A 288358-nucleotide genomic window follows, 5' to 3' on the forward strand; every position below is an offset into this window, starting at 1 on the left:
CAAGTTAAACAGTTTTTAGAAAATAACATGTTAACAAACTTCAAATATAAATATATGCTATCAAGCAGATGCCTTATGGTGCCTTATTGAGAATGAAATTAGTATATCAGCTTGTGACTGGTAGTATAACAGTGGTAAAAGCCAGAGTGTAAAAGAAGTTTTACATGCAAAATAAATCATTTCTGTGTATCATTTTCTAATATATTCATTATCTTATAAGATTTCTGACTGAAATATCAGTTTGTAGATATGTAAGTTGTCAAAATGTTAATACTTTTAAGTCATAAAGTGGCAATTTGGCACATTTTTAAGTACTTGGTTTATATTAGAGTAATAAACAATATTATGAAGGATGCAATTTTTCCTTAGTAGACTCTGGGAGTTGTCCTATTAACAATCTTAATAATTAAAGTATATATCCTCTGAGCATCTGTTTTCCCAGAAAAATTTTAGACACTTAATAAACTATAAGCTCATGCAAAAATAGATGTTTTTAAAATTCACTTACCTCACTGGGTTTCAGATTGTACCTCATCAGAAAACATGAAGGACTGGTGAACTAAGCAACCTGATGAATAGTTCTATAAGAATCTGACCTTCAAACTGATAGTGAAAATTTAAGGAAATTTTAGTCTTTCAAGGAAAATAAAATGATGTGTTAATTTGATATATTTAAATTATACCTGCACCAAAGTGAATTGAAACGCCATTCCTCTGCTCTATTAAAACACTCATGGTCAATGTTACTGCATACATACTTCATTCAAAAGCTATTTAATTTTAAGATACTTACCCCCAAATTGGCTTCTGATTACTCACTGCAATGTTACAGCTAAAATGTGCCTGCTGGGAAACACTAGTACATAGAACACCTGATCAGACAAGGCCAACTCTATTTACCTTGAACATTTGTCCAATTAATTCCTCTAAAACCAGAACAGGTGTTCACATTGGTACAGAAGGACTAACATGACCAGGTTAATGATCAATTATGAAATATGCAAGCATCAAGGGATACAATAGAGTTTTTAAAAATCATTAAGTTTGAATTATTATTTCATCCATTATTTCACAATTGAGCAACATGCACACACACACACACAGTAAGTAGAAACAAAATGTGGAAGAATGTGCCAGCAGTTGTAAATTTTCTAGTAATTAGTTCTTTTTGTTTTTTATAGGACTCTCACATCAGATTACCAGTGCATTCCATCATAAATATTTCAGAATGCCTATAAGGAAAAGAATAAAGCTAAATCAAATCCAAAATGCAGAGACAAATTACTGCTGTGTTTACCGAGAACTCAACAATTCATCAAATTATACAATAGTCAGAGGAGCTTCCTGTAGATACAAGGCCCATTTGAAGCCTTAGGAGAAGGAGTGAATCTTGAAGAAATACATACAGTCTTTATGTAGAGCAAAAAGACCAGATTAAGATTATTGATTTACCAAATTATCAAGATAATATTATTAAATATAAATAATTTGATAATAAACATTGGTGTTACTTCTAGATGCTTTTAAAATGCTATATGAAAAAAAATGTTATATGATGTTCTCTAAAAACAGATTATTAATAAAAATGTATGCATAATTGAATGGGTTTTGATCTCATTTTTCTAATTCAAATCAATCACATCAATGGCAATCAGATATGAAACACATTGGTTTATTTATCAGAGGCCTCTCAGAAAAGGAAAATTTGGTCTAGTTTCAATTAAACAAATATTCACTATTGATCACTAAATGTAATATTATTTCTGATAACCTTATGAGAAAGAAATACAAGGAATGTAAATACCTTTCAAAATTCTTAAAAAAAAAATACTTCTGCAAGGACCCTGTTGACCTCTTTCAGTGTCCTAACAGGGCAATAGCTCAGGACTGAGAAGCCTCATGACAAAGGGCATGATCTCTTAATTTACTAAAATTCTTAATTTTAGCAACATTATCATGCCTCTTGTTCTATTCTGCAATTCAAAAATAAGTCTGAATGCCTAAGACTATCATTCAACCAATGCTCTTCTACCCACGCAATGACACCAGCAAATATCCATCACAAAGACCCTTGGCTACCAAATTATTATGTCTGTACATTACTCAGATTACAATGTGATTTACCCAGGGACAGCTCATTACTTTTCCTTCCAATGACAGAGACAGACTGTCTTAGTAACATCAGTTAATGAAGTTGTTAGGTAAGAACCTTATGATAGAACAGCTCAAGCAGATTGTATATTTTCCTGTCTCTTGGGGAGTAAAAAACAGTGGTCATGAATTTCTCTTCCCTGGTTTAAGCTCTTTTAATAGACAATAAAGATACCACAGTTGTCCATAAAATATTGCAAACCTTTAAAATATTTTCACAAATCTGCTTTTTCTATAACTCTATTTGCCTGTAGATCATCAGAGAAAATTCATTAGTGAAAACCAGGGCATTTGCTATAAATTTGAGCACCATTGCTATTCCCACTGTAAAAAATACACTTTAATATGTATAAAAAAGAGTAGCAAGGGTTGCAGGTTCAATCTCATTATCTTTCTTAGCATTTTATAGTTTTTTTTAAGTAAAATTATATTCAGTTCTAAACTAAAAACTCACAAGCAAATGCTCTCATCTGTAAAAGACATATAAGCTAATTCTTCCATGTGAGCACGGATTAATTTCAGGCATTCTTTTCTTTGTCAGTTTGCTCTGTATATTGTGAGTGATGAGAGGAAAATGTTCTGTAAAGAGAATAGGTTAAATTATATTTAGTGTAAGTCTACATAGCACAAACAAAGCAGCCCATTGAAAATTATGGCACATCCTATTTTAATGTGACAAGTTCTTTCACTGCAGAAAAATGGATCTTAAATAATTGAACCTAAATGTTAATTTCAGAAACAGCTTATAAAGTCTTCAGTTCTATTAACATTGGATAGGTGAGACCCTGCTACCTGCCTAGCACAGTTTCTGTAAGATATGACAGTAAGACATGATAACTAAATGTCTTTTTATTTTTTCCTTTTGTGTTTTTGCTATAAATTATTAAAACCAGTAACATTAAAAGAGACTTTCATACTCTTAAAAGCTCTATTCTCATTAAATATACTTGTGAGACAGCCCTTCTTAATTCCTGTTATAAAAGAGGCCCTGAATTAATTAAGGATGGAATTAGGGTCACACACAGCATAGTGCCAAGCACATACACTAGATTACAGAGAGAAGTTCCGTCTACATGAACCAGGCTACTTCAGAATCATCACTTCAAACAAAGTCACCTCCAGGGCTAAAAAAGTATAAAATAGGTCCAATAAAGGAATTTCCAAATTACAACAGAAAAACTAGAAGTTTCATTCAATTTTCACTTTAGAATCATTGCATTTTATGTGCCTTCACTCAAGAAAGCTGATGGCAGGAAATGTGTACTCTATTTATACACATAAAACTGGTATGGAAAACAGTGCCTTGCATATATCCCTTCGATAATTGGTTGGATGGATACATGGATGGATGGATGGATGTGGAAAAGGAACTTCTCAAAGTATTTTGGCACCCATATTACATCTCTTTAACATCTTAATATTCCCTTAAATTTCTGGAAATAGGGCTCAAATTTCACTCCACTGTATTGTCACCAATCTATGATTCATAGATCATATGCTCTAAGTTAGAAATGATGGATTATCCAGTCAAACCTCCCAACCAGTGCAAGAATTCTCTGCAAACTCCCCGTGAGAGTTATTCAGCCTCTGTTTTAACATCTCAAGGAACCCTTTGTACTAAGGCAAACTTTCATTTTTTCAAAATAATTTAGTTTGAAATACCTTAAAGTTACAGAAAAGTTGCTGTTATAATACAAAGAACTACCATCTCCCTCTCTCTGTTTCTCCAGTTGTTAACATTTCGCCACATACATGTGCTCTATCTATATACCTAATCTCTCTTTCTCTCCCTCTCTCTCTTTATCCTTTCATTGCTGTTGCTATTGTTCACCTGCTAAATTGTGTCCGACACTTTATGATACCATGGTCTGTAGCATGCCAGGCTCCTATGTCTTCCACTAGTCTCCTTTTGCATACATATATATATACACATATATGTACATATGTATGTATACATACACACATATATACATATATATATAGGTGTATGTGTAGATAAATATATGTGGTATGTTTTTATGTATATAAATATATAAACATTATAATTAGTACTTTCTGAATCATTTGAGAGTAAGCTGCAATCACAATTTTGAAATTTTCCTAAAAATTTCACTCTTTTATCTAGCTAGCTAGTTAGCTAAAATCATGAGTTCAAACTGATGTCTATAATCCAAAGCCCAAATCTCAAGGTTCTTTCTAGTTTTCTTCCTTTCAAATTTTATGAATACCTTTATTTATTTATTTACTTATTTTGGCTGACTTGGTCTTCGTTGTTTTGCATGGGCTTTCTCTAGTTGCGGTGAGCGGTGTAGGGGCTACTCTTCTTTGCAGAGCCTGGGCTTCTCGTTGCAGTGGCTTCTCTTGTGGCAGAGCATGTGATCTACACGTGCGGGGGCTTCAGTATTTGTGGCACAGGAGAGCATCAGTTGCAGCTTGCAGGTTCTAGACCGGGGGCTCGGTGGTTGTGGCACAGGGCCTCAGCTGTTCTGCGACATGTGGAATCGTCTTAGACCAGGGATCAAACCAGTGTTCCCTGCATTGGCAGGCAGATTCTTATCCACTGAACTGCCAGGGAAGTCCTATAAATGCCTTCTATAACAATGAGATACTTGGCTCTCATTATTCTCAATATATTTACTAATTTATTCATTTGTTTATTCAATATTTATTTATAATATAACCAATCTCCCAACTATGCTGGTCATCACTTCTGCTCAACCCTCTTCCTTCCCATCCACCAATACCCTTTCCCACTAACCTCCCCCACCCATACTCTTGGGTCCAGTTTATCTCTGCTGGGTTTTCTCTCAGGTCCTCCTACTTTCTTTCCTAGCCATGCAGCAGGACTGCTGCCAACAATTCTGTATCAAGATGAGAAATGAAGATGGGAAGGAAAAGGAAAATAAGAAATCTTTTCAAGTTTTAACAAAGATTAGGAAGCCATTCCAGAATCTGCCTTCTTACAAGTGTGCCCATCAGTTCTACTTCTACCCTCTTTCTTCAAGGCAGCTTTGAAATATAGTTTGTATATATATATATACTATATAAATATAGTTTGTATATACTATTCTCAGCTTTGAGAATAGTTTGTATCTCCCATGAATTCTCTTTCATAAGCCAAACCAAATAGTCCCTACTTGACCTTCCATATAAAATGAGTATTTTATACAACCCAGTGCCCTATTTTTCCCCAAGGCCATTCCCTATTTGGTTGTGCTATGCCACTCAATTTTAGAGAACAGTATAACAAAATATAAGGAGGGCATGGCAACCCACTCCAATATTCTTGCCTGGAGCATCCCCATGGACAGAGCAGCCTGGTGGGCTACAGTCCATGGGGTCGCAGAGTCGGACACAACTGAGGGACTAAGTACTGCACAGCGCATAACAAAGTATAGAACATGTGGAGTGATTTCTCAATAAGTACCTGGAAGGATGGCCATGTCATTAAAAACTCAGTAGTAATAGTTGTTTTGACAAGTTTTAATTGCATTATCAGAATCATTTTTTAAAATCAAAAAAGCACAAATAACCCTGAATGCTTTTCTTAATCAAGTTTATATTCACTGTGTCAGACATATTTAACTTCAATACAAATTGATTTTACAATGAAAATTGAACAAACATATTTGTCTATAGGAGCAACAAAAAGTGTGACTGGTTAGAATACTTTGTTCTGGAATTGTTTAGAAAAAAAGTTGGAACTTTTATATAGCAACATGAGAATAGATACCAGTTGCTATTGTCCCCTCTTTAGTCATATGTTTCTATTAAAAAAGGAGAGAAATTGAAAGGTGATGGATAAAAGCGGCACTTAAACACTATTCCAAAATGAATTTTCCTGGAGTTCAAATATAGAGTAAAAGAAAGGAGCAATATTCTTGATTCCATTTTTTGTGCATTTTATATACATACTTCATGCAATGATGAAATATTTATTTTTCTTTCAATTACCATGGTTTCTTATTTCCTTTTATCTTCACTTCACTACTTGTTTCTTGACGTAACTGCTTGGCTCTTCTTTCATGATCCAGAATTTCTTTGGGAAACAGGTTTTTCTCATCAAATATTGCTTTCAATGCTGCAAAATGGTGTAGAAAATGACATATAAATTGTACTTGGTAAAAGATCCAATTAAATGAAATAGTGGGGAGAAATTTTCAAATTTCACTTCTTGAAATGTGGATGCTTTTAAAACCAAGAGTCTCCTGGGAAAATTTTCGCTTAAGCTTCTTCTATTCCTTTTAATTCAATTTAAATTTAGAAGTTAAGTTTTAACAGAGTTCATCTATTAATGTATTTATATCATTATAGAAATCTACTGTTTAACAGGAAAAGACTAAAGAAGATTGCATTTTCCATTTTTGTTTTTTCATCTACTTAACAGCTATCAAGGACTTGTACAAAGCAAGGAACAAATTATTCTGTATTGAAATAAAACTATTAAAATCATCAAAACACAATGTGACTGTCTGCATGACTAAATAAGTACATCTGCCATCACATCCTTATAAGATAGTTTGATCTGCAGGGATCTGTGGCTTCAGAAGACAGCCAAATTAACCCCATGAATGGTTATATGTGTTAGTGAGAAGCAGAAGGAAATTGTGTCTTGCACTCCAAAAAAAATTGTTTTTGGCCTTTTGCTAAATTTTGTCATTTTAACAAATGCTGATTGAATATACATTACATACTATGCTCAGGTATAAATGGGGCACAAATATGACTAAGTCGCAGGCTTCCTTCCAACTGGTAGAAAGTGAGAGCCAAATAACCCAAATATCATCTATAATAGGATCTGTTCTAAGAGAATAGGAGCCATGTAAATGGTGGTTAAACACATAACGAGATTGTAACAATACACAGATATCAGAGAATACACAGATATCAGAGATGCTATTTGAGATAGACCCTGAAGCCCAGAGAGAATTATCATTGATAGCGAGGACTATGGAGATGAGGAAACATTTGCAAAGGAGAAAAGGAAAGCCAACTAGAGGGAACAAAGTAAATACAATTATGGAGAAAGAGAGCTACTCTTCTGGCCACTCTGAGCAATTTAGAAAGATCTAAAAGAAGCGTAAGATATATAAAGGAGAGGAAAGTAGAATGAGATTTGAGCTGGACTGAGGGCCACTTTAAATACTAAGCCAAAAAATACGAAACAAAGAAACCACACAAACATTGAAAAAATCTCACAGTATAGAAGCATCTTTATACATTTGGATTTTAAAAAAAGAAAACCCAAACTCTCCATGTCCCATACAAACATAACTATAAACGTCAGTATCTCACCCTCTTTGTTCTTGGATATTATACAAGAACAACCAGGAAAGTAAGAGGAAATAACTGCACAAACAAATTCTATATTCAGCAAAACCCCAAGGTAGACCTAACCTGCAGCCTACAAACCATGACGAGGGGCAGCAAACGGCAGAGACTGGACCGAAGTTACAAAGAGAAATTGCTAAGTATGCAGAGAGCAGCAGCATTTCCGAAAGTGCCGGCAAAGAGACGCTCACTAAAGATGAGGGGCTCACCCTGCGGTCCAAGCACTGTATCCTTCATTTACACCTATGGATGCTACATGGGGTGAACAAGGCCGGAAACTGAAAGCTCTCAGGTGCTTCAGAGAAACATATGAGGCAGGACTACCTAAAGAATCACACCTACGAGCCATTTTCTGCTAAAAGAAGACCGTCTCTACAGGTTGTAAAACTTGAAAGCCTCACTGATCACATGTCCCAGGCTCTCGGCCTGGGACCTACTACAGGTCCCAGGACCTACTACAAATTTCAAGTCTATGAAAACCAACCTCATTAATGATAATTAATTAAAAGAGTAAATTAAAAAAATAAAAAGGCTGGCATAGCAAGGACACAAGATTGCGGTAACACAATTAGGCATAGAGTATCCAAGTGAGAAAAGCAAATGTGAGAAGGTGAATATCTAAAAGAACAAATTAGAGGGAAATGAGAGATGCTGAGAAAAAGATCCAGCAAGCATAAACGGGGTGAGTCTTTAAGAAAGAAAAGGTAAGCAGAAATATTTTAAAGCATTATGTAGTAAAACTACCCTCAATAAGAGACAACTTGACAAACAGAAAAGATGCTGTTAATCACCTCTTTAATAGCCTTGTCTCCAAATAGAGTCACATTGTGGGATGCTGGGGGCTAGGGATTTTGGGAAACACAATTCAGCCCATAGCATGTATTTTGGAACTTTTAAGTTCCAATGAAGCTTCAGTCTTGCCTCTGCATTTTTGGTAACTTAGTTCCAAACACAATCAGTTTTATTAACATGTCTTCACTTTTCCAAAATCCCAATCCCTTTATTTGCTTGTAAATTTGATATTTCTTGGTATAATTTTATGTTTTGTATAGCTTAGAAGCAGGCAATCTTTGTTACTGGCCTGAGACAATTTTTTTAAATTGTGGAAAAGATGGAGTTTGGTGATATCGCTAGTGGAAAGAAGGAGTTGGGGGCAAAAAGATATAAGTAAAAAACCTATTTTTTGTTTCTATTGAGGGGGTAGGGGGAAGACATACCTTATGCCAGAAATAATAGACTCAGAATAGCCAAAAACAATAGCAAAATCACTAGTTTTTAAAGATAAAGACAGAATCACTTGACAGCCAACCTAAATGATCTAATCACTCAAGTGAAGAGAAATAAATGTCGTACATTAGGTATCTTCATAGCGACGATCAATACCAGTAGACAGTAGACATAGCAACTGCCACAAGATAAGCAAGCAAAAAATATGTGAGGTAAGAATATTACAAACATCCAATCTGCCCTTCAAATTTGAAAACTATCAATAGTTTCAACATGCAGGGTTTTCAGGGATTACTGCTCCCAACAGTACATTTTAGGAAATTACTACAACATAAGTTGAGAAATGACAGGAAAATTTGGAAATAGATATGGTGGTGAGCATTAAATGTATTTAATAGTTAAACATATTCAGTTCAGTTCAGTTCGGTTCAGTTCAGTCTCTCAGTCGTGTCTGACTCTGTGACCCCATGAACTGCAGCACGCCAGGCCTCCCTGTCCATCACCAATGCCGGGAGTTCACCCAAACCTATGTCCATCGAGTCGGTGATGCCATCCAACCATCTCATCCTCTGTCATCCCCTTCTCCTCCTGCCTTCAATCTTTTCCAGCATCAGGGTCTTTTCCAATGAGTCAGCTCTTCGCATCAGGTGGCCAAAGTATTGGAGTTTCAGCTTCAACATAAGTCCTTCCAATGAACACCCAGGACTGATCTCCTTTAGGATGGACTGGCTGGATCTCCTTGCAGTCCAAGGGACTCTCAAGAGTCTTCTCCAACACCACAGTTCAAAAGCATCAATTCTTTCTTTAGAGTCCAACTCTCACATCCATACATGACCACTGGAAAAACCATAGCCTTGACTAGACAGACTTTTGTTGGCAAAGTAATGTCTCTGTTTTTTAATATGCTATCCAGGTTGGTCATAACTTTCCTTCCAAGGAGTAAGCGTCTTTTAATTTCATGGCTGTGGTCACCATCTGCAGTGATTTTGGAGCCCAGAAAAATAAAGTCAGCCACTGTTTCCCCATCTCTTTGCCATGAAGTGATGGGACCGGATGCCATGATCTTAGTTTTCTGAATGTTGAGCTTTAAGCCCACTTGTTCACTCTCCTCTTTCACTTTCATCAAGAGGCTCTTTAGTTCTTCTTCACTTTCTGCCATAAGGGTGGTGTCATCTGCATATCTGAGGTTATTGATATTTCTCCTGGCAATCTTGATTACAGCTTGTGCTTCTTCCAGCCCAGCATGTCTCATGATGTACTCTGCAGATAAGTTAAATAAGCAGGGTGACAATAGACAACCTTGACGTACTCCTTTTCCTATTTGGAGCCAGTCTATTGTTCCATGTCCAGTTCTAACTGTTGCTTCCTGACCTGCATACAGGTTTCTCAAGAGGCAGGTCAGGTGGTCTGGTGTTCCCATCTCTTTCAGAATTTTCCACAGTTTATTATGATTCACACAGTCAAAGGCTTTGGCATAGTCATGGCAAACCACTTCAGTATTCTTGCCTTGAGAACCATGAAGAGTATGACAAGAGTTAAATGTATAACTGAGATTAAAACAGCGTAGCCTTGGATGACAAATTAGAAGGCAAATGCCAGATAAAATTAACAAAAACTGGGAGAGTAAGAAATAAGTTTCATTCATGATAATTCAGTAACAGCTAAGAGAGAAAGGACTTAAACCAACAAGTCTAGTGGTAGCAGCAGAAGCAAATTTAACAAAAGCACAAAGATCATATTATTGAATAAAATTGTGTGGTGGATGAGAGGGAGGAGAATGAAGAAACATGCTCATTTTATCATCAGTCAACATGAATCTAATTGTTACTGTCCTAGAAAAATAAAGTGCTGGAAGAATTATATATACCTCTGACTATAAAAGTACTACCAATACAAATGTATAACAACGCCCCCAGATAAAAATAAAGAAAAAGATTACAGGTTGAGTGAAAACTTCAGCATCATGGGAGAGAGAATTCTCACTGAATAATGTTTTATATGTTCTAATATTTGACCAGTAGGAAGATATGCTGTTTTTCATGTAAGAATGTATGTATATGTTAATTATTTATTTTTGGCTGCGCTGAGTATTTACTGCTCCATGCAAGCTTTCTCTTGTTGTGGCGATCGGGGGCGACTCTAGTGTGGTGCATGGGCTTCTCCTTGCAGTGGCTTCTCTTGCCGTGAAGCAGCGGCTCTAGATGCGTGGGCTTCAGCGGTTGCGGCACATGGACTCAGTAGCTGGTTGGGGCTCCTGGGCACAGGCTCAGCAGTTGTGGCGCCCAGGCTTCATTGCCCCAAGGCAGGTGGGATCTTCCCTGACCAGGGATCGAATCCATGTCCCGTGCATTGGCAGGTGGGCTTTTATCCACTGGACCACCAGGGAAGCCCTATATTTTGTTAATAAGACAAAATGCAACCTGGACCTAGCTCATAAGCAAAGCTAAAAATGAAAACACTTTCCACTGCGCTAATACCAGCAACACAAGATGGTGTGGATTCCTGCCAGCTCTCAGTTGATTCTGTCCTCTGTGCCGGCAGGTAAGCACTGTAGCATCACAAGGCATTCTGAAGGCCTCAGAATTCTCCTGAGGACCACTGTGAATGCTGCTTCTGAAATAAACTCTAGTTCACTGACAATCTCTAGTTACTGAGATGTGTCTCAACTAGATGGGGAATTTTCATTGTAACTGACTGGTTTTGGGGACCATTCGGCCAATAACGAACCAAAAGGACTTTGTAAGTTCTTGACAGGGGCAGTCTTTCTGGGATTATTTATTTATTTATTTTTGAGTTAAAAAACAAATGATAAAAAATTCATAGGCAAGGATGAATACCTATTTCTTGGGCCTGATGCTTAGAATTTGGAGAGTTTTCTTTAAGAAAATGAACAGAAAATTACAAATACAAAATTATTCATAAAAGTGGCTAAGTATTTAGAATGAGAAAATAAATCTCAACAAATTACTGGAAGCTTTGTACAGCTGAGTCCTTTTCATCTTCAGATTTCTTTTACAAAAGGCAACTGAAATGTTTACCTGGAAATGATCCCTGCTTGAAACCTGACTTCCTCTCTTGACCCAGAACACCTTTAAACTCCTTCTTGCTGTTGTTGCAGTTTTTCAGTTGCTAAGTTGTCTCTGACTCTTTGTGACCCCCTGAACTGAAGAATGCCAGGCTTTTCTGCCCATCACTATCTCCCTGAGTTTGCCCAAACTCATGTTCATTGAGTGAGTGATGCCATCCAACCATCTCATCCTCTGTTGCCCCCTTCTCCTCTTGACCTCAATTTTTCCCAGCATCAGGGTCTTTTCCAATGAGTCAGCTCTTCGCATCAGGTGGCCAAAGTATTGGAGCTTCAGCTTCAGCATCAGTCCTTCCAATAAATATTCAGGACTGGTTTCCTTTAGGATTGACTGGTTTGATCTCCTTGCTGTCCAGGGGACTCTCAAAGTCTTCTCCAACACCACAGTTCGAAAGTGTCAATTCTTTGGCACTCAGCCTTCTTTATGGTCCAACTCTCACATCCATACATGACTACTGGAAAAACCATAGCTTTGACTATATGGACCTTCGTCGGCAAAGTGATGTCTCTGCTTCTTAAAACACTAAGTTTGACATAGCTATTCTTTCAAGGAACAAGCATCTCTTAATTTCGTGGCTGCGGTCACCATCCACATTGATTTTGGAGCCCAAAAAAATGAAATCTGACACGTTTTCACATTTTTCCTATTTATTTGCCATGAAGTGATAAGATAAGGTAAGGCTTAGTTGCTCAACTGTGCCCAACTCTTTTCAGTCCCATGGATTGTAGCCCACCAGACTCCCCTGTCCATGGGATTTTCCAGGCAAGAATACTGGAATGAGTTGCCATTCCCTTCTCCAGGGGATCTTCCTGACCCAGGGCTTGAACCCCAGTCCATTGCATTGCAGATGGATTCTTTACCATCTGAGCCACCATAGTGATTAGTAACTCCTAATACTCACAAGGGTGTTTGTGGATAAAACTTACATAACTTAACCTGCATTAGCTTCACTGACAATCTCCTTTATGTGGCAAAAGTCATGTCATTAACCTAACACCTTCTAAATGAATAATGGTCCTCAATCCATCTCGCTATTCAGAGTAACAACACCTGCTGGATTCATGACATAAGGTTTGCACATGAGTGAGTCTGCCATGGATTGTGATACATGTAAGAAACCAATATCCATTTACTGAGCCTCTTTAAGATTATAAAAGAATGTCTTTAACCTTGCTGTGATGACTTGTTTTCATCACAGACTCTTCTCAAGACTCTTCTCAGTTATTCAATCAAACAGTGTTGCTCTGAAAAAATTTTGCAAATATAAAGTCCCTAATCAATGGACTCTTAGTAGGGAGATTATCCTGGATAATTTGGGAAAGCCAGACTTAGCCAGTTAGAAGACCTCAAAAGAAGGGCTGAGGCTTCCTTATGAGAGAAAAGAAATGCCAATATACTGGACAAAGGCTTCTGCTTTTGCCCACAGAGTTCCATGCTCTTCCTGTCTTAACTGCTGGGGATGACAGCTTTAGCCTGTGATCAGTCTGCCCATAATCTCCCTTCCTGACTCAGCCCTACTCTTCTTGGACTTGCTGCACCAGACCTCACAACCCCGTAAGGTGATTCCTTGTCATAAATTTCAATATATGGTCCTGCTAGTTCGGCTTCCCTGAACTCTGACTGCTACACCTGCCGTAAAGTGTGTTGTTTAAGGCAGAACAATCGTGAAGGGTGAAGTGTTCTTATGAAGACAAATAGACTGGTTTGTCAAGGTTCCTGTGATTTATGACTGGAATCTGTCAGGTACTCTTTGTAAATAAAATTTATTTTTATTCAAACATACAGCTTGTCTTAAAGCACCTTCAAGTTCCCACATAGGTGTCATGTAGACCTCAAGCCTCAGACTTCTTGTCCTTTGGGTCCAACATCTTACTTGGAATCTTGGCAAGTGGTTCACTCAGAAGGGAAAGAAACAGCCAATGTATTTGGATTCATTGGGTCACATTCCATGCTTAAGCCTTCTAAGACTTCCTTCACATTTAAAATTAACCCACGTTTATTGCCCAAGCTACACGGCCTCATGTGACCTGATCCCTAACCCCCTCCACCCTCACTTCATGCCTCCTACAAGAATCTCTCTCACTCTGCCCCAGCAACACTGACATTTCTGTCCCTAGAATACACCAACATGTAGCTTTACACTTCTGTTCCCATCCTTGGAATATTCTGCCCCCAATTGTTTGAAGAACTATTTCCTCTTATCTTTCAGGATTCAGCTCAACAATCAGAGAAACTTTCACTGATGCTACATCTAGTCACATTCTATCATATTATCTTGCTTTATTTTTTTCATACCATTTGTCAATGTGTGCATGCTAAGTCACTTCAGCGGTGTCTGACTCTTTGCGACCCTGTGGACTGTAGCCTGCCGGGCTCCTCTGTCCTTGGGATTTTTCAGCCAAGAATACTGGTTACCATGCCCTCCTCCAGAGGATCTTCCCAACCCAGGGATCGAACTTGCATCTTTACATCTCTTGCATTGGCAGGTGGGTTCGTTACCACTAACACCACCTGGGAAGGTGGTGCTATATATATATATATATATATATATATATATATATATATATATATATATATAAAATAAATGAACAAATGAATGAAGATTCTCCAGGTTTGTAAAGGGGCAGGCTCATTCCTCACACTTTGAAATTCTTACATTCCAGAGACTGGAGGAACTTGGTTATGGTAATAGAAGGGAGGATTTCCATGTCACAAATCTGTATATCCATCCACTAACCATAACACCTGCTCTTAAAAATTAACATCAAGTGTTATCAGTAAACATTTACAGTCTCTACTTCCTACTCAGGAAAAGATGACACTATACATTGATCACTTCATTTTATAGTTGGCTGCCGAACAAGATTTGTTAATAGTGATAACCAAAAGGTGTTTTTAAAATGATGAAAATGAAAAATGTGGTGGTCATGAAGCTATTCAAACATTTTTATGAAAATAAAATGATTCAGTGATTTTAATAAAGCAAAGTTAATCTTTTGTCATCTGATTTCCCCTTTGCCCCCCAGTTGAAGACTAACTATATATAGATGAACAACAGTGACAAGCCTCACAAAGGCACCTAAGCAAGAAGGGACTTAGCAACCATGCAAATAGAGCACTGCAATGACCAGCTGTTGTTAGTTTATGAATATAGAGTATTCTGCAAACCTTCTCTTTAATTCACATTCTCCATCTTATTCTAAGTCCTCTAGATAAGTGCTTCTCAAACATCAAGGTGCATTGGAATCACCTAGAAATCTTGTTAGAATGCAGATTCTGATTCCATAGATCTGAGTTGAGGCCTGTGATTCGGAAATTCTAACATCCTCCTCGGTGATGCCCAGGCTACAATCCACTGCTCACGTTTTAACATCAAGGTTCTAATTCCTAAATCTAGACTCTAGAGAAGGATGGCCAAGCTGTCATTTAATTTCAGCCATCGCTGAACAACAATCAGGTAACCAAAGCAACAGGTTGTTGCAGAGTAGTGAGAGTTTGCCCGAATGCTTTAGTGGTCTTCATACGACTCTTAAATGACCAGTTCAGTACAGTTCAGTCACTCAGTCATGTCCGACTCTTTGCAGCCCCATGGACTGCAGCACACCAGGCTTCCCTATCCATCACCAACTCCCAGAACCTACTCAAACTCATGTCAATCAGGTCAGTAATGCCATCCAACCATCTCATCTTTTGTCGTCCCCTCCTCCTCCCACCTTCAATCTTTCCCAGCATCACGGTCTTTTTCAATGAGTCAGTTCTTCCCATCAGGTGGCCAAAGTATTGGGGTTTCAGCTTCAACATCAGTCCTTCCAATGAATATTCAGGACTGATTTCCTTTAGGGTGGACTGGTTGGATCTCCTTGCAGTCCAAGGGACTCTCAAGAGTCTTCTCCAGCATCACAATTCAACAGCATCAATTCTTCCGTGCTCAGCTTTCTTTATAGTCCAACTCTCACATCCACACATGACTACTGGAAAAACATAGCTTTGATTAGATGCACCTTTGTCGGTAAAGTAATGTCTCTCTTTTTTTAAAATGCTGTCTAGGTTGGTCATAGCTTTTCTTCCAAGGAGCAAGCGTCTTTTAATTTCATGGCTGCAGTCACCATCTGCAGTGATTTTGGAGCTCAAGAAATTAAAGTCTCTCACTGTTTCCATTGTTTCCCCAACTACTTGTCATGAAGTGATGAGACCGGATGCCATGATCTTAGTTTTCTGAATGTTGAGTTTTAAGCCAACTTGTTCACTCTCCTCTTCCACTTTCATCAAGAGGCTTTTTAGTTCTTCTTCACTTTCTGCCATAAGGGTGATGTCATCTGAGTATCTGAGGTTATTGATATTTCTCCTGGCAATCTTGATTCCAGCTTGTGCTTCATCCAGCCTGACATTTCGCATGATGTACTCTGCATGTAAGTTAAATAAGCAGGGTGAAATGACCTGTTCACCTTTTTTAAAAATGATTTTGGTTTTTTTAAGAGCAGGTTTAGGTTTACAACAAAATTGAAAGGAAGGTACCAAAGATTTCTCCTATATGCCCTCCCCTTACACATGTATAGCCTTCTCCATTATCCAGATTATTCACACCAGAGTGGCATATATTTTAGTAAGGCTGAGTCTACACTGACACATTATAATCACCCAAATTGCATAGTTACCTAAAGGGTTTACTCTTGGTGTTGCACATTTTATGGATATTTAAAGGATAATGACAAATATCATTCATTATAACATCATATGGAGATTTTTCATTGTCTTAAAAAAAAATCTTCTGTGCTCTTCCTATTCACCTCTTCTCCTCCTTCCCTGGCAACCACTGATCTTTTTACTGTTTCCATAGTTTTGCCTTTTCCAGAATCCCACAGAGTAGGAATCATGGGAATCATACAATGTGCGCCTTCAGATTAGCTTCTCTCCCCGTGGTGAGAATGCAAAATGGTACGGCCACTTTGGAAGATAGTCGGTTGGTTGCCCTACAACCTCAGCAGCATTTGTTGCTATCAGTGTTCTAGATTTTGGCCATTCTAATGAGTGCATGGTGATAATCCATTGTTCTTTTTTACTTTGAATTTCCCTGGTGACGTATGATGTGAACCATCTGTTTAAAAAATGTTTTTCACACATTAATGACTTCTATTTTGTAGGACTCAATTTATGGTGCTATCAAGTAAGCAAAGATATAATAGGAAGGATTTTTTGTTTACTTCTAGTTTTGTGCTCAATCTGGACCTTCAGTTAACTAAAATTTCCTGGAATGAATAACATGTAGAAATCTCTTATTTCTTACGTAAACTGAATATATCTATAAATACATTCTCCTTGTATTTAATTATTTGTTCAAGTAAGATTTCCATATCAGATTATTTTTCTTTACTGACACTAGATTTAAGATTGTATTATAAAACAAGGTGGATTTTATATGTATACATCTTACTTATAGTTTAAGAACTATAGAGAGCAATGAAAACCCAGTATTGACAGTATTGACTCTAGCATATCCTTCTGAGTAGGCAGATTCTAGCTGAGTTCACTATTTTTGAACTATTTTGCCCCTCTTTGTAAATTGTAGGTTGCCATGGATATGCAAACTCTAAGAGTTTTAACTGACCTGCTCCCATTCCTTGAAAACACCAGTTGGGGTACCTATCTGCAAATTGGGTCAGAGAACCCCTACCAATTTTTCCGTTCTTCTAGTTTTCTTCAGTATCTGACTACAATCCTCCAAACTTACTCAGTTCTTCTTACACCTGTCTATAACTGAGAACTAAATCTGACAGGCCAAGTCTCTAGGCTGCCCTGCATCTCCTTTGCTGTCAGGACCTCCCGGGCTTAGAAACAACTGACCTTTGCCACCCGCTCCTAACATTGGGCTCAACTGGTTCTGCCAGAGCAATGCCAGCAAGAATCCCCGAGAGACACTTCTTCGACACTGTTTTGCCCCACCCAGAAAATTCATGATAACCTCGGGGCTGTCCAACAATGAGCGGTATTCATTCATCTTGAACAAAAGTGAGGGGGCTAACAGCATTGAACCTTACCTGAATCCTGTAAAATTAGAACATGGAGGCCGTTAAGAAATGCCACACTCCTCTCATGTTCTGGAAATAGATGACAGCCAAGGACCACTCTTTTCTCTCTCCTCAGATAAGGCCTACTCCACCCTCCTCACAAGTCTGATAAGACTCATGGATTCATTGACCTGTCTCTATAACAGCTCAAGCCCCCTTCCTTTTTTGAGATATCCCTCTTTAATGAATATTCTTCCTCTTGAAATAGCTTGAATACAGTTATCTCTTACATTATCCTGTGCATTTTGTCTTTGACAGAACAACAACAACAACAAAACAACTCGCCTGAGGTATCACTAATGCAGCATTTCCTCTATCCTGGAAGTTTTAAAGATGTTATAGGTACAATTCGAATGACTTCTGGGGAATTTATTGACAAAATCTGACCCAGAGCCACTTCTAAGTAGTTTCCAGTTTTTTGAATAAAACATATCAAAAAGGGGTTTCAAGCTGCTTGAGAACCCACAGGGAACAACTTGGAAGCTAAAGAGAGATTGTGAAAGATGTTTCAACTTGAAAGGGAAAGAAAGAAAATACAGAAGAACATTGAAAACCCAGTAGGTAAGATTAAAAAGTCACCTGGGGGTTATGAAGTGTTTGAAAACTGTCCCAAGTTCCAAAATAATAGTTTAGAGTGTTGAAAGTAAGTCTGGCAAAATGCCTCTCATCATACAATCCCCAAATAACCTTCCAAACACTGTAATTATGGAGATTTCAAGAATGTTTGTAAAATGCAGTGCAAAGACTTAAGGTAGACTCTGTAATGATAATGTGGAGGAGGGACTATATTGGTGATTGAGTTTTTTTAAGATTTTTTAATTGAGATTTTTTAAGAGATTTTTTAAAGTGTCATTTATAATAGCAATTTTTAAATTCAGTAGCCTCCTATGAAAAAGGAAATGAACAATTTTAAATGAAAGTTATAAAAACAGGCAATATTAAGTGAAATAGCTGGATTTATAAATCATCATAAGAATAGGTTGCCTAGGGATTGTGATTGCAACACTATTTGAACAAGAGAGGCTACATCTAGAAATATTAATAACATGGACACCTGCCTAAAAAACATGAATTCTTCTCAACTATAATCCATCTTTTACTGGTTATGCAAAACTAGATAAATTATTTAAACTCTTCTTCTATGCCATTGAGCCTATGCCAGAGACCCTACATATAGTAAATAGGGGCAATAATAATCCCTATGTCATAGAGCTATTTAGTGGAATAATAATATCATCAATAAAGAAAATGTATTAAAATTTGATTAGGTGACAGGTTCTGTGCTAAGGGCTTCACATGGGTTATTTCACCTAATGTTCACAACAACATTATGGGGAGGGTAACAAATATGATGCCCATTTTTAGTTGAAGAAACTAAGGCATAGAGAGTTTAATTGACCTGATCAAGGTCATACAGATAGCAAATGGTAGTCTTGATTTGAAGCCATGCTTACGCTAGAAATTTGGCCCTAACTATATCTTTATTGCTTTGAGTCTTCCAGGTTTTTTTCAAAAGACAACCATAACCATTAACACCTTATAACTTAGGAGGAATAATGACTGTGATTTCAAAGGTTACAAAATAATGCAAAGGACAGGAGTGGAATAAAAAGCATGAATAGCCAGGGAACAGGATACTATGCCAACTACCAATGTTTTGCTCCTCGGTTCCCATCGCACTCTTCACTGCTTGCTGTGTGGTAATGGGCCGTGCCTGCATGCTAAGAAGCTTCAGCCATGTCTGGCTCGTTGCCACCCTTGAACTGTAGCCCTCCAGGTTCCTCTGTCCATGGGATTCTCCAGGTAAGAATACTGGAGTGGGTTGCCATGTCCTCCTCCAGGGGATCTTCCCGACCCAGGGATAGAACCCACATCCCTTAGGTCTCCTGCATTCGCAGGCAAGTTCTTTACCGCTAAGCACCAAGTGGTAATAGGCCCGAGTCCTGTAAATCTCTCCTTTACAGCTGGGATGATGCTGAGCTCTGCCACTAGAGGGCACTAGAGGGACACTGGAGTTCTCTCTAAGTGGGTGCTTCTCTCACCAGCCTCCTACAGGGCTGCTCCTCCAGCGCTAGACACCCATAGCATGGCTTCCCCAGGACCCAGCTCCTCTCCTGTCTTCTCCAGCTCCAGACTCTTCTTATGCAAGTAGAGTCTTCTCCAGAACCAGCAGCTTCCCTCGTCACCCTCTCAGGTGACTGCAGCCAAGTGCCACCTGTTGACCACCATCTAGTGAATGACTTTCCATAATATCCCAGGAGGCAAGGGGAAGGCCACCAGTGTGGTTCCTCCCTGTGACAGCCTCCCCTGTGCCCCCTTGATGCCTCTGCAGTGAGTTCTGCACCCCCGTGGATGGGAGAGAATCCGAGAACAGATTTCTGCAAATTCCGCCTGCAGCAGCTCTGCCTCCTTGCCATCCAGTGAGACAGGGATGAACCCACTCCTGCAAGGTCTGGGTCTCAGCCCTAGTGGGCATCTTCTCCCATCTAACTCAGGCCTGGAAGTAGTGGCTGATCTTTAGACCTCCTGTGTTCTTCAGAATTCTCTTTACTTCTTGCTAGCCAGTGTTTTATAATGTGCATATATTCTATCTAAAATCAGAAGAAAAAAATGAACTAAAAAATAAAACTAATTCTAAAACATGCCTTGACTGTAGTTCTCCTGACTTACAGTGGCTTTTCAGTTATTGGTCTTTGTCTTTCCTCCAGACTATAGTCAGTTTCTTGGAAATGTACTAGCTTTCCTTGGTTGATGACCCACAGGTACCTCTGTCTCAACATAGTCTGAAACTAATGCTACACCATCTCTTCCTCCTGTAAGTCCTCTCTCAATAACTGCCTCTTTTATTGACACAGTTATCCAGGCTAGAAATCTGACAGTCATATATATCTTAACATCTCACCAGGGCATATAATCCTTTCATTTATCTCAGCAACACTTCTCAAATTAGTTTCTCCCTTTCAGGGTCTCCTTATCTTCAAAAATAATAATAGTTACCATTTACGCTTATTATGGGCTAGTCACTGCTAAAATTAATCCACACAACTCCAGGCACCATTGGTCCCACTCAACAGATGAGAAAACTGAGAATTTGTAGGTTATGTAATTTATCCAGATATAAACAACTAGTAAATGGCAAAGTGAACATGGACAAGCAGGTGGTTGATGTCATACAAGTTCCCACAACTCTGATACATCCACTGCCTTCAGTTTAGCCCCATTATAATGCATCCACAGTTTCCAAAGAGCTTTCTAAAATGCAAATCTGGACATGGCATTTTCCTGTTTAAAGATTTCAAAAGGAATTTTGTTTCTGGGTCGGATATAAGTAGCGGCAGGTCATCCTTCTCATTGGACTAGATAGAAGAAAAAAAGGTAAATTACAGAAATGATATTCTTAAAGCCATAAGAGGGCTGTGGAAACAAAGATTATCAAATTAAAATACATGAGATAATAGAACCTTCTCAGGTAAGCTGAGATTGCCAAATCTTTTCTTCCCTCTGGGGATTAATCCTGTCTAGGCACTGCTAAGAAACAGGTTTGCCACAGACAAAGAGACTTTTCTAAAGGGAAAGGAAAATCAGAAGCGCTTTGGATGACTATGTGGGTTGAGGTGATGGACTGAAATCCAAAGGAACTTTGTAACTGTGCCCAGGGTTCCCCATAGGACTTAATCTGAGTGCTGGGATGGTGTGGGAGACTGTGAATTGAACTGGGCGGGGGAGGCAGATTAACATTTCCCACAGTCTTATAGTACTTAGAAGACAATAACTACACTAAAGTGAGAGGCCTTAAACAAACATTTGAAATTGAAAGTAAACAAAGTCTAACTGCAGCCATGACCCGGCACTGACTGAACTCAGTTCCTAACTGAATTAACATGAATCACACTTCATGCTCTTCGTCCAACTAAGGAAAGAAAATAACATCAATTTCATTATCTATAGATCTTTTACACAATTTCTGTCATACAATTAAAAAAACTGTACCAAAAAAATGTACAAAATTATAGCACTTGCAAGAAAGAAATAAAATGTGACCAATAACCAAAAAGGAAAAATAGATATTAGAAGCAGATCCAAGGACCATCCAGATATTGATGTCAGCAGGCCAGGACTTTAAATTATAAATATGTCAAAGAAAACAGAGAGAATATTTGGACAAAATGGATGACATAAAGTAATTTAAAACTCAATTTAAGTAATTTAAAATACTTAAAATAAGTATTTTCAACTGAGAATTAAAATATATATAGAAGATTCAAATGGCATTTTAGAACTGAATATATGTATATATGCACACACGCACATATATTTATATATAATCTAACATTGGAAACTGATATCATAGGTTTAAAAGACTTGCAAAAGAGACAGGATTAGTGAATGCAAACATAAATCAATATAACATATCTAAAATGAAGCCCAGAGAGGAAAATAAAATGGAAATATGAGAACACAGGAAACATTTGTGATATAATTAAAGTCCAAAATATATGTAATTGCAATCCCAGCAGGACTGGAAAGTGGTAATTGAAAAGAAATAAAGATAATAGCTGAGAATTACCCAACATTGAAGAAAGATGCATTCAAAAATTCCTATCAACCCCAAGCAGTATAGATACAGAGAAAAGTGTACTTATGCCCAGCATGATAAAGCTGCTAAAAACAAAGGATAAAGAGAAAAACCTTTAAAACAGTCAGAAAAAAATATTACATTCAAAGAAGTAACAACATTATGAAGAGTGCAATTTTAAATAGGAACTATGGGAGCAAGGAAGCAATGGTACAGCATCTTCAAAAAGTTGAAAAATACTGCTATCTAGAGTTTTAAATCCAATGAAAATATCCTTTCAAAGTAAAAATGGAATAAACACATCTTTCAGAAACAAAAAGCCAGGAAAATGATTTGCCATCAGACCCATCAGACATTATAAGAAATACTGCAGGAAGTTCTTCTGAATGAAGGAAAGTAATGTCATTGGAAGCCTAGTACCCCAATAAGAACTAAAGGACACAAGAAAGAGTATTGTAACCTTTATAATAATCATTAAAAGAATAACACAAACAGATATAAAAACTGAAGCATTAGTAGAAAAGATAAAATAGGATAATTCAGAACAGTTGACTGAAACATTTCAATGTCTCCTCATTTCTGGTAAAATAAATACCAAAGTCCCTAACATGGCAAGCCAAGTGCTCTATGCTTTGGCTTCCATTTGCCTCTCTAGCCTTAATTCTCATGTTCCTTCTAGAACCCAGCCATTTAAATGGGACTACAGATAGCTCCCTAAGCACACACCATCCATCTTGTTCATATGACCTTACCCTTGCATACACTGCTCCTTTACAAGAAACATATACTCTTTTTTTTTTCATCTGAATAATATCGATTTAACTTTTACTATCAAGCTCAGGCATGATCTGGTTTCTCTGGAGAATCATCTATGAATCTCCATATGGTCCCACAGTACCCAGGGCTTACCGCTATTATAGCCTCTGCTGTAAAACATAATTGCAAGGGGGAAACACTAACTAAAACCACCCACCCTGGCCAAGCACCATAATAACCATATGTCCTAGTAAGGAACATGGAACCAACAAGCCACCATCAACAGGGAAGGTCTAAAGGGGACGCCAGTCCATATGTTCTTCCACCCTCCCAGAATCCTTCCCACTGGAGTCCATCTTGGCTGAGTGATGCCCATGCCTCCAGGGGGGACCCTGAGTCAGAATGAGTGGCCAGAGGCAACCCGAAAATGACTCCCATTACCAGAAGACCATGGTATTACGTGGCATAAGATGTGCCATCACCATGGCAAGGCCGTCTTCCTGGGTTCCCTTACCCTCCTGCTCTCCACCTGGGCACACCTTCCCAATAAAGTCTCTTCCTTTGTCAGCACACGTGTCTCCTCAGACAATTAATTTCCGAGTATTAGACAAGGGCCCCCTCTCCGGCCCTGGAAAAGGTCCCCCTTCCTGCAACATAATGATTTGTTTCCTTATCTATTTCCCCAACTAACCTTCAAGAACTTTGAAGACTGTCCCTCTACATGTCAGCTCTGTCCCTTCACCATCCAGCAGAGAAGGTATTCAATATTCACCAGGGAGGCTAAACACACACACACGAGCAGACATGATTTCTGTATCAGCTAGTTGAAGACCATTATTATGCAGAGCATGTTGCAATCCTGGGGCATTCTCCAGACCTTTATATCTAACTAGCACACCAGTACCTCAAACTCAACACCTTCCAAACTCAACTCTATTCATCTGTGTCAAACTCAGTCACCATGACACTGTCCGAAGTCACCCACTGCAGCCGGCTTGGAATCATTTGGACTTCTGCCCTGCTTCACCCCTGATTTCCTTACCTTTTTCCTTATGTTTCTTTGGTCTAGACGTCCTCTTCTCCTTCCTCACCCTTTGAACTCCTACCCATTTTAAGTCCACAGAGTCTTCCCTGTAGCTCAAATGATAAAGAATCTGCCTGCAATGCAGGAGACCCGGGTTCAATCTCTGGGTCAGGAAGATTCTGTGGAAAAAGGAATGGCAATCCACTCCAGTATTCTTGCCAGGAGCATCCCATGGACAGAGGGGCCTGGCAGGCTATAGTCCATGGGATCTCAAAGAGTTGGATATGACTGAGCGACTAACACTACTACTCAGAGGAAATTTGAACTAATTCCTTCTTATGCCCCATGTGTGCTAATTCACCTCAGTCGTATCCAACTCTTTGGGATCCCATGGACTGTAGCCTGCCAGGCTCCTCTATCCATGGGATTCTCCAGGCAAGAATACTGGAGTGGATTGGCCATTTCCTCCTTCAGGGGATCTTCCTGACCTGGGGATCGAACCTGCTTCTCTTACATCTCTTGTATTAGCAGGTGGGTTCTTTACCACTAATGACACCTGGGAAGCATCATGCCCCAGGCAGGTGGCTCAGACAGTAAAGAGTCCGCCTGCAGTGCAGGAGACCTGGGTTCGATCCTGGGTTCCATCCCATGGACAGAAGAGCCTATCAGGCTACAGGCCATGGAATCACAAAGGGTCAGACATGAGTGAGTGAATAAGCACAGCACAGACTTAATCTGCCTTCTTGCCCGGTCTCCCACAGATTCCATTTATGGTGTTATGCGTCATGCATTCTGTCACCCTCAATAGTTTATATCTGTCTCTCTTTCAAGTCGATGAAACTTTTTCAAAAAGGAACTGTTTTCCTTGCAGAGAAAGCAGATGAGTAGAAATACTTAGAAGGGAGCAAAGGAAGAAAAGCTGAAGAATAAAATAGAAAAGCAAAAGAAAGAAAGCATCTTTTTTAAATGGCGTGGAAATTACAGGAAAATGTTATATTAAGATATCTGGGAGAAAAAATTCTCTTTGAACTCTGAAAATGTATTAGAGGTTTCTTTGCATTTTCAGTATTTCCAACCAGTCATTACACATCCTCCCTGCCCATGAGGAGCAGTTGTCTGAAGACAAAGGAGAATTTTCCTGCTTGCTGCAGAATGTGCAAGGCTCCTCAAAAACACAGGAGCTCCCAGGTCTGAGAAGAGTCATTTACTGCGCTCATCATTTCTTTCTCCTACTTCCTGGCTCTCAGGTTTCTGCATTCTCCCTCTCCTATTTCTCTTGCCTTAGTTCTGACTCTGCTCCATCTTGGTTTCCTCCTGGGTACATGTTCTATGTCTGGACTGCCTTTACACTTTGTTCTGGCTCCCTGGATCTTTTCTTACTTGCTGTTCCCCAAATTCTCTTCCGTCTGTGACTCAGCAGGACATCATAAGTCCTCCCATGTTTATTCTTGAAAATGAATCATCCTGGGGAAAAAGCAATTGGCTGATAGACTGAAAGCCCTGTCGGATGAACCAAAGGTTATTTAAAGCCCTACTGTTTATGGATTCATGTTTTTAAAAGGAAATGAGCAGGTATCATAGATGATCCTCCTTAGAGCAAATCAACACTAGATTTAGAAATGAGAAACTGAGAAAAAGCAAAGGAAGCTGATTAATAATTAGAGTGGAAATACAGTGGTGAGGAAAGGCAGCTGTACCTTGCTTACAAGTGGAATTAAAAAAAAAAAAAAACAAATGTTGACCAGCTGTCATAGGGAAGCAAGCAGAGACAAGAGGCTTAAAGTTCCTCAAGTTTAAGCATAAACGCCTCCCTCCTACAAGGGTTATTATTTCTCAAGGATGATGTTGAACCCCCATCTCAGAGGATTTGAAAAGTTTAGAAACCGCAGATCTCAGATGGTTCGAGTGCAGTTCTGATCTTTTGACTACTACAAGCTGAAAATGTCTCTTTTCATTAATTATTTTAAATGAGTTCCCTGCGGTGTCCATATGCTTTCCGAGTGCCTCGCTGAGTAGCAGGTTGTATTGCCTGCACTCCCGTTGTGTCCCTCTTTGCGGGTAGGATGTTTGTACAGAATTACTCTTTAAGTTCTTAGAAACTTGGAAGCCTATAGCAATCTGAAAAAAATAGAGCATTCTTTTGCACATCTTGTTTCCAAATGTTCAGAGACCATTCACTTCTGTGTTCTAAGACAAGCTTTCTTTTCCTCTCATCCTATTAGCCTAGCATTGCAGCTGGAAGGTTCTAAGACAATACACTTTAAGTAGCCGCCATTTATAGACTTTCACATGAAAAGAACAAGCCCAGATTGTCAGAGATTCTGTTCATAAGCAGCCTTAGGATGTCTCTTTCTCTGGTATCAGATTTGAAAATTCAGATTATTGGGGGAGAAAGGTTATTATTCATAGCAGAATCACATTATTCATGGCTTTCTGACTTCAGAAAAGTGGCAAAATAAAAATATCCCTTTTATGTATTTCAGCCCATTAGCTGTCCTTTCTGTGAGCACTGACCAGCAAGTAAGCTATAAATCTTAACAGTCAAACCACACTTCATTTCACTGCCATCTACAAGGCGAACATGTGTTACCTTCATGTTTCTCCATTTTGTTTTCTTAATTGGTTGAGTTTCCTGGGGAGAAAGGATGGAAGTGGTACAGTGGTTGAGGACTTACTTTCAGAAAGTGATGGAAACTCTGGAATTTGGGGACTCTGCTCCTCTGGGCCTTCCCTAAAGTATTTCTCAGGGTCTAGAAGAAAAGCTGGTTTATTCACTTCAGGTAGCTCTTTCAACGTTCCAATGCTTAATGACCTAAAACTGCCTTCACAACAGCAGGTTTTAAGGGAGGATGAAAAAAAGTACAATATCATTAATTCCTCAGAAAGAGCTAGCACATTTCCAAGTTAACTTCTTTTTTTTTTTAAATTTAACCTTCCTGTTACCCAGCTGGTACATCCGCAGTGATCAGCAAACCCTGTAAACACAGCTGTTCAAGATAAAGCCACGGTCCTTTTATTCACAGGGGCGAAAAGAAACTCAAGACTCCCCATTCATTTCTTTTTCATTTTGTATTCTTTTGTGATCTTCCCTAGAAAATGAGTATTCTGCAATTTTGGAAAAGCTCCAGTTTCTCTTTTTTCTGCAAGAAAATTGCAGGCTTTGTGAGGTGAAGCCTATTTTTCAGCATTTAATTTAACAACATAGCTAAGATTTTGAATATTCAGGTACAATTTCATTTTGCTATAACGTAAACCAGGGCTGTATTACTATATCTATGATGCACACGATGAGATAATGAGAGGGAAGACTTGTAACTGTGCCTTTTGCAAGCACAGTCTTGGACAGAGTGGAAAGTTTTCTTTTTGTTTCGTGGGATGAATGGATAATGGAAAGCTTGTGTGCTTAGTCAAAAAGTCATGTCTGACTTTTTGAGACCCCATGGACCATAGCTCACCAGGCTCCTCTGTCCATGGGATTTTTCAGGCAAGAATACTGGGCTGGGTGTCATTTCCTTCTCCAAGGAATCTCCCCAACCAGGGCTCGAACCCAAACCTCCTGTGACCTCTGCATTGCAGGTGGATTCTTTACTTGCTAAGCCATTGGGGAACTCCCTAGCAAATGGAATAGAAGTCTACAAAAACTTAATTCAAGTCATGACTCTAGGGACTTCCCTGGCAGGCCAATGGTTAAGACTTCACGCTTTCACTGAGGGGGCATGGGTTGAATCCCAGGTTGGGGACCTAAGACCCCACATGCCACAAGGCTCAGCCAAAAAATAATTAATTAAAAAGATGTGATTCTGTGTGTTCTTGATTGTTAGCTCTAAGGTAAAAACTGTGCTTTTGTTATTGTGTTGTCTCATAACCAGCATCTACTCAGAGAGAAGCTGTGTGCTATGTCAGTGGTTCTCAGACTATACCAGATGTCAGAGTCATCTGTGGGGCTTGTTCAAGCATAAACCACTTGCACCACTCCTGTTTCTGATTTAGTTGGGTGGGAATGCTTAGTTGCTCAGTCATGTCCGACTGTTCACAATCCAATGGACTGAGCCCGCCAGGCTCCTCTGTCCATAGGATTTTCCAGGCAAGAATATTGGAGTGGATTGCCATTTCTTCCTCCAGCGGGTGGGCATAGGGCCCCAGAATTTACCTTTCTAAGTTTCCAGTGATGCTAATTCTGGTAGACCAGGGAACATACTTTGGGAATCAGTGTATGTCAAACCAAAGGAGAAATATTCACAACCTGTAAAGTATCATTGGTAAATGGCAGACCTTGGACATCTACTCAAACATATTTCATTCCAAAACTTGTGCTCCAAGGTATAATACTAATAATAATTAATAATATTAGTAATAAAATTGTATTGAGTTTTTATAATATGCCAAGCACTAAGTGCTTCACATATAATTATTTCATGTAATCTTGGCAAAAGCCATATTGAGCAGATTAGTTTATAAACATGCATTGAATATTAACAAATAACAATGTACCTTTTGACAGCAAAAATTTCAACAGAAATGAGCATATTTGCTCTATGAAAGTGCAGCACCCCCTTGGGCATAAGTTGACAAAAGATTTGTAGTGAGTGAAATATTCTTTTTATATGATGGAGCTTCCAGAATGATTCTCACTACTCTTCTAAATAATACACTTCAGTGTGATAACAGTTTTTTTGTTTTAATTAGTTTTTTTTTTTTAATAATTCTTTATCTAGTCTGCCAAAACTAAAAAAAAAAAAAAAAAATACACCGTTTTGTGTGGTTTGGGGCTTTCTGAGAGCAAAAAAAAAAAGTTTTAATTTTATTTTTATCTTTTAAACACTTAGGGGATAAAATTAACATTTCAGTGCCAACTCTATTTTGGAAACTATACTGGGCACTTTCCACATGTTTTCTGGCTTAGACTTTACACTTCTGCCACTTGTTGACTGTGAAGCCTTGGACAAGTCACTTAATATCTCTGAGCCTCCTTGTCTTCCCTTCTTCAATGGAGATCACAAGAGCTTTTTCAGGTTTATTAAGGAATACCAACATTCCTGGTTCAATCCGAGTCAAGAAGATCCCCTGGAGAAGGAAATGGCAACCTATTCCAGTATTCTTGCCTGGGAAATCCCATGGACAGAGAAGTCTGGCGAGCAACAGTCCATTGGGGGTTGCAAGAGTCGGACACAACTTAGCGACTAAACCACCACCACCAATATTCCTGGCACATAGCATAGTTATTTGTTTTCTTCATAACAATCTATAAAATAATAACATAATAAAAATATATCAACAGTGATAACTTACTGAATGATTTTCGTATAATTCCACCATTGTAAAGGTCATGTGATTTTTTCTTATAAACATTTCTTTCCATATATTTCACACCTAAGTTTATGACTTCTGAAGGTCTGACACTGGAAGAAAATAATTTATGATGAAATAAAAATCAACCACAAAGGATTAACAGACACTTTCTGGCTGTAAATATATACCTTTAACAACAACAACAAAATCTCTATCCTGTGGACTTAAGTAGTGACATTTGTTTGCACTAATCAAGTTACATCTTTGAGTAAAAGATCTAGCCAGATGAATGTATAAAAGAGGAAGAGTCACAGAGAAGAAGTCAGTTAAGCAAAGGTCCCGTTCTCATAAACCTGGAAGGTCAGAGAAAAAACTATGTAGAAGAAAATGTCACAGAAATGCACACTATCCTTGCCCTATGTGTAAATTATATGGGCTAATTAGCATTATTTATCAAAAAGTTCTTTTATCCATTGTTATGCCTGCATCTTCACTTGTGGTATCCAAAATGTAAAAAGAAAAAAAATACCTCAGTATTTTTGAGGCTTGTCTTATGAATCCACATGAAAACTTTAGACTGCTTAATCCACAGAAAAAGTTTTTATCAAGAAAACACAGGAAGTGAAACCATTACATGGTTGTATATAATTCCAGTCAGTAAACAGGAAATGATTTCAAATATATTTAGCATTTACATCATAGACCTCAGCCTTAACAGCTACAAACCATGTTGCCAAAAATTATTATTTTCTTGGAAAGTGTCTGGTCAGAAAACATCCCTATTTTCACAAAATTGTTGAGAGTCACAGGAACTGCCGTCTTCCTTCTGCCTACTTTCCTTGCATCCTTTAACCCTTTGTGATTATTACTCCCCCTTCTAACCTTTATTCCCAATTTTGTTACATACTGAGCAGCTATAGAATTTTGGGGCTTTCCTGGTGCCTCAAATGGTAAAGAATCTGCCTGCAATACAGGAGACACACGTTCGATCCCTGGATTGGGAAGATTCCCTGGAGAAAGGAATGGCAACCCACTCGAGTATTCTGATCCAGAGAATTCCACGGACAGAGGAGCCTGGCAGTCTACAGTCCCCAGGGTCACAGAGTTGGACATGACTGAGTAACTAACACTTTCATTTTCACTTGTTCATAGAACCTTGAGATGTTTCTTATAGTCTCAGCCTCAATTTCCTGCTCTGCATGTGATTCTTACTGTGCTGTTAAAGGAGGTAAGAAGGATGAATGCTGAGTGATATGTCTAATAAATAATAGTATTCAATAAATGTTAATTTCCCTCCTTCTTTTTCCTCTGTCCTGACTGACTGTATCTCTCAAACTTAAATGAGCTTAAAAGTAAAATTTCCATTGTAGAGTAGTTTTAGATTTACAAAAAATTTACAAAGATAGTAGAGAGTTCTGGAACCTCTTCACCCAATTTTCCCTATTGTTAACATCTTATATTACCATTTGTCACAATTTCAAAATCAATACTGGTACATTATTAGTAGTATTTTATTAGGATCCTCCCAGTTTTTCCAACTTTCCTTTTCCTGTCCCAGGATCCCACATTACATTTCATTTTCTGACTACTTAGTTTCCTCTGGTATAAGACAATTTCTCAGATTTTGCTTGTTTTAGATGACCTTGACAGGTTTAAGAAATACCAGTCAGTTTTTTGGTAGAGTCTCCTTCAATCTGGGTTTGTCTGATGCTTCTCGTATGCTTAGATGGGGATTATGAGTTGTTGGAAGAAAGATAAGAGAGGTGAAGTGTTATGTTCATTACAACTTATCAAACTGAAAGTGAAAGTCGGTCAGTCATGTCAGACTCTTTTTGACCCCATGGACTACACAGTCCATGGAATTCTCCAGGCCAGAATACTGGAGTGAGTAGCCTTTCCCTTCTCCAGGGGATCTTCCCAACCCAGGGATCGAACCCAGGTCTCCCACATTGCAGATGGATTATTTACCAGCTGAGCCACAAGTGAAGCCCACAACTTATCAAGGAAACATGCTATTGACCTGACTTACCACTGTTTGATGTAAACTTTATCACCTGGCCAAGGTTGCTTGCCAGGTCTCAGCAAAGTTACTTTTTCCCTAAATGCCTACACAATACTCTCTGAAGGCAGATAAAGAGGAAAGTTAAGCTCTACCTCCTTGTTTGGGGGGGCGTATCTACATAAATTATTTGGAATTATAACTTTTTTAAAGGAAATCTTTCCCATCCAAAGACTGAGAGTAGGTGCAAATTTTTCCCCAAACCACAAAGGCCAACCTATTGCTTTGTTTCCAAACACATTTGGCTTCTGGGAAAATGGTGACTGTGAAAATGTACAGGGAACTGAAAAGAGGTGAATACTCCCAAGTTTCCAGTATTCCTAGTGGACAGATACAGAGAACCTAAAGGATGTAATAAACAGCAAGCGTGCGTGCATGCTCAGTCATGTCTGACTCTTTGCAACCCTATGGATTGTGGCCTGTCAGGGCTATAGGCTCCTCTGTCCATAGAATTCTCCAGGCAAGAATACTGAAGTGGGTTGCCATTTCCTTCTCCAGGGGATCTTCCTGAACCAGGAATTGAACCCACATCTGTTGGATTTCCTGCATTGGCTGGGAGTGGGAGGATGGTTCTTTACCACTAGCCTGCGGGTTCTCTACTTGGGAAGCTAATAAAGAGCATAGATAGAGCTTAAAACTTCTGCAAAAATGTCAAATGGGGTGACACAAGATGGGGGTCTACTATGGACTCTGGCATCCTCGCCATCAATTCCATGAGAAGGAAAGACCATATTTCCCATCTCTCAGTGCTGGATGTACAAGGGAGGAATGATGAGTGACAAGTTCCCAAATGCCCTGTTGGGCATTAAAGGAAGTGAAGGTGCCCAGAGTAGTTGCTTACCCTGTTGTTGAGCAGATGCTCAACAAAACATTTGATCACTTGACTCAGAGACCAACAACATTTCAATAATGTCACATGCTGACTATTGCACGGGCAGAAGAGAGCCGCAACAAAGCGTATTGACTCTGGAGCCTACTTTGGGGTCCCTGGCTCACCTCTTACAGGTTGTGTAAGTCACTTAACTTTTTTCTGTCTTGCTTTCCTAGTCATGAAGTGGAGATTACAATTTTGAATACCACCAAGGATTATCAGTTCACTTCTGTTCAGTTAGTTGCTCAGTCATGTCCGACTCTTTGCAACCCCATGGACAGCAGCCCACCAGGCTTCCCTCCCCATCACCAACTCCCAGAGCTTGCTCAAACTCATGTCCATCGAGTTGGTGATGCCATCCAACCATCTCATCCTCTCGTCCCCTTCTCCTCCTGCCTTCAATATTTCCCAGCATCAGGGTCTTTTCCAATGAGTCAGCTCTTCACATCAGGTGGCCAAAGTATTGGAGCTTCAGCTTCAACATCAGTCCTTCCAATGAATATTCAGGGTTGATTTCCTTTAGGATTGACTGGTTTGATCTCCTTGCAGTCCACAGGACTCTCAAGAGTCTTCTCCAATACCACAGTTCAAAAGCATCAATTCTTCAGCGCGCAGCTTTCTTTAGGCTCCAACTCTCACGCCCATACATGACCAAGGATTATAGCGACAATTAAATGAGCTAAACCATAAAAACCTTAGAACAATGCTTGAAATATGGTAAGAGCTCAATAAGTATCGACTACTATCACTTTAGGACAGACTAATACAATATTTACCACTCAAATTAGGTGTTCCAATATTACCAAAAGCCAGTTCTGGGGCTTCTCCAATGGCTCAGCAGTAAAGAACCTGTTTGCCAATTCAGGAGATGCAAATTTGATCCCTGGATTGGGAACATACCCTTGAGAAGGGCATGGCAACCTACTCTGGTATTCTTGCATGGAGAATCTCATGGACAGAGAAGTCTGGTGGGCTACAGTCAATAATGTCACACAGAGTTGGACACGACTAAGTACATGTGAATGCAGTCAGTTCTAATATTCTTTTTTTATCTTATATTTAAATTATTTATATTTACAATTACTCCTATTTTCTCACATAAGCTCTACTGGCAGATAATTAGAAAATCAACAGCAGTTAAATAATACTAAATATCAGTTCCCTTCTAATAATAATATGGACTCTAGAACATAATAATCTCATATATTTAAGAATCAGTAAGTGTGCCTTCTCTTTCATAAAAACTTACTCAGTTATGCCCTGAACAGTAACGCTGAAGAAGCTGAAGTTGAATGGTTCTATGAGACCTAAAAGACCTTTTAGAACTAACATCCAAAAAATATGTCCTTTTCATTATAGGGGACTGGAATGCAAGAGTAGGAAGTCAAGAAACACCTGGAGTAACAGGAAAATTTGGCCTTGGAGTACAGAATGAAGCAGGGCAAAGGCTAATAAGAGTTTTGCCAAGAGAATGCACTGGTCATAGCAAACACCCTCTTCCAACAACACAAGAGAAGACTCTACACATGGACATCACCAGATGGTCAACACTGAAATCAGACTGATTATATTCTTTGCAGCCAAAGATGGAGAAGCTCTATACAGTCAGCAAAAACAAGACTGGGAGCTGACTGTGGCTCAGATCATGAATTCCTTGTTGCCAAATTCAGACTTAAATTGAAGAAAATAGGGAAAACCACCAGACCATTCAGGTACAACCTAAATCAAATCCCTTATGATTATGCAGTGGAAGTGAGAAATAGATTTAAGGGACTAGATCTGAGTGCCTGATGAACTATGGACGGAGGTTCATGACATTGTACAGGAGACAGGGATTAAGACCATCCCCATGGAAAAGAAATGCAAAAAAGCAAAATGGCTGTCTGAGGAGGTCTTACAAATAGCTGTGAAAAGAAGTGAAGTGAAAAGCAAAGAAGAAAAGAAGAGATATACCCATTTGAATGCAGAGTTCCAAAGAATAGCAAGGAGAGATAAGAAAGCCTTCCTCAGTGATCAATGCAAAGAAATAGAGAAAAACAATAGAGTGGGAAAGACTAGAGATTTCTTCAAGAACATTAGAGATACCAAGGGAACATTTCATGCAAAGATGGGCTCAATAAAGGACAGAAATGGTATGGACCTAAGAGAAGCAGAAGATATTAAGAAGAGGTGGCAAGAATACACAGAAGAACTGTACAAAAAAGATCTTCATGACCCAGGTAATCACGATGGTGTGATCACTCACCTAGAGCCAGACATCCTGGAATGTGAAGTCAAGTGGGCCTTAAGAAGCATCACTATGAACAAAGCTAGTAAAGGTGATGGAATTCCATTTGAGCTATTTCAAATCCTAAAAGATGATGCTGTGAAAGTGCTACACTCAATATGCCAGCAAATTTGGAAAACTCAGCAGTGGACACAGGACTGGAAAAGGTCAGTTTTCATTCCAATCCCAAAGAAAGGCAATGCCAAAGAATGCTCAAACTACTGCACAATTGCACTCATCTCACACGGTAGTAAAGTAATGCTCAAAATTCTCCAAGCCAGGCTTCAGCAATATATGAACCATGAACTTCCAGATGTTCAAGATGGTTTTAGAAAAGGCAGAGGAACCAGAGATCAAAGTGCCAACATCCGCTGGATCATCAAAAAGCAAGAGAGTTCCAGAAAAACATCTACTTCTGCTTTATTGACTATGCCAAAGCCTTTGACTGTATGGATCACAAAAAACTGTGGAAAATTCTGAAAGAGATGGAATACCAGACCACCTGACCTGCCTCTTGAGAAACCTGTATGCAGGTCAGGAAGCAACAGTTAGAAATGGACATGGAACAACAGACTGGTTCCAAATAGGAAATGGAGTACGTCAAGGCTGTATATTGTCACCCTGCTTATTTAACTTATATGCAGAGTACATCATGAGAAACGCTGGACTGGAGGAAGCACAAGCTGGAATCAAGATTGCTGGGAGAAATATCAATAATCTCTGATATACAGATGACACCGCCCTTATGGCAGAAAGTGAAGAACTAAAAAGCCTCTTAATGAAAGTGAAAGAGGAGAGTGAAAAAGTTGGCTTAAAACTCAACATTCAGAAAACTAAGATCATGGCATCCAGTCCCATCACTTCATGGTAAATAGATGGGGAAACAGTGGAAACAGTGGCTGACTTTATTTTTCTGGGCTCCAAAATCACTGCAGATGGTGATTGCGGCTGTGAAATTAAAAAACGCTTGCTCCTTGGAAGGAAAGTTATGACCAACCTAGAGAGCATGTTAAAAAGCAGAGACATTACTTTGCCAACAAGGTCCATCTAATCAAGGCTATGGTTTTTCCAGTGGTCATGTGTGGATGTGATAGTTGGACTATACAGATAGCTGAGCACAGAAGAACTGATGCTTTTGAACTGTGGTGTTGGAGAAGACTCTTGAGAGTCCTTTGGACTGCAGGGAGATCCAACAGGTCCATCCTAAAGCAGATGAGTCCTGGGTGTTCATTGGAAGGACTGATGTTGAAGCCGAAACTCTAATACTTTGGCCACCTGATGCGAAGAGCTGACTTATTTGAAAAGACCCTGATGCTGGGGAAGATTGAGGGCAGGAGGAGAAGGGGACGACAGAGGATGAGATGGTTGGATGGCATCACCAACTCAGTGGACATAGGTTTGGGTGGACTCCGGGAGTTGGTGATAGACAGGGAGGCCTGGTGTGCTTCGGTTCATGGGGTCACAGAGTTGGATACAACTGAGTGACTGAACTAAACTGAGAAATTAATGGAAATTTATGTTTCATATCTCAACTAATTATCTTACCCTGGCTTCTAATAAATAATCCTTTCACTATAAATATTTTTTTAATGATAGCCAAAGAAAAATGTGTCAGATCATAGAAGATGGACTGCTCCAGAGCACTCCAAAGACAGAGTGTTCTTTGTTGCCCTAGCATAAGAATAAAGATGGATTAGAGTCTGTTCAGATGGATAGGTCTGACTTACCGTTAGAGTCATTTTATAATGAAGAGTGGTTCAATAACAGAGAAGGCTATCTGTACAATGGTGAGTGTAGCCTATAGGATTTATTCAAGATATGGCTGGTATATGCTTCTCTTATGGCTGCATTGGGAATTAGTCTACCAGACATCTGATACCTCTTTCGGTTTGTTACTGAATTATTAAAGATTAATAAACATATGAAAAATGTTTATTCTCACAAATAATTTAAAAGTCCAACTTAAAACACTGACAATCTATCAGAGCAACAATTTTTAGACAATGACAACATGCAGTGTTGGTGCAGACACAGTCATTTCCCTTTCCTGCTGGTGGTAGAGCCCACACGTTGTTGGGACAGCAATTTAGCAAGACTCAGAGACCTTTAAAACTTTGACTCAACTTCTCCATTTCAAATAATTTATTTTAATGATGATTGTAGTCAGGTGTTCTAGCATGTCTGTATGAAGGTATTTAAAGAAATGTTCCTAGGCAAAACACTCTCTGACATAAATCACAGCAGGATCCTCTATACCCACCCCCCAGAATATTGGAAATGAAAGCAAAAATAAACAAATGGGACCTAATTAAACTTAAAAGCTTTTGCACAACAAAGGAAACTATAAGCAAGGTGAAAAGACAGCCCTCAGATTGGGAGAAAATAATAGCAAACAAAGCAATAGACAAAGGATTAATCTCAAAAATATACAAGCAACTCCTGCAGCTCAATTCCAGAAAAATAAGTGACCCAATCAAAAAATGGGCCAAAGATCTAAACAGACATTTCTTCAAAGAAGACATACAGATGGCTAACAAACACATGAAAAGATGCTCAACATCACTCATTATTAGAGAAATGCAAATCAAAACCACAATGAGGTACCATTACACGCCAGTCAGGATGGCTGCTATCCAAAAGTCTACAAGCAATAAATGCTGGAGAGGGTGTGGAGAAAAGGGAACCCTCTTACACTGTTGGTGGGAATGCAAACTAGTACAGCCGCTATGGAGAACAGTGTGGAGATTTCTTAAAAAACTGGAAATAGAACTGCCATATGACCCAGCAATCCCACTTCTGGGCATACACACCGAGGAAACCAGATCTGAAAGAGACACGTGCACCCCAATGTTCATCACAGCACTGTTTATAATGGCCAGGACATGGAAGCAACCTAGATGCCCATCAGCAGACGAATGGATAAGGAAGCTGTGGTACATATACACCATGGAATATTACTCAGCCACTAAAAAGAATTCATTTGAATCAGTTCTAATGAGATGGATGAAACTGGAGCCCATTATACAGAGTGAAGTAAGCCAGAAAGATAAAGAACATTACAGTATACTAACACATATATATGGAATTTAGAAAGATGGTAACGATAACCCTATATGCAAGACAGAAAAAGAGACACAGATGTACAGAACAGACTTCTGGACTCTGTGGGAGAAGGCGAGGGTGGGATGTTTCGAGAGAACAGCATCGAAACATGTATATTATCAAGGGTGAAACAGATCACCAGCCCAGGTTGGATGCATGAGACAAGTGCTCAGGGCTGGTGCACCGGGAAGACCCAGAGGGATCGGGTGGAGAGGGAGGTGGGAGGGGGGGTCGGAATGGGGAATACATGTAAATCCATGGCTGATTCATGTCAGTGTATGGCAAAAACCACTACAATATTGTAAAGTAATTAGCCTCCAACTAATAAAAGTAAATGGAAAAAAATAAATAAAAGAGAAGGTAATCATTAAAAAAAGAAAGAAAAAAATATTCACAGTTAAAACTTGTAAACAGTTTAAATATTTAAAAGAAGAGAATGTTTAGAAAGCTACATGATAATTCCTAAGGAGTTGGCATGAATATTGGTATCTGGGGACACTCATATTAAATAACATGGAAATGTACTACCTCTATGTTTTTTAGGTTGTAAAACAGGTTACAAACTATGTATACTACATCCTCACCTTTATAAAATGCATATTTGTTTAGTTGCATTAGCATGCTCAGAACAAGACCTGAAGAGTGAAATGCCTAAGTGTTAGTGGTGGTTTTGCTGTTAATGATTTCTTTTCATCTTTTTCGTCTTGCTTATTTGTACTTCCAATTTTTCTCCTAATGGACATGCATTATTTTCATAATAAAGACATATTCTAAGGTTATATTGCCTAAATTATTCATTTTATCTGTAATTTATCTAGATTAGAATACTTTTGTGTGAGTCCAGAAACCAAATATTGCCATAGATTAAGAAAAATGCATGTACACTGTGGTTTTGTTTCTCCATTTTATCTTTTTAGTCGTTTTCTTTTTTTCCCATTTTCTGATGGTAATATGACTTTTGTAGAAACTATAGAAGGGAAAAATCTATTTCTCTGGGTCAACTGTTAACTAAGCATTAGAACTTCCTATTCTCTGTTAAACTCCATATTCATCTTCATCTCCTCACGTTTAAATGGAAGATGACATTTTACCACCTACCTTACCTTCTCACACATAATATCATAAAATATCTTAAGTGTATGGAAACCTGATGTTTATGTATAAGACAGAACATAATAAATGCAAAGATTCTATCCTGGAAAGAGAGTCTTAGGAGTTAAGGTGAGAACATGGCTTTACATGATTTGATTTTTTCCTTCATTATTCCTGCTTCTTCTATTTCCTATTTGCTTTTTCTTTTTGTATCTCTATCTTTCTTATTTTCCTCCCTCTTCATTTAAACATCTCCCCACCTGCATGCATACACCAAATGTGCTTTTCCCCTTTTAGTCTCTCTAAATTCTTTCATGTATTTACTTTTCTTTCATACTTTTGCATATAGATGAGAACTGGCATGATTTCTCTTTGAATTTCCTGATCTGATTAGGAATAGGTCTCATTCTTCAGAATAATATTTTCTTAGGTAAAAGGTAATCTATAATCTCTTCAATACTGGATGAATACCACAAAAGATACTTTACATCTGAGAGTTGTATTGCATTTGTAGGTTTTCTCCATAGGATTCATGAACATGTTTCTGGGAGAAGTCAGAGCTGCCAAGAATTGACTGCCAAGTCAATTCTAAGGGTATGTTTTTAATTTTTTTCTTCCAATTAGTTCAAAAATTTCAAAATGACAGTATTCTGTACTATCTCATTGCTAAAAATTTTTAAAATAATGCCAACTACCCATTTGAATTAAAGGCAGAAATTTTAAAGATCACAGATATTTTTGGATATATTGTCACTTGAAAAGATGCAGTAAACAGGAATAACTTCCATTTTTACTGCCAGAAACTTCTCCCAAGGCCCACAGAAATATATAACAAAGGTAAGAAGATCACTCTGCTGTAGTCTTATCTAATCTAGCAGATGCAAAGTTCTAGCTTTAGGAAAAATCTGTGAATTTAAGAATCTACACATCAACACTAATTTTCAGATGACAAGTGTCATGGGGCAACAGGAAAGGACATAAGATGAGACAGAAGTCCGGAAAGAAGTAAAGAGCTCAAAAGGCCAATTTTGAACTCTAAGGAAAGGCTGATTTAAATTAAATAACTGAGATTGTCATAAGGAATAGGAAATTAGTATTTGGCTGAAATAAATAAGAATCTGTGGACACTTGGATTCACTCTTCTGGAAGTGTCACAGAAAGAGAAATAATGATCAATCGGTGTTACCCTGGGGTAACTTTATTTCCTGATTAAGTTGGGTGGCTGGGGGGCGCATTTTCCCATACACCAAATTTTCCATTCTCAGCATTCTATTCTTCTACAGGATCAGTCATGCTATATTTCTAAATTGAAAGATTCTTCTGCCTGAAAACAAAATGCCACTTGACATTTTAGCAAGCCATAATTTAAGGAAATGGAGGAACCAATACCAAAGGGTAATTTAGTGTAACAGGATGTTTCAAAGGGGATTTTTTTTTTCTCCTACCTCCTTATCAACAGAGTCTGAAAGCAAAATAATTAATGAATTAAGAGGTAGACAGCATTCCCACATTTCAAAGTGAGGTGCTAGATCGGTTCCTTGTGCTCATCCCCTTTGTCAAGAAGGTGGCTCCAAAACTGATCTTGTGATGCTCAGATCAACCACCACTCTAGGACAAAAGAAAAGACTAAGGATGCAGAAATTCTAAGAGAGATTTGCACTGGAGAGAGTCACAGGTAAGGACTGAGTCCCACCCTCACGGAAGAGGAGGGACTTTTCCCCTCAGTTTTAGCTTCCATTCACATCAGCCACACAAAAAGCTAAACATATGCTGCCCAGGATAACCCTTAGAGGGACACAATGAACCAGTGAATTAATATCTGACAAAGTCTACTGTGACTGAAACTGCCCCAGAGAGCAAGAGGAGACGGCGTGACTGTCGAGCAGCTGGGGTGGCAAGGATTGTGTGTGTTTCCTTTTGGCCAAGCAGAAGTTAACCCAAGGGAAGTTATGCAAGAGGTGAGGCTGCCAGTGTGAGGAGACTGGAACAGAAAACCCCCAACTGGTGGGGCTGAGCCCCAAGAGTTTGGTCAGAGAATGCATTAGTTTAGAAAAGTGCAAGGCAGAGGTCTCTGGGTAGCATCATCAGAAAATGCCCCACTTTACCCTCTAAATGCAAACTATGGACTTTAGTTAATAATAAAGTATCAATATTGGTTCATGGATTGTAACAAATGTCTAACATTTGACACTGTATGGGCTGAAGGCAGAGCATGTATGAACTCTCTACTTTCTATGCAATTTTTCCATCGAGCTTAAAAAAGTAATATAGGCACATGGTAATAGTAATGCCAACTGTATCAAAGAAAATACAATGAATAAAATTGTTTTCTAAAAAAATTGTTTAATACAAAAGATGAAATTATGAGACCATGAGTTAGCAAGAATATAGATAACAAACAACAACAACCACATAAAAGCAATTTAAACCTCCTGGCATTAGAGAGTTAGAGAAATGTAAGAATGGGATCCCTCTGAGTGGCAGAAGAGATGAAATGGCTGAACAACAGGAAGGAAAGGCTAGAAGTCATAGAATGAGAGTGATGTTCAATATTCAAAGTTAAGCTCTTTGAACTTCTGCCACATAAACCTCTGTGCGTGCAGGCATGCTCATTCATGTCCAGCTTTTTGTGAATCTATAGTCTGTAGCCTGCCAGGCTCCTGTGTCCATGGGATTCTCTAGGCAAGCATACTGGACTGGGTTGCCATTTCCCACTCCAGGGATCTTCCCGACCTAGGGATCAAACCTTCATCTCCTGCAGCTCTTGTGTTGGAAGACGGATTCTTTACCACTGAAACACCTGGGAAGCCCACAAATCACTGTGTGCCTTACCAAAATGAGAAGTAAAATCTGACATACATTCTAAGAGAGGTAGCTAGCTAGATAGACACGTACATACACACATACACACATATATTGCTCTTGAAGAAAAGGGTTAATTTCCAAAATTAGGTTGATGATGGAGTGTAGACACAGAAGACTAGAAGACAGGATAGAAATCAATCATTACAAAGAGACAAAAAATAAGAATCAGATACCAGCCTGAGAATATAAGCTCTTCCCTTGCCACACACACACAATCTACCAATGACCAGAATGTGAGCAGAATCTTGAGGTAGTCATTAAACATTCCACAGAGCATAGAAGGAATTGGGAGCCAATTTTACCCTTTACAGGTAAGGTGTACTAACCTGAATGTTTTCTTATCAAGTAGCGAATGTTTTGATGGGTCTAAACATGATTCTTCCTTAGAAAATAAGGGAATTTCCTTTATGCTTTTCTCTTGACTCTTGTTTCCCATTAAATTAGTGTCTCTTTTAGGAACAGAAAAACAGTTTTCAAGTTGCCAATGCTTTTCCTAAAAAAAAAAAAAAGAAAGAGAGAGATTTATTTTTATAAAATGTACTTTCCTTGAACATTTGGGCTTCCCACTTGGAGCTAGTGGTAAAAAACCTGCCTACTAATGCAGGAGACATAAGAGATTCAGGTTCGATCCCTGGGTCAGAAAGATCCCCTGGAAGAAGGCATAGCAGCCACTCGTCTTCTTGCCTGGAGAATCCCATGGACAGAGGAGTCTGGTAGACTACAGTCTATGGGGTAGCAAAGACTCAAACATGAGCAAACTGACTAAATGTGCTAGATTCTTAATTGAAGTCCTCAGGACAAAAAATGAAGGAGATATGGCTCCTGTTCTCAAGGAGCTTACAGTCTTAAAAGGGAGATGGACATACACATGTAAGTTTAATAAAATTAGAAAGGGATACATCATAAGAAACAAACACAAATTTTCTGAAGTTATAATTTGTCTTCTACCAGTTCACACTGCATTCACAGGAATGCCTCAGGGAACACAGCCTGGATGATGAGGGAACATTAGGGATCCCCAGCATATCTCACCTGCAACTGATCAACCTTTGTCGGAAGGATTTACAGAGTAGAATGCCTCCAGGGTCCAGGAATATAGTGTCAATGAATGATCAGGTCTCACATAGGATGATAAACAGTAAATGAAATTCAGCCTCAGTGTTCATAAGCAAAAGGGAAAGAAAGATGGGACGACACTGACTTAAAGTAAGCCCATTTTCCATAAAGGGAGCCATAGCTACTCTCAGGGAATGACATATGTTCTTTTCCGAGAGAAGTAAGAAATACGGATCTCATATGAAAACTCATGTTCAATCACGGGCAACTTAAATTTTAAACACTGGGTGAATAAACTCAATCAAAGTCACGGAGTATCAGAAGCATCAGCTGAGGAGGGGGCGCCAGACCACAACAGTGGTCAGTGCTGAGACAGACACTGAAGAAGCACACGAACCATCTCACTTCTTTTTATACCACAATCATCTGACGGTTTCCTGGGATAAATGTATCTCCACAGATAAAACATCCCCACCCCATCTCTCCAACTCTAGAAATAGACCTAGCACACTACTTACATTTAAAGATCTAACTTGAAAACCAACCAGATCAATAGCTATGTTGTAAAACCGATTCACAGTTTTTAAGAAAAAAACCTTCTTTTATGAAATATATTGAACCACAATTATATGAAATTTTAAATACTTTAATTAAATTGAATGAGATCAGAAGATGAAGCCTTAATGAAGGAAATTAAAATACACGACTGCCTTTCCTTTTGTTTTTATAATGACTAGACCAAAATTAATTCAACTAAAAGACAACTGCAACATTCCAATATAGGTCAAAGGTCACTATGCCGTACAAATCAAGTTGGACCAGGAAAAAATTGTTCTGACCCTAGTCATGTTTGCAAACGGAGTCTCTTCTTATCTAAGGATTTCCATCTGCCTACCATCTTTCTGTGAAAGCAGGCCGCTGCTCAAACTATGAGAAGAAGCTTCACTGTTGCTTTTTTCCAGTTATCTACTAATTTCCTTTTTCTTCCTCCCCTCCTTTCCATGTCCCTCCCCTCCCACTGCCTCCTATGGCCCTTGAAACTAGCAGCACCATATCCAAGTGCTTGATAAAAGTGAGTTCTTAAAAAAAAGAAAAAGAAAAAAATTAAAGCTCAGGCAGAAGGGCCTAGAAAACCCAGCTGTCCCCTGCTTTGCCAGCCTTTACTTTCTAAAACTACCCGGCTCTAGTGGCTCTTTTCCTATCTTGAACAGAAGGGATAAAACCAAACTATTTTCATGGAGGCTTTTTGAGGCTGAAGTCCTTCGAAATACAAAAGACTTTATAAAACAACTATGGAAAATGACCAAAGGTGTACAAATGAACAGTTTTGCTAGCATATATTTCTTAATTCGAATAAAATTTCCACACAGACTGTGCTTTCTGGACAGTTTTTGTGGCACCCGTACCTAGAACAGTCCTACTTCTTGCTTCAGCATCATCTAAGGTCCATGGGGTCCAAAGAGTCGGACAAAACTGAGCAACTAACACAAACACACACACACGCAAAAGGGACTGATACTCCAGACACACCTGCCAGGTGACTCTTGCTTTCGTTGTATCTCTTTTTACCAGAGCCCACGCGGCAGGGCCATAGAGCAGTGTCAGGATTGCAGTAACTTCTAGAGCTGCCAGACAGCTTTCCGACTCCTTTCACGTTCAGAATGCCAGCCGTGCCCCACGCTGTCTCTCTCGCTACCACTGCCCACACACCCATTTGAGTTCCCACTCAGACACTCTTTTTGCTAAGAAAAGTCTAGCACTTGCCTTATTTACAGAGCAGAAGAGGCTGTACAGATCTTGGGTGTCACGTGGAACTCCCACACTACCCAGCCAATCCACCTGCCAATTTACCAGCATTTTCTGATGCACCGCTGCCCTCCACGTGCTCAAGGGCTGTACGGGACTGGGGCAGCGCAGGCTGACCTCCTCAAGCTGACCCGCAAAAGGAACAACAACAGACTTTGTCTTCCAGCAAGAAGGGAACCACCATGCTCAGGGCATGAGGTGGCATCCAAGGCTGCTGACTAGGAGTAAGCCAACCAGCCAGACAGAAACTGAGGTTCCTGGGTGAGCTCATACCACCATGTCTGAAACTGTTCAGACTGGTTCAAATAGAACAAAATGCTATATTGCCCCCCAGACAAAAGGGAATCAGAACTGAGTTTCCATGAAAACAAATGGAAAAAAGAAACGTGAGACAATAAATATTTTCTTTCTTCCATGACCTCTGGTTCCATTTTTTGTAGGCTCATATAAATCAGAGCTTAGTTTCATGGGAGGAAGAAGTTAAAAACATGAGCTGTGAAATGATTCACTTTGAATTCAAAGCCAAACCCTACCACTTACTTGTGTCTGTGAGCTCAGCAATTGATTCAAGCTCTCTGTGCCTCTGTTTCCTCATATGTAAAATGGGAATAATGAGCATTCCTCCCTAATGAGACAGGCAATTATAAAGATTACATGAAATAATTCATGTAGGGCTTCCACATGGCACTAGTGGTAAAGCATCTGCCTGCCGACGCAGGAGACATAAGAGATGAGGATTCCATCCCTGGGTCAGGAAGATCCCCTGGAGCAGGTCATGGCAACCCACTCCAATAATTTTGCCTGGAAAATCCCATGGACAGAGGAGACTGGGGGCTACAGTCCATGGAGTCACAGAGAGTCAGACACGACAGAAACAACATAGCATGCATATAGAGACCTTAGAACAGGAAAAACTCAGAAAACATGAATGAATGCGATTTTGGCAGGAATAAATCAGACAGTGAACACAAAAGATTTGTTTTTAATTTTCTATATTTGATTATTGCCTGATTATTATCTGTCACAGTCATCTATTTTACAGTAATGCAGGACAATTATCCACACTGTATTTCTACTGAATTTTGAAACTGAAGAGATCCACTTATTTTGGAGGAGAAATTTTGCTCAGAAATCCCTACATATTTTAAGCTGCTTAGGTCCCCCATCTTTCCATGTCTCCGGTGTCCTCTACTTGAAGGAACTGCCATGGTTAATAAGGGAGGCCTGGAGCTATAGTTGCAGAAATGGAAGTCACTTCTTTCATGACTAATGAACTTTAATAGCCGATGAGATTCAAATGGAAACCAGGCCAAGTTCATACTAAATGTCAGGTAAATATTAGAATAGTAAAGAAGCAATATTTCTACCTGACCAAAGATCTGGACAGGAACACCACAGACATCAGTCACACAAACGCTGCAGTCTGCAGAGGCAGAGAGAATCAGCAGGCAGCCACCGGGCTCACACATCTCTAAGGAGCTTATCCAGTCTTCGTGAGGTCGGAACGATCTTATCAGAGTTGGGGCCTGTGTGAGTTTGTTCTTGCTGGAATTAAGACAGTACTCCTGAATGAAAAGACATGCCAGAATTCTAAAATGTCCAAATATGAAATGATTACAGTGATATAACACTTTTTTTTTAAGTCTGATACAGAAATTGAAAAAAGGTGCATTTGGGAATAGCAATCTGTGATACAAATGCAAAAGAACAGCTCATGATAACAGAGGTTAGAAAAATAGTATTCACGTTCAAGAAAAGGTTTCTAACTGATTCGACTAACTTGAGAAGTAGAAAGGAAGGAAGGACGGGGAATGGAAGGATAGAAAAATATAAGCAGTAAAGTCAGCTACTAGATAAAGTGGATGAACTTTATCATGTATAGGTAGTCACATATTATACAATTTTATAGTATTATTAGAAAATTGAGCAGGTAATCAGTGACACAAAAAATCCCAAACAAACTCAGGATGACAACAATGTTAGATAAAAGGCCAGTACACTATTTAGATTATGCTTACTATCTCATTTAAAATGAGGCATATCTTAACTATTTATTCTCAAACAATGCTGCAGTACCGTACTAACAATACTGCATTCCTAAATTGGGAGACTGACTTGACTATATATTAATAGAGGATTTTCAATATTGAGTAAAATCTGCTTCTTTCCATGAAGTATTTAAAGAAGTCTCTGATCAATACATAAGTTTTCTTTAAAATACTGAATGTTTCTTCCTTTATCTAGAAACAGACAAGACCTGATTCATAATTATCTGAAACAAAAGGCAATCAAAAATAATAATGATAATGTGAGAATTTTTTCAACATACCTCTATATTCCAGATTTTTAACCACCCCTCCAGATCTCCTGTGGCGAGGTATCGATTTGATTTATCAGTAGACATAATAATAGAACCAACTCCACTATGAGCCAAAAATTCAGCCAAAAGTTGCTTCTTAAATGTATCCCAGAATCTGACATACCCAGATCCTCCACATGATACCAGGTTGGCTCCCCCTAATATATGAGAACACCTAATTAGGAAACTACAAACACAAGAAACAACTTCCTCATCAGTTTCCTCATTGAAAGCATATGGATGTCAGACAGGTGAGTAGCCCTGAGATCAATTCCCAGCACTCTGATTCTCTCAAATATACACTGGGAAAAGCCCTATGAAAGCTTCACTGGTTTGTGCTGAGTATTAAGTGAGATAGGATACGTAAGATGTTCTATAAAATCTAGTTACCACTCCTTCATTCATTATTTTGATATTATTTGGGTTTCAAAATTTTGATAAAATTGATCTGTTACTTCAGACAAACTTACAAAATATTAATTTAAACTTTATGATAATAGTCCAGTTATAGAAAATCCATCTTTCTTAACTACCCATTAGACACATATACCAAAGTAGTAAAATTCCTCATGCATAGAGCTGGCTTTGCGTATATGTATAGTTACAGTATCACAGCTATGGGTTTCTCTATGCAGCCATATGCTTAGAACGCTACTTATGAGCTTGCTTCTTAATCTTTCATCAAGAAATCATTGTAAGTCCTTATGGAACACTTTTTTGGTTCATAGGCCTAGAACTAACCTTTTCATTTTCCATTTTTATACGCATGTAGAAGCACTTTACCTAAATTATTCTTCTGTGGCAAAGTTCCTATTATTATTTGATAAATCTGTAGATGACTTCCAATTTGCTTCACAAATGAGCTGCCTATTAACAATCATATCTGTTTAAGGTAGAAATAATGGTATGTAGCCGCTTCAGTGGAAACAATTTGGGAATACTGATAACATTAAGAAGAATTAGTGTTGAGGAAATGAGAGCAATTTCAGGATAACAGTTCATTTTGTGAGTGTAGGTGCCTTCTGGAAAATAGAAAGTTTTAGACTCTAACCATTTCAAGGTCTATTCTAAATATTCCACAATGATTTTAGAACTCTATATGGGTATATACCTTTATTGATTCTTAATGCAGAAAAACTTTACATGAAAATCATGCAGATTTTCCATCTTCAAATTGAATATGAGAAAGTGAATATGGAAAATAGGGTTCAGATACGTTTATTTCTTTTTTCAGTCATATAATACATATAGATCTAGATTCCTAACATTAAGGAAAAATACTTCTAAAATTAAAAAATTATTTTTTTAGAAGAAAAGTAAAAGATATGCATTGCTCTCAGAAGCAGATTTTTATCTGGGGAAGATGCAGGCTGCATCAATGCCACGTTTACATCACCACTGAAGACAAAAGGGAAATTAAGCAAATAGTTATTTCATCTATTATAATATCAAATAACTGTAGTAAATTATATGTTAGCATGTATCTTAGAAGCAGCTCTAACCAGCCTTATTCTGAAAAGGATGCACAGTGGGTATAGACACCCAAAGCATTACCTACTAACCCCCACCAAAAATATTAAGACAAAGAGCAGGCAGTTCTCATGACCTGGGATCAGCAATTAGCAGCAGCTATTTCAAATTTCACTATAGCTTCCAATCTCCGAGTTTCTCACTATTTTCTCCTAGTCCATGTTGATAACATCTGCCAGTGTGGTCATCTCAGATGCAGCTCTTGTACCCTATGTAGGCTTTGGCTCATGTATTTGGAGAGTATTTCATGCTGTGCCCTCTGCATATATACTTAGTTGCTCAGTTGTGTCCAACTCTTTGCAACCCCATGGACTGGAGCCCACCGGCTTCTCTATCCATGGGATTTCCCAGGCAAGAATAATGGAGTGAGTTGCCATTCCCTTCTCCAGGGGTCTGCTCAACCTAGGGATCGAACCCTGATCTGAATTGCAAGTGGATTCTTTACCATCTCAGCCACCAGGGAAGCCCATGCTGAGCCCTATACCTAACAAATCTCTATGCCATGGCTAGATTCAGTTCAGTTCAGTCACTCAGTCATGTCTGACTCTTTGCAATTCCATGGACTGCAGCATGCCAGGCTTCCCTGTCCATCACCAACTCCCAGAGCTTGCTCAACCATGTCCGTTGAGTCAGTGATGCCATCTAACCATCTCATCCTCTGTCATCCCCTTCTCCCACCTTTCATCTTTTCCAGCATCAGGGTCTTTGCTAAGGAATCAGTTCTTTGCATCAGGTGACCAAAGTATTGGAGCTTCAGCTTCAACATCAGTCCTTCCAGTGAATATTCAGGATTGATTTCCTTTAGGATGGACTGGTTGGATCTCCTTGTTGTCCAAGGGACTCTCAAGAGCCTTCTCCAACACCACAGTTCAAAAGCATCAATTCTTCAGCACTCAGCTCTCTTTATGGTCCAACTGTCTCATCTATACATGACTACTGGAAAAACCATAGCTTTGACTACACAGACCTTTGTTGGCAAAACAATGTCTCTGCTTTTAAATATGCTGTCTAGGTTTGTCATAGGTTTTCTTTAATTCTGTTTGTTGCCCAGAGTTTTTCTCTCTCTGATCCTGACATACACAACATGGTATAAATTCCTGGCAGAGTCTGGTCTAGCTTCTGCTCCTGGACCCATCCTCCTGAACCTTAACCTTGTTGGTCATGGCCTGTGACTTCTGTAATCTGGTCCTGACTGTTCGCTAGATGCAGTCAAACTTTACTAGGCCTAGATCAAATTAGACTGAACTTTCTTCACTGTTCCTTGTCCCAACATTTTACAATGTATCAAAGCAGTCTATAGTCAAAATATAAATATATATTTTACCTTTCCCTGTGATGTTTTTTCTTGCTTCAAGGAAGCAAAGCCTCATAACAGCATGATTGCACTCAGTGTCCATCTCAAAGGAACAGGCTCCGAGGGTAGCCTGATCATAGGTGGGATGGGTAGAGGGGCTTCTCCCAGCACCAAGAAGCTTTTGAGGCCCTGCATCTGAGATGGAGACAAGCCATGTGACTTAATGAATAGAAACATCTGCTCTTCAAACAGAGATGAAAAACAATAGGCCACCCCCATCACAGTCTCTGATGACCCCAAGTCTTACAATGGGCTTCCAGTCAACATCCATGGAGCCCCCTGCAGTTCACTTCCTCAACCTCAACTTCACAGTTTGATCCCATTTTTGTTTCTTATACTCCATATAAGTTTACTGTGTTTTTCCTTGATGTGAATTAATAGGGACTTCATTTTGTAGTCCCTACTAACATCTTAGAGATACCGATACGTTCAAGACAAATGTGATCCTAATATCATGGCATTTTCAACTTATTAATCATTAATATTAAGCTTGTAAATAATTTAATGAACTTGAGATATAATGACTATGTATTTAAATCATCATTTTTAAGCAATATTATTTGTTAGTGAGTTACCCTGAAAAGGATATCCTTAATGGTACTTCAATGATCTAATGACACCATCTTCACATTACACTAATAAAAACTGGGGATATTCATCTCAGAATCTATAAATAGTCTGAACATACTTATGAAAAACCTATACAGAGAACCTAAACATTCAAAGCAAGAAATCTACAGCAATGCTTCTTGTGTCTTTTAAAAATTTGGTATTACCTGCTTTGCTTTTCTATCTGTCTCTCTGTGTTTTTAATCACAGCCACAATTAAGTCTGCTGTGAGAACAAGACTATTCCCCTGAGGGCCAATGCAGCAAAGAGGCAGAATTCCACTTTCTTAATGGAGGATTCAAATGAACCCTAATGATGAGTTCTTTGTATTGAAAACAAAGCAAGTCAGAGTTTCATGCCTGCAGCCAAGTAAACTCCAAATTTCTTATGTTAGTTTTCTTCCTCCTAACAGATTATTCCCTCAGCTTTTCACACAAACACACACACACACACACACACACACACACACACACACACACGCAAAACTGTATCTGATGACCAGTCCTTTCCTAATCTAATTCAGTCTCTGTGAGTTCTTCCAATTGATACAACAGAACCTCACTGGGACATGAGGTATGACATATTCATTACCCAAATAAATTAGTCTAAGGAAAAACCTTTAGTATCTAAGGAAACTAAAATAAAATGTGAAAGGCAATTGTCAAGACATTTTGCTTAAGCATAAAATATTCATCTGCTCTGCTAAACTTCCATAAAATACAATATAATTCCATCTAATGCTCCACACAGTTTTCTAAAGCAAGAAATAATTTAAGATTTCCAGGTGGCATAATATTTAATACAAGCTCTAGACTAAGCCTGAGCAGCCTATCAAGTGAACACAAGTTCCCATTTTCCTACCAAGGAGTACCCAAGGTTCACTCAAAGGCAATTTGGCGAGGTTTATTGGCAAAAATAAGCTAGATAAAAATGAGAGTCCTGTTCCCCACTGTCAGTAATTCAGAAACGCTGATGTAGCATAAAGAAAAGGAACAGCAAGCCATGGAGAATTTGCTAAGCCAAGTAAATCTCAAGGTTCTTTTTAGTCACTTTGACAAGACAACGGTATCACTAATCCCTTGCGCTTACAGCCAATCATCTATAATTCAGAAGCAAGCTGCAGCAGGCCCATGCACCAACAACCAGGCCACATTATTTTAGCTTCAAACTTGCACTCACCCGATTTTGATTTTAGCAGCCTCTGATAATCAGGGTGAAGGACATAGTGAGCATTTTCTGTGCTGTTGTTCCACAGAACAATTTCTCCATCACAACTCCCTACATGAGCCAAGACAGATAATAGAAATTACCAGAAAGTTAGATAGAAAATACGAGCAACAACAATTAGAAGAAATCATTGTCATAATAACTTACATGGAATCTGGCACTTTGTAAGTTTTCTCTATATATTTGGAGACATGAATGAATAGTCATTATAGTGTTTTTATTAAACTTTAGAAATTGGAAATGTCACAAAATACCATTCAGTAAGTTTGATAGAGATTATTGTAATACCTTTTTTTATTCTGTGGTAAGAAAGGCTTCAGAATAAAGGCTTTGTAATTTATCAGTTTGAGTCCTGGTTCTACCACCTACCAGCTGTGTAACCTTGGCAAGTTATTTAACTTTGCTTGATGCCACAAGTTCCTCACCTAAAAAAATGGGTTAATAAATTTATTTATCTGATAAATAAATTTATGGTATGAAGAATGAAAAGCACCTACTGCCTAGAATATTACAAATACTGAAATAGTATTAATAACTACTATATTATTTGTTTATTATTGAGGGCAAATGAATTTTCCTTCTAGGTTTCTATTTCCTACATCTGTTCTTTTGTTGGGTGTGTTCTGTTTATTTTTTATCTTTTATGTTCTTTATTGAATGTTGCTTTCTCCAATCCTAGAACTTTCCCTACACAAGTCCTTTCACACTGTTCCATGCAGAAAACATAGAAAAGTCCAAACAGTGAGGCTAAGTCTGACCAAGCTGGTTTTAGAAGGAGCAGTGCATACCCAGACCACTGTTCTCAGCAGCCCCGTGAGAAGAGCTCTCTAGTGAGCAGAGTGCCAACATCAAGAGGAGAGCAAAAGCCAAGAGCTGAGTGGTATATACTGATGGTGTCCTTCTTGGGATTTGGAGAGAGAAGAAAGTAATGCTTACTGCACTCTGTATTGTCCTGGAGAAGCAACCTGTGTAACTCACAAACTGGCCAAAGATGATAAGCTTCCTCGGGTTAGCTGTTCATGGGAACATCCACCTTCTCCTATCATTTTAAAATGTTTCACTTGCAAAGTGTTTGACGGAGCATGTTCACATAGGATTGAAGGAATGAAAGTGAATGAAGAGATTATTTATTCCCCAATTACAATGGTATTTTATGACACTTCTACAATATCAACTACACAGCAATACTTATTTTCATCACATTTCAGTATATGGTACGTGCTGCAGGGTAGACTTCCAGCAGCTATGGAGCAAATTCAACTGCAGGGTTGGCCCTCCTGGAAGTTCTGAAAACAACAAAACTCTAAGTGTAGATAAAGCAGGAAACCTCATATGGTAACATTTCATAGATATCCAAGCTCTTTTCCTGTAATTTTTCATTCCTCTTAATTAATGACATTTTTGGTTCTATAAAACAAATCAGGCTGTCAAAATATGGACTTTATAATTTCATGGTGCAACCTGTCTTTATAAATTGTTTTCTTTGGTTGGAAATAATTCAACAATTTCTGATCCTCTTTAATATGCCACATCAAAGTATGCCCGTGGATCCTGTCAAGAGCTTGGATTTATAGACTTTTTGTGAGACCAGTCTTTAACCAACATTACTTAGAGTAAACTGTGCCCAGACAGTGTTCCTGTTATGAAAGATCTGAGTGCGACAGAAGTGGGATTTGTACCCAACAACCCTGACGTTGCTCCTCAGAAAAGGACAATGAAAATGAAAGCTAGTATTTACTGATGGACTTATTGTAAGCACTGGGTTAAACCCATACACAGATTATCTTATGCGATCCTCACTATAAACCAACATGCTGATAAATTATTATTTGCCAGAGAAAATGGTATTTTAGAGTCAAAATAACTTGCTCAATATGAGTTAGTGGCAAGTTGTAGAACCAGGATCTGAAGCCCGGTAGCCAGGCTTCAGAGCTGATGTTTGTAACCACTGTTGTACATCCCTAAAAATAAGGACCTGATTTAGTTTAAAGTACAAAGACAGCTTCTTTAAGAAACCTGTTCATTTTGTAGTTGAGAAAAGGCTTTTTCAAAGTGAAGCAAAGGAAACTACTACTTTCACCACTGATTGTCAAGTGAACATTCAAGTAACCTGTAACAAGAGTTTGTGGAGGTAAAAATGCAGCACATAATATATCATCATGGTGTTGAATTCCTCCTTTCCATTCTTCAGGCTGGATGAAAAACTGATTGAAGTTCTGAGGTCGAAACACAGTAATAGACCTAGTTAAAAAAAAAGGATATAGCATTTAGCCGTGGATATAAAAGTGGATATAGACATGGAGCCGTGGATATAGATATGGAGTAGCCATCCAACAGTTGAATAGCATGATTTGAGAAGTTAAAAGATGATGTTGGGGACCTCCATGGTGGTCCAGTGGTTAAGCCTCCACCCTCCCAGTGTAGAGGGTCTGGGTTCCATTCCTGATCAGTGAACTGGATTCCACATGTTGCAACTAATGAGTTTGCCTGCTGCAACTAAAAAATATCCCATGTGCCACAACTAAGATCGAAGATCCTGCAATGAAGATCTGGCACAGCCAAATAAATATTTTTAAAAAAATAAAAAAAGGCAATGCTATCCAAAACTTTATCCCTACTTGTTGTCCACAAGGCTAAATCCCAACACTGAACTTCCTTTTGAAGTCTCTCTTAAATTCTCTGGTAAATTATGAATATAGAGGGTTAACCTTCCTTTCACAATCATTAATACCAAACATGTGTGCATTTGTCAGATTAATCATCCACCACCAAGACCCGAAAACAAAAAAACCAAGTGGTTCCAACTTGGAACCACTACAAGTTTCACGGCAGTAACAATACAAAAGAGCAGAGTCTGTGAATAAGTACTATTGGATAGTTTAGACAAAATCATTAAAGTTTCTTTTCATCAGCTCACCCAGGATATTTAACATGTTTATATTCCCTGCGGCATTTTCCAGACTTACTTGACCACAGAGTCCTTTCTCATACAGCATCCTGAGAAACTGTTTGTGGAACACTTGAAAATGCAGCTTCAAAGGAATGGGATGGAGGACAAAGATGTTTTCAGCAGAAATAGCAGTTTTTTTAAAGATCAGTATCCTGAGGCATTACTGGTGAATTTGAGGACAGATCCAAAAGGACAGAGAATGAAATGTCTGATGCCTGGGGAGGAAAGGAGGAGCTTAAATATTACATGATGGAGGCATCAAGTTATAGGACCACCCTGTTTCCTCTTGACTGAACTCCGGCCACCAGCCTCTGGCAAGCCTCTCCCCACTTCTAGAGCCACACTCACTTCAAAGGGGCATTTGTAACCCCAGGCTTGGGGTCTCCACCCACATTCTCTCTTCACTTTTCTGAAACCTTGCTTCTGTTTCACTCACACTAAAGGTCTCCCAATTGCCCTGCCAACTCCTCACCCTCTGATGGATGAGTTTGTTCTGGAAACTCTTCTGTTTCCAAATGCCCTGCTTCTCCTCTTGCTCCCTGACCTTTCACTCCTTGTTCTCTGTTTCCTCTTCCTTCTGTCTCTTTCTCCTTTCGATATGGACACTGTTGACCATCATTCCTCCTCTCCACTCTCTCTGATCAAAAGGGCTTGTTCAGGGATTTTGTATACCACCATAATTTCCAGTTCACTTCTATACACATGGCTCTTAAAGCTATCTTCATTCATGACTTCTTCCAGTGTTGAGTCATTCTCACTTGACAGCTGACAGTTCCATTATAGTTTCCATCAGCTAATATAAAAAATCTAAATTTTCTACCTTCCCTCCACAGGAGGACTCACTAAATTCCCCAAATTGGTTAATAGACTAGAATTCCAAATTCCTGCTTGTCTTTCTCTTCCTTAGTCAAATAAAATCCTCAGGTTCTGCCTCTGTGATGTTATATATTCATTCCTTCCTTTTTATTTTAAATAATCAATGATGGCTTCCTAGCTTAGCACTCACTAGGTCATGGCAACAATTGCAAAGGACTCTCAACAAATTTCACTGTCTAGAGGCTACCCACCTCTGGTACATCCTTCATCCTGCTACAAGATTAATCATTTCATTCAGGAGCTCTTCATATACATTCATTCTACAAACATTTCTTGTTTCTCCATAAAAGTCCCTGCTCACGGTGCTATAGGGTACAGAGCCTACAGAGCCTAACCCTAATAGATGGGTAAGATTTGAAAGAGGAAGTCACTCCAAGCAGTGTGGGAAAACAGCATGATCGAAAAGATAAGGTTACTACCCTGTTTAAAAAAATATTTCTTAGTTTTTCCATTTCTTATATGACAAAAACCAAATGTGTGGACCTATTATTTGAGACCCAATAATATTTGGATCCAATCAACTCTTTTAGAAATTTTCCCTTTATTCTTCTGTCCTTGGTTTTCAAAGTAAAATGTGAATGTCCAGTTAAATGTTTGACAGGGCTACTGGAAACCACAGGTAAAACTGGCACCTTCCTAAGTGTTCATTTTACTCGAAGAGTTTGGGAGAAAATATTTTTATATTAAAATAAGGATAAATGAAGAAATGTAATAGAAAGTAAAATTCGCCTGGATTTTATAGATAGAATACAAAGTTTCAAATAGATTCCCTGATTGCAGGAGCTCTTTTAAGCTGTTAGGAGTATTTAGAGGTTGTTTCTGAACACATCTCATGTTCAAGTCAATCAGTGTGTGTGTGTGTGTGTGTGTGTGTGTAGTTGCTCAGCTGTGTCTGACTCTTTGTGACCCCATGGACTGTATCCCACCATGCTCCTCTGTCCATGGGATTTTCCAGGCAAAACTACTGAAGCGGGTTGCCATTTCCTCCTCCAGGGAATCTTCCCGATCCAGGAATTGAACCTGCATCTCCTGCATCTTGTGCATTGTGAATTCATTACCTCCCTTGCCACTCAAGAAGACCTAAGCAATATTCTTCAGTTCAGTTCAGTTCAGTTCAGTCGCTCAGTCATATCTGACTCTTTGCGACCCCATGAATCGCAGCACGCCAGGCCTCCCTGTCCATCACCAACTCCTGGACTTTACTCACGCTCATGCCAATCGAGTCGGTGATGCCATCCAGCCATCTCATCCTCTGTCCCCTTCTCCTCCTGCCCCTAATCCCTCCCAGCATCAGGGTCTTTTCCAATGAGTCAACTCTTTGCATGAGGTGGCCAAAGTATTGGAGTTTCAGCTTCAGCATCAGTCCTTCCAGTGAACACCCAGGACTGATCTCCTTTAGGATGAACTGGCTGGATCTCCTTGCAGTCCAAGGGACTCTCAAGAGTCTTCTCCAACACCACAGTTCAAAAGCATCAGTTTTTCGGCACTCAGCTTTCCTCACAGTCCAACTCTCACATCCACACATGACCACTGGAAAAACCATAGCCTTGACCAGACGGACCTTTGTTGGCAAAGTAATGTCTCTGCTTTTTAATATGCTATCTATGTTGGTCATATACTGCTCTCTAAATAGGCTTTGCATTTCTAGCTGCTTTGTTTTTACTCACAATGGGCTCTTCCATCCCTCCGTGGATTTCCTTCCACACACATCTGTCTATACACCCATTCATTTAAGTCCTATCTTGTTCTGTAGGCTTCGTTAATAACTAGTGTTGAAAGAAATATATCCCTCTTCTGATCTCTTACATAATTTACATTTTACTCACAACATTTAATTCATATTATATAGTCTTTGCTCCTCTGCTATAATGTAAGTTCACAGAAATCAGGGATCGTGTTTTATTCTACAACCCTATCATAGTGACCTACACATATTGGGTAGCAATCGTAGTGACCTATATATATTGCATATTCAATAAATATTTTCAAATGATCGGATGAAAAATTCTCTGCTCAGATGTTACTTCCTTGGGGACGCCCTCCCTGACCACCCAAGCTAAAGAGTTCCTTGAGTCTCTCATTCCTCACCTACATCATTTTGATTACATTATCATTATGTGATATTGGGATCTATATCTATTTGTCTGATTCTTTTCTGTCTTTCCTATCATAAGTAAGCTCTAGGAGAGCAAAGCTTTTGTTTTTTTTCCTCTCAGCATCAGTAGTGCCCAAAATAGTACCTAGAAAATAATAGGCATTTCATAAAAATTTGCTGAATCAATATATGAATTACTTTATTTATTAAATCAATAACCTAATATTAATGTTATTTTAATAGTATTAATACAAGGCTTAGCAAGACAAGATAGTATAAGCAAGGTAATTTGCAGTTCTGAAATTGTCGTGAATTTTGTAAGAGTTTTATATGTATATATTTAAAATTTCCTCTTTACCTATTGGTATGTTTGATTGAAGAGATTATCTTTTGATAAGGGAGAGTATGAGGGTGGGAGTGAGATGGAAGATGTCAGTCCATATCTCCTCTATTATCTCTCCACTTATATTTAATGTCAGTTGTCTTTTTTGCTAAGCTACCATTTTAACTGGATATACTTAAGGAGTACACCCCAAAGCACAAAATCCTTTTCATAACATGATATAAAAAGTAGCCATTCTGATATTTGACCTTGTATGTCACAGTGGTGAGAGGCTAATTAGCTGCCAACTTTCCCTTGAAACCTAACCTGAAACTTTCATTTGAAATGACAGTTATCCTTAAAATACCTTCAGAATCCACACTGTATTTCTTACTTTGTACATTTCCAAGATAACTTTTTTCTAAATTTGTACTTTTGCCAAGAGTAAAATTGAAGTGCGGAACAAGCCAATTTTTAGGCCATTTTAAGAGTCTGAGAGATTTGTTCTTTCTGACATTGAAAGAGGTTACTAGTTCCATTCCACGCCTCACATCTGAAGTCCTGGGAGGACAGCTACTGAGTCACTGTGTTCTTCTGATGACGGCCTTATCTCTAATTCAGAATTTAGATATGATGACCAATTCTGAGAAAGCAAAATCAGTTTGCCTGACAAGAGCAAAAAAAAAAATTTTTAATGTGTTAAAAAATAATCTCTTTTAGGATGAATGAGATAGGATAATAAATTTTACCAAAATTTATCATGTAGAAATTGTCACATTGAGAACAAAAGAACAGAGTCAATTATTTGTTCTCTTGGGGATTCTCAGTGGCACAGTTGGGTGAAGAACCCACCTAGCAATGCAGAAGATGCAAGAGACATGGGTTTGATCCCCAGGTTGGGAAGATTCCCTGGGGAAGAAAATGGCAACCTACTTCAGTATTCTTTTCTAGGAAATCCCATGGATGGAGGAGCCTGGCAGGCTACAGTGCATGGGGTCACAGAGTCAGACATGCGTTTTATACATCTGTTCCCTCAGAGGTTAATCGTTCATGTCTTGTTAGTCCAAAAGAACATATCCATTGTTTTTAGGATATAAAGGTTATCTCAAAGGTAGGGAATGAGTTCAAAATAAATCAGTTATTTTTCATGCTTTTTCCTAAAATTTGTGGAGCCCAATTTTGGGTACTGAAACCGTGACAGACTTAGTCTTGAGGGTTATTTGTGAATTTCACACATACTCGCCCCCATCCAGCCTCCAGCAAGATTATCCAGAATAAGTCATAGCTTTGGAAGTGCTCATTTGGATTCTCATCCTAATAATAAAAAACGATTGAGTCATATATAAGATTACATACAATTCTTTAGCAAGGCAATCATTTTAAGAATTTAATATCTTGTGATAGGTTAAGTTTTATTGTTGAGAAACTTCAAATCCCTAATCTCAATTCCCTTAAAAAATACTTTTAGAAATAGAATTATATCAACAGCGATTTATTGAGCACCTACTTTTTAAAGAATTCTGTGAAGAATGCTACTATCAATCATATTTTCAGAATTATTTGAAATTACATGAAAAATTCTTTTCTGAATTTATGTCTTTATATATTATATATGTATGTATTTATATAAGTATTTATATATTTTACAGACATAAAACCTTCACAAACAAAGTTTTCTCCTTTAACTGAAAGAAGAGAAATAAATGAAGAGCTTATTTTTATTTTTATAGAGAGTTGTAAATATAGAATCATAAAATTTCAGGGCATAAATTTAAGATAAAAATAAGATAAAATCTTAAACTTTATTATGATCATTTATTTGATTTTACCAGAACTATACATATTATATGACTACTTAACAAATGCAGAGATGGTTGATCATCTCTTCACTTAGTTTTACCAACATAAACATGGTTAGGTATTTAACCAAGTATTTTTTAACTGACGCGATGTCAATTTACAGTTTTGTCTCTCAGTACATTTTGCTTAAGATGATACGAAACATATTGTAGAATTTGTGAATTTGGGTTCTTTTTTCTGGTGGAAGTAGTCTCTAGATATGAATGGCCATATTCCTAAACAACCCAGTGGGCTCTCTGATTCAGGCTTTGCTTAGTGGAAAGGGGCATTTTTCCATATCCTGCCTTGCATGCATCAACTCCTCAATTAGAAAGTGATGCCCTTGAGCGAAAGAATCCTGCTTTTCCACATTCAGCACACCATGTTTCCTAACTCCGTGTTTTCCATCTAGGTGCATTTTAAAGATATTTGTGGAAAGGAAAGGGGAAAATCATGGTAAGATAAAATTCTGAGGTATTATTAAGTTGATAATATGTGGTATTTTTTTTCCCTTCAAATACACAAAACTGATTCATTAGCTTTGATTGACCTGATCAACTTAGTCAAATTATTTCCTTAAAATGCAATTGATCTCCCATGATTTAATGACTCCATCTGTAGTTCAGGAATGGTAGCAAAAGCACACACTTTGGCATAGACTTTTAACTCAGCTGCCTACTAGCTTTGGCCAGGTTACTCATCAAGCCTCGCCTCCTCCTTTGTGAAAGAGAATTGGTAATACTTGGCTTTCTGGTTTATTGTAATGAAACAATAGATTTGAATATCAATTCTGTTTTCCTCTTATTTGGAGTGTGACCATGGGTAATTTAAATCTCGTTAATCTTCAGATTTCCTATCTATTCAATAAATGTTAAATCATTTGACAAGTATCATATAACATCTAATAAGTATATATTAGATATATATACATACTAGATGTTCAGTATTTATATTCCTAGGTTAAGTAAAGTGCAGGAGATTAGAAAGCACAGAGACAATGACATATTTCCACCATAGGAGCAAAGAGAAAGGTTCTGGTAGAAAAGATACATGAACGAGACTTCAAATAAGAATAAATATTAACTACATGAAAAATATTTGGAGAGAGATTTCTAGATAAGGGGAGGGAACGGGAGCGTGAAATGGTAACGGCTTATATAGGAACACTCTGACAGCAGGTTTCTATTTGAGTTTAGAATGTACACAAGAATGGAGTGTACAAATGAAGCTCAGAATAGGTCTGGGAAACAGGGAGCTTTGGTTTTTTATTGTAGACATTTCAAAAATCATTGAACCAAGGAAGTGACATAGATAAATGGTATTGTAGAAAGAAATCACTGTAGAAATCATTAAAATGAGTAAATCCATTTAAGAGGTAAAAGAGAGACATTTACTAGAGAAAAGGACAAATGAGAAGGTTGTGACATTCATGTACATAGAAATGATGCTCTGAAGTATACAGTCTAGTATACTAGTATAGTATTTCAAATCTAGTATAGATTTGAAAAAAAAATATTTAGACTAGAAAAGAGATAAGGCTTAGTGACTACTTGATTGTGAAGTTGAATAAGAAAGATGACCAGGTGGATGACCAGTATGTCTAGCTATTAACTGAAGCTCTGAATCTAAGAGAAAAGTAGGTTTAGGGAAAGGGAATGAATAAAGTGGGCTTCCCTGTTGGCTCAGACTATACACAAACTGCCTGCAATGCAGGAGACCCGGGTTCGATCCCCAGGTCAGGAAGATCTTCTGGAGAAGGGAATGGCTGCCCACTCTAGTATTCTTGCCTGGAGAATTCCATGGACAGAAGAGCCTGGTATGCTACAGCCCATGGGGTTGTACAGAATTGGACATGACTGAATGACTATCACTTTCACTTTCATGCATAATACACTCAGTTTAGAACATGAAGAATTTGGGATCACAGTCAGATACATCCAGCAAGCAAACGGATGAGTGAGCTTAGAAAGATAAGAGCTGAAGACAGAGATTAGAGATATCTACAAAATGTTGCCTGCCTTCCAAGATGAAGCTAAGGATTAAGTTGGATAATGTATGTAAAGTGCATAATGCTACAAAGCTCTATGAATAAAATAAATTGATGGCATATTTATGTACCAAACTCAATAAATGTAATTTCTATTCCATCTTGGACAGAATTATCAGACCAATTTCTTTATTTAAATAGAGCCTAAAGTTAAAGTTACAGTATAACATAACAGCCTCCTCTGGATTTTAAAGAAAGCTTAATAAAGACTCTCAAACTTCTACTTATTTCTTCTCAAGTCACTAAACTATTAGGGAGTTGGCTTAATGGACTATCCTCCCCAAGATATAACCAAACAACAACTTACTTGTTTTCTTGCCTCTTTTGTTAAATGCCTCTTGGTTAAAAAAAAAAAAAAAAAAAAGACCCTGCAAAGATCTTGCAAAATCCATTCTAATGTAAGACATTTTGCTTAGAAAATATAAAAATATCATTTTCAAATTCATCAATATGAAAGTAAAACAATATAACTGGGAGCAGAGTCATTCAGCTTTCAATTCCAACTACAGGATCCAAGTCCTGACAACCTTATGGAAGGTGGAAAAGATGGAGAAAAATGAGAAGAGTAATGTTTTCCTCCACTCATTTCAATCTCCCCCAAAATTCCTCCCCAGGGTTATAGAAAGTGATCACCCCCAATACAGATCAGATCATTGGGTGTTCTTTTTAAATCACTTTTAAATTACTCTATATATCTAATCTTTAGAAATTTCACCCTGTGACCAATTAAAAAAAAAAAGCCTTCCATTTGATGCTAATTTCTAACCATGGATGTCTAAAAAATATGACTAAGAAAATGTTGTCTCCACAGTTTTGACCAACACATTAATTTTTAAAGCTCTTTTTGATACGTGCAAAATTAAAGTGAACTGGCTGTATACTACACATCTACTCTGCCACGATATTAGATAAGTCCACTTATTCATTGCCATAGCCTAATTATAGAGAGCATTAGGCCATAGTCTACCAGAGAGGCTGCGAGTCATTGATGGATCATGATTGCTCCCAGGGATATGAAGAAGCTTTCTTTCAAAGGTGAGGATGATTAAATTAGTTCTTAATAGCAAGTAGAATAATCTGAACTATACTTTCTTTCCTTATAGTCAAACTACCTCTGAAAACTTAGCTCTGTGTGGTACTGTATTCTCTAGTCTAGTCTAGTATGTTCACGTTTGCATTAGACACAACCCTTCCCCATGCTTGATAAAAATCCCCAGATAAATATTGCTGGTTTTCTAGGTATAAAATTTGATTTAATCCTAGCTTCAAACCATTAAGATCATATTTCTATAGTGAATAATCTTGGGCAAATTACCTATTAGAGCAATATTTCTTGAACTGTTGAATTTATAGACAATGTATTTTTGAAACATATCACACTTTAATTTTCTTAGGGCTTATACAACGCCATAGAAAAGGCCCTGTTTATGATCCCTTAGTTCTCTCAGGAAAAGAGGAAAGCAAAGAAATTTTCTTTATAATGAAATGGAAAAATTGCTCTTTGAAAACAGTAAGTGCAATGTGAAAGGCCCTTCTCTACACTGAAGTGACAGAGGTGCTAACACAGATTTCAGCAGGCTGCTCCCCTCTTGTGCTGCAACTGAAACTATGAAGAGAAGAAGGAAGAGTTCCTTTTACAGTTGAAGGGATGAGGTTTATACATTAAGAATTTATTGACTGTAAAATTTGGGAAGGTTTCGGATTTAACACTCAGGAAGTGGTATTATGTTTCTATCTGGAATGGTTAAAGAAAAAGACAGGTTCCTAAAGCCAGGGGAAAGCCCTGTTAACACTTCTCAAAGCTGTTCAAGCTACATGATCTCAAAATATTTTATTCACTAAGCATCCAGCCAGTTCCAAACAGTTTCAGTCATCAAGGGCACCAGCAAGTTAAAGACTCAGAATTAGGATCAAATCAGTTGAAGACTCAGAAAACAGGATTTCTGGGTTCTTTTTTTCTTTTGTGGTGGTGGTGGTGGTCTCTAAATCGTGTCTGACTCTTGCAACCCCATGGGTTGTCGCTCACCAGGCTTTTCTGTCCATGGGATTTCCCAGGCAAGAATACTGGAGTGGGTAGCCGTTCCCACTTTTTCAGGGGATTATAAAACTCTCTCCTTTTACCTTCCTACAGTTTTGCATGAAGTCTATCATACCTGTCCCAGCCTGTAACCAGGATTGTCTTCTTCAGAACCAGGATGTGTGAAATATCCACAGCTCCCTCTTGCCCAACATTGAGTATGTGGTGACAACAGCCATTGAGATCCCAGACCTTTAAAAGAGAAGTGAAAATCAGCTTTGAGATAAGAAAATGTCTTCTCAGTGAGTGCAGCAACAGGATGTAATAGGATTATTTTACACTTTTTTGTTTACATTCTGCACTAGGGTTGATTCACTTGAGACACATAATAATTAAAGCCTTCTCACCACTTAAATTTAGCTCATATGTTTATTACTCTATTTATAACCTTATCAGTCTACTCTGATAATAGTTGATTCAAAGGCAATACATCAGAGTATATTTTTAAGGGGGAGGCAGTATAAAAACATGAAAGCCTCATTTTGGAGTCTGTCAAAATCCTGTTTCCTTCTCCAAGTATCTTTCTAAATTTTGATTTCCTCATTTATGACACAGGACCTTTACTTCAGGGATGCTTGGAATTGTAAACATATAATACAGAGCTGAAACACAATCATCATGTCCTAGGTTTCCTATCTTTAGCCAATAAAATCTCCTGTTGACAGTGGGTACCAGACCCACACCCACAGAAGCACAAGCAATTCTAGTTTACCTCCTCAGGCAGTGGGATGAGGATGTAGACCAATCGGTTCACTTTAAGAGACAAAGTAATTAGCTGTTAAAACTAAGTCCTGCTACAAAACATTATTGGTACATCATCAAAGGCAGTTGGCACTTTATCGAGATAAAAATGCATATACCCTTTGCCTCAAAAGTTCAACTTTTAGAAAATCATTACTCAGAGATACTCATATGTGAAATGACGTATTTTAAAGGATATTCTGGAAGCATTGCTCATAACAGCTAAAAATTTGAATCAACTTAATTGCTCATTAACAAGGGATTGAACATCCAAATATGGAATATCTCCACGGTAGAATATAATGCAACTATTACAAAGAATGGGTCATCTCCAATTGTCTAAGCTTTGTCCAAAGCCAATCAGCCATAGAACCTTCAGCAAGTTGTTTATTTCCTTAGGTTTCAGTTTTCTCAACTGGTATTATAATGGTACCAAGCATATAGAGGCGTGTGTGTGTGTGTGTAAAGTGCTTAGGACAGTGCATGATTCATAGTAATATACAATAAAATTTAACTAATATTATTGTTGTTGTTTGCCTTCATTATTATAAATCAGTCTAATACAGAAAATGTAAAATGCAGAACAGTATGGACAGTGGACTACCACTGAAAAACAAATGGTGCTCACAGTCTAGAAAGATGTGCAAGAAACTAGTGCTACTGGTAGCCACAAGTGAGGAGAAGGGAACAGGAGGTGAGAAAGAAACTTTCTTTTCACTGTATGTATCTTTTAGGTTTAAAATTTTATTGTGTGCATACACTATTCAAAACAATTAATTTAAAAACAGAAACTTGAAAACCATGATAAATAGGGCAATGCTTTTAAATCTTTGATTGCATAAGTACTGGATTTGGGGTTCTAAATTATAAATGAGATTGGAAAAATATCATTCATTCTTGTTTCTTTTTAGAATATGGCCTGTGCAGCTCAACCTTGATTTATGCATCCTACACAGAAGTTGCCAGATTTCAAAATTCTATTGTGCTATTGTGATAAAGATAAATGTACCTTCAAAAGTTGTGATTGTAATACTAAATTCACATTAACTTCTAAGATGTCAGGACTCAAGCTGAGACATTGAGGGGTGTACATGCTCTTTACCCACATCACCTTGTTTTCCTCTAAACAGGGCTCTTATAAAGCCCACCTAAAATAATACCCACAGAAAAGTAGTATAAAGATTTGACTGTCCGCAGATCCTATCAAGCCCCTTAACTGGGACTAGTTTTGCAACCATCTACAAGTCTGCCCTACCCTGGACTCTATGACCAGTTACTTCCCAACATAGGGATAAAAAAATTCTAATCCGTTGCCTTCCTTTTTCAGTCCAGCCTTGTATCCAAGGACTGGTATGTGGGATACTCACCTTTTTTTTTGCCTAAGTCACTGTCTAATACTCCAGTTCCAGTTACTTCTATTTTTTCCACCTGACTGTTGGGATTAGAATTATCCCATTATCTTCACACATTTTACCATTTCTCCCATGAAGATGTTACTTGACTTAAACCCATGCTCCTACTCTATACCTCAAGCCATTATCCTTCCCAGAGGTCACGTTCTGCTAATTTCCAGAGATGCTCACTGCAGCATGCTTCACAGTGACCGATGCAGACTGGAATTCTCCTAAATACTTGCCCCCAAATTCCACAATGTTCTACCTACAATGGCAACCCACCCCAGTATTCTTGCCTGGAGAATTCCATGGACAGAGAAGCCTGGCAGGCTACAGTCCATAGAGTCTCAAAGAGACAGACACGACTGAGTGACTATCGTTCACTCACTCACTACCTACCTACGTATCTAGGTAACTTTCCACTACCGTCCCCAGTAGTCTACCTGAATGCATCATACACCCTAACACAGGAGGTACCTCTAATTAATAGCCTTCTGATCCCACTTATGATAGAAACTTAAGAACAGTTCAAAGCTTATTCGGGAAACTGCCTTCTGTTGTCTCCAAGTGTCACAAGTCATCTCCAATCCGACACTGTCGTCACTTTCAGTGCTGAGGCGAGCAGAGAAGGTTCACTGGTAGGCATGATTCTAGACTGTAAGAATCTAGCTTTACCTGAAATTTTGATGGTTTCTGCAAAATAATAGAGCACTTTCATCCCAGAAGAAATTAATAATAATTTGATAACTGAGAGGATAAAATAATGGTAGTTTAGGATGGATAATAAATAAGATTATGATTGCTCTTCCTACTATCCTTCTTTACTATCTTATTGATACTTACCTTCCACACAAAAATGCAATTTACAAAATAGGTTGATTTTAAGATACTCATTTTCTGAAAACCTTGCATTCATGTCATTTTAAAAGTTTATGTACTTCCCCTGATTTCTCATTTTATAAACTGAGAAAAATGAAACCAAAGACATTAGCTGAAGCACACGAAAAGTATTCAGGCCTCTTATTCCCCAAAGTGGTCCTCTATCCAGAACACTGGAAATGGCTTTCTGAAATGAGTAAAACAAGTTGTGCCTTGATTTTAAATAATTTATTCAGAAAAATCATTTATTCATTTATCCACAGAGGTTTATTTTCCTAACAGCTTTGTTATTAGATGGTTTGAGTTATTTAGCTCTTTCTTGTCTCATCTCTTTTCTTCCAAGACCAAAAATACCAACACAGATATAGCCAAAGCTGTGTCTCCTCGCACAATGTTTTAGCCCCCTCCTATCTGGATAAAGAAGCGTCACTGTGTTCGCACCTTTATGGTCCCATCTGTGCTGCCAGTCAAAAGCCGCGTCTCGTTTGCATCTAGGGCCATCGTGCTGATTTCTGCATTACCATGGCAACTGGTAAATTGTTTGATTTTCTGCCCAGTGCCTATCATCCAGAAAGAAACAGTCGACCCCACATCAGAGCTGATTACCTACGAGAAAATAACATTGTGGAGAAATTAAATATAGTTCCAGAATCCATCATTTTTATTTCAATCAAAATATCCAGCCTGTGCATCTCCACCAGTGAGTTCCACCAACAGTCAAGAGACATTTTTGTAATGCATTTGCTTTCTTTTGTTAAGCCGATAACATTTCAATTTCTAGGTCAGAACTGAGGTAATGAAGTCATGCTTCTCTTTATCAGAAAAGATAGGAATCTTCTTCCCTCACTCACTGTTCAGCTTAGTATCTAGAGACCATCCTGAAATCGAATCCTACTGAAAATAAGCTTATAAATCTTTCACATTTAGATGAGAAAGTTGATTTTATCAGCCATGATGCTCTGACACTATTCACTCTATGAAAATAAACCTTTTATTACATATCAGCTTTCATTTAGCATTCAGAAGAGAAAGCATCACCAGCCATTGTGGGGAAAAGTTCACATCAGCTGATTGCTAGAACTACTGCTTCTAACGCCATTAGTTCCTTTCCTCAAGGTACTGCATGTATTTTCACAATAAACATAATTATTGATGGGTCACTAAAAACAAAGAATCCAGGAAGGTTGAATATAAACCTGCATATACACTCCAAGAAGAAGGCAACAAAACAAATGCAAGGATAGGATTACATGTAATAGTCCCACAGTAAGAAACTTAACAGTGGCAAGTAGACTGCTTATTTAAGCTCTAGGTATTTAGATGCCCTTTAAGCGATTTATAGGTTAAAATTACCATGCTTATGTGACATAGGGACGCAAAGAAATGAAAGAAAAAACAAAAGAACACTAAACATAGAAATATGTAGGTAGAAAATTGCCTGAAGCAATATCTAGATTTTTAAAAAATTTAAAGCATAACTTTATCCACTTACGTATTGATTGACAACGTATAAATATAAATTTATCAGGAATTTGTTAAACTAGAGTGTCACATTTTCATAATTAAATGGGTTAAAGTTTATCAAATGCATGTTCAGAAGACCTAGATAACTGGCTGCTATGCATGTATTCATCCATTCACTCATTCATTCATTCATTCACCCTACCACATTCATTGAACATCCACTGGGCACCAGCTCCATGGACAGTGGAGCTTCACTGATGAATCTCTGCTCTCAAGGAGCCTGTAGCCTAAGCTTATACACTAGAATCACTTTAAAAATCACAATTTCAGACCAGACCAGAGTTGGAATTGGACCAACTGGACTAATTGGGCCAGCAGTGGAATTTATAAAGGTTACTTAAGTATGCAGCCTGGGTCAAGTGCTACTGGGCTAAGAGAGAGAAACAGATAAGAAATAAATAAACACCCAACAATCTTACAAGTACAGAGGTATCAGCACTCCGTGATCTGGGAACACAGAGAGTAAAACCCCAAATCCATTCACTGGAGTGGGGGATGGCAATAAAATGTAAAGAGGCTCAATCAGGGATTGAAGGTAGGAACAATGAGTGCCAAGCCCTTTACATTCACTATCTCACTGGACCTTTATACAAACCCTGCAAAATTATGTTATCACTCTTTCTACCATGATAAAACTGAGATTCTAATCAGCTAAGTACCATTCCCAAGCTAATAACAAGGTTTGAATCGTAGACCTTCTATGACAGACACATCAAAAGCCTTCCTCTATTTCATCATTGTACCCCTAGATAATTAAAGTGCTTAGAAGAGAGAACTTGGAGTCTCTTTCAAGCATGAGAAACAGTAAGAAGTGTCACGAAGCCAGAGTGCAGACAATAAGATAAATGATGGAATATCAGGTGAGGATGCAAACTAGCAACAGATGTTTGAAATCTTTAGTGAGCAATGTCAGAGAATAATAGCGTGCATAAAGTTTTTGTTGTCGTTGTTAACTGGGTAAAGGTTCATATCTTTCATTGGTTATCTGGGCATGTATGGCTCAAAATAAAATTAAGAATGATTTCTTTGTTCTAATGAGGAGGAGAGAAGAAGTGCATTTTTTATTAGTTTGTGAAGATACCTCTGGCAACAGTGTAGAAAACACACAGGCTGTGAGAAAACCATTCAGAGGCTGCCGTTACAGTCCAGGTAGAGATGCTCACCTAAGGCAGTAGTTCCCAGAAGCAAAAAGAGAAGAGGGATTGAATGAAAGGGCCACCGTTTAACAATCTTCATGCCTCAACAAAGAACTGATTATTTGCGTGGGAGCTCTTGCAGTCCTTTCTTCCCCTGATATTGCAGCTCTCAATCAGAAAATTTCTTAAATGATGTAAAACTATATCTATGCTACACATTTTCTCTCAGTGAACCAAAAGTAGCTTCAGTGTTTAATTACTGTTATTAGTATAACAGCATAATTTAAATATAATATAAAATATTATATAATTTTTATACATACATAATTCAAAACACATAATATAAAAAAGCATAATTTCTTTATATATATATATATATATATATATATATATATATATATATTCATTCCTCCCTTTGGTATGAATTAAAGCCTCCTTTCCCCCTCCTCTCTTATTTCCACATAAATTAATTCTACAGTTTAATAAACTAACAGGTGATTCCACTTCAGGCTGAGCAGATGTTAGACTGAATGAATGGAGACCGCTCTTTTTTTTTCCTGAATACACTTGAATTTTATTTATCTCTACACACAAACACATATTTATACCTATATCAATATCTCTAACATCCATACCTACCCAATTTATACAAACTCTTTTTTTTTACCTTTTTATTTTGTATCAGTATTTAGCCGATTAGCAATGATGTGACAATTTCGGGTGACTAGTGAAGGGACACAATCATACATAAACATGTGTCCATTCTCCCCCAGACTACCTTCCCATCCAGACTGCCACATAGCCTAGAGTGTAACTTCTAGAGCAAATGACCTGGCTCTTCATAATAATATGATGTAACACTTAGTTATCATTCCATGTGACTGTGTTTCTATTTGCTTTGGTTTCTGCAATACGCATGGTGGGTTAAGTACTGGGCCTGGAGCCAGTATGTTTGAGTGTCTAAACTTGGATTCATTACTTAATCTCTATAAGCTTCAGTTGCCTCACCTATAAACCAGAGAGAATCACAGTTACCCCTCAAACAGTTTTTAAGAGGTTTAAGTAAGCAAATAATTGTAAAGCACTTAGCACAGTATATAGCATACAATAAATACTTCATAAAAGTTAACTAGTATTACTATTCTATTTAGGCTTAATAACCTGACCTCTTATTTGAATTCATGTCACTTTTCATATCCAAACAAAATTAATAAAAATATTTAATGACTTGGTTTCTTCCAGCCATGAGAGTGAATGTAGACAGTAACATTTTAGAAACCAGCTTTTTAGATGAACCGTGACATTTAAAATTATATCACACGAGATTTTGCACATAATTGCTTAAGACTTTGGATTGTATTCATTAAAGACAGTCAGAAAACATAATATTCCAAACAAGTGAAAAAAATTTTAATTACTTGCCTTTATTCTTTTTTTAATTTATTTATTTTTAGTTGATGGATAATTGCTTTATAGAATTTTGTTGTTTTCTGGTAAACATCAACATGAATCAGCCTTAGCTCTACATATGTCCCCTCAAGGGAAATTTTTGATAGTGATCTTTGAAGAAAGGCTACGGAATTTTTTGTTGTTGTTTTCTTGCTAGGTCATATGTGACTCTTTTGAGACCCCATGGACTGCAGCCCACCAGGCTCCACTCTCCGCAGGATTTCTTAGGCAAGAATACTGGAGTGGGTTGTCATTTGCTACTTCAGGGGATCTTCCCAACCCAGGGATGGAACCTGCGTCTCCTATTTGATAGGCAGATACTATACCACTGAGCCACCTGGGAATCCTCTATTCAAAAATATTCATTGATCTATTATATGCTAAGCATTTCAGTACTACAAAGTGGATATTCTTTGATAGAAACAAAACAAAAGAAAATAAACTATATTCAAAGAAAGATGTGCTTACTTGTTCAAGACTGGTCTCATTCACATTGCAAAGCATCTCATCAACCACCCACCGCTTTCATCTAATGCAGACATTTAATCAGGAGTTAGGAATCTTCACTTTTTGCTGCTTTATACTCCCCTTCCTCTGCCTTAACCAGCTGAGCCCCAACATACCATTCATCACTTTTCAGCACCTTTCTCTACTCATTTCACAATTTCTCACAAAATCTGAATCAATAATGACAACAGTGTACAGCCAGTCAGATTTCATTCTATGGCAATCTGCCTTAAGGCACAGTCTTCAGGAAAACCATGTGTTGAAATATAAGGACTGACTATGTCACAAACACACACCCAGTATTAACCAGAATCTGCTCTCACTATGACAATATCAGACAAGTGAAAAGATATTCAAAGTCTAGTGAGAGAGAAGCCTGTTTCACATCACTTGGCAGATGAAGAGGTTTGACTATCGGACGGTGAAGATGGTATTTATAGCAAAATGTTTTTATCAGTGATAAAGCCCAGAAATAAGTATTGGCATCACATTTATATGCCACATTTTGATGACACCGAGTCCTTTTAAGTTTTCAGTTTACTCCTGACTGCTTCTCATCAGATGAGACCTTAACTGTTGAGAACTGAGCTTTGGCATCTGCAGAGCAGAAAATAGCATGGTCCTAATAACTACACTTCAGTGCAAATGGACCTCGTGAGCAAACCATTCCACTGGAGGAATGCTCCACCTTATGTACCTGAGTTAATAGCTGTTTAGGAATATAGAGATCTTTTTGTCTCTCTCATCTGAAGCTGTCACAGTCAATCAGACAATTGTAAGAGATGGGAGGCCTATCCATGCCCCCTGAATGTCTTCTTGCTATTTCAACAACAATAAGCACTTCTTTCTCCTTTATATGCATCTCAAGTTCTAGGTCTAGGCAAGAAGAATAAAAAATTACAGAATTGCAGTGGCGGATATTGCTTGCCTACCGAGGGATCAGGACATTTGATTGAATTGCTGTTCATAATTTTATTTTTTTTTAATCAGTGCTGTTTATGGTCCCATAATATAAAGCAGGTTACCTCTTTTATTTCTATTTTACATCAAATCTCTAGAAGTTACAACTCAGTAAGTAGTGAGGTAAGGAGAAAAATAATATCTCAGAGGACTGGTACAGACAAAGAATGCAAATATTTAAGGACGTCATTCTCCATTTATAAATCTTATTTGTCAGATATCACCTCTTTCTAGATTAATTTATAATTGGACTTTTTAGATTCATTCCTTGAGTTTACTGAATCCCTACAATATGGAAGGGCTTCTCTGGTGGCTCAGTGGTAAAGAATCATCCTGGCAATGCAGGAGAAACAGGTTCAATCTCTGGGTTGGGAAGATCTCCTGGAGAAGGAAATGGCAGCCCACTCCAGGATTCTTGTCTGATGGTGGTGGTTGAGTCGCTAAGTAGAGTCCTACTCTTGCGACCGCATGGACTGTAGCCTGCCAGGCTCCTCTGTCTATGGGCTACAGTCTATGGGGTCACAAAAGAGTCAGATGCAACTTAGTGACTAAACAACGACAACAGTAAGCAAGGCACAAGGCCTAGGCACTGGTGATTCAACAGGGAAACATTCCTGCCCTTATATTTATTGGAGGAAGGTTGGAAGCGATACAACTAAAAGACAAAAAAGGCATGCATGCATACACGCACATGTGCACACACACACATTCACACACAATATTTAACAGCAAAAAACTTTATGGAGAAAACTATAACCAAGAAGAAGGCAGAGATCACTGGGAGTGGGTACAAACTTGGGGGCTCCGTGAGGTTTCCCTGAGGAATTATCTGAAGAAAGACATGACTAAGATGTAGGAGGGAGCCGTGCAGATACCTGGGTGAAGAGAGTTCCAGGCAAAGGAAACAGCAATGCAGAGACCCTAAGACAGAGTGTCCTTAGCATGTTCAAGGACTAGCAAGGAGGCCAGCAAGGCTTAGGCAATGTGAATCAGGGGAGGGGCCACAGGCTGTGACCATCTGTGCTCATTATTCAGGTGTTCAAAATACTCCCCAAATGACCAGGCACACACAGGGATTAGGGTATGAAACCAGAAAAGCATCACTTCCCTTTTTTTGGCTAGTCTTTATTTAGCTTCTACTCCTGCTTTGTTCTGTGTATCTTTATACACAATACCCTTTGTCCTTTAAAGAAAATCTACATGGGAGGTATTATAAATTCTTATTTTATAGATAAGAAAACTTTGCTTAAAGAAATTAAATTACTTGCTCAGTGGAAATCATTGGGAAACTCTGACTCTAAAACCTTACCACCTCCCTCCTCCTGCAAAATTGCTGAGAAAAAAACTACTTCCAAAAATAGTTGAGATTGCACTGGACTTGGCAGGTCCTGGTGCCACATGCTTGGAAGTTTTCATTCCATCCTAACAATGAGTAAAAAGGTGGACCAACTGAAAAATCAACAACTCTTCTTAGACCACCCCAAGAAACAAGGTCACAGGGCAGATCATTGCTCTCCAAATTGGAGAGACCAACAAGCAGATCAAGAAAATCACAACCTACCAGAGCAGAAACTCATGAACCAAAACTCCCTTGGGAAGGGAGCTGAGAGAGGAAAATCAGAACTGTCACTGATAGTTTGCTGGAAGCTCAAAGTGGACAAGTCTGAGAGTCAAAAGTTCTGAGGAGCTGGTCATAGGGAGCTCCCACAAGTTTACAAGTATTATTTTGAGGTTACAGATCAGGATAAAGAAAGGTATGTCATGCTCACATTAAGCAAAATAAAGCAGAAGTAGCTGTATTACTTTCAGAAAAACCAGACTTCAGGGCCTTTGTCCTCTGAAGGCTCTGAAGTGGACTTCCCTGTTGGCTCAGATGGTAAAGAATCTGCCTGCAATGCAAGAGACTGGGGTTCAGTCCTGGGTTAGGGGGATGCCCTGCAGGAGGAAACAGCAACCCACTCCAGTATTCCTGCCTGGGAAATACCATGGACAGAGGAGCCTGATGGGCTACAGTTCATGGGATCTCAAAGAGTCGGACACAACTGAATGACTAACACTTTCACTTTATGTTCAAGCTTCAAAGCAGGGAAAGTTATGTGAGGGTGGGATATTTCAAAAGAACAGCATGTATACTATCTATGGTGAAACAGATCACCAGCCCAGGTGGGATGCATGAGACAAGTGCTCCGGCCTGGTGCACTGGGAAGACCCAGAGGAATCGGGTGGAGAGGGAGGTGGGAGGGGGGATCGGGATTGGGAATACATGTAAATCCATGGCTGATTCATATCAATGAAAAAAAAAAAAAAAAAGTCCTTTAGCACTAACCAAAAAAAAAAAAAAAAAAAGGAATAAAAGGCTGAAAACTTAAAAAAAAAAAATAATAATAAAAATAAAAATTAAAAAAAAAAAGAATAAAGCAGGGCATTTCATAAAGACAAAGGTTAATTTTCCAAGAAAACTTAACAATCTCCAATGTGTATATGTCTAAAACCTTTTGTCAAACTATGTGAGGCAAAACTTGTAGAATTACAAGGAGAAATACATGAACCCACTGTTATAGTAGGAGACTTCGGTACCCCTCTATCAGAAATGGAAAGAACCATTCTAGGCAGAAAACCAGTAAAGATGTAGTCGAACTCAACAACACCATCAATCAACTGAATATAATTGACATCTATGGACTACTTCACCCAACAGCAGCAAAACACACATTTTTCTCAAGCTCTTATGGAAAATTCACCAAGATAAACCACATTTGGGGTCACAAAACACCCTTAACAAATTTAAAAGAATAAAAATCATACAGTGTCTGATCGCAGATCACAATGAAATTAAACTCAGAACATATACAGAAAGATAACTGGAAAACCCCCAAACACTTGGAGACGAAACAATACATTTCAAATAAAGCATGGATCAAAGAAGAAACATCAATAGAAATTTTAAAATATTTTTAACTAAATGAAAATGAAAATATACCTTATCAAAATTTATGAGATTTTCTTCTAAGCCCCAGGTCAGAGAAAGTAGTGCTTAGAAGAAAAATTATGGCACTACATACATGTATTAGGAGGAAAAAAGATCTAAAATCAATCATCTAAAATTCTACCTCACAAAAGTAGAAAAAAGAGTTAATACAATATAAAAAGGCAGAATAAAAGAAAAAAATAAAATTAGAATAGAAATCATGATGTATGATTTTTTTTAATATGTTGTTGGATTCTGTTTGCCAGAATTTTGTTAAGGATTTTTGCATCTATGTTCATCAGTGGGCTTGATCCCAGGAATGCAAGGACTCTTTAATATCTGCAAATCAATCAATGTAATACACCACATTAACAAATTGAAAGATAAAAACCATATGATTATCTCAATAGATGCAGAAAAAGCCTTTGACAAAATTCAACATCCTTTTATGATTAAAACTCTCCAGAAAGCAGGAATAGAAGGAACATACCTCAACATAATAAAAGCTATATATGACAAACCCACAGCAAGCATCACCCTCAATGGTGAAAAATTGAAAGCATTTCCCCTGAAATCAGGAACAAGACAAGGGTGCCCACTCTCACCACTACTATTCAACATAGTGTTGGAAGTTTTGACCACAGCAATCAGAGCAGAAAAAGAAGTAAAAGGAATCCAGATAGGAAAAGAAGAAGTGAAACTCTCACTGTTTGCAGATGACATGATCCTCTACATAGAATAGAAATCAATGAAATTAAAAATCAAAAATCATTAAAATTAATGAAACAAAAAGCTTGTTCTTGGAAAAAATTTAAAAATTGATGATCTATCCAGGCTAAGTAAGAAAAATGACAAAAGATGCACATCAGAAATCAAAGAGAGAACCTCACCCAAGACCCCATACACATTAAAGGGATTATAGAGGTATGATAAACAACTCCATGCTTACAAAGTTGATAACCTAGATGAAATGGGCTAATTTGTTGAATGACATAATCTGTCCAAACTCACACAAGAAGGAGTCTGAAATTAAATCGATAGCTAATAGTGTTCCAAAACAGAAAGCAGCAGATGGGATTCATTAATGAGTTTTACCAAACATTTAAGGAAGGAATTATGCCAACTCTATACAATCTTGTTCAGGGAAAAGAAGCAGAGGAAATACTTCCCAGCTCATTTTATGAGACAAGTATTACCAAAATCAGACAAAGACATACAAGTAGAGAAAAGTATAGATCTATATCCTCATGAACATAGAGAAAAACTTTTATTACTCAGTAAAATAATTTCAAAAACAACAAAGTGTAAGAAGCAATTGATTGGTTCAACTTCTGAAAATTAATCCAAACCATCATATCAATGCACTATCATCATAAAATTAATGCAATATCATCATATCATTCACCAGAAAGGGTGAATTTAATTCAGATCACCATTACATCTACTGTTGTGGGTAAGAACCCCTTAGAAGAAATGGAGTAGCCCTCATAGTCAACAAGAGTCTGAAATGCAATATGTGGGTGCAATCTCAAGAATGACAAAATGATCTGTTTGTTTCAAAGGCAAGCCATTCAACATCATAGTAATCCAAGTCTATGCCTCAACCACTGATGCTTAAGAAGCTGAACGTTTCTATGAAGACCTACAAGACCTTCTAGAATTAACATGAAAAAAAAAAAGAGAGAGATGTCCTTTACATCATAGGAGACTAGAATGAAAAAGTAGGAAGTCAAGAGATACCTGGGGTGGGGGGTAGTAATAGGCAAGTTTGGCCTTCGAATACAAAATGAAGCAGGGCAAAGGCTAACAGAGTTTTGCCAAGAGAACGCACAAGTCACAGTAAACACACTTCCAACAACATGAGACAACTCTACACACGGACATCACCAGATAGACAATACTGAAATCAGACTGATTCTATTCTTTGCAGCCAAAGATGGAGAAGCTCTATATAGTCAGCAAAACAAGACTGGGAGCTGACTGTGGCTCAGATCATGAACTCCTTACTGCAAAATTCAGACTTAAATTGAAGAAAGTAGGGAAAATCATTAGGCCATTTAGGTATGACCTAAATTTAATCCCTTACAGTTATTCATTGGAAGTAACAAATAGATTCAAGGGACTAGATCTGATAGAATACTGAAGAACTAAGGACAGAATTTAGTAACATTGTAAACAAGACTGTGATCAAAACTATCCCCAAGAAAAATAAATGAAAAAAAAGGCAAAATGACTGTCTGAGAAGGCCTTACAAAGAGCTGAGAAAAGAAGAGAAGTGAAAGGCAAAGGAGAAAAGGAAGGATAGATCCATCTGAATGCAGAGTTCCAAAGAACAGCAAAGAGAGATAAGAAAGCCTTCCTTGGAGATCAGTGCAAAGAAATAGAGGAAAACAATAGAATGGGAAAGACTAGAGATTTCTTCAAAAAAACTGGAGATTCCAAAAAAAACATTTCGTACAAACATGGACACAATAAAGGACAGAAATGGTATGGACCTTACAGAAGGAGAAGATATTAAGAGGAGATGGCAAGAATACATGGAAGAACTATGCAAAAGTGATCTTCATGACGCAGATAACCATGATGGTGTGATCACTCATCTAGAGCCAGACATACCAAAGTGTGAACTCAAATGGGCATTAGGAAGCATCACTACAAACAAAGCTAGTGGAAGTGATGGAATTCCATCTGAGCTATTTCAAATCCTGGGAGATGATGCTGTGAAAGTGCTGCACTCAACATGCCAGAAAATTTGGAAAACTCAGCAGTAGCCCAGGACTGGAAAAGGTCAGTCTTCATTCTAATCCCAAAGAAGGGCAATGTCAAACAATCTTCAAACTACTGCACAACTGCATTCATCTCACATGCTAGCAAAGTAATGCTCAAAATTCTCCAAGTTAAGCTTCAATAATATATAAACCAAAAACTTCCAGATGTTCAAGCTGGATTTAGAAAAGGCAAACGAACCAGAGATCAAATTGGCAACAATCATTGGATCATAGAAAAAGCAAGAGAATTCATGAAAAACATCTGCTTCACTGACAATGCTAAAGTCTTTGATGGTGTGGATCACAACAGACTGTGGAAAATTCTTAAAGAGATGGGAATACCAGACCACCTTACCCACCTCCTGAAAAACCTGTATGCAAATCAACAAGCAACAATTAGAACTGGACATAGAACAACAGACTGGCCAAATTGGGAAAGGAGTACATCAAGGCTGTATATTGTCACCCTGCTTATTTAACTTATATGCAGAGTACATCATGCAAAATGCCAGGCTGGATGAAGCACAAGCTGAAATCAAGATTGCTGGGAGAAATATCAATAACCTCGGATATGCAGACACCACCACCCTTATGGCAGAAAGTGAAGAGGAACTAAAGAGCCTCTTGATGAAAGTGAGAGTGAAAAAGCTGGCTTAAAACTCAACACTCAAAGAACAAAGACCATGGCATCTGGCCCCATCAGTTCAGTTCAGTTCAGTCACCCAGTCATATCCAACTTTTTGCAACCCCACGGACTGAAGCACGCTGGGCTTCCCTGTCCATCACCAACCCCCAGAGCTTAATCAAACTCATGTCCATCGAGTCGGTGATGTCACCCAACCAAATGATCCTCTGTCGTCCCATTTTCCTCCCCCCTTCAATCCTTCCCAGCATCAGGGTCTTTTCAAATGAGTCAGTTCTTCACATCAGGTAGCCAAAGTATTGGAGTTTCAGCTTCAATGTCAGTCCTTCCAGTGAGCACCCAGGACTGATTTCCTTTAGGATTGACTGGTTGAATCTCCTTGCAGTCCAAGGGACTCTCAAGAGTCTTCCCCAACACCACAGTTCAAAAGCATCAATTTTTTGGCGCTCAGCTTTCCTCACAGTCCAACGCTCACATCCATACATGACTATTGGAAAAACCATAGCTTTGATCAGACAGGCATTTGTTTGCAAAGTAATGTCTCTGCTTTTCAGTATGCTGTCTATGTTAATCATAGCTTTTCTTCCAAGGAGCAAGTGTCTTTTAATTTCATGGCTGTAGTCACCATCTGCAGAGATTTTGGAGCCCCCAAAAAATAAAGTCACTGTTCCCATTATTTCCCGTCTATTTGCCATGACATAAGGTTACCAGATGCCATGATCTTAGTTTTCTGAATGTGAGTTTTAAGCCAACTTTTTCACTCTCCTCTTTCACTTTCATTAAGAGGCTCTTTAGTTCCTCTTCTCTTTCTGCCCTAAGGATGGTGTCATCTGCCTATCTGAGGTTATTGATATTCCTCCCAACAATTTTGATTCCATCTTGTGCTTCCTCTAGCCTGGCATTTTGTATGATGTACTCTGCATATAAGTTAAATAAGCAGGGTGACAATATACAGCCTTGACGTACTCCTTTCCCGATTTGGAACCAGTCTGCTGTTTCATGTCCAGTTCTAACTGTTGCTTCCTGACCTGCAAACAGGTTTCTCAAGAGGCAGGTCAGGTGGTCTGGTATTCCCATCTCTTTCAGAATTTTCCACACAGTCAAAGACTTTAGTGCAGTTAATAAAGCAGAAGTAAATGTTTTTCTGGAACTCTCTTGCTTTTTCGATGATCCAAGAGATGTTGGCAATTTGATCTCTGGTTCCTCTGCCTTTTCTAAATTCAACTTGAATATCTGGAAGTTCAGTCCACGTACTGCTGAAGCCTGGATTGGAGAATTTTGATCATCACTTTGCTAATGTGTGAGATGAGTGCAATTGTGCAGTAGTTTGAGCATTCTTTGGCATTGCCTCTTTTTGGGAATGGAAGGAAAACTGACCGTTTCTAGTCCTATGGCCACTGCTGAGTTTTCCAAATTTGTTGGCATATTGAGTGCAGCACTTTCACAGCATCATCTTTTAGGACACGGCAAATAGATGGGGAAACAATGGAAACAGTGGCAGACTATTTTCTTGGGCTCCAAAATCACTGCAGATGGTGACTGCAGCCATAAAATTAAAAGACGCTTGCTCCTTGGAAGAAAAGCTGTGACCAACCTAGACGGTGTATTAAAAAGCAGAGACATTACTTTGCCAACAAAAGTCCCTATGGCCAAGCTATGGTTTTCCCAGTTGTCATGTATGAATGTGAGAGGTGGACAATAAAGAAACCTGAGCACCAAATAATTGATGCTTTTGAACTGTGGTGTTGGAGAAGACTCTTGAGAATTCTTTGGACTGCAAGGAGATCAAACTAATCAATCCTAAAGGAAATCAGTCCTGAATATTCATTGAAAGGACTGATGCTGAAGCTGAAACTCCAATACTTTGGCCACCTGATGGCTTAGAAAAGACCCTGATGCTGTGAAAGATTGAAAGAGAGTAGAGAAAGGGACAACAGAGGATGAAATGGTTGGATGGCATCACCAACTCAATGGACGTGAATTTGAGCAAGCTCCAAGAGTTGGTGATGGACAGGGAGGCTTGGTGTACTGCAGTCCATGGAGTTGCAAAGAGTCGGACACAACTGAACAACTGAACTGATATGAAAAAGAAAAATCGCATGATTATATCAACAGATAAGAAAAAAAGCACATGGCAATATCTAACACTCACTTATGATCAAACACTTTCATAAAATAAGAATAGAGGGAAATTTTCTTCACTTGACAAAAAAAAATCTACAAAAATCGTACAGCTAATATCATACTTAATAGTGAGAACTTTACAGCTTTCTTACTCAGATCAGGTACAAGGCAAGGATGTTCCCTCTCATTATACCTTTTCAACATTATACAGAAGCTTGGCATAATGCAATAAGACAAGTAATAGGAGGGTAGTTACAAAGTTTGGGAAGAAAGAAATAAAACTGTCTTTGTTAGCAGATGACATGATCCTCCATGTGCATGCATGCCTGCTGAGTTGCTTCAGTTCTGTCTGACTCTTGCGATCCTATGGACCGTAGCCCACCAGGCTCCTCTGTCCATGGGATTCTCCAGGCAAGAATACTGGAGTGAGCTGCCATTTCCTTCTCCAGGTGATCCTCCCAACCCAGGGATCCAACCTGTGTCTCCTACATTGCAGGTGGATTCTTTACCACTGACCCACTGGGGAAGCCCAGTCTCCTATGTAGAAAATCTTAAAGAACTGACCAAAAGCATTTCCTGGAACTAAGAAGCAATTATTTCAAGATTGCAGGTTACATAGTTAATACACAAAAGTCAATCATTTTCCCATAGAGCAGCAATGAACAAGTAGAATTTGAAAATAATATCACAATACAATGTACATTAACATCCACAAAAGTGAAATACATATAAATCTAACAAATATGTATAAAATCTATATGAGGTATACTTCAAAACTCTAATGAATGATATAAAAGACTATTTAACTGAGAGATATTCCAGATTCATGGTTATAGGACTCAATATTATTTGTGTGTGCATGCGTGCTAAGTCGCTTCAGTCATGTCTAACTATTTTCCAGATCGTCTCAATTTTGCTGTGAACCTAAAAATGTTATTAAAAAAACTTTTTTAAAAAAGTAGTAAATCTTAAAAAAATAGCTGAAACAGTGATAATGAGAGAGGCTGAGTAAAGGGTCATTTCTTACCATGTGATTGATTTAAATGCAACTTTTATGCAGAAAATTCAAAAATATTTATCAGGGTTACTAACATAAACACTCTATGACCCAGTAATTCCAGTTCTAGAAATTTATCTTATAGATGTTTCCTAACTAGTGCCAAAATTTGTGCATTCAAGGTTTAAAATTACTACATTATCTGTAAAACAAAAATACTGGAAGCAATCTAAATGTCCATAAAAACTGATTAATAACATTTGGCACACCCATTAAATAGAATACCATGCAGCTGTCAAAAAGAAAGAGGATATCCTGGATAATTAGATAAATAAAATGATGGTTAGGCTGTATTTTTGGGCGGAAAATCAGTGTACAGAGCAGTGTTGCTGTGCATATAACATACTGTTTGTATAAAAACCACACAATTAATATTCTTAAATATTAAGAATTAATATACACATCTATTTGTGACAATAAATATGTATTTACTTGTGTATGAAAACAACAGCCCTTAAAGGGTGCTCATGAATCTCATGAACTAGTTGCTTCCAGCAAAGGAAACTGGTAGGTAGAAACAGTGATAAAAGGAAATTTTTACTGCATACCCTTTGTCTTTTTCAGTTTTGTAACACTGAAATGTGGTATTCCTTCCAAGCAATCACTTTTAAATAAACACGTGTGTGCATGTACACACACATGCATGTAAGTGTGTATATATGTTGGCAAGCAGAATATTAGTTCCCTAACCAGGGATCGAACCTGGGTCCACTGCAGTGGAAGCATGGAGTCTTAACCACTGGAACACCAGGGGAGCTCCTTGATCTACCCTTAAGACTAAGGCGTTCCCCATGTCTTCAGCAAGTGACCAGAGCTCATAGCCTCAGTATTGATATGTAACCAAGTGCAGCATTAATCTGACCAGTGAAGAAAAGCCACATTAACGCAAGTCGCTTGGAGCTCAGCAGTAAGCAGGCAAGGAGAAAGTTTTCATCAATGTTCATCTGCTTCTGTTCAAAGGAGAAGCTCATTGATTTTGCCCTAAGTACAAGCACTAAAGAGGCATAATGTCTTGTAAAGTGGAGATAAATTTCCCTCAAGCTTGTCCACTTCCCTCTACTCAGATTTTACAATTCCCAAAGGAACTATGTATTGAATTGGTTAGACTCTCAAACATCACAATTCCCCCAAAATCGTGTGCAGAAAAGAGAACAGGATATGCACCGTCACTAAAAAATTATACTCCAGCCCCATTTTAAACAAATGATTGACGTAATGTTTCTTGTATAAGAGTTGGTCCTCAAGAAATAACACTACTCTGGGTAAAGTAAAGAAGGTCTAATCTTCAAATTTTCAAAGGCAACATCCCATGGTGAATTACAGGAACACTGTCAGAGATCTCAGAAGTCCTGCCAGAAGCTGCCAGGCAGTCGCTGTCTGACATGTCTCTTTATGTGATTAATGTGTTTATTCTTAAAGTTTGGGTAACATAGTAAGATTCGGGAGGCAATTTGTGTACCAAATTATCTCATATACATATATTTTAACTTTGAAATTCATTCTTAAGATTTTTGCCTTAGAGAGATAAAGTCATGCGTGTGAATATATTTATGCATAAAGAAATTCATAATAGCAAAATGCTCATCAAGGCAAATGGATCAGTAAATTATGATACACACATACAGTGGGACTCTGTGCTGCTTTTTAAAAATGATGAAGGAGATCTACATCAGGAACAAGGAATTGATTCCAAGATGTTATAGAGTAAATGTAGGTTATAGAACCATATTCAGGTGAAATAGTCTATGCCCAGAGAGGTATTTAGAACATGTTGATGATATTTCAGCAATATTTAGTTCCTTATTTGAACTTTACAGCATTATTTTAATTTCTTGTAATAAGCAAGTATTATTTTACAAAAAGTAAATTATTTCAATGGGAAAAATAGTGAATATCATTGTCAAGATTTGATGCCTGTTTACATTTAGCCTAACTATGTCTAGATGCAAAATGCACTGAAACATCACCTGTTTTACAAAAGTACATCATTAGGATAAGTCAGAAATTTTCTCTTTTTCAGTTTGTATGATATCTACAAACACATTTTTAAAGTTCCCCAATAATCATGGGTTTTTAAGAAAAGCTTCACTTAAGAATTCTATGCAAAGACAGTTCATTAGAACTACTTCCAGGATATTATATGACTTTGATTCTTTCAACACTGTGCATTCCAAGGACTCCCTCATCCTGTCCCGACTCGTTCTGCCACTAGCTGAGAGGGTAAGCTTTGCTGAATGAAATAAAGCTTGCAGTTCATTTTCAAAGTTTCTGCGTGGCTTAACATCACTTTCTTAGATTAGGATGTGAAGGTACCAAAAGGCAGGAAGATGAGTCACAGAAATATGCCAAGTCCCTTTCATATAGGAATAATGGGAAGTTCTCATTGATGACCAAATAGAATGAAATAATACTAAAGTGTAGCAATGTGTTGAAATGACAGCATGTTGTCATGTTTTCCTTCGATTCAGATAAAGAGAAAGTCTTTCAAAAAGACACCAAACCAAATAACCTAAGAGCAGCAGCGGGCTGAAAAGGCATGGGTTCCTTTTGAACTTAGATTGAGAAATAGCAACAAATGACCAAATCTAGAATCGAGCATTTGTTGCTCCTTGGAACAGTGCTGGGGGTTACAGGAAAATACGAAAGAGGAAGACAAGAATCTTTCCCTTCTATCAAACATGGGAGAGGAGAAAGTGAGAATTTAGCTAAGTGTTTATCTGGATAACAACTAGAAATGCAACCGATGCGAAAAGAGGGGAGAGAGGTGTGGCAGAAGATCTTCCTGGAGACGTCAGAGGCAGAGAGGACCAGAGAGGAACCCCAGAACTAAATGTTAACCAGCAAGAACTGCAGTGGCAAAGAAAAGGAGGGGCAGGAAAAAACCACTTCCTCATCTCATGTGGCCAGAGACAAAGTCCTATTCAGGGGTCCTTCTGCCTTTCTCTTTCCAACTTCTGCCTTCATATGTCACATGGGTAAAATAAAGAGTAAGAAATATCAAGATGTAAATAAGGAAGATGTATACTAAAAGCATCACCCTTCAACCTGAGAGGTATGGGGGAACGGGGGAGACTTGCTAAGGCTGACTGACTGGGAGGAAGGAGAACTACCTCTGAGAAGCAGGACACAGCAAGGTGATGCTGCAGAGACAGCCATTGCCACCATTATCATGTCCATGCCTTCTCCCCAACACACAGACACACACACTTTTGAAAATCAATCAACTGAAGCTTAGACACAGGATGTAGTCTGCCAAACATTTGACTTTCTTTTCTCTCTGTGTTCTCAAAACTTTAGTCTTTTGATTTTACACTATTAAAAAGCATTGAAGAATCCAAATAGCTTCAATTTATGTGGGAGACAGAGACAGAGATAAAGACAAAGACAGGTAAACACATATATTTACCATATTAGAAATTTAAACTGAGAAATTGTTAAAACACAAAAATACAAAAGCACATTGTGCCATCGATCATCACATAGCCTCTAGGAAATACCACTGTACACTCAAGAAACAACGAGAGTGGAAAAAGTGGACAACAGATTAATATTATGATGAAAAGAGTTTTGGTCTTTTGGAAGGGTCTGTGGGTCGCAAAGAGTCGGACACGACTGAGCGACTGAACTGAACTGAACTGAAATGACTTCCCCAGAGATCTGAGATCGCACTGTGAGAATTGCTGTTCTAACCTCAAGTCTATATTTTTCCAAGAATAGACATTGGTTCATTGAGTGAATGGCATTCACAATCTGACTCTAAGCTCCCTCCACTGTCTCAAGTCTCCCAGTATTTGCTAAGTACCCACAAATTAGTCACACCAGAATAAACCCTCTCCCTGAAAAAAAATGCATTGTTTGTGCTTAAACAGGTGGCCATGTTGTACCATCTGTCTGAAGCTACTTCATTCTCTCCTTTCAGAGGTTCCCACTGGAGATTTCAGGGCTCTGCTAAACTGTCACCCACCCAGCCCCAGGCAGAATGGTACTCTTTCCAAGGATAGCACTTTGCTTTTCCCTCTCTTCATTTTACTCTACTCCATCATTTCTTTGTGAGTGAGTCGTGTGCCTGGGCCCCTGATATCACCCCACAATTGGGTAATGAGCACCTGCCCAGCAGTGAGCTCTGGGAAGATTCTCTGCATCTCTGAATGTCCTCGAACTAAGGGAGCAAAGAGACTTTGTGGTATGTGAATCTTTGATCCCTCATTCCCGGCACCTGACACTTGTTCAAAACAGCTTTATTTGTTTTATCTAACTACTTTGAAATGATCAATTATCACTGGCTGATGGGTCTGTGGGTGACATTGTTTCCTTTGTATTTGACTGCAACATATATTTTTTGCAATTATAAATGTTACACAATGTTAGTGTTTCTCCATAGTTTAGCTGATAATAGGAAACATTTCTGTATGATACACAGCTCTATGTACTTTATATACACTTTAGCATTGCATTTAATTATTTATAATCTTGATCTCAGAAATAAAAGAGGCATCAATATCCAACTCATTTGTACAGAGATTCTTTGCATGTCATATTCCACATGTGCATATTCTATTGTTGCCTATAACTTGCATATCCTTGTGTTATTTTGGCTTTATCTTCATGTTCCAAATGGAAGATTACAGACCTTCTTTGTGTCCTATTTCCTGAATTCCTCATGGAAAATTGCTCATCTTATGGTCAGGCCATATAGCATCATAACATCTACACATAAACTTAGCACTTTAACTCTGCAAATCTCAATTAGCAGAACATTCTTCTGGAAGCAAATATATCTCTCAGTGGCCACCAGGGAGCCGAATTAACTGGCTGCCTTCATAAAGTTCAGTAAAACATTTACTAGGGTATGTTTCCCCCACAGATGGAATTCAAAATGGATTGTTTTGTAAAGGACTTTTATCTCCTAGAATAACCAGCAGAGTATTTGAAGTGGCGACACGACACACTACTCATTACTAACAAAGGCCTTTCCTCCCGTTGCACACCATCTGATCTACTCATTTCTGCGTGGATGCAGAAGCTTCTGCAGAAAGGAAAGAAGGATGGGCGGGAGTTATTGTTTAATCGGCCACAAGCTGGATGCTGGCCGGAGGCTTGGCTTCTGCTGGGCTGTGACTGTCAGGCCTGGGGTGATTATGGCCACAGACTAAGCTCCATGGGTACCCGCTCCCTCCACGATACCCACAGGCTGGCCCTCCCTGTCCTCTAAGAAGGGCTGTGGTCCCCGTGGCATCCCCACTCCAGTTTTCTCATTGACATGCAGGGAGCGCTCCCGTAAGCAAAGGCTGCAAAGCGTCATTAACGTGGTGTGGAGACAAACAACACTGGAGCCGCATACCAAGCGGCGGCACATTTAACAGAATCATCTTATTATGGATACATTCCGGGCCGCCACAGCCAGCCACTCGCCGAAACTGTGCCGGCAAAATGGATCTTTGCTAATTACATTTCATGCATATTTCAGATCTTTCCACAGGGATGCAGGGGGATGGGGATGGTGTGCTTAAAAAGGGGATTTTACAGCCAGGTTCACTTGCATTTGGTATCAAGAGCCAAACTAGCTGGTAACAAAGATAAGTTCAATTACATTCCACGTTGTGTTTGCTTTAGCTGGAATACTTCCTCCGAGAAACTCTATCAGCGCTGCTGTGGTTGCTGGTTGAAAATGAAATTACTCTCCAAATCCACCTGAATACACATTATTGCAGAAAAGCACAGAGCTTAAATCATTTCTTTCCCACTTTTCCTTTTCTATATGTGTCCCCAGATTGAATTAAGGAAATGGATGTGGGCACATGTTAGAAGAGTGACAGAAAAGCATCGTTACCTGCTTCAAGACTGAATTGTAAAGGACACAAGTGACTGCTTTCCTGTGGCTTGTCACCCTCTTGCCGGCTTCACTTTTCATTGCCAGCAAAGCCAGCTGGTTATTGAACGAGATGAAGAGTCGGCCGTGGGCTTCATCAAACTGGAAGAGACACCTGAAGTCCTGACTCTTGGGGAAAAAGCAAGAGATCCTCTGGATGGATAGTTGATGCTGAATATCCCAGAGTCTCAAAACCTGCAGGAGAAGTAACAGAGTCATATGACTATGTCAAGAATCATTCTAATTTTCTAACCAAATTCTCTCTAGCTCACCCTGAACCTCAGGCAGGCTCCCCATAGTGCTGTTAACTGTTCGCCCTTATCTCATAGAACACATTTTTTGTATTTCCCTTCTCTGTTTGAGTATTTCCTCAACAGTAATCTGTTCCAGGAAAGGGATTTTGTTTTGTCTCAGTCCTCAGAAAAATGCCTGCATTCAGCAGGTGCTTGTGCTAGGAAGAATAATTGTCTTCAAAGATATCCATGTGCTAATTCTTGGAAAATGTGAAAATACTATCTTATATGGCCAAAGAGATGTCATAAATTAAGGCCTTGAGCATGGAGAGATAATCCTGGTTGATTTGGACAAGTCCAGTATAATCACAGGGCTTCCCAGATGGCTCAGTGGTAGAGAATCCATCTGCCAGTGAAGGAGATGTGGGTTCTATCCCTGGGTCAGGAGGATCCCCTGGAGATGGAAATAGCAATCCACTCCAGTATTCTAGCCTGGGAAATCCCATGGACAGAAGAGACTGGCAGGCTATAGTCCATGGGGTCACAAAAAAACAGACTTAACTTAGTGACTAAACTTTTTCACTCTCCTCTTTCACTTTCATCAAGAGGGTCTTTAGTTCTTCTTCACTTTCTGCCATAAGGGTGGTGTCATCTGCATATCTGAGGTTATTGATATGTCTCCTGGCAATCTTGATTCCAGCTTGTACTTCATCCAGCCCAGCGTTTCTCATGATGTATTCTGCATAGCAGTTAAATAAGCAGGATGACAATATACAGCCTTGACGTACTCCTTTTCCTATTTGTTGTTCTATGTCCAGTTCTAACTGTTGCTTCCTGACCTTCATACAGATTTCTCAAGAGGCAGGTCAGGTGGTCTGGTATTCCCATCTCTTGAAGAATTTTCAGTAGTTTATTGTGATCCACACAGTCAAAAGCTTTGGCATAGTCAATAAAGCAGAAGTAGATATTTTTCTGGACCTCTCTTGCTTTTTCAATGATCCAGCGACTGTTGGCAATTTGACCTCTGGTTCCTCTGCTTTTTGAAAACCAGCTTGAACATCTGGAAGTTCATGGTTCATATATTGCTGAAGCCTGGCTTGGAGAATTTTGAGCATTACTTTACTAGTGTGTGAGATGAGTGCATTTGTGCAGTAGTTTGAGCATTCTTTGGCATTGCTTTTCTTTGGGATTAGAATGAAAACTGACCTTTTCCAGTCCTGTGGCCACTGCTGAGTTTTCCAAATTTGCTGGCATATTGAGTGCAGCACTTTCACAGCATCATCTTTTAGGATTTGAAATAGCTCACCTGGAATTCCATCACCTCCACTAGCTTTGTTCACAGTGATGCTTCCTAAGGCCCACTTCAGTTCACATTCCAGGATGTCTGGCTCTAGGTGAGTGATCACACCATCGTGATTACCTGGGTCATGAAGATTTTTTTTGTACAGTTCTTCTGTGTATTCTTGCCACCTCTTCTTAATATCTTCTGCTTCTCTTAGGTCCATACCATTTCTGTCCTTTATTGAGCCCATCTTTGCATGAAATGTTCCCTTGGTATCTCTAATTTTCTTGAAGAGATCTCTAGCCTTTCCCATTCTATCGTTTTCCTCTATTTCTTTGCATTGATCACTGAGGAAGGCTTTCCTATCTCTCCTGGCTATTCTTTGGAACTCTGCATTCAAATGGGTATATCTTTCCTTTTCTCCTTTGCTTTTCACTTCTCTTCTTTTCACAGCTATTTGTAAGGCCTCCTCAGACAGCCATTTTGTTTTTTTTGCATTTCTTTTTCTTGGGGATGGTCTTGCTCCCTGTCTCCTGTACAATGTCATAAACCTCCATCCATAGTTCACCAGGCACTCTATCAGATCTAGTCCCTTAAATCTATTTCTCATTTCCACTGTATAATTGTTATGGATTATACCAGAATAGTCTGGTGGTTTTCCCTATTTTCTTCAATTTAAGTCTGGATTTGGCAATAAGGAGTTCGTGATCTGAACCGCAGTCAGCTCCTGGTCTTGTTTTTGCTGACTGTATAGAGCTTCTCCATCTTAGGCTGTGAAGAATATAATCAACCTGATTTCGGTGTTGACCATCTGGTGATGTCCATGTATAGAATCTTCTCTTGTGTTGTTGGAAAAGGGTGCTTACCATAGCCAGTGCGTTCTCTTGGGAGAACTCTATTAGCCTTTGCCCTGCTTCATTCTGTACTCTAAGGCCAAATTTTCCTGTTACTCCAAGTGTTTCTTGACTTCTTACTTTTGCATTCCAGTTCCCTATAATGAAAAGGACATCTTTTTTTGTTGTTAATTCTAGAAGGTCTTGTAGGTCTTCACAGAACTGTTCAACTTTGGCTTCTTCAGCATTTCTGGTCAGGGCACAGACTTGGATTACCATGATATTGAATGGTTTACCTTGGAAATGAACAGAGATCACTCTGTTGTTTTTGAGACTGCATCCAAGTACTGCATTTCAAACTCTTTTGTTGACTATGATGGCTACTCCATTTCTTCTAAGGGATTCCTGCCCACAGTAGTAGATATAATGGTCATCTGAGTTAAATTCACCCTTTCCAGTCCATTTTAGTTCCCTGATTCCTAAAATGTCGATGTTCACTCTTCCCATCTCCTGTTTGATCACTTCCAATTTGCCTTGATTCATGGACCTAACATTCCAGGTTCCTATGCAATATTGTTCTTTATAGCATTGGACCTTGCTTCTATCACCAGTCACATGCACAACTGGGTATTATTTTTGCTTTGGCTCCATCCCTTCATTCTTTCTGGACTTATATTTCTCCACTGATCTCCAATAGCATATTGGGCATCTACCAACCTGGGGAGTTCCTCTTTCAGTGTCCTATCTTTTTGCCTTTTCATACTGTTCATGGGGTTCTCAAGGCAGGAATACTGAAGTAGTTTGCCATTCCCTTCTCCAGTGCACCACATTTTGTCAGAACTCTCTACCATGACCCGTCCATCTTGGGTGGCCCTACATGGCATGGCTCATAGTTTCATTGAGTTAGACAAAGCTGTGGTCCTTGTGATTAGATTGGTTAGCTTTCTGTGCTTGTGGTTTTTAGTCTGCCCTCTGATGGAGAAGGGCAGACAGACTGCCTTTATGGCAGAAAGTGAAGAACTAAAGAGTCTCTTGATAAAAGTGAAAGAGGAGAGTGAAAAAGTTGGCTTAAAGCTCAACATTCAGAAAACTAAGATCATGGCATCCGAACCCATCACTTCATGGCAAATAGATGGAGAAACAGTGGAAATAGTGACAGATTTAATTTTGGGGGGCTCCAAAATCACTGCAGATGGTGACTGCAACCATGAAAGAAAAAGATGCTTACTCCATGGAAGGAAAGTTATGACCAACCTAGACAGCATATTAAAAAGCAGAGACATTACTTTGTCAACAAAGGTCCATCTAATCAAAGCTATGGTTTTTCCAGTGGTCATGTATGGATGTGAGAGTTGGACTATAAAGAAAACAGAGTGCTGAAAAATTGATGCTTTTGAACTGTGGTGTTGGAGAAGACTCTTGAGAGTCCTTTGGACTGCAAGGAGATCCAGCCAGTTCATCCTAAAGGAAATCAGTCCTGAATTTTCATTGGAAGGACTGATGTTGAAGCTGAAATTCCAATAGTTTGGCCACCTGATGCAAAGAACTGACTCATCTGAAAAGACCCTGATGCTGGGAAAGATTGAGGGCAAGAGGAGAAGGGGACAACAGAGGATGAGATGGTTGGATGGCATTACCAACTCAATGGACATGAGTTTGAGTCAACTCCGGGAGTTGGTGATGGACAGGGAGGCCTGGCGTGCTGCAGCCCATGGGGTCACCAAGAGTCGGACATGGCGGAGCGACTGAAGTGAGCTGAACTGAAGTGACTAAACAACAATATAACCACAGGGAGATCAAAGTTATAGAATGTAAGATAAACTCTGCCTAGGGCTTCCCTGGTAGCTCAGTCAGTAAAGAACCCACCTGCAATGCAGAAGACCGGGTTTCAATTCCTGGGTTGGGAAGATCCCCCAGAGAAGGAAGTGGCAAGTCACTCCAGTATTCTTGCCTGGAGAATCCCATGGATAGAAGAGCCTTGGCAGGCTACAGTCCATGGGGTCGCAAGAGTCGGGCATGACTCAGCAACTAAAACCATCACCGGTGTTCCTGGCTTGGAGGATGGAGAAAAGGAGCTATAAACCAAGGGAGCTGGAAAAGGCAAGGAAACAAATTCTCCTCCAGTGCCTCCAGAAAAGTAGACAGCCTTGTGAGTACCTTGATTTTAGCCCGGTGAGACCCAGGCTACAATTCTAACCTACAAAACATAAAAGGTGTGCTGTTGCAAACCACTGAGTTTGTGGTTATCTGTCACAGTAGCAAAAGAAAACGAATACGATCTCTTTCTCTATATAGATTTTTAAATAGATAATAGGTAGATAGATAGATAATATATGTATTTTTTGTGAAACAAAATTCTTTACTGTCTGAGTCACCAGAGAAGCCCATTAAAGGAAATCAAGTTCAGATAACACAGACAATTAAGGCACAAAAATGCCACACACGTGGACAAGCACTGAAGGAAATGGGAAGAGGAGCTCTGCAGATGCCAGTGTTGCCCCTGCCAGTCATGGAGCAGAATTAACCCAGTGCAGTGAGGGAGAATCAGGCTCTCCTGGTTGCTCAGAGGGTAAAGAATTTGGCTGCAATGCAGGAGACCCAGGTTCAATACCTGGGTAGGGAAGATCCCCTGGAGAAAGAAATGGCTACCTACTCCAGTATTCTTGCCTGGAGAATTCCATGGACAGAGGAGCCTGTCGAGGTACAGTCCATACGGTTAGAAAGAGTTGGACATGACTGAGTGACTAATACTTTCAGTGAGAGAGAGTCCGAATAAGAGGGAAAAACCCCTCCAAAAGGGGCTGCAGGCCAGTTCTAGGGCCAGACTTCTTCGGTCGTCATCTTGGCTCTGTCCCTTACTGCAGAGTGAACTCTAGTTTGTTTCTTTGTCTCTCTGAAATTTTGATGTGTAACCTACCTGAAAAGTGAAAGGGAAGTCACTCAGTCATGTCCGATTCTTTGCGACCCCATGGACTATGGAATTCTCCGGGCCAGAATACTGGAGTGGGTAGCCATTCCCTTCTCCAGGGGATCTTCCCAATCCAGGGGTCAAATCCTGGTCTCCCACATTGCAGGCAGATTCTTTACCAGCTGAGCCTCCCCCTAGCCAGCTGAGGGAAGCCCAAGAATACTGGAGTGGGTAGCCTATCCCTTCTTCAGCGGATCTTCCTGACCCAGGAATCGAACTGGGGTCTCCTGCATTGCAGGCAATTCTTTACCAACTGTGTTATCAGGGAAGCCTGGTACCTATGTAATCTGACACTATAAAGATTGAATGAGAGCCCATGTCAAGCATTTGGCGTGATGACCTGTATGTAGTAAGTGCCCAATAAATGTTTCATTATTAAATGTATTTTATTCCTTCTATTATATAAATATTAGAACTTTAGAGCAGAAAAAGTTTCTTTCAAATAAACTGGTGTGCTTTATCCAATGTGAGAATTATTTCTAAATTATCTATGAAAGATGGCCTCTTTACACAAGTGTTTATTACTCCATAAGGCAAGCAACCCTGTAGTTTTAACCTATTTTATATCTTATACTCCTTTGGGGAAAAAAATCAGTTGAAAATGATGGCCCATACCTTCCTTTTAAATGCACATATTCATATATGAGCACAATATTCCATAGAATTTCTTTGGATACACAGACACACGAATCTCCTATGCAGATCCTGGGATCCCATGGGATAGGAATTCCTATAGCATTATGATAAGCCAAAGACTTCCTCTTCTACCTTTTGATTCTATCCTACTCTCTTTCCCTACATCTACATCAGCCTCTTCATACACCTCTTGTCCAGGGTAGATGACCCCAGTTCCTTTTAAATCATAGCATCATTTGTAGATCCAACTCCATCATGACAGTCTCTTGATTCTCTCCCTTTGTCTTTTTTTTTTTTTTTTTTTTCACTTTCTTTTCAGGGAGGTTGGTCATTCAGGCTTTGATCACTTTTTTTAAAAATGTAATAAGATATGTCCATGGTGTAAAATCCAATGGCATCAAAAGGCTTTTTTATCAATTCATCCCCCTCAATCCCAAGTCCCCGTCCCCCGCCTCCATCTCAGAGACAGCATTCTTTGACTCTTTCTGAGTTATGGTTTTCTCCATAACACCAAATAATAGCTGTGTGTGTGTGTGTGTGTGTGTGTGTGCAAGCATGTGTGCCTGTGTGAACATAGCATATATTAATTGTACATCGAATGATACTCTCTTCTGAAAGAAATACTTACTTACACTCCTAGTCTCCCTTTCTCATCCCATTGCCCCAGTCTTAACATTGTAATTTTTAGTCTGATGCTTAGTCTAAACATTGAATGACACTCTCTTCTGAAAGAAATACTTACACTCCTATTCTCCCTTTCTTATTCCATTGCCCCAATCTAAGCGTTGTATTTTTTAGTCCTAAGCTAAAAACTAGTTGTGTGTGTGTGTTAAATTGCTTCAGTTGTGTCTGATTCTTTGTGACGCTATGGACTGTAGCCTGCCAGGCTCCTCTGTACGTGGGGATTCTCCAGGCAAGACTACTGGAGTGGGTTGCCATTCCCTCTTCCAGGGGATCTTCCCCACCCAGGGATCGAACCCATGTCTCCTGTGGCTCCTGCATTGCAGCTGGATTCTTTGCCACTGAGTCACCAGGGAAGTCCTAGTGTTGTTACATTTTAAAATAATATACTTACACATTAATTAATGTACCATCAATAGAAGACAGTATATCTCTACTCACCAATATATAACATGAACACCTTAGGGTCCCCAGGGGTTTATTTAAGCAAAGGGCTCAGAATTGAGCCAATATTTCAGGTGTGTTCTAACCACTGTTACAGACACTATGACTTATTTAAACACCCTATTTTTACATTAGCTGAATAAGCCACTCCAACATGCATTGCCCTTACCTTGAGGTCCTGACTGAGTAAAACTCTAAGTGTTATTCCCATGAATAAACAATCAAGGCAGGCATCTACCATTCTACCTTTAAAAATCTGATGTTGTAAGCTAAAATTAGGATTTTTCTAATTTCAAAGTATAAGAATACAATTTTGAATCCTAATTACATTATATTGATAACTCTCCCTGATTTGTCCATACATCCCATGGAATACAGTAGATGGTAAATAGATGTTTTCTTCATTTGTTGAAATCTGTGGTTCATCTAATAACTGTTTTTATCCAGCTCACCAATGAAAAATATTAGCTAGGATAAGTCCAAAAATATAACACTTCCATAAACAAAGCTTGCCTCAACTTCTACATGGTTATTTACCCAATTGCAGATCTCATCTAATTCACAATAAAATGTTATGAGGATTTTTCAAAAACCTTGCATAAATGAGTATGTTTGATGTAAACTAAGATCATGGCATCTGGTCCCGTCACTTCATGGCAAATAGACGGGGAAGCAGTGGAAACAGTGGCAGACTTTATTTTGGGGGGCTCCAAAATCACTGCAGATGGTGACTGCAACCATGAAATTAAAAGACACTTACTGCTTGGAAGGAAAGTTATGACCAATCTAAACAGCATATTAAAAAGCAGAGACATTACTTTGTCAACAAAAGTCCACCTAGTCAAGGCTATGGTTTTTCCAGCAGTCGTGTATGGATGTGAGAGTTGGACTATGAAGAAAGCTGAGTGCTGAAGAATTGGTGCTTTTGAACTGTAGTGTTAGATAGGACTCTTGAGAGTCCCTTGGACTGCAAGGAGATCCAACCAGTCCATCCTAAAGGAAATCAGTCCTGGGTGTTCATTGGAAGGACTGGTGTTGAAGCTGAAACTCTTAATATTTTGGCCACCAGATGCAAACAGCTGACTCATGTGAAAAGATCCTGATGCTGGGAAAGATTGAGGGCAGGAGGAGAAGGAGACAACAGAGGATGAGATGATTGGATGGCATCACTGACTCAGTGGACATGACTTTGGGCAAACTCCTGGAGTTGGTAGTGGATAGGGAGGCCTGGTGTGCTGCGGTTCATGGGGCCGCAAAGAGTTGGACATGACTGAGTGACTGAACTGAACTGATATATTGGGTAATGTATCCATGTACTAGCACCTGTAACAAACTAAACTCCCAGATAAAAAGCATTACCAATCCTTCTAACCCCAAGACTATATGTTTATAAAAGTACATTGGGTTTTCTTGGCAAGAATATTTTATTAAACAAATTATTCTAATTCTTAAACCTTATAATTTTTATTTAAAACATTCTGGCAACTCTCCAGAAAATGTTTATCCTCAAAAATATAAATCCTATAAGAACTAAGACTTTCAAATATATTTCAAAGTGTTCTAAATATAATAGGATGGATAAGTCATTATTTTGAATGTTAGAGTCACAAGATTAAACACATCTATATCACTCTCAAACTCTCATATAACTTAAAATGGTTATATCCCCATTGTTCAAAATCCTGTCTTGTTTGGTATGGATTTGTTCCTAAAAAAGCTGAAATTAACTTTATTTCAGAAGAACTTCATTTTAGAAAAATAATATTGGGCAAGATTGAGTATAGATTAGCAATAACCCAACAGTACTAATGGACTATAATTTCCCCAGAATCATTTTCCACACGTTGTTCAAATCATTTATACTGACTTTAATATTTTGTTGACATTTAGTCACATTTAATTAAATGAAAAATTAAAAATAGATGAGTGATAACCTCTACTCTATGACAGGTGAGTTCCTGCTATCAGCAATTAAAACTAGAGTTGCTTTTAAAAGATCATAATGTGTATCTTCATTAATTTTTCTTAAAATTAATTTTTACTTTTCTTCTTTCCCTCCTTCCCTTGAAGAACCCTTAATTTTCATAATTAGTGATCCTACTAAGTTCCCTTCCATCTTTAACTATCTAATTTTTCTTTCTGCTAAGAATCAAAGCCAACAACATTTATATACTGTCATCAATGTACAAAACAGTGTTTCAGTTCTCCCAGAAATAATGTCATGGCATGTGACTTCCCATATGATTTTCAATTTTTCCTACACTTCCATAATCTATGCTAGTGATTCTCAATCTTAACACTAGAAATACCAATGGTGTTTGAGAAAATGATTATGTTTGGGGCCTTTTCCAAAACCAACTAAATCAGACTCTCTGAGGATGGGGCTCAAGCATGAGTTTTCTTTAATTTCCCAAGTATTTCCATTGTATTACACTTTAGCTTCTCAACTTGGTTTTAAGGTCAATGCTAATCTCCTTGAACAAGGCCTTTTTCTCTCAGCTTAATTAGTAATATCATGTGACTTGGCTTTAAACCAGAAAACTGTGCTCCCCTAATCAACCTATATCTCTTTAATCATGAAAAATATCTCACATTAATTCTATTTTCTTTGCAAAATGTCACTTAAATAACTAGTTATTATTGAGAATTCTTGATTTTCCTCTTTTTATGTTCATTTTGACTTCTGGAAGAGAATTATGCCACATTTCAGAAAGGAGTATATTTAATATCATTTTCCATTCCAGATATCTTAGAGATGTTTCCTTTATTTTTAGCAGGGAAAATAAAGAACTGGACAAACACCCAGGCTTAAAAATTATCATTGAGAGTCAGACGGGCGCGGAGACGCTTCTGGAAGTAACATCGCGATGGCTGCCCAAGGAGAACCCCAAGTTCAGTTCAAACTTGTTTTGGTTGGTGATGGTGGTACTGGAAAAACTACATTTGTGAAGCATCATCTGACTGGTGAATTTGAGAAGAAGTATGTAGCTACCTTGGGTGTTGAGGTCCATCCTCTTGTGTTCCATACCAACAGAGGACCTATTAAGTTCAATGTATGGGATACAGCTGGTCAGGAGAAATTTGGTGGACTGAGAGATGGCTATTATATACAAGCTCAGTGTGCCATTATAATGTTTGACGTAACATCAAGAGTTACTTACAAGAATGTGCCTAACTGGCATAGAGATCTGGTACGAGTGTGTGAGAACATCCCAATTGTGTTGTGTGGCAACAAAGTGGATATTAAGGACAGAAAGGTTAAGGCAAAGTCAATTGTCTTCCACCGAAAGAAGAATCTTCAGTACTATGACATTTCTGCCAAAAGTAACTACAACTTTGAAAAGCCCTTCCTCTGGCTTGCTAGAAAATTGATTGGAGACCCTAACTTGGAGTTTGTCGCCATGCCTGCTCTTGCCCCGCCAGAGGTGGTCATGGACCCAGCCTTGGCAGCACAGTACGAGCACGATTTAGAGGTTGCTCAGACAACTGCTCTCTCGGATGAAGATGATGACCTGTGAGAAAGTGAAGCTGGGGCCCAGCGTCAGAAGTCTAGTTTTATAGGCAACTGTCCTGTGATGTCAGTGGTGCAGCGTGTTTGCCACTTTATTATATAGCTAAGCAGAACATGTGCTTAATCTTTGGATGCTGAAGGAGATGGATGGGCTTTGGAGTGAATGTGGCAGTTTAAAAAAAAAAAAAACCTTCATTTTTTGGACCTGCATATTTAGGTGTTTTGGAACACAGTTGTTTCCTCCTTGAGTTTCAAATATAAGACTGCTATAGTCACATGACAATATTGAGAGGTGGAATCTTGTTTGTTACTGTCATTCCCATTCCTTTTCGTTTAGAATCAGAATAAAGTTGTATTTCAAATATCTAAGCAAGTGAACTCATCCCTTGTTTAAATGAGCATTTTAAAACCGCTAACAGGGAAAGTTGTGCCATGTTACTATTTGAATTGCCTTTGCTATTACCACTTAACTTGATGTCATTGGGTTAAATGCTCCTAATTTTTTGTATACTTGAATCATTTCACATAACGTAATGACAAGTGAACAGTATTGTATTTGATAAGAGGTGTAAGTACTATCAATAGTTAGGCTAAAATAACACCAACCCCACCTGCCTTTGGGCTTAGGTAGTGTCACCTAGGGATGAGATTTATGTGACCTGTCAAAGGTGGTACCTGTTTCAGATGTTTCAAACAGATATCTTAATTATATTTGCATCTTATGGCAGAAGTAACCATTTTCTAATGTAGAGCTTGTCAAAGTCCAATGAAATCATACAAATGGTTGCAGGAACTTGAGGGACATCTCGTCTGTTAAATATGAATATAATTGTGCATTTACTTTTGTTTTTTGATGTTACATGTTTAATGTAAAGTTGGCATTCTAGGAAGATGTTCCATGTTTACCTGCTGTTAAGTACTCCCCAGCTTTAAAGGTTATCAAAGATTAAGGATTTCAATGGCTATATCACAGCTTTGGTGATTTTTCTCTCCCCAAAGAATTTTTCTGGGTGGTGCAAGAACACCACAGGATGCTGCAGCATAAAAGTAGGTCTTAGGTAAGCCTCTTAGTGATGTGAACAGACTGCCAAACTTTCAGTAGATTAACCACTTAACGTTGTATGGTTTCCACATGTAAACATGAATTGGGTCTGTCTTGCCTGAGTTTGATCTCACTGACACCATACTGTAGCAATTAGAAATCAAGACGAGCTATTTTCCTCTTGTAAGTACTACTGTACTATAGTTCAGTTTACCAAAGTTCTTTAGATGTCCAATTATCCTTAAATGATTACTTTCCTACCTAGAAGTAGGGAAGGATCCCTTTTAAGTATATGGAAAAATCGACTGTAAAGGGTAAAATTGGATACATTTTAATTTGTTAAAATATTGAATAAATATTAATAGATTCAAAAAAAAATTATCATTGAGTAAATGATTATTTTTTAATTTATATTTTCCATAAATTCTCATCTAAACTATACTTTCTATTTTCATCACAATACCTGAGAACTTGTGATGCTTGTCCAAACAAGACTTACTAAGTCTAGTCTTTGAAATGATTTATACACGGCTCTTTATTTTATCTCCCTTTTTACAGTATTAGAGGAATAAATATCCAAGCTTGTGATTTTATATCAAGGCAGAATTTAGTTTTTCACATAATGATGAAGACATCTTTCTACTTAATCTTTATCTTGTTACCATTTAATAATGCAGGATTATGAAAGCAAATCCCATACGAATCATAACTAACACTAGAAATCAAAGATGGAGACTCCAGACATCCTGATCTTCGTTTTAATACTACTCAGGTCTGTCAGTTTAGGTGTATTATATTATCTTTCCATTTCCTCACCTTTATACAGAATGGGTCCCTGCCAGCTTTGAAATTCTGCCAATTTTTTTGGAATGCACTGAAATTGCTCAATCCATTATCTATACGTTCCAAAATAACAAAATGGAAGCAGTTTCAAGAAGGGGTATTGTGAAAATTGGGTTAAAGAAATGTGTCTAATTTTACTGAGGAATTTCTTCCTGCCCCCTGCTAGAGATGAGCAGAATCATTTCACACAGGCATAACAAAACTATAAAGTTTGCAACCCCATGGACCATAGCCCGCCAGGCTCCTCTGTCCATGCGACTTCCCAGGCAAGAATACAGGAGTGGGTTTCCATGCCCTCCTCCTGCATCTTCCAGACCCAGGGATCGAACCCGCATCTCCTGTGACTTGGGCATTGCAGGTGGATTCTTTATAGCCAAGCCACTGGGGAAGCCTAATGAAACTATAATATATAAATAAACAAAACTTTTTTATCCTATAAATATTAGATTTATTAAGTGGGTAACTTCATGGAAGGGTGGGTGTACAAATAGATGTATGGATGGATATAGAATCCGTTTTCAGTGCACTTTTTAAAACCAAATCAGTATTATTTACATATTGGCAACATGTTCAAATTTAATTCAAAGTGGTTAGGGGAAAAACTGTAAAGTTTCCTAATAATGCTAGAAAAGTGAGAAAAAAGTAGAAGACAGACCCCAGACAACTGTATCTAAATGAGACTTGTTTGACTGCATCAAACATTTGCTACTAAATCCTGCCATCCTGCAGGGCATAGATATAAAATGACAATAAGAAAGAGAGAGAGAGAGAGAATATAGCACTAGGGGATTTTGAAGACAGCAGTGCAGCAGCTCAGCTCTCCAGGATAATCCACAAAAATGGATAGCCTACTTGCAGATAATAGGATAACAGGAACTGGGGGCATTGGCTCTTCTGAATATACCTTTATGTATTAACAAGTCTATTTATTTAGAATTTAAGCCTTGGGATAATCCACAAAGGCATAATCAGTGAACGTTTAGAAGCAATTTTGTTTGACATGATATATACTAGCAAAAGTATTCTACTGAACACCTCAGTTAGTGTTTTTATCTCTAAGTCATATAACAGATCTTCTTTTAAGAAATATTTTTGCCATTTTTTCCCCCAGGATGAGATCTAATTTAAGATATTAGTCGGAAATTAAAACCTCTTGTGCTATTCGCTCTTAAATTATTACCATAGCCATTATCATCTTTTTTTTTTTCCATCTTTTTCAATAAAAATGAGAGAAGACATACAGCTCTAAGACACAGATTTCTATTGTGTGTCTGTTTGGTATTCTATCACTGACCTTGAAAAAGTCAAAATGCTTCTTAACACTATGAATTGTTTCGAAAAAAATCTCACTAATTTCCCAGTTCAAGTTTGGCAATAAATTTAACTAACATCAACATTTTGTTTCAAAAGCTTTTTTTTTTTTTTTTTTTTTTTCAGAACAAAAGTTCATTTGGAGGATTTTAAAATTTCAGTTAAATTGATTTTTTGGCTATTATCATTACTCACATACACTGAAAAACATAACAGGGTTTTTTTCCCAGGCTTTAAACAGAAGTTTTCAAACTTTGTGTTTCAAAGATTACTGTCTCTTTTTTTTTTCCCAATTATTTTTATTAGTTGGAGGCTAATTACTTTACAATATTGTAGTGGTTTTTGCCATACATTGACATGAATCAGCCATGGATTTACATGTATTCCCCATCCTGAACCCCCCTCCCGCCTCCCTCCCCATCCCATCCCTCTGGGTCTTCCCAGTGCACCAGCCCTGAGCACTTGTCTCATGCATCCAACCTGGGCTGGTGATCTGTTTCACCCTTGATAATATACGTTTCAGTGTTGTTCTCTCAGATCATCCCACCCTCGCCTTCTCCCATAGAGTCCAAAAGTCTGTTCTATACATCTGTGTCTCTTTTTCTGTCTTGCATATAGGGTTATCATTACCATCTTTCTAAATTCCATACATATGTGTTAGTATACTGTATTGGTGTTTATCTTTCTGGCTTACTTCACTCTGTATAAGGGGCTCCAGTTTCATCCATCTCATTAGAACTGATTCAAATGAATTCTTTTTAATGGCTGAGTAATATTCCATGGTGTAAATGTACCACAGCTTCCTTATCCATTCGTCTGCTGATGGGCATCTAGGTTGCTTCCATGTCCTGGCTGTTATAAACAGTGCTGCGATGAACATTGGGGTGCACGTGTCTCCTTCAGATCTGGTTTCCTCGGTGTGTATGCCCAGAAGGGATTGCTGGGTCATATGGCAGTTCTATTTCCAGTTTTATAAGAAATCTCCACACTGTTCTCCATAGCGGCTGTACTAATTTGCATTCCCACCAACAGTCTAAGAGGGTTCCCTTTTCTCCACACCCTCTCCAGCAACTATCTCTTTTTTATTTCACAAAATAAACATAAACACTTTAAACTTCTTTCTTTTTTTAAGTTCAATATTTATACTAACAACCTTTTTGAAGAAAGTAAGTGAAAACCAATTAAAATAAGGGAACTCTGGTTCAAGTATCACTGCAGACTAGGATTTTGTAGGGGGCTTTTCTGCTTCAGAGAAAATCAGCTTTAACTAAAACATAATTTCTGTCGCCTTGCTGGATCTTCAGGGATTGGGGACAATCTCCACGGGTCCAAAAGAAGAAAGAGGTATAAGAAGCAAACTTAATATGGAGACAGTGAACAGTAGGCATACATGAAGAGACTATAAACAGGAGCCTAAGCCTTGGACCAGCAGGACAACAGGGGCACTGAAGCAAGATTGTTCAATTAAAAGGACAAAGAAAAAGGAAAATGCAGTAGCCTCAGGACAATAGCTTTCTTTATTTCTATACTGCAGAAACAAACACAAATCTTCTCTGGAGGAAAGCATTTTCAATTTCATTCTTCAGAATGTCTATAGTTTAGCAACAACCAAAAATGAGGTAACAATAAATGATAACCAGACATAAAAAGGAAACATGTCACCATGTGGGAGAACACAAGAACAGCAAATATCAAATTTGGTTCTCCAATGACTCCAGGTATTAAAATTATCTGATAAGAAAATGCAGTAATTAACATGAAATTAAAGAGCTAAAAGTCAAAATCCCCCATATGAGCAAACAACAAAAGAGTATACGCAAGTAACAGGCAGTTAAAAAATGTTTTAGAAAAAAAATTGTTACATTTAAAAACTAAATGCATAGGTTATATAGAAAGTGGGCACATCCCATTATAAACATCCCCATAAAAGTCAAGACTATGACAAGATGCTTTCTGAAATGTGGAGGAAAAACCTCAACAAGGAATGGAAACTTAGTGTACAATTATTCTGGAAAGACCATTAAAAGAATCAATAAGTAAAATACAGAATATGTTTTCTCAATATTTTAAACATGTCACATTCAAATTGAAGGGAAATACAACTCAAAAATTAATGTAATTTTTCATGGAACATGAATACTGATCCTAACATTTACTTAGAAAGATAAAATGCCAGTTCAGTTCAGTTCGGTCACTCAGTTGTGTCCGGCTCTTTGCGACCCCATGAACCACAGCATGCCAGGCCTCCCTGTCCATCACCAACTCCCGGAGTTTACCCAGACTCATGTCCTTTGAGTCGGTGATACCATCCAACCATCTCATCCTCTGTCGTCCCCTTCTCCTCTCACCTTCAATCTTTCCCAGCATCAGGGTCTTTTCAAATGCATCAGCTCTTCGCATCAGGGGGCCAAAGTATTCGAGTTTCAGCTTCAACATCAGTCCTTCCAATGAAAATTCAGGACTGATCTCCTTTAGGATGGACTGGTTGGATCTCCTTGCAGTCCAAGGGACTCTCGAGAATCTTCTCCAACACCACAGTTCAAAAGGATCAATTCTTCAGCACTCAGCTTTCTTTACAGTCCAACTCTCACATCCATACATGACCACTGGAAAAACCACAGCCTTGACTAGATGGACCTTTGTTGGCAAAGTAATGTCTCTGGTTTTTAATATGCTGTCTAGGTTGGTCATAACTTTCCTTCCAAGCAGTAAGCGTCTTTTAATTTCATGGCTGCAATCACCATCTGCAGTGATTTTGGAGCCCCAAAAAATAAAGTCTCTCACTTTTTCCACTGTTTCCCCATCTATTTGCCATGAAGTGACGGGACCAGATGCCATGATCTTAGTTTTCTGAATGTTAAGATTTAAGCCAATCTTTTCACTCTCCTCTTTTACTTTCATCAAAAGGCTCTTTAGTTCTTCTTCACTTTCTGCCATAAGGGTGGTGTCATCTGCATATCTGAGATTATTGATATGTCTCCTGGCAATCTTGATTCCAGCTTGTGCTTCATCCAGTCCAGCGTTTCTCATGATGTACTCTGCATAGAAGTTAAATAAGTATGGTGACAATATACCACCTTGATGTACTCCTTTTCCTATTTGGAACCAGTCTGTTGTTCCATGTCTAGCTCTAACTGTTGCTTCCTGACCTGCATTCAGGTTTCTCAAGAGGCAGGTCAGATGGTCTGGTATTCCCATCTCTTTCAATAGTTTATTGTGATCCACACAGTCAAAGGCTTTGGCATAATCAATAAAGCAGAAATAGATGTTTTTCTGGAACTCTCTTGCTTTTTCTATGATCCAGCCGATATTGGCAATTTGATCTCTGGTTCCTCTGCCTTTTCTAAAACCATCTGGAACATCTGGAAGTTCACAGATCATGTATTGTTGAAGCCTGGCTTGGAGAATTTTGAGCATTACTTTACTAGTGTGTGAGATGAGTGAAATTGTGTAGTAGTTTGAGCATTCTTTGGCATTACCTTTCTTTGGGATTGGAATGCCAGAGGGTTGTTAAAATTAAAATAGTAAAACAGAAGTAGGAATTTCTCTGCTAGCTATCATAGCATACAAAAAAACTATGCTGGTTAAAATGGTGGTATATGCATGCAAGAAAAGACAAATAGACTAATGGAAAGAATAAAGCATCCAGAAACAAATTCATGTATACATGGAAATTCAAATAATAACAATGGAATTTGAAACCAGTGAGTGAAAGTGAAATCACTCAGTTGTGTCAGACTCTTTTCAACCCCATGGACTATAGCCTGCCAGGCTCCTCCATCCATGGGATTTTCTAGGCAAGAATGCTAGAATGGGTTGTCATGTTCTTCTTCAGGGTATCTTCCAGACCCAAGGATCGAACCTGGATCTCCCACGCTGCAGGCAGATTCTTTACCATCTGAGCCAGCAGGGAACAAATTATTCAAAACAATTATTCAAAACCTCTTGGCTACCCATTTGTAGAACAAAAAATTTTACACAAAAATAAACTGCAAAATTAAATGCAAAAAAACCAAGAATAGAAAAATTAGCTGAAACCAAAGAACACCTCTATAAATATGAGGTGCGGAACACATTCTTAAGCTAGATACAAAATCCAGAGCCATAAAGAAAATCATTTCTTAGACTCAGTTTTGCAAAAATTTAAAACTTTTGGATGAAAAAATCACATAAATGGATCTTCCCTGGTGATCCTGCGGTTAAGAATCCACCTTGCAATGCAGGGGACACTGGCTCAATCCCCGGCCTGGGAAGATCCCACATGTGTAGGAACAGCTAAGCTCTTGCAACACAACTACTGAGCCCATGTGCCGCAACTGCTGAAGCCTGAGCGCGCTAGATCCTGTGCCCTTAACAAGAGAAGCCACTGCAGGAAGAGGCCCTCACACTGCAAACCGAGAAAGCCTGCAGGCAGCAGTGAAGATCCAGCACAGCCAAGACATACATAAATAAAATAATTTTTTAAACTCACATGAACAAACTTAAAAGAAGTATGCTTGAAAGAGGCAAAATACTTGCATCATATATAATAAGGGATAATCAACATATTTTTCAAGCTACAACTACTGATAGTAGTTCTGAGTTCAGTTAATAAGATAAAGATTTTAAAGGGTAGCAGTAGAGACACAGACATAGAGAAAAGACTTGTGGACACAGTAGAAGAAGGAGAGGATAGCACGAATTGAAAAAGCAGCACTGATATATATATATATATTACCATATGTAAAACAGATAGCCAGTGGGAATTTGCTATGTGACACAGGAAGCTCAAGTTGGTGCTCAGTGACAACCTAAAGGGGTGGGATGGGGTAGAGGGTTCAAGAGAGAGGGGACATGTGTATACCTGTGGCTGATTCATGTTGATGTAAGGCAGAAACCAATCCAACATTTTAAAGCAATTATCCTCCAATTAAAAATAAAGTTTTTTAAATCATGAAAAAAAAATAAAGGACATGATCAGATAATGCAACATAAAAAAAAATAGAAATATAAATGGTCAGTAAATAATTGAAGAAATTCATTCTAATTTTTTGTCCATTAGATTCACAAAAGAATGAGCACATTAATGGTATCTGTCATTACCAAAAGATCGTCTCACGTGGTGGAGTGGTAAAGAATCCACTTGCCAATGCTGGAGACACAAGAGGTGAGGGTTCGATCCCTGGCTCAGGAGGATCCCTTGGAGTAGGAAATGGCTATCCACTCCAGTATTCTTGCCTGAAAAATTCCATGGAAAAAGGAGCCTGGAGGGCTACAGCCCATGGAGTCTCAAAGAGTCAGATATGACTGAGCACACAACACACACACACACATCATTACCAAAAGAGCAGGGAAACAAACACCTTTACATGTCTCTGACGAATATACCAATTGGTGCAATAATTCTGGATCTAAATCCTTCTTTAAGAATTGAATCCCTGTTGGCCCAATAGCATCATTTCTAGAAATCCATCTCTAGGAACATATAACAAAGAAATCAACTTATGTGGTCTTAAAGATGTGTATGTGCATGTATGTGTAGGTGTCATAGCTGGTTAAACACAATATCTCTTATAATCAACATGTGATTGAATAATTAAGGTTGACCTGCCATACTATGAATCATTATGCAGCAGGTAAAAAAATCAGGTATATGTACAGTCATAATGAAAGATCCACAGGAGATATTGTTTAGGGAAAAGGAAGTGGCAGAAAAATATAAATCACGTGAGGCCATTTATATAAAAGCAATAATAAATAGTACTTTGAATTGGTATAACACATAAGATGGTACATAAATAACAAATTATGACACCACCACATATTATAATGCAATTTATCAATACTATAATATGTAAGTATATGATAAAGATGTGAGACTATACAGATCAAGTGTTAATAATAGCTATTTCTTGGAAGAGGAATTGATTTTAAGAGGGGTGAAGAAAAGGAATATTTACTTCGTTCTGACTTGCTTCCTCGTTTGCAATTTCTACAAAAGAACATTAATCTGTTTACTTCCACAATTTAAACAAAATGAAACTGGCTTTGTCTCTAGATGGATACAGGAAATTTGAGGAGAAAGGGTATGCAGGAGAGAAAGGAAGACCGACAGGTAAGAGCTAGTCACCAGCACAAGAGCCTTTGTATTTTCCTTCCCAACCTTGGGACCACGGTCTAGAAACCACACCCTGGAAAAAATCAAAATCTCAAACAAAAGATTAAGTTACAAACTGATCTGATTCTGGTGGCCAAGTCAGGATGAGCAGCCTAAGAGAGGAGTTAGGAGCAATAGAAAAGCCCAATCAGATTCCCTGGTTGGAACGTCAACCTCCAGCAGAGGTATTTCCCAGAGGCTTTGAAAATCCTTTTACTTCCCATGGTGATTCCTCCTCTAAATGACCAAGTTATTGGTTCCCAGCAGGGCCATGCCATCTATCACTGATTACCATCTTATGAGACAATTTAGAACTCAGAAACAAAATGCAATTGGACTACTGCTTAGTATAATATTAAATTCTACAGATAAATTTATTGTTTAATCATCACTGGAAAGCATAATAGAGCAGTTTTCCACAAAAGAATTGAAGTCTCAGGTCATTTGGAGGAAGTTATTTAGATCTAAATTGCTTTGATCTGAAAATCCTCTAATTAGCAATTCATAGGCCAAAATATGGTTCAATCAAAGACTTTTTGAAAATAGAACGCTTTCTTTCATTTTCCCCATTCCCTAAATTAACCCTAGTCCTATAAAATATCCAGAAGAATTTTATGACAATAAAGCCAAGATTAACCTGGTAGCTGAAAACCCTGTTGTTTGTTGTGCAGACATTCAGGCTAAGATTATTATACATTTATCGAAGTGAAATGGATTTAGACTAATGTGAAAGACAGCATGACAAGCTTTATTACAATGTAATGATTTAAAAGTCAAAGCAAAAATAGGATGATAAAACTGCCTTGAAAGAGACCAGGCAGTCTTAACATTAATGATAGCTATACACAATTCTGACTCTAAAAACATTTTTCTCCACTTGCTTATAAAGGTATACCACCTTCCAGGGAATTCTGTAATGATAAAAATATCTGTTATTTCCTTCATACTTAGCTCTGATAAAGATCTACTTACTTAACGAAGATTTATTAAGGACCTGCCATGTGTATGGTGGGCTTCCCTCCGGGCTTAGTGGTAAAGAATCTGCCTGAAATGCAGGAGACACAGATTCAATCCCTGGGTCAGGAAGATGCCCCGGAGAAGAAAATGGCAACCCACTCCAGTATTCTTGCCTGGGAAATCCCATGGACAGAGGAGACTGGCGGGCTACAGTACACAGGGTCACAGAGTCAGACACAACTTAGCGACTAAATAAACAACAATACACATCAGTTTAAAAAAATTCAAAGAAATGAATTCAACAAATAATCTTTGCCTTTAAGCCCTCAAAATCTAGCGAAAGATACAATGTGCATATACAACTTTCAAGTATACTTGTCAGATTGTGTGAAATTCAATAATGGAAGTTAGAGCTAAAAGATCTTAGGAAATAGAACAACTAAATAAGACTAAGGCATGAGAAAAGTTTTCATTCTGAGTTTCTTTGTTACTTGATATTCACAGTAATAGGTCTTCACTTTAAACTGTCAACAAATAATCACTGAACAAACACTGCAAGGTGTGAAGCACTATGATGGATGCCAATACACAAGCTGAAAAGATACGACCCAGCTTAAGACCCCAAACTAACAACTTCAGGACAACGGAATACATGCTCTAAGAAGGGCCACGGGTGTAATGGGAGTGCAGAGAAATGAACACCCAGGTCTGCATGAAAGACTCCAAAAAAGTCTGAAACTTCAAGGATAGATAGGTTTTTGCCAGTCGAGCATGGAGGAGAGGGAACAGAAGACAGAGAGCAGGCATGCAGCAGAACCATGAGGCAGCATGGTGGGAACCAACTGTGATATGCCTGCAAAATCAAATGAACAGAAGAGAAAAGCAGGAACTGGTCTGGGGAAGAGCTTTATATAAAAGCTTCAGAATTTTAGAGCTGATATTTAAAATGAGGGCAAGAGAAGATGCTGAAGAATTTTTCTTACAAACCACTTAATTAGCAGGATGGAGGACAGACTGAAATGAGCCCAGTCTGCAAGAAGAAAGACATGTTAGGAAAACTCTGCCATGGTTTGGATGAGATAATTCAAAAGAAGATGAGATTTTGGATTAGAGCAGTGGCAGATGGGAGAGAGGTGAAGCTGATGAATATATTTGATGGCAGAATCAACTGGAACTGGTAGTTCAGTGGGGAAGGAGCTTTACAGTCGGATACATAATATACTAAAATAAGCAAGTTTGGCAGGACTTATGCATCAGTTCGGTTCAGTCATGGGCTGCAGCAAGCCAGGCCTCCCTGTCCATCACTAACTTCCGGAGCTTGCTCAAACTCATGTCCATTGAGTCAGTGATGCCACCCAACCATCTCATCCTCTGTCACCCCCTTCTCCTTCTGCCTTCAATCTTTCCCAGCATCAGGGTCTTTCCAATGAGTCAGCTCATTGCATCAAGTGTTCAAAATATTGGAGCTTCAGCTTCAGCATCAGGCTTCCAATGAATATTTAGGACTGATTTCCTTTAGGATGGACTGGTTGGATCTCCTTACAGTCCGAGGGACTCTTAAGAGTCTTCTCCAACACCACAGTTCAAAAGTATCAATTCTTCGGTGCTCAGCTTTCTTTATAGTTCAACTCTCACATCCATACATGACCACTGGAAAAACCATAGCCTTGACTAGACGGACCTTTCTTGACAAATGTCAAGAATGTCTCTACTTTAATATGCTGTCTAGGTTGGTTATACCTTTTCTTCCAAGGAGCAAGCATCTGTTAATTTCATGGCAGCTGTCACCATCTGCAGTGATTTTGGAACCCCAAAAAATAAAGTCTCTCACTGTTTCCATTGTTTCTCCTTATGCAAGGTGAGGCTAAGGAATTGAGGTGAATTTCTATTTTTTTTCTATTTGATTTGCATATATACATGCGTCACTTCAGAATAAAATTAAAAGTCTGAGTCACTGAAAAACTCTCAAAAACGCTGTCCCCAGTAAGTCTATAGCCTATTCGTGTTCTCCTCACAATCAGGTTTCTTGAAATCTATCACATGTTTACTGGATCTATGTCAGGCATTATGTAAAACAGAAGCTTTACAGGGGAACAAATGACGAGATTATTAGATAAGAAATTTACCTGGGAGATATGAGTAGTGGTCAGGATACAACCCAGACTACCTGATCCTGGTACAATGTTTTTTCCACCCTATATAGAATATGTATCAATATCATCAAATAGAATGGACAGACCTATTTAACTGAAATTTCTTAATGTAATACTCTGCAGATTAACTTTGATTTTTAACTTACTGAGACTCTTCAATAGCAAAGCAACACTGGTTCATTGTGTGTATTCCATATTTTTTAATTTGAATGTAATTGCTTTACATTGTTGTGTTAGTTTCCGCTACACAACAACGTGAATCCACGTGTGTATATATATATATATATATATATATACACACACACACATATGTCCTTTTCCTCTTGGGTTTCCCCCCCACCCTTCCATTCAAACCCCTCTAGGTCATCACAGAGGACAGATGTGTTTTACACCAGCTTCCCACTGCATACACGCTAAGTCACTTCAGTCGTGTCCGACTCTGTGTGACCCTATAGACTGCAGCCTGCTAGGCTCCTCTCTCCATGGGATTCTCCAGGCAAGAGTAGTGGAGTGGGTTGCACTGCCCTCCTCAAGCGGATCTTCCTGACCCAGGGACTGAGCCCACATCTCTTACATCTACCTGCATTGGCACATGGGTTCTTTACCACTAGCACCAACTAGCTATCTATTTTACCCAAGGTAGTGCATATATGTGTATGCTACGCTCAGTTCATTCCATCCCCTCTGACCCCCACTGTGTCCACAAGTCCATTCTCTACATCTGTGATTCCATTCATCCATATCTTATCAGTGTAACATTTATCATTCCCATTTCTGGCTTTTTTTTATTGGATTAATGAATACTTTGGAAACTTTTAAAACAACCCATCGAGAGCTCAATAATGAGGATTTGATCTATGAGTACATGGTTTGAAAAAATTTTTTAATGAAATAACTCATCCAGTTGTCCAGGACTATCCTAAATTATCATCAATATCTTTTTTTAAAAATATAGATTTCCAAACCATAGTAGTAAGTCACTATATTTTAAAAATCTATACCATCTCTAAGAGGAATTTCAAACCAAAGATAGATTTGGGTAGGAACTGAGGAGGCAGGACTAAATAAACTGAATGTACACTGTTACTTACTTTATCTCTGGAGAAGCTGAAAAGTTGTTTTCTTGAAGCAAAGAACTGGACAGCTATCACACTGGCTGAGTGACCCCAAAGGACACCAACCGGCTTAGAGACAAAATAAGGGTTCCAAAGGCAAACTTTATTGTCAATGCCAGCAGTTGCTAATCAGAAAGAAAAAGAAAATGATTTTAATAACAGGAATACCCCACAACACTTTCTTTTTGAAATGAGTATATCACATACTATATCACCACAGGCTGATAAAAGCCTTCTCATCACTAATGCACCCTTGTTTTGAAGGAAGGAAAATTCTATCACTGTGCAACAGCCCAGGCTAATAGGGCATGAGTTCTATCACTGGAAGTAGTTGAAATGGAATGTGTGGGGGAGATGGGCCTGCATGGGGTAAAAGGACAAAAGTTTCTTTAAAAGGCACCAGCAAAAAAATTTTTAAAAAAGGCACCAGCAGCCCAAGCAGGAGGACAGAAAATTCTTCCTCCTGGTCCCAGTATTTCCTTCTCCAGCCTACACAGCCTAGGAATGCAGATCATATTAAAGTTATCTCAGGAGTAAGAGAGAACTAAAACAATATTTAAAGTTTCCAAATTAATGAAAAAGTATAAGGAAATCAATTCTTTTTCACTGTCATGTAAATAATGGAGAATTTCTAAGCAAATGAGCAGCAGAAATATGTGTTTGACCTGCTCTATTGAGAGAATAAGGGTTTAAAAATGCAAATTAATCATATTCAGGGAGTGTATCAGAAACTGGGGGCACAGTGCTTGTGCTTTTTCAGTTCTGAGGAAATTCAGCAGAGCCCTCTCTGCTATTCCCATGTTTAGGGCCAACTGCAGAGCTGAACCTATTCACATTTATGGAGTCACCGTAAATGTCAGACCCCTATTGGATTAATAGCTCAGGGTTACAGAAATAAGAGGAACTGAATGTACTTTCGTTTCAAGTCTTTACCCCATAGTATGAAATTAGTAAGTGATAAATTTTACCCTGAGTATTATTGCACACAGTAACATGTAATTCCAGCACTGGGCCAGGTACATGGTAGAGATCAGTACAGAGGGGCTGAAATAATAATGAATCAAAGCACTGGTTGTTATTTGAGCCCTTTTAAGCCCAATTCACTAACTCCTCCAGCTTTGTTTAATAAATCTACAATCCTCCTTGAAAGTTTGCTGTTCGCATATCCCTGACTTCAAAGTCAGTCTCTTTTACCAAGAATGGCAGCTATGATTGTTGGGAATTTTAGAGATTCAGCCCCTTAGCTGATATCAATACTCTTTATATGAATGACAACTTTTGAAAGAGGGTCAATAAGACCCCTTCTGTAGACCATGTGTAACTACCTATTCATTCTCTGTAACTACCCTATCAATTTTTAAAATAACACCTCACTTTTCATATTTGAACTAATATCATATAAATCAAATTATCAGCTTTCAAAATGCCTAAAATTTATTTAAATAGACTACACCTGAAAATCTTTATTGCTTATCTCCTCAGCTAAAATTACATAGAAAAAAAGAGCTCTCCTCTAAAGGTCCTTCAACAGAGGAGTGGATAAAGATGTGGCACGTATATACAGTGGAATATTTCTCAGCCATAAAAGGAATGAAATTGTGCCATTTGCAGACCTAGAGGCTATCATACAGAGTGGAGTAAGTCAAAAAGAAAAAATATATATTGTATATATTAACACATATATGTGGACTCTAGAAAAATGATACAGATGAACCCATTTGCAAAGTACAAATAGAGACACAGATGCAGAGAACAAATGTATGGACAGCAAATGGGGAAGGGGAGTGTGGAATGAACTGGGAGATTGGGAATGACGTATATACATATATACTTTGTGTAAGATAGATAACTAATGAGAAATTACTGCATAGCAGAGGGAACTCGACTCAATGCTCTACGGTGATCTAAATGGGAAGAAAATCCAAAGAAGAGGGGATATACCTATATGTTATAGATATTTCATTTTGGTATACAGCAGAAACTAACACAATATTGTAAAGCAAATGTACCCCCAGTAAAAATTTACTTTAAAAATAAATTCCCTTAGTATGCTAAAGGACAAGTCTGAAAATTTTTCAAAAGCATCAGAAGCTATATTCTGAGAGGTGATTAGAAAATGTTCTACATTTTACATTTCTCTAGTGAGTGTATGTGTGTATGTGGACGTGAACAAGGAAAATGATGTATTTGGGTAGAGTGAGTGAGTGATAGTCGCTCAGCCCTGTCCAACTCTTTGCAACCCCATGGACTGTGGCCTGCCAGGCTCCTCTGTCCATGGGACTCTCCAGGCAAGAATACTGGAGTGGGTAGCCATCTCTTTCTCCACTGTTTAGGCTGAGCATTTGGTTATGCTAAGGAGACGGCAGAGGGCAGACACTGCACAATTAGTGTTCTTTCTCTATGTCATTTTACATTCCCCATCAATTCTGAGAAAAAGGCTCATTAAAGCATTAGAGTACTTTCTCATATTTTCACCCCAAAGTAGTTCATATATGCTATACATCTTAATGCATCATTATCAGACATTCTCAGGTAATAAAATGTGAGCTGCTCGAGCTGGTCTCTCTGGCAATAAAAGCAACAAGGTGAAGAGGCTCCATGCATGCAAATATGCATCGCACACTATTCAAGAGTCCCTCATAGTTATCATGATTTATTTTACATACCAATTAAATTGAGCTGAGAGTGGTAATCAAAAGCATGAATGCCCTGGGCAATGTTGAAAGATGTCATTTTAAGGTGCTTTTTGGATTTCTCTCTCCAGGCCAGCACCACAGTGTTGGTATTGCTGGTTGTACTGGAAATAATAGCGTCTAAAGATGCACTGTAAGTAACTGAGTAAAGAAAAAAGAAAAAAATCTTTAGTGGATTTCTCACAAGACACAGGCAGAATAGTATTACTTTAATACATGAAGTTAAAAATTAAACTCATATTATGATGATACAACCTGACACTTAGAAAACACCTCACTAACCCCTTCTCCCACCAAAAAACTTAGAGTGAAAACTTACAAAAAAATCTGCAATCAGACGTTTCTTCGACCCCAAGGATAGCTTAAAATTTTTTAATTAGAACACATGACAGGAAACAATATGAATCACAATAATCACATGGGATTCTGGAGATATAAGTAACTGGCTAAAATGCTGGGTTCTTCTTCCTGGGTCTAAAGTAGGCAAACAGGAGGTGAGCAACCATCTGCTACTCTCGAGGTCCAGCTCATGCCCAAACCATTGGTTTACTTATGTTTTGACTGGTCTAGAATGTTTGAGAGTGGGGTGGCCAGGGCTTGAAGCTCTGCCAAGATTCACAGCTAGAAGTCTAGGTCGATTGGCAGTTTTCCTGTTCTTGATGATCTAGTACTAGGAGTGTGAGAGGACCATGCGTGTTTAGTCATGTCTGACTCTTTGTGACCCATAGACTGCAGCCCACCAGGCTTCTCTGCCCATGGGATTGTCCAGGCAAGAATACGCTAGATGAGCAGCAAAACCCCACAAGCAAGAAAAATGATTCTGTTGTCTTTTGTCAGAAAGACCTGTGCATTCCTATAGACTCAGGCTCCAAAAGACACAGCTGCTCTGCCACAAACTTCTCACCACTATGCCCTCCATGGTTAGATGACAGTTTTCTTTCACATTTGGCTGAGACAATATATTTGTGCCCCAAGGTGAAAGATTTCCAATTTGACCTCAAACCCAAATTTCTGCCTCACACAAAGAGGGGTGTTGTAACTTCGTACAGCTTAAGACAAGTTGTTTTAATAGAACGGCTCTTGAAAATGTTTCTGATCTATTTATTATCCAGCGTCAAGAGCTAACACGCTTGGAATACAATCCTCAGGGATCACTAGAATTCTTACACTTATTAAACTAATCCTTGACTGCAGTTTGTTCCTCACTATCTTGTCAAGAGTGTTTGCATAGAAAACACCTTAGAATATGAGACTGCCTCTTTTTCTGTAGCAAACGATAGACAAATTTACTACCAAAAATAACTCTGGAGCCAAGGACAGCATGCGTCCTGCCCACTGCAGAAGATTCAGATTCTATAAGCTCAGGGTTCTTCTCCTGTAACATGACCCACTGTGCAGCCATTCATCTGCAACTCTCCGCTTTGCCTCTGTGAGACCTGAGTGTCACGGGGAATTGACATGAATGTGCTGCTACTTCTGGGGGTTGCTGTGCTGTGAATAATGAAGTCCTTTTTTCTGTAACACAGGAGTCTTATGTCCTCTCTCATTTTAAGATTATTTTAAAAGTTCTTTCTCCACAGGAGAGCCACAGTATTTGTATTGTTGGCTGTGCTGGAAATGGCAAGCTAACTTACTAGTAACTAACTTGGAAACAGTCTTACTATTTTGGTTGGAAGAATTTAATTTGCTTTATATAGAGGCATGTATACATATGAATACATATATGCATATAGATATATGAATATATATATTTCCGAATTAGTAAAGGCAAGGATTCTGAGAGGCAGAAGTGTAGCTCAATACACTTAATATAATACACTTAATAATACACTTAATATACATCACACACTTAATATAATACACTTAATCAATACACTCAATATAATATACTTAATAAAGTAAATGGGAAGAGATACACTTAGACACAACTTAGCGACTCAAACAACAACTGCAATTGACAAGTGAATAGCTTAATTTAACATATTTCATATCTGTCTCACTACAAAATGTATGTCTTAACATGACTGTGCTTTGTGAGTGCTAATTTGCTTCAGTCATGTTTGACTCATTGCGACCCCATGGACTGTATGTAGCCCGCCAGGCTCCTCTGTCCATGGGATTCTCCAGGCAAGAATACTGGAGTGAGTTGCCATGCCCTCCTCCAGGGCATCTTCCCAACCCAGGGATTGAACCCACGTCTCCTGCATTGCATTTCTTTACTGTCTGAGCGGTAACAAAACAATGGGTGGAAAACAAATGTAAACTCCAGAATTCAGAGCTAAAAGAGGCCTTATCTACTTCTTTATTTTACAGACTAAGAAATAGACACCTGTGCAGATTCAAGGATTTGGCAAAAATCAGCAACTGATTGTCGTCAAATGCTGGACTGGAGCCCAAGTATTTAGACTGAGTTTGGTTTAATGTTATACAACATACAATATCAAAGATCCAAGCTCAGGACAACTAGAGTTTGGCAGAGCCAGAGTACAAATTCAGACCTGACCTCTTGACCACTGGAACAGGGCTTCTCATATTGTAATAAGCAAAACAGTCACCTAGAAACTTGTGTTAAAATGCAGATATTCATTCAGAAAATCTAAGATGCTGCATTTCTGACAATCCCCAGTTGTGGCTGGTGACGCTCTTTGGTGATGATCATGCTTTGAGTAACAAGACACTAGAATACATTACTAAGAGCATGGCTCTCCTTCTATACTCTAGAGAATTAAACCATTCCCTGGTGGTTCAGACAGTAAAGAATTCACCTGCAATGCAGGAGACCCAGGTTCAGTCCCTAGGTTGGAAAGATCCCCTGGAGAAGGGAATGTCTATCCACTCCAGTATTCCTGCCTGGAGAATCCCATGGACAGATGAACCTGGTGGACTACGATCCATAGGGTTGCAAAGAGTTGGACACAACTTAGCAACTAACACTTTCATTTTCTTAAAATTTGGGAGATCAAATGCTCCTTTGGCAATCTGATGAAAGCTGTAGACCCTCTCCATCAAAAAGACGTGTACACACAAAGTTTTGTATAAAATATCAGGATTCGAGGAACCTCCCCAACCTCCCCACCTCTATTCACGAAGCCCAACAATGATAGATCTGAAGAAATCAAATGAGAAATCTCCAGCAACAAGGTAATTTGGGATTGCAAAACTTTCACTTGCTTTCTCAAATGATTCTTAAAGTTCCTGTTACTAATGATGCATATGCTTTGTGTTAATCAATACCCATGTAAGCAGCTCTTGGCAGGAAATAGCTCTTTGCAGGAAGCTACTCTCTGCAGGAGGCCCCTTTTGTCTTGTCACTTTAGAAAAGCTATATTGTAACTAACCTTTAAACCAGACTTTCCCGGGCTCTACTCATCTCCTGCTCAAGCACACCTTTCAAATCCTTTGATCACACAGTGCCTTGTCTAACCTGTTGATTCTTTTCTTAGATCAGAGAAATAGAGATGAAGGATAAGTAATTAACAGCGAACTATATCTTTTCCCCATTTCCCCTTCCGTAATCCCTCAAGCTACCTATGTGAACAAGACAGCATCTAAAGAAAGATCACAAGGAGTCCCCAAGTCTGCACGCAGTGGGAGATGGTGATGAATCTGACCTCCTTTCTCAATGATTAACTGAGATTATGTCTCCTTTTTCCCTTTAAAAACTTTCAAGGCCAAGCAGAATCTCTGGAGTTGGTTCTGGAACACAAGTCTACCTTCTTCCCCAGGATGCAGGCTTCCTGAATAAGGCACTTCCGTTCCTGCCAGCGCTTGTCTCTCAAGTATTGACTTTCAATTGGTGAGCAGCCGAACCTGAGTTTGGGCTTTTCTTTTTAGTTTCTACTTCTTAAAGTAAATGAGTTTAACCGAGTTTTGATGCTAAGTTTCTACTAGTCAATGCCAATCAGAACACAATTTCTGAGGAAAAAAGAAGGGGCTCTGATAATGCAAAGAGGACTTTTAGAAAGGAGACCTCACAGAGCTCCAGGCAGAATAATAATTCACCAAGTAGTGTGCTGTGAAATATTGTGAAACACAAAAGGAACGCTAAGGGCCAAAATGGTCTAGTTCTCCACTCAGCCAAGAATTTGCCTGGACCATTGTTTCTTGCTCATCCCCCAACATGTAATCTCCCTCAATCTATGGATTACTTAAAAGTATTATTAGAGTAATTTTTTTAATCCCTTCCACTACCAGATATTAAACCATGTCCTTATCTTGTAATCATCTTTAGTGGGCAGATATCCCAAATTTACTGAAGAGGAAATAGTCCAAAAGCCATATCACCCTAGGTCATGTGGCTAATTGAGGATAGAGACGAGACTGTGTGCCATCCTGATTGGCTGTGAGCTTTTCATTTGTACTATCGCATCTTTCTTTTCCATGAAATTAAAAGAGGTTTGCTCCTTGGAAGAAAAGCTATGACCAACCTAGACAGTATATTAAAAAGCAGAGACATCCCTTTACTGGCAAAGGTCTGTATAGTTAAAAATATGGTTTTTCCAGTAGTCATGTATGGATGTGAGAGTTGGACCAAGAAGAAAGTTGAGCACCAAAGAATTGATGCTTTCAAACTGTGGTGTTGGAGAAGACTCTTGAGAGTCCCTTGGGCTGCAAGGAGATCAATCCTAAAAGAAATCAACCCTGAATATGCATTGGAAGAACTGATGTTGAAGCTGAAGCTCCAATATTTGGCCACCTGATGCGAAGAGCTGACTCACTGGAAAAGACCCTGACGCTGGGAAAGATTGAGGACAGGAGGAGAAGGAGACAGAGGATGAGACAGATGGATGGCATCACTGACCCAATAGACATTGAGCAAACTCAGGGAGATAGTAAAGGACAGGGAAGCTTGGCATGCTGCAGTCCATGGGGTTGCAAAGAGTCGGACACAACCTAGCAACTGAACAGCAAACAACAATCTTTCTTTTCCACTAAGCCACACTGCCATAGGCATGCCAGGTTTTTTCTATTATCTGATTTGAAGTTCTTTCCATGACCAGCTACACTCACTGAGCCTCATTGTGTGCATGCAAGTGCAGTCGCTCGGTCACGTCCAGCTCTTTGTAACCCCGTAGACTGTAGACCACCAGGCCCCTCTGTCCATGGGATTTTCCTGGCAAGAACACTGTAGTGGGTTGCCATTTCCTCCTCCAGGGGATCTTCCTGACTCAGAGATAGAACCCAAGTCTCCTGGGTCTCCTGCATTGCAGGCAGATTCTTTACCACTGAGCCACTGCGGAAGCCCCTTTGAACCTCACGGGGGAGCAATTAATTTTAGGAGCATAAAGATTGCTGATCACTTGCTACATTAATACTGCTACATTACTAGAAGAACCAGCAGTATAAAATCTGAGGACAATGTCCTTATCAGGAGCATCCTCAATGAAACAATTCCCTTTGTTTACAGAAAATGCTGAGTTACTATAACTTGACAGTAGTATAACACATGAAGTATACTACAGAGCACTATAATTATATCTTCAAATCCATGGGCATTCCATAATGTCATTACAGTACAATCAAAATAAAGTATTTCTACCCTGAAAATTGCTTTGGCATGTCATTATATCCAGGTATCTTCTTCAGTTTTATGGCTTTAAAGAAAAACATATTAAAAAGTACATTCTGTCCTTGTATTTAAAGTATTGCTTTAAGATTTTAATCTGGAGGTTAGCAAGTGACATTTTTGGACCTGTAGTCTTACATACTGGAGCTTCAAACAATTCACACTTTGTTTTTAAACCAAGATATAACTCGTTTCTGGTTAAACTGTAGAATGCCAGAGTTCCTGAGAATGCCCAAGCAAAATGTGAAAGTAAAGACATTTCTTTGAAATCAAATTACCTGGTTGATCAAAATGTGTTCCTTACTTCTTGAAGAGAGAAAAGGAAATGATGGGTTATGATGAAAAAGTCTTTAAACTATCAAGCTAGGGGATGGGAAGAACTGATAAAATAAATGATTTGTTTTAAACATTCTCAATGAGTTTGAGGATTGGTAGAAAAATATTTAAAATTACTTTTAGATAATATGTTGAGGGATAAAAAGGACAATTTGATCATGTCTGTCCATTCCTTAAGACGCTAAATTTCAACTCTTCCAACTGTCTTGCCTTTAGTCATAAAAAAAGCATTAAGGGAAGCTGTCATCATCGATCCTCGCTCTTGTGTTGCTATCAAAATAACTGTGTAATAGCAATTAGTTTATGTGGAAAACATGATTTGAAAACGAAAAGTGATACTAAAAACTCAGCAAGTAATGCTATTAAGTGTACTTAGAGTAAGTTAGAATGAGGCCCTTTTTCTTATCTGCCAACAGATGGAAGCTATCAGTTCAGTTCAGTCCCTCAGTCGTGTCTGACTCTTTGCGACCCCATGAACTATAGCAGGGTAGAAAATTGGGCCATTTCTAACTAAGAGTTCTTATTATCATTTTTCAGGTTTTCACTTTATGAGTCATGTGACTTAGGAAAACTCCCTACCTGGAACTTTCTTTGATGTTCTCTTGTCTAAAAGTGAAATGAAAGTGCAAGTTGCTCAGTCATGTCCGACTCTTTGTGACCCCATGGACTATACAGTCCGTGGAATTCTCCAGGCCAGAATACTGGAGTGGGTAGCCTTTTCCTTCTCCAGGGTATCTTCCTGACCCAGGAGTTGAACTGGCGTCTCCCACATTGCAGGCAGATTCTTTACCAGCTGAGCCGCAAGGGAAGCCCAAGAATACTGGAGTGGGTAGCCTCTCCCTTCTCCAGCAAATCTTCCTGACCCAGGAATCAAACCGGATTCTCCTGCATTGCAGATGGATTCTTTACCAACTGAGCTATCAGGGAAGGTCTCTTGTCTGAAGTAGTCTTGTCTGATGGAGTTTATTTTCAGTTGTATTCCTTATTTTGAAGTGGGAGTAGTCCCATTCTCTGAGACCACCCCCAGGACTCTCTACATTCTGAATAACTACCATTTCAAAGAGGAAAGATAAGAAAGAATAAAGCTAGCTATTCCATTAAAAAAAAAAAATCTAACTCAGCCCTAGTAGGCATATTAAAAATAATAATGCCATTCTTTTAATGAATTTTCAAAATACTGGACTAGACTTACAATGGATCTTACCCTTCTGCCACACCATGGGACAAGCTACAGGAAGAGATCTTTTACAGCAAACATTGGCCAGTCGCTCACGGCTGATTTCAACTGCTTTAAACCCAGCAAGAGCGCTGCCCAGAAGAGCAGCATGTTCCAGCTGATTCTGTGGTGCACCGTTTATGTCTGGAGGACTGATGTAGATGTAGGGAAGTGGAAAAACACACAGGCAAGACATTAAATCTGGCTTCTCTTTCAGACTTAGTCCCCATCAATTAGGAAGGCTCCCTAAGAAAACAACCTGCTTTCTGTATTCTAAATTCTCTGGCACACTTTCATTAATCAGCTCAGCAATTAGTGATTTTATCAGTTCAAACTGTTTTGTACCTTCTCATAGCCATGGTCAAACAAAGAGGGCAAAACACCTTCCAACATAATAAAAAAATCAATCATTTTTATTGTAGGCAATTTAGTATTCACTCTTTCCAGAGCTGAACTTCGAGTCTGTGGGTTTCAAGGTTTCCAATGATATTATCTATATGAAAAGGCAATTCTTTATGATCAAAAAAGAGAGAAAGTTCTCTGAGGTTCAAGATGTTTATGTCTTGCCACTATTGCTCAAAATCTCTGTACTTACTCTGCACTTACTTTACATTTCAGAAGGTAATTATTTTTCCATTAAGATACAACACAGAACCACTCAGACGAGATGAAAGCATTTTCTCCTTCAAAGTTTTAAGTAAACCTGAACCTTATCTTAAAGCAGTAAGCTAATATTCTTATGTCTGAAAGTGAGTAATTCTTATATTTCAGTTTTACGGATATTTTTATCTTAGCTTCAGTGAAATATTACCAAGCTTGCCCATGTACTAGCTTCTTCCGTCTGTTGTGTATTCCCTCCTCACTGAGAGGGAAATCAGTAAAAATATTCCTCGAAGAGGTCTAAGAATATCAGTTCATGTTGCTGGGGTCAAAAAAAGCCTCACATGAAAGCAACCAGTGTTTGCTTGCTCCTGACAGAGACAGGCTCGAAGACCAAGGAACATAATCGCTACTAAGACCACCGTCCTATGTTTGATTCCGGCCCGCTTTCCTCTTTTTCCTGCCTCCTCATTTCAGCCTTCCTCCCTCCGCCCCATACTGAAACACCTGAGTTACAAAGAAGCCAAGAAACAGTTGTGGTTAGGGCATCTGTGAACTGAAAAGTGGACCCTAACCACAGGTGTGCTGGCTCACCTGAACCACAGAGGCAGCCTCACTCACCCTTTGAAACCACTCTGAAATATCTCAAGACAAAAAGATCTAGGAATTTGAAGGCAGAGTAATAGAATCTAGCTCAACTAAAGTATGGGTTCCTCAGGTGGCGCAGTGGTAAAGAACCAGCCTGTCAATCCAGGAGACATGAGAAATGCAGGTTCAATCCCTGGGTCAGGAAGATCCCCTAGAGGAGGACATGGCAACCCACTCTGGTATTCTTGCCTGGAAAATTCCATGAACAGAGAAGCCTGGTGGGCTACAGTCCATGGGGTTGCAAAGAGTCAAATGCAACTGAACACACACACACACAAAATCTAAAGCATAGTTATTTTTTAAAAAATAGTTGAATAAAAATGAAAAAGCCTCCATAACATGTAGGACAATATCAAGCATCTTACATATAAATAATGGAAGTCCCTGGGGGAAAAAAAAGAGAGAAACAGAAACCTTTGAAAAAAATAACAATAGAAACATTTTCAAATTTAATGAGTATTCTAAATCCACATATCCAAGAATCTCAGTGAATTCTAAACAGCATAAACACACACACACACACACCAAAAAAACTAAGGCACATTACAATCAAATTGCTTAAAATCAGTGAGAAATGGAAAGACCCTATGAACATTGTCCTATGTGCTATCGTGGAACTTAACGAGAATAAAGGACATATTTCCTGCCCTAAAAACGGTGTTTTAATTTTCAATTTCTGTGTAATGTGATTTGCATGTCAGGCATCCAAACTTCCTGCTGGGATTAGGAAGGTTATGACAGAATCAAGATTCTGATACGAGAATAGAAATTTGTAGGAACCCAGGAGCAAAGCCAGAATTGAGGAGTTTGCAAATTACACAAGGAAGCGTCCACCGGCACTTGATGGCTGAAGAGATAAATATGATGCTTGGCAAAGGGAAGAGAAGTTTCAATAACAATACTGGCAAGGAAGATTCTTCTTTGGTGGCAGATCTAGAATATCTCAGAATACAGACTCCTTCAGAAGTAGTCCACATTGAGAAAGTGAGCTAGGGAGAGTTCAAGCATTGGCCTCCAGAGAGCATCTGTCATCTGTAAAAAGAACATTTCCCTACTTGGGAATCGAAGTCATTATAAGATACTCTAATATTGCTCATCACTCCACATTTCAGACTTTGAGTTCTGAAGATCCCATTTCAAAAGGCTGCTTGTTTCTTTCCTGGATTTATCATTTCCATTTTCTCATGATCCCAACTAGCCAATTTGATTGCAGTTTCTTTCTCTGTCCTCCAATCTATGCTGGACAAAACTACTACATAAACTTTTCCTAAATGCTATCTATATCAAGTCTGCACAGATTTCCTCAAAAACCTTCAGGGCTTCACTGTTCCATTTTTCTGTTAAATGTGAACTTGGTCTGGTTGCCAAGATCTTCCAATAGACATCCCTGTTAGACCTTGGCATTGTTATTTTCTTAATACTCCATTTCTAATGTATTCATGTCCATCTCTGCCTCCATTACTATGCCTGCTTACCTATATTTACTCATGTTCACTGTGCTCTCTTCCTCTCCCCTCATTTATCCTTCAACTACCACCACTCACCCCTGAAGCTTTTCCTCATGTCTTTTCCTGCTTACAAATTCCAAGAGTCAAAATCTTGTTTATATGACTTAGTAGTTAATTTTCAGTACCATTGTACAATGTTTAAATAAGTTATTTTACATTAGTCTTTCATTCTTATTTGTATATTGTTTTTTGAGATAAGCCTATAATTTATCTTTCTTCAATTGCCTCCAATGCATAAGACTGTTTTAAAGCACAAAAAATATTAAGTCTTTAGTTTATATATGAAAATATGATACTTGTTTGGAAGCAGCTGTAACACCTTCCATCACTTTCAAGTACTCTCTTCACTTTCTAGTACTTACTTGTTTCCACGTTATGAAAACATAACACAGAATTTTGTGCCTGTCACACATAGTGGATGACCAAAAGTTTTATTTTTTGTTTTCCCATGATTAATATCATTCAAGAATTAAGGGATAGGTAGAAAGTACAAAGGGCTTCCCAGGTAGCTCTGCTGTTAAAGAATCTGCCTCCAATGCAGGAGACCCCGATTTGATTGCTGGGTTGGGAAGATCCCCTGGAGGAGGAGGGCATGGCTGGCCATTCTACTATTCTTGCCTGGAGAATCCCCATGGACAGAGGAGGCCGGTGGGCTACCATCCATAGGGTCACAAAGAGTCAGACATGACTGAGCGACCAAGCATAACACAGCACAGAAATTACAAAAGACACGGCATGATTCATGCTGAAGAAAAAATTGCAGAACTTATAGTTCGTCATGTGGGATATTATTATTGTGGGTCATGCATTAAAGAGTTAGTTCCAAACTCCTACAACTCAAAGAGGGTAAAGCTATCACACTAACCAACTGTTGGGTCTATTTTGACTATCTCTTCTTCAAAGTACATTACAGCATACTAACACATATATATGGAATTTAGAAAGATGGTAACGATAACCCTATATGCAAAACAGAAAAAGAGACACAGAAGTACAGAACAGACTTTTGAACTCTGTGGGAGAAGGTGAGGGTGGGATGTTTCGAAAGAACAGCATGTATATTATCTATGGTGAAACAGATCACCAGCCCAGGTGGGATGCATGAGACAAGTGCTCAGGCCTGGTGCACTGGGAAGACCCAGAGGAATCGGGTGGAGAGGGAGGTGGGAGGGGGGATCGGGATGGGGAATACGTGTAACTCTATGGCTGATTCATATCAATGTATGACAAAACCCACTGAAATGTTGTGAAGTAATTAGCCTCCAACTAATAAAAATAAATAAATAAATTTAAAAAAAAAAGAATATACCTGCCATATAACAATGAGACTGATCCATTCTTTTCAGTGGGTATTGTTTATGTAATAGTTTTGAAGTGAGAAAAATACCATAGTCTTAGGGTCTGGACCAAAACAGATATCAGAACAGGTACTGCACATTTGGATCTTAAACCATCAGATGCAAATTTCATAAAAATTAGGCATAATACAAAATTAGCAAACTCATTGTTGGCTAGGTTTTTAAAAAGTCCTGACCTTCCATAGATACTGTTTTATAACATAATCCTATCTCACAGAGAACTGCCCCTCAAGTACTCTAGATCACAGCAGTTCAGTCATTATACAGAAAAAGAGAAATAAGAAAAGAAAATTAAGAAGATTCCATTCTGAAGACAGTAAAACTAATACACCTCCCATGAGAATATAAAGAAAGCAAGGGAGTGTTTTAAGGGCTCTTGTTAAATTCTTTTATTAAGTAGACCCAAATGTGACCACACAAAATTAGTTAGGATCAGAGTTGGGGTGAAGTTAAATGGATTCTGTGATAATTTTCTCCTCTCTCTTGAGATTCTTAACTGCACAGTCCATCTGAATTAATTGTATGAGGAATAAATTTTAGAAAGAAAGAAGTAATTCCTGCTAGCGTGTAGAGGATAGCTGAGTTCAGGTCAGAACCTCCTGGGAGTCCATTATTAGTTTCTAGACTTGAACACTATATACGAAATATTTTCATGAAAAAATACAACTGTAGAAGGCTAAGGTAACTGTTTCTTTCATCACTGTTTAAGTTCAGTACCTTGTCTGACCCAATCTCCGTGATGAAGTTTGTGCCCTAATGTGTAGCAACATTTGTGATGTCCAGGGCGCAGCTCTGCCCAGTTAATGGTCACTGTTGCTTCTTCATCTTCACATGCACCAGCAGGATGCTCAAAAAGGGAAATCAAGGCTGTTGTGAAAGCAATTACTTGAACCTTGAGAGAGACATTGCAAGAAAAATAAATATGCATAGGGTGATTGTTGAAAGAAGATACTGTGTTTTTTAAGATTAATAAGGAATAGATATTGAACAAACAGGCATTTATTTAATATTATTTAAAAGTCACAAGCAGTTATATTGAAAGGCATGACACTACAAGATTACTAAGGCAAGTACCAAGGGCATTTATTTGTTTGCTTTTATGATATATTTGTCATTAAAAACAGTAAGGATGAAAAACTTAGATAATTATGAAATGAAACTGTTCAAATTAGGCTATTTCAGCATTCATAGACATATTCTATGTCTACGTCATTCATTAAAAAAATCATTTTTCAGAATCGTAGAATTTGATGGAAAAACAGAAATCACTGTATGCAGTCTCTGAGGTTTGGTGCTGCTCTCCTTAATGCATCTATTCCTTTGTCACTTGAGACAGGAAATAAGCATATCCCTGGAGCCCACTACTGAGAAGCCTGAAACCCTATGAATAAAAATCTGAATAATCAATATGAAACAGTTGTGAGACATAACTTTAGACATTTAACATTATATGTTGATTAACATTGGGACCTAATAGATTAAGCATCCTATGGTGAAAAAGTTAGCAAATACTTTTTCCTAAAGAAAGAAAATGAGTCTATACCTAGGCAAGAAAACCACAGTGAAGATTGGTTTTCATAGGCAAGAAGAGGAACTATGACCTAGTCCATCTTTTTCATGTCCATGGTATGTGGCCTTGTAATCTATAAAGCAGTTCAATTAGGAGGTCACATTCATTGCACTCTTTCTATTTGAGCTATAGTTTGATGATTATATCCATAATGTTCAACCTTATCCTCCCCTCACTTACCTTTCCAGTTATGTCCCCAAAAGAAAGAATGGACTCATTGGCATCAAGAGGGTTGTACCAATAATCCATACAAATTGGTGTTCCTTTCAGGCCTTGGAGTTTATATTGACAAGGAAATTCTTCTTTGGACAGTAGATCATAGAAAAAAATCTCTTTACTTGTAAAAGCCACTGCTATCTAAAGTAACAAAACATAAGATCAGAAAACATTTCTGATGGATTAGTGAAATGAAAATGAAAAGCAGACATGCAAATCATCCAGTCCCATCACTTCATGGAAAATGGAAGGGGAAAAATGGAAACAGTGACAGACTTTATTTTCTTGGGCTCCAAAATCTTTGCAGATGTTGAGTGCAGCCATGAAATGAAAAGATGCTTGCTCCTTGGAAGAAAAGCTATCAAAAACCTAGATAGTGTTTTAAAAAGCAGAGACATTACTTTGCTGACAAAGGTCCATACGAGTCAAAACTATGGTTTTTTCCAGTAGTCATGGATGGATGGGAGAGTTAGACTTTAAAGAAGGCTGAGTGCCAAAGAATTGATGCTTTTGAACTGTAGTGTTGGAAAAGAACTCTTGAGAATTCTTTGGACTGCAAGGAGATCAAACTAGTCAATCCTAAAGTAAATGAATCCTGAATATTTTTTGGAAGGATTGATGCTGAAGGTGAAGCTCCAATACTTTGGCCACTTGATGCGAAGAACCAACGGACTGGAAAAGACTCTGATGTTGGAAAAATTGAGGGCAGGAGGAGAAGGGGCGACAGAGGATGAGATGGTTGGATGGCATCACTGACTCAATGGACATGAGTTTGAGCAATCTCCAGGGGATGGTGAAGGAGAGGGAAGCCTGGCATGCTGCAGTCCACGGGGTCGCAAAGAGTCGGACATGACTGAGCTACTGAACAACAACAAAAACCAGAACAGAGGTATCACCAGAGATATCTGCAAAGACCATGCTCTAGGTGTGTGTGGTGGCAGAAACTCAGGGTCTAGAGATCAGAGTTACTCCAGGTCCCAACATCACTGTATGGCCCAGCAAACCCTTGTACATCAAAAATTTGCTTTTCCATCGTCATGTAAATTGTCTTTATCCCCTTTGAAATACCAAACCACCACCCCAACACCCTCTTCTGTCTTTCCTAAAGATGGTATTTTTAACAACCTAGACAGCATATTAAAAAGCAGAGACATCACTTTGCTGACAGAGGTCTGTATGATCTAAGATGATTTTTCCACTATACAGATGTGAGTTGGACCATAAAGAAGGCTGAGTTGAGTGCCAAAGAGTTGATGCTTTTGAACGTGTTGCTGGAAAAAACTCTTGAGAGCCCCTTGGACTGCAAGGTGATCAGTCCATCCTAAAGAAAATCAATCCTGAATATTCATTGGAAGGACTGATGCTGAGGCTGAAGCTCCAATACTTCGGCCACCTGATATGAAGAGTTGACTCATAGGAAAAGACTCCGATACTCAGAAAGATTGAAGATAGGAGAAGGGGCTGACAGAGGATGAGAGGGTTGAATTGTATCACTGACTCAATAAGTTTGAGCAAACTCTGGGAGATAGTGAAGGAAAAGGAGGTCTGACATGCTGCAGTCCATGGGGTTGCAGAGTCAGACACAACTTAGCAACCAAAGAACATCAACAACAAAGATGGTATTTAAGGTGAGGGCTTTGGACATTTTGGTGAGTTACTCAGTTCATCTGAGATCCTTCTGATATACTTGTTATTCCCAACACCAGGAATGCCAGGTTAGTTTAACATACAAATATCAACTAATGTAATACTCCATATTAAAAGAATGAAGGAGAAAGGCTATATTATCATCTCAATATCTGCAAAAAAAAGCATTTTACAAAGACCTATGCATTTTCATGATAAAAATATTCAACAAATCAGGAATAGAAAGAAACTTGATAAAGAGAATGTACAAGAAAGAAAAAATCTACAGCTGATACCATACTTGATGGTGAAAAACTGAATATATTCTCCCTAAGATCAGAAATAAAACAAGGATGTTCACTCTTACTACTTCTACTCAATGCTGTGCTAGAATTTCTATCCAGGGAAATTAGGCAAGAAAAATAAACAACAGCAAAACCAATTAAAATTAATAAATGAATTCAGCAAAGTTGCAGGGTATAAGATCACTTTTATAAACCTATTTATATTCACTAGCAATGGACAATTGAAAAATGAAATTATCAAAGAGGATGTTAATAGAACAAAAAGAAAAAGTACTAACTGGGATACAATATTTTTTTTTTTTTTTTTTTTTTTTTTTAAAAATATGGAACGCTTCACGAATTTGCGTGTCATCCTTGCGCAGGGGCCATGCTAATCTTCTCTGTATCGTTCCAACCTTAGTATATGTGCTGCCGAAGCGAGCACGGGGATACAATATTTTTAAATTATCACATAATTGCGCATACATAGAATATATACAGAATTCTCAAAATTCAATAATAACAAGGTAAACCCAATAAAAATGGTCAAAGAATTTGAAGAAACACTTCACTGAAGAGGATATATAGGTAGCAAACAAGCACATGAAAATATGTTCAACATTATTACTCATTAGGGAAAAGTGAAATCACACCTCGATAAGATAAAATACAAACCTACTAAAAGGGCTAAAATTAAGGGAGAAAAACTTCATCATACCAAGTATTGGTGAGGATATGTTATATCAAAAGTGGAATATTATACAACGATAAAAGATAAATTTCTCATATATCCAACAGCATAGATGAATCTCAAAATAATTATGCTAATTATGTTAAAGAAGCCAAATCAAAAAAGAAAAGTTTACACACTGTATAATGTCAACAGATGAGAAAATGCAAACTATAGTGACAGAAAGCATATCAGTGGTTACTTGACAAGTAAGGAAGGGCGGGGCTGGATGAAGGATTACAAAACTACTTGAGGAAAATCTGAGGGTGAAAAAATGCATTCATTATCTTCATCATACTATTGATTTTTCACAGCTATATACATATATTAAAAATCTGTCAAATTGGATTATTTTAATATATGCAGTGGATTTTGTATAATCACACCTAAACAAAGCTGTCTAAAAAAGAAGAAAAAAATATAAATGTTAGTGCTGGGTAAAAACAAAGGAAAGGCTAAGATTTAACTATCAGTCCTGGAAAGCAGAAACAGTACAACATAGTCATTACCTGATACCAACACAAACATTACATGATAATACAGAATGTTACAAGGGCTTCCCAGGTGGTGCTAGTGACAAAGAATCCAGTCAATGCAGGAGATATAAGATATGTGGGTTCGATCCCTGGGTTGGGAAGATTCCCTGAAGGAGGGGACAGCAACTCACACCAGTATTCTTGCCTGGAGAATCCCAGGGATAGAGGAGCCTGGCAGGCTACAGTCCATAGGATTGCAAAAGAGTAGGACATGACTGAAGCAACTTAGTATACATGCACGCACAGAATGCTACACACACATACCAAAAAAAGTATAAACTAGAAACATTTTTAATCCAGAGCAGCTAAACATTAACATCAGATCCTTAGCAAGAAAGAACTGGATATGACATCAACTGCCACTGGGGACACAGCAAAATTCTAAAGCACAGGTTCAGAAATCAAGCTGCCTTGGTTTACAAATCTTGCAACCCTGACTGCATCCTGTGTGACACGGGGCACATTACACAAGCTCTCCTTGCCTCTCTCTTTCTTAAATTGGGAATAAATCCCCTTGAAACTGATTATTCATTGGAAGAACTGAAGCTGAAGCTCCAACACTTTGGCCACCTGATGCCAAGAGTATACTCATTGGAAAAGACCCTGATGCTGGGAAAGACTGAGGGCAAGAGGAGAAGAGGGTGACAGAGGATGAGGTGGTTGGACGGCATCATGGAATCAATGAAAATTCATTTGAACAAACTCCAGGATATAGTGAAGAACAGAGAAACCTGGCAAGCTGAAGTTCATGGGGTCACAAAGAATTGGAGACCATTTTGTGACCGAACAACAAGGTGATCTGGAGATGATTAATAGAGCAAGGCATGTTACATAGAAAGCTAATGTTCATGATGATTATTTTTTAATGGTTCTTGGCAGTAGAACATACTATTCCCCACTTGAAAGAATCTGGCTCTTTGGAGCCATTCAAATGGCTGCTTCTGGGTCTGGCATAATAAATATACAAGATAATCCTGGAACATCTAGTCTACCCAGGAAACGAGGAAGCTTTGAAAGACAGATAGGGTTATATCAGAAAAGACTCCAGCTAACTTGTACTAGTTCCATTGTCCAAAGATGGTAAATTTAGGGGGGCAGGATAATAACTCAGTGGATAGAGATATACCAAGTTTGTTTAAACCCATGAGTTTATAATGATATTGATAACAATAATGATATAGCACTCATTTTTCATCTAATTAGAAAAGTAGCTAATTATTTTGAATACTGGTAAATAAAAGGAAATACCTGGGCATTTATTCTGCTTTTGTTAACAATTTGTATTCAGTTCATTTCAGTTCAGTCACTCAGTCATGTCTCTTTGTGACCCCATGAATCGCAGCACGCCAGGCCTCCCAGTCCATCACCAACTCCCAAAGATTACTCAGACTCATGCCCCTCGAGTCAGTGATGCCATCCAGCCATCTCATCCTCTGTTGTCCCCTTCTCCTCCTGCCCCCAATCCCTCCCAGCATCAGGGTCTTTTCCAATTTGTATTACACAGTAGCTAATGATGGGGAGTTTCTTTATTTTATAGAGGTATTCCAGCTTATAAAGAAAGAGGAAATGATGAAATTAGAATATCACCATCTTGCAACTCCTGATAAATTGATGTATCTAAGAATAATCCGTAACATCTGTTAACATCCCAAGAAGAGAAAGAACCAGGCATTTTGTGCCCTCTGACTGAGGAACACCTCTTCTAAAATATACAGACGATCAAGGCTTTTGACTTGAGGACCAATTTACTGGAAACACAGAGAGCAAGTGGCCATGTTAAACAACCCCATGCAAACAGTCTGAGAGATTTAGACTGTGAGAAACTCTAAAGGACAAACACCTAGCTTCTTGAAGAACAGCGATAGCAATGACAACAAAATACAAAACAAAAATGAGAGGGAGGAAAATGTGTGAATCAAAAAAGACATATCAACCATTCATAATGTTTGGACCTTATTCATACCTTGACTCAAACTATCAAAACAAACAACAAACTATTAAAAAATCATCAGACAATGAAATATGTTCATGACTGGACATTTGATTATATTAAGGAATTATTGTTATTGATATAAATGTGATATGGTATTATGGTTGTGCTAAAGAGACATTTTTCAGAAATACTGAAGTATCTACAGATTAAATGATTGGAATTTTGGATTTCACTATAAAGAGGAGATGTAGAAGGAACAGAAGGGCTGTGAATTGGAAATGGTTAAGGGTGAATATTGGCTCTTAATGGGATTATCTCTGTTTGTGTGTGCACTTTAATTTTTTCACAGTAAAATTTACCATCTGCTTAATGTAATATAAGAATATGGATTTTTTTAAGCTGCATTATTCCCTCAGAAACTGACTTTCCTTTCAGTATGTTATCTTCCTCATAGGTATGGTTACATGAAGGTATCTGGACTGATACTGATGATGGACTACCCATCAAAATTAAAAAACTGACTAATCCAGCAGTCAAAATCAGAAAAGCAGTTTCCTGAAATTGCAGGTTTCCTGAAATTTTCTGATCTGTGCCTTGCACTTGGACAGCCTCTCAACTCTGCATATAAATGTATATACTTTCAGATTGCAAAAAACTACAGAGGCATGAAGGTCTTATCAGCGAGTAATGCACCCTGACCTCATGTGGGACAGAGCCAAGAATCTGAGTCACCACTGGCTTTGTCATTTAAAGGCACACAACAGAATAGTTTGGAAAATGGAATAATTCACTTAGCTTGACTTGTGCTCCCTCCAGGTCAGATGAAAGGTATGGAAGAATAATGCAGTTCTCTATCACTGTTAGTGTTACACTTGCTATTTATCAGGAGTCCTGTCTCATCATTTCCTCCCTTTTACAAGCAATAAATTTATTTACACAGACTATGTACCTTGTTTACATTTTCCAGAGAAACCATACTTGTCACCCACAGGTGCTTTAGCTTGGTGGCATCTGAAGTGATGGGAAGTGTTTTTTGCAGCTTTAAATTCTCTCCCCAGATTCCTACTGAACCTTCCTTACTGATGGTCAGATAACGACTTGAACTTTTTAAGAAAATTACTCTTTGGATGGTATCTTTGTGTTTCACTGGGAGAAATTCAAGGTCTCTCCACTGGGGAACCACAGTTGCCTTTGCTTGTTCATCTTTCTCATAAAGTGTTAACAGCAGAAATGAAGTCAGCTTGTCCCAATTAATGAAGCCCTCTTGGGCCACATCCACTTTATCAAAGAGCTCTCCATATTCTTCCTTTGTACCCCAGCCAACAATCTCTGTCATTCTCTGCACAAACTCTTCTCTGGACATACAAATGGTTTGACTGGGCTCCGAGGGCTAGAAACAAGAACAAAAATAAGACATCAGTGAAAGAGACCACTGTGCTACCCTCAAAGGTGAATCTCATCAGCAATTCTTCCAAGATGCAAAAAAATACCTTCTAACCTTACAATGGTGTTACACTGAAGTAAATTTGGGCTGCAGAGCAAATAATTGACAGATCTGCAAGCTGACATCCTCAATCACAGATGTCCTTGTAATTGGCAGAGGGAAGCAGGAAAGTCAGAGATTTAATATGATGATAGATGCAGAGGTCAGAGCGACACAGGACTGTAAACCAAGGCATGCAGGTGACCTCTAAAAGCTGGACAAGGCAAGGAATCAGAGGGCCTCCAGAAGGAAGACCATCTTGACCACACCTTGACATTAGCCCTGGAAAATCCATTTTGGAATTCTGAGCTGTAGAACTGTAAAATAATACAGGTATGAGTTTTATGCTACTAAGTTTGTGGTAATTTGTTATAGCATCAATAAGAAATGAATATAGTGGTTTAGAGAAAATAGATGAATCCCTGAGGAGAGTTTAGCATTGCCAGCAAAATGGTATCACAGTGACACTTTAATCCAAGAGCAAGAAGTCACCTATACGAACCCCAAATTACAAAAACAGTGAAACCTTATAAGTTGATTTTGGTTATTCATGATAGTAATGCACTATAATGGTTATGTTCTACAAACACAAAATTAGCAGATACTGAACGATGGCTTTTATGGAAAGACAAGGTTAGGTTTCTGTGAGCCTCTGGTCACAATATTTTCATCAACTGGTCAAATCGTAACTTTGTTTTATGTCTGTTTCCATTGAAAGACATTTTAATATATATTGTTAATTCTAACATTGAATTCATGGCCAACAGCACTATAACTTATGACTGAATGGAGCTTATCTAAGACATGTATTTTCTCCAAAAGGCACAGCACAGGCTCCTTGCATTTAGACAGAACTTTACACTACACTTGGGGAGCCTTTTTTTTTTTTTTTTTTTTTGGGTAATTATATACTAGAAGATATATTTATACCATTAATATTTCAACAAATTCCATGTTCTACAACGGTTTCATTCCTCACAAAAGTAGGATTAACAACACATTTTTCCACTAGGATCTGAGACATTGCACAGAATGACACTCAAATGTCATGCTCATCATTGACAACGAAAATCTTAATTATGACCATCAGAAAAAAGGTCAGCATGGTTGCTCTAACAGATTTTTCAGTCTTCCAATACAAGTTCTACCCAAATCCATAAAGAAATACATACACATAGGAACCTACAAACTGACAGCAAATCTATTCAGATAAATATTGGACATCATCTGTATGAATGTTAAAGGCATAACTTCAGACATTCTTCAAATTCACAGAATGACAACCAGAAAGTATGGCTACACACAATCCATTCAGTTTTATGAACTACCAATGAATAACCTCACAAGGAATTTAAAGGCAGATGACCATTTCAAATGTCATTTTCAATATTTAATAGCTTTGATGTATGAACAACACTGTAAGACAGAAAATTTAAAAGTATGACCGAAATAAATGAAGTCAGTCCTCAATAGATATGAAAACATCCCATGGTAGTGAAATTAATTAACATAGTTATTAGGACTTTAATGCACAGACACATTTCCAGATTCGATGTGATCAGAATTAACATTTGACAAAAAATACAAAAACTGATTTTAACACTCATATTATTTTCCTTTGTACCCCGAAAAGGAAAACAAACATGAAAAACTAAATCAAACTTGGAAACTCACATTTCCCAATGTCCCGTGTCAGTATACAAAGCAACAGCATGTCAAACTTTGTAATACTACCATTAACATATGCATTTAAATTAAATTGGATGAAATACCCCCAAAATAAACACATACTTCTAGACTCAATGTTTGACAAGCCAGATAACATTCAATGAATGAAACTGAGAGAGTTACAGGCAGGAAGGCCAGGGGTCTCCAAAGGGAAGAAATAGGCTGCAAGTGTCGGACATTTTTTCTCTCTCTCTTAAGAGGCAGGAGGAAACAAGCTAGTGTTATCTTTTTTCCCCTTCTCTATACAAATTTAAAAAGAGGTTGTTTCTTAAAATTCTGTGTTGCTATAATGACACTTGGTTCCACCTGAACTTAACTTTTCTCAAATCTTGAGCTAACCAAGGCATTTTTCTTATGGAAATGTTTGCCTTAAGCTATGTGAATGTACTATGTATTTACCCTAGACACTATCTTCAAGTAGGTTCTGCCTAAAGGCTCAGAACTGACTTGACAAGCCAATATGCTTTACTCATAAATTCTTCTCCTAATCTATGTTAATGAAGCTATATATTTGCTCATGTCAATCATTTTATGGCCCAGGATGACTCACCTGGTGCCATCTCCATGTATCTTGTGAATGAGCAGCCTGCTGCCATTCCTTTCTCTAATTACTAGACTGCTAGTAGCTATATAACATCCAGCTAAAGACGAGTAGGGGGCACTCTTTCTGCCCCTTCTGATGTCTATGTCAGAAGCTTTCTCTCTTTTATAATTTTTTTTTTTTTTTTTTTTTGAGTAACCACAGTGGCATGATCCAGCGACAGGTGCCAAACCAGTCACTGCATGTCAGGGAAACGGGGTGTTGGCATATAAACTATGACTTCGCAATGTGAGCAGCCGGCGCATAGCACCTGAACCAAGCAACCACAACATCGCCCAGGAAAGACTGCCGATGAAGGACACTTTGTCTGGTCTGTTCCCACCAAAAACACACAGTCATGAGAAAACTGGACTGAAAGCCACTCTACCAGACCACCAGCTGGACCTGGAGGAAACTCTGGAGGCACAGGCAGGCAGGAGGGGGAGCAGGGCCAAGGGCACCCAGCAGGACCCCTCACCGGCACACGATGTAGCGGATGACGTTGGCATGGCAGATGAAGATCTCATAGCTGTCCTCCTGCTGCTTGGCGTCTGCCCGGTGGATGTAGTTCAGGAAGGCGGCCTCGATCCGCGCTCCATCTTCATAATACACAGCCTCCGGCTTCCAGTGAGAAACAGGGGGGTCGGGCTCGATGGGGGCGCCTTCCCTCAGCAGGTCTGTGCTGACCTTGCAGACGCCTGGCAGGTGTTTACTGATGATGTCAGTGGTTTCTACCGCACGGGTCATGGAGGAATGGACGATTTTATTAAACTTTAACCCCAAGCTTGCAAGTCGCAGACCAGTTAGTTCAGCCTGCTCACGACCCAGGGGCGTCAGCGTGCGGTCCTTCTCCAGGGAGGCGTCCACGTGGTACTGGGAGTGCCTGATGAGGAAGATGTGCCATGTGGCCTTGGCCTTGCAGTGGTCCAGCCTGGATGTCAGCTCCTCTTCTCCAGGCTCTAGGCTCCTCTTCCGCAGGTTGATCAAGGACAGTGGTTCTCTCCTGTCCCAGTTGGGGTCCCAGACGCCGGGCCCCGGGCGCGCGGCCCCCGCCCACGCCGGGGGCTCGACCACGCGCGGCTCCGCGTCCCGCCCGCGCGCGGGGCTTCCCCACTGCCACAGCCGAGAAGAGCACCGCGGCCGAGCCCCCTGCCAGGCCGCAGGCCGCCAGCTGTAGCGCCTGCCGAAACGCCATGCCGGTCAAGTCCCGCGTCGACCCCACGCGGCTCTTTTATACTTTAATAAAACTTTGTGATACAAAAGCTCTGAGTGATCAAGCCTCATCACTGGCCCCGGATTGAATTCTTCTCCTGAGGAGGCCAAGAATCCCAGCATCTTTCATGGTTAGGCAACAACCTTTCAAAACAATCGTCTTTTAAAAAAATGATGAAAAGTGATGAACATACATATGCATACGAATGAAATGGGACCTGTATCTCAAACCACATAAACATAAATCTTCCCTCAACATAAATACAACACAATCAGCCCTTCATATGCATAGATTCTCTAACTATGAAGTCATACAAATATGGACGTAAAACATTGTAATAAATTCCAAAGTTTAAAAGTGGTGAGTATTGACTTTCACCTGCTGGCACTTCTTTCCATGTCATCTCCATTATATTAGCTATGACAATGAATCACGTGCTGTAGTAAGTCACTTACACTGTGTCCAACTCTTTGGGATCATGGACTAGGGCCCACAAGGCTCCTCTGTTCATGGGATTCTCCAGGCAAGGATACTGGAGTGGGTTTCCATGCTCTCCTTCAGGAGATCTTCCTGCCCCAGGGATCGAACCCATATCTCTTATGTCTCCTGCTTTGGCAGGTGGGTTCTTTACCACTAGCACCACCTTGCGTGACATAAGCGTTAAGACTTAGTGGAGTTGCTCTCATGAATAGGCAGTGTTACTCACTGTAGCCACAGTACTGGAATCGGCACATTAACACCCCTGCAAAGGAAACCAGACAAAGTTCAAGGGAAGCTGTGATGCTCACCACCCTTGAAGGAGTCCACATGGAATGAAGAAGGACTGTGGGAAGTCTATTAGTAACCACCATGTCTTGAGTCCTCTGGATGACCTCCGGAAAGGCCACCGGACCTGACGGCCCGCCCGGGGCGCGCCGCCTTCCAGACGTCTTTCTCTCCCTTCCTTCCCACCCCGCGCCGCAAGGGTGCTTGGGGAGCCTTTTTAAAAAGTGAAAATCACAAAAAAAAAAAGCTCAAAGTGCAAAAACCTTACACTAAGTGGGGCACAAGTAGAACCCCTGTTTATAGTGCAAGAACGGGAAAAGAAGGTGAAGTGTGTACGTAAAACAGATAGCTAATGGAGAGGTGCTGTGTAATACAGGGAGCTCAACCTGGTTCTCCATGACAACACAGATGGGTGGGATGGAGTGGGAGATGGGAGGGAAGTTCAAGAGGGAGGAGACATATGTATAACTATGGCTGGTTCATGTAGATGTACGGAGGAAACCAACACAACATTGTAAAGCAATTATCCTTCAATTAGAGTAAATAAATGAAAAAATAAAAGAAGGCAGAGTGTCATCAAGTTTGACCTCAGCATGAAACAGACACACTAGGAGACTGCAACTTTTGGACATTCTGGACATGGCTGTGAGTGCACAGTTCCAAAGAACAACAAGGAGAGATAAGAAAGCCTCCTCCATGATCAGTGCAAAGAAATAGAGGAAACAACAGAATGGGAAAGGCTAGAGATCTCTTCAAGAAAATTAGAGATACCAAGGGAACATTTCATGCAAAGATGGGATCAATAAAGACAGAAATGATATGAACCTAAGAGAAGAAGAAGATATTAAGAAGAGGTGGCAAGAATACACAGAAGAACTGTACAAAAAAGATCTTCACGACCCATATAAGCACGATGGTGTGATCACTCACCTAGAGCCAGACATCCTGGACTGTGAACTGAAGTGGGCCTTAGGAAGCATCACTGTGAACAAAGCTAGTGGAGGTGATGGAATTCCAGTTGAGCTATTTCAAATTCTGAAAGATGATGCTGTGATAGTGCTGCACTCAATATGCCAGCAAATTTGGAAAACTCAGCAGTGGACACAGGACTGGAAAAGGTCAGTTTTTATTCCAATCCCAAAGAAAGGCAATGCCAAAGAATGCTCAAACCACAGCACAATTGCACTCATCTCACACACTAATAAAGTAATGCTCAAAATTCTCCAAGCCAGGCTTCAGCAATATGTGAACTATGAACTTCCAGATGTTCAAGCTGGTTTTAGAAAAGGCAGAGGAATGAGAGATCAAATTGCCAACATCCTCTGGATCATCTAAAAAGCAAGAGAGTTCCAGAAAAACATCTACTTCTGTTTTATTGACTATGCCAAAGCCTTTGACTGTGTGGATCACAATAACCTGTGGAAAATTCTTAAAGAGAAGGGACTATCAGACCACCTGACCTGCCTCTTGAGAAATCTGTATGCAGGTCAAGAAGCAACAGTTAGAACTGGACATGGAACAACAGACTGGTTCCAAATAGGAAAAGGAGTACATCAATGTACTGATGTACAGGAGTATCAGGCTGTATATTGTCACCCTGCTTATTTAACTTCTATGCAGAGTACATCATGAGAAACGCTGGGCTGGAGGAAGCACAAGCTGGAATCAAGATTGCCAGGAAATATCAATAACTTCAGATATGCAGATGACACCACCCTTATGGCAGAAAGTGAACTGCAAAGCGTCTTGATAAAAGTAAAAGAGGAGAATGAAAAGATTGGCTTAAAGCTCAACATTCAGAAAATTACGATCATGGCATCTGGTCACATCACTTCATGACAAATAGATGGGGAAACAGTGGAAACAGTGTCAGACTTTATTTTGGGGGGCTCCAAAATCACTGCAGATGGTGATTGCAGCCATGAAATTAAAAATTGCTTACTGCTTGGAAGGAAAGTTATGACCAACCTAGACAGCATATTAAAAAGCAGAGACATTGCCAACAAAGGTCCGTCTAGTCAAGGCTATGGTTTTTCCAGTGGTCATGTATGGATGTGAGAGTTGGACTGTGAAGAAAGCTGAGCACCGAAAAATTGATGCTTTTGAACTGTGGTGTTGGAGAAGACTCTTGCAAGTCCCTTGGACTGCAAGGAGATCCAACCAGTCCATCCTGAAGGAGATAAGTCCTGAGTGTTCACTGGAAGGACTGACGTTGAAGCTGAAATTCCAATATTTTGGCCACCTGATGCGAAGAGTTGACTCATTTGAAAAGACCCTGATGCTGGGAAAGATTGAAGGCAGGAGGAGAAGGGGACAACAGAGGATGAGATGGTTGGATGGCATCACTGAATCAATGGGCATGAGTTTGGGTAACCTCCGGGAGTCGGTGATGGACAGGGAGGACTGGCGTGCTGCAGTCCATGGGGTCACAAAGAGTCGGACACGACTGAGCAACTGAACTGACTGACTGACTGACATGTCTGTGAATGATCATGAAGGTGACTTGAGCTTTGATTTTGGGAACCCAAATAAATTTTAGCAAGTAGGCAAATTCACAGATAGAAAATCTGACAATGATGAGAACCATCTGTATTCCAAATAACTGTGTAGTTTAATACTGATAGGCTGTTTAGTTTGGTGAGCTTCACAGTGAGAAAATCTGTCTTCCTACTGTTTCAGTACCAAAGAGTCAGATTTGACAGTAAGCGCTGGGAGGCAGCATGTTGGAGAGCAGGTCAAACAATTTTAGGTTTAATCCTGGTTTCACCAGATGTGTGGGAACTACTAGAAAGTTATTTCATTGTTGAGACTTAATTTTCTCATCTGTAAAGTAGATATAGCAAAATGCCAGTCTCAGGAAAATGATTATGAATGTTAAATGGAACATCAATAGATGCAGAAAAAGCATTTGACAAAATTCAATACCAATTTAAAATTAAAAAATAAAAAACTCTCAGTAAACTAATAATAGAAAGAAAATTCCTCACCTTGAAAGAGAGAATCTACCACAAACATACAGCTTAACCAAAACATCATACTTAACAGTGAGAACTTTGTGGCATTCCTACTTAGATCAGGTACAAGGCAAGGATGTCGTCTCACCAAGGCTTTTCAACATCATACTAGAAGCTCTATTTAATGCAATAAGACAAGAAAAGGAAGTAAAAGTATAAAGATTGGAAAGAGAGATAAACTGTCCTTGTTTATAGAAGATATGATTATCTATGTAAAATATATGAAAGAACTGATGGAAAAAGTCTTGAAAAGTCATAAGTGATTATAGCAAGATTGTAGGACACAAGATTAACACTCAAATGTCTATTGCTTTCTTATACACCAGTAATGAACAGGAAGAATTTGAAACTAAAAGCACAATACCACTTTTTATTAGCATTCTCAAAAACGAAATACATGTAAATCTAACAAAATGCGTGTAAGATCTATATGAGGAAAACTACAAAACTCCTATCAGCACAATAAAGGAATAAATAATTGGAGAAATAGTCCATGTTAATAGATAGGAAAACTCACTTTTGTTAAGACCTCAGTTCTTCCCAAGATAACCTATAGATTCCATGCAATTCTAATAAAAATCTCAGTAAGTCATTTTATTAATACTGACAAACTGACTCCAAGTCAACATGGAGAGTCTGAATACCGAGATAACACAATACTGAAGGATAAGAACAAAGTTGGAGGACTGACTCTACCCAACTTCAAGACTTATTAAAAAATGACAGTAACCCAGACATTTGTGATATTGGCATAAGAATATTAACTAGATCAATGAAACAGAATAGAGAGCTCTAAAATAGACCCATGTAAACATGGTCAACTGATCTTTGACCAAGAACCAAAGCAATACAATGGAGTAAAGATAACACCTTCAACAGTGCTGGATAATTGGACATTCACATAGCAAAAAAGTGAACTAGACACAGACCTTATTCCCTTCACAAACAATAACTTAAAATGGATCACAGACCTAAATGGAAAATGCAAATTTGAACTACTCAGAAGTCCATCATTCTTGTCTTTGTTAAATTATTTTTAATGTAAAAGTTCAAATAGGTGGAAATTTTTCAGTGACCCAGATATTAACAATGCAGAAAGAAGTTTCATCCTAAAAACACTCCATCTGAGCCAAACTGCAAACTGTTTCTGAAAGCTAAGTAGATGTTGACCCTTTGAACTATTACATAATGACATCAATCAATGCCTCAAATATACATTGTTATTAATCCATTTATTACTATTAATCCATTTAATGAAAAAAACACTTTAAAGCTGAATCAAAATATTCTCTTCCTGTGAGTTTGTAATTTATTTTTATTTCTACAATCAAGAAACTGTTTTGACTGACAAATACAAAGGCAATTTATTTTTTACATTCTAGAATGTGGAATTGTAAATAGACCATAAACAAGGACAAAAATAAATTTTCTTCCCCAAAGTAATACATACAATCTATTTCATAATTTTATGCACATTGATAGTGCCAATATACACTGGGGGAAGATTTGAGAAATACTTCCAATTTATGAAATTGACGGATATGTACAATTGTACTATATATCCTTGACAATTCTATTACTGATTGTTCACTCACTAGCTTTATTTGCTTTAGTCTGAAACTAAAACCATGATTTTGCCATAATTTGGTTATAATTTAGGAAGCTGTTCATTAAGAAATCCTAACATGTTCAAGAAGCACTGTGCCTAGATCAGTGTGAGATTTGTTTATTAATTCTACCCTATGCCAGTTTTAATAAATTTAATGTACAATTAAAATATATGAACTTTGATTCAAGCTCAGAATCATAAATGCATTAACTTTTACTGAACAATGAACTCTCATTTTATCTGTGGCTCCCACTTATGCGCTGGCATTAGAATTCATTCATTCATTCCACTGTATTATTCGTACCACAAGTTGTAGTAGGGAGATTGTGTGGTTGCATAATAGGAGCTTGAAGATTCAGCTTACACCTCTAAGTAGAGCTAATAACTAATGCTTAGAGCTGTTATCAGGATTAGTTGATAATTTAATGTATGTATACCACATGGGGTCATTTAATGTGATTTCAACACATTTCTTTTTTTATTTTTTATTTGTGTGTTATTATTTATTTACTATTGAAAGTCAAAAAGTGAAAGTGTTATTCGTGTTCGATTCTTTGTGACCCCATGGACTGTTGCCTGCCAGGCTCCTCTGTCCATAGGATTTCCCAGGCAAGAATACTGCAGTGGGTAGCCATTCTTTTCTCTAGGGGATCTTCCCAACTCAGCGATCGACTCCAGGTCTCCTGCATTACAGGCAGTTTCTTTACCGTCTAAGCACCAAGGAAACCCTTATTTATTATCAATTCACTGCTAAAGAGTTTAAAGAATAAAAGAACTATAAATTGGGACTTTTTGGTGGTCCAGTCATTAAGATTTCTCCTTCTAATGCAGGCGGTGTGGGTTTGATCCCTCACCTGGGAGTTAAGATCCCACATGCCTTGCAGCCAGAAAAACCAAAACACAAAACAGAAGCAATATTGTGACAAATTCAATCAAGACTTGAAAAACAGTCCACATCAAAAATCTTGAAAAAGAAAAAGAGCTATAAATTGAGTCATCATGCCAGCAATGATTATTCTCTGAGAATTTATCTAAACTCATTTGTTCATTATATGTATGTATGTGTGTAAGGCTTGGGAAGTATGCATAATTATGAATTTTAGTAAATTGATCCTATCTATCAGGGGTGGTTAATTACTAGCTAGATGGTCTTAAAAATGATCTTAGTGGGTCCAAAGAATATGTCCTCTCACAGGGTTACCTGAAGCTCTCTGTGTCTATGACCACTGTTGTCACAGGAGCAGATGCTAGTTTTTGCCTTACTATGAAACAGCAGATGCACACCGTTTCAGCTGCTCTTCCTCAGAGGCACAAATATAAAACTGTCCTAGGCGAGTCCAGTGAAAGTAAAGCTTACCTCTTCCCAGCAACCAAGACTATTTCACTATATATCGCTGACTTTTCATTACCGTAATTGCAGCTCCTATTTTGTCTTGAGCTATTTATAGTGCCACTCTATGAATTTCAGGTGAGCCTGCAGTCCCTGTCTTCTTGGCAATAGATAATTTCATGGAAAGAAGGAAGAAAATCCTTTATTTTAGAAATGAGTTTGCACACACCATGATTTAGTTGTTACAAACTCTCAATCTGTATTAGGTTCAGTCCTAACTGGCAAAATAATTTATCTTTGAGTCATCTTTGGATATATTTTTATATATTTATATATAGGTATGTATAAATTTACATTTATGTTTATATACATTAACATTATATACATATAGATATGTATTTAAATTGGACTTCCCTGGTAGCTCAGCAGTAAAGAACCCGCCTACTATGCAGGAGCCGCAGGAGACATGAGTTCAGTTCCTGGGTTGGGAAGATCCCCTGCAGGAGGGCACAGCAGCCCTCTCCAGTATTCTTGCCTGGAGAATCCCATGGACAGAGGAGCCTGGCGGGCCACAGTCCACGGGGTCGCAAAGAGTCAGACACAACTGAAGCAACACAGTATGGCTTGGCATGTGCTTAGATTAGCCCTAATTTAGTTAGCATCTGAGTTTTATGCCTGAATTTACAACATAATATTTGTGTGACCATAGGTTAGTCATAATCTTCCCAGGGTTTTTTTTTTCCATTTATTTTTATTAGTTGGAGGCTAATTACTTTAAAATATTGTAGTGGTTTTTTGCCATACATTGACATGAATCAGCCATGGAGTTACATGTATTCCCCATCCCGATCCCCCCTCCCACCTCCCTCTCCACCCGATCCCTCTGGGTCTTCCCAGTGCACCAGGCCTGAGCACTTGTCTCATGCATCCCACCTGGGCTGGTGATCTGTTTCACCCTAGATAATATACATGTTTCGATGCTGTTCTCTTGAAACATCCCACCCTCGCCTCCTCCCACAGAGTCCAGAAGTCTGTTCTGTACATCTGTGTCTCTTTTTCTGAGGGTATCGTTACCATCTTTCTAAATTCCATATATATGTGTTAGTATACTGTATTGGTCTTTATCTTTCTGGCTTACTTCACTCTGTATAATGGGCTCCAGTTTCATCCATCTCATTAGAACTGATTCAAATGAATTCTTTTTAACGGCTGAGTAATATTCCATTGTGTATATGTACCACAGCTTCCTTATCCATTCATCTGCTGATGGGCATCTAGGTTGCTTCCATGTCCTGGCTATTATAAACAGTGCTGCAATGAACATTGGGGTGCACGTGTCTCTTTCAGATCTGGTTTCCTCAGTGTGTATGCCCGGGAGTGGGATTGCTGGGTCATATGGCAGTTCTATTTCCAGTTTTTTAAGGAATCTCCACACTGTTCTCCATAGCGGCTGTACTAGTTTGCATTCCCACCAACAGTGTAAGAGGGTTCCCTTTTCTCCACACCCTCTCCAGCATTTATTGCTTGTAGACTTTTGGATAGCAGCCATCCTGACTGGCATGTAATGGTACCTCATTGTGGTTTTGATTTGCATTTCTCTGATAATGAGTGATGTTCAGCATCTTTTCTAACCTATGGACACCTTATCTTCGACAAAGGAGGCAAGAATATACAATGGAAAAAAGACAACCTCTTGAACAAGTGGTGCTAGAAAAATTGGGCAACCACTTGTAAAAGAATGAAACTAGAACACTTTCTAATACCACACACAAAAATAAACTCAAAATGGATTAAAGATCTAAATGTAAGACCAGAAACTATAAAACTCCTAGAGGAGAACATAGACAAAACAGTCTCCGACATAAACCACAGCAGGATCCTCTATGACCCACCTCCCAGAATATTGGAAATAAAAGCAAAAATAAACAAATGGGACCTAATTAAACTTCCCAGGGTTTTTATTAGGCTTCAGTAAAAATAATATGTATATAAAGCCATCTTGAAACTGGAGAAGAAAATGGCAACCCACTCCAGTATTCTTGCCTGGAGAATCCCATGAACAGAGGAGCCTGGTGAGTTATAATCCATGGGATCTTTTTACATTAAATGATTTTATTCAAGCAATATTTATTATTGTTGAAGACGTCCACATCAAGTTAAATTCACAAGCATATAGTCAGTATAGCTAGCAAAATATTAAGAATTTAGGAAATTAGATTTCATTATAAAACAGAGTACAAAATAATTGTCTCTTCAGTTAAAAATTTAATTAGTATTGCTTTAACAAAACTGTCTTCTCATAGGCAATTTGTTCTAACTTGAATGTAGGACTTCCAGACAAAAACTACTGCATAGTGTTTTAAAGTACACCCTTTCACTCCTATTAGTCATGACCACACAACCTGTCAATCTTTTTGAGTAAAATTAGTACCTCTGCATCTATTAGAATTCCTCTTCTAATAAAAGCAAAGGGTGAATGATCTATTAAAAAATATATTCTTATTCAGCCCTTGCTAAGATAATGTCAATAAATTTATTTTGCTATGTCTGTGTAACGACTGAGTTAAGAAAATAACCAGCGAAGGCCTCCAACTGTTCCTGCAAGGAAGCTAATATACTCAGAATGTCTGGTTGATTATTTCAGCAAGCACAACTTTAGACCTTTAAAAGTCTTCCTGTCTTCCTGAATCCCTTTCAAAGAATATTCTAAAAATCATTTTCTTTTGCCTAGAAAGTATCTTCTGCAGCTACAGTCAGTTCTTGTGAGCTTTAAAAAAAAAATAAAAAGCATGAACTCTATAAAACTCTCTCAGCTTTTCAGCTTTGTCAAGATTTGGATTTCACTGTAACTTATATAAAAACTGAGCACTAAACCTAAGTTCAAACTTCTGAAAATATAGCTTATAGCTTTTTAAAATACTTGACAGCCCTTTCTTTTCATCAAGAAGAGATCATGTACTTTCAATTGGAACATATGAGTGTGCCAACACATTTTTAAAATTATTTCCTTTTACATGAAATAATTCATGTTTACTATAGAAAAGCCAAAATATAGACAAGTCAAAATTTAAAATCCTCCATAATGCCATCAGCCTACCAACTTATGCATTATCTTATGCATTATTTACAAAGTGGTGTCATGATTTATTAATGTATACCTTGTGTGCTTTTTCCATTTTATATCATACCATCTAGCTACACCTTATGTAATATATATTTGTCTTTAACATCATTTTAATGGCCACACAATCTTCTATGGAGAAGAAATACAATTATACCCCCCATTATTAAAAATTTCAATTGTTCCAGTGTTTTCCCATTCCAAATAAACAACCCTGCAACAAACATTCCTGCACATACATCTTTGCTTAGTTGTCAAATTATTTCCTGAGGGAAATTCCTTAGAGGTGCTGCATCAAAGACTGCACGTTCTTAAAGATTTTGGTATATTTTACCAAATTGCCATCCAAAAGACTGAACAAATTTACATTTTCATTAACAAAGTATGATATTGCTTACATGCAAGACCCTCACCAAGCTGGGGTATTCTTATTCTTTTTTAAGAATCACTGATTGGTTTCTAAAAAATAGTTCTAGTATGCCTGAGCATTGACATACTTGCTGGCAACACAGAGCGAAACATTCTCAAACCAGACACTTAATTCTTTAAAAATACGCCAACTCTTAGAAATGCTGTTTATGTTTGTTTTTTCCTTAACTTTTTCCTATAGCAATATTTTATAATGAGTAAAAGAAAGATAATTTTTCTTCTTTTTTCCTATTCTGTAAAAAAGACTTGCCTAAGACAAGAATACAAGTTCTTCTTTAAAACTATGGAGAGACACAATCCAATCTGGTCAGAAATCTGGAGTATTTTTCAAAACTGATAGTGGGTTAACATGTCACACTCATTGCCCTTATCCATTGTTAAGCATTTTCCTTCAGATTCTGAAAATTAATATCAAATGGTGAGTTTTAGGTCACTTAGAGAAATATTTCCATCCATCTACCCATTGACCTATTTATTAATATATATTGAACGTGTAGCCCATACAAGGTAGCATGAGGTAGATTTATTTATTCATTCATTGAACAAGTATTTGTAAAATGTCTGATCCATGCCAAACCAGCTCTGAATAAGACAGCAGAGGTCTCTGCTCTTCAAATCCTTATACTGCAGTGAGGATCCCCGACATACTGATCACACTATTACCAAAAGTAAAACATCACAAGAATCACAGTAATTAGTGCTTTTCCTAATTTCAAACTGAATTTAGGATTTAAACATGTCAAAGACATTCCATGAACAGAAATCTTGAATGGACCAGAAAACTTTCTTTCCTCTGAAACAAAAATTGTTTTTCTTAAGATGATTAGAATTCTGCAGTGCTTCTTTTTCTCTACATTAAAAAAAAAAAAATAGTATACTTATGGCTGATTCACATTTTTGTATGGCAGAAGCCAACACACTATTGTAAAGCAATTATTCAATTTAAAATAAATTTAAAAAAATAGTTTCTAGTAGGATCTCAGAATCTTGTTTTCCCCAGAACTGCTAGTTTTATCAATCACTTCACCAAAATTATTATTTTTTTTCTGTCAAATTTGTGGCATGAGTTTTGGGTAAGGTTCAATGACAGTTGAATGAGGATATACTATCTCAATGCATCCTTCTCCCCATCTCTATAATTAAATTTAAAATTAGCATGCTGCTTCCTCACGCTTCATTCCATTGCACTTGCCTCAATTTCCCTTGGTTACAAAGTACGTTGGTTATGAATATGTATTAGAGTTTGCTGTCAAACACTGTGAACATCTTCTGGAGCAGAAGATTAGATATGTTATTTCAAAACAGATGCATCATTTTATATCATCCCTCGCAATTTTCATCTACCAGTGAACATTCATAAGAGATTGAACAACAGAACAGAACAGACTAGTCTGCCAGCCAAAGTTCATACTGCTCTTTATTCTTGCTTCGATGGATTTTAATTGGTTATAATTTTCACTTACATTATGATATCAATGATTCAAGAACTCAGAAATCTAAATGGAGTTAAATTTTTGCGACTAACAAAGATACAAACCTTGAAACTCCTGTACTGAATTGAAGGTTTAGAATTAAGCTCTCCCATAACCGCCCCCCCCAAAAAAATGGGCTTCCCTTGTGGCTCAGCTGGTAAAGAATCTGCCTGCAATGCAGGAGACCTGGGTTCAGTCTCGGGGTTGGGAAGATCCCCTGAAGAAGGGAAAAGCTACCCACTCCAGTATTCTGGCCTGGAGAATTCTATGGACTGTATAGTCCATGGGGTCGCAAACAGTCAGACACAACTGAAAGACTTTCTTCATGCTTCGTACTTCATACCCCAAAATTCAACATATTTCCTATCCAATAAATAAGTTAGAAGTGAATTGCAGCTTCAGGATAAAAAGTTAATATATCTTTCTCTTTTACATAAAGATTATAATTCCTAAGAAGTGTAACTGCTCATATCTTTTTTCTCTAAGCCCATGGAAGTCTTTAATTTTCTGCTATGGACCTAAACCATGTTGATTACTATCATCTCTTTTAACTAAGCTTAAAAACTTAGAAGGAGCACCCTGACCAATGGAATGGTGTTGCCAAGAGACATTTGAGTTTCACAGATCTTCATTTGGAAACATCAATACAGTAGGATAAATATACACTGTTTTTAAGAACAATTGCTGTCTCTTCACTGGAAACCCATAGGTGGAGTCAAAGAATTGCACGCATCCATGAATTTCTAGCATATTAGAGCTGGAATTTTAGAGAATCTATACCAAAACCTTCATTTAAAAAGAAGACACCAAGGCCCATAGAATTAAAATTAATTCTCTAAGGTCACATAGCTCACTGCTGCCAGAAATAAGGTTAGAATCTAGGATTTTTAATTCATAACCACCTTAATCATAGCACAAATACACTGACTTCAGCAAAATCTGATTCTCTCTAGGATAACACATTAATCAGCAACAACAAAAACAGAAAAATATGAGGTTGGAATGTGTATACCCAAATAGCCTCATGCAATTTTGATAAAAGCTAATGCTCAAAATTCTCCAAGCCAGGCTTCAGCAATACGTGAACCGAGAACTTCCAGATGTTCAAGCTGGTATTAGAAAAAGCAGAGGAACCAGAGGTCAAATTGCCAATATCTGCTGGATCATCGAAAAAGCAAGAGAGTTCCAGAAAAACATCTACTTCTGCTTTATTGACTACACCAAAGCCTTCAACTGTGTGGATCACAATAAACTGTGGAAAACTCTGAAAGAGATGGGAATACCAGACCACCTGACCTGCCTCTTGAGAAACCTGTATGCAGGTCAGGAAGCAACAGTTAGAACTGGACATGGAACAACAGACTGGTTCCAAATAGGAAAAGGAGTATGTCAAGGCTGTATATTGGCACCCTGCTTATTTAACTTATATGCAGAGTACATCATGAGAAACGCTGGGCTGGAAGAAGCACAAGCTGGAATTAAGATTGCCGGGAGAAATATCAGTAACCTCAGATATGCAGATGACACCACCCTTATGGCAGAAAGTGAAGAGGAACTAAAAAGCCCTTTGATGAAAGTGAAAGAGGAGAGTGAAAACCTTGGCTTAAAGCTCAACATTCAGAAAACTAAGATCATGGCATGTGGTCCCATCACCTCATGGGAAATACATGGGGAGATAGTGGAAACAGTGTCAGACTTTATTTTGGGGGGCTCCAAAATCACTGCAGATGGTGATTGCAGCCATGAAATTAAAAGACGCTTACTCCTTGGAAGGAAAGTTATGACCAACCTAGGTAGCATATTAAAAAGCAGAGACATAACTTTGCCAACAAAGGTCCATCTGGTCAAGGCTATGGTTTTTCCAGTGGTCATGTATGGATGTGAGAGTTGGACTGTGAAGAAAGCTGAGCACCGAAAAATTGATGCTCTTGAACTGTGGTGTTGGAGAAGACTCTTGCAAGTCCCTTGGACTGCAAGGAGATCCAACCAGTCCATCCTGCAAGAGATAAGTCCTGAGTGTTCATTGGAAGGACTGATGCTGAAGCTGAAACTCCAATACTTTGGCCACCTCATGCAAAGAGTTGACTCATTGGAAAAGACCCTGATGCTGGGAGGGATTGGGGGCAGGAGGAGAAGGGGACGACAGAGGATGAGATGGCTGGATGGCATCACCAACTTGATGGGCATGAGTTTGAGTAAGCTCCGGGAGTTTGTGATGGCAGGGAGGCCTGGCGTGCTGCCATTCATGGGGTCGCAAAGACTCGGACACGACTGAGCGACTGAACTGAACTGAAGCATCCCTGGTGGCTCAGACGGTAAAGAATCTGCCTGCAATGCAGGAGACCTGGGTTCAATCCCTGGGTCAAGAAGATCTCCTTGAGAAGAGAATGGCCAGCCACTCTAGTATTCTTGCCTGGAGAATCCCATGGACAGAGGAGCCTGGTGGGCTATAGTCCATGGGGTTGCAGAGTCAGACACGACTGAGAAACTAATACTTTCAATTTCACACTGAAGCTTTCTGATGAGGTACTTAAAATATACATATGAACTCCGAATCAACAAAGTAAGCAGGAAATGAGTGAGAAAGATTCCATTCCAGGCTCTAAAGGACCTTTTTTTTTTTTTTTAAACCAAATTATCTTTCCTGCTGTTGTAGGATTCTCAAACCAGAAATCCAATATTTCAACCAATCTCTGGCCCTTATACTTATTCCTTTGATGTCACTTTTTCGTTCCAGGTGTCCAGCAAAACACTAACCCTGGTAAACCATCTTCTCCATGCCTACAACCAGGTTGCTGAACAAATATCACCGAAATGGGCAGAACGGTGCCACTATAATAAACTACATGATCTCCAACCTCAAAAACTCCCTCTTTTGCTAATATGAACCCTTCCATGTTTCCTGTCTGAACTCATTTGCTTTCTTCAAGCACCTACTTCATAATTTCCTTGTTCATTTCTAACAGAAATCTGACTACTCACTCACAGAAATGAAGAGGAATAGAGAGAAGAAGAAGTGGGGGGTTGGGGAAGCATCAATCAGATGAGAGCTTCCTCAGTCTTCTGCATACACACAGAGATTGACTTGCATCTATAGCCATTTCTTTCTTCCTTCCTGTGGCAACAGAAATTCTCCTGTTCCCTAGATATGTCCTTCCCCCACCACCTCAGTGAATATCTTCTCTTGCTATCTATTGACTCCTTTTCATTAGCATTTCAACGTAATCAAATTACTTTTGTTAAAAATTTTATCCGACATTCCCATCTCTTTTAGCCATTGCCCCACCCTTCTCGAACAGCCACCTTGAAGGAATCACGTTCCTTCACTGTTTCAATTCTCTCTCCTCCAACTTTCTCAGTCTTTGCAATCCAGCTTCTTTCCCTTCCCCTCCACTGAAGCTGTTCTTACAAAGAGGATTAAAAACTTGTAGCTAAATCTTTTAGTGGATTCTTTCCAATTCTTATAAGGTAAAATATACCAAGTTAATTTTGATGCCAAAATATCTTTGTTTCAGATTCTTGATACTCCTATTTAGTTGGAAAGTGAAACTTGAGGCACATGAAAGACATCAATCAAGAAAGAAAAAGGTTCAAGCTGCTCTAAAGGAGAGAAGAAGAATTTGGTAGTTTTTGTTGTTTGATTAAACAGATGGGAAGAGAATAGCGTCAGACAGGGGAGGTGGACAAGATCGGAGACAACAAGATGGCGGGTGGTGACATGGCCACCGAGAAAATTCCACAGACAACATAGCTCAGAAAAAATTTATATATATAAATACTCAGCTTTTCATGAACCTCCCTCCATGTGACTTCAAGCCACTAGGATAAAGCCCCCCACATATACACACATCCTCAATCCCCTCCTCCACTCTTCTGCTGAAGAATTTGGTCTTCATGACAAATTGCTTTGGGAGCTTTCCCTTCCCCAGAACTTCACAGTAGCCTGATCACACCACACTAGTGATGGGAAAAGCTCCAGTCTTTCTGGCAGTATTTACCAGTGTCTGTTCACTGACCAAAGTGCACAGTTGATCAAGGTTGACGGTTGGGCAGAAGCTCTGCCAGAAAGCAAGGAAGTGATAGAAGATTGATTGTGATCCCTTGGACAGTAGCCCACCAGGCTCCTCTGTCCATGGGATTCTCCAGGCAAGAATACTGGAGTGGGTAGCCATTCACTTCTCCAGGAAACCTTCCTGACCCAGGGATTAAATCCAGGTCTCCTGAATTGCAGGCAGATTCTTTATCATCTGAGCCAACAGGGAAGCCCTAAAAGATTAATGGAAACTTGTAAAAAGGATGTGGGAGCTGGTTTGAAGGGACTGACATTGACCAAATTTGGGGCAATTTCCAGTATCAGAAAGAATAATGATGGTAATAGATAATAACGCATTGAATAGAATTAATGAATCCATGAGTCTATAGTAATACTCAAGACACAGAGACAGAGTGATAATGGGGGAAGAGAACAAAAGGGGTGAGAAAGAAGAAGCCTCTTTTTTACAGAGTAATACAATGTTTAGAACAGTCACTCGGTCATGCCTGACTCTTCGTGACTCCATGGACTGTAGCTCGCCAGGCTCTTCTGTCCTCTGTATTTGTATCTTCTGCATTGGCAAGCGGATTCTTTACCACTGCGCCCCCTGGGAATCCAAAACCCCTAGTGAACCCACTTTAATCAAGGGATCCAACTTACAGCATCACCAATAATGGGACAAACAACATACTGTGCCTCTGATATCTCAAGATGTAGACATAACACTTCTTATGAAGTATTCTTGCCAAAAATGGTGACCCTAAATCTAACAGTGTACCTAAATCAAATTAATGAGAAAATACAGATTGTGAGATATTCTAGACATGGCATGACTCCTCAAAAATGTCTGTATCATGATAGATCACAAAAAGTAGGATTATGCTTCTCAATTAAAGGAAATGTGTAATCCTGGAAAGGATCTGTAATTTTAAAAAAAATGAAAGACATTACTAGGACAAATGGGGATATTTTAATATACACATTTTATTAAGTAATATATGAAGTTAAATTTAGAAGAAGGCCCTTGTTCCTAAGAGATATATTTTGAGCTAATTGGGGCAAACTATTATCATGCCTGAACTCACTTTTAAATGACTGAGGTAAAATGATGTACTATGGTCTGAATATTCATGTCCCCTCAAAATTCACCAATTGAAATTCTAATGTCCAACATGATGATATTAGGCAGTGGGGCCTTTGGAAAGTGATAGTTTAAGAATATGGAGCTCTTATGAACAGAATTAGTGTTCTTGTACAAGAGGCATCTAGAGCTCCCTAGTCCTCTCTACCATGTGAAGACACAACAAGAAGTCTGCAGCCTGGGAGAGGGTCTTCACCCATCCATCCTGGTTCCCTGATCTCAGACTCCCAGTCTCCCGAACTGTGAGTAATAAACTTCTGTTGTTTGTAAGCTACCCATCTGTCATATTGTATTAAGTCTCCTGAAAGGACTAACACATTGTTTATATGTATATGTATATATGTGTGTGTGTGTGTGTGTGTATACATACACCACGTTGGACTTCCCAAGTGGCGCAGTGATAAAGATTGCCTGCCAGTGCTGGAGACATAAGAGACATGGGTTCGATTCCTGGGTTGGGAAGATCCCATGGAGAAGGAAATGGCAACCCACTCCAGTATTCTGGCCTAGAGAATTCCATGGATTGTATAGTCCATGGGGTCGCAAAGAGTTGGACACGGCTGAGCGACTTTCACTTTGCGGGGGTCAGAGTAGTAAAGAAAGCCCAAATTATAAGATCACAGTGTGTAAAATAATATTGGAAAATTAGAAGTAAGTTTGAGTTAAGTTTAGGGTTCTTCACTAAGAGTAAACAGACAGAAATAGATATGAGACTACTTTGGGGTGATATTCTGGTTCTGCCAACAACTCAAATGGACCTGGACAAATCCTTTCATTTGGATTTTCGTTTCCTCATCTGTAAAATATAGGCAATAAAATAGGTCTCTATAGTCTCTCTCTTGATACTAAATCTCAATGAAAGGAAAGTGATGAAGAAAACTACTTAATAGAAAGACAACATATCTAGAGGAGGTGCTACTCTTATTTTTATTTTTTTAACTCTAACTTTTTAATCTTTTTTTGTCACACAGAGCAGCATATAGGATTTTAGTTTCCTGACCAGGGATTGAACTCATGCCCCCTACAGTGGAAGCACAGAGTCCTAACCACTGTACCAAGAGGAAAGTCCAAAAACAGTCCTGCTTTTAAATTCAGCATCATTAGACCATACGTTTAGAAAATAGTAGCAACAGGTCTTTAGGCTATTAAGATACACTGACATTTTAATAACGTTTATCTTTGCATTGAATTATGGTATAGATAGAGAGCCCACAAAGCCATTTGGCATACCTTACCCTGCTATAGGCATGGTTTTATTTTTCCATAATTGAGACCTTGACACATACACAAAAACACACATTTTTCATTTTAGAATAATATTATGCACTGTTCTGTTATTTTCTTCTTTTCACTGAATAGTAAATTTTGGCAATTTTGTGTCTTTCTTATTCACACCTGATGTGAAGAGCTGACTCATTTGAAAAGACCCTGATTCTGGGAAAGATTGAGGGCAGGAGGAGAAGGGGACGACAGAGGATGAGATGGTTGGATGGCATCACCGACTCAACGGACATGGGTTTGGGAAGAGTCCGGGAGTTGGTGATGGACAGGGAGGCCTGGTGTGCTGCGGTTCATGGGGTTGCAAAGAGTCAGACGCTACTGAGCGACTGAACTGAACTGAACTAAAGTGTACCTCAATTTATTTATCTGTTAATTTATTGATGAAGATTTGGGCTATTTTAAATACTCCATTTTATTGACAATATTACAATGAATATTTTTATACAAATTTTATTTCTTCCCCTGTTAAAATTTATTTAGGATAGCTTGTAGAATTAGAATTGCTGGTTCAAAAAGTATACATTTGATATATTTCAGAAAATTGCCTACCAAAAAGAGCCTTGACAATTTACAGTCTCAGTAATAGTGTCCATTTTCCTGATTCTTTGCCAACAGAAAATATCATCAATCTTTCTACTCTTTTCCAAGGTGATGAATGAAAAGGCTGTCTTTTTCTTGCTTAGAGCTTCAAATCCAAGTCCTAATGAATTTGAGTATCTTTTAACATGTTTAGCAGCTAGTTATATGGTACTTTTCCTTGAATGCACAAAATATGACAAAGTATGTAATATATATGTAAAATAATGCTACATATGATATGTATATGTGCATATGTGGGTAGATATGAACAAAAACACACTGGAAGGATGCAACATTGAGTAGTTATCAGTTGCATTGTTGTATGGCAGCAAGTGATACAACATTATAAAGAAATCATCCTCCAATTAAAAAATAAATAAATAAAACCATTACAATAAAAAAAGCACAACTACCAAAAAAAAAAAAAAAGGGAGGGGGGGGGGGTAGTTACCCAGACTAGTCACTGAGGGTGGGCCAGAGGGGATTTCACATGATAAATTTGATTTTATAACCATGAAGATGTTGTATTCATTCTAACTTGTCTTTAAAAGGACTGTTAAAGGAAATTGTATATGACTGGCTGCACCAACTTCCCCTGTCTGCCTGTGTTTCTCCTCCCTCATCTTCTAGGAAATAACCCTGCTTCTCTTTCTGTATTGTATTGTTTGTATGGAGTCCAGTTGTTTCTTTACCCGCTTGAAGGAGTTCCCTAAGATCCAGTCTTAGACACTCTGCTCTTTCCTCAAGATGATCTCATATGCACCCAGGGTCTCCACCTTCCGGGATCTCACATGGACTTCTTTCTGCCTTTCTGATCCTTCTACTTGGCTCTAGTTGTACTTAATTAGAGCATCTGCAATTAGTACAAGAGAAGAACATACAGGAGCTATGAGGAAAGGGGACAGGAATAGGTATTAAGACATTAATCCAGCCAGGGTGGAGAGGGAAGGCTTTCTGGGGACAGCAATATTTAAACATGAAGTATGAACAGGAGCTAGCTGGAGATTGTAGGGAGAGAAGCAGGAATATTTCAACCTGAGGCACCGGCATTTGATAGGTTCTAAAACAGAAGTACTCTTAAAGCATTCAAGTAACTAAAATGCCACAAGCATGGACAATATGGGTAATGTTCCAGTGTCAGATAAGTTTGTGATTGACTTATTGGAACTGTAAGCCTAACTGAATACTGGTGGGGAGGGGTAAGCTCTGGGCTTGAAGTGGGGAGGTAAGGATTCCTCTGAGAGAAATGGATGTCCCCATTCTCTACAACCCTGGTAGAGGAATGTGGAGAAATGGGTCTTAGACTAAAGCAAAAAGGAAAATATTTTCTGGTATCTCTAAGGGCAGAGCTGGATATCTCACAAGCTGGAATCAAGATTGACAGAAAAAATATCAACAACCTCAGATATGCAGATCATACCACTCTAAAGGCAGAAAGTGAAGAGGAACTAAAGAACCTCTTGATGAGGGTAAAAGAGGAGAGTGGGAAAACCTGGTTTAAAACTCAAACTTCAAAAAACTAAGATTACGGCAGGCAGTCCCATCCCTTCATGGCAAGTAGATGAGGAAAAAGTGGAAACAGTGACAGATTTTCTCTTCTTGGGCTCTGAAATCACTGCAGATAGTGACTGCAGCCACGAAATCAAAAGACGCTTATTCCTGAGAGGAAAATCTATGACAAACCTAGACAGCATATTAACAAGCAGAGATGTTCACTTTGTCAATAAAAGTCCATAGAGTCAAAACCATGGTTTTCCAGTAGACATATATGGATGTGAGAGTTGGACTGTGAAGAAGGCTGAGCACTGAAGAATTGATGCTTTCAAATTGTGGTTCTGGAGAAGACTTTTGAGAGTTCCTTGGACAGCAAGGAGGTCAAACCAGTCAATCCTAAAGGAAATTGATCCTGAATATTCACTGGAACGACTAAGGCTGAAGCTGAAGCTCCATTAGATTGGCCACTTGAGGCGAAGAGCCAACTGACTGGAAAAGATCCTGATGTTGGAAAAATTGAGGGCAGGAGGAGAAGGGGGCAAAGGAGGATGAGATGTTTGGGTGGCATCACCAACTCAGTGGATGTGAGTTTGAGCAAACTCTGGGAGATGGTGAAGGACAGGGAAGCCTGGCATGCTGCAGTCCATGGGGTCGCAAAGAGGCAGACACGACTGAGTGACTGAACAACACCAACAATCACCAGGGCCAATAATCAGTTTGGCCTCCAGCTCTAAGGAATGAGGAGTCTGGTATACTTCCAGGGGGGACTGAGGGGCTGAGAGTAGCCTGTTGGCCATATATATATGACCAGAAGTATGGAAAGGGGGCGAGCTACTAGGATACCAAGAGAAAGGACTAATTGTCCAATAGAACTTTCTCTGATGAAGAAAATGTTCTATAACCTGTACTCTCCACTGTGGTGGCTACTAGCCACATGCACTTACTGAATACTTTAAACATGGCTGGTGCTTGTGAGGAATTGAATTATTTTATTAAGTAAGTTCTAGCTTTATTTCATTTTAATTTAAATAGCCACCTTTGGCTCAAGGCCGCCATAGTGGACAGATCTGGAGAAAGACCTGTGTGACAACCTGGCCTCAGAGATTGTGAGAATTAAGACGAGAGAACACGGGAAGCAACAGAGGAAAACTCTGTCCCTGAAAGTCCTCAGCAGAGAATGCTGGTGCCCGAGTCAAGATCTAACAAGACTCTTTTCTGTAATGTGTTGGTAACACCTGATGAGGGGAAAAAATGACCCGAGGGACTTGTGTCTGACCAGAGCTTCAGGAAAAGATCAGAAATCACGAAGGGCAATTCAGAGGGCTCTTGTCTAATCATTGGGTTTAACTATACTTGCTAACACAGCACAAATGCAAAATCAAAATAGCACAAACTATATTTCTCCAGTTGTCTCTTTTCCTCATGTTTCTTTCTTAATTTTTGGGAAATTTGAAAAGGTAGGCTGTGCCCTTCATCTTGGTTTCTCTGGTGGCTCAGCAATAAACAATCCACGTTCTACAGAGGAGACATAGGAGACGTGGCTTGATCCCTGGGTCGGAAAGATACTTTAGAGGAGGGCATGGCACCCCACTCCAGTATTCCTGCCTGGGAAATCTCATGGACAGAGAAGCCTGGCAGGCTATGATCCATGGGGTCACAAAGAGTTGGACATGACTGAAGTGACTGAGGAAGCACACAGGCCCATGGTGTAAAGGTCTGGCTAAGTTGATATACTACAAATGAATAGCAACAGGCAACTTTGCTTGCTTTCTTTCTCCTTTATAACAAGTTTCTTGTTTGCTTTCTCTACCCCAATCCTGTCCAAAGCTTAAGGTTAAAATGTTTGTCCCTCAAAAGTACTCTTCATCACCCTCTCTAATCTAGATTAATTTTTATAAATGCCAGTTCTGAAAGCAAACAGAGAAATTAGAAAAGGCATGAAGCTGTTAGAACTTGTCACAAAATTCAGCGCACGGGCAGTAGTGTTCAGGAAGGCCGATTTTTCATGTATGTTGACAGAGAACATCACTTGCTTGTGTTCCAATGATGGCATCCTTTGTTAACCTCCCCATGAATTCTAACAACTCAGACAAAACCACCAAAGCATTCTCTGTTGTTTCCGATTGTGCCAACACCAAGGCTTATCAGATTTGTCTTCATGCTATTACCTTAATGATGAGGAGGGGCACCTGCAGGGTTCACTGATTTTCTGCTCCCATCAAAAATGAGGTTTTTTGATTCCTCTAAGGGAGCTGGAGTGAGAAATGCTCTGACTTGCTGCCTTTGATCAGCAAGTGATGGATTGACTGAGATTGCTGGATGCACTCTGTACTATGGAAGACAGTTGTAGGTTAAGCTTTACCTGTTTACCTTCCCACAGGCCTCCACTGAAAGCCTTCAGAAAGGAAAAAGTAATAAAAAGGCAGTGAGTTATTCCTATCCCTCCCTTTCATTCTTCTACCCTTCTCTGCATTGATTTATTATAGGACTTATTATCTGCTGATTTGCAAATAAATTTTCAAATTCCAAGGGACCAAGGCACAGTGTCTGTGTGGTACTAACTTGACATGTTCGTTTCATTATTAAAGTCCATATCCTATTGGATTCCTGTTCCTTAGAGCACCAATCCCAAAGGGTGGGTGCCTGGTGGCCAGCGGGAGCCCTGCCATACAAAGGGCTGGAAGGTTGACAATCTACCCCAGGGCCCTGGCTCTGCCCTGTAAGGTAACTCAATTAAATATCTTTGAGCTTTAGTCTCCTCATGTGTAAATGGGAAATAAAAATACCTGCCCTGACTACATTCCAGGCTGGTGAGAGGATCAAATCACACGATCCCTACAGAGGTATTTGGTAAAATCTCACCATACTTCAAAGACATTAAATTTTTATTCATCATTTTTACCTCCACTGATTTCCAGAAAGAACTTGAGTTCAGTTACAGTACATAGGCAGTCAGACCATTAAAACCAAGATAAAAGAATCATAGAATGAAAACAGAAGATAATTGTTTCAGAAAAATTTATGTTAAGAATCATTGTATCAGTTGAGGACTAAAATTTAACTTTGAACTTCCTGGCAACAAAGGCAAAACATAAAGCATCCTTAGGTATGTAGCTTTCCTTAATCTATGAAATATAGCGCACAGGTTTACTAGGAGAGACGGAAATTTTCCTACCATTACACTCTGAGGCTAGTGAGTGAGACTGTTTTCTGGGCACCCGCCTGCCTACCCTTTCCAGCTGCCCCGGCAGTAGAGACGGGAGTTTGGCCCACAAAACCCTGCCCCACTTGCTCCTTCAAGCTCTTACTCCCATGACTAGCTTGACACACAGCCAGCCTGCAGGCAGAAGATGGAAGGAGCCTACCTATTAGAATCCCTACTTGGAGCTGCTGCCAATTAGAAATATCTGTCCTCTACATGAGTGATAAATAAACCTCTATCATGAATGTGCTATTATATACTTCACACAATTTGCACACCCTGTAAAATTTTCTAATTTCAGAACTTTATTGGATACCATACTATACAGTTATCACCTATCAGTCTTACCTTAAAAATAATTTTTAAGTGATCTTCATGGACTGTATCATATTTTGACAGAGACAAGCAAAATCTAATAGTTCTGAGGAGAGGTGAAGCAAAAATGGATGGTTTTATTTATGTGTTTGGGATGGTGATGTCTAGGGTAGGAAAAAAAAAGAAGCAAGAGGTAAGAAGAGTTCTAGAACATGAGTTACATCTAGGAAAGCCTGTCCATTTGGGTAAATTAATAGCAAAGATACAGTGGGCAATGAGAAGGCAAGTCCCTTATGAATTGGGAGAGTTTGAGTTTAGAAAGAAGGGTAGGGACTTTGCTAGCAGTCCAGGGGCTGGGACTCTGACCTCCAATGCTGGGGGCTAGGGCTTAGAACCTGGTCAGGGAAATATGATCCCACAGGCCAAACAGCATGGACAAAAAATAAATAAAACTCATTTATACAGATAAAAAAGAGAGGCTAAACAACGGAAAAGTGGGAATCTGTCTTTTTTTTTTTTTTTTCAATCTCATATCCTTTTAATAGATTACCCCCCCACACACACACCGCTTACTTTAAAAATACAGACCAACACTGTCACCATCAATCAGGTTACTCAAGTAATTTCTCCTTCTCATGTCTGGGAGAGGTGAGGATGGAAGGGGTGGAACAGGAGGATCAGAAGACCGAGATCACTCTTGTTTGTTTATTTGTTTGTTTGGAGGGGGGGTTAATATGACTTACCTAACTGTAAATGTATGTAATTAAATTTTTTATAACAGTGACTTTCTGGATTCCTTAAAGTCTACCCTGCCAAGCAAGGCATCAGAACTCTCGATTTTGTCCTGTTGGTACAAGGGAAGCATTGTTCATAGGCCCTGCTATAGACAAGAATGTTGGGAATTTTTATAAAGACAATCAAGCATGAATACATCATAAATTCTGTGGATTTAATCATTTATTATACCTTAAGCACAAATTTCAGAACTGCAAATACCTCCTGAACTTCTCTGGTCTATCGAGGTTAAGTGAGCACAAGTGTGTTGTGTTTAGATTCCATTCACCCCCCAAGATAAGTGTGTTCTGAGAACCTTCCCTGAACATCTCTGGGGACTTCCTGTTAGGATTTTTACTATGCCTTTCTCACACTGAACTGCTTTGGCCCTTCCTACTTTAAGCATAAATATTTCACAGTTTACATATGGTTTAGGAGCTTTATTTCAAGCTATTTAAGCTTAAGATTTAGCAGGACTTGGGCAAAGGGCAGCACAGAGCAGGCAGAGTGGAGCCAGAAAGGATGTACCAGGGGATGCTACAGACAGCGCGGCTGACAGAGGCAGGTCAGGACCCAGTCCAGGGAGTCCAGCAGCGTAGCAAACTATAGACCCAAGCCAAACAGACAACAAGCCTTCCAAGATCAAAGAGCAGATGGTGCTGATATAAAGAAGTCAACGATGGAGAAGTCAAGAAAAGAAACATTTAAGAACCTACATAGCCACAGTCTTGGGGAAAAAATCAAAATATATCAAGTCTCAATGCAGCATTTCCAAAATTCCATTTCCCTTGGACCATTAATTTCTACTTCTCAAGATTCCTATAAAATCAGCAAATCATAGGCATCCTTCTTCATACAATAAGGGGTTACTGAAGTATCTAAGAAAATGTAAAATATGTTTGACATTAAAATAATATGACTATCCAGAGAGCACATCATTTCTTTAAGTAGGGAAGTTTGGGTAACAAGCATTTTACAGTTCTATGACTAATACAAGTTATATTCCCTGCAAACTGATAATATGGCTTTTTGGACACCATCATTTAAAAGAAAAAAAACCTCATAGTTACTTTTCTAGTACTTCTATCCAGATAACTTCTTTGTTCTAAAGAAGAGGATCAAGATATCTTGACATCTTTCACATGGTAATCAAATATGAAATAGATGAAAAGATGAGCTTTTGTACTCTTCTATGTGAATTTATGTCTTTGCAACTCATTGTTTCCACTTCCTACCCCAACCAAAAGGAATATAAAAGCATAGTTGTGAGTGTTATTCAAAGTTTAAATTTTGGGGGAAAATGTATGTATTAAAGTTAAGAGACTGTTAAAGGCCATGTGGTTCAATTTCTACTCACTGAAGATATAATAACTATGTTGACTGAGCACTTTTTCTATCTCAAGCACTCTTTCAAGTGCTTTCCAGATAATATTTCATTTAATCCTCACAACAACCCTATTATCCCCAGGTTAGAAATAAAGGAAACAGGCTCAGAGAGATTAACTGATTTGCACAAAGTCACATTGTCAGTGACAAAAGAAGGATTCAAATCCAAGAAGTCTTACCTCAACTCTTAAACACTGATTCTGACTCATTTATACCATCATACAATAAACGTAAGCACTACTCATGTTCTCTTCCCTTTTTTTTTCCTTAAAGAAATTTTTTGTTGTGGACCATTTTGAACTTCTTTATTGAACTTTTTACAATATTGCTTCTGTTTTATGTCTTGGGTTTTTGGCCACGAGGCATGTGGGGTCTTAGCTCCCCAACCAGGGATCAAACCTATACCCTGTGCCTTGGAAGGCCAAGTTTCAACCACTGGGCCACCAGGGAAGCCCCAAGCACTTTATTTCTAAATGGTACTACTAAGATTTATATGGTGTGTAATAACTTACTTGGAAACATGTGAAACATTCACTACACAATTCAAAGACTCATCTTTCCATTTTTCAATCAAACATTCCTACTGCTATTTAAGAACATGGACTTTGCCTATTACCTGACAAATCTTCAGCTCCAAATAAGCAATCTGGGTGCAAGAAAACAAAACAAGAGCTAAAAGGATCCAGTTTCAGAATTCTGGCATTCTAAGGGTGTGTCTTTAGTGAATGGACTACAGATAACTGCCTTCAGAGTTCTATGATGCAGAACAACCCCTGCATTTTTCCTTTTACAAGGAATTTTTCCTTTTACAGGAATCTACACTTGTGACCTGTGGGCCCATCCCTCACAACAGATGGGAGGGAATTTGTGGAAATCATCTAGTGTATCATTCTTCCCTAGGTGTCTGTGCTGTTTGTGGAAACTGTGTTGTCTTGAGGGCCTAATTTTTGTTCCTGGTTGTACATTTGTCATTGGATCATTCCATTCCCTCCGTTGAGTCTGTTAAAATTGGATGGACTTTCACTTTTCCTTGAAGTAAGCGCCTGCAAAGCTCAATTTCTTTTTTAAACACTGTCATTAGATTCTCTAGGTTCATGCAAGCTCTGAATAGTAATCTCTTTCTCCTTTTCAATCCATCAGTGGTACCTGATCTTCAAAGTGGTTAATTTCAAAACAAGTGATCCAGTCTTTGAAACATTTAGAGATTTAAAAAAAAAGATCTTGAAATTGAATTGTCCCATTTCACTTTGGTTCACTCCAGACTAATCAGTAATTTGGAAAGAACATCCAACCCCAACCTTTTGTAGCAGTTTCACCGTCTAACGCATGGACTTTATAACATAGACTCTCCTAACAGACCCTAGCACTCTACTTCATGTTCTGAGGACCAGAACAAAACTGCTCACATTTCTGTTCATTCCAGAGTCAAAGCTGTCAAAGTCTGTGGTTATGTTTTTCTGAATGCCCTCAAGCTGTCATAGTGTTTGCAATGTCTATAAAAACATGCCAGATTCATTTGGGGCATTGGACATGAGCAGCACTAAAAGTTTTTTCAGACAAGTGGGTTTGGATGAACTGCAAAAACATGAAGATTAAAGTGAGAAAAGTGTAGGGCACAGCATGTCTGTCCTACTAGATATGATAGAGTCTATTAAAAAGAGATGATTGATAGTAATGAGACATTATCAACATAGGTACAATTTAACTGGTTAGACAAAATAGGGTATAGTAGTTTTTCAGTAGCTAGCAACTATTTTGGGGGGTAGATAAAGATAAAATTTGTGCCAATTACAGGGCAATAGAATGGTTAGATTTCACCATGCTTTATTAATTTCAAGGTGGTATTCCCAAACATTTTATGTCTGCTTCAAATTAGCATGACATTCTCAAGCACCCCCAGAGGACATCCTGAAGCCCTGAGAGCATATTTTAGCAAGTGTAATGAAGTAGAAAGGATGGAGGCTCATGTCTACTGAAATTCCACTGCATGGAAGAACACTTCTTCCTATCAGCAGAGAGGCTAAAAGTCATTTTGATGTACGCTGTTCATTCTGCACAGCTGCCGAGTTCCAAATTAATTGAGATAGAGAGAAGGAACTTATTCATTTATAGCTAAAAGTCCTAAGGTTTATACGTAGAATTAAAATTTGAAATTTTTGTTTTCATGGGCATTGCTCCAATATTTACAAAAAAGAGTGGCAGACCGATTCCTCACAGGAGATCTGGGACAATGAAGTGCCACCACCTGCTTTGAAAAGGAGCCGTGTTGCCTGGGGTGAGGCAAGGGAGAATGTCTGCACACAGGAGGTGAATGTGTGGGCGCATGCTCTGTCGTGTCTGACTCTGTGACCCCACGGACTGTAGCCCACCAGGCACCTCTGCCCATGGGGTTCTCCAGGCAAGAACACTGGAGTGGGTTGCATTTCCTGCTCCGGGGGATCTTCCCAACCCAAGGATCAAACCTGCATCTCTAGTGTCTCCTGCACTGACACGTGGATTCTTTACCATTAGCATCACCTGGGCAGCCCATATACCTGGAGGTGCCTATTTGCATTTCCAAAGGGATATTTCCATGTTGCCTACAAGGATGGTTATTGCTGGGAGTCACCCTAGAGATCTGGCTTCCCCTTCTTGGCATTTTAACTTTCTATTTCCAAAAATACATTGATGTCTAAAAAAAAAAACGTTGTCTAAGAATTCATTTTCCTTCCTGGATGGTAATGATATTCAGTAGCAGCAATTTCATACCAAATAATTTTATCTCACCCAATGAACCAATGGATAAAGTTACTCTCGTGTTAAATCCAAGTGTGATTAATTCTCTTCAGTCCCCTGTTGTTGTGTCTCTCAGTTGTGTCTCTTTCATGACCCCATGGATTGTTAGCCCGCCAGGTTCCTCTGTCTGTGGGATTTCCCAGGCAAGAATACTGGACTGGGTTGCCGTTTCCTTCTCCAGGGGATCTTTCTGACCCAGGGATCGAACCTATGTCTCCTGCATTGCAGGCAGATTTTTTACCACTGAGCCACCTGGGAAGCCCTTTTAACTATTAAGTGTATTAAAACAACAACAACAAAAAAATCTTTTAAGAGAAAAGTCTTTGTTTCATCTCTTTCACAAACAACTCAAACTCTCCAGCAAATAAGACGAGTGCTTACCTCGAAGGCTCTCTGTATTTGGACAAAGTCGCCCAGGGTGAGTTGGTTGTCAAGCAGCACGGTGCGGGCGTCTTCCTTTGCAGTTGCACCATGTGAAGTCCTCTCCGGGTTCTCTGGCCGGGGCTGAGACCCTTTGTTCAACCCAGGGGTAGCATTCAGGCAACTCATAATGGCTTCACCTCTTTTCAGCAGCCTTCAACTCTCTCTGTAAGTTTTTTTCTTTTTTTTTCTTTCTTTTCCTTTTCCCTCAACAGGTGCCTTTGAAAAGAAACAACTTAGCAATCGAATTTCGAAATAAAAGTACATTTCAAGGCAGTCAATTAGGAGGCAAAAAATTCAAGCCCAGAGGCAGGGAATGAAAGCTCTCGCCCCTCACTCTTCCTTAATTCCAGTTTATTGTCAAAGCCCACTGTTGAATCCTTTTAAAACATCCCCCCACCAATATTATGTCTAACCTGGCTTGATTACAAGAGTGTAAAAGCTTTCCCCCAGGTTTATAGCAACTGACACAAAATGCAACTTCTAATACTCATTTAAAATGAATTAGAAAAGCAATTTCTCAAAATCTCTTTGGCTAACCTTGCCTTTATTCATATGTCGTGGGTTTAAACTCCGTTTTCTTGTCTTGAGATGTGAGATGACACAGCTGTAGGCTTTCTGCCCCAGGGAAGTGTGTGCCTCTGAAGACTACCTTCCCAGCAACATGGCCTTGTTTTTTTCATGCGCGCCTGCTGTCTTTGTGTGCTTCTAGGCAACCAGTGTGAAGCCAACTAAGGCTTCTCCCTTTTCTCCTCCTCCTCACACCCCCATCCCGCCCAGCAACTAATGACTGACCTAAAGGTCTGAATAAATAATGTAAACATTGAGGATTTTTTAAAGGACCATTCAGCCCACTCATTTTTTTTTAATTAAACTTCACCACTGCACTATTTAAAGACAACTTTTATAAACGTATTTTCTATGAAATATGTATTATGAAGCAAGATGATTATTCAAAGAAAACTACAATGAATTTAGGAATTTTACGTTTTCTATGTAAAAATGTTTCATTTGTGTTTAATACGAATCCATTTCTTATCATCTCTTTGTCTTAGTTTCTATGTGTATAAAATGGGAATGGTTTAGCCTGTTTTTTTTTTCATTCCTTTCATAAATATTTATTGAGCATCTACTATATATATTTTTAAATTTTATTTACTTTTTAACACCAGAAACGGGGTATAGCCGATTAACAGTGCTGTGATAGTCTCAGGGGAACAGGGAAGGGACTCAGCCATGCATAAACATGCATCTGTTCTCCTCAGCCCCCACTCCCATCCCGGCCGGCACATAGCATTGAGCAGAGTTCCCTGCGCTGTACAGTAGGTCCTTGTTGGTTATCCTTTTTGAAAACAGCAGTGTGTACCCTACTATGTACTTTTGACAACACTGGGAACAACACACAGTCGCAGATGGCAAATGTCAGAGGGAATGCTGATAACTTCATATATGAGATTAATCAAACTCTCCAAACAAATATTTCATTTTCTGTCCCATCTGGAAGTAAAATTATCATCAGTCTACAGGAGGTGCTTTGTATCCACGGGTAGCATAGTTTTTCAATTCATTGAAAATATGGAAGGAGAACACAGTATAACACAATATGATAAATCTTATGATAAAACTATCTACAGTACCATCACTGGTTCAGCTAATATTAATGAAAAGAAAGGAAAAAGGAGAAAGTTCACATTTACCATGTGCCAAACACTACACCAAGCACTTTGCAATTCCTTATCTTGTTAAAGCTTCACAATAATCCTGCAAAGCAGACAAGCTCACTCTTCCCACTTTACAGATGATGTGAAAGCTACTCAGTCGTGCCTGACTCTTGCCACCCCATGGACTGTCACCCACCAAGCTCCTCTATACATGGAATTTTCCAGGCAAGAATACTGGAGTGGGCTGTCATTTCCTACTCCAGGTTACAGATGAAGAGGCAACATTGACCCCAAAAGTCTCACAGTTAGCAAGGTGTAGAAAATGGCAGAGTGGCTCCTGGCTTTAGATGCATGCCTCCTCTGAACCTTATTCTCATCTCTGTAAAACTGAAAAGATGTTCTCTAAGTTTTCATCCAGCAACATTATTCAGTGAGCTGGTGTTCACAGGCACAAGGTGATACAAAGTATGCTTCCTACAACACAGAGATGGACGCATCCCACAGGCTTTCCTGAACCAGTAGTGAAAAAAATGAAATATCATTCATCCACCCATTAATTTATCCATCTCTCTATCATTCATTCCGAAAACAATTTATTAAAAGTCTCTTGTATGTCGAGTCCTGACTTGGACCTGGTGCCTACCTGTAAGGGACTTATAGTCTTGTAGGAACAATTAGCTTTCTGGTTCATCTTTCATGTCAAGTCCCAACCTCTTGCTGTTTCCAGTGCTGTGTGGAGAATTGTGAAGCCATATGCAGGCTCAGGGGAAAAGAGTGGCATTATAAATTATAAATGGGTATCACAGGCACAGAAGGGCTGAGGGGAGCATGTTTATTACACATTTAACTTTCCTGGTTTAGCCCTTCAGTAAATTAGATAAAACATCTTCAAGCCCTAATATGATAAATTCCCCTAAATTATCTCACATAAGAATAAAATCTGTCTTCTTATCATCCTAATTAGCAAATTAATAATAGTTTAGTTCAGTCAGATCAGTCCTGTAAATGTCTATAAAATGTTTTATAGTGATCTGTTGGACAGTTGGGATTAATTCCACAACAGACACTAATGAGGGGAGGAAGAGGAAATAGAAAAAAATACTCTGTGAAGCTGCGCCGGGAGAGGTAAGTATCCCACTGGCTGACAATGCAAAATTCTCTAATTATTCTAAGACAGTCAAACTGCCTGGATGCCTTAGCTTGCACAGAGATGCAGCTCTAAACGTATTCATTAGTCAAAACAGGAGGCTATAATGAGCAGCCAACAAATTACTGTAGAAGTTAATCAATTCACACAGCTTCCTTCCTGTAAAATCAAGGCATTAGAATTCATTCTCCATCATAAAGCCTTCCATGGCTTTCACCTTCTTTGAAATGGTGTGGTTAATTTTCAGGTTAAACTTCTACCACTCTAAAAAGTCTATACCTAGTCTTTTGTGTGTACGTGTATTCAGTCATGTCCAGCTCTTTGCAACTCTTGCCTATGCTGACATTTACCCTCCTTGCTTTCCAAGCATCAGTTATGAGTTTGTGAAAATCTGCCACGTGCCCAGTCCCATCCTAGGCTCTGTGTGGGACAGGGAAGTGATGAAGACACTCTATGCTCTCAAAAAGTGGAAGGTCCCTGGTGATCCGCTCCTTAAGAATCTGCCCTCCAATGCAGGAGACACAGGTTCAATGCCTGGTTGGGGAGCCAAAATCCCGCATGCCACGTGGCCACTGGGCCCATGCGCTGCAACAAGAGGAGACTGCACACTGCAACGAAGGTCCAGTGCAGCCTAAACTTTTTGTTTTTAAAAAGTGGGAGCTCTAGTTTGGAGAGAAAGCTGACTGACTGACACTTGCCTGTCTCTCCTGCAGGGACCAGCCAACAGTCACCAGCACAGCAGAGCCTAGGCACCCAAGAGGACCATGCAAGCAGATACATCACTAGCTTGTGCTTTTTTTGGAACCTTGGGCCGGCATCATTATCCCCACCGAATAGACACTCCCATATGTGTCTTTGTCACAATTCCCAGTTCACCCCCGAATCCCTGCTCTCTTCCTCCCCCATAATTCACACCCACCAACAAAAATAGCAGGCCCTGCCTTTCCTCTTAATTTCCCTTCCCTTTGTTTCTCCTCTCCTCACACCAAGGCCTGTTCTTACTAACATTCTTGTGCAACCTTAGTCGCTTAGTCAGGTCCAACTCTTTGTGATCCCAAGGACTACAACCCGCCAGGCTCCTCTCTCCAAGGGGTATTCCCGGCAAGAATACCTTGAGTGGGTTGCCATTTCCTCCTCCCAGGGATCTTCCCAATCCAGGGATCAATCCCCCATCTCCTGAGTCTCCTGTATTTGCAGGCAGATTCTTTACCACTGAGGCATAATCTTTGACTAAATTTCTCCCTCCATCTCCTTCACATAAGAGAAACCAGCTTCCCCTTACAAACCCCCTTTCTTACCAAACCATCTCAAGTTGAGGCTGCTCCTTGCCCCAGTCCCCGCCCTCGGGGCCAGTGGCAGGGTATCTTCCCACAGTCTCCTTGCTTCTTGAAGGCACGCCTCCCCAACATGGTCCCTGTGGCCAAACACACCCCTACAGCCCTCTCTTTTTAGCTCCCAGCTCACTTAAACATCACCTCCTCTCGGAGCTTGAGAGAAAGGACCAGCTCCGCCCTTGGCACCTTTTAAGCCCTCAATAAATATTAGTTTCTCCTTTCTTGTTTCAGATCCTCCTGGCTCAAATTAATTACTCCTTTCACTCTGCAACCACAGCATTTTGTTTACACTTTAACCACAGCAGTTTTCCTTTCTGCCTTGCAGTATAATTAGTTGCCTGTGTATCTGTCTCTCTCCCACCACATTAACTCCCTAAGAACAAGGACAGTACCTCACTAAAGCCTACAGCCTAACATGGCCCAAACAGAGCTTTGTATAAACTACACAGTGGTACAGTCGTGTGTGCCTATTTGTAAAATAAGGTGGGCTGAAAAGGAAATTCTCCTGTGGCTTTGAGTTTTCAGGACAGTTTCCTGAGTGGTATTGAGTCTGAAATAGAGGTAGAATTCCACAATAAAATAATTAATGAGGGAAACCAAATTTGCGATTGTATCTTCAAGGCTCTCAGAGAAAACTGTTTGAGAACATTTGAAACAAAGTGTTCCATTTAATACATGCAATTTCTACATAAGATGCACACCTGTTGAGGCCCTGCTCTGTTCTGGTCACTGCTCCAGACACCAGAAAAGCAAAAATGAATGAGACAGTGCTCTATGCTCACTGTTGCTCAGAGACATGATAGTAAATTCTGAGGAATCCCCTAGCGGTTTCAGTGGTTAGAAATTGGCACTTTCACTTTCACGGGCCCAGGTTCAATCTCTGGTCAGAAATTAAGATCCTGCAAATCATGTGGCACAGCCAAAAAGAAAGAAACAGATTAAAAAAAAACCCAAACCCCAAACAAAATTTTTAAAAAGTCAATTATGGTGTTGTTATTTAATTTTATCTTTTGAGAAAGCAGGTCCCCTGTTAACTCTTAAACCACATAACATTTGCCTTTTATTTTTTGATCTGCTGTACAATGCCCAAATTAAGAAAACTGTCTTTATACAACAGCATTTCTCAGACTGTTCAAATGTTTAAATACTGAGAATTCATTAAATAGTAATTCATGATATACTAAAATAACTAAATTTATCATTGTGCAATAAATTGCATATCATCATATGTCAAGTTCTAGTCTAAGCAGCAGTGTTAGCCAAATTTTACAATATGTGGAAGTGGAAGGTAAAACTGCGAAAATCCTAATTTTTGACTTAAGCATTCCTGCTCATATGAAAAAAGCAACTATGATTTTATTTTACCAGTAGATACATTGGATCCACTGAACTAAATATGGAGAACCAGCGCTTAAAAATATTCTAAAGTTCAAATTTTATGTAAATCCGGATAAGCGTTCCCAACAGTTAATCAGTTTTTGAGGCCCTCTTTGGTTTAACAAATTCTTGTCTTTGAAATCTAATGTCCATGTTCAAAGTCACACATGGTCTTGTTGTTTGTCACTGGGATTTTCACCAGGGAGCCACTTTCTGGGCAATTACTCTGAACTAGGTTGCCAAATTCCTTTATGTTGCCTCTCGGAGAGAACGCTGCATTTTATTCCACTTGGAGCTTGAGAACAGTTTGTCAAAGTCACCTTGATATCGAACACTTGCATCCATGTATAGAAACACTAAAAAGTAGTCATAAAATCATTGCAAGAAAGGACTCACTGAAAATCCAGTAAACATTTATTGATTTCACCCTTAAAGAAAGAAAGAAAGCAGGTAGGTGGGAGATAAACAATTATTGAGTCCCTAGTGTATGCCAAACACTGTTAGGCACCTTTGCAACTGTAATTTTATTAAGCCTCATAATATCCCTGCAAGATACTTAATATTTTCCAAACTGATTTTTACTGATAATGGTACTAAACAAGATGAAGTATCTTGCCCAACTTCACACAACTTGGAAATTGTATAACACAATAATATCATACTATGGTCTCTTCTAAGACTTGACACATGGGCTTCCCAGGTGGCACAGTGATAATGAATCTGCCTGCCAAACAGGAGACATGTATTCGATCCCTGTGTCCAGAAGATCCCTTAGAGAAGGAAAGAGCAACCCACTCCAGTATTCTTGCCTGGAGAATCCTATGGACAGAGGAGCCTGGCAGGGTCTCAAAAAATTTGACATGACTTAGAGTCTAAACAACAAGATTGACAATTTTTCATTTAATTCTCCTTGAAATCCTATGATGTGGGCATCGTATGGTCACCATTCTATAGGTAAAGAAATTGAGACTTAAATAACTTGTCTAAGGTGACCCAGCAAAACTATAATTCAAAACTCATAGCCTTCTATGTTCTCCATAGTGTAAAACCTGTGCAGAGTATTCTGCTAGACACTAGACTAAGTTCTGGTCTAGTTTGGGAGCTGAGATGTGTGAAAAGTGAGGAAATGAGAAAGCATATATTTGGTAATAAAGTCAGAGGAACTTAGAATTTAGACTCAGTACACCAGGTTCAGGTCTTAAATCTCTCCCTTTCAATCCTTTGTTTCTTGAGCAGCTGGATCATTTCTCAAAATGAAGAGAGTATTGCTTATCTCAGAGTAGCTTTAAGGTTAAAATGACATAAGGTGATGAAAGTCTGTCAACAGTAAAAACATTATGCAAATGAATTAGCATTAATATTAGTACACGGTGCAAGGGAAATCCGCTCAAACTCAGGAATATGGGTAGTAGTTCACAGAGAGGCTGCAAGACTGTAACTGAAAAGCAGAATGAAGCAAAATTATCCATGTCATGACATTTACTATGGAAGCTGAGATTCTACCATCATTTTCACTGCTCCTAGTTCTTATATCTAAATCCATCCCACAGCAATCAGTGCCATATAAAAATTTTCAAGGTTAGTTATTAAATACAATATCTATTATGTGTGTATATGTTATATTTAACACTTGAAAAACATTTTCTGTTTGGAGTTAGTTAGAGCTAATGGTAGCTATAGAAATCTGCTTGGTGCTGAACCTGTCTTTAATAATAATAATGGAAATAGTTCTTTCCCATCACTGAAACAGTGTAACCACTGTCTGTCATAACACCACCCTCTTACTACTCAAGTGTCCAAATCCCCAGAATCAGATGTTTTGTTTATAAAGCATTGAAAATTCTGTTTTAAAAGGGAAGTGGATTTTTAACTTAATATGGACTCTCTGGATGGCTTAACCTCAAGGGAGGATATGTATACATAAATGTAAACACATACGTATGCATATAGAGAGAGAAAGAGAGAGAGGAGGAGACATGTTTAGGAATGTAACTTTGGGAGCTTCTAGATAAGTTGTCTCAAAAGCAAGGGACAGTCGTGGGCAGCCATAGGCTTTGGGTGAACACTAATCACTAACCAGGTATGATTCAGGGATAAAAATATCCAGAGGAGACAAAATATCCAGAAGAGATAAAATATAAGGAGACAAGGAGCTCTAAGTCAGAGTTAGGAGACCAGGATTTTAATGTAGTCCCACTATTCCACGTAACACTGGATATTTACCTCTGGGCTTCAGTTTTCCACAGTCATATATGGAGATAGTAATTCCTACATGCCCACTTCAAAGACTCACTTTAAGGTTCAAAAGGGACCACATATGTGCAAACATTTGCCGACCAGATATGTGAATATGTATTTTTTGTTGATTCATTCACTTATTTTATAATATTTCTATGCCAACATGTGCAAGGTATCACTGTCATGATACCCATGGTTATCAGTCATGGGTCCTAACAATAAAGGACATAAAGTCTACAAAATGATTCATTCAGGTAAAATAAGTGTTATAGATGAAGCACTATGTGGAAGTGGTAAAGAAAGAGATTGCTTACATATATTTGAGGGGGCATTGTGGATGGAGCAAAGATAGCTTTGAAAGAGGTGGCATTGAAATTGGTGTTATGGCTTGAATTATGTGGCCCCAAAATTCATATAGTCTTAACCCCTGATGCCTCAGAATGTAACCCTATTCGGAACAGGGTCATTGCAGAGATAATAAGTTAAATTAAGATAAGGCGGTTTCCCACGTGGCTCAGTGTTATGTGGAGCATCTGCCTGCAATGCAGGAGACCTGGGTTCAATCTCTGGATTGGGAAGATCTCCTGGAGATGGGCATGACAACCCACTCCAATATTCTTGCCTGGAGAATCCCCATGGACAGAGGAGCCTGGCGGGCTACAGTCCACGGGATCGCAAAGAGTCGGACACGGCTGAAGCAACTGAGCATGCGCGCATGCGGGAGCAGCAGAACACACTGGGGATGTGTGGGCCCTGATCCAGTGTGACTGGTGTCCTTATAAAAAGAGGAAGTTTGTACTTAAACACACACACACAATGGCATTTTAGCTACCCTGCTACAAGCCAAGGAACTAGAAGAAGCTAGAAGCAAGTGAGGCCTGGAGCAGATCTTTTCTTAGTGCTTGTAGAAGAAGCATGCCTGCTGTCACTTCGATTTTGGACTTCCAGCCTCCAGAACTGTCAGATAATACATTTCTGCTGTTTAATGAAGCCACTCAGTCTGTAGTAATTTGTTATGGCAGCCCTTGGAAATTCATACAGTTGTTTATATGGTAATACAAGAAAGACAGTTTATGTATAGAAATGTGTGTTATTAATATATTTACTATTATTATTAAATTAATAAAATGTAAATACAATCTTTATAATACAATAATATGGTCCTAAAAGACCCTGATGCTGGGAAAGATTGAAGGCAGGAGGAGAAGGGGACAACAGAGAAAAAGATGGTTGGATGGCATCACCGACTCAATAGACATGAGTTTGAGCAAGCTCCAGGTGCTGGTGATGGACAGGTAAGCCTGGCATTCTGCAGTTCATGGGGTCACAAAGAGTTGGACACAACTGAGTGACTGAACTGAACTGATTATATTTTATGTGGAATTCCCTGGTGGCTCAACCAATAAAGAATTTGCCAGCAATGCAGGAAACCCAACTTCAATCCTTTGTTTGGGAAGATCTCCTAGAGGAGGAAATGGCAATCCACTCCAGTATTCCTGCTTGGGAAATCCCATGGACAGATTTTATAATAGTATATCATATTATATACTATTATATAATATTAAGCACCTAGCACAGTGCTTGGCACATCCTTGGCACCAAATAAATACTTATTGAATGAATGTTTTAATAAATAAAAGGGAGATCACAGAAAGAGGAATAGATCGGCATCAAATATATGTATTTTTTATCTGTTTCATACTTTCTTTTCCTCTCCAGGTCAACCCTTTACTTATCACACATGCAAAAAAAAAAAAAAAAAATCAGAAAAATCCACACTCCTATGAAAAATGCTGCCATTTCCCCTTTGTTTACTCTAAGAAATTCTGTCTAGGAAAGTAAAGAAATAAAAAAAGGCAATAAAAAGGAATTCAAAACTTGTAAAAATGAAAGTTCTGAGACAAACTGCATTTTAAAAGATTGAAAGCTATGATCCCAGTAGAGAGAACACTGCCACAACAAATATTTCTCAGAGAAAGAAATGCTCTCGGACATGGTGCTCTGATGAAAAGCCCTGAAGACTACAGGCCTCTATTTGTCTGCGGCAGAAACAGCAGTGGTCAAATTCACATCGGAAGTACACTCCTAAATCAAGTCGTTGAAACTATACTCACACAGAAGCATCTTATAAAATGCAGATGGAACTTTTGCAATCATTGCCTAGACCAAATGCTGTCAGAGAAAATGGATCTTAATTTACTCAACATATTTTGGTTTTGTAATTTTCAAGATGAATTCTTGACAATGTCTGAAAAAAACACGAGGCCCTTTCAAAGCAGGCTTTAAAAATGCACTCTGGAATGAGACAGGGAGTTGGGCATGTTCAGAGCAGATGGCAGGAGGGCTTGATTACTGTGTTCATATTTCTACAGATGTGTGTGTGTAGGGGGCCAGTTAGCTCAGGAAAAATCTCATCCACCTATTGGGAAAATAGAGCTGTGGTAATGGTCAGGAACACGAATTTACCAAGTGGGATGCTAAATTTAGAGAAGTGAGTCAGATTTTCAACTAAGCAGAAAAATGATACAAATCTATGATCATAACCAGCTGCATGACCTTGAGGAAGTTACTCAGCTTCTCCAGTTTCAGAATCTTCATCTGTAAAATTAAAAGATTAAATCATATGATCTTTAAAAGTTTCCTCTATTACCTAATTTTAAGAAGGGGGGATGGACATAAGAACCCTGTGAGCTCTGCCGAAAAGAAAATATTCCATGTCCCAGGTAATATTATTTCATGTTTACCCACAGTACCCAAGACATGTCTTTTGACATAAATACTTTTTAAATATTAAATTAGCATATGGATTAACTAATGGGACCTGTCAGTCAAGCATCTGCCCACCTGCCACACTCTCACCCCAAGACTACCTGTTTCTCTCATTGGATTAGCAGTGGAAACGTCAGCATTTGACTATCGCAAATGGATTCTCTCAAAAGAATACAGTTCAAATGGATTTGCTTATTCACCCAGTCATTCATTTCACCATATAGTGATTGACAGAGTGGCCTAAACATAGTGCAAGGTACTGGTGCCATCAAGTGATGAAGTCAGACTGGCTCCAACTCTCATAAAGCTTACAACTCAATAGAGCAAGAGGTGGATTCAAGGAAGAACACACAGGGGCTTCTAACAGAGTTGGAAAGAATGGAAAAGGAAAGTGTTATTGAAAAAAATCATAGTCATGATGGCTCCCAAATGATGAGTAAGTATTAGCCAGATAAAGAATAAGATGAAGGGAGTTTAAACAGAAGAAACAGCCAAGGTCTGGAGATGACTGAGTTCATGGTGGATTCCTGGGGATGAAAACAATTTAGTCTGTATGGCTCACACAGCATAGGGAAGGAGGGCTGTGGGAAGGGACGGAAGTCTGGCTGGTCCAGATCATAAGAGCCCTGCTGGGGAGTCAGGTGTTCATGCTGAGGGCAGTGGAGCTATGGAAAATTTTAAGCAGAGGATGTAACATGATGAGATGTGCATTTATGGAAGATCACTGATGCCCAGTGGCTCTCATCTCGGTAGTTTTTAAGTGATCTGGTAGCTTTTAAAAATCCAATGCCCAAGTTCCTCTTCAGAACAATTATTTACAGTCTCTGGAGATAGAATCTAGTCACCAGTAATTTTTAGAGTTCCTCAGATGATTCCATTCTAAGATTGTACAACTAAGACTCAAAACTACTGTATCAAAAGGAGGCAAGATCAGCTAGGAGGCAACTGAGGAAATAAAGCTGAGAGCTGATGATGGCTTTTATTTTTCCCAGAAAAGTATCAGAAATACAAGGGAGAGTATTCGATAAGTGTGGAGGAGAGAAAGATCCAGGATAAGCATCGGCACAATTCTGAAATCTTATTGTATGATTTAGATTTCAGAAACTACTTTGGTAGTTTAAATATTTTAAAATATAACTAATTAAATAAGAGGGGGGCAAAACTAAAATTGAAAACAAATAGAAACAAGTGAACTTAACCAAATATAAAACATAACTACAGGGAAAACAAAAACAGAACAAGTCCAAGGAATGTTTGAGCCCAGGACTTTGACTGTATTACCTCAATTTAAGGACAAACAGAACTAGAAAGTATCTTGAACAATAGTTTTCTTGATAGCAATGACATGGATTTCAGTTACTTTAAAACTATTTTGTGTGTACTGCAGGGTGGCACCAATAAACGAACATTGATTTTGTTAGGAATCAGGGTTTTCTTTGTAGCAGAAGGGAGATACAAACATGGCAAGGAAGAATTCTATAATATTGCATTGGAATTAGAAGATAAAAATATAAACTAATCACACACACACACTCACAAACACACACAAACTTAATTCCTAGTTCTGACTGCTGAGACTTCTCAAATGCAATAAGCACATCTAGCCTAGGTCTTCATTTCTAAATACTGTTCTCTTTGGAGAAGTAAATGATTTCTGAGCCAGGAAAGAAGCAGTACAAGATAAACCTTGGGTATCTTGTTTGCGAGAAGGTTTAAAAAAATGCTTTAAAAATGAGAGACTTAAAAAAGAAATAGGAGAAAGCATAAAGGGACTCTCACTGGCCAAATTGGGGTCAATTTGAGCAACAAAATGAATAATGAGAGGAATGGGTAACAGAGAACTTTCAAGAATGGTCCATTATTCTATACTGACACAAACACATGTATATTTGTGTATATATATAAAGAAAGTGGAAAGAAGGAAACAAGGGAGGGAGGGAGGGAGGGAAGCATGAAAGGAAGGAACAGGACAGGGAGGGAATAAAAAGAGGTAAATCTTGATAGAGTCAGAAAATCACTATTTTATAACCAACTTTATTAATAATTGATTCAGGAAAAGATCAGTTCATTAAAGATTCTTAAAAAATAAAATATTTACACAATTTCAAAGTATATTCCCCACAGATTACTTGTATTGCAGAAGGCAAAGGGGTACCTTGCAGTGGAGTTCCTTATCGGTTAACATGGCCCACAGCGGGACAGGCTGACGCCATGTGCGCCTGGATGCAATGAGCCAAGGACACAGCATCACTTCCACCATCACTCAGGCCAAATCCAGACCTGCGTCTGTTCATGAACGAACAATCAGACATATCCAAATCGACAGAATTCCATACAGCCAACCATCTTCTTAAAAAAATATCAGTGTCATGAAAAGATACAAGGCAACTACATGCAACTCACAGTCCCTGATCGGCTCCTTGGATGGGGGTGCGTGAAGGGAGGGGGCAGCACTGGGAGGAGAGGCAGCGTTTAAATACGGACAGTCTGTTAGGAAATAGTTATGAATCAATGTGAAATTTTCCGAATGTGATAACTGACCTGTGGTTATGTAAGAGAATGTATTTATTCTTAGAGATACATGGTGATTGATGTATTGAGGATAAGGGTCATGATGCTTGTAACGTTTGCAAATGACTCAACAATAATGATCACATATTATATAACAATTCTAAATATTGATACATAGACATATGTATTGAATTATTCTTACAATTCTGTAGCTTTAAAATTGTTTTCAAAAAATAAAATAATAAAAGTTTTCAAGATAAAGAGCAAATTTCAGGATTTGAGCCTGAGCTGGGGGAAGTGCCCACCGGTGCCCAGCTGAGTGTCTGGGGGTCATTTTCATTCAGGGAAGCCATTGATTTTGAGGTCACTTCAGTTTTTACAGTTAGGAGTCACCCAGCATCCTCCTTCAACCCAGGTGCCCACTCTCCAGCACAGCTTGCATCTCATAGTACTCATTATTAACTTCTCCAAAGTCATTTACAAAGTCATTTGCAACTTCATTTGTGGCTCAAATTGAAAAGAATCTGTCTGCAATGCAGGAGACCTGGGTTTGATCCCTGGGTTGGGAAGATCCCCTGGAGGAGGGCATGGCTACCCACTCCAGTATTCTTGCCTGGAGAATTCCACGGACAGAGGAGTCTGGGGGTCTACAGTCCATGGGGGTCCCAAAGAGCTGGATATGACTGAGTGACTAAGCACAACACAAGTACAGGTGCTTGGACTGTGACAGTCCTTAGAAACTCGTTTTTCTTAGGTCCAGGATACATAAACTCCCTATAAATCCTAGAGTTAATGTGGCAAGAGCAATTCTAAAAAAGGTCAAATGCAAGACATTTCGAGGCTTGAAAAAGCCACTGAACCAGGTGTAAATTTTTTCTCATCATCTTGCAAGGACTTTGGGTTTCCCCCTCAACATTCCTTCCTTGTCCCTTCCTTGCTAAGAGAATCCCCTTTTCACAGAGAAGTAATTCATACCCAACACAAGGCAAGACAGGTTGTTTTCCCAGACTCCCTCGCAGGCAGAGATGATCACGTGACACAGTGACATAATTCTGGTCAATGAGACTATAGGTAGAAGACTGTCAGGGCCCTGGAAAGTTCTTGTTTTACATGATAAAATGGGAAAGGCACCCCCTCTTCTTTAATTCCTGCCCTGAATCTGGACTCTACCACTGAAGCCGCTGAAGGAAACACTTCAAAAATCTCATAGGTGTTGTCACTTAACCAACATCAGCAACTGGCTTTTTAAAAAAAATTCTTGTTATATTAAAAACAAACAAAAAAACCTCTCCTGTTGCTACTCGCAAACTAGTATGTTCTTAATGCGTGTGTGCACAGTAAGTCACTTCAGTTGTGTCCAGTTCTGTGTGACTCCATGGATTGTAGCCCGCCAGGCTCCTCTGTCCATGGGATTCTCCAGGCAAGAATACTGGAGTGGGTTGCCATGCCCTCCCCCAGGGCATCTTCCCGACCCAGGGACTGAACCCATGTCTCTTTTTTTTTTTTTCCAATTATTTTTATTAGTTGGAGGCTAGTTACTTCGCAACATTGCAGTGGGTTTTGTCATACATTGACATGAATCAGCCATGGAGTTACATGTATTCCCCATCCCGATCCCCCCTCCCACCTCCCCTCCATGAACCCATGTCTCTTACGTCTCCTGCATTGGCAGGCATGTTCTTTACCACTAGCACCACCTCGGGAAGCCTTGTGTTCTTAATAGATACAATTAGGAAGATGATAACACCATTCCCCTTGTTAGAAAATACTAGAGAATACACAAGGTTAAAAGTAACAATCGCAGCTTTAGACTTTGAACCTAGGTTTCTGAGGACCAGCTAACTGGGGTGTCCAATCAAGAAGAAGCTATGAGTGTTGGAGTGTTTCCTTAGGCATTTTGAGTTTGGGAATGATGGAATCAGGGGAGGAAGGAGAGAGCTCAAGGTGAGAGGATGATAGACATCAGCCTTCTGACCACTCACCACAGATAAGTGACACCCGAAGTCATTTTCCCATATTTCTCCACTTTCTGTATTTTTGGACATAAAGGAGGCACAGAAAGAGGTAGGGATTGTTTTTCCTTTGTGCTATTTCTGTGACCTGGAAAGTACCTGTTGTGTATGGTTTTTGTTTTTTCTTTTAAGTAGGAAAGAAAAAATGAGAAACAGTGTTTAGAAATCTAGTTGTCTTTTATTAGAGAGTGGTAAGTACAATTGAGGGACCATTCTTTTCTAAATTAAAAAGAAATTCTGACTAGTCAGGAGAGTTCTGTAACTGACAACTCTCCAGATAAGCCCACCTTCTTTTCCTGCCTTTACTTCAGTGATGATTTATCAGCAAAAAAAAAAAAAGAAAGAAAGGAGGGGATGGAGAAATTAAAAGAGAATAATGGGTTAAGAAAATTAATGAGTACCTAAATATCAATACTTCACAAATAGAGCTACTGAAACACTACTATTAAGCAACGTACCTCGGGCTATATCGGTTGTAAGAACCAGGCTCACTCCAACAACCAAGTAATGGGGATTTGTTACATAATATGACTAAAAGGAAGGAGAGAGACACATTGGGCACCCCTGAAGAAGTAAGGAATTACTGGTATACCTTGTTTTACTATACTTCACAGATATTGCACGTTTTACAAAATGAAGGTTTGCGGCAACTTTGTGTCAAGCAAATTTTCCAGTAGCATCTCTCATTTTGCATCTTCATGTCACATTTCAGTAATTTTTATATTTTAAATTTTTCCATTGTTATTGTATTTGTTATGGTCATCTGTAATTTGTTATCTGTGATATTACTATTGTAAAAAGATTACAACTCAAAGGCTCAGATGGGCTTCCCTGGTAGTTCAGATGGTAAAGAATCTGCTTGCAATGCAGGAGATCGAAGTTCGATCCCTGGGTCAGGAAGATCCTCTGGAGAAGGAAATGACTACCCACTCCAGTATTCTTGCCTGGAGAATTCCAAGGCCAGAGGAGCCTGGCAGGCTATAGTGCATGTGGTCACAAAAGAGTCAGACATGACTGAATGACTAACAGTTTCATCTTTCAAAGGCTCAGATGATGGTTAGCATTTTTAGCAATAAAGTATTTTTTAATTAAAGCATGTACATTGTTTTTTAGACATGAAGCTATGATGTACTTACTAGACTACAGTACAATATAGATATAAATTTATATACATTGGGAAATGAAAAAACTTGATTTGCTTTATTTTGGTGATCTGGAATTGAACCTGCAAGATCTCTTGAGATATATCTGTACAGCAGAGCCAAGTCTGATGCAGTACTGGAAGGTCATTCTAGAAACAAACTAGGGCTGAGAACTGGATTATTTTCTTTCAAGAGCAGTCAATTGAATTTTCACCTAAATGTAACTTGAGTGCTTCTGCTGTTTATTTTTGTTTCTACACCTACTTTTTCACTACAAACTGACAATTTATCCTCTGATCAATTTTCTCCACCTCTTCCTTTCTGCTTCCTCCTACTGTGGGCTGGTATGTGCTGCTTCTGCTTTATAGCTTCCTTGTATCATTTCAATTTCCTTTCTCATAGTCAGGTGACTTTAAGAATTACCTAGCTTAGAATTTAGAGCAAGATCGAAGGGGCCTGGCTGTAGTGGCCATGGTTGAGCAGAGATGTACTACAGAATAGCTATCTCAAAAGCCAATCCCAGTAATTTTTGCCCTTGGATAAGGTTTCCACCCCTGTTCCAACCAGGGTAGATGCAATAATGTGTCTGGGAAGTGTAGATGAGTGTAGATGGGTGACGTCACATTGAAGTAGCCAAGATCCCTTTTCTTCAGCAATGACCATGAATGCAGCAGTTTCCTTCAAGGATAGAGTCTGGAGGAAGTAACTCACGGGGGGCTTGTGTATACCATCAAAATAAGAGAAAAATAAGAAATATGCTGGTAAGTATAATGGTATTCAGAGAATGGTTTTCTAACTATATTCGCAAAGCCAGACTCTGTAGGGTAGTTGTAGATGAAATGAGATATTAAATATGCTGTTATGAATAGCTGATGTGATTTAGAAAGATGACTGCTATTTCCCTGCAGTGGTATCAAATGACCGGGTTTATTTTCTCAAAGACCTTAGTAACACATGCTTGAAAAAGCTTAGCACTTCTGCTTGGAATATAAATGTCAAACTGTCAAAATCATAAAAATGCTCTAAAACAATTTCTGGAAAATGCGTAATAGAAAAGAGAAATGCATAAACATTATAAAAGAGGTCAAATATAAATGTCAATCAAGAAAATAGGTGAAATAGATGCTATAATTGCCCCCACCTTAAATCTTAATTTCATTTGGAATTCAATCTATACAATTTCTTTTTCAAATTACATTTAGAATAATATCCTGTTGATAATTTGTAGCTTTTCATGCAGTGTGCCAGGTGATGAGACATCATTTTTGAAGCACTCTGTTCTCTTATTTAGCATCTTTACAAAACAAAACAAATATCTTGATTATTTCATGCTGAGTGAAACATTTGAGCACATTTACAAGGTAATGTTATCTAGAATCATCTTCAGAACATTTTCCTTCTGCTTATTTCTTGTAGTTGAAAGGCATGGTATGCAAATTCATTTTTAAATTCTTGAGTGTTTCTTTCATGGGTTCCCTCCCTCCTTTAGTATTAATTTTAGCAAATGAGACCATCTATCTTAGGTCTTCCTTAACATAGCCGAAGTTCAACAGTTTTCCTAGCATTCTCTTTGCTGATCCTCTTTTCTGTTGCTGATCTCAGCCTTCCAGCCTCCAAATCTGTGAGAAAATGAAATTTTGTTGTTTAAGCCATGCAGTCTATGATATTTCATGACAGCCAGGGTAGGCTGATTCTGCTGGGCCTACTCCTCATTAATAACACCAAGTTTTACTCAAAATGCATGCTTTTACACTTATCACAGTTGGTCTGCATAGTTCACTGGAGGGCTGGAAATGACCTTTGGGCTTTCCAGACACATTATTGCTTAATTTGAAGCCCAGGAATATCCCAGTTTCGCCAACATGAGTATGCCACTTAGAACTTTCTCAGAATAGAAAACTGTCTCCCACCGCTAACCTGCAAGACAACAGCTAGTCAGCCAAGACCAGAGCAAGACCAGAAGCTGGCTTCTGACCAGTGCTGCCTGTAGAGGAAGGATACTGGGAGGACTGAGGGAGTCCACAGCTTCTCAATGAAGCCTGCCTCCCTAAACACGGAGTCTTCATTTACCTCCAAAGCTGAGTCTTTTAATCCATAGGTTTCAGGAATTTGGGATTTCACAAACCAGCAAAATTACTGGAAAAACTCAGAAAGGAAATGCCAGGTTTGGAGAACAACAGTGGCTGTCTGATTCTTAATATCCCAAAAGATATTTGATATCCTAATTGAAAGGACAAATTCAATAAGAGTAAACGAAATGTTAGCTGATTTATGCCTTCAGTGTAACTAGGAGACAGCAAATGCCACAACTTTCAAATCACCTGTGAGGAGAGAGGAAAAATCCGCCAGTTCTCACTTCTCTCCTGCTGTTGGCAAGCCTGTGAGCCAGGAGAGCAGGTAAGGGGAAGTTTGAGAGTCTCTGAAAAGGAGCAGAAAGGAAAAGAGGACTTAGAAAAAGCAACAGTAAAATCATCCCTAGAAAGAGAAAGTGCAACATTAAAGGCCAAGACTCTGAGCACAGGTGGGTACTTGATAGAAAGTTCACAATATGAGTTGCAGGGGCTGGATGCGGCAGCTCTGGTGAAGCATTGCATCCAGAGAACAAGGCAGTGGAAGAAAAGAAGGAAAGTAGAAGCGGAAACTAAGTATCTAGCAGTCATAGAAAAGAGACAGGGTAGACTGGGCTCTTTCCCCTACAGCAACACAATCCATTTTTTGCTGCTATAAATCCTCCCAAAATAAGCCACTGAAGAAAACTGGGCCAGTCCACCCCAACTAAATAAAATATCCTCAAATAAGCATGTGGTATATGAAAAATTACTTCCACTCCCCCCCCCTCTATTTCCTCTTCTTGGACTCTAAAATCCCTGTGGATGGTGACTGCAGCCATTAAATCAGAAGACGTTTGCTTACTGGCAGGAAAACTATGACAAACCTAGACAGTATGTCAAAAAGCAGAGACATTCCTCTGCCAACAAGGTGCCTATAATCAAGGCTATGGTCTTTCCAGTGGTCACATACGGTTGAGAGAGCTGGACTGTAAAGAAGGTTGAGCGCTGAAGTATTGATGCGTTTGAACTGTGGTGTTGGAGAAGACTCCTGAGAGTCCCTTGGGCAGCAAGGAGATCAAACCAGTCCATCTTAAGGGAAATCAACCCTGAATACTCATAGGAAGGACTGATGCGGAAGCTGAAACTCTGGTATTTTGGTCATCTGATGCGAACAGCTGACTCACTGGAAAAGTCCCTGGTACTAGGAAAGATTGAGGGCAGAAGAAGAAGAGGAAGAGGGCATCAGAGGATGAGATGGCTGGATGGCATCACGGATGCAATGGACATGAATTTGGGCAAACTTCAGGAGATGGTGAGGGACAGAGAGGCCTGGCGTGCTGCAGTCCATAGGGTCACAAAGAGTCAGACATGACTGGGTGACCGAACAACAATATGAAAAAGTAGACTAAATTAGAAATACAAGTACTAAGGGCAGAAATGCACAAAAATAGGGAGAGATGAGAGCTGACTAAATGTAGGGGGGAAAATTACACCAGAAATAAAGATTAAATTACTAAGTGTCTGAGAGAGTAGACTTGGATAAAAAATTAACAAAAAATCTTGATGAAAAGCAGGAAAATAAATAAAGCAAAAAGTAAAAGAAGGTCACAAAGAAAGTAGAAGACAGGCAAAGAGAGTTCAACATGTTAATCAATGTCCCAGAAAGACAAAAGAACAGAATAGAATTCGTATTTAAAAGTGTAACCCAAGATCACTTTACAGAAATAAAGTAAGACCTCTATCCACACATAAAAAGGACCCATTACGTACCAGGAAAATTGACCTGGAATGACTAACTCTGATACATATCCTAACAAAACTATTAGACTCTGAAAGTAAGGCAAAAAATCCTTGCATTTCCAGGCAAAAAGACAAATAATGTAAAGGCAAGAAAATTAGATTTACATCAGATGTCTCAGAAACAACATACAAAGCAAAGCAAAAGTGAAGCTACAATTTTCAATAAACTGAAGGAAAGAAAATGTGAACTAAGGATATTATAGACAATTGAAATAGTCTTTAAGAAACAAGACTAGAGGAAAATAACGTTGAACCTGCAAGAGCTCAGAGAGTACTATATAAATGTGTAGTTATAGAAGCTTCTAGATGATCTTCATCCAACCAATAGATGACTGAGAAAACAGGCAAAGGGACCATGACATATGTGAGCATTCACATGTATGTGAGCTCACAATATGTGAGTATTCATATGTTTAACTGTAGCATTTACACTGAAATAATGGTGGATTATTTCTTCTACCTTTGTAGAAGAAAACAAAGGTAGGAGAAAAACACGTAATATTCTGTATTTTGATAAAGTAGAAAAACGTAATTAAAAATAAGAAAAGGGAGAGAAAAGGGGGACAAGATGTAAAAAAAGAACACTGACTCTCATTTAGATAACAGGTGAGATTTAAAGGATATGATTTAAAACTGACACACCAGATAATAAAAATTTTAAAAAGATTAAAGAAAAAAAGACTAAAAATACTATATTAATACAAAGCCACCACTAAGATAAAACTATAAATCTTCGTAAATACCAAAAGGAATTTTTTAAGTAGAAAAAATAAATGTAATACATAATTAGCCCAAACATAGTTAATGGGGCTTCTCTGGTGGAGGTTAAAAATATAAACCTTCCTAAATACCAATAGGAAATTTTTTTTTAAAAAGCAAGTAGAAAAAACATCTATAACATAATACATGCAGAAATTACAACATAGCAGAATTAGCCCAAACATAGTAGTCATGACAATAAATGTGAATGGGCTCAACTCAAGGTCAAAAGACAAATTTTAAAAAACACTACTAAACAAGAAAAAAAGAAAAGGACACTTTATAACATTAAAATCTACATTCACATTTAGGATGTAACAGGTATGAATATCTATACAACCAATAACACAGTAACCACCTATGTAAACAAACACAGCAAGAGATGCAGGGAAAATACACAGAGAAATACACTACTAATAGAGACTTTAACACGGAGTACGTGACAGGTCGAGTAAATCAAACAAAAAATGTATGTATGTATGAACACAGTAACCACCTATGTAAACAAACACAGCAAGAGATGCAGGGAAAATACACAGAGAAATACACTACTAATAGAGACTTTAACACGGAGTACGTGACAGGTTGAGTAAATCAAACAAAAAATGTATGTATGTATGAACTGAACAAGAGGGTGAAAATATACAGAATAAGAAATAACAACAAAGAAACAGCTATGATACAGAGAAAAAGTTTTTAAAACATTAGTTTGCTCACTTCAAGAGAAATACACATGTGAAAACCAGAATGGACACTTTCCTAGAAAACTGACTCCTGTAGCGATAGAAAGCTTAAAATTTTTTGCATAAAATAAATAAAATTATCAAGCAATTACTCCACAAAAAAAAACACCAAGCCCAGATGGTTTCATGGAGGAATTAATAAATTTGTCTACATAAACTTTGCATGGTAAAAAAACAAGCAAATTCAAAATCACAAAGATACAGAATTGGCCCTTAAACATGAAAGATGCCTAACTTTACTCATAGCAGTGAAGTGCAAATGAAGGTATAATGAGTTACAATTTCTCACTCATCAGGTAAAAAATTCAAAAGCTTGACAATTTTAAGTGAAGTTTTGGGTAAATAAAAGGCCTCATACATTTTTAGCGGAATAAAAATTGCCTCAACGTTTATGGAATTTGTCAATATCTAGTAAAACGTCATATACATACGTTGTTGACTAGTACAAGCCCACTTCCAGGAGTCTCCTCTGAACGTATACTTCAAACAAACCAGAAATAGGTATGTAACAACATTCACTGTAGCATTACTTGTAGCTTTGCAAAATACTGAATACTATCTGAATGCACAAGCATAGGAGATTGATCAGATAAATAAATTAGGGTACCTACACACCCTGCAACACTAGGCTGCTACCAAAACAAAAAAAGAGAGAGGATCTCTAATAGACTTAGGCATGGAGTGATTCCTGAAGATATTGTGAAAAGAACCATGTGGAATACTAATAAACACATGAAAAACACTGCACTTCATTCATCATTAGGGACATTTCCCTGTGAGATATCATTTTATATGTACAAGAATGCCTATAATAAAAATAGTCATTAACAAATGATGGTGAAGACGTAGAGATATGGGAACACCCTTCAATTGCTGCTGGGAATGTAAAATAGTATACCACTGGAAAACAGTATGACATTTTCTTAAAAACTTAAATATAAATTTATCAAACAACCAAACATCTCCACTCTTAGGTATCCACCCAAAAGAAATAAAAACCCATGTCAATAAAAAAGACTGGCAGGTGAATGTTCATAGCAGCAATGTGCATCATAGTGAAGAAGGAAGCAACTCAAATGTCTATCAACTATTTAAAGGATAGATAAAATATAGGAGATTCATATAATGGAGTATTCATTAGCATTGAGTACTGATAGAAATGCTAACATGGCTGAACCTCAAAAACATTATGCTAAGTAAAAGAAGCCAGACTAGAAATGTAACATTGTGTGATTCTATGCATATGAAACATCCAGAAAGTGTTTAAGGGTTGCCTGAACCAATATCTGGGAATGAGGACTTTTGCCATAATGATAAAAGTATTCTACAATTGTAGTCAGTTTGCACAACTCTTAAAATGGGTCAATTTTATGACACTGAATTATACCTCATTTTTGTGAAGGCACATATGTAAACCATGCACCAATAAAGTTGCACTTTATAAAAGCAACTATATTAAATAACTAATTCTCTCAATTTGTCTGATTCTTCCAGTTTTTGCACTAAATACTCCATGTGCCAAGAAACAGCGGTCCTAAGCAAACTGGGAGGGTTAGTTCCCTGCATGAATTCTACCTTTTGCATAAGAAAGGAGGGATAAGAAAACACATTATTTTTCTTCATAAAAAGAAACACGGGATAAAGACCAAAAAACAGTGGAGTTGGATACCTACTTGGCAGGGTGGGAAATGGCACAGACGGGTAAGAGTGTGACACTTCTCTAGTAAACCTTTTGGTATAGTTCTTATGTTTAGAAGCATGCTAATGTTCTATATATTCTTAATAAATAAATGTATAAGGATGCGAAGTGGGTGGTGTGGGTGAGTCGGGGGAAGGAACCTTAAACCTGGAAGAAAACTGAAACAAATGAACCCAATTTATTTAGAATAAAGTACATAATCACAGTGAAGGAGAAAAAAAGGATTGATCCAAGTAACTCATGAACACAGAATGTAATTGCATATCCTTAGTCTTGGGCAGAGTACAAACAGTGAAAGAACTGCAAACGATCTTACAGTCTTTTAAGTTTGCCTTCTACAGTGATAGGGCAAAAGAAATTCTAAAACTATTTCGAATGTACTGTAGGACTGAACAAGTGAATAAATTGATGTTTCAGTGAGTCGGGATTCTGGGGGAGGGACACAGAAATATGGAATGGGAAAGTAAGAATGAATCCTAGGAGGATGGATTGCAATCGGAGGTATTACTGTGAACTCACGACTTCTGAAATCACACATAATGTGCATATGACATGTAAAATGTATGTGTACACGTAGATTTGTGTGTACGTGTTTGTACATGCACATTTCCTAGTTGTCTGAATAAGCCTAGAAGCAGACGACGTCCAGTAGTAATGAGCCCACTCAGTAGCCAGACCTGTGTATCTCTTATCATCCCCCAAGGCTCCCTGGAAAAACCGCAGATTCCAAATTGTGGGACATACTTAAGATAATGTACTTATGATAAAAAAAAAAAAGATTAAGTGGAAGTCACAAGGACACAGAAGTCAGATTGAAATAGAAGGTCCTCATACTGATCAAAATCTAAGACCATTTAAGTATCAAAATAAGTAATGAACTCTAAGCCATTGAAAAAATAGAAAACCAAAATAAGTTACTGTAAAAATTTATGTGGATAGATATGGATGAATGAGAGGATGGAGAGAAAGGAAGGTTCATATTTAGACAGTAGAACACTGTGAGTGGGTACATAAGATATGCTGGCATTGGGAAAATCACCATTTTGAAACTATCAAAGTAAAGACTGAATAAGCAAGAATCATCAATTGATACTAGATGCTGGGGGTAAAACATTGATGTTGCTATTTAGCTGCTAATCGTGTCCAGCTCTTTGCGACCCCATGGATTGTAGCCCGCCAGGCTCCTTGTCCATGCGATTTCTGAGGCAAGATTACTGGAGTGGATTGCCATTCCCTTTTCCAGGGGATCTTCCCCACTCAGGGATCCAACCTGAGTCTCCTACACTGACAGACAGATTCTTTACCACTTCCTCAGGTTGCTTATCAGGTGCAAGATGAAAATTGTAACTATACATTTGTGAAACTGACCACCACCTTGACTGAGTGACCAAAATTAACACCAGTGAGGAATGGATGGGACACCGTGTAGTATTCTGACCAAGAATGCATAAGTAGAATCTAATCACAAGGAAACCCAAAATAAGGAACATCCTATTATAAAGAGAGGAGGGGGCAGGAGACAGAAGACTGTATTTTTCAAAAACATAAGTAAACACCATGAAAGAAAAAGAGCCATGGAAATGACCCAGGGTAAACTGACCCAGGAGTTTAAGGAAAGGAAAACAAATAAACAAATGACAATATAAAAATGGTAAAATCTTAACAATAGGTCAGTCTGGATAAAAGACAAGTTGATGTTCTTTGCACTATTCTTCCTCTTGCTAAGTTTTGGTAAATTTGCCATCAACTTGAAATTATTTCCATATGAAAAGCTAGTAACCAATTAGGAAGGCCTTACATTGGGTTACCAACCTCATTTTGCCATACAAGGTTATCACAATAGTGCAATCATGAAAGAAACCCAAACTACAATTGTATCACTTTGTTTAAAAACAGTGTGAGAAGACATTTTAAACATCTAAAACATAGTTATGGTCTCAAATAAAAGGAGACCTCTTTAAATAAATTTAGATTTATGAAAAAGACTTATCACAATGTCTCATTTCCTGCTATGTCAGCTTGGTCAAGGAAACTATTCTAAACACTGCATTTTTGGCAGTGTATGAAGTACAGTTCAGTGAAAAGAGTGTGGAATCTGGAGACAAATGTTGAATTCAAATCCTGTCTCTGGCAATTACCAGTTTTGTAACTGAAGCTCTCTTAGCCAGTTTCCTCAACTGCAAGGCAAATATGACAAAGTCACAGGACTACAAAGAGAATTGTAAGAAATGGATGAGTCTAGAAAAACGCTTGATACAGAGGTGCTCAACAAAGGTCTCCTTTCTTCCTTCCCTCGGGAGCCACTTTTCTGTTCTCTGGAGTTGTATCTGACTCCCTGATTCCAAAACACAAACCACTAAGATCATGTAAGAAACTGAATTATCCTGAGACTAAATCTCCTTTCTGGAGGTAAATTTCATGAAAACAGAAAAACGGGATATATTGCATAGTAGAATAAAAAGATAAAAGAAAATTAAAAAAAAAAAAAGATGAGCTGAGGCATGACTGGTTAACAGGTGAGTTCTCTTAAGGAGGGAAAGACAACAGGAAGAAAGATAGTACTCATTCACGTTAGAAAAGTCTGCTGCTCAATGAAAAGAAAAGCAGTATTTTTTTTCTTCATGTATTCACAAGTGTTTTGCAAATCACCATTCATCTGCTTCCAAGAGTGAAAAACAGCTTATGCCTAAAATACACAGTATTAAAATCACCAATTATATGTGTTTTACTAGCTAAGTATCACTGAAGAAAAAAATCAGTATGTCTCTAAGTTATGATATTTCATTCAATTGTCTATCAGTTTTTTTGCTTTCCTACACATTTCCTGTTTACATCTAAGTGGATGATTTCCTTTTGTATTGCTAATGACAGTAATTTTTTAAAAATCTACTTTCTAAAATGGGGGGAAATTTTTAAAGAATAATTAAATTGCATTATAGCAAAAAATTGATATTGTCAACAGAAATTAAACATTTAAAATCTTTATAAAAGATAAACAAATTCTGATTTTTTCCTTTATTTTATCATAATTGAAAAATGAAATCACTTAACATGAATACTTGATACATAATTTCCTTAGAATTTCTCTACGGTGAACCAAAACTGTACATATTTAAAGAGTGTATATAATATTATTAACACTCATGACAATTTCAAACCAACTAGCATTGGTATAGCTTCAAATTACTATTAGTTGTGGCTATTTATGGAAAAAAGGCGCAAAGCTTATTAGGGCCCAGCATACCAGAAAGACTTAATCTTACATAGTCACAGAGCTCAAAAATGGCAGTAGAATGTGAAGACACTATAAACCGCCATCTGCTTCTCATAAGTCTCTTAAAACAAAGGTTGGAAAAATACTCAGTACCTCAAATATAGTAACTAACAAAAATATCTCCATCAACTACTTTTTGCCCAGAGTGATTAAGGACAAAAAAATAGGAATTCTTGTTGCTTTATTATCTGATAAACTGCTAATAAGCTCCCCTTAGAAGTTCTTTAGACATTACACCAAGTCTTCTTGGTCTTCTGATCATATATATATTCACATATATATATGCATTTTTTCAAGTAAAGAAATGTTTAACAGATGTAAACTATTTATTGAATATTTGCCACCAAATATTGTTAAATACATTATCTTGCAGCATATCGCTTTCAAGTTAAAATGTCAGAAACAAACACCAATATTTACAATTCTTTTAAGGAATGTTATATAATGACACATTAAGGCGTAAATTCTTTTGGCTTATAATTCTTAAAAGAATGATAATAGCAAAAGTGATGCAAAATCTTCAGTGTGAGATTATGATTAAGCTACATTTTACAAAAATATGGTGTAAGATGGCAATAATCCCATTCAACATCCTGGATTATTAGATCCCTACAGGAGGGACTGATAATTTATACAGTCAAACTTTAAAATTTACAGATAAAGGCAGTCCAATACTGCCACTGAGAAGTACATCTCTTAACATATACAACTCTCAGGCCACAGTTTTGAAGGTCTGAAGTATCAAGTTGGTTTGATGAATTAGTCGGTTGGCACTTATGAACACATTTATTGCCCTGTTTCAAAAAAAAAAAAAAAAGAAAAGAATAAGCATTAATTTTATCCAAAAAATTAATTCTTTAAAAATATTTATACTTAAAATGCCAAACTAGCAGCAGCAATACAATCAATTTAGGACCAACAACAACAAAAAAGGCAAGTTAGTACTGAGTAGCAACGTTTATCCCAACTTGGAAGTTAAGTGTCCTGCATCATTGGAAACTATCTAGGAGTTACTGCCCCCTAGTGGTCCTGGCTGCAATAAGGTGTTGGTGGGCTGCTAATGATGGGGGGGTGCCTCAACAACCAGAGTGCATTTTATAGGAGTTCATTTTACAGGTCGAACATGTAACTGGCCAAAGAGGAGGATTCGAATGTAGTCTCCAGCTGTGGTTTCACACAAGTTATCAAAATAAGACCTGCTAAAATACCATATTCAGTCTCAAAATCTCAATGAGATGATACTTGGGAAAAGGTTCATTACTTTGATTCATCCCTATCCTTACCTTCCTTCAAAAACAAAATAATTGAATTACTTTTAGAATTAATAAACTTTTAAAATAAAATAATCATGTGGTTTCAATATTTAAGAGTTGACAATGTGTAAAAATATGTTCTTAAAAATTACTTCGTTCTGAACCACATTCTATCAGCCCATCCTCATGCGATCTGGAGCACAGAGATGATGCTTAGTCCCCCTGCGTGGCCTTATCAGTTTTCAGGAGCATAGCTAAAGCTTGTACAATCACCCCTCAGTATCACACAAGGACTGGTTCCAGGAGTCCCCTCAGAAACTAGAATCTGTGGATGCTCAAGTCCCTTATATAAAATGGTGTAGTATCTGTACATAACCTAGGCACATCCTCTGATATACTTTAAATTATCTCGAGATTACTTGTTATTCCTAATACAGTGTAAATGCAATGTAAATAGATGAAGTACAATATAAATGCCATGAAACTTTCTGGAATTTCTTTCTCCAAAAATTTTCAACTGGTTGAATCCAAGGATTTGGAATTTCCCAGGTGGCTCAGTCGGAGAAGGCAATGGCACTCACTCCAGTCCTCTTGCCTGGAAAATCCCATGGACGGAGGAGCCTGGTAGGCTGCAGTCCATGGGGTCGCTAAGAGTCAGACACGACTGAGCGACTTCACTTTCACATTTCACTTCATGCGTTGGAGAAGGAAATGCCAACCCACTCCAGTGTTCTTGCCTGGAGAATCCCAGGGACGGGGGAGCCTGGTGGGCTGCCGTCTATGGGGTCGCACAGAGTCGGACACGACTGAAGCGACTCAGCAGCAGCAGCAGCAGGTGGCTCAGTGGTAAAGAACCCGCCTGCAATGCAGGAGATGCTGGCTTGATCTCTGGGTTGGGAAGAACCCCTTCTCCTGAGGAGAAGGCTACCCACCCCAGCATTCTGGCCTGGGAAATCCCGTGGACAGAGGAGCCTGGAGGGCTACAGTCCACGGGGGGCAAAAGAGTTGGACACTGAGTGACTAAACAATAACAAAGGGATTTGGAACCTGTGGATATGAAGAGCTGACAGTATCATTATCTTAGGCATTCCTCAACAAAGGGGGCCTAGGAAAAATTAAATGAATCAATGCAAGTTCATCCTCCTATTGAAAAATGGCTCAAAGATCAGGCTCTATTAATAATTTTCAACTCTGAGGACACAGGGAGAAAACTTGTGGTATGTTATTCATATGCAAACAATGGTAATTTTAAAAAGCTGCTGAAGGGAGAAAAAGTAGTAGCAGGGAGCCTGAATAATCCGTATGCCTGTTTAAGCTCTTAGAAATAACTTTGGGACCAAGGACAAAGATTTTTAAAAACTGAACCCAAGTGATTCTACTGTACAAACAGGGATGAGAGTAAATAATTTCACATTAATCAAAGTTATGCTCTAAATGAATTTCTACCTTTTAATGTGCTTATCCCATGTTGTTCTTAATTAATCAGTATCATAAATAATCTCCTTAATGCAAATTATTCTTTTAATGTGCTTTTTGGTTATTTGGACTTAGCAGAGGAGACCAAGGAAAAACAGGTGTAAGTTTATTTTCAGAACACACCTGCCAGCTTCTTAAACTAAATCAACAAGGTACGTTTTCCTTCACACAACCTGAACGGCAGCATTAAACAACACAAAATCATTAACAATATTTAGCACAACATCTTTAATTTATAATAAAATGGAAATATTTCAATCTGTTTGAACTATTAAAAATGGCTGAAAATCATTATACCACTCTAATGTATTTTATTACTTTTTAATATTACTACAATAATACTGTAACAATTTGACATGGATGTTAGGATCTTAAAATGTCAGCGGTGGGACAGGATGTTAAAGCTCCCTGCCAACTATATCTGAAATAATCACGATTTATTCTTCTGCTTCAAGCATTGATAGAAAATGGTCTTGTCCACAAAATTCTATTTGAGGTACAAAGAATTCTCTATAAAGTATGAGGCTGCAGAAGACATAGCCTTTGGATCAGTTTATACATCGTATGTATGTATATGTGTATGATACATAAGTCACATAGTATTTCTTGGTTTTCTAGAATGTTCTGTAGCCAAGTGTATGTAAATTTTAAAATAATATCTAATTTACTTTTTTAGTATACTTTCTGTCTTACAGAAAGCCTCTCTTCTATGACAGTGGATTACAACCTTTTGTGGCTCTTTAAAAACACATGAAGCACTTTTAAAAAACACCTTAACCCTGGCCCCACTCAAGCCAATGGAATCAGAAGCTCTGGAGGTGGGGTCGAGGCACTGGGATTTTAAAACACTGAATACAAGTGATATTAATGTGCAAAAAGGATTGAGAACCACTGTTTTAACTATAGTACAACAGTTCTTAACAGAACTGTCGCATTCATATCATCTAGAAATTTCTTAGAAATGTTAATTCCTGGGCCCATCCTAGACCGACAGAATCAGAAACTCTGGACCCAAAAACATTTTGTCTATAACCAAGCCCTCCAGACGACTCTGAAGCTGTTCAAGTTTGAGAATCACTGCTTCAGGGGTTGGTAAAGTAGCCCAGTAAGCCAAATCTCACTACTGTACGGCCTGGAAGCTAGGGATACTTTTACATTTTTAAACAGTAAAAATTTTTTAAAAATCAAAGTAATGAGACAGTTGAAAATTATTCAATTCAGTGTCTATAAAGTAAGTTTTTATTAGAACACAGCCACAGAAATGCTCACTTGTCTCCATATTGTCCACAGCTGCTTCCGCGCTACAGCGGCAGAGGTGAGGCGCTATGGCTGCAACAAGCTCGCCACGTTAAAACATCTGCCACCGGGCCCTTTTCAGAAAAAGTCTGCAACTGCAGCTCCAGACTACCGTCATGGCTGGATTATCAAACACCCCCTTTCCATTTTTAACAGTCTATCTTAGTAGTTGGCTTAAGTATTAACAATATAGTAGAAGAGTTAAATATATATGGTTTCAGTATCATAGAAAGCCACATAATTTTACAATTTTAAAAGGGGGATAAATGATAATACTTACTTGCCATCTTTAAAATAGGTTTTCAGAGTATCACTGAAACTTTTAGAGTACTTTACGAATTCTTTCTTTTGGTGTTCAAGTGCCTACAAACATCAAAAATAATAAGGAAAAAAAAAACAAGTAAGAAAAGAGAAATAACACAAAAGCCAAAGTCAGGGACAGAAGATTACACAGAATTAAGAATACACCTTATATTATAGATAATCAGTTTTAGGAGTATTCACTTAAATACACGTTTAACAGCACATTCAAATTCAAGGACAAATCCAGTCATTAATGATACAAAACCATTTTCAATAATTCAACAGTCATATTATTCAATAAAACAACTAGATGTAAACCAACATCTAGGGTGGCAGCTTGTAAGGTTTCTACTAAACTTACCCTGCGGTTCTGGTATTGATATTTCTTGAAGACATTGTTTACTGTATCAAGAAGTTCTTTTATTGCACTAGCTATATCCCTGTTGGGTGAGGAAAGAAAGGATCTTCTTAAAATCAGTTTCATTTGAAAGAAGTCTCCATACACAGCTATGTTTAAGAATCACTATACTTAATTACCATGTGAACACTGTATCAAGTCAAATATTTGACTGGCTGGTTAAGTGGGGGATTTTTAGCCTGTATCCTCCTGTGATCCCAGCTACTCCTGCACTGCTGAGGAAACACTACACAACTAACACCAACTTCCCCAGATCATTTTCATTTTATTCAGCATTACCTACTCATTTAAGAGAGACCTCTGACTCTCATATTTTCCTGTTGTGACTTTTCCTTTCTCATGTAGGTGAATTTGAGCAACTGTATTATTCACTTTTGCTATCTCATGAACAATTATATGAAATTTTGCTATTACATGTAACTCACTCCTGTATTTAAAACATTTCAAATTATAGACCTGATAGTTTCGATGTTTAAAATATTTCCTCCTCAGATGTAGCTATTCTCCCTTAAGACACATTTATCTAGCCTCCTCTCTAACAACCATGTATTCTCCTCTTTCAAATCTTTGTGTCACTATTTTCCTTAGAAAATATATTTATATTTCTGGGAGAGACAAAATCAGAATATTCTTCTACCTTAACCTTTCCAACAATCATCCTTTGACTGCACGTGCATCACCATTTCTCTCCCCTTTCTAAAGAGAGAAGAAATCAATCATTCTCATTTGAGTTGACTTTTCTTCCTATCCCTGTTATCATTTTTAAAAATTCTCATCTTTTCTATCTATGCCCTTTTCAATTTCCGTGTTCTAACTTCACAGCAATATTCTAGCAAACTGAACTTATTGTAAATTCTGCATTCTCAAACAGCCTCTCAGTCTCTAAGGCAAACCTTCTCTTTTTCATATCCATTCTCTTAGCTGTTAACTGCTACAAACTTTTGCTGTTCAAATGCAATGCAAGTGTAAAGATACGAATTAGTAAAACATCAATATATACTACCCAAAACACAACCTTTTATTACCTACCTTTTAATCACAAATGTCAGATTTTAGTTATTTCATACTTAAAACATTTCAGCTAAACTATTTAAAGAAAACCTAAAAGCTCTGTGTCCAGATTTTTCTGTGTGTTTCACAGTTTATTTTTAGTAAATAAGCATATGGAAATTCTAAAAATTACAAATATAAAGGCTTTTGGTATAAAAAAGCATTTTAGCTTATTCTGCAGTAGTAATGACCTTCTAATTCAATATTTCAATAAATATTTCCTTATTACCTCTTGTAAGTCATACATCGGTAACAGGTTGAAACATTAAAACATTAGATATTCAAAAAGGACAATAAATTTACATAGAAATTATACCCATCCACTCTCTTTTTTTGACCTCTAGTAATAACAATTTTTAGTTACATTAACTGTTCCTTTATGTTTTCAGGGAAGCTGTATCCCTGTACTGCTGTGACAGGCATTAAGCCCCCTACTGCTTAATGATGGTGTCATACAACCATCCTATTATGTGAGAAAAATGACAATTTCAACAAATTAAAAAATGTCCAATCTCTGGATATGGAAGATTCTTCAAACCCACAATAAGCTTATTCAAAAGGAATACAATAAAGCAAATTACAGTAATCAGACAGCTGTTTATAGACAACCATATTCTGTAGTGTACCTTATGGAATATTGGGAATCTGTCTGTTCTTCAAAAGAGAAGAAACTTCCCACATGATTCTGCTGATGAACCAGGTTTGGAAACTATTGTTTGGGAACTCAGAACCTAGAGCTGAAGTTTGATCCACTATTTGCCACAGAGCTTTATAAAGACCAAGATTGTCTGTCCCTAGGCCTGGCCTTCTCTAAAATAATCTGCAGCAATTTATGTCAAATATTAGATGATCTGTATGTACACAGAACAGCATCTTCATTTACGGCACTAAGGTTCGCGCCAGAGAAGGTAGTTAACTACTTGAGGGTTTGTGTCCTAAAGAGAAAATACCAGCACACACACACACAAAATACTTCAGACAATTAAATAAAAAACTGAGGAAAACCTGAGGGGTAAAACAATTGTAGTGCATCCCTGGGTTGGGAAGGGGAGAAGCGCATGGCAACACACTCCAGTATTCTTGTCTGGAGAATCCCCATGAACAGAGGAGCCTGTCAGGCTGCAGTCTACGGGGTCGCAAAGAGCTGGACACAACTGAGCGACTAAGCACAGGCAGAGTTTGGAGTTAATGAATTCAGCAATGAGAGACATATAGGATGGCAGAGTAGGAAGGAATTTTAGCAACTTGCATGTATTTAGTGGGACAACTTTGGGGAAACATATATGCTGAAAAGGGCAAGAGGCATCAGAAGAAATGTAATACTTACAAAAAAATTGCATGGGACAGTAGAACTTCTGGCACCCAAATCTGTGTAATTATGTTTACACAAACATACTGCAGGAAGGAAATTCCTGTGCTGTATGTTCAATTTGGTCTAGACTGGACACCCTGGAAAAGCTATTTTGAGGCCATCATCAAAACCAACCCTTACAAACCCTCACCTATGAATATTCAAATATAGATAAGGGTAAAGAGATAAATGCAGAGATTTCTGGACTATGAAATCCAGTTTCCACTAGTTATCCATTAATTGGAAAGTATCCTAAGAACTAATTTCATAAAGTATTTGCATAAGCTCAAATGTAGTCAAACAGAAACATTAATCAAGTCATTTTTCCTATCCAACTTCATAGAGGGAAAAGACAAATCTTATTTCACAATGCTTTATGTGCTGTGATGCGAGGTTCTGTGCCAGGCACTGTCTACCATTTTAAACTCACAACTGTTACCCTCATCTTCACAGGAAGAAACTAGTCACAGAAGCTAAGCAACTTGCCAAGGTCACAAAGCAAGATGTTGCAAAGTCAAACCTAGGTTTGCTGGTATATACAAAAATATCTGGATATTTGTCATCTGACAAGAGTACTTTCTCATACAGCATTTTGGACAGTGCTAAGACAGTAAGTATTTGATACAGGTATATTGAAAAGTATTGTTAAAATAATGAGAGAAGAGGATATTCACCTTAAATATGAGAAAGTAAAATAATAACTGCACAATATGTTGTGCTTGAAGGATAAACTGTTTTTATTTCGGCTCAATTTTATCCACTAATTTGTCAAACAATTAATAGCAGTAACAATATATATCAAAATTTACCTACATGTGTCAGTGATACAAATAGCCATAGCCATCCATGCTAATACACACAGGGTTAAATTTCAGTCTTAGAAACAATACATATTATCAACAAAATTTCCATGGCAAGTGATCCCTCTTAAAATGGATACAAAATAAATTTTAATTCAGTTGTGCGGAGCACACTCCAGAAAACAGAACTGAAATACTATTATTGCCCCGCAAATGAGACTGAGACAAGACCCTAATTCAGCCTCTGTCCATGACTAAGGACAAGACTCAGAGACCCTTGACCTCAACTTCCTTATGATTAAAATGTGGCTGGTAATAAAGAAGTTTTCAAACTCCCTCTCTTTAGAGTAACAATGGGTTTAGCAGAGATGAGTCCAGGAGTCCTTGAAGTGGAAAGAGGGTATCAAAATAGCAGGCTGAGGGTTCTGGGTGTACCATCTCACTCCCAACTTCAACCACAACACTATTCTCCCTCTTACCTACCGACATCCAATACACAGGATGCCCTTTACCAGGCCTCTTCCAAACAGCAGAAACATTCTTTTTTTCAATCACCTGATTAGATCGACATTATGAATCTCTATGATTGGAAAGCACCAGAGAAGTCCTTGGAGTCAGTCTGCTTAGGTTCAAACCAGGTTATATAATGCAGCATATGATTATCAAAATAAATTATATTATTTGAAAATTCTAGAAATAAGTGTTTAAACAGTTGTGTTTGAGATCACTGACAATTATGCTTTTACAGGCCAAACATGTTCACTTTATACAAAACTGAAAATAAAAATCTGTAATAAAAACAACTAAGGAAAGCTGAGGCTTTCCAATAAAAGTAAAATATTTACCTTAAGGTTTTAGTCTTTGTGACATGGACTTGACTAGTCAATGGAGTCTTTTGTACTCTCCGATACTCAATCAGAGGACCAAAAAGAACACGGTCATTCCTTGATAGTTGAGTTGGTACCTATTACCATTATTTTCTAAAATGGGTCACACTCCTCCCTCTATCCCAACAAAATGTAGCCAGTCAGCTAAAATATAATTTTGCTATGTGAATTACAGAGAACACTCTTCCTGTAAGATGTATGGTAATATTTATTCCAGGGGAGCCTCCTTCAGTTCTTGAAAGATGTAATGTTATGATGCAGCTTCTTCCAGAAAAAGATTTGTGCTAAATCCTTCCTTTCTAGCAATATTTTTTTTTAAAAGTCTGGTTCCAATAGTGCTTACCTGCTTTTTTTAAACTTATTTTAATTGGAAGATAATTGCTTTACAGTGCTGTGTTGGTTTCTGCCATACAACAACATGAGTCAGTCACATGTAGACATTTGTCCCCTCCTTCTTGAACCTCCCTCCCACTCCTCCTTTCTAGCAATTTCTACTTGTTTCACCAAAAGGTTGCACTGATAGTCCCACTAGTTATTCCCAGTTCTTTGGTCTACCCATTGAGGTGGAAGAAAATTATCAGACTCTTTAGTTTAAAAACACTCATCTAGAAATTACATTTGGAGCTCCCCTCTGATTCCTCCACCCTCTCACCGCTGAGCATGCCCCCGGGGGGAGGTACTGGTGTCCCTGTTCGAGAAGAACCCTTCTTGCTGCTGCCCATCAGCAGGCTTCTTGCTGAAGTGAACTGTGTCAGCTCAATTTCTTCCACTCTGCATCCCAAATGCAAGGATTTTGGGAGGTTCACAATTTGGTCAGTATTAGAAAGTGCTATTTACAACTAAGAGTACTTCATTATATAAGCTAATAACATGAACTATTTCTGAAATAAAAAACAGTATTGGTATCCTTTGTTATCAATCTCAACTACCCTCTTCACTTTAATCTGACATTTACACTCTTCCACTTCTTATGAAGTTCAAACTGCATTCTAGTTTATGTACATTCCATTCTCTGCTTTTAAATGAAACATTCTAAAATATTTTACTGTACTCAGAAGCCAGAGGCAGTTTAGAAATTAATAAAAAAATATAGCAATTTTCAGATTTTTTATTTCAAATTAATATTTCAACTTAACATTAATGTCATACCACAGTAAAATATCTAAAATGAGTGGCCCTTTTGAAGTACTTAAAAAAGAAGAAGAACCAAACCAAAAGCTGCTTACTTGATTGTCTGCAGAAACCTCACTCTGTCGTTGATCTCATCTGGGATCTTACTGAGAATCTGTTTAAGTGCTCGTGCCTTTTCATTTAGGTCCTGGAATTCTGGCTCTGGTCGTTCAATCATATACTCTGATGAAATAAATACGTAGTAAAAAACACCATGCAGCTTACTGCCAAATTCAAGTCTAAGAATTTCCAATGTGTTGGTCAAGGAGGTGAGTGGGAAGATAAAAGGCTAGAAAACTAGGAAGAACAAGGTTACAAAGCAGAATTCATTACAGTTTAACTTAGTTCAGTAATTGTATTAGGGCTCCCTCCAAGTAAAATATCAGAAGATAAAAAAATGAACATTTTCAATATGGGATAAATGGAAATTCCATGAAATCTTAGAAATAAATAAAATTTAAAAGGAAGGCTTACTCAAAATTTTCAGGCCTCTCAACTTACATTTCACAAAGAACATTTAGTAAGTAATGACATCTATAACAAATACAGTGGCAATATATATCTGCCAATGGTGAATATGAGTTTAATGAAAGAAACCTCTACATTGAACATACAATGGCTCATTACATCAAAACTCCAAACCTACTGAACTCTTCAGCACATTCTTGAAATCTCACTTAAAACAAAAATACCACCATAGAAAGTCCAACATAAGGCTTGGCATCACAAAACAGCAACTTTGGTAAGGAAGTTTAGTCAGATGCAGCAAAGGCAAAAACTTTACAACCAGATTCACTGTAGACTTGGAAACATTACAACTCTACCAACTCGTCAATACAACCTGGCCTGAGAGGCTGTAAGTGCTCAATCCAGAATAATAATGTGGACTTTCTCATAATTTACAGAATCAGTTAAAATAACTATTTTTGTTCTCCCTTAATAAACACATGAGAAATTATACCTCTATGTTTTTCTAAGTTAGAGGGAAAATGACTACTAAATTTAAGTGAAACCCATGGCTTCCTAGGTGGCTCAGTGGTAATGAATCTGCCTGATAATGTAGGAAATGCAGTAGACAATGGGTTCGAACACTGGGTCAGGAAGATCCCCTGGAGAAGGAGATGGCAACCCACTCCAGTATTCTTGCCTGGAGAATCCCATGGACAGAGGAGCCTGGCGGGCTACAGTCCATGGGGTTGCAGAGTTGGACATGACTTAGCGACCAAGCACACATACATTTCTAATTATTTAAAAAAGCAAAAACATGAAAAGAGGCCAAAAGGATGATTAGTAATATTGTTCTCTCAAATCTGTATTTGAAAAGAAAAACAAAAAAACCCCACAAACATGCTATACTAAAGTTTAAAAAGAAGAAACTCATTACTTTCAAACTGGTATCTGCATAAAGTCAACACAATAATAAAACCACCATTCCAAAGAGCTTCTCTCTTCATTAAACTAGAACTCATCAAACATATTAATTAATAGGGGGAAAAAATAAACCATGTAGCATAAACAAATGCTTTACTTCTAGTAACTCAATCTGACAAAAAATAAAAAGAATTACATTTCTATTTTATATGGGTTCCTCCCTGCCTCCCCCCATTTTCATTTCAAAATAATAACAATAACACTAACAGTAAGAGGGAAGGGAGGAGAAGGGGAAGGGGAGAGGAAGGGAGGGGAGGAGCAACTTTTATCAAATAAGAAAGATTTGGAGGAAGAGCTTTTCAATATCTGTAAGAAAACTAAACAAGACTTTCTGATTACCTTCTACATCATCAGCTGCCATTCGAAGAAGGGATTCTGTGAAGTTGACTTCTACACTTTTTTTCTCTAAAATTTTCATAATTATGTCTTGTGTGAGTCCCGGATTTTCTTTTTCAGCCTATAAGAAAGAGAAAGCTAGTTTTGAAATACAGAAACTGAATCATTATTTTAAAGCCAAAACCTAACCATTCAGAATCTCCTGGGACCTCCTTAAACTGATCAACTTACATATAAGGGCAGAAATCTTTGCAAAGCAAGCGTCGTGATGCCATTCACTTATATGTGGGGAGAGTTTGTGCATCCATAAATTACTACAGTCATGATCCAAACTTCCATCTGAACATAATGTATTTAACATTTCCTACTTCTCACTTATACTCACTTGCAATAAAACTAATAACAAACATAGAAATAAAGAGTAAATATATGTACATGTATATATATATAGATAGGTTTTCAATTACTTTTTTCAATAGTTTAAAGACACTGAAGATTTTTAGCTCTTTTTCATTAAGCAGTATTTCAACTTGAAGATCAAAGAGTAACTCATCTCACCAATTTCTTTGCTGCAGATTCTCTGCATTTAAATTAGCAGACTATCAGGAAAAACAAACAAACAAAAAAACAGGATTCATTTTGGAGGTTTTATTGAAGCTATATGATCCCTTAACTACATTCTCACACAATGATTTTCATTTCCTACTTTATTTTTGCAGCAAGAATATTTCCTTCACTAGCTTTCAGAAAACCATTAATCCTTTTACTACCTCCTAAGCTTGTTTCACTAATGAGTTTGCACTGATTCTGTTACTTACGTTCCCTAGGGCACTAAAATCTTCTCGTCATTTCAAGAATGAACATAAAAAGTCCTGAGTTTACCAAAGTTAGTTTTCAAGATTTGGATTTTCCCTTGTAATTCCGCCCCATTTTATTATTTTAAAAAAATTTTGTAATCACACTCTGTTTCTTTTAGGATGCCTGCCAATTTTAATCATCATGCTGATGATTTCCTCTCTTTTTTGCCCTGGTACTACATAGTAAATATGATCTATCAAATGGCAATCTATTTGCTTCCTGATGGGCCAAGTTATGTTTAGCTTCTGCCGCCTCAATTCTGGTATCACTGCAGTTTCAGCTTGCTTCAGCTCTTTACATTATAACATCTTGCTTCTTATTAGATTTCAAGCACCAAAAACTGAAAGGTTGTGGAATGAAAGCAGAAAAGAAAACATACACATTTAGTTCAATCCTGGGATCATTTTAACTGTTGTCAAATGCTTACAGGAAAGTCATTTTGACAGTTAATAAAGTATGTCCTACTGAATTATTCTTTAAAATCTGTTTGATTTTCCCTCTCATGAATGTATTTAAAAATCTATTTTAATAAATAAGAGTTGTTGAAAGATAAGCTGTACAAAAAAGGCTTAAGATGGTGTCAACATTATTAATTTGGTAAACTGCCACAAAATAACATAGTTATTGGATAAGAGTGAAACAAGCCAGTATTTGGTAAGAGTGGTTTATTTTCTGAGTAACATTATATCTACCTACACAATGAATTATCTTAGAAAGTGGGGGAGATTTTCTATGTGCTTCCAGAGAATGCCAACAGAAAAATACAACTTCTTTGGTTAAGTTACAATGAAGTATGGAAAAAGTAAAATGCTTCTCCAAGTGTGAGAATGATGCTTTCAGTACCCAGCTCGTCTGGAGCCCTCAAATGCCATAGTTGAAGCATTAGAGTCCTCACAGATGTCCCTACTTTAACTCAGTTCAGTGTTCTTACTGCCAAAAGAAATACCAAGATACCTAACACTGCTGTGTAGTAAGTAAAGTTCAAACAGCTTTAGTAAGTACTTACGTCCTAACAACTGAGTAGCCTTTAAAAAATCACATGAATTGAAAGAAAAATATTTTATTTATTCTTAAATAATCATGATTTATTATTAATGAGATGTGAGAACCTGTTGGGTACTGCACAATTTCTCAAATGTTGGAATTAGATTAGAACTTTCTACCCTCATTTCCTATTGTACACTGATTTTCTTGTGAACTTGCTTTCTATCAACAGCAGTGGCCAAAGTCCAGTTTCACAGATATGACATCACTGAAAGGAATGCAGCCCAGATGAAGATGTTGAAACTGCAAACTGTCTCAAGCTTGTTCACACAGTGTCAAGTTAATGCTGAAGTCCCCTATTCCTTCAAATGTTTAAAATATCTCATGACAACCCTCTGAGTTTGCTGCAGGGTCCCGAGGTACCTTGGCACATATTCTGGGAACAGTAGTTTAGCATCTTCTGGCTGACGTCCTAGTTAAACTATTTTTTATCTTAGAGGCCTCAAACATAACCAGTGACTCTAACTGAAAAACCCTTAAATCAGACACTGTATCTATACCTTCAAGTTTTTCTTCAGAATACAATCTTAAACTCTGTGCTATCCAACTTTTATGAAAAGCCAAGGGCAGAAATACCCTCTCTTGGGATCAATGATCCTTAACACTATCAGAAACCTCCCAGAGGGGAAAGCAGGATCGATATCATAAAAGATAATAATCACTATTATCTTGGGAAAAATTATTTTTCTCCAAATAACAAAAATAGGTATTAAAGCTTGATAAATATCACTGGTGCTATGAACCAAGAACTGGAAACATGAAAATATAACTGGATATAAATACAGATATATGGCTGGGCAAGGTTTTTTTTCAAGTAAGTTAAAGTTTAAAAATCACAAAATCTTAATGTTTTTAATGCATGCCCTCCTTTAAAATCATTTGAAATTTTAACAAACAGAATATAGTAATTAAGAATAAATCAATGCAAAACTAATATACTTTCCTCCAAATAACTCTCACTATCCCTAATTAAGAATCAGTGCCATGCTGTTTACAACAGCTAAGACATGGAAGCAACCTAGATGTCCACTGGCAGACGAATGGATAAGAAAGCTGTGGTACATATACATAATGGAATATTCAGTTCAGTTCAGTTCAGTCGCTCAGTCGTGTCCGACTCTTTGTGACCCCATGGACTGGAGCACTCCAGGCCTCCCTGTCCAACACCAACTCCTCGAGTTGACTCAAACTCATGTGCATTGAGTCAGTGATGCCATCCAACCATCTCATCCTCTGTCATCCCCTTCTCCTCTCGCCTTCAATCTTTCCCAGCATCAGGATCTTTTCAAATAACTCAGTTCTTCACATCAGATGGCCAAAGTATTGAAGTTTCAGATTCAGCATCAGTCCTTCCAATGAATATTCAGGACTGATTTCCTTTAAGATGGACTGGTTGGATCTCCTTGCAGTCCAAGGGACTCTCAAGAGACTTCTCCAACATCAGTGTTCAAAAGCATTAATTCTTCAGCACTCAGCTTTCTTTATAGTCCAACTTTCACATCCATACACAACTACTGGAAAAACCACAGCTTTGACTAGACGGACCTTTGTCAACAAAGTGATATCTCTGTTTTTAATATACTATCTAGGTTGGTCATAACTTTTCTTCCAATGAGCAAGCATCTTTTAATTTCATGGCTGCAGTCATTATCTGAAGTGATTTTGGAGCCCCCAAAAATAAAGTCTGTCACTGTTTCCATTTTTTCCCCATTTATCTGTCATGAAGTGATGTGACCAGATGCCATGATCTTAGTTTTCTGAATGTTGAGTTTTAAGCCAACCTTTTCACTCTCCTCTTTCACTTTCATCAAGAGGCTCTTTAGTTCTTTCTTCACTTTCTGCCATAAGGGTGGTGTCATCTGTGTATCTGAGCTTATTGCTATTTCTCTCAGCAATCTGGATTCCAGTTTGTGTTTCATCCAGTACAGAATTTCTCATGATGTATTCTGCATATAGTTAAATAAGCAGGGTGACAATACACAGCCTTGACATACTCCTTTCCCTATTTGGAACCAGTCTATTGTTCCATGTCCAGTTCTAACTGTTGCTTCTTGATCTGCATATAGATTTCTCACAAGGCAGGTCGGCTGGTCTGGTATTCCCATCTCTTGAAGACCTTTCCACAGTTTGTTATGATCCACACAGTCAAAGGCTTTGGCATAGTCAATAAAACAGAAGTAGATGTTTTTCTGGCATTCTCTCACTTTTTCGATGATCCAACGTATGTTGGCAATTTGATCTCTGGTTCCTCTGCCTTTTCTAAATCCAGCTTGAACATCTGCAAGTTCACAGTTCATGTATTTGTGAAGCCTGGCTTGGAAAATTTTGAGCATTACTTTGTTAGCATGAGATGAGTGCAACTGTGTGGCAGTTTGAACATTCTTTGGCATTGCCTTTCTTTGGGACTGGAATTGAAAACTGACCTTTTCCAGTCCTGTGGCCACTGCTGACTTTTCCAAATTTGCTGGCATATTGAGTGCAGCACTTTCACAGCATCACCTTTTAGGATTTGAAATAGCTCAACTGGAATTCCACTACCTCCACTAGCTTTGTTCATAGTGATGCTTCCTAAGGCCCACTTGACTTTGCATTCAGGATGTCTGGCTCTAGGTGAGTGATCACACTGTCATGAATGGAATATTACTCAGCATTAAAAAGAATGCATTTGAGTCAGTTCTAATGAGGTGGATGAAACTGGAGCCTATTCTACAGAGTGAAATAAGTCAGAAAGAAAAACACCAATATAATATGCTAACACATATATAAGGAATTTAGAAAAATGGTAATGATGACCCTACATGCAAGATAGCAAAAGAGACACAGATGTAAAAAACAAACTTTTGGACTCTGTGGGAGAAGGCAAGGGTGGGATGATTTGAGAGAATAGCACTGAAACACGTATATTACCATATGTGAAATAGATCGCCAGTCCAAGTTCGATGTGTGCAATAGGGTACTTAAAGCTGGTGCACTGGGACAACCCAGAGATAGGATGGGGAAGGAGGTGTGAGGGGGTTCAGGGCAGGGGTACACAGGCACACCCATGGCTGATTCATGTCAGAGTATGGCAAAAACCACCACAACACTGTAAAGTAAATAGCCTTCAATTAAAATAAATTAATTAAAAAAAAAAAGAATCAGTGCCATGAATAAAATTTACCCAGATCTATCACATTTAACCAGATTTATCATAACCACATACTTTAAACAGTTTGCTTTTTAAGTGTACTTTAGAGGTAAAACGTCAGCTTATATATAAGGATATTACAAGGAAAAGCTTAATAAAGTTCATTACTTTATGTCTTTTATGACTGTCAGTGGGTATATAATAAATACTTGAGAGTGAGTCTTCCTTATGAGGACACATTGGAGAAGTTTCTCTCTCTTTTTGGTATCGGAAAAGCCAAAAAACTGACTTTTGCCTTATCAATACTACAGTGTGCAAGGGATCACTTTCCCTTCTTTGGCCACAAAGATGGTTAAAATATTCCCCATAATGCCACCCTGACAACCAAATATACCATTCCAAATCACACTGATACTTAACGCAAAGAAGAAAACAAAAAACAAATAAACAACAAAAAACTCCACTAAGGATGGTGCTGCTTCATTCATTCTCTTCATTGAACCAACGATTTGGCAGGATATATTTAAATAAAATTAGTATGCATGTGTATACAGGCACTGCATGTTAGAGTATTACATCAAAATAGTACTGATCAATACACAAAATGTAATTTCTAGTAGTGAAATAGACAGATGTCTAATGACATTATTTATGCTACCAGGTAAGAGAGGTATCAATAAGCTAACCTTTGCCATAAAGAAATCAAGCTGAATATTCACAGTTTCAACTCCAATGAGATTCAACTATAAATTTATTCTAGATTTAAACATTAAAATACTTGAAATATAAGTCGTTTTAGCTATTGATGGGAGCAAACACACAAAAAGTAAATAAAAATTAAAAATTTGGGCACCCTGATATGTATCTAGGTCTTCCCAGGTGGCGCTAGTAGTACAGAACCTGCCTGCCAGTGAAGGAGATATAAGAGAGTCAAATGTGGGTTGAATCCCTGGGTCGGGAAGATCCCCTGGAGAAAGAAATGGCAACCCACTCCAGTATTCTTGCCTGGAAAATCCCATGGACAGAGGAGCCTGGCAGGCTACAGTTCATGGTATCACAAGAGTCAGACACACCTGAAGTGATTGAGATGGATATATATTTAGGATGAAAAGGATTAAGTCTTACATGTAAGGCTGCACTCAGTAAGTGGAGTAGGGCTATCCAATAGAAATATTCAGTAGGAGCCTATCTGATTTTAAATTTTTAGTAGCCACATTAAAAAAGTAAAAAGAAAAAAACACATGAAGTTATTTTAAGAGTACACCCAAAATATTATCATTTCAACATGCAATCAACATAGTACATATTACTGAGTTGCTTATATTCTTTTATTGGTACTCATCTTCAAAACCTGGAGTACAACTCAATTTGAACTTGCTATATGTTAAATGCTCAACAGCAACATGTAAGCTAGGAATTATCAACTTAACATCTTCAGGGCAATGAAACAATAAGACAATGAAAAAGTTCATCCTGAGTGACTCAGCTGATCCTCAAAATATCCTTGATGTGATAAACACAGAGGTCTTATTTTCCCACTCAAAACACAGTTTTACACTTACGTTCTATAGTTAAAAAGAGCATGAAGAAAATCTTTGGGTGTAACTTTATGAAAGTTTTTAATATATCAAATAAAACCGAATTTTAAAATATACTCTAAAGCTAAAGAGAAAATATTCTGAAGCACGAAGTGATGAAAAGCTGAATGCTACTGAAACAGCACTTGTTCCAACTCACTTTTTCAGAGTGTTTTAAGCTTTAAAAGTGTACACTAAAACAGGCACAAGATGACTGAAAAGGTTTTCACTAAACAGCAAAACAAAAACAAAAGAGAAAGGTATCCAGAAAGGTTAAAAAGAAAACTGACATTTATGACATGGTATATAGATTTCTTTGTAAGATACATTTTAATCACCATAATAATAAATTATCTGTGCCTCACCTTAATGAAAGCTGCTCTCAGTGTCTGAGCTGCAGACAGATTTACTCGTTCTAGCTGCAATAAAAATTTTAAATCATTAATATCAGTTTTCTGGAAAAAATACATTCCTGATACTGCATTTTGCAGTAATCACACTGATACACCCATCAATTAACAAACACAAATTGCTAATGATTCTGAACCAACATAGTTCTTCAAACAGATGATATAAAATTTTCATTAGAAAGGATGAAAAATTAAGATATGTGTATTAGTCCCTTATTTATTCCTTTGGGGCTTCCTAGGTGGCGCTAGTGGCAAAGAACATGTCTGCCAATGCAGGAGACTGAAGAGATGCGGGTTTGATCCCTGAGTTGGGAGGATCTCCCGGAGGCAAGCCATGGCAACCCTCTTCAGTATTCGTGTCTAGAGCATCCCATGGACAGAGGAGCCTGGTGGGCTAAAGTCCACAGGTCGCAAAGAGCTGAACACAACTGAGGCGACTTAGCACACACCACCTTAAGAACGATTTAAGGTAAGCACAGAATACAAAATACTATACATCCCTAGTAGAAATAAACATATTCACTTAAATTTTTGAAAATGGGTGGAGGATTCAAGATTAACTTTCAATGTTCTGTTAAAAAGAGATGGCAAATTATGTGTGTATGAACTATAAAATGACCAAAACAAAGAAAATATGTATTACTTAAGATTTTTTGTGTTTACTACTTTACTCTTTTATTAACTGAAACACAGTTGACTGACAGTGCTGTGCCAATCTCTGCTTACAGCAGAGTAACTCAGTTATGCACACACATTCTGTTTTTAATATTCTTGTCCATTGCAGTTTATCCACTGTATATGTAGATTACAATACACCATTGTATATATGCACCACATCCTCTTTACCCATTCATCTGGTGACAGACATGTAGGCTGTCTCCATGACTTGGCTGCTGTGAATGGTGCTGCTATAAACACAGGGGTGCATGTATCTTTTTGCATTGTAGTTTTGTTCAGGTGTAGGCCCACGAGTGGGATTGCTGGATCATATGGCAATTTTATTTTTAGTTTTTTGAAGAACCTCCACACTGTTTTCCATGGTGGCTGCACGAACTTACATTCGCACCAGCAGTATAGGAGGGTTCCCTTTTCTCCACACCCTCTCCAGCATTTGTTATTTGTAGACACTTTAATGATGGCCATTCTGACTGGTGTTAAGTGGCACCTCACTGTAGTTTTGATTTGTATTTCTCTAATAGTGATGTTAAACATCTTTTCATGTTGCCTATTGGCTGTCTTCTTTGGAGAACTGTCTATTAAGACCTTCTGCCAATTTTTCAATTGGGTTGTCTTTTTGTTGTTGAATTGTATAAGCTGTTTGTATATTTTGAAGATTAAGCCCCTGTCTATAGCATCATTTGCAAATATTTTCTCCCTTTCTGTAGGTTGTCTTTTCATTCTTTTATGGTTTTCCTTTGCTGTGCAAAAGTTTGTAAGTTTGATTAGGTCTCATTTATTTTTGTTTTTATTTCTAGTGCCTACTACCTAACTCTTTTAAAACTGCTTTTTCATCTCCTCAGTTAGGCATTAAACTAAGATTAGTCTTTTTTTTTAATTAATTAGCAAACAGTACTGGTAAAAAAGGTTTGTTACTTAAATTGAAGACTGTGGGTCATCTGAATTTTATAGATGGTTTATATCTGTCTTTTTTTGAACCAGAATTTAAAAAATGGCTACCAAAAGTTCTGAATCGACAGTTCAACCCAAATGCTTTTAACTTTTATTATCAAATGTATAAGGATTATAATTCTGAAAGATAAACATCCTTATTAAACACTGTATAAGTTGCTTTTCATTGGGCTAAAGAAGGTATACAATTTCATAAAAGTTACTAATTTCTTGAAAAATTAATTGCCAGGCTTAAAATAACTAGCTTCAGTTAAACTCAGATTTTGTTAGTCCCTAAGAATTAGGCCAGTTAACTCAATAAAACTCAATGTATGTATTTTTTTATTTGGGACAATATTAACCCTTCAAAATCAATGTAATCTTACAAAGATTTTTATGCAAGTATAATATTTCTAAAAAAACTTATGGTTATAGATCAGTTATGCAATAACTATTATTTTTGATTCTTTAAGGCAATGAAAACAGTTTTACATACACACATACAATCTAGTGACTCTCCAAACAGTTTAAATCAATTTATTTTCTAAATAAGACAGAAATGCCAAGAACCTTATCTCCCTATGAGTTACCTGCCTTAACAAAAAGAAAAGCACCAAAACTGGCCAAGATTAACAATTTATCTCCAAAATAAACAATGGGCCATTCAATTTTGTATTTATTTAACTTGGCTTCTAGAAATCTTGTAAAATCTAACACCGCCCTGGTAAGTAAAAGGAAAGACACAAGGGGATCCAGGTAGGCAAAAACAGCAAGTAAGCAACTAAATAAGATAAGTGTATTTAATTACCTAATGAAGGTATATCTCCAAAAAATTAAAATTTCCTTCTTCCACCAAATTCATTTAATTATAATGAATCGCAAAGAAGATTTAGCAATATAGCTCTTCTGATCTCAAGTTCTTATTGTGCAAGTGAGGCAGAGGGAGACAGACAGAATAAATGTTTCCTCCCTGATAGGAACCCATTTCCTTGTTCAAGTTTACACCACACTGACCTCTTTCGCCAAGTCAGAGGTCTGAGTCAGATGAGTGCCTTTCAAGCATCAGCATTAACTCACTCTGTACTGCCCTGACAGGTATATTAAAGGGTCAACTCAAGTAAAAGGGGCCGCCAGTCAGTGAGGAACTATATAATTAGCCAAGACAGACATCTACAGCTCTAGATTTCTAGATTAAGTTTACATATGTATATATGAGAAAGGAGAGAAAGGTCAGACTTAACATACTACATCGAGTCAGGGATCTGTGAAGCACCTGACAAGAACTCTGCTGGGAGTCACTTGGGATACATTATTTACCCACACATCTTACAATAATCCCACCAGGATTTATTACTCATAAGATATTCACAATGCCCAGGCAATACCAGGCATATAGGCACCTACATACATTCAAAAAATACTCTGAATGAAACTTAACCTTTCATCCACAAATTTACCTAAATTGGTTTTGAATCTATTTATAATTTCAGCCTCTAATACTCAGGTAGCAAGGTATGTTTACACCTTCCCTGTCATAATGTGCTTCTATTTCAGGCCTCTCACATATGATAGATGATTTCATAATAAAATCATGTTTACCTTACCTGTACCTTTCATTACAGTATCAGGTTCCAGTAATATACCAGTAACAGCTACCACTTTACTAAGCACATACTATGGACTTTATTATGTATTTTTATAGAGTATGTCTAACTAACCCTCATAATAAATCTGTAACAATCTATCATCATCTCCATTTTATAGAGGAATAAATTCAGTTTGCAAAAATTTTCCCAACATAAAAGAGCTAAAAAGTACAGAAACAGGCTTCATACCAGATCTGTCTGGCTCTAAAACCAACACACAAGCCACTTAGCTCCCTGTCCTCACCCACCCTGTACTCATCCTCTCCAGGCCAGCTTCTGTCCCATCACTGAATCTCTTCAACTGCTTAAGAACCAACAATGTACTGAATTTCTACCATGTGAGAGAAGTCAGTGTGAGAGATAGAAAGAACCCGAGAGAGATATTCCTGGAACCCCAGAAGATTAAGTAGGTACACAGAAGCTGATGGGACCACTGTTAGCTGAAGTATGAAGATGAAATCTAAACTGGTCCTTGAAGAATGTGACCTCCTAGAATCCTCCTCCTTAGTGTTTCTTCAGGGTTGCTAACATCCTGCGGATATAATGAAGTTATGTCAGTTTGGAACAGATAATAATATCCACTTTGTTTCCAATACTTTTACTACTGGGTCCAGTATTTTTCAGCTTTTGGGATAAGGGTCTTTGACTGGCGTATGTTTAAAGAGCCAGTGCAATCATTTTTCAGCGGTGCCTGACAGTGCATATACCATATTTTAAAACCAAAGAAGAAAAAAAGGGATATATGATGACATTTTTGTATTAACAGATACTGGGACATGGAGAGGCACTCCTAGATCTCTGCCATGTTGGATTTCCATGTCGCCAGTAAAAAAAGTTAAGACAGAGGGAATCAGAGTAAGAGAAAAGAGCACATAACACCTCTCCTCACTCAGAGACGGAAGTGCAACTGGAGGGAAACTGTAGGCTGGGTGAGCTTAACATTAAGGTCTCACCTCAACCTCACATTTTGTCTCCTCTCAGTTGTGTGAGCTCCTCCTGCAACTTATTCTTCACAGCTTTTGCGACCACTGTTAACTAACTGCAAACTTTTCAAATTTAACTTTTTGGATCACTTATAAATATATTTTAAAAGCTTATATAATTTTGAATTCATAGAGAGCTTTTATTATATCACTCCCTCTAGAAATAACAGTTCATTCCTATACTTTATTTTCTAGTATCAAGCCAATTTCTTTTTAAAAAAAAAAATACTTCAAAAAAAATTTTTGATCATGCTATGCAGCATGAAGGATTTTAGTTCCCTGACTAGAGTCTGAACCCCTATCCCCTGCAGTAGTGGCTTGTAGTCTTAATCATTGGACTGCCAGGGAAGTCCCTCAAGCCAGTTTCTTAAACCCGATATTAAAAAAATATATATCCACTTAACACTTTAGTTGCTCAAGTTTTAAACAGTCTTACAAAATCTTTTAAGTATTTTTTTAGGTCAAAATAATTAATTAGTTGGTTCCAAATTGTCTATAAAACCTGCTTCCTCAAAACCAGGCCTATTTCCCCCACGCTGATACCTTCTTCCTTTTACCCACCCTCCTCCCAATGCCATCAAGATTATTGATCATATTATTTAAAAGAAAGTTAAACTGAGCCAAGAATATAAACTCCACATACATCTCTTGTGATTTAAATGATAAAGGATGAGTTAGGTTTAAAAAAAAAGCCAGAACAAAAACAGAAGTAGACAGAATCAAGAGGCCACCCATTAAATTTTATGAGTTTACAAAGGCAAAGTGCAATCATCTGTTCTGTACATAGTAAGTCCAATAAGTGGCTCTAAAAGAATCAGTTTCTGGGGTTGCTAAGTTGTCTAGCAAAAAAATGAGCAGAGCCATCTAACTACTATAAGAATATTCCACTAAAACACTGCCTAAAAATGTGCACACTCTCAGGTATGATCACAATTTTACATAAAATTATGTGGAAGACTCCTTAATAATAAGATCTAATACTTACACATGTCTGGTATTGTTCTAAGCACTACATCAATTCACTTACTTCCCAGAGTTGTGAGAATTAAATAAAATATTGTTTATCCTCATTATGCAAAATAGAAAACTAAGACAAGATTATATAGCATAGTAAATGACAGAAAAGTAAATCAAATCCAAAATATTAACTATGATCACTTCTGAATAGTGGGATTATAAGTGAAGCCCACACCTTCACTGTGGAGAAGTGTAAATATTTACTTAAAATTTGAGGTTTGATTTTTTTAATAGGAAAAATATTTGTATTTGCCTTAAAAGTTTTCTTTCAAGTCACCGGAAAAGAACATACATGATATGTCTTTTCCTGGAATGAAGAACAGAACCATACATCCTTCCTTCTCCATATACAAAGAATCAGCAAAAAAGAATACAGTACATGAGAAGCTGATCTATATAAGACTTGGCATGAGGTTTCTATAAACTCATTATTCCATAATGCAACCAGGAGACCTATTTCACAGTACATTTACAACACATGCAATATACTTGGACTCTGAACTGTGCAGCAGCTGACTAAACAAGAAGCTTACTTTCGGCATAGCTTCATTAAGTTTAGCAAGCATCTTGCTCCCAGAATGTCATAAATAACTTTCTCCTGTGAGCTGGAGTAACAGTACTAAAATTTCCCCAGGTGTAAGGATATCCTACTATCTAAAAATCTGTTCTGCAAAATGGCTTCTAAGCTACCATTGTTACTATTATGAATGTAATATTAAGGTGAGCATGCATAAGTTTTTTAACTCTTCCCTACAGAGTGGACAAAATTTAATGAATCATTTACCTTCAGAGTAAAACTTTATCCCATTGTGGTGCTACTTTTTGTAAAATTAATTTGACATCCATTTTATCTTTAAATATGCAAAGCAGAGAAAAGCAGAGCCAAAGTAGATTCTAATTTCCCCATTACTAGATTTATAGAAAAATCCATGTTTGAACTAGAGTTAAATAAAGGTATCTTATTTAAGATGTTACAATAATACATTGGAATGCCAGAGAACAATGCTTGTATTTTATTAAAAAAAGAAAAACAAACTTGATACCATGATGTTAGATCAGTAAATTCAATTTGAGAAATTAGACCCTGACAACTTGACGTAGTATCTCTCAGTCTGACACAACCAGCCACTTCATTTCCAAATTTCACTTCAAACAACAACTATGAATCATCTGGCAACATGTTCTAATCTTGGGTCCATTATACCCCACATGTTGTTCAAGTTTCAGATTTCTGAAGAGATTTGCTGGTTCATTTATAGCCATTTCTTTTTCTTTCAAGTTAATTCTTCTTACATATGAACAAAGTAGAAAAGGTATTACCGATATTAATCTCAAAGAGTTCACGTGAATCCTACATCCTGTACAACTGTTTTCCAAAGTCAAGCAACAGTGCTCGCTTCGGCAACACATATACCAAAGTCAAGCAACACATAAAATCATTTCACCATGTGGAGGAAAAGGTCACTCAAATTTTTAGAAAAAAAAAGCTTTTCTCATTCCTCTTTCATTAACTAGAGGATTAAACTGAAGTTTCGCAATGCAAATTGACCTTCCTTAAAGACTCAAGATACCAGATAAATATAGAAAGTGCCCCCAGACAACTTGATCCAGTAGCCTACAGAGTTAGCTTTACATAAACACGAGAAGAGGGAGCATCTCTGGATGGAACTGTCATGATGGCTCTTAAAGAACCTGAGAAGTTTAAACACTAAATGTCAAGACAGGTTACTCATCTATCCTTCAGTGACTCTCTTTACCTCATACCTGGTACAAGCATAACTGAACAGTTAATAACTGATTTGCTTAAACATCCGTGTTCCCTGCAACTCTTGACAAGAAGTATGCTGACTCTTTCTTCCTCGTATCTCCAGACTCTTGCAGCGGACTCAACAAATAGCTGGTATTTAGTAAATATTTACTGAACAGCACTGAAGCACTGCTTCCAACAATAACAATAGTCTTGCAATGCCTGGGTAAAGTATTAGAACAAAATGGCAAAATTAATGACTGGAGTGTTGGCTACAGCTACCAGAGATGGGTATAGCCAGCCCTAGAAGAATACTTCCAATGCCATCACGGTAGCAGGATAATCGTGACAGGTTTTCCAAAAGATGCCTCCTCTTTGCTTCCTCTTCAGTAAACTTCTAAATTTCCTAACTGCCCAGCTAGGTGTGGTCATAAATCTATATTCTTGCCAATGAGATGTAAATGGAAGTCTCAAGTACGACTTTCAGAAAGGTTACTTTAACGAAGCTTTATCAGCTGGAAATAAATCCCCACCGCCTGCTTCGTTTTTTCACCCCTTTCAAACAACTTAGGACAAAGCAGCAGCCATCCCACATGCTGACGTGACCTTGACAATGGAAGGCAAGCACCAGGATGATGAAACAGAAGACAGGAACCTCAGTTTTTGATGATACTGACTCATAATACTATTAGTCCTGGACCGCTTGCCAACAGAATTTTTTATGTAAAGAAACAAACTTTAAAGCAAAATAATCTCACATATCAGGACCTCAGTTCACCATTAAAAGGAGGGGACAGATCCCGAGAATTTAGTCAGCTGGAGCCGCCTCAGCTTCTGTGTGGAGGGGACCTTTGTTTTAATTAATAATGACCCCAAAGTGCAAAAGTAGAGACACTGGCAATTTGAATATGCCGAACAGAAGCCATAAAGTGCTTCCAAAATTTTTAAAAAAAAAAAAAAAAAAAAAAAGGAGGGGACAAATTATCTCTTTCAGAACTTCCAGTTCTAAAAACTCTACATAGCTTAGCCTATTAAATATCAACTTAAAAAAAAAAAAACCCAAAATGTATCAGCATTATTAAATCCTGGAAAATTCCTCAAATAAAAAAGCAATTATATCTTCTCTAGATACAAAGCAATGGCATCTTCCATATATCAGTAAAATTATGTTTTGTCACTACTCACTCTAACTTTAACTCAGGGATTCCCTCATAGCTCAGTTGGTAAAGAATACACCTGTGATGCAGGAGACCCCAGTTCCATTCCTGGGTCGGGAAGATCCGCTGGAGAAGGGATAGGTTACCCACTCCAGTATTCTTGGGCTTCCCTTGTGGCTCAGCTGGTAAAGAATCCGCCTGCAATGCTGGAGACCTGGGTTCAATCCCTGGGTTGGGAAGATCCCCTGGAGAAGGGAAAGGTTACCCACTCCAGTATTCTGGCCTGGGGAATTCCATGGTCGCAAAGAGTCGGACACGACTGAGCGACTTTCACTTTCACTGTAACTCATTAGGATATTTTCGGGCCTGCTCTTCTGGCTACCTAAAAGGTGCTAATCCCCAACTCTTCAACACACTAACCCTTATTTACCTCTTTCAGATGTTCGCATATATGTCTCTTATTCCAGTGAGGCCTGTCCTGGCCCCTAAAATAGGTCTCACCTGCTACTTTACTTAACACATTTTGTTTTTACACTTCATAGCACTCATCACACTTCTTCATTTATAAAATTACTTCTATTCTTCTGTCCAATGTCTCTCTCTTCTACTATAGTGAAACCTCCAGAGGAAGAGCAAAAGCTCAGGGCTTTTCCCTCACTGTTTTATGTCCAGCCCTGGAACAATGCTTAATACAGAGATGGAGTCCATTTATATAAGTACTTGTTATATGAGGGAACAAACAAACAAACGAATAAATGAAGCAGAAATAAAGAAATTCCACAGGTCATATGAAGAAATGTTTATTCACTTACCTCATTAAACACAGGATACATGACTGCATAGAGGGGCATAGAAACCATAGAAGTGGTCTCAGCTTCATTCTTCATCTCTTCCATTGTCATCCTCATTCAAAAACCAACTACAGCAGAAAAAGCAGTGCTAAAATGCAGAGGAATCTTCATTCACTGCAGTCTTTCTTCTCTTCTTTGTGATAAAATAAAGCACAAAACATATACTGACCTGGTTAAAGGGCAAGAAAGAACAGATATTTACTATATTAGAATTAGGAATAAAAACTTCAAATGTTTAACATTTTCATTAAAATTTTTTGCTAATCCTTCACTGATTTTGTCACCTAAAAAATAACAAAAACATAGCAACCATCAGAGATTTAAGGCTAATTTTTAAATTGGGAAAATTCCACCAAATGTGATCTATTTCGGGGAAAAAAATTGATCTAATTTCTTAATTAGATAATTTATTTAATATTATTTAATTTTGCCAGGGCCATTTTTTGAATCTTTGTCCAAAGTTAACACAGAAACTCGGAAGAAAAACCATGGGTACTGGAAGTTTGGAAATAAAATATTGAGAATTCAACAATATAAGAGAAAAATTTTGCCTTGAGGAGTTGAGGAAATGTGTTGCTTTTGAAAAGAAAGCGACTATATTTTAATTCCTTTGCTAGGCTGAACACTAAGCCTAACTATAAAGTGAAAGAGTAATAGTAGTTAACATATTTATATATTAAATGATACATAATATATGTTCAACAAAATATGTTCAACATAATATAAGTTCAACAAAAAAAGCTATCAATTTTGAATAATTTGTACCTTTTATAAAGCATTTTCAGATTATAAAGTATTTTTCACATGCATTCAGTCCTCCCAATAACTTACCTTATAGTAACTGTCATTCTAATTTTACAGATGAAAAAGCAGGCTCAGATGGTAAATAACTTGCCTAAGATTGCACATGCAGAGGTCTATGAATTCAGATCTGACACTCCCAAATCAAGAAACAGAGTATCAAGGGAAAACCAAGAACCTCATCTACCCAAGAAAGTACCCAAGACGTTATTCATTTACTGAATAAATATATGTTAACCACCTACTACACGCAAGCGCAGTGGGGGATGAAAAAGATCCCCCTAATCTTTGGTTAGGTTCTAATTGTTAAAAAATTACCTGATGCAGACTGTGGAAGACCTAAGCAGTTTGAAAGCTACAAAGGCTAGTGCTCATAGCTTCAAACAAACTCTAATGACCTGTCCCATCTGAGAACTGCTTACTATTCCTCCACATTCCTACCAGTGAAGTGGAACTCGACACTGACTGACAACAACTGAAAGTTTAGTCTTGTTTCTGGTAGTTCTAAACATGGAAATTTTTTCCTGTTTCAGAGCTTACAGCTGCTTCCTGAATTCACAGAATAAAATAATTAAATAAATAATAAATAAAAGGAAGAAAAGGCCAATCCCTAAATTTTATCCTTTAAGACAAGAGAAAACCATTATCTGATGAGTCAACTGGTACTTAAATAGACTTCTTTGGTCATACAGCTTAAGGACAGAATGGAGGAATGAAGCTGAAGGCAGGAAAAATCTTAAGACACCTAATGCATCCAGATCAATAGAACCTGAATAATAAAAAGAGCAAGTAAATATCTGCTGTTACTCTCTGACTACTTAATAAACCATTTGATAATCTGCCTTTCCACGTAAAATTAACTGTGAATACCTTTTCATAATAAACTTGGAACAAAAAAGAAGGGCTGAAATGCTGTGATACTAATCAAAGTGAAAATGATGGATACCAGATGTACAGTATCGATAGTAAATGAAGGCTTCAGTATCTATGAAAAAAGAAAGTGAAAGACAGCAGGACAGGGCCAACAACAGAACTTGAAGAACTATTTTACAGAATGACAGGGAAACAAATCTTTCATTTATTTAATGAATATTTCTTTTAAAAAAAGAAAAAAATTTATTGACTATGTATACAATATTGGGTCTAGTACTAATACAGAACAGTGAATAAGACAAGACCTCAGAGAGCTTATACTATAGAAGGAAAGATGAACAGCTGTGAAAACCACACAAGATGCTATGCTTTTATGGGAGAACTAGATAAGAGGACCAGTATCAGGGGTTTCCAAGAGAAGGAGGTCAAAAGTTTTAGATGCTTCTGAATATGGACAATAACCTAAAAAAAATTTTTAATTTCATTTCTTGATGAGGTCAAGTACAACACTCAAAGAGTAGTGTCACTTGTACACAGAGGGCGCTACCAGCAGAGGCTGGGCTGGTGAGCTGGCAACTCAGAGTCTGAGTTTTAAAGGAGCTCAGTCAGAAGGAGGGACAAACTAAAGGCCTAAGATACTGAGCACGCTCAGTGGGGTCATTTCTGTCTTTTACTCTTGGGAAAACATGCCTATCCCTGCATATACAAAGGCAGACACAGGTGAGCAGATTAGTAAAGTGGCTAGAGTCACTTTCTGAATTCCTGCTGGTATCTCCCTATCTACCCCACTAAACTTGCTCACTTAACTTTTACCTTTTCAAATACTGGCATTGATTTTTTTAAAAAACATTTTGTCTAATAAGTGGTACTGGACCATGTTGGAAATTTTCTCTTAAGATATTATTTAAATTAACTGTCTCTCTGTATAACTGTCTCTTTCTCTAATTTACTTATAGGTATATAAATATATACATAGTTTTTCTTGCCTCTAAAACTAACTTTACTATCAGCTACTATTTGTCATCAAAAAGACAGTATTAGAGCAACATTATGGGCTACACAGGTGGCTGGTTACTCAACACTTAACCACTCTTTCAAAACATTGTTCCCATGGGAAAATGTTCCAAAGAACCAATTTATATCTGAACTTTTCAGAACAGACAATCACAAGCTGGGCCAAACAGTTTCATTAGCGTTGATACGTGAATAAAAATCAACAATTCCAATAAGGCTTTTTAAATATTAAACTGTTCTGCCAATTTTAACATCAAGTTAAAATTCTGTTGTCAATCCTTCTACATGCTTCTTCACTTGAATAGTTCAATAAACAAGGTGCAACTCTATGCCACTTTAATGCCAAATTTAGTCTTAAGAGTTTCTGCCACACACAACGCAACCAACCAAAGGAGTCTGTTCATTTAAAGAACCACACGGGTGTATCTCAAGGCTCAGAACCAGCATTCCCTAAAACAGCCTCACTTTCCCCCTCTGGGGCACAGCAGGGCCAAGGCTATTTACTCTCAAATAAAATGTGTGAACAAATGGGAGTTCTCGGAATTGATGCATACAGTCCTTGGGAAAAACAGAAGCTTCCTAAGTAAAGGAAATTCTAGACTGAAAAATATTTGTAGGCAGGTTGTCTTGCTTTTCTCTATAGTCAAATCTAATACTAGCCCCCTTACATGATCCCAAATTCTTATAATTCCTTTCACTTCCCTCCCTAAAGGAGGAAAGTTTTATTTATTTTTGTTGGCTCTCCAAACTGTCCATAATATTTAGCTAAAAAAAAGTTTATTAATTCCAGCAGTAAATAGAATCCATGAGTTCATGCTATAATTTATAAGTGTATTTCTTTTCCCCAATAGTGACATTACCAGTCAGCATTAGCAGGAACACAGTAGACCTAACTTAATAAACGTTTGCTGAAAACATAAATTAATGAGACAAGAGATGGGCAATTTATAAGTTGAATCAGTCTTGCTAACACTGTTCAAATATTAAGTCTAACGAAACAAAAACAAACACAAATCTAAATAATTCTATTAACGAAGTCTGGACCCAGTTACATTTACCAGTTATCATGTCTTTTGGCTATCCCAAGCTCTTCCTACTGTAGTAAGCTGAGAGAATATAAGCATCAGACTACTGCAAATAAAATCAGAATTCCGAAAGAAATTACATGAAAGCCAAAGGAAACCAAAGGAAACTAAAACAGAGATTATTAATTCTAATGTCTTAATTAAGGCTACAGCTGGCATATAATTTAATAGTTCACAAAATTCTCAAAGTGGAAAGCATTCCAACATTGGTTAACCTTGCTTTACACATAACCAAGATCCAAAAAGTCACCCAGCTTTCAGCAGAAAGCAAAACTTTATGAGAAAGAGTGGAAGAGTGCTGCAGTTTCCAAATGCCGAACAACCTAAGCCATCACAATCACTTCAGAGCTTATTAAAAACATAAGTTCTCAAGATTACTCATAATCTCCAAGAAAGGACTAAGGAAGCTGTATTCTCAACAGCCAGCCCAGATGATTCTTGTGAACAGGACAGGTTGGATATCACCAGTATGGAAAGAACAGTGGCTAGAGTCAGAAGAAAGAAAAAACAAACTGCTAAGGACAGTCTCCAAGACACAGGTAAAATTAAGTTTGACTCAGCACCTGAGACAAGGGTTTTTGGTCCTCCTGACTTGACAGAAGTTTCACTTAATCACTGGCCTTGTTTCCTCATCAGAAAGTATAAAGGAGGTAAAAACTGTATCATCTTAAAGGCCATGGAACTTTAAAAATCAAAGACAGTAAAACTTTATTCCTGGTGTCTACCAAGGGTTCCAAAGGAATCTCATGAGAAATTTAAAAAAAAAAAAAAAAACTCACGAGATCATAGAAAATATTTACAAATTCTGATAAAGGAGATTTTCTTGAATGATTGACTCAGGGTTTCAAATAACTAGCACCACTTTGCTTTCTCTCAAGCACCCAGCATCATAAATCATACCCAGAAACTGAATTTATTTCAAGGTAGGAATAGATCAGTCTGGCCAAGTCACATAGCTGGAAAGGTGAGTATTTGATATCACAACCTACCTTTTAGAACCTTCTCAGGTCAAAATGTTGTAGCCACTTCCAAACAAGAGACAAAGGTTTAGCGGAAGATGCTAGGAAAAAGGCAAGCAGAGGAAGAGGGTAAGCAAGAGATCCTACTTAGACCAAAATGAATTTGGTAAAGAATCCACCTGCTACACAGGAGACATGGGTTCGATCCCTGCATCAGGAAGATCCTCTAGAGGAGGAAATGGCAACCTACTCTAGTATTCTTGCCTGGAGAATCCCATGACAGAGGAGCCTGACAGGCTACAGTCCACGGGGTCGCAAAGAGTCAAACACGACTGAGGCGACTTTTCAAGGTTCTAAGAAAGGCTTAACACTTCACCTAAAGGTGAATGGGAATAGGGCTGTTTGAATTACACAGTGGTTTACCCCTTACTTTAACCAGTTTCACTTACCTAAGGTCGACCAAGGTCCAAAATATTAAATAGAACATTTCAGAAATAAACAATTCATAAATTTTTAACTGTTCGCCATTCTGAGCAGCATAATTTAATCTCATGCCCTCCAGTCTGAGACCCCCCAATCATAGATATCATCTGCTCCTAACATGCTCACATCATCATGGATTGATGATCCTCCTTCAGATCTATCATCAGGTCAATAGTAAAAAAACAAAAGAAGGTCAATAGTATCCTAACACTAAATCACAATGCCTATGTCATTCACCTTGCTTAGTCTTATCACTCAGACGTTTTATCACCCAGTATCACTCACAGGAAGGTAAGTACAGTACACTAAGGTATTTTGAGAGACCACATTTGCATAACTTTATTACACTGAATTATTGTAATTGCTCTATTTTATTATGACTGCCAATCTCTTGCTATTTATAAATTAAACTATCATAGATATGGATGTATAGGAAAAAAATAATAGTTAATATAGAGAGCTTGGTACTATCTGAGGTTTCCAACATCCATTAGGAGTCTTCAAACCTACAGACATAGCAGGGGGGAAGGTGTGAGGGGGCTACTGTACTTAATTAACATTATTAGCACTGTCATTAGAGTGGTGAGTAACAAGCACAGTGACTCTAGAACCAGACTTGCTCGGATTCAATAAACTTCTCATTCATCCAATAAATGTATTGGGTAATAACTACCATTTACCAGCCCTTTCACTCACAGGAGCCCTCTCTCTCCATAATTTGAGAACCACTGCTCTAGGCATAATCACTACACAAACATTATGAACAAAGGTAAGTGGTCCGAATAGTAAAGGTAAGGGCTGGCAAAAATTATCCAGACTCAGATTTTTTCCATAATTCAGACAGTTTCAGATCTCAATCTCTCACCAGTAAATTTATCTGTACTGTTGTCACACACTCATGCATTTAAGAAACCTAAACATTAAGACTATAAAATTTTAAAGCGAAAACAGCCGTTAGCACATATTCCTCTACACTATCAAATCCAATCTCCAAACCTCACAATTTAGAAATAAAAGTCTCCAGAAATTCACATTAAGAAACTAAACAGTGACTTATTTTAAGTATATATTCTATAGAGCTACTATAACCGATTGTATGGGACACGTCTGCCATGTCCAAACTGCCTGCCATGTCTTCTATCTGCCCAAGTGATCTACTTCTAGGATCATCTGCCCTGCTCTCTGCATCCTCCACCGATCACTCAACTGAGAGTCAAGACCCCAGACTCAAGGCAGAATGTTTAGAGACGAACGCCAATGGGAACGTGGCTCTGATTCAAGGTCGCCCTAGGGTATACAGCAGCACAAGTCTGTGGATCTTCCATTTTTTGATACCAAGACCTCTGACTCATGTACTTTAAAAGTTAACTGCATAAAAAAAAAAGCTAACTGCATCATGTCAGTGTAAGAATATTTGGGGGGAGTAGTTTCTAAATACAGAAATCATAAACGGACAAGTAACTAACATTTTCTACATACGGATGGATAGCACAGAGTAGAAGGTAAGTGCTCAGATTTGAAACAGGTTTAAGTTTGAATGGGTGATATCACTTAATCTCTTTTTAAACTCAATGAGAAATTTACTGGCAATACTGACTGAGGTACTCACATCACAGCGTTATTAAGAGTACAAAATGCATGTACTTATTGCAGTATCTGACATACAATAAACATTCAAATTATTAGTTACTGATATTTCATCCAAGATTCTAAGAATCTGACACAGCATCAGGACTGGAATGAGTGTGAGGCAAACCAGATGGCTAGAGCACAAAATTAAGCTCTTCTAGGACAGACAGCGAGTGCCTCCTGAATTTTGTACACTAAACTCTTTGCTTGCCTCACCCTCGTCCTGCCCCTGCACAGTACAAGGATGGGCCAATACTGATTACCACAATGTCAAAAAGGACACATAAAATAGCCTTTTAAAACCTTTTCTTCCCCACTTGCCAAAATGAAGGCATATATAAATTACCTGGGCCACCCCAAAAAAGTTACAGGTGTCATCCAAAGCAAATTACAAAGTTTAGGAATTCTTAAAACATGTGATCATCAAATGCATTTTAAAATTATTTGCTAAGTCTTTGTTAAAATTCTTATTCTCTTAATGTACGTAGATCAATTTAATAAAGAAAGTTGTGGCCCAGAAGCAGACTTTTTAGAAGAGTGAAATCAAGATGTGGTCAAAGAGCTTCCCAAAAAATCCGTAAGAGGGGATAATCTATACAGGAAAACCAAAAGAGAATAGAATCAAAAGGCTTGCTACCTCTGATGGGAAAGGGGGACAACAAAAATAGCAACAACTGCTATTTGAGCTTCTAAGATATTTCTGCACAAGTTCAGGGGAAAAGACACATCTCTTTGGCAGTGACAATACTCTACTTTCCCCCCATTCGAATGCCTAAAGTTTCGTTCAATTCTGGTCTGAACAAAATTTAAATGAAAACATTTGTTGGAAGGCAAGAAACAAATTTGTTCCCTTGAATGTGTTCATCTTTTGCCCACAAAGTTCTTAATCTAGTGGTTCATGAATTAAATAATGCCTAAATGCCTAATTTAGTGTTTGAGGTACATCTCTGTATTCTCTTTATCATTGGTATTTGTGAGTTTTAATTTCTCTAATACAACTCTAAAGCCCTCCTTTAAAACCCCTTAGAAATTCAACTTAAGCTCTCACGGGCTCCCTGGTGGATCAGATGGTAAAGTATCTGCCTGCAATGTGGTAGTACTGGGTTCTGTCCCTGGGTCGGGAAGATCCCCTGGAGAAGGGGACGGCTACCCACTCCAGTATTCTTGCCTGGAGAATTCCATGGACAGAGGAGCCTGGAGGGCTAAGTTGCAAAGAATCACACACGACTGAGCAACTAACACACACACACACATCACACGGGTCAGGCTCACCTGCTCTGTATCACTTATAGTCTTACATTTTCCTTAATAACTCCTTACTGCCCAAGGTTCGCTACAGTATGCAATGTGTATTTTCTTTATCAAATTTCTTTGCACCACAACACTGCCACAAGGCCCTTAAATGTTGATAAAATTATTAGCCCCAGATATTAGATTGGTACAAATGTAATTGCAGTTTTGCACTGTTTAAATTTGCTGTTTGATATTGGAATATATTCTTAATAAATGTGGTTATGCTATACATCATTTTAATGTGCATTTCTCACTTTATGTTTTTTGCTAATGATTCATTACTTGTTGTTTATTTTATATTTATTCTGGACTATGGAAATGATGTTAGACAAAATGCAAATTCAAGCAATTTTCTTATCTGAGTTCAAAATGGGTCATAAGGCAGCGATGACAACTCACAACATCAACAAGGCATCTGGCCCAGGAACTGCTAACAACACAGTGCAGTGGCGGTTCACGAAGTTCTGCAAAGCAGGTAAGAACCTTGGAGAGGAGGAGCACAGTGGCCAGCCATTGGAAGGTGACAACAACCAACTGAGAGCAATCATTGACGCTGATCCTCTTACAACTACAGAAGAAGTTGCTGAAGAACTCAACATTCAACCATTCTACAGTCATTTGGTATTAGAAGCAAACTGGAAGGTGGAAAAGCCAGTTAAGTGGGTGCCTCATGAGCTGACCGCAAACCAAAAAAAATGATTGCTTTGAAGTACATCCTTCTCTTATTCTATGCAACAACAACAAACTGTTCCTCAATTGGATTTTTACGTGAGACAAAAAGTGGATTTTATATGACGACTGGTGGTGATGACAAGCTTAGTGCTGGACTGAGAAGCTCCGAAACACACCCCAAAGCCAAACTTGCACCGAAGTCCTGGTTACTGTTTGGTGGTGTCCGATCCACTATGACATTCTGAATGCCAGTGAAACCATTACGTCTGGTAAGTATGCTCAGCAAACTGATGAGATGCACTGAAAACCGCAATGCCTGCAGCCAGCATTGGTCTACAGGGCCTAATTCTTATCCAGGACAACGTCTGACCACACGCTGCACAACTAACACTTCAGAAGTTGAATGAATTGGGCCTTACCTCATTCGCCAAGTTCACCTGACCTCTCATCAACCGACTACCACTTCTTCAAGCATCTCGCCAACATTTTGCAGAGAAAATGCTTCCATAACCAACAGGATGCAGAAAATGCTTTCCAAGAGTTTGTCGAATCCCAAAGCATGGATTTTACACTACAGGAATAAACAAACTTATTTCTCATTGGCAAAAATGTGTTGATTGTAATGGCTCCTATTTTGATTAATAAAGATGTATTTTAGCCGAGTTATAACGATTTACAATTCACAGATGAAACTGCAATTACTTTTGCACCAACCTAATAAATGGACTCTGACTCATTTGTTTAACAGTAAGTGAGAATAAGGACAAGATTCTATCACGATAATGACATTTAACTTCACCTTTAGCTCCAAGTGATCTCAAATAAAAATGCTATTAGTCACAAGAAGAAATGAAGGAGACAGAATGGTATCTGTTTGTATCATATATACAATTCCTCCCATGACCTTCACTTATAAAACTGTAATTCATTTTTCAAGGAAGAACACCAAAATTAAGGGAGGACCTCAGAAACCTCTCAAGTTTTGACAATACTGTCAGAATGCCAATTTTATTACGGATAAAGGCATCTGCAAGTGTCTACTCCTGAATAAAAGGCCACAGCATTATTCGAAATCCTTTGGAATTAAATTAGACAGCCTTGTAACAATGTGAACTGGTATAGGGAGCAGTTGCACTCTGGAGGCTAGGTATGACTCATTTACCATTCCCAAAGGCCTTTGGTTCCAGCAACATAATGAAGTCTAAGAAGGCAGCAAGGGTTTAACACCTGAGGGTTTTGTCCTGCCTGGACTCCAAACTCCATTAGATTTCCAGTTCATCCTGAAGACAGGATGGCTGAGTAAGGCAGAAAGGCGTATTTCAGTGCCAGGGACCAGAAGGTAACTCAGAGAAACTATCATTTTTTCCCCTTTCCTATTGGCTCTGATGCGAAATTATCAAATGAATTGATACACGGTCAAGGACTTAATATATCAGAAAGACCAAATGTCCATATAATGGTCTTTCCACCCCCCTACTATCCACTAAATTATAAACATGTAGAGAAGTTTTATTCCTTTCTCTATTTCCTAGTACCTAGCTTGGTACTCCGCACAGTCAGTCTAAATCAGCAGCAGTGTTGGAGATGCGATGATGAAAAGCTAGATACAGTCGATGCCCTTGAGGGTGTGCAGTCTTGTAGGGAAGAGAGATGATAAAGAAACACATGTCAAGCTGCCACTTCACATAACTCCAGGGAGCACACCTGTGTCACACTATACATATACTTGTCCTATGCAAATTCAACAGGCACGTTTAACATTTTTCATTTTTGAAGAAAACAAAAAGAAAAATAACTATTGAAATACTGGGTGATTGTAATTCCATTCCACAAATATAAGCCCCTGAATGAAAGCGATAAAGTCATGGATCTGCTACCCACTACTGGACTGAGGGCCACAGCTGTCCACCAAATGAGAGGCTCATCACACTGTGATTCTCGTAGTATAATGTACATATTTCCTTTCCAGAAAGATCTCTGAATAGCAAGTTAAATACTTGACCCAGCACTCAAAGGAAAAGTAATTCTATCCCAATGCAATAGGAAAAATGATGTTTATTAACGCTATGTCAGTTTCCAATGTGGTAACTTGCAAAGTGTTCCTTTTAGAGTAAATTTTAAGATAGGTAATTTTTGCCTGCCACCTTGACTTTAGTATCTAAGACACAACTTTTTGTAACTGGAACTCTAGTCTGAGTTGAGCCCTCCATCGATGCTCAAAAACTAACATCATTTTTACTGCCATGATTAAAAATGTAGTGCCTTAACTTGACCAGCATGGATTTAAATCCTAATTCCAAGCAATAAGTGGTTGTGTAACCTTGCGAAAGTTACTTAACCTCCCTATACTTTAGTTTTCTTAAATTGGGGATAACAGTGCCTCTACATCACAGGGTTGGTACAAAGATTTAACGCAATTTTACACATAATATATATTTAACAAATATATGATAAATGAATAAATCATAGTATCATTATTATACAATCTACCTTTTTCTGGTAAACTTATTTCCAAAGAACTGGCCTGAGTAAACAGTAATGACTACTACTTAATATGTTCCACTACTGTTACCCAATAATTCATAAGCCAGCTGATGAAAAAGAAAAATCTTTTTTTTTTAAATAGCAACACCTGATTCTAGACAACTGTAGAGTGACACTGAGTTTGAAGACTTTTTAAGTGGTTAAAAAAAAAGATTATGCACACCAAAAAACATAAGCATGACCTTAAAAAATATGATTATAATATTACATTGTATCCAAGATGCAATTAGCTAAAATGAGAAAACTAAATTCTACATACAAACAAAAACGGACCACCAAACTACACAGTTTACCTTTCTGCCAATAAATTATTTCTAACTGCTACAATAAAGGTGCTTACACTTTTTACATCGTGTGTGCGCGCGTGCTTGTACTGCTAAAATATAAATCTCTAATAAGACTGCAACTTTCTGTAACATTTCAACTGCAGCAATAAACACCGTCAATCACACTATTTAACTTCTAAATCACTTCTGCAGTTTATATTGTGGAGAAAAAATTGTTTATCATGGAATTAGCTTAAAATGTTATGATGTTACCAATCATAACAACCTTAATCATTGAACAAGATATAAGAAGCAGTACCTCAGTTTTATCCTTCACATATTGGTATGCTAGGTCAATATGAATTTTATTATCCTTGATTCAAGTAACATAGGGACTTACTTAAAAATCTAAGTTTAGGATTTATCAGAGACTTGTATTAATAACAAAAAACTGGACCAAATATGAGCAAGCACTTTTTGACAATATTTTGTGGGAGAGTGAGTTGGTAAATTCATGAAGGCATGCAAGGCTACAGCAACTCTGAGCTGCTGAATTTATTCTATACCATTATTATAGTACTCTGAAGGATCAAAGAATTTGTTTTCAGAACCAAAACCTAACACAATTTATTTCTGAATTTAGTCTTCATGTTTTGAAAATAACAGTTTTACTCTCGTTAAGTACCAAGGTTTAAAGCAAATAAGATATTACCTTAAAACCCACTGAAATGTGACAATTTTCATGAAGCTCAAACTATAACCTCCTTTGAAATAAACACCACTCAGTTTTATAGTCACCTTGTCTAAGGCAAGTTATATTAAAGGTAAAATTCAAAGGAAGATTACTGTGTTAAAAAACAAAACAACAAGGAAAAGGGAAAATCATGAATTTTGTTGAGGACAGACAAGCTAACAAGGAAGAATACAATTCACAGAAAGTTAGTTTCTTGCATATCTGTATTTTATTATAATGAATGTTGCTTGCAAGAGCAGGATAGTGATAAGGTCTCCACAACACTGTTATACAGAAATTTTGCTGTAATAGAAAATGATTCCTTTGCCATTTCCACACAGAAAACTACCCTGATTTTACAGACCTCCAAGAAAGAACAAACATCTTTCTACAATTTGTATCCAACTTCTGTCAATAACCTCTTTTTATCCAAAGGCAGGAAACAAATCTCCTTTATTCATTTTTGTATTTCTGCCCCTTGCAGAGTGCTGGACGCACTGTGCATGAAAGGACTTACATTTATTCATACATTCAGCAAATAATCACTTACTACTTAACTTTCTGCCGGGCACTGTATAAGTAATGAGGTAAGGCACATGACAGATAAGAGCCCTGCTCAGGAAGCTTACTGTCTAGTGAGGGAGACAGACACTTATCAAATAAACACAGAAATAATTAAGTTCCTATTGTGATGATGCTACAAAGAAGTACAGAGTATGGTGAATATATAGTAGGAACTCAGTTTGGGGAAGGAGGAGTCAAAGGTCAGGGAACATTCCCCTGAGAAATGACACCTAAACTGAGACTTGAAAAGTTAACCAGGAGTTGGCCAGACCTGGGGCTTCCCTGGTAGCTCAGACAGTAGAATCTGCCTGCAAGGCAAGCAGGAGACCCGGGTTCAATCCCTAGGACGGGAAGATCCCCTGGAGAAGGGAATGGCTACCCATTCCAGTATTCTTGCCTGGAGAACTCCATGGACAGAGGAGCCTGGTGGGCTACAGTCCATGGGGTGGAAAAGAGCCAGACTTGGGAAGGGGAGGTGAAGCAGTCCAGGCAGGAGGAGGAAACAGGTATAAATGCCCCCAAGTCAGGAAAGAGCTTATGCAGGTGGTAACTGAAAGGCACAGTAAGCAAGACAGGCTGGGGATAAGGCTGGAGAGCTACACAGGAAACAAAAGAGAAACTGTTAGCACTGAACAGAGTAACAGGGTAAAAGTACCTGAATATTTAGGGCATTTTAAGTCTTTCTCTCATGTAAAAATAAACAAGGAAACTGAGTCTTTATCTCAAAGTATTAAAAAGATCTATAGTTAAAAAGACCTGGATTATGCCTTGATCCCACCAGTTACTAGTTACAGAATCTTGCACTTAAAACCAATCTGAACTTCTTTCTTTATTCTCTTTGTAAACCACCACAGTACTCCAGCATGTGACTGAAAGATGATAAATACAAAAAAAAATTATCCTACCATTCTGTTACTGACCAGACAAAATGCCAAAACTACGATGACGCTCAGAGATGAAGAAAAGTTAGTGGTAGAATCTAACCAAGGACAAAAATTAGCATGCACTAGACAAGTGTGTTATATTAATTTTACTAATTCCCAAATTTTGCTGACTTTTAGTTCAGAAGTTCATTCCACAACCTCCCAAATGCATGCCAAAAATTAGAACTCATTTCTCACTTCCTCCAGCAAACCAAATGCCTGTATGTGGCCATATAGAAAATATATTAACATTCTTTCTTTACTATCACTGACTCATGATCAGTTTATGGTTTACTTAAACTACCGCACCCGTCTAACACAGCACTGAGTCAGTTATCTCCACATAATTTCCACTTGCTTAGTTAGGTCTTCCTTCCTTGTGCAGTACATTTCTTACTCATGGTGCTAACTATTCTTGATTTTACTTTATTCTATAGTATTCCACCTCTCTTTTATTTTACAAGTCATTTTTATTTTAAAAGGAATGTAATAGTACTCCTGATCCTAGGAAGTGTTTTTGCATTCAAAAGTTAGACATATTGTGGGTAATTTTAATAACTGCAGAGTACATTCAAACGTGCCATATTTCAATGGTCAATGCATACAACAGTAAGCCATGACAGATTACCTGCGATCAACAGATACCTGATTCTTATATATAAACTTATCAGGAACAAATGTCAATGAATGTACTACTAAAAGTCTACTAAAGAACTGTCTAATATTTATGCACTAATTATAGTTGGTCACAACAATGGATAAGACTGGAACAAGCACACTACTTTCTGCTCAATACAAAACATAAATGTACTATTTTTCCATTCTTTAACATAAAACAAGGATGAGTTAAAACTCATAGATGGTAAGAAAAATAAAATGTACAAAAGCTTGAGGTTATTATTTACACACACACATACGAAAAGAAAATGAGAGGAAGTAAAAACAAAAACAAAAATGTCATGTTACCTCCAAAAAATGCAGCGCATCTTCTTTTCTAGTAATGAACACACTAAACTGTCTCTTGCTGCTGTATTATTTGAAAAAGTGTAAAATAAGTTTTGTGGAAGAATCCCAATCCCATTGTTCTCAGTTGAGAATAATAATAATACAGTCCTAAAGTAGAAAGGGAAAGGAGTATCTTTCACGAGTAAAGACGAGCCATATCTCCTGTCCCATTAACTACCCCTTAAAACGGTAGCACCATTCATCACTTAATATACCTCTAATACAAGGAAAAAATAGCTACGTCGTAATTGCTTCTTATTTTTCCAATAACAGATTAGAGTGAGTGCTTCTTTTATTGAGGAATTCACAGATGGCTTCTTAGAAATACCTAAAATGCATTACTTTGCAACTTCCTCTTCAAAAAACACAACCAACCTCCCCACTCTTTCTTTCTGGTGCGGCAGCTCTCAGATTTAGAAGCTGGATTACAAATGGATTAGAGTCAGAAGATCTGTCCCTACGTGTGTGACCTTGTGCACAACATTTACCCCCTCAGTTTCCTCATTAGCATCCCACTAGGAAAACTTGAAACAGCAAAGGTGTAAATACATATTAGGAATTACATCTTTATAAAGTTAAACTTGCCTATTCAGGGCAAAATTACCTCCTTAGAGGGACCACATCATGAAACTGGAACTGAATCCGTAGATCTCTGTCAACATTTTGACTGTTCCTTCTACAGTTCTCTTCTCTCAAAGGGCATAACCCGAGTCACCTCAAGAGTCGACTCCAAGTGCCCCTTCCTTCCTCCACTCCTTCCCTATCCTACTTCTAAAGCTGGGGGAAAACAGCAGTCTCATCTCCCCGCCCCAAGCCACACCTTCAGAGGACCCCACCCCAGGCACATCCGCCCTCTTCCTACTCCGGGGGCAGCAGAGGCCAACCTCGCCCTTCCCCTCCCGCCCCCACCTACAGGAGACTTCCTGAAGGCGTTCAGGCCCGAGCAGGGCAGGCGGCATTTACAAACCCGCTTTACGCCACTCGCGTAGGGTAACCTCACTTACGCCCATAGGGCCCCGTTCCCAGCCCCGTCCGCTCCGCCTGCCAGAACCAAGCCCTAGTGCCTTAGCCACGGCCCCTATGTGACCCCAGACCTCTTCAGCTCCACGCGGGACTACGGGGACTGGGACAGAACAGCCACACCTTACCGGTTACTGAGGTACTGACTTCACTTCCCACCTTTGAAGCCCTCTTCAACTCCGGATCAATTCACTCCGGCGACGCCGGAAGGACCCGAGAGGAACCAGGCGTTGTCCGGAATCCTGCCCAGCCGGAGTCGCGCAGGGGCCTATGGGGATCCGTAGTCCTGGTCGCCAGCATCGTCGGCAATTCCTGCATACCCAGGACTACAATTCCCGTCAGGCTATGCGGTGCAACTGAAGACGATGGGTGGGGACACTTTTAGCCAATAGGGGGAGAGTCCCTGCCTTTGCGGGAGGAGGTGAGAAGAAGAGAGAGAGCGCACGGAAAGAAGAGGAAGGGAGGGGTCAGCTCTCACCTGCGCCAATCAGGATGCAGGGTCGGCCCGGCAGGCGGCTCACCCATTGTGGGGGCGGGCTAGCGGAGGCGAGGAGGGAACGGGGGCGGGGGAAGAGCTTCAAGTGGCTAACGTGGGGCGGCTGAGCCTCGCGGGCGGCGGGGAAGTCGCTGGGGAATCGCCAGGGTGGAGGGAGAGCGAGATGTGGGGATGCGCTCTGGCCGAAGAATCAGTTTCCCCGAAAGCGGCCGGGCACCGAGCGTTCAGACCTGCGGGTCAGGCAGGGATAGCTTGAGGCTAGGCTACTCGCGGATGTGCCCTGATGGGGCGGGGAGCTGCTCCAAGTGTCAGGCTACTGCGTGAGGGGAGAGGGGGTCACCAGAGAAGGGAAGCGACAGAGAAGCTGCAGGAGTGTGAGGGAACGCGTAGGTACCCGGGCAGCAGCTTCCCGCTGCCTGCAGCCAGGACAGCAGCCGGAACAGCAGGGGGAGGAGCAACAGCTGCTGAATTCGCCAACTAGAGGAGGGGGAGGCGGAGCCTGGGTCCCTGTAGCAGCCGAAGGCGCAGCCTGGACTGTAGTTTCCCGGGAGAGAGAGCAGGAACAGGAGCGGAGCGCAGTCCTTGGAAGCCTCAGGTCCAGCATCCCGCCAGGGGTTGCAGGTGTGTGGGAGGTAAGCGTGGGTGCCTCTCCTGGGCATCTGCTCTGCCCAGGAGAAAGCGTCTTCCAATAGGAATTTTATCAAGGCACAGCTAAAAAGAGTCTCTGACTAAGGTTAGCGAACTGGTGCAAACCCTTTTAGGTGAAAGATGTACGTTTTTGGAGTTTAAGGGGGGATAAGGCAGCAAAAGGTGGCTTGACTCAGGGCATTAAGGGCGTGGTTAGTTTTTGATTTGAGTTGTACCATTAAACTGTTCTGGGAGATTTTAAATTGAGGAAACCCTGCTAATTGAGGACAAGGTGGATGATATTTGGGTAGGTGCGTAGCTGGTAAAATACAGAAAATTTTGTCATTGATAGAGAATTACTTCGGAACTGTTTCGCCGGTCAAATAACTTTGCAGTCTTCCTCACTATGTACCCTTTATGTTGTTTTTATCAGGTTGTCCTGCTACGGACCCGTTTTCGGTGGTTATACTGCAGGTTTCTAGAATTGCGAGATCTCTATTAAATAAGCAAATGCAGTCAGGAATAATCAAGATGACTGAACCTATCAGAAGTATAACTTTTGCCAGCAATCATGTAAAAATGCTTTTTATAATAGAGGGATACTTAGCTTTCCCTGCCAGTGGCTCTAGAATATCGGAACAAAGACCAGGACTCAGCCTACAGTGGGAACGTATGTTGTACTTCACGGCTGCACCTTATTCTCTCATTTGTGTCTAGTAGGATTTGTACATTTTAAAAAACAAAAGTACCAGAAGAGCTGTGCAAGGATCTTTCCTGTTTAGAGATCATGTGCTAAGTGTTTTCCCTTACTATGCATTATGATGGGTTCAGACTTAACACACCGTAATGGTATCATAAAATAATAGTTTATTCTCAGTAGGAGAATAAACCATGTGTGGTTTGATTATAATTAAATACCTGTAGATGGAAATGTGTTTTTAATTCTAAATAAAGATGAAAATCCCATCTACCAGTTACCATTCTGTGTAACTATGACAGAATTACAGCCTTTTTTTTTTTTTTTTAAAGGTGGTAAAAAGCCATTTGCCCAGTTCATTTTTCTTTTTCTTTTTGTTAAAGAGGTTCCCCCAGATTACATAGCTTTTAATCATAGTAGCATATTGCAGCACATTTTGCCCTGAAATGCTTTCTTTGTGACAGTTGTGTATTTCAGAGTCTGCCTGAATACTTTAATTTGGGTTTGTTTGTGTTTTTTTTTTTAAACTAGGGTCAGTAAAATGGAGTAATTGCGTTCTATTTTTTTGTTTCCATGGTTTGCTGATTCACTCATGATTTTTGGATTTTATTTCTGTAACACACACAGAATTCTTTTCTGAAAAGAAATGTCTGGAAAGAATTCATGGCTTCAAGTTCAATCCTACTGAGTGCTACTACCACTGATGCGCCTCAGTGACTTATCAGTGTATATACTCCGAAAGCCCCTCCCATACTCTCACACATTAGAGAGATATATAGGGGACACATCTTAGAAAAACAGTGTCTTTTTAGATTGTACTCAAGTAGAACAAGTAAGTATTAGAAGCAACAAAGAGCTTAGAAGGAAGAAAAGGCAACAGTAGCCACTAAACTTCGCAACCATGCTTAAGAACGTATTTTATCTTTGCTACATCACCAGAGAGTCTGTGAATCTACATATAGCTGATATGACCTCTGAAAAAGATTTTAGGTGGAAAAATGGGTACTAGGGTGTAGTTAGGCTTGGAAAAGATTGTGTTTGCCCTTATTATTTCTGATTAAGTAGATCATCCTGAATCAGAGTCTCAGTTTCTGTCTCAGGCTTTGCTACTGATTCATTTTGTGAAACTGAATACTTGCTGTCTACTGGGTTTTCTACCATGTAATAATAATAATTAAGAATAATACTGGCACTGAAGTTCTTTCAGGGTCTTTATCAAAAGATGTTTTTGACAGGGTTTGGTTGGAAGTCAGTTAGTAATCAAGTAAATAAGATAGAAAATACATACCAAAACAGTTGAAATTCAGATGTACTTTGAATCCCAACTATTTATATGTCTTGATGCTTTGAAGCATCAAAAAGGAATTCTCATTATGAATGAATGAGTCTTTGGTATTAAAGAACAGAATTTTTCACCTTTTCCCAAGATATGAATCTTTTTTATTGTGTCAATGAAAGAGATTGGGTTTCTGTATCATTTGAGAATAAGAAAACCATGTTTTTATAAGGAAGAAAATCATTGGCAGTATGTGGCACTTGAGTATTTGTTACCTTGAACTCTTGACACATTTTAAATTGGTATTCCCATTAAATCTCAGAATTCTTAAATGTTACTGGTGAGAAGTTCCTCGTATGACAGTTTATAGTTTTCTGTGAAGCATTACTTGGTTTAAAAGCACATTATTCTGCTCTTTATTTTTACTATTTGCGTATGGCTATCAGAGTATGTATAGGATGAGAAATGAAAAAAATCAGCAGAATGCAGAATGTCTCTCAAGTGGAAGATGCTCATGGGATTAGTGTCCTTTAGTTGAAAGACCTGGTTAATTTCAAATTACAATATATATTGGACTTTTTTTTTATGTAACATTCTAACTCTAAGCCTATTGAGTAAAAATAATTGAGTAGCATGGATTTCTCTCTAACAGGAGGATTCACTGTTGCATGCAGCACAAAAGAATAAGATTTAAAGGTTCAAGATCAAATGGTTTTGATGTGGGACAGGGATAGATAGGTGGCATAGAGGACAAGGGGGGATAGATATGAGGAAAACTGTATGAGACACATACCCTTAGCAAGAGAAAAAAGAGATTTGATCCCTTTTTTTGGTTGAATGCCTGTAAGTGATTTCATGACCTTTTTTTTCCCCCCAGTTATTAATTTCTAGAGGCCTATACCCATTGTGGGAGACAGTACTTTCCTACATTATCATTTTAACTGAAGCCAAATAGACATGAATTCATTACATTTTGAATAATCATGGGTTATTGAAGCAAAGTGGAAAGACTACTGCAGGTATATACTTATACATGAAACTTAGTATTATTTGGATATAATATTAAAAAGTAAAAACTGATGTTTTTCCCCCTTAATAACAGAAGTACGTGAACTGGACACTAAAGCAAGATACCCCTCGCTTCCTGCCCCTGCCACCTTTAAAAAAGCCATCTTCTAAAGTTAAACACTGCTTTGAGGATCAAGATTGTCATACAGAGGAAAAAGATTTGTTTATGTTTTATTTTCAGTCTTATGTTTAATGTCAGCATTTAGTCCTTGAAGTTTGGTTAACTGTGTTTTAAGTAACAAGTATTAGCTCCTGGAGACTCTATGCTCCTTTCCTATCTTTTGCTCTTAGCACCAACATCACGCCCAGTGGAAAGAAGTTGCCCTATAACTACTTACTATTTCAAGAACTTGGGACCAGGACTTCTTTAATGTATGTGTTGAGACATCTTGCACTTTGATGAAGAAGTCAGTTGCCCTCACAGAATAATTACTCTCCATTAGGCCTTCTGAGAATGTCTTTGTGCTGTTTAGTCTTCACAAAAGTGTTACTTGAGCCCGATTTGATTCCGACTGTTTGGGCTGCAAAGATTTACTTACAACTTCATGTGCCCCCATTTCTAAATTCATCCCAGAGACAAGGAATTACAGGTAAGGAAAAGGGCTCTCCTGCTAGTCATACTTAAGATCTGCCTTCTACAACCAGAGGAGCCTGTGGCTTACCACCACACACCTCAATAAGATATACCTTTGTTGAAGCTTATCTATTAAAATCATATTTCATTCTATGAAAATTGAATTTACTCCTCCATTTTTTTTAATCATTCTTTTTGAAAAAAGTCAGATTGATTGTGTTTAAGCACATGTGGAATTGGGCATTTATTGTTTTTGTACTGGACCTTCCAGAAACAATCTGATTAGTGTGAGAATTAAGAATTCAAATGTGATTTTCCTTTTATTATTATAAGATCTGGAGAATTTAATTGTAAATAGTTCTTTAGCAGTGAATTTAATAATAGCAGATATTTAACTTGTCTTTTGTTTGCTTTTTAATGTGCCTTTATTAGCATACTGATAGAGTTTGACTTAGAATTGATTAATCTTCATGTTTTGAAGGCATTACTCTTTAGCTCAGAAAAGTGTCTTGTATAGAATTAGCTGAGTTCCTGTCTTCCTCACCAGATGCATACTATCTTCAGAATTAAGACTGAGTTTCATTTCCCTTGGTATTTACTTTGAGAGCCTTATATATAGTTTAACAGTAACAGTCATTATATTTTGACAACCTATAATGAAGCATTTTATGTTTTTCACAAACAAGTACAACTAGAAAAATGAATTTTTTTTAGACATCTCTTTTTACACTAAATTCAGCCCTCTGCCCACAACAGTTACTTATATCGAGCTAAATATAAATATCACTGCCTTTTCCTGGATTTCTAAATGAATAAACATTGCTGTTAGTGGCAACTTTGCATGTGTGTATACTTTAAATTTATTAATTTGAAGCAGTTTGGAATTTGTGTGGTCTCTCGTCTCTAGAACTGTGCTGACTTCAAGGTGTATTTTTAAGTAACATTCCTCACTATACATATATACACACATTTATGACCTTTTTTTCCCTTAACACCTGGAAGTAGACTTAAAGTAAGTGAATGTAACCTGGGGCTTTCTCTTAACTAAAACTTAATTGCTCTTGAATATCTATTTTCAGTGAAATGGTTACAATGGGAGACGGTACTCAGACTTATTAAATTTGAATTATGCAAGTATTTGTCATCTTTGAGCCGGCAGGGGCAGAGGGTGAGTTCTGGGACAAGTGCGCGTGGTACCTCAAGCTCAAGCCACTGCTTCAAGGCCCTCTTCTGGTTCAGGCTAAGAAAGGAAAGCCTTCTGATCCCACAGCTCATAATTTAGTATGGGAAGGAAGGCAGATGGAATTTACTTTGACTTAATAACATCATTTTCCTAAGTGTATTGTTTTTCCCAGATATACCAAAGTTCCCAGTAACAGTAACTCAAGTGTCAGAAAGTATTTCTGTAACACAATCTGGCAATTCAGTGAGTACTTACCAACCCATAGTTCGTTTTTCTGTTAGTGTCTTAGCATTTTTGAATGGACCTCCAAGAGCTCACTGGGATACTTCTGATATTTGCCCCCATTGAACTGCTTCTGTCTTTTTCTTGGTAACCTAAATTTTGTTCTGAAACCTAAGTTTTATTTGAGGTCTTTTAATCCTACATAACTTAAAGAGTTAATTTTATTGTTTTTTCACCTTTTAGTAGTATGCTATAGATACTGTATTATGATGTATAATTTTTGCCATTCACTTGAATTAAATCAGTTATTGGAGCATTTAATTGTTGTGTACTTCACAAGGCAATTTAAAATCACTGAAGCAATTAATGCCTTTTAGATACATCCAGCCTCCCAGTTAAGTAACCTGTAGTAACTATCCTAAATCTCTTTTAAAAATAAAATGTCAGTAACAAAATTATAAAGACCTAATAATAGCTATTCATTTTTAGTATAACAGCAGATTTAGTTAATAATTATTAATATATAATTAAACATTTTGAAGGAGAAAGAAGTCTTTTGTCCAGGGTTATCTTAAAAACCAAATTTCACTTACATTATGTGGCCAAAATTAATTGACAATTTAAAAAGTAGTTCGCAAGTATGTATCAATTAGAAATGCTTTCAGCTGCAAGTTTCATGCACAGTGACATAAAATAATAGGGATTTATTTTTTTCCAGGGCAAAAAGTCTTGAAGAAAGTGGTTGTGTCCTTTTGTCTAGAGGCTAGCTGAATGTAGTCAGGATTTTGTCTTCATGCTTTCTCTTGTGCCTGATACAAGATGGATGCTTCTGCAGATTGAGACATCATATTCTAGTTTAGGGCAGCAAGACTGAGGAACAGCTTGTACCTATTGAGTTTTTCTCTTTTAATAAGGAAATAAAAGCTTTTCCAATGACCTCTACCAAATGTCCACTGTGGACCTAGTGGTCCGCAGCATGTAGCTACCCCTAGCATTAAGGGATGTTGAGATATCAAGGACTTTGGACCTTTCCAGTGGATGAAGCAGGGGAACAATGGTTTGAATGTAATTTGGCATAACCAATCAATAGTGTTAGCCATAGTCTGATAATTAAAATCATACTAACTTTACTAACTTTAAAAGGTATTCCGTCTTCTTCTAACTGACTCATTGTTTCCTGTTTGTTCATTTGGGTTTTTGTTTGTTTTGCTCCCCAGGTTAGAAAACTCTAATCTTCTTACACCAAAGTTTCGTTTCTATGACTACCAGAGTTGAAGTCTCTGGGCAAAGGCATTTCCCAAAGACTGATGGTATCTCTAGTTAAAAGACCATCTATCCAAATCACATATAATACTTGTCCTGTTCTGTTCATTACAGATATTATCTGTAACATTGAAAGGATGATTCTATTTTAAAATCTGCTTTAAGCTTCAAAGTATCAAAGAATCTTCATATAGATCAAATTGAAAAATATAGGTGTAGTGTAAACGAAAGAACAATTGGATAGTAAACAAAGCTTAAAAACAAATGCTATCTGTCAAAAAAAAAAAAAAGCCAAAAAAGCCATTGCTTCATAGACAGGAACTCACTCTCAATAAATTTAATCCTGGAAAATGGTGGTGTTACCATTTTTAAACTGTAAAAAATATTACCAACATCTATACACTGATTATTACCTAAAGTATTACTCATTCTTATAAAAATACATCATAGGACTTATTAGAGTTTTGATAAATTATGATTCCTGATAAAGTGTGAAAAAAGTTGCAACTGAAACAATGGAAACAAGTATTTCTTCTACATTGAAAGAGCTCATAGTCAAAGATGTTGACCATAGGACCTTGGCTATATTGCAGTTGTCTGCATTTCCATATCAACATCTTTATTGTCCAGTTCTTAATATTTCTTTTATCTGAACTTAGATCAGTGGTTTTATTCAGGCAAAACTAGATATAGTCATGTAAATTTCTAAACTACTGCAATCTGAAGCATGGAGTTGGCTGTTACACAGAGATACAACAAAATACATAAAATCATTGGCATAATCTTTTGTCAATATGGTTAACAAAAAGATGACAGTGTAAGACATATTTGTATAAACAAGGACACATGATTTAGGATGATGGCATTACAACAGTTGCTGTGACACATGTCCAGAAGCAGAAGAAATTGATCTATGTGGTAATAAGGGAAGGCTTTGAAAAAGAAGTAGGCCAGTGTGGTGTGCTGGTGAAGAGCCAGGGACCACAACCTCTGGCCTGTGGCATACTATGTTTTTTTGTAAGTCAAATTTATTGGAACAGCTATGCGCATTCATTTACATATTGCTAAGACTGCTTTCTTGCTACAATAGAAGAGTTGAGTCATTGTGGCAAAGACCATATGGCCCACAAACTTAAAATATTTACTATCTGGTCCTTTTTAAAGTTTGTCAGACACTGGTTAAGAATGTGGGTTCTGTTGTCGTACAAAACTGGGTTAAAATTTGGTTTTGTAATCTGTAGCTTAAAGGATGTTTATGTTGGTAGAGGGAAATTTCACATAAAGTACATTGTATAATACTTGGCATGTGTTACATACTTACTAAATATTTTATTAAATGTTAGATTTTATTTTATTATGACTTATTATTTTAAGTGAATTATAACTTTTAATTCAAGTAGGAATTAGAATTTCTAAAGTTAAGTACTCCCTTCCCCTAAAAGAAAAGTTCAGGAAGCTGGGAAGCAAATCATCTAATCTTAAGAAATTTTCAGGAGTTGCACAAAATATTATATAGAGACAGGGATCTTGATGTAAGAGACAAACAAATGTACAGAATAGTAAAGCCAAGACTTTAAAATACAATTAATAAAGACTGACTAGCATATTGAATATTGTAGGAAGCTATGAGTCAATTAAAGAGAAATTAAGATACTTTAAAACTTAGAGGAAAATGAAATTTTTAAGTGAATTTAATAAAGAAGAGACATTAGTACTAGCCTTGGAAAAATAAAAGATAGTAGTATGGAATACTATGAACAATAATATAACAAAGTAGATGACCTAGATGAAATAGACAAAGAAGTACAAAAATACAAACTACCAAAACAAGAAGAAATAGGAACTCTGAATGTAAACTCAAAAGTCCTTATGTCAAATCTGACAACAGATAAAAATTATATACCGTAATCAAGTGGGATCTATTACAGGAATGCAAAGTTGGTTAAAATGAAAATCAGTAGTGTAATATACCATATCAGTAGAACAAAAGTCACATGATATCTCAATAGATACAGAAAATCATCTGACAAAATCCAATACATTTTCTTGGTGAAAACACTCAACAAACTAGAAATAGAAGGGAACCTCCTCAACTTACAAAGAACATCTGCAAAAAAACCCATAGGTAACATCTTTCTTAATAGTGAAAGACTGAATATTTCTCCTTAAGATCAGGAGGGATGTCTGAAGAGATGTCTTCCCTTATCTTCTATTCAGCATTGTGCTAGGGGTTCTAGCCAGGGCAGTTGTCAAGCAGAAGTAATTAAAAGCATCCAGATTGGAAAGGAAGAAGTAAATCTATCTCTGTTTATAGATTAACTTATATTTTATATAGAAAATTCTAAGAAATACACACACATACACAGACTTAAAGTTCAGGAAGGTTATAAGCCATAAGAGCATAATAAAGATTTCAGTTGTTATTTTTTTATACACTGGTGAACCTTCAAAAACAAAATTAAAAGCAATCCATTTACAATAGCATCTAAAAGAATTAAATACTTAGGAATACATTTAATAAAGGAAACATAAGCTGGAAGATAATTAGTGTTCATGAATTAGAAGACTTAAGATGGCAGTGTTCCCCAAGTTTAATCTACAGATTTAATGCATCAAAATATCAGCTGCCTTTTTTTGCAAAAATTCATAAGCTGATCTTAAAACATTTAAAAATGCAAAGGACCCAGTGGAATAGAATTGAAAGTTCAGAAGCAGACCCTTACATTTATGGTCAGTTGATTTGCAACAAAAGAACAGATAGTCCTCAGCAAATGATACTAAGACAATGATGCATTGTGTTTAGTCGCTCAGTTGTGTCCAACTCTTTCTGACCCCAAGGACTGTAGCCCACCAGGCTCCAGGCTTCTCTGTGTGTGGGCATTCTACAGGCAAGAATACTGGAGTGGGTTGCCTTGCCATCATCCAGGGGATCTTCCCAACCCAGGGATCAAACCCAGGTCTCCGGCACGCAGGTGGATTCTTTACCATCTGAGCCACCAGGGAAGCCAAAAAATGCTGGAGTGGGTAGCCTGTCCCTTCCTCAGGGGATCTCCCCAACCCAGGAATCGAACCGGGGTCTCCTGAATTGCAGTTTTCTTTACCAGCTGAGCTACCAGGGAAGCCCATGATAGCCACATGTGAAGAGTGCAACTGGTTGCTAACTCACACCATATGTAAATGTAACTCAAAGTGGACTGCGGGCCTAAACAGAAGAGCTAAAACTATGAAACTCTTAAAAGAAAAGGAGTAAATTGTCATCATCTTGCATTAGTCAGTGGTTTCTTAGGTATGATGCTAAAAGCACAAGTGACAAAACAAAATAAAAGTAATCAAATTTAAAACTTTGTGTTTCAAATGACAAAATCAAGAAAGTGAAAACATAAGCCACAGGAGAAATTATTTGCCAATCAAACAAATCTCTTCTAGAGAAGAGATGTTCATAGCACGTATATTCACAGCCACTAGATGGCTAAAATTAAAAAAACAATAACAAATACTAGTAAGGATGTGGAGAAAATTGAACCCTCCTAAATTCTTTGGTGGGGCTGTAAAATGGTGCAGCCACAATGAAAATGGTTTGCGTGCAAAGTCACTTCAGTCATGTTCAACTCTTTGCGACCCTGTGGACTGTAGCCTGCCAGTCTCCTCTGTTCATAGGATTCTCCAGGCAAGACCATCAGAGTGGGTTGCCATGTCCTCCTCCAGGGGATCTTCCCAAATCCAGGGATCAAACTCATGTCTCTTAGGTCTCCTGCATTGGCCAGTGGGTTCTTTACCACTAGCACCACCACCTAGAAAGCCTGAAAATAGTTTGATTAATCCTCAAAATATTAACCATATATTTAGCATATGACCCAGCAGTTCCACTCTGGACACAAGCCTGGAGAACTGAAATAAAAATATTTCCATGCAAGAACTTTTACACAAATGTTTATAGTAGTGTTATTCATAATAGCCAAAAAATGAAGACAGCCCAATGTCCCTCAATAAATGAATGGATAAGCAAAAAGTTGTACAACAATGCAATGGAACATTACTTAACCATAGAAAAGAATGAAGTACTGATAGATGCTACAATGTGGATGACTCTTGAAAATATTGTTCTAAACAAAGCCAGACACAACAGGCCGCATTTTATTCCATATAAAATATCCAGCATAGCCAAATCCATAAAGACAGAGTAGATTAGTGTTAAGCGGCAGGGGAAATGGGGAGTGACTGCTAATGATTATAGGGTTCTGGGGTAAAATGTTCTAGAACTAGATAGCAGTGATGAGTGCAGAGCTTTTAAAAACTACTGACTTGTACGCTTTAAAAATGAACATATAAAAAGTAGAAGTGAATATAATATGAGGTGATTATTTTTAAAAGTGTGAGTTATAGAAGATCAAATTATAAGGAATCCAGACCAGCAGGTAAAAATAAAGGAAATATTCTCATTATACATGATTTGGCCTTAGAATACCAGGCAAAATTAAGGGAGACTGAAATCTAGCCACACTTTGGTAAAGTTGTTTTATTTTTTAATTTTGAAATGAAGGGGGAGAAAAGAACCTAAAGTACTCCAAACAGATAAAAATAAAGGGAGTGAAAACATTAGTTTGTGATCAGACTTCTCTTCTGTGGCATCTAATGACAGAAGGTAATGGAATAATGTATATAGAGTTACAATGAAATAAGTTTATGATACAAAATTGCTTATCGAGATGAGCTAGGATTCAGTGTGAAGACAAAAGAATGATCTTCTCAGCCATACAAAGGCAGACACACACACATACACACCACCACTGCTACAACAGCAACAAAAAATGCTTACTTTACTGGCCAAGTAATCAGAATCAGGGATTCAGGACTGGAACTATAAAGTGATGAAGTGGATGACATTTAAATAAGCTATTCCTATTTTGTTTCTAAACAACTCAGATGTTAAAAATGATTCTTATTAGGTGCCTTATGGTAGAAAAAATAATGTTCTGGGTCAAATACCCCAGATCACTTCAAAAACACAGAGAAGGATGTATAAGAAAGAATATTAAATCCCTTATTTTACAGATTGTGGAGTCAGTAGATGTTGTTTTATTCTTCCTATTCACAGAAAAACATTATTTAAGAACAAAGGAAATTGTCATCTATGCAAAAAGGAAAAGATAAACAAGAAGCATGACAAAATGCTAAGCAAATGTATTACAGTTATCAACAGATTTACTCTCTTATTGAAAGGTAGAATCCGCCATGGTGGGTGAAAAGCAAAAACTTGTTTTTAGAGACAATGCTAAGCAACAGCATCAGTTAAAGTAAAAGAATGGCATTGCAATAATAGACAAATAAATTTAATAATACAGAGTGACATATTTGTAAGGTGACAAAATTCAAAGCAAAAACTTTAATCTGGTCAAGAAAGACAATTTATATTGGAAAAGATATAATACACACTGAAGCTTTAATAGCCATGAATCTATTCACGCTGGTCATGTCACCTTAAAATACATAAAACAATCTGACACAGAAAACATGGCTTTTGTTATCAGATCTGGACTCTAGGGAAACAAGTAAATAAACATGCAAAGCTGAGAATAAAGAAAGGACAAAAGTAGAATTTGGGAGGAAGCAGAAGTGATCACAGTGGCCCAGAGGTGGTAGCAGTGACCATATAGACTCAAGGAAGATCTGGAATATAGAATCAACAGGTTTTGTCCCTTTATTAGCTACAGTCCAAGGATTTCAAAACAAGTCAGAGGTCAGCCCACACGTAAGCGTGCGTGTGTGTGTTTAAATGTCAGTTCTCCACAACCATTCTCTCTTGTCTTATACTGAACTCCTTGGGGCACATTTACCTTGCCGGCTCCCATTTCCCACGGCAGCCTCTGTGGGCATTTCAGTGTATGACCCCAGGGATGCAGTAAGGGAGATGGATAAGGAAGAATGACTAAAATGTTGTGAATCTGAGTAATAAGAGGAAAAGGAATCATTGTAGTGGTTCAAAAAGTAACAATTGTATACCCTTAAAAATGTTAAGATAAATTATTTTTTTACTACAATAAAAAATAAGTTTAGAGACCTAAAAATCTAGTGATAATTATATCAGCTAAAGCATTTAAATATGTCTTAAGAGGATTATGTTCATTTATCTACATTCAATTTGCTTCATTTCATAAATAGTACTGGCTTACTTGACATCGATACATCCCTATGAAAAAAAAGGGTCTCCTTGCTTTTAGATTAAGGAAGTCAACTTTAATTAAACTATGTCTCATTTGCTTTCTTTTCAGTCTTAAAATTTTTGTCGTTGCTTTAGTTTACTTTCATATCATCTTCCTTTTTCTGTCACCCTAATTGGAAAATTTTAGTTTTTGATTTGACACCTGCTTCTTAACTGCCACAAAACATATTAATTATGCTTTTACTATTATAGAAACATAATGTTCAGCTAGCTAACTAGCATGAATAATCCATCACTAAGAATCATTAACTACAGTAATTGCTGTCTTTATACAGGTAGAGACAGTCATTTGATGATATGGCTGACAACTTAAAATCATAAGCCCAGTTTCACTTTAAATATAATAGTGTACCAGCTGATATTTCAAAAAATGTTTTCCTCTTTCCCTCTCTTAGAATAACTTTCAGAAAACCTTTAACAGAAAGATCTTATTTATCAAGTCGATCCAGAATTCATTCACCAAAACATAGCTTAGAACCCAGCTTTCTAATCCAGCCAGATTTCTTGCGGTAAAATTACTTTATGCATTCATTAGCCCCTCAAGCCCTTATTCAGAGCCTGTTTACTTTTAATAAGCTGTTTAATTTACTGTTTAATTTGTGTGTTTAAACAAATTGGCAATGATTCAATAATATAAACCCTCCCAATGAAAATGAGAGGGGGGAAAAACTGTGAAACTAAAGAAACGTAATCATCTGAAAGGTACATGTCTTGAAACCTCAGTGAAGACCTGTGACAGATGTGCCCTAGGATGGTGAGGGGTGCTTAGTTGGATGAACGAAGAACAGTAAATTGAGTGACGAAGAGGTTAAATAGTTACATTTCCAGTTTTCTGAGAAAAAAAAGAACAGACTATATGTTTTCTTTGTTTCATGCAAATGGTAATAGAAATTTTGGTGCGTAAGTAGTAAATTAACAGCTATTGGTAAAACACCCAGCCAGGATGACATTTTCAGAGAAGTTAAGAAAAAAACAAAATTTTGCTTTTTCTATGTATAGTTACATATCTATTTATTTGAGTATCTATAAAATAATGGTGTTAATGTTGGTATATTTACTTTAGATATGTGCATATGAAATGACTAATTGTACCTTATGTCAGCTTTCTCTTGTCTTGGTTGAGTTTTAGGAAGCTCTCTGAGAAGCATAATCTTATCAGCACAGTTTAGGGTGGAAAAATAAGAACAGGATGACTGCACACAGAAATTAGTGAAATAGAAAAGGCCACATTGAACAACGGGTTTACAATCCTATGTTCCTGTCACTTGTTTGCAGATCATGTAGAGACTATTATTGTGAGAGAAGGTAAAGTGAAAGGTTTTGAGGAGGCAGTGGATATTGTGCAGAGGGAAATCCAGGTACTTTATTGTTTTTTGAGTCTGGGTGTTTACCTCTGTCTACTCACTCTGCTAGTATCTTTATATACATAACATGATTCCCCTTAATTTCTATAATAATCCTATGAGACAAGTACTACTTTAGTCCCCATTTCACAAATGAGGAAACGGAGGCACAGAAAGTTATGTGGGTTATCTCAGGTATCGCCACACAGAATCAAGTTTGTGTTGTTGTTGTTTTTAGCCTAAACATGGCTTGCAGTCATTACTTCAGAAGTGACCAAAATCCTCTGTGTGTTTCTGTAGACTTTTCCATAGTTACTACACAGCATTTGTGTCACGCACCTTGCATCCTGCAACTATGAAGTCTTCTTCATTCTTAAACGAATGAGAACATTTACAATTATAGGTCTTAACCCTTTAAAAAATAAAATCAACATTTTAAAATTCTAACTTCAGATAAAACCAGAGGATGTCCAGTGATAATACCAAAAACCCACTACAAAGTTACTTTAAATCATATGTGTCAAACTTCCAGCTGGGCAGACTGAAATCCTGCCACCTTACCTCACCTGGATTGTTTTTGCAGAGTTTGTGTTTTAGGGGGAAAAAAAAATTTCTTTATTTGCTGCAGATGCCACTCCTGTCTATTACACTGGTCCCATTTACGCATTTGACATCTTGTAATCCCAGCTTGAAATCATGAAAATGTGAAAATGAAAGTTGTTCAGTCGTGTCTGACTCTTTGCGACCCCATGGACTCTACAGTCCATGGAATTCTCCAGGCCAGAACACTGGAGTGGGTGGCCTTTCCCTTCTCCAGGGGATTTTCCCAACCCAAGGATTGAACCCAGGTCTCTGGTCTTGCAGGCAGATCCTTTACCAGCTGAGCCACAAGGGAAATCACAAGTCCTTGGTAAATTGAAAGTATATTGAATTATTTTGGGGGTGAATGTGTCTGGTAAAATGAAAGAGACCTATGATTATACAGAGTAACTCAAACTTTCAAAGCACAGTCCCTACAAACTAAGATTAAATTATAGAGCTGTCAACCATGTCTATTAGTTTCCTATTAATGTTTTTTTTTCCCTGTAGAAAGAACTGGGAAGTCAGATTTTTCTTAACTCAGACGGAAAATTCAAAATGTGTGAAATTGAAAATGCTTACCCTGATAGATATGTAGATTTCCCAGGGAGTAGTGGTTTGGGGATTGTCAGTAGTCAGAGTATGATAATAAGTTGTCAGTGACATTTTCAGGCTGTCAGCTTGATTGCCAGGGTGAAATTAATTGGTTAAGTGGTATGCAGCATTACCATGTATGATTTTTTTAATATCTTTTATAATATCTAAATTAATAATGAAGCTTCTAAAGTTAGCAAAAGATTACTCTCCATGTGTGAAAGGGCAATGTTTTAGAACTGTATTCTGTGATATAATGGATTTTCTTCCAACTTATGTTTGTATAATAATAAACTTAGATAAAATGCTAAAATTTGACTATTTTTGACCTACAAAAAAGAAAAAGACAGTTGACTTAGTTTAATGTAGTACAGTAACTATTCCAGCCTAGACATTATACAATTGTTTCAAATTGGGAAAGTATTTTTCACTAGACACTAAAATATGGCTTTGTTTCTTGGCTAGTAATAAACAGGCATTGTGTCCTTGCTTTCTGCCAGGCCCTGTGTTCACGTGGATGGTCATTTTCTTACTTCATCCTCCTAGGTCTTGTAAGTATTGGAATTTTCCAATGCTTGGCCATTGGCAGGCTGTTCACCACCCCCACCCCCACCCCCCCCCCCCCAAGGAAATCTCATTTGTCTTGATAGGCCTAAATGTGCTGACAACTCCCAAATATCCCTCTCTCTCAGACCTGTATTCTGAACTCTGTGTGCATTTGTGTTTAATCATTCAGCTGTGTCCGACTCTTTGCAACCCCATGGACTGTAGCCCACCAGGTTCCTCTGTCCATGGGATTTACCAGGCAAGAATACTGGAGTGGGTGCATTTCCTCCTCCAGGAGATTTTCCTGACCCAAGGATCGAACCCAGGTCTCCTGGTTTGGCAGGTGGATTCTTTGCACCACCTGGGAAGCCCCACTCTGAACTCTAACCTCATTTATCTAACTACACTTCTTTGACTCTTCAAGTGAATGTTTCAAGGACATCTCAGATTTACCTATTCAAAGCAAAATTTCTGATCTCTTTCTTCACTTCTGTCTGTTCTTGGCTCAACCTCCTGCATCCTGGAGAAGGGCACCTCCACCCTGCTTTTTGGTACAGGAGAAACCAAGGAATCGTCCCTCCTTTCCATTATCTATGTTCTATTCAGTCTATCTCTTATATAATAACATTGAGAATCTACTTCTCTTCTATCTCTCTTTTTTTTTTTTTTTAAGCCACCTTAATCTAGCTACTATCTCCTTTCACTCAGATTGTTACAGTAACCACCCGATTTGTTTTTAGGATTGTATTTCTTAGACTTCCTTGAAATCCATTCTGTAAACATCAGCTTCTTATACTGTTCTCCATTTAGGAGAAAATGCAACATACTTGCTGCCTACAAGGCCTTATATGTTCTGACCCCTAGCTATTTAAGCCAGCCTCTTCCCTCCCTTTTGTTGAATGATGTCTATCAGTTCCTCACAGTCACAAAACTCTCTCCTGAATTCAGGCCGTTTTGTGTTATTTCCTCCATCTGGAATACTGCTTCTCTTCTTAACTCTTGCTTATCCATCAACGCTCAGCTTAAGTGACACTTGCTCAGAAAGGCCTTTCCTGCTCCCCTCTCATCTAAACTAGGGCCCCATGATTCTGACATAGCACATTGCCAACTTTTCTTCACTGCACTTAACACAGTTTGTTATTGTTGTGAAGTCATGTCTGACTCTTTGTGACCCCATGGACTGTAGCCCGCCAGGCTCCTCTGTCCATGGGGTTTTCCAGGCGAGAATACTGGAGTGGGTTGTCGTTTCATTCTCCAGGGGACCTTCCCAATCCACATAGTTTGCAATTAGATATCTTTATGTGTGATTCATTTTGTTTGATATAAACTCCATAAGGCAAGCCCCTTGTGTATTTGTGTCCAGGGCCCAGTACATAGTAGCTGCTATCAGCTTGAAGTGAAAAACAATCTATCTTGACATTGGTGCTCAAAGAAAACCATATTGTTCAGAAGAGCATGCAGTGATGAGGGGCCTCTGAAAGTGTGTTGTATGTCACATGAAACATAGAGTGGTCTCAAATCTCATCTTTATTTGGGGTGAGTTAACTTTTCTGAGCCCCTAAATTAACCCTTAATATAAGATTTTGAAAGTGCATACTTTATTTATTTTGTTCACTGCTGTATCCCCAACACCTAGAAAAGTCCCTGGTGAATAGCAGATGTTTAATAAATATTTGTTGAGTAAATAAACTTCTGTTTATTCTTTGGCAGATTTCCTTTCTAGTGACACTCTGAGAGGGTTAATAAAAGAAACCATAGGAAGTCCCTAGTACATGGCAAGTACTCAATAGATGTTGGAAACCCTAATGCCTTTTTCAGATAGTAATTTTTTTTCCTTTTTCTTTTTTTTTTTTTTGCAAATCACACAAGTGGTTCTCAAAAGCCTTGGATCCCCATGAGTATTAAAACAGTGGGTAGATGCCTTTGTAATTTCTGTAACATTTTTCAGACTCCTTACACTTACACCTCACCTCCACTGCTTACTAGAGAGTAGGTATTTTTAAATATATTATATTCCTCAGGTATATTGAAGCAAAAGTTGAGAAACACATTTTAAATCTTGCCTAGAACCAATGTCACCGGAATAACTGATAAAGGCTCCATATTAGAAGGCTGTCAATTTTAGGCAAAAGTATTTTTAAAAAATAAAAGAAACTAGGCAATGGTTGTATAGTAATGCTACTGTCTCTCTGTAGGTAAAACATGTCAGAATGTGTGCTTGATAGAGTGTTCCTCTGGGTGTATTACTTTGGATTTAATCCTGAAAGCAGTTGCTAGCCCATAATTTGTTTGTTTTTCTTTAAAGAAAAGGGAGAGAGGACAATAGGTTTCTTAACCCTCCCAAATCATGTCTTAACCTTACTTCAGGCCCCTTTTGCAAGGGAAATATTTATATTCCCAAGGACTGGTTGGAAGAGACTCAGTCATGCCACATTTACCTTTGTGTTATTTCAGTTTAAGAGTTTGTGAGCTCTGCATTCATTTTTATATCAGTTAATTAGGCATGAAATCCAGGAGGGAGAGAAGGATGAGGGTTAGAATCACCAGAGGATGTCCACACATCCCAGAAATAAGGGAAGTGAGAATTCATCAACCAACAGAATCACATATTACAGCCCAACCTTGGGCTATGAGAGGTAACTTGAGCCATCAAGATAGATGAAAGTGCCTCTTAAAGCCCTCTACTAGTCTATAATTGTAAAATAATTACAAGCATTTTATGCAATTGAAATATTAAGCAGTTCTAAGTGCCCTACTTCTATGGGGCATATATTTTCACAGGCTGCAGTTTTGAGCATAAAGCTGTGCTTTCTGTGGTATATGGAGGCTCTTCAAATTTGAATACTTTAAATGTCAACATAGAATAGTATTAAAGTTTAGGATCTGGGTTTAAGGAAATATATGGTGCAAAATCTGATTTTACATATCATTGGAACACACTGGGAGTGTCACTAACCAGATTCGTCCATTAGAAATAAAATTACTTCCAGTAAAGCTATATTCAAGAAGTTCATGGAACACATCCTCATCATTTGTTTAATGATAGCGTAATTCATTTTAATTGCAATTCTATGTGTGTGTTAGTCGCTGGGTTGTGTCCGATTCTTTGTGACTCCATGGACTTTAGCCCTCCAGGCTCTTCTGTCCATGGGATTCTCCAGGCAAGAATGCTGGAGTGGGTTGCCATTCCCTTTTCCAGTGGATCTTCCTGACCCAGGGATCAAACCCAGGTCTCCTGCATCACAGGAATATTCTTTACTGTCTGAGCCACCAGGAAAGACTGTGACTCTATAGTGCTCTCACAAGGGATGAGCTAAATCCTTTCATTTCCTTCCACTTTGGGATTTCTCAATGTTCCATTAATGGTCTGGGGTCCCATTTCAGTTCAGGGCTAAATTGATCTTGGCCATGTCTTCTGCAGCCCCATTAGCTGCTTGCTTCCTGGGTTCCCACCAAAAGTTTTTTTCCTCTTACTGACCACCTAGTTGGTCTCCCTGAGTTACTTTTCTTCCTTTCCTGCTGTTCACAAACATCATCAAAAACCCTTTTCTGCAGCCTCTAACAGCTCAGTGAACCCAATCTGTTGTCTCAACTGGTATTCCCAAAAACATATTCATTCAACCAATCTAAATCCCCCTTCACTTTTAATTTTTCAACTCTCCCAACAGGTTACTAGGTCATATCTGCATTAGAAGAATTAGACTTATTACCCCAGGTCTACATTTCATAAACTTATCTGTAGGGGTGCGGGAAGTGGTACATTTTTATCCATTTTTATGCATTTTTTCAGGATGATAGTTTTGAAGTGTTTCTCCATTAAGAAACTGAAAGAAAGCCAGTGATATTGGTATTAAAGTGATTACTCTAAACTGACCTCCCTTTAGAATAAGTTCAAATTTTTATCTGCAGCACCCCTTTACCTCTGATTTAGAGTAGGCAAGTAAGCAAAGATATACTGGTAGATTCAATATTTTAAATCAATATACAAGTGAAAAATCTGTTCTTGCTTTAAAAAAATGAAATAATAGTTTTAAAACTTCTTCATCCAAGCCCATTGTGATATGGCTATGCTTTATGAAAAGATTTGTTATTTTAGACTAAAAGATTGAAAGAGAGGGAACCATAAGAAGACTGTGATTAGTACTGGGACTTTGTACAATGCAGACCAGTATCACTCACTGTTCATATTTGGAACTGCAGTAAGTGTAAAATGCAAATTTGATAGTGTGGTATCAGTAGTTTTTAAAATATCTTGGATTTTGTCTGTTTTTCTACTTTTCTTCTCTGTTTTCTCTAAGATACTAGTCCTGCTGTCATAGTTTAGATTTAGATTAGTAAACTTAACACCTGTATTATTAACTATTAAATGTGTTGCTGATTTTCTAAAATTGTTTTCTTAATAAACTTCCAAATAAGTATATCTTACCATAAAAAAATAAGGCATCTTTCTTATTTTGGAAGATATAGATAAGCATGTGCCCCTTGTAATGAATATGGCAGTCATAGCCATGAAAGCAATTTCTCTCCACCACTAAAATTATTTAGATTAGCTATTTGATTTCTATTCATCAAAAGAAGACAAGAAAACTAAGTAGCTACAATATGCAATATGTATACAACATACAATATGTATATTGTATATTGCGTATACATATACAATAAGCATACAATATACAATATGCTTCTGACTTTAAAAACAGTGTATTCTGAGTCTCAGCTGACTTTTCATCATGTCAGAAGTCTAAGCCACTGTGTGAAAAATAGAGTTGGTGACTGTATGTAAATGAGAGTTTCTACCCCAAGGGAATCAGCTCTGTGAGACTCAGTAAGCAGCTACAAAGGATTTATTAAAGAGAAAAGTGCATCTATTACTGATTAGGATATTTTGAGAGAAAGGCACATTAAGCAGTGATTTTTAAATAATCAGTTTAGCAAATTACAATATCAGATGACTTCAATGCTGGAAAGAATCTTAAAGATCAAAGACCAACTCTCCCATTTTACTGATGAAGCCCAAAGCTTTCTCTAAGACCACCTGGAACATTCCAGCTTTCTGAAATGACCTCAGTTCCACTGAACTGCAAGGTCAGCAAAGACAGTGTTTAATTGTTGCTTATATCTGTGGTGTTTGCACAGTGCTAGGAGCATATTAAACATTCAGAGTGTGAGTCCGTGTGATGAATTAATAAGTGATTTTATGAACAAACATGATCACTTGTCTGTTGCACAGGGATTTGTGTTATACAAATCATATTCAAGGTTGATTCTATCTGTTTTCAAGAAGTTCTCTCTCATTACAGTAGCCTAATCTGCTGATATCTTAATCTCTCCCTGTACTACGCACTCTGCCCTCTGTTCACACTAGAGAATGCACAGGCACACACATGCACTCAAACATACATATACCTGTGAGATAAAGTTATTGAACTTGTAATTATGACTTCTGGCTGACCTCTGTATATTCAGATGATACAGACATATAAATATTTTCTTAAACCTTCTTGCCAATTGCCAGATGGTCAGATCTCCAGCCAGAGTATAAATGTCAGGGGTGTTTGGTACCCTGAGCTTCTGTATCCATGTCTTTTGTCTTTCATTCTTGGAGCAGCCAGGATCTGGGTTCAGTACCCTTGTCCTTCATACCCCGGGCATTTTTCCTTCTCCACCTATACATTTTCATTTTTTTCCTCCTATACCACATCTCCAAACAGGCATTTCTTGAAGTGGATTGATTTTTAGCAAGGCATTGATCTGTGAGTTGAATCATCTAAAAAAGCCATAGCAAACCTAGGACAATTTGTGAAATAAAATAAATAATGATAGTAATGGACTGTAATGCATATAAAACAAATATCCATGAGTCCATACTCATACAAATAAATAACTTAAATACATTAATACGGAAGAAAAAAGGGACAGCTGTTGCTTGCAGGAGAAGTCCATTTGATGAATGAAGAAAGAACAATAGAAGTTGAAAAATCACCATTTGGCAAACACTGTGTTCATTGCTTCAGATAAGAATAATCAATGGATGTTAAAATTAGTGGCCAAAAGTATGATGAGAAATAGGATATTTGCAGTCTTAATGCATTCACTCATGAGATACTTTTTAAATGTTGGAGGATACTAAGGGGACATAACAACAAAATGCAACATGGGAACCTGGACAGAATCCAGGACCAGGAAAAGGACATTAAAGGAATAGTTAGAAACATTTGAATGGAATTTATAGATCAGTTAGTAGTATCATATCAGTGTTAATTTCCTGGTTTTGATCATCGTGCATCAGTTATAAGTAAGATGTTAATATTTGGAGAAACTAAGTGAAGAGTATATAGGAATACTTTGTACTTTTCTTAACCTTTTTCTAAGTGTGAAATTATTTCAAGACTAAAATTTAAACCTAAAAATAAATAAATAAAAAAGCTCTAACATCTGAAATTTGAAAAAAAAATTTTTAATGTTAAAGAATAGAGAAGTTTTTATGATCCTCCTTTGACAGAGGAAACAGATGCCTATAATTTCTGTGATTTGCTCAAGGCTACCCATTATAGACGGCTTCCCTGGTGGCTCTGACAATAATCTGTCTGCAATGCAGGAGACCCGGGTTCCATCCCTGGGTTGGAAAGATCCCCTGGAGAAGGGAATTTCTACCCACTCCAGTATTCTTGCCTGAAGAATTCCATGGACAGAGGAGCCTGGTGGGCTACAGTCCATGGGTATTCCCAAAGAGTTAGACATAACTAAGCGACTAACACTTTCACTTTCCCCCATAATAAAGCCATGTGTTCATCACAGCCACTTCGTTATCATAGCTACTTTACAAAGTGGAAGGAGAAGGCATCATGATTGCCATTTTGTAGACTTGGAAACAGAGTCCCAGCAAGAAGAAAAGCTTTACCGCCACAGAGTGGCCGTGGGGGGTTTGGGGGGGGGGTGAGAACTCAAGTTCAGGTCTTCTCATTCTCAGTCCAATTTCCTTTTCATTCATATTCCCTGAATATAGTTCTCTTTCTCTACTATTCAACAAACATCTGTATAGAGTTTCAAGTCAAGGCATTGCACTGAACACTATACATACAAAAATGAAAATTACTTTCTGTAAGCCACCTTCAATGAGGTGAATTTTTGAAAAGGAATAGAAGTTAGCCAGGTTAGAAAAAAAAAGCTAAGGACCTCATTCTGGGCAGGAAGGAGGGTAACTTGGCTCTAAAGATGAAGCAGGAGTGCAACAGAATTGGCCTTGAAGCCCAGCATAGTCACAGTTCCTTTTATTTACAACTCTGTAAGCATTTAGCACCCATTCACCAGTGAAAGGTTCTTACAGACTGCTGTTTAAATGTCAAGTTCTTTTTCTTCACCTTAACTTTGCTTTGGAAATTGTTGTAGAATTTACTTGCATTCTGCTTCACTGACAAGCTTCAATTAGTCTTTTTGCCTGTACATCTCTGTGATCCAACCACAACAGTTCCTCTGTATGGTACCACCAATGGGATCGTCTCACCAAAGTTATAATAGTACCCGAGAAGGGTGGCTGGATAACTGATGTCAAGAGAAGATGCACCCGCCTGGCCTTAGAACTCAGCATCACACACTGGTTTGACATAGGGCAGCAGGAAGCAACTGACCAGAGAACAAGTGTGACTCCAGTCCTCTCACACTGTGTCTCTGGGCTGATCATATCTCCCAGCTTAAATTCTCCAGCTGGCAATGGGAGATTCTTCCGTTCTGGTAGCCTGGCTCCAAGTTGTGTGTGTGCATAGTCTTGACTGCTTTACAAGCTTTAACCTGCTAAACCCTCTCAATGGAATGCCTTTCTTGGATTTATCCAACCTGGCCACACATTACATATTTCAAATTGTTTCATATGTTCAAATTGTCTGAGTTTGCCTTTCCTTCACTGGTTTCACATGTGCTCTTGTTAGTCTGTGAGGGAGTATGAAATCCACATTGTGGGGATTTAAGGCATTAAACTCTTAAGAGTCATTTATCACAGTCCTGCAAATAATTGTATCCAAGTTCAGGGATAATAAAACCAGATGATTAGTCTCTGCATAATGGGTAATCTTGGATGTTTAGCCTTGGAGTGCCACTGTTTTGGTGCATATGTAATTTATACACCTATATTTGAGCAAGATTTAATACTAGTGCAACAACTATTTCTGATGCACAATTACGGCAGATTAACTCTTTGCTTGTACAAAGACTCTGTTCAATTTGACCTAGAGGGGAAGAAGACAGTGCTTTTTGAATGGTTTATTCAGTTGTGATCTTTTGTTCTGAGCCTGCCTTCAGACATTAATATGATAGACTTTTGGGATCATCATAGGTTTTGTTAGGTTTATCTGTTTAAGACTGGCCACCGAGTTTCAAGAGCTTTGAGACTTTAAGAATACAAATAACAACTGAAAATTCAGTAATGCCTATATCAATTTGTTAAACCATCCATTGGCCTCAGGTTGAAAACTTTATGGGCCTCTACTTTATGGCTGAGGAATTTGCCCAGATTCTATGTTAATAAAACTAAATTCCCAACTGTATCAGTTTCCAATTATATTATCTGTTGTGTTGGCATAAGAACTTCAAGCCATGTCAGCCTTACAGATTTGATTCATATGATAGGGTGGAGGAATGGTGAGTAATACTTTTATTATCTAACTTATGTGATGGTGGTTTAGTTGCTAAGTTGTGTCTGACTGTTGTGACTCCATGGACTATAGCCTGCCAGGCTCCTCTCTCCATGGAATTCTCCAGGCAAGAATCCTAGAGTGGGTTGCCATTTCCTTCTCCAGAGAATCTTCCCAACCCAGGAATCAAACCCAGGTCTCCTACATTGCAGGCAGATTTTTTACCAACTGAACTATAAGGGAAGCCCTGATCTAACTTATGTATGTCTTTAAATAGTATGCTAGCTTTCAACCAAAATTACTTGTTCTTCATTAACTCTCCAACACTTGTATATTCTACTGATGTCCTAATTTCATAAGACATTAGAGTGATTTCTGTTGCATAAATGATAGCTTTCACTGCTTATAAAATGTGCTTTGACACACTCGATAATGTCTTCTTCACACTTACACTGCATTGATTACATCTGGCAACCCCATATGGTAAAACTTAGTTACGACCCTTCTGATTAAATTATAGTTGGAAACCCACTTCTGGGGTGCAGCTCAGCTATCTACTAAATTTCTCAGTGACATTCAGGACATGAAATAATTTTGAGACAATAAATTTGCAATATGAGTGAGAGCAGATGAGAAGGTTTTCAATCTGTATTAATTTATTTTTCAAAATTCATTACTTACACAGTTTGCTTTCCAAGCTAATTCCAACCAAAGATGAGTAACACTGCATTGGCAAAAGTTTGTGCATAAGGTGTTTCCATATGCTTAAGCAGAAAGTCCCAAGTGCCATGCTTATATATACGAGTAGAATGCAGTGAAAGATGTTCTTAAGGCAGGTTCTCTAGCACATGCTCCCAGCCTTGTTCTCAGCTAATGACTCTGCATCCTATTTCATGGAAAAAAGAGAACCTATCAAAAGATTGGCACAGCCTCTCACTACCGCAGCGCCCTACCTAATAGCTCTCTACCCATGTACTTTGCTCTTTTCTTTTTCTTTTTTTTTTTTTTGGCTGCACCACACAGCATATAGGATCTTAGTTTTCCAACCATGGATCAATCCCATGCCCTCTGCATTGGCAGCATGAAGTCTTAATCACAAGACTGCCAGGGAAGTTCCTCCACATACTTTGTCTTTTCTCCTGTTTCTATAGATGAATTGTCTGTGCTTCTAAGGCCACCCCCTACCAGTGCACAGGTTCTCAGCCTTCGCAACCTCACAATTCCGCTCCTGCAATGCCCTTTTTTCCTGAATCATCAATCCCCCCCTCTTCCCCTGGAGCATTAATACCAGAAAGCAGGCATCTTGTGTTTCCTCCTACCTTAAGCAAACAAAAGAAGCTGTCTCTTGACTAACCACTTCTCCACCCAGCTGCTGCCCAATTTCTCTGTTCTTCCAAAGTGCTGTCTGGGCTGTTCCTGAATCATCTCTTCCAGTTCTTCTGTAACTCATTCTGATCAGGTTTCTCCCCATCCTCCCCACCCTCTCTATTCCATCTGTGTTGGCTTTTTGTAGATCTGTGGACTAAACAGACCACTCCTTCCTCAGGCATTTGCTCTTGGTGGTCCCTGGCCTCTGACCCCGAGTGTCAGTGGCTTGCTTCTTCCTCTAAGGTTGTTCAAAAAATCACCTGTTTAGTGAAAACTTTCCATCATTTTATTTAAAATTGAAATAGTTCTTCACATCCCCTCACTTTCTTATCCCCTTGTGCTCTGTTGATTTTTTTTTTCACACATTCTAAAGCACTATAAAACTTATTTTGTCTTCTAAATAAGCTCATTAATTGGGCTTTTTGAGGATTTGATTGTTTAACAGGCAAGCTGATATAGATCCCCTCTACCACCAAATTGAACGTCCCATGAGAAGGAAAGGGCCTGGGTGTGGAGCCAGCCCGGAAGGACTTTCTCCTCACCCTCTGAGTGGCTTTGGGCTGTCTACCTTTCCAAGCCTGTTTTCTCACCTTGAAGTGGGCATAATATATTTAAATCATTCACCCAGTGAATGTTGAGGGCAGTCTAGGTCAAGCAATGGGTTAAGTCCCCAGACAATCCTGGGCAAGACAGAGGTGATTCCTGCCCTCATGGAGCTTGCAGTCTAGGAAGGAGGTAGGTATGTTTAATACCTGCTGCTGCTGCTGCTTCTAAGTCACGTCCGTCGTGTCCGACTCTGTGCAACCCCGTAGACGGCAGCCCACCAAGCCCCACCAGGCTCCACCATCCCTGGGATTCTCCAGGCAAGAACACTGGAGTGGGTTGCCATTTCCTTCTCCAGTGCATGAAAGTGAAAAGTAACTAGGTATGTTCAATAATGCTAGAAACAAATGTAACAATGTTACTCCTTCACCACCACTGCCTAAAAGCTCAGTTTTACTGAGAAGCACATGCTAGTTTGTAATCTTCCCAACTTGATTTTAACACTTGATTGCATCCTGAACTATCTCATAAAAAGTACAGGCGAGAGGGCAAGGGGTGTATGTCTAGAATGATTCAAGAGGTTGGTGATACGGCCTCCAACCTGCATTTTCACCATCTCCTAGGAAATTCTGATGCAGGCCACACACTGCGAAGTGCTGATTTAGAGAAAGAGTTTTATCATCTTTCTTTTTAATAATAGGTAATAAAAACATTTTAAAGTCATGTCATTCTGAATAAATTATGCTCTCCTAGAAGCCATTTATTCTAGGATTTTGCCTCATATTAATGATATTAATGATCCTTAGAGGCTACACAGATGCTATCTAATCCTACTAGGGTCTCAATCTTAAAATAACTCACCCCCCTGAGAACATCTTTGGTTGCCTTGTAGCTTTATTGCAAAAAATACAAAAGGGTTTTTAAATGTCATCCATTTATGTGGCTAAGAAGTACGGATGAGCAAAGAGAGCCACAACCAAAAGGAAAATTGACCTCAGAGAGCCTTTGTGCCGCAGACACTAAGGAAAGCAATCAACAGATGGTGCTGACTGCTGCCATGATTGAGCCATGCAAATTCAAATGTGAGCATCATTTCACTCCGTTAACATAATTATGCTAAGGCAAGTAATTTTGATGTGTGACATGTGGCCATGTTCTACAATAAGGTCATAAACCCACAAAATTATTCCTTTGTAAATAATCAGAAGGTGTTAGATATTACTCAATTCAGAATGATTGAAGGTGGAAAATCTGACTTGTGAGTTAAATGCAAAAGGCGGAAAATCTGACTTGTGGGTTAAAAGCACACCAATGACAATTTATTATTTGTTTCTCTTATTTTTTGGCCTCTCTGCGCGACTTGTGAGATCTCAGTTCCTTGACCAAGAACTGAACCAGAGCCACGGTAATGAAAGCCCAGAATCCTAACCATTAGGCCATCAGAGACCTCCCTGTTGTTTGTCTTTTATCCTATGGTAATATCATAGATAGCTGTGTCCAAGGAAAAATTTGTTTTCCTATATGTCTAGAAAAAGACAATTGAAGTATATCCTGGTAAATATCCCAGTATTTTGTATCAGATGACTTACAGTAGTTTGTCTATTTGTTATTTATATTCCTCCAGAATATACTGAGCAGAATAAGCTAATGTTTTTGAGGTGGTTCAGGGCATCCTCATGAATATCTAAAACTGGGCACTACGTTAATACCCCGATCCTCATAAGAAATGTACCTGTAAAAAAAAAAAAAGAAATGTACCTGTAGTAAGTGGTCCTAGACTTTAAGGCCATTGTGTTATATCTGCATAGTTTAGGCCTAAATATTACTTTAATCAATCTGATAAGTAACTAGTGGTACCTCAGTGTAATTTTACTATAATTAATAATTGTAGAAAAGTTTGATCATCTTTATGTGTTTAAGAGCTATTAAAATCTTTTGATGTCTATCCTTTGCCTATTTCTCTATAGGATTTCTGTTGGATTTCTTAATTGATAGAGGTCTTATATAGAGTAGAGAACTTATCCCTTATCTTTAAGATTTTTCAGTTTATCCCTTCTGTTTTGACTTTACCCATGTGGTTTCTACTGTGCAGAATTTCGGAGAAGGCAATGGCACCCCACTCCAGTACTCTTGCCTAGAAAATCCCACGGACAGAGAAGCCTGGTAGGCTGCAGTCCACGGGGTCGCTAAGAGTCGGACACAACTGAGCAACTTTACTTTCACTTTTCACTTTCATGCATTGGAGAAGGAAATGGCAACCCACTCCAGTGTTCTTGCCTGGAGAATCCCAGGGATAGGGGAGCCTGGTGGGCTGCCGTCTGTGGGGTCGCACAGAGTCGGACAGGACTGAAGCGACTTAGCAGCAGCAGCAGTGCAAAATTTTAATCTGTATATATATATATAGTAAAATTTATTAATCTTTAATGGCTCCTGGGTCTTTGTCACACTTAGGCCTTCTCCATTCAACACTGTGTGTATAATACATGTGTATAGTATATATACATAAAATATAAAGATAGCACAACATAAATATCTGTAACCTATATATATAATATCAATATATATGTATTTACATATATATATGAACTATATATACACATATTTATCTTTACTTATGAATGTACACACATATCTTTACTTATGAATGTATGTTTTAAAATTCCCATGCTTTCTCCCTGGAAATTTCAAGTTTCAGTTTTCACTTTTAAAGTTTGATCTATCTGGAACTTATTTTGGTTTAAAATACAAACTACTCATCTCCTTTATTTTTAATACCTGGATATTCTCCTCTTTCTAACACCAGTTATCACTTACTGAATAATCTCTGTTACCCCACTGATTTGACATGCTAAATTTTATCATATACCAAATTATATTTCTCACCATTCTAATTATTGTAGCTTTTTAAAAAAATTTTTTTAATTGGAGACTGATTCCAATATTGTGGTGACTTTTGCCATACATCAATATGAATCAGTCACGGGTGTACATGTGTCCCCCATCCTAACCCCCCCCACTCCCTCCCCACCCCATCCCTCTGGGTTGTCCCAGAACACCAGCTTTGAGTGACCTGCTTCATGCATCAAACTTGCACTGGTCACCTATTTTATGTATGGTAATGTATATGTTTCAATACTATTCTCTCAAATCATCCCACCCTCACCTTCTCCCACAGAGTATTATCGTAGCTTTTAAGTGCATTTTAGTATCTGATCACTATTGTATCCCCAGAGCTTTTCTTGCTATTACTGCTTTCTAATTTTTTTCTATATAAACTTAAAATTAGCTTGTCTAATTTTTTGAAGTTGTTATTTTTATTGAAATTGCATTAAAGGTACAGAGTAATATAGGGAGAACTTATAGCTTTAGGATACTGAATTTAAGAATAAGATATCAATTTTCATTTATCCTAGTCTTTCCCCTCAATTGTCTCATAATGCCGTAAATGATTTTTACAGTTTGTTTGCTTCAGCCAGCATTCAGATAAAGTCCAAAAATTACAATTTGTTGATGTGTCTCTGAAATCTTTTTAAATCCATCTGCCTCGCTGCATCTCACTGCCCTTTATTTTTACATTTTATTTGTTGAAACAATCACTTGTCCTGCGTAGTTTCCTGCCATCTGGATCTTGTTGATTATACCCCGTTGGTGTTGTTTAACATGTTCATCTGTCCTTATTTTAGGAAGAATATTACACAGGAGATGAAATATTCTGTGTTTTTTAAAATCTGTTTCTCAGCGACATTTCCATTTTTCTTGTGTATATCTTCCTTATTTCTTTCTGAGTGTATTCCTAAGATTTTTTAAATAATGATATAACCTCTAAGGAGAGCAGCTTGGCACCATTTATCAAAATTGCAAGTACTTGTGTCTTTTGATCTAGCAATTTACCTTCTAGGAATTTATCCTGCAGAGGTAATTGCACACCTGTGAAATGATGTATTTCTGAAATTACTCATTGCCTCATTATTTGTAATAGCAAAAAATTGCAATAATCTAAATTCCCATTGGTAGGAGACTAATTAAATAAATTATGGCTTGCCCATGCAGTGAAATACTGTGACACTGTTAAAAAAAATTAAAGTGAGGGACTTCCTTATGTACGGATAAGAAATATTTTCCAAGATATATTGCTGAATGAAAAAATGAGGTTGCAAATGAGTATGTATATTATGCTATTATTTCTATAAGAAAAGGGGATGTATATATACTGAATATATATAAGATATTTCTGGAAGATAACATTGATTCACCAAGAGAAATTGGCTGACTGAGGGACAGGAGAGTGTGGGAAAGAGAATCTTCATTATATGCCTTTTCACACCTTTGAATTTGTCCTCTGTGAATGTTTTACCTATTTAATGATTTTCACTTTAAAAGTTTAAGTATTATAATGTATTATATAACAGGTTAAGATCCATATTAAGATGCTTTATGTTTAAAGCCTGTTGTAGCATCATTTGGCACACAGAATTCACACAGAGTCGGCGTTGTTGAGGGAATTCCTGCCCAACATGGTTGGCATGGCACAGTAAAACTAGGAAGGGGTTTGAAGCCCTCAGGCAAAAGTTCAGCCGCCTTTTCTCTTCCTTAGTAAACTTATCAATGTTGTAAAAATATCTTAAACTTACTAGGTTTCAGTTTCTTATTCTACAAAACAGAATTACCTTCACTTAACTTCCAGCTTGTTATGAGGATGAGCAATAATTTACATTATGCCCAGATGCCTGGTCCATTATGTTATTTTTTAGCTCTAGAATTCCATGAATTAATTAGTCCCTGGGGAGAAAACTGAGGTCAAAGGATATATTTTATGGGAAAATTTGAAACTGAGAGATCCCTAATTGTGTTCTTGAATTTTATTAGCGATGCCCTCCTCTTCAGGCCCCCAGCAGCCATATGTAAACTCTCAAGCAATCCTAGGCATGAGGAAGCAGACAGTGTCTCCCATTCTGTTTGGGTGGCCTCTCATCCACTTCTCTTGACTTGAGCTCTGCCTTTCATTGTTTTTCTCCTTGGGCCTATAAAACTGCGTATTTAAAACTATAGTTCTATAGCTCTGTTACAGGGTAAAATCTATGAGGCTTAGGTTGCCCACCATTCAGTCATTCTCTGCAAGGATTCTCTGCCAATTATCTGAATTTTTAAAAAGCTAAGTTGAGAGAGCTATTTCATTTTATTCCAATTTACTTATAGATGTCTCATCTGCAAGATAGACTCTGACAGATACCTTGGAGTCATAAAAATATTCTCTGAAATTTCTCTGACACAACTAGCTTTAACATTTTATAAATCTTAAGATGTGTAAGAGGCAGCCCACAAGATAACAAAATGAAAAGCCAGTATCCTTGCCTCCATTTCCCCAGACTCTTCTGGGTCCTTCAGTTGTTAAGCCAGAGGAAGACAGCTGTATCATCACAGGGTGCCCATCAGTGCTGGTTCTCATGATATAAGAACCATGAGATAAACCCCTCCATCTAACTGTACAATGATGGGGAAAGCCTTAAGTGGCTATATAAGGAGCATGCTAGAGACCATTTCCTGTCAGTGAAGACTATTAAACTTGGAAGACATTCAAAAGAAAAGAATTAAAATCTATTGATACATCTCTACAGATCTCTGAAAATAAGACACACTGGTTACCATTTGGAATGATTTAACTCTGCCTTGTGGAGAAGTACCCTAGCCGTCTCTATTTTTATTTTTATTTTTTTGCCTATGCAACATGTCATTGGCTGATTTCCTTGATTCATCTTTCTACACACTTCCTAAAGCTGTTACTATATTGTAAATATTGTTCTGAAAATTACAGGAAGTGAAACCAGGGTACTTTCATATAGCCCATATATCTGCATACACGTTTCACTTATTTGCCCACACTCAGCAAGAAAAATTACATGTTGCTTTTTCAGTCATTCACAGTGATGAACAGGAAGAGGAAACCAAAGTACTTTTAGAAATCCCCTATTATGGTGTGCGGCAGGTTTATAAATAGAGTTACCAGGTGGATATTTTCAAATAGCATTAATACAACGTTAGTCAATATCAGGAAAATTTTGTATTTTAAATTTTAAGAGTTAAACAACAAAGCAGTGAAATTTTTTTGACATGTTCTTTCTCACTTTCACTTTCCCCACTGTCTATAGTCCAACAAAAGGCCATTTAAAAAGTAATGTATGTATCTGCCCTTATTTAGAATGTTTTCCCTTATAGGTCTGTATAACTGATTCACTTTGTTGTACAACAGAAAGTAACACAACATGATAAATCAACTATACTCCAATACAAATTTAAAAAATAAAAAAGTACTTTTTATAACTGATGTTTAAAAAAAAAAAATAAGGCATATAACAATTTCCTCGGGGTACAGAGGGTGCGAGCTACAGGGATTTTGTGGGTTTTCTTCTAAAGAAAGAGCCACCTAATTTAGGTTGGTGTTTTGTATTGGTTGGAGAGTTCCTTCTGTCAGTTTCTAGCATCTCCAGCAAAAGATAAAGAGAGAAGAATTCTAAGAGGAAATCATAACTGTTTCCCCAGATTTCTTAACTAGGATGCATATTAAAAATATGAGATATTGTAACCTCTCAAAACAGTAAAACAACTGTATGAAATACTAAGTAACAAAACAATCTGTTAATGTTTTAATACTTGGCCTGGGACACAATAGATGCTCAGTAAAGTGTAGTTGGAAGCATATAATGTTGCTGATACCTGACCAATTTCACTTATAAAAATGGCAATTTCACAAGACTTGATCTAATATATTAACATCTTGCCTTATTCACCTTGGTGTCAGAATTCCATGAGCCTAAACCATATTACTAAAAGGGCAAGCTGATCTTAGGAACATTATAATTATTAGCCAGGATAAAGAAGTAGACTTGTGTAGCCTTAACAGACCCTGAGGCAAAGAGAACCTATGCATTTCGCTTCAGGATAGTTTAGCTGTCCCCAAACCTCACCCACGATCTCTTAAAATAAGGCGAGAGGGTAAAGCTAGGGGAGCAAATTAACAATAGCTGTAGGGTTGCATTATCATGGGGAGAGACAGAGAATCAAAAAAAGGAAAGGAAAGAGAGAGGAAGGAGGGAATGAAGGAAAGGAAGAAGGAAGGGAGAAAGGGGAGTTGAAAACACTGTAATTATAACCCGAATATAATTTTAAAAACATGCAAATATACTGAATATCTGAAATTCTTCTGCGTCTGGTCAAGAGCCCTAACCACTACTGTTCTCTGTTAGAAGATCGTCACGTTACAAAATTGTATTTACACTTCTGATTGTACATTATCAAGACAAGTTTAAAACTAGATTTGAATGTTCTGGAAATCTTTCTGTAAAAAAATTTTTTTTTTAAGGTTAGCACACCACAAAACTTCTCTGGGTATTTTACCTGATTTCTCAGTCTTTCAGGGTGTACTTAAGTGTTAGTGAATGATCGATCGCGCGATGAGGTTACTGCTACTTGTTTCTACTTTTTCCACTGGCAAATAATTGAGAAGCAACATTACACCTGGGTATTCGTTAGTTTTCTAGAGACATATTCAACTTTAAAAGCTTTATTACACAAGCAATATTTTAATATTTGAAAAATAGAAAATCCAATATTTTTTATTGAAAATAGAAAAAACCTGAAATCTGAAAAAACCTGAATATTTCTTTAAACAATGTAGAACACAAGAAGGAAAATAACCACAAAGGCCTCTCTTGTGTTTCTCTGTTCTCATCTACATCCCTAGTAACTAGTGTAGGGTGTGACATGTAGCTGTCAAGGACAGGTATTTATGGAATGAGTGAATGAAATTCAGTATTCACATCGGAAGTTTTGGCTTTTTCTTTAAGTGTCTGTAGTAGCTCATTAAATATTGTTTGTGTACAAGATGTTCAGTACAAATGACTTTGTTTCCTCATCTATAACATGAGGGTCTGGGCAAAGTGTTTCTGGCAGAAATGTTCTACAGTCTTATAAACAGCTAAACCTTCAGGCTAGGGAAGAGAGTGAGAGGGAGGCAGGGATTTCTTAAAGCCTTAATGGGTAAGCTCAGACCATTAATGTCTGGCTTAGTTCCAACATGGCCTTGGGCCATGCATGACCATGATTGATGATGACTTTTTAACCTATCTCTCTGAAACTATTCACTGAATTTTGCTGTGGGGCTTGCATGTCACTTGTTTAGCTTTCCTGACAGTATTCCAGAGGAAGTTGTTTGTTGGCCAGTACAAAGTCTCTCCCAATTGTGCCAAACAGAATTATTCATTCCCATTTTGTGGAAAGCCCACATCGTATTTCTAGGAGGACCAAGCACCTGCCAATTCCCCGGGTTTTGTTGACATTGACTTTGTTTTCCTCAGTAATCACCGGCATTAACCAAACGTTTTTGGAATTCTAAATGGAGCCTCCTCATGAGTTAAGATCTCCTGAAGAAAGGGAGTATATTTTTAAAGAAACATGTTTTGTGAGGTCCCTGCTGACTTTTCTGTTTTTGTTTCAAACACTTGTATCATGGTCAGGTTATGAAGAGTAAATGTGTTTCGCCTACTTGTAGCTCTACACTTTCAAATATGGTAACCACTTGTTCAGGCACTCAAATATGTGTCTGTCTTTTTACACCCCATGGACTGCAGCACGCCAGGCTTCCCTGTCCTTCAGTAACTACTAGCTACATGTAACTATTTAAATTAATTTAAATTAAATTAAATTAAAAGTATTATTCCTCAGTTGCACTAACCACATTACTAGAACCCAGTAATTACATTGTCAAATGGCTATCTTGTTGGACAAGGACACATAAGTAATATTTTTATTATTGCCAAGAGTTCTTTTGGACCACATTTTCCTAACTTTTTGAAGGATACAGAGTAAACAATATTTTGGCTTTTAATTTTAGAAATTTCTTAGGGCTTAAAGTAGGAAAAGTTTTGGTCAGAGATTTATTTATTCAGAATTTATTTACTGAGTCAAAACAATTTCCCAAGAGGTTATCTTTGTTGTGAAATATTCTTGAAAGTTTATGGCCCCTGCTTCTTACTAGATAGATGATATTGTGGCCCAGGGAGATTACTGAGAAAACCCAAAAGCTCCTTGGAAGCCTTAGATACTGCCAGAGAAAGCCAATCTTCTCAGTCACTGTTCATCTTCATTACAATTAGCCTGAGGACTATATGTTAATTATATTAACATATGTCAAAGCACTTTATAAATTCTGGGAAGTTTTGGTACCTTTAATTATTTCTCAGCATTACCTGAACTAGTGAGTCCCTAAATGACCAGACCTCCATTGTCTCTTCCAGGCCTAACCTTCATCTGGGATGCATGCAAAATACTCAAGAACTTTAAAACTATAGGAGAGCAACTCAGTGCTGGCTGCTATATAATCAGTAATTCCAAACCACAGAGTTCTATGAAATCACTTTGGGATACCCCTGGTACAATGCTAATTCAACCAATAATTAAGGAATAGTCAGTGATTAAGTAAAGGCTAATATCACAGTTTTTTCCTATTCTGCTTATTGGGGTATCCCATGAAAATAAACATTTTTTGGAAGAAAGAATTCTAACTTCAAGGATTTAAAAAAATAAAGAAAAATTACCTTTTAAAAAGATTATAATATTGATTTTCATACAAATATAAAATGAACAAATGTCAAAGATTTTATTTAGCTCGTTAATTAGTAAGAGATCCAGTAACATGTTACAAACAATTCATGAGAGAATCCAGGAAGCAAATGAATACATAAGTCTATCAGGACTATTGAAATGTATTTGCTTAATAGATGCAAAGCTGGTCACTACCACAGGGCAATAAGCAATTGCATTCTAACCATTCATGTACACTGTGCATTTTATAGACAAGACTCATTTGCATCACTATCAATTCTCTGTAATTTAGAGAGTTGTAAAATTGTTCAAAAACAATGAATGGCCCAAACCCACAGTTAGATAACTTGGAAGGGTATGTTCTAGATAATGCATAATTTTTCACTGAAGACACCCAGTAATCATCCTGCTCCACTTCCAAGTCTTTTATAATTTTTTATGGTAAATTAAATCTCTATAGGTTTTCTCTCTCCCTACCTCCGGTCCTTTGATTTGCCTGGCCATTTCCCCCTTGTTGGAGAGATATTTGATGGGCTTTCTTTTTTTTTTTTCGCTTGATGCAACGGAACAGGAAAAAGAACATAAATATGTATCTTACAGAAAAATCTAAGTTAAGAGACTATTGAAAAGAGTCCCAGTGGGCTGAATAGCTGAAGGGAAAAGCAAAAGAAAGAAAAAGATGATAAGATGAAATCATTGATATCATAATTTCATAGATGTTGCAATTACAAAATTAAACCTCTTTGTTTCTCTTATTTCCTTGCTTCTGACCTTTTGGTTTTAATACACATCTCAATTTAATAACACCTGTTTTTTTAGAAGGGATATTTAAAAAGGAAAAAGGTGTACATGTCTTTTTAAAAATAACACAATGAAATATATTTATTCATTCCATAGCATATTATTCCCTTAATAACCAGAGTTTAACTCTAAGGCTTCTTGTCATCCTTCTGAATTAACACTGGGCCATTATTTATCATGCATATGACATGATACTTTACATAATGCATTTTTTTGATCAAAAACTTTTGGTGCTTTTGTGATTGAAATGTAATCTTTTTTTTTTTTTTGAAATGTAATCTTAAGATAGTAATTAGCCTCCAACTAATAAAAATAAATGAAAAACAATTATCCTGAGGTGCGGGGAAAAAAAAGATATTTCAGAGAGTAGTGATGTGTTCTCTACATTTCCGTTTGATGATTTGATTACTCCGTCACCATACCCGTGCACTTCACCTAAGTATATATCTATTTTTGAAAGTTATCAGGATGATTTTGATAGCTTAGCACCAGAGCAGTAGTCCTTAGGCTTCTCTCGTGGCTCAGACAGTAAAGAGTCTTTCTGTAGTGCGGGAGACCCAAGTACGATCCCTGGGTCAGGAAGGTCCCCTGGAGAAGGAAATGGCAACCCACTCCAGTTTCTTGCCTGGAAAATCCCATGAACAGAGAAGCCTGGCAGACTATAGTTCATAGGATTGCAAAGAGGCAGACGCGACTGAGCGACTTCACTTCAGTAGTCCTTCACAAAGCATGCATAAGTAATTCATCTTTGTTGCTTTGAAAACACTATGATTTATCCTGAGAGATTTGGCGAATTCTTCTGCCTTTAATTGTACTGCTTGACATCCAACAGACAGTTCCTTGTATATATCCCAGGAATAAAAGATTCATCTACTAGCACAAATTAACTCTTTGGATGTGTCTACTATTGTTGGGTGCTCTGTAAAAAAATAAAAAATAAAAACTTGGTTGTTGTTTTACAAGAAAATCAGTTAGTTCATTTCTCCACTAATAAATGCTTGCATCACTTATAGTAGTTTGCATTCTCCTTTTTATTCTCTTCCATGTATGTGGTTCTCTTTCTTTCTAGTACTGCCATCATACTATATTACTTTTGAGGGCAATTCTAGATCCAACTTGAAGCAAGAATTTAATTATGGTAGCCAACATCAGTGAAAATAAGTCAGCTTAGAGAGCAAGGGTAAACAAATAGCCTAAAGTTCACATTTTCCAGGCTATGATGCTTATACAGGTAATGGCAACTTGTCTCTCTGTCTGAGGACCAGCTGGTTTCATTGAACATTGATTAAAAGAATCATTCCAATTTCAGAAAAGTTAAAATTGGGGATAAGAAGGAATACCATGCATGTTATAGTTGATGAAGCTTGCTAAAATATAGGTTGCTTAAATACATATTATTTCACAAGGTAATGACTCTTTTTTTTTTGTATGTGACAAATTCTTTGAAAAATTTCCCAGTTTCATTTCTGCTGATCTAGCTTAAACCTGTCTCTTAATCAGGAAACACAGATCCAGAAACGTCAACTTTCTTGTTCCAAATTTCGCCAAGTGAGCTAGAACTAACCAAAATTAGAGTAGTGATTTCCAGCTACTCAATACCTTCTCATGGGGGAAAAAGAAGCTTCATGAATTTAAATATATACACTATAAGTGACTGTCTTATTTTCATTTGGAAATGCTTGTTCTTTTATGTGATTGTAAGAGGCATTATTGTTGTGAATTTTTTTGCCCCCACCCCAATATATGTACTTGGTAAAGTAAAAATTTAGCAAACCTAAATTTAGTTCCCTCAGTTAAAAAATTTACATGCAAAAATCTGAGAATTAATAGGCCAGAGGGCTTCAAGACAGTGTTGTTTAAAAAAAAAAAAAACTTTTTATTGTACTAGGATATAGCTGATTAACAAAAAAATATTGTGATAGTTTCAGATATTCTTTGCAGTAGACATTTCTCCCTAGTTAAGTCCCATGGCTGTTTCTTGCTGGAGAAAGGACCTTCTTCAGCTATTTATCTCACCTTCTAAAGAACACCTCCCTTGCTTTCTCAACTCAAAATATGAAACCACTTTTTAAAAATTTCAAATAATTGGATTATCAAAAAAGAAATGCTACATATATGAATAATCAGCCTGTCTATAAATAAGACTACTATCTTTTTTTTTTAAATTGTTCTAGCTTTGGGTTCTGCGATTCCTCATAAGTGAAGGTGAGTCGCTCAGTCGTGTCCGACTCTTTGCGACCCCATGGCCTGTAGCCTACCAGGCTTCTCCGTCCATGGGATTTTCCAGGCAAGAATACTGGAGTGGGTTACCGTTTCCTTCTCTAGGAGATCTTCCCAACCCAGGGATTGAACCCAGGTCTCCCGCATTGTAGGCAGACCTTTACCATCAATTTATAAAATGATTTAGTTCTCTAACCTGTTTCAGTGAAGTGTTTTCTGAAGCAAGATACTCACACATGTGTCCACAACCTACCCGACCAATAGCAATAGAAGGAAAAATGCAAGAATTAACATAGTTCATCCACAGCTCAGCTGCCTTTGCCTTTCCTAGCACCACAACACAGTTCACTATTAGTCTGGTACTGTAGCCCCTTGTTTTTATGAAGAAAGGATTTTATTCAGTAGCTTGAAAATAATCTACAAAGTGGTGTTCCATGTGAGAGTAATATATTTCGGAATGCATGGATTGTTATGATTAATGGCAGGACCCTGGCATTTTGTAGACAACTGTTAATACAGTAACATTTGGGTATCACCTTTTGCGATTTTTCAAGGTGGTATACTTGTTTGTTAATGCATCCCGTGTCCAGCCATTGCATTACACCAGCATTGGTGACAGTGCCACCTTGTCAGGCTGGAAAGACCATCTCAGACTCAATAAGGAAACACTTTATCACAGGGAGTAAAAAAATGGAAATGAACTACTACCTGTGGGCTCAAATTAAATGAACCTCAAGAATTGTAGAAGCAGCAGCTACTCTTGCTGTTCCTTCTAATGCAGCGGTGTGGACCTTTAGATCTCAGGCTCTGTTCATACCACAGATATTTACTGGGCACCTAATATGTGGAATGCATTAGGTGCTTATTCTGATTATCCTAAGATATAAAAGATGAATGTACTTCTATTGTGCCTTCAAAAAGCCTCGGAGAAGACACATGTACGGAATTGTCTGTGATATAAGGAAGCAATGGTACACCCTGTTGGAGAGGTAGAGATAAAATGTGCCAAGATTTCAGAGAAAGGGGAAATAGCTGTTTTAACTGAAGAACTAGGAGGGTACTCATAAAAGAAAAGGAAGCGGTTAGGAACCCTGATAAGTGGTTAGGATTTGAACATATGGAACCGGGTTGAAGTTGTTCCAGAAAGAAAACTACACAAGCCAGAAACAGGAGAGGGAAATTCTGGGATATGTATTGCAAAAGGGATTCTCACTAGAAATGCAGGATCCAGGAAGGAGAGTAATGGATAGAAGGAAATGCTGGCATAGCATAGCAGTGAGTTAAGTTCAAGACTAAAGATTTGGGCGTTTAGTCTCCGGGCATAAGGGTGATTCCCAAGGTTTTGTAAATATAGGAATACCTGTTCGTAACAGCACATCAAGACAGTTCATCGGGAGGATATGCAGTTGTTGGAATGAGGAGGACCGTAGCCTGGGGTTCAGAGAATGGCTGAGGGTTCTTGGTGGAGTCCTTAGGAATGCATTAAAAGGAAGAACTGCCACCATAGTCAGGGGAATGATCATGGGATGACGGCTAGTCTAGAAGTGTCAGGGATGCAGTATGGAGTAAGTATTGACCATTCCTTGAACATAAGGGGAAAAGAGATGGGAAAGTGTTAAATACTTTGATATTGACATTTTAAGGAAATAAAAAAGGGTGAGTTTGATTGATAAGACAAAGATTCTTATTTGAGCCACCTTGAATTTGAAATGCTGGCAAGAGTCAAAGACTAAATATCCCAAGAATGATTTGCAATGCACATTGGAAATGAAGATAAAAATAAAGCCAGAGCTAGAATTTTACTTATTTGGAGATAATATGAATAGGAACAATAGTTCAAGTATTTTTTTGTTTTGAGAGACATTCACCAGCAGGAACAGGAATAGCATCACATGGGAGAAGGTCAGGAACAGATCCAGAGAGTATACCTACTTGATAGAAGGGGAAAGGAAATCTTCCCCTCTCCTTTGGGAAAAACAAACAAACAAACACTCAGGAGGAGTCAGAAGCAGCAGAGGTGAAGGGGGCCAGGGACCAAAGGGTAGTGTGGGTGGGATCACAATAGCTGGATCAGGCTAGCAGAGTTCATTTTGCTTGCACATGATCTTGCTTTTAAAAGAAGGAAAAATCACTTAACTATAGATCAGATGTCTGTTTCCAGAGGAGTGTTCGTTAACTCTTTATTAAGGAGTTTCCTGATATCACTTGCTTCTGCTAGAGAATTTCTAATTTATTAGACTTTCTAATTCTCTAGCAGAACATGTAAATCAGTGTCCTGCTGCTTACTCCCCTGGGAAGAGCCCTGTCTCGCAAACATATGGCTGGTCTTTCCAGGAATCCTCTAGAAGCTTGAAGGGACGTGATAGGTTTGGACATTTCTTTCCCCCAGTAAGGCAATGTTGCAGAGTGGTGGGTCCATCAAACACTTCTTTCTGCAATGGACCATCTGCTGTAGATCAGGGATTCCTAATGCGAAGCCAGCAAATACCCTGGCCAGCGAATATAATGTTCTGTTCCCCCTGCATGCATTTCTTGAGATGATTTACCCTTCACCTGATTCTTAAAAGCATCTCTTTTCTTAAAAAGATAAGAAGCACTGTGATAGATCATGCAGTGTTGCACAATGATGCGAGTTCCTTGAAGACAAGAGCCGGTCCTTATAAATTTTGGTATCTTCCTGATACCTCTGTCAGTCTTGGCTGAATGACTGGGTAATGGTGCTGCATTCAGTGGGCCAGCACTAATGATAAAATTCTCATTTTGTCTCTACAATCTCTTGCTTAACTTAGCAATTATACAAGCCTAGGAAACATATTTTCTAATAATTTTCTAGTGTCCTGTACTAGTATAACTTTTAGCATAAAATGAGTGCTTCAAACATACACACTGTCTCATTTCTTTCTTTAATAAGTGTGCAGAGTAGGGATTGGCACCTTCATGTAATGAATGAGGAAGCCGAGACACAGAATGCACGTGACTTGTCATAAGCCATATGTCATATGTCAGCTATGATTATTATTATCTCATGGTACATACGTTAGTCCTGGAGAAGGGAATGTCTATCCACTCCAGTCTTCTTGCCTGGAGAATTCCACGAACAGAGGAGCCTGGTGGGCTACAGTCTGTGGGGTCGCAAAGAATTGGGACACGACTGAGCAACCAACACACACACACTCATATACATTAGTAAACAAAAATATCTACAAATGCAATAGATTTGGCCATATTTCCTGAAATATTTATTGGTTGGCAATGGGTTTTACTTTTATATGAATGAAGGCTTTTTATTAGCTTAAAATATAACACTCATGTTAAACGCAGTCATTTCCCAATAGTTGTGTTATTTAATGACAGACTACTATCATATAGTGACTTTAATTTCTTGGTGTTGTACTAGATAACATTAAATGAAAACAATGTGTCTTTGCTGGGTAGAGTGAAGATGGCACATCAGATAGCAGTATGGTGTCATGATGAAGAACATGGGCTTTTGAACCCCATTTGGATTTCAGACTTCCCCTAAATACCATTACATCTTAAGTATTAAATACCAGCCATGTTTTTTAAGTTTTCTTTCAGCTTAAGAGAGTACGTGCTAAATTTGTTCCATCTGAAACTAGAGAGAAAACTCATATCTTCTACTTTGATTTTCCCTGGAGAGGACGGAGGAAAAGAGAATGCCACAGCAGCCTCTATGGTGGCTGAAGTCTGTGGACCAACAGGGCAGCTGTGCCCTGGCATCTGGCTTCTGTCTGGATACTGTTTCCATGGCAGACTCTGTTCTGCAACCATGCGCTTCATCTCCCACCAGTAGCCATTCTCAGCGTCCTCACTGCATCGGTTGTAAGAGTTCATATTTACATACAGGCTAAACGTTATCCTCCTAAACAAGCAAGAATTATTCAAACCTCACTACAAAGTGTGTGGGCTTCCCTGGTAGCTCAGCTAGTAAAGAATATGTGAGCAATGCAGAAGATTCCGGTTCAGTTCCTGCGTCGGGAAGAGCCCCTGGAGAAGGGATAAGCTACCCAATCCAGTATTCATGAGGTTTCCTGGTGGCTCAGATGGTAAAGAATCCACCTGCAATATGGGATACCTGGGTTCTGATCCCTGGGTTGGGAAGGTCCCCTGGAGGAGGGCATGGCAACCCACTCCAATATTCTTGCCTGGAGAATTTCACGGACAGAGGAGCCTGGCGGGCTACAGTCCGTGGGGTCACAAAGAATCAGACACGACACACACACACACACAAAGTGTGTGTGGGGTTGGGTGCTGGGGTGTGGTGATGGGTGCGGGGGTGAGGTTTGGAACTTCTCAGACAAAAAACTCATACCTGAAACTTAACCCTAAAATGTGAAGGATTTGCAAAATGACTAGGCAAAGTTCTCTGAAATTGATCAGAAATATTACAGGACTGGCTAAGGCACTCTGACTCATAAACCTGTAGGAAGCAGGCTGCTCTTAGATTAAATGTGTGTTCACTCTGTAACTGAGAAACGGGGGCTGTTTTGCATCATACTAGTTAAAATACAATTTTCCAAATGTGTTTGCTCACTACCACTTTACTTGTTGTTTTAATGATAATTTGTTTTTTTAAAAAATTTCCAGAACAAGGAAGCTACTTAATTGTTTGAACAGGCAGTTTACTTCCAGGTGCCTACAACGACAGACAGTGTCAGAATATGGGGAGAGAGGGAATCCTGTTTCCAGTGTGTGACAGTCAGGCTCTTTGTGGAAGGACAGGGCATGTGGAATACTAGTTGCCAAGAGGCAGCAATATCATTCTAAGATATCTGGGCGCTGACACTGCTTTCTCTTCCCAAGAGAAAATGGTTCAAGGACCAGATGAGCTTGATACTTTGAATAGTTATTTAAATAGAATCACTAGTTTACTGGTGCAAGCTGAAATAGCCCTATAAGCCTGAGTATGAAAGGACAGTGTTGCTAAAGCGAGGCTCCTCCCTGCACAGAGATGGGCATCGAGGACAGCAGCCTCCTAGGAACTGATGCCTAAGGAAAACCACACGGAATCTGCCAAATTTGCTTTTTCTCAGGGTTACCACTTCCTATGGGTTCAGCAGCTTGGGCTGACTAAACTGGGGCTCCTGGCCGGTGTGTGTCTGATATCTCCCCTCTAGCTGGTAACCCAGTTGGTGCATTAACTTCATGTGAAATTGTTCGTTGCTCAGTCGTGTCTGATTCTCTGTGACCTCATGAACTGCCAGGGGGAGTAGTAGCCCCGGTAGCCCTCTAGGGTTCTCTGTCCATGGGGATTCTCCAGGCAAGAATACTGGAGTGGGTAGCGATTCCCTTCTCCAGGGGATCTTCCCAATCCAGGGACTGAACCCTGGTCTGCTGCATTGCAGGCAGGTGCCATCAAACTGTAGTAAATGGGTAAAGGGGCATTTGAAAATGCCTAACTTCAGTAACTGATCTTAAACGCTGTAAATATTTTTTGGTTTTCACTTGGGTTGTCCTGGGCCTACATAATTTAGTGTTAGCTAGAATAAACTGTTTCAAAGTCATGACCAAAATATATATGATGAAAGTGGTAGTCGCTCAGTCATACCTGACTCCGCGACCCCATAGATTGTAGCCAGCCAGGCTCCTCTGTCCATGGAATTCTCCAGGCAGCAATACTGGAGTAGGTTGCATTTCCTTCTCCAGGGGGTCTTCACAACCCTGAGATCAAATCTGGGTCTCTTGCATTGCAGGCAGATTCTTTACCATCCGAGCAACCAAAGAAGCCTCATATATGATGAGGCTGTGAAAACTGATAAATTAGCCTCACCACACATTATTAAATATATATCTATATATACTTAACCTCATGAAGATGGGACCAGGGCTATCTTGTTCCTGGGAGTATACTCAGTATTCAGCAGCATTATTTGCTCATTTGACTTTTAATTGATTAATAGGATCTTCCAACAAATCCCTTAATGAGTTTTTATTATAGAGACAGTAACACTGCATGTGTTTAAAAACTTTTGGTTTGCTTTACAGCTTTCTCAAGAAATTATTTTTATTATTTTATGGTTCCATTTCTCTGAGATAATAATTGATATGTAAATTATTGTTCTCCAGGCTTGAGATTATTCCAGCATGGCTTTTCTTGGACTCTTCTCTTTGCTGGTTCTGCAAAGTTTGGCTTTAGGGACCACTTTCACTGATGAAACCATTGCTGAGTTGTCAGTGAATATGTATAACCATCTTCGAGCCACTGGGGAGGATGAAAATATTCTCTTCTCTCCATTGAGCATCACCCTTGCAATGGGAATGTTGGAACTTGGGGCCCAAGGGTCTACCCTGAAAGAAATCCGTCACTCAATGGGATATGACAGCCTGACAAATGGTAAGTGTGCTTAGGTCTGATTTCTCGAAATAGTTTGACTTTAGCTTTCAACTCAATTGTGTTGTCTATATCTGAGGCAGCAGTATTTACACAGGGTAAGAAAGTGGTCTCACTAAGATGGTATGTGTAAAACAAGCATTAGGAAACCCAGGAAAGTTCTTTTTCTTAGCTGCTTCCCTGGCTGAGTTAATCTAAGGAAATGATATCTTTATTATTATTATTATTATTTAAATAAACTTCACTGTGATTAACAAAAGCAAACATGGTTCTTGCTCTGATGGCATTTCCAATTTAGAGAGAGATAATTAATCATTATCACATAAATAAATGAGAATTTACAACTGTGAGGAGTGCTTTAAAGAAAAAATTCTCTAAATATCGGAAATTTTTACTTAAAATCAACTGTATCTTCATTGTTCAACTAGAAACCATGAATTTTTTTGGGATGTTGTGTAATACTATCATGAAAATCTTTTGTATTGGAGAAAATTTCTAGCCAAAATGTATTTTGTAATCACTTTGCTATGATGTACCATTTCTATTTAATATTTCTAATATATATAAGGATTAACTCATTAAAAACTTGAGAAGTAATACAATTTTGACTGGATTTTCTATTTATAAAGTTAAAAAGTTTACTGAAAGTAAAATTTAAAGGAATATTTTGATTTTTAAACTAGATAATAAAAATTAATTCATATTTCTGATAATTAAAAGACTAAAGTAACCTAAGTACTTTGAAAGAAAACAACCCAAATATCTCTACTTTATAGATAATCAATAAAAATAAAAATAATATCAGTAATAAAACTGCAAAAGTTAATTTGAACATCTAGAAACAGCACAAATCTTGCAACTTCCTCATCATGTCAGTATGGGGAAGAAGCCAGTGCTTTTTCTTTGGGCCTGTTCTCTTAATCCTCCTTGCTGTATTTTCATGCTCCTGCACTCTCCAGGATCTTTCACTGTGTTTATTCCACTAATAAACTTATCCTTTGTCATTTTGCAGGTGAAGAATTTTCCTTCTTAAAGGATCTTTCTCACATGGTAACTGCTGAAGAGAGCCAGTATGTGATGAAAATTGCCAATTCCCTCTTTGTGCAAAATGGATTTCATATCAGTGAAGAGTTTTTGCAAATGATAAAGAAGTATTTTAATGCAGAAGTCAATCATGTGGACTTCAGTCAAAATGTAGCTGTGGCCAACTATATCAATAAGTGGGTGGAGAATAACACAAACAGTAAGTCATTTGGCTCCTTTCTTTCTCTAATAGCTTAGTTTGAACTTTCTTTTACTTCTGACATTATTTGTCCCTTTGCTCCTTTTACATTTTGAATGTTAGATTGCATTTAGTTGAGTATCTACTAATTATTTTATATAGATTACAACCGATTTTAGAAACCTTATTCATGAATAAACATTGGAGAAAGATGTTAAATCTTTTGACATATATAGAATATTGGCACTGATAAATTAATATGAGATGTGTGTCTCCAGTTGGTGAGTTTCATCTGAACAGTAGTAGTCTTATTACTGTATGGAATTTTACTAGAGCTGACTATTTCATAAGTTAGATACTATTTAGAATGACAGTTGGTGACTCTCTTAACAGTGTGATTAAAATAGAATAAGAGAGGTAAAGATATTTGTTGACTTTTAAACCAAAGAACTTAATTGGTAATCAAAAAATTATACAGGATTCCTTTAAAAGAAAGAAGCCCATTTTAAGTCAAATGAAGAGGGATTAGAAAAAGATTCATTTGTTTTAATTTTTATCTCTAAATCTTATTATCCAAATGTATTCAAACTCTCCAAATGTTTCATGTTACCATTTTATTTTCCGATTTTACCAACAAAATAATTGAAATTGGAATTAAAAAAAAAAATAAGACCAAACTGAAAGTAGATTACTTTGGCTGTTCATTAAATTAATTAACCCATGTTGTCAAGACTCCAAAATTAATATTAGTCTTAATACATTTAATGCTGGAACAACCACAACAAAAGACCCTGATCACATACTCTTTGTCCCTTAATCCCCAAAATGCTGACTTAAAAAAAAAAAAAGTGCTGACTAATAAAATGAGAGAGTGCCAAGCGAATGTTAGTTCTGTGTTTTCTAACTATGAGATTAAAATGTAACATAAAAGAAACACAATTGTGTTTTAACATTCAAAGACTAAGTTAAGAATAATAATTCACCTGCATCAGACTGAATTATTGAAAGCTGTTTAATTCCAAACTCCCCTTAAACAATTTCAGCCATCACCAAAGTCCCAATGTCTTTCACAGTAGATTTAGATAGGAACATTTAAATGATGGGAAATAAGATATCATGAGTTAAACTGGCTTTTACACATCTGTTGTCACTTACTCAGAAGCAGTTGTTATATTTGGTAAAAAGATATCCAAGGTACATGAAGAAAACGTTTGAATTGGATGACATTTAAATTACATACATTGTACAAGAGTAAACTCAGAAATGTTTGTTGAATGCTTACTCTGTGTTGGGGGGCTTTCCAGGTAGTTCAGTGGTAAAGAATCTGCCTGCCAATGCAGGAGACTGGGTTCTATCCATGGGTTGGGAAGATCCCCCAGAAAAGGGAATGGCAACCCACTCCAGTATTTTTGCCTGAAAAATTCTGTGGACAGAGGAGCATGGCAGGCTATAGTCCACGGTGTCACAGAGTCAGACACGACTGAGCTACTGAGCACATACATGCTCTTTGTTGAGTTTTACATTTATCATTGCAACTAGGAAGTAGGGAAGCCTGAGATTCTGTTGTATGTGGTTCTGTAGTTTGTGCAAACGTCAGAGTACTACTGGTGTTATTTTAGGTGGTGTGGGTGTTTTAGATGCCTTTCGTGTGTAAGTGTGTGTATATGTGTGTGTGTGTAACATTTTTTCCTTTGAAAGTTAGGTACTTTTAATTTTTATTGTAAATATTACAATGGTATAAAGTTCTTAATCACTCTGTCAGATGATAGTTTGACAGTCTTTTGATATTCTTTCATCTTTTGATTTAATATGAATTTTCATCCATTTGTCTTTTCCTGAATAGGTCTGTTGAAAGATTTGGTATCCCCAAGGGATTTTGATGCTGTCACTCATCTGGCCCTCATCAATGCTGTCTATTTCAAGGGGAGCTGGAAGTCACAATTCAGACCTGAAAATACCAGAACTTTTTCCTTCACTAAAGATGATGAAAGTGAAGTCCAAATTCCAATGATGTACCAACAAGGAGAATTTTATTATGGTAAGACATTTTGGCTTTTTATCTCTCTTCTTACAGTATATCAACAAATTTCTAAGAAAAAACATGAAATATTCATTATTCAGATTTCTTGTCAATCTGATTTGGGCTGCAATTCAATTTTCTTGGCCCCATTTTCAAAGACTTTTGATTAGATCCTGAGTGAATATTATATGTTGTGACAGTTTTCCAATATGTTTAGTTTATAAAGTTGATTACACATACAGAGTGGCTTTATTCATGTGAAAATATCTGACCTTGTATAAGAATGTTCTGAGTTCCTCCAGAAAGCCTTTCACTTTGGGGTAGTTTTCAGTGATCCATATGTTCTACCCAGGTCTTGATTTGTACACCCCATCACTTTTTGAACTATAAGCATCCTTTTAAAATTTGGCTTTCAGACTTGTGTATGTATGTGTGTGTGTGCACTCGGTTGCTCAGTCATGTCTGACTCTTTGAGACCCCATGAACTCTAGCCCACAACGCTCCTCTGTTCACGGGATTTCCCATGCCAGGATACTAGAGTGGGTTTCCATTTCCACTCCAGGGGATCTTCCTGACCCAGGGATTGAACCCATGTCTCTCGCATCTGCTGCACTGGCGGGCAAATTCTTTACCACTGTGCCACTTGGGAAGCCCATAAGTATGCATGGTCAGGCATAATTATTCATAGTTTCACTTACTGAGAATCTATAATTTGTGATACAAGTCAGCATCTTTGACATTATTTTCAGGGATAGTTTGTTGGACTTTTCAGAAGTTTAGGGTGCTAATCTTCTCTACATACCATGCTGAACTGTGATAATTTATTGTCTTAGAAATGTAGGTAAGCTAAGTATATGTTAGAACAAATATCTTATTCTATGCAAAGGTACATTATAAAAGTAACAGATTACAATCACAATTAATTAAATTAACAGAATATGAAAGGAAAATATCCATTTATTTGAGAACCAAAATATTTAATGTGATGGCTAAAGGATATCAGTTAAATGAAAATATTCAGAACAAAAACATTACCTTTGTTTTGAAAATGGGACAAATTTTAAACTAGTGGCAGGGCTATTTATTTTAAAGACTATATTATTATTATTAGTGAAAGCCTGGTCAATTTAGCTAAATTCATAGAACACTAAACCAATTAACTAATTATCTAATTTGGAGATTTTAATCACCATAAATGCTCTAGATTTCATGTTGGCTGTGCTACCTTGGCCTCAAAACTTTTAGCTATGGTAATAATAGAGTAGGCTTCCCTGGTGGACGACCCCTGGGTTGGGAAGATCCTCTGGAGAAGTGAATGGCAACCCACTCCAGTGAATGGCAACCCATTCTTGCCTGGAGAATTTTATGGACAGAGGAGCCTGGCGGGCTAGAATCTATGGAGTCAGAAAGAGTTGGACACGACTGAGCAAGAGTACCAGGTATTACATGGTCAGTTTTTCCCTTCTTGGAAATCAGGTGGATACTGGTAAATGGATTCACATCCAACTTGGATCCAGAGCTTTATTTTTCTAATCATGACTTTTCATTTTTTTAATGATATCCTTAAAATATATTCATTTGCAGTATCTCACTTAAAAATAAAATGTAAATCTAGAGAACATGCTTTGACACATGTGAAACAGTTCTGGAGATCCTAAAATTAATTTGGTAGGACTGAGGAATCACTTGAATTTCAGGGCCTACTTTA

General features: G+C 38.1%; 5 protein-coding genes and 1 non-coding gene across 9 annotated transcripts in view; 2 read left to right on the forward strand and 4 right to left on the reverse strand.

The window, feature by feature from the left end:
* Positions 1-5690: 5690 nt before the first annotated feature.
* WDR49 (WD repeat domain 49) lies at positions 5691-171235 on the reverse strand. Its single transcript, XM_043875086.1, has 19 exons — positions 171142-171235; positions 166997-167254; positions 133841-134281; positions 127747-127923; positions 126714-126888; positions 114738-114905; positions 112048-112196; positions 87888-88121; positions 67363-67527; positions 63984-64099; positions 53812-53942; positions 51654-51752; positions 49836-50000; positions 46952-47139; positions 45990-46187; positions 42087-42253; positions 29506-29615; positions 26892-27038; positions 5691-6232 (listed from the first exon to the last, which is right to left on the reverse strand). The coding sequence occupies exons 2-19, from the start codon at positions 167162-167164 to the stop codon at positions 6102-6104; spliced, it is 3129 nt and encodes a 1042-aa protein (XP_043731021.1). The 5' UTR covers positions 167165-167254; positions 171142-171235; the 3' UTR covers positions 5691-6101.
* Positions 97835-98883, forward strand: LOC122675904 (GTP-binding nuclear protein Ran-like). The gene has a single exon (XM_043875088.1). The coding sequence runs from the start codon at positions 97871-97873 to the stop codon at positions 98519-98521; it is 651 nt and encodes a 216-aa protein (XP_043731023.1). The 5' UTR covers positions 97835-97870; the 3' UTR covers positions 98522-98883.
* Positions 130031-130137, reverse strand: LOC122676189. The gene has a single exon (XR_006335474.1). It is a non-coding gene; the product is annotated as a U6 spliceosomal RNA (small nuclear RNA).
* LOC122675902 (serine/threonine-protein phosphatase PGAM5, mitochondrial-like) lies at positions 136845-138023 on the reverse strand. Its single transcript, XM_043875087.1, is given in 2 exon segments — positions 136845-137777; positions 137779-138023. Coding segments are annotated over 2 exon segments (720 nt in total). The 5' UTR covers positions 137878-138023; the 3' UTR covers positions 136845-137156.
* A 22043-nt stretch (positions 171236-193278) lies between the features above and the next one.
* PDCD10 (programmed cell death 10) lies at positions 193279-237491 on the reverse strand. 3 transcript variants are annotated; one of them, XM_043874325.1, is made up of 9 exons: positions 237341-237419; positions 226111-226181; positions 221310-221517; positions 212295-212348; positions 205327-205444; positions 203613-203739; positions 198242-198320; positions 197858-197940; positions 193279-194346 (listed from the first exon to the last, which is right to left on the reverse strand). In XM_043874325.1, the coding sequence occupies exons 3-9, from the start codon at positions 221403-221405 to the stop codon at positions 194265-194267; spliced, it is 639 nt and encodes a 212-aa protein (XP_043730260.1). In that variant the 5' UTR covers positions 221406-221517; positions 226111-226181; positions 237341-237419; the 3' UTR covers positions 193279-194264. The 3 variants fall into 3 exon arrangements, with proteins under 3 accessions (XP_043730260.1, XP_043730259.1, XP_043730261.1); XM_043874324.1 differs by lacking the exon at positions 226111-226181 and having other exon boundaries at positions 237341-237491; XM_043874326.1 differs by lacking the exons at positions 226111-226181; positions 237341-237419 and adding an exon at positions 236797-236944.
* A 357-nt stretch (positions 237492-237848) lies between these two features.
* SERPINI1 (serpin family I member 1) overlaps positions 237849-288358 on the forward strand; it is a 74439-nt gene continuing 23929 nt past the window's right edge. Inside the window, exons 1-4 of one of the 2 annotated variants that reach the window (XM_043874323.1) lie at positions 237849-238329; positions 283144-283411; positions 284421-284651; positions 286474-286668. In XM_043874323.1, coding sequence (XP_043730258.1) covers positions 283162-283411; positions 284421-284651; positions 286474-286668 — 676 coding nt within the window. In that variant the 5' untranslated portion in view covers positions 237849-238329; positions 283144-283161. Of the gene's footprint in view, positions 238341-283143; positions 283412-284420; positions 284652-286473; positions 286669-288358 lie in introns of both variants that reach the window. The other variant, XM_043874322.1, reaches the window with a different exon arrangement.

The sequence above is a fragment of the Cervus elaphus genome, chromosome 19, assembly GCF_910594005.1.
Source record: "Cervus elaphus chromosome 19, mCerEla1.1, whole genome shotgun sequence".
NCBI lineage: Eukaryota > Metazoa > Chordata > Mammalia > Artiodactyla > Cervidae > Cervus > Cervus elaphus.

What these genes read in the sequence shown, in the direction of transcription:
- LOC122675904 (XM_043875088.1), top strand. Translation starts at nt 97,871, where the DNA reads ATGGCTGCCCAAGGAGAACCCCAAGTTCAGTTCAAACTTGTTTTGGTT.
- WDR49 (XM_043875086.1), bottom strand. Translation starts at nt 167,164, where the DNA reads ATGAGTTGCCTGAATGCTACCCCTGGGTTGAACAAAGGGTCTCAGCCC. An exon ending in CTCTGGAAAATGTAAACAAG is followed by an intron (nt 127,924 to 133,840) that starts GTACATAGTCTG and finishes TTGTTACTTTAG; the next exon opens with ATAGCAGTGGCTTTTACAAG. An exon ending in CTGGTTACAGGCTGGGACAG is followed by an intron (nt 53,943 to 63,983) that starts GTATGATAGACT and finishes TTTTTTAACTAG; the next exon opens with GTCTATTACTGTGTTTCGAC.
- PDCD10 (XM_043874324.1), bottom strand. Translation starts at nt 221,405, where the DNA reads ATGAGGATGACAATGGAAGAGATGAAGAATGAAGCTGAGACCACTTCT. An exon ending in TGTATCCTGTGTTTAATGAG is followed by an intron (nt 212,349 to 221,309) that starts GTAAGTGAATAA and finishes TTTTTATTGCAG; the next exon opens with CTAGAACGAGTAAATCTGTC. An exon ending in AGGTTTCTGCAGACAATCAA is followed by an intron (nt 198,321 to 203,612) that starts GTAAGCAGCTTT and finishes CTCACCCAACAG; the next exon opens with GGATATAGCTAGTGCAATAA.